Source organism: Artemia sp. Qi Xiang Cuo, chromosome 1, assembly GCF_049724085.1.
Source record: "Artemia sp. Qi Xiang Cuo chromosome 1, ASM4972408v1, whole genome shotgun sequence".
Lineage (NCBI taxonomy): Eukaryota > Metazoa > Arthropoda > Branchiopoda > Anostraca > Artemiidae > Artemia > Artemia sp. Qi Xiang Cuo.
Window position 1 is genome coordinate 47,111,864 of NC_142794.1, and position 204,853 is coordinate 47,316,716.

Sequence of the window (204,853 nt, forward strand, 5' to 3'; positions counted from 1 at the left end):
GAAATAATACACCCTTCTTATCGGAACGCTGAACCTTTTCAAATTCTGGTTCATACAGTAATAGTGTGACACCAATCTTTAAATGTGTATTAGCCCACTCAAAAATATATAGTCCTTTTATTGTCACAGGAAATTGATCATTTAAAAAATTAATATCTACTTTGGGGAGCTTTGAACCCTCCCTTCCATTAACTGTCATTTCATCCAACTTTTTCTTAGATGCATCTATTTTAAGTGGTCTGTATGCTGCAATTGAAAACATAATCTTGAAACACTGCAGCCTCGTATCGAAACAGATTCGTTGTATCCCCCTACATCCCTCTAAATTTGAATGATATTTTAATTCAATATTCCCCACTCCCCCTCTTACAATAAAATCCTTTTTAAACATACAAATGTTAACGTTTAAAATTTCAATAAATAAAACCACAGATCCACTACCCCCTCGTTACAATTGTAACACTTACTTTGTATACTCTTGGCCCCATTTATAAAAAACTCCCCAAAAGTTTATAAATTCGGGTGTATTTCCAACATCTCTGTGTGCAAGTATTTCGAATACATATCACCCGCACTTTCATTTAAAAAAAATATTTTTAGTTCTATTGATTCTTTTAAACTGACCCCCACTCCCCACACCCCAATGTTTTGTTCAAGAAGGGCTCTAATCTTATCAGTATATGAATGTGTAATGACCAGGGGATATGTTATTATATCCCCCGACACTAAAGAGTTGAAAGGGTCACCGAATTTGGCGCTATAGTCTAAGGTGTGATGCAAGGCAGAGCTGGAGAGAAAAAATCCGGAAGAGGGGATACTGTTGCTGTTGTATTACTACTTCTATCTATATCATTAAGTGGAGTGGTGGCGGGTGACAGAGAATTGTCAATAACACCACTCCCAGTCTGTTCAATCATATTGGGGGGATGTGGCATGAGGTCCCCTAGAACATATTCCAAGGTGTTTGGGGACAATTGGTCGAACCAGCCTGTATTGTCCTCTCATGGAATTTCGTTATGAGGACCCGGTTCAGATTTACTTGTGACATCAACTAAATATTCACGCATGAAACTATCTGTCCACCCCGGATCCTCAAGCATGTCAATATCACAGCTTAAGTCATCCAGGCTGGCCATTTCCCCAAAAACATCGTTAAGGAAACCACTTTCCCACTCCAAATTCTCTAGAACCAATGTAGCTTCATCCCTGAACTCTGCTGGTGGTGACAAATTGGTCCTATAAATATAGTCGCTTCATCACTCAATGGTGTCGCTGGTGGTGCTATATTTTTAATCTGTAGGAAAAAAAAGTTTTATTTTGTATAAAAATTTTTTATAGTTTATAAATTATGTCAATTTCTCATAGTCTTTGTCACACTACCATCACCACCACCTGAACAATTAAAAAACGAAGAAAAAAAATTACATTGTACTATGTCATTTATAATGTCAGCTGAGCATTCTAAAAAATATATAGTCCAATTCGATTGTTTGAGCATCTTAATTATAATTATCAATTAAATTTGACAATAATTAAAAATATTTTTAATAATTAAATAAAAAAATCAAATCTTTTTCAAGTGAAAGTAAGGAGAAACCCTGAAAATTAAAATGACCCAAAGTTATGGCGTATATGAGGGGGGGTTCCCTCCTCCTCAACACCTCGCCGTTCACGCTAGGTTCAGATTTTGTTTCAATTCTTTAAAAATGTCCCCTGAATCAAAAAGCTCACTTAATTAGAATAAATAGCTCTTTTGAAAGCAATAAACAAACTTTAGCCTAAAGAGTGAGGTATTGACGAAGGGGCGAACCCCCTCATATACGAAATAATTTCTGTTCTTTTTAAGTTTTAAAGTTGCTCCATACTTTCAGTTGAAAAACTTTCAACTGAAAGTTTTATTTATTTAAACTAGTTTCCAGTTTAAATTTTAGCTTAAAATTTAGTTCCTTATCGTTTTTAAATAATTCTGGTAAATCTGACATCACCCACATATAAAATTTCTCTTCCCCCATGAAAATTTCCTCCTTGTAGATAACCTCCCACTTAACTCCCTACCCCCCCCCCATCCTCGACCACAAAAAAAAAAAAGAACATATCCCTATAAATACCAATAAACAAAGCTATATTCAAATAATGGATAAAGCTCATAACTTGCAGTCCTCCTCCCGAGCATGTGAAGGATAAAATCATCCTGGAAGACATAGCTATTAGATTTTCTTGAACAAATATGGTAATTTACAACTTTTAATCCGGTTACTTTGGGAAAAAATGATCCTAGGAGGGGGCTTAGTTGCCGTCCAAATCCTTAAGACACTTAAAAGGGACACTAGAACCATTGATTTCTATTTGAATGAGGCCTCTCTCTATAGTATAGGACCTATGGGTCGATACCATCACCCCTAAAAAAAACAACAAATAAACACGCAACCTGATAAAAAAAAAACTAATTGTTCTTTTCCAAAAATTTTTATAAATAAAAATTCAAAATTTGGGTCTAATTCGAGTGTTTGAGCCTCTTCATTATAATTCTCAATGAAATTTGACCATCGTTCAAGTTACGTGGTATGCTCTATGAACACTCGCTCCTCGGCTTCAGTTAACGGACACGAACCCCATATGTTGGGGGTTGATGGTTCTACCTTCTCAATAATCCGTATTTTCCTGTGTCTTGTGTCAACAGATTTGTTTGAAGTTAACCTGGGCTAAATAAATGTTTGTAAGAGAGAAGAACTTTTTTCTCCACCCATATCAACAATTAAACTGCAATTAAAATGTTGGATGGTCTTTTTTTAGAAGCCTCCCTCCCCTCCCCCTCTCCCGGGGTGGACCCTTGGGAACCAGGAGTTCCCTTCAATATAGGAGGATCGATACCCTTTCGAGTTGGGGGGGTCTCGGACTTCACAACACTGTTCAAATAGAACAGCCTCAAATTCTTTCTCGAAAACACCTAAGTGCTTCAATGAAATGACCAAAAATGGGTTCGCCCAAATAGTGTTTCTTAACATTGCTATGAAGACATATTTGGAAATTATCAAAAAACCTTTTTTCCTTTGTTAATTGCTTGTCAAAGATAGGCATCTTGCTATTTAAAGTCTGCTTTGCGTGCGACCCACTTAGAATTCATATCGGATTAAAAAGCGATGTTGGATCTGATAAGGTAGCGGATGTATTCAAATGCATTAGCACAAAAATTTCAGTCTAAAAGTGAACGTCAACTGTGTAGTAGCAAATTGTTTTCGCTTTCGTTTTTTTTAAATATTTAGTTTTTTTTTGTCTAAAATGATTATTTTAATTACTTAATTAGAGTGCATCTTGGATAGAAGTTATGAGTCAAGGTTTTTTTTGTTTTATAAATGTGTTAAAATTATTCCTTTATATATATACCGGTAATTCTACTAATGAAAGAAAATTAAATAGTTTTTGGAAACAAATTTTAATTTTTACTCATCAAAAGCTATGCGCCTGAGAAAATTTACCTTATTTTTTGAAAATGGTGATAGAAACAAAAAAAATTTTGTATATACTTACACATTCTGACTGGGATTCTAGATCCGAACTCTTTGGCAAAAATGTAATAGGATAAGTTTCAAATTATTTATTAGCCTGAGATGAGGCAGTATATTAGCCACTTAACTAACTTTTTAATCTCCTTACAGCTGACATGGAGCTAACATTGGGGTCAGAGGACCCTGTCATTAAAAGATTCGAGGCCATCGGCTGGTCCAGGTCGTGTGTAGTTCTAGCAGTGAATTTGATAACTGATGTTCTTACAGCTGGCATTAATATACCTTCGCTATATCTTACCCTCTTTTCAGAAGGGGGGGTATTGCATATGTCCACTTCCTTGAAAAAAAAATGTATTTTGGGTTTGGAAAATAAATAAGTTTATGTTAGGCATTTAAAGTAGTGCAAAATATTTTTTTTTTAAATATAGATAAGAACTTTTTTAAAAAAACATCCATAAAAAGTTTAACTTATAATTATAAAAAACAAACCTTAAATGCAGACTGGCGTGGATTTTTTTTAAAAAAAACCCAAAAAAAAAAAAAAGCCGCCGTAAGTTTCAACCTATAGGAGAATTATTTAGAGGTTTCAGCTCCTAAAAACAATAGGCTTCTAAGTATATAAGTACCCTTAGTTCTAGTGTAAGGAAAGAATTTCTTCCTTAACTTAATGACAAGACAATTTCTTTTTTTATTATAATAATGAGAAAATTTTTACTCACCAGAAATTGCATTGAATTATCCATTTTCTATGTAAATGCTTAGGAAAAATGTCAATTGTGCTATGTTCAATAAACTACTTAAAACTGTTGAGGAGTCTAATTTGAAACTTGAATATATACAAAAAATAATTGGCATCTAAAAAGATACACCTGTTTTTCCAACACGGATTTAACCTAAAAAAAAACTATTATATCATGAAATAGAAATTCAGTTAATTGTGTCAGAAAAAACTTGAACCAGAATAGATTATAATAGATGCCTGGCCCGTGGTAAGGCATATTACGCAATCACTGGCCGCGGTAATTGGGTGCTTACTACTGGCTAGATGCCCTCCAATCACTTTCGACTAATAAAAAGGGCACTAGCCCTTTGAATTTCCAATTGAGTAAGCCTGTTTTGAAGTTTCTACGACCCTACCTTCTATAAAAAACCTTATATACCCCCAGGGCATAACTTAAAACCCTTGCCCTGAGGGTTGCCGGGGAGTGCCCTCCTCAAAAACATATTTTCTATCTGGAAATCAACTATGCTGAACAAAATGGCTATCTCAAAATTTTGATTGGATGTGTTTGGGGAAATGATGAGCGTGGGGGGCTAGTTGCCCTCCAATAACTTTCGACTATTAAAAAGGGCACTAGCCCTTTGAATTTCCAATCGAATGATCCTTTTTTGAAGTTTCTACAACAACACCTTCAATAAAAACCTTAAATTCCCTCAGGGCATAACTTAAAACCCTTGCCCCGAGGGTTGTGGGGGAGTGTCCTCCTCAAAAATGTATTTTTTATCTGGAAATCAACTACGCTGAACAAAATGGCTATCTCAAAATTTTTATTGGATGTGTTTGGGGGAATGATGGGCAGGGGGGGCTAGTTGCCTTCCAATCATTTTTGACTATTAAAAAGGGCACTAGAACTCTTGATTTCCAATTGAATGAGCCCACTTTGAAGCTTCTACGACGACCTTTTCCATAAGTGCCTCTGGGGAAAGAATAATAATAAATAAATAAATAATAAAACATTGGAGCCGTATGGCCTTTACTATAGGCAACGCTACAGCGTTGCCTCTGATCACGTTTATTAATCCCGTTTTATTATTTGTTTATAAATTGAAAGTTTTAGTGCGCCTTTTAAAAGTAAAAAGTGATTGGAGGGCATCCACCCTCCGGGAAAAACACCTATTCTGGAAAATACCTCCAGGAAATACCACCTTGTAGAAAATACTCCCCTCCCCGTGCCTGGAAAATACCTCCCCGTGACAAATCTCCCCTAGAAAAATGCCCCTTGTGGATGGTTGGTATCCAATCTCTTTCGACTTATAAAGAATACTAGAACTGCCTGGGGATTATAAAACAATTTCTACCTCCGTCCTCCTCTCGTCTTTCCCTTGGAGCTACGAGTAATTCTGTATTTATCCGAAGGCTCAATGAGAGCTGAGATGTTTTGGCATTAAAATGCACCCTTTGAGGTATCTCCCTCTCTCCGTAGCTACGAAACAATCAGAGAACCCCATTGCAGAAGTTTAAGTACCTTTTAAGTCTTGTAATTTGTCCATTGCTTACAGATAGTGTTTGTCATTGGGAAACATATGGACAATTTTCACGTGGGTGCTTTCTGGGGGGGGGGGTTTCTGGAGGATTTTCCATGAGAAGCACATTTTTGCACGGAGGGGGGGAATTCTCTTTTCCACTCTCCTTAGCACTTCTCAACTAAAATAAAAAATATCACAACACAAATAAAATATTCAAATTCGGAAAACCATATTTTCCACGAGGGGAGGGTTTTTCCATGGGAGAGGGGGGAATAAACGCCTAGACCCGTAGACAGTGACAGGGCGAAGGGAACACCCATTAACAGACATAAAAAGAAGAAATAAATCTGGCTTTAAGAGTTTGTGACGTCCGATTTTCTTTGTTTTTGTGACAAGAAAACAGAGCTTTTTTATTGATCATCTTGACAGCCATTTATATCATGACTTTAAAAGGCAAACATTTCCAATAAGGTTGAATATGTAAAAATTCTAACTTGTGTTTTACCCTAAGTAAGTACGGTGGTTGACTTGCACAAAAGTTCAGTTATACGAGGGTTCAGTTGGACGGTGGTTCAGTTGCATAGTGGGTCAGTTGCATGGTGGGTCAGTTGCACGGTGGTCAGTTGCACGGGGGTTCAGTTGCACGGGGTTTCAGTTACACAGGGGTTTAGTTAAATGGGGTTGAGTTGCACGGGGTTTGAGTTGCACGAGGGTTCAGTTACACAGGGGTTCAATTGCACGGGGGTTCAGTGCACGGAGGTTCAGTTTCACGGTGATTCAGTTGCACGGTGGTTCAGCTTCACAGTGGTTTAGTGTCACGGTGGTTCAGTTACACGGTGGTTCAGTTGTTTGGGGTTCAGTTACACGGTGGTTCAGTTGCAATGGAACCAATTCTGAGATACCCGTTCCATTTTCGTTGCTAAAAACCATTTACCGATGAGAACCAGCTTGAAAAATCGCATTTCAAAATTGCAGCACTGTTTTGACACTTTTTCTCTTAGGGGTGATCGTAACAAACCAGTGGTCACGGAATGTCGACAGAGCAGTTGTGTGAATGGATGGTTAAAGGACAAGCGCTCTTATGTTGTCTTTTATATTTTACTAACCAAAGACATTACATCAGCACAGCAAAGCGGTAATTTCTATCATTTTCGCCGTAAACCGCAAATTGCGGACGAATGACAATTCCGACATATCAACGGACAATTGTATAGCCAGTCGATTTACAATGACCATTTAGTGCCATATGGACTTTATGCTTAATACTTTATTAATGTTATCTACCAACAATGAAACATTAAACGTTACCTCAGAGGATAGAGCAGTCTTTTACCCAAAATTGTTGTAATGCTTCGCGTTGCAATAACAACGTAAACCTACTTTTATTTGTTTTCAGTTTCAATTTCGCTTTTTATTTTCATTATAAAAACTTTTCTTTCTTCTGTTTTCTAAAGAAAGTCATGTTCCAGTTACCTTAGACCGGTCATTTATTTTATCGCTATGAAATAACGAATTCAAGTTTGACTTCCCCGGACCAGAGTCTGCCCTTCCCAGATTGAAGGCACTAAAAGGAGGGTTTACCATGGCTTGGATATTATTTTAAGACAGATTTGGCTAGTTTTCTTGGCTTCGTTTTTTTTTCAACATACCTATTTTGAATATATTTTTAGAGCCTTAAAAGTAAGGACTGATAGTAAAGAGGACAGTGAACATCTTCTTAAACCCTAGTTAGAACAGTGGATACATGGCAGAGAATTCAGTCTCAGTGCACAGCGATTCTCAAATCTCACAAGAATTTTAATTAAACAAACCTGTTCACCAAAGGGATGTTAATATAGAATCCCCCCAAGAGCTACCCAAGGGCACTGCTTTAAATTTTTTTGTGAAAATCACTTAAATCTATAGATATTCGGGTGTTTAATTTTCTTTTTGACACCAGACCTCCCAGAATAATATAAATATAATTCACATATTAGAAAACTCCTTACTTGTATTGGCTTCTTTCTCTTACTTAGGAACGGTTCTTACACAGTATTCTCGGACCCACAACTACCTTCCTCCTATTTTAATTTGTCTCTGGAGACGAGAGTAAATCCTGCGCCTGCCAAAAATGGAAAAATTGGTGGTAAATCTAAAGATCCGTTGCAACAAAAAGTCTGATTTTGTAACAAAAAAAAAAGAAAGAAATAAAGTAATCTTTGTAGTATTCATTATCTAACAACGTTGAACGCCGTACCTTAACACATAAGAAAGCACAAAACACATTACAAGCTCGATAATAAAACCTAGGCCGGCATAAGGGAAATATTTTCTTTATCAATGCAATTTAGTTGCCGACACAGTTTGTATTTATTAGGCAATTGATAGAATGCAAAATTCAACTTCTTTTGCAACCACGGAAATTTTCTAGTAATTTCTCGAAAAAGAACCAACAACTAAGGAAGATGAGAGTGAAAAACTGGAGGACATAAAATCCTGTGTTAACATAATGGCTCTTGAAATTGCTTATTAGTACAATTGACGAGCATTATTGATCGCGGCAAATTAATGCAGCGTAAACCTATGGTACGGCTTAAATAATAAAAGTTGAACCAGCAAATTGAATATTTGCATTCTTCTTTTTAATATTATCCTCAGCAAAGAAACGTCCTCAAGCATGTTATCAAAGTGTGCGTATATGGTTTGCTTACCTTCCCAATTTGGGGCTTCTGAATGATGTTTGATCATTCCATGGTATGAATGAAAATTTAATGACAAATTGACATGACAATTGACATCTAAATAACAAACTGATAAGCGTGCCTCAACAGAGGTACAAATCATGCAACTCAATACATAGTAACTCAACAGATCTATTTCAAAACAAAAACACACACACACAAAAAAAACGGACAAATTAGCACAAGACGTCCCAACACCTACAGTTTAGCACAGAAGCTCAACATCACTGTATAAAGATAATATAAATTAAAATAAAAAATCTATTATTTAAATACTGTGCTCAACATGGACAATTAAAAATATGCGATGCATCATGGGAAGGCTATACGAAAACAGCATAGCCTAACAAAGACAGCTCAGTTTCCCCAAAACAAAAAAAAATAGCACGTCGGAACGGATTAGACCACATAGCCCGGTGTTCTTTGTTTAGGGATATGTTATAAATCTGTATCTAACAAAATATGTGTCATACTGAACGAGCAATAAGTGTATACTTCAAAATTTACATACTATTATTCTCCTGCATCAAAAAACAATATAGATAGATCACGACTTCGGGAGTATTGGTTTCCTCTCAAAGAAAATTTTTCATGAATCGTCTGCTGACTGATATTAGACACCCAACCGTCGGAGCCAACAAACCCCCGGATTGAATAGTAATCACGTTATTACTATTCTTAAGCGTTCCGACCTGTTCTAATCAAATTTCTATGCAGCGAATTCGTATTCAAGAGAATTTCATATTAGATTGCTTTGACGACGGGCTTTTGAGAACAATTGTAATTTCGGCAATAATTATTTCTAGGTGTGGAAGGCATGGGCGTAGGCAGCATCTTGTGTGGGGGGGGGGCAGCCGCTTCTGTGATTTAGGGGGGAGGGATCTTAATAATACTTCCCGAGGTCCTTTGAATATAGGTCTTTAGAAGCTAGTCATTCTATATTTCACTAAAACTCGGCCTTTAACATTTTTCATGTTCTACTTTTCCTGCAACAGTATAACATAAGAGACCCACTATCCTAATTCCAATTTCCAGAAAACATAAACACCATAAAAGCGATTTGACACAAATCACATTATGGTTAGATTACAGCTTCTTCTAAGAATTCAACCCAAAAGTTTACAGTTGGACAAAATTAAATAATAAAATTGGTATAGGGGAGACCGGCCCACGTCTAGCCAAAGCAAACAGTTTAAATACAAAAACCTATGGGGCTTCTGGTGGATTAGAAACGCTCTTACAGATTTCAGTGTATTTTTTTTTTTAAAGTCTGACCTTAATTAATACTTTTACCAAAAATTTCAGATTGGATCAGGTTTTATGGTGATTAACTCTGGAATTTTGTTCAATTTTGTCTGAAAGCCTTTGCCTAATTACGAATACTAGAAAAATCGCGTTGTAAACTCACATTGTATTCTCCTATTATTTGCCTGTTTTTGGCAGCTTCCGAGACGTGCCATCTTCACCAGTTTGCTGTTAGTATTTTTTCATTCTGTGGGTTAGTGAACTCCCATGTTCGGCAACAATACCCAGGGTAAATTCGGCATGCCGTACCAAGGTGTCCAAAAGTGGGCTATGCTTGTAAAAGCTGTGTAAACAGCATATTTAAAGGTTGAAGGCAAGCTTAATACCCAAAACTGTGTTATCTCTGGCGTTGTTTAATCCTGTCCGAACAGTAGGTGAACTGAAGTTTTTTTTTCCTCTTAAATTTCATTCAAGATAGAATGCTTAAAAGTAAAACAGAAGAGAAAAGAAAGAAAGGTGGCTGGGGTCCAGAAGAAAATAAAATAGCAGTTTTTTCTGTCTTATTCTACAAGAAGTCAGTTGGATTCTCTGGAAGTACCATGGGTGTCCCTAGAGGAACGCTGCAAGACTACAAAAAAAAGTTGGGAAGCTGAGTATCCCTCTAAAAAGTCTGGACCTGAATTTCCTTGCACCCTGTTACAACCCATGATCAATATTTACAGAGGAACAAGCAAAAAGACTAAAAACTTACTTGAAAACGATAGCTTATATGCTTTCGACTGTAGTCCCTTAGAAGCGTGTAAATTTGCATACACTTATGCCATTATTAAGAGCATAAAAGTACCGGATAACGGAACTGCAAAGGTAGTGGAAACAGTGGAGGAATTACAGGTAAAGATTGGTACCGTGGTTTTATCGATTGACTTAAAACTCTATCAGTAAGAACGCCAATAAGTACAAGCCTATGACGGACAACTGCTTTCAACTGTCACAGCGTAGGAGCTTTCTTTAACAACCTGGATTGAGGCCTATATAAACACATGTTCAGACCACAAGACATCGGAAGTTTTGACGAATCAGGTCTGAAAAAATCCACAAGCCTTGTAAAATCATTGCACAGCGAGGCCAGAAGTAAGTAGGGGAGGTCACGTCAACAGAAAGAGGTCAGATGACCGCGATTTGTGCTGGTGTTAATGTGTTGGGAACACAGTCCCTCCTCTGCTTATTTCCCCACAAAAACAGTGTCCGGAAATTTTACTCAGGGGAACTTTACCAGGAACCATCATGATCTGCTCAGAAAATACTTCTGGCTGGATGACTGCCTTTCATTCTTTGCTTTACTTGCAGCATTTTATCAATCAACTCAAACCCAAAAAAATCAACAGGAAAAAAATATGAAAAACTCAGAAGTGCTATGAAAGAATGCCCTATGAAAGAATGCATTACTGCTAGGATAAAAGCTGTAACTGCCAAAAAGCCCTAGTCCTGGAACGGAAGAAAGTCAGACAAGTGAAAAGACTAAAAAGCGAAAGGCGTGTCTCTGGCAACAAGAGTTACAGTTAGAGTGACGATTCTGACGTAGATGATCCTGTATACAACAACTCTTCAGACCCCAGCATAGACATTGAAGACAAGCCCCCTACCAGCAACTTGTAATTTGACACTGAGAAAGGCAAGGCTGGTGATTACATTCTGATTGAGCTGAAGAGCAAGAAAGGGAATTCTGTTCACAATGTTATCATTATTAAAAGTATTAACTGAAGAACTTAAGGTCCTCTTTTGGAAAAAGACTGGAGCAAGAGACTTTGCGCTAACTGACGAGATGAATAGTGTCTTAAAGACAGAAGTTGAAATAAAACTGCCACCACTGAAAGGTAGAACACCAAGATTAGCGGAGCGGCTTACTTTTGGTGTTGATCAGTCAATGTATAATTTGAAATTAATACTCTTTATTTTTTTTTAAACCTTAATGAACTTCATTTTGTAGTTTTTTATGCTGACCATATTCTTTCTGAATTTTATAGCCGAAAAACAAGCTTTAATGTAAGACATCGGAAGTTTTGACGAATCAGGTCTGAAAAAATCCACAAGCCTTGTAAAATCATTGCACAGCGAGGCCAGAAGTAAGTAGGGAAGGTCACGTCAGCAGAAAGAGGTCAGTTGACCACGATTTGTGCTGATGTTAATGTGTTTGGAACACAGTCCCTCCTCTGCTTATTTCCCCACAAAAACAATGTCCGGAAATTTTACTCAAGGGAGCTTTACCAGGAACCATCATGATCAGCTCAGAAAATTCTTCTGGCTGGATGACTGCCTCTCATTCTTTGCTTTACTTGCAGCATTTTATCAATCAACTCAAACCCAAAAAAATCAACAGGAAAAAAATATGAAAAACTCAGAAGTGCTATGAAAGAATGCCCTATGAAAGAATGCATTACTGCTAGGATAAAAGCTGTAACTGCCAAAAAGCCCTAGTCCTGGAACGGAAGAAAGTCAGACAAGTGAAAAGACTAAAAAGCGAAAGGCGTGTCTCTGGCAACAAGAGTTACAGTTAGAGTGACGATTCTGACGTAGATGATCCTGTATACAACAACTCTTCAGACCCCAGCATAGACATTGAAGACAAGCCCCCTACCAGCAACTTGTAATTTGACACTGAGAAAGGCAAGGCTGGTGATTACATTCTGATTGAGCTGAAGAGCAAGAAAGGGAATTCTGTTCACAATGTTATCATTATTAAAAGTATTAACTGAAGAACTTAAGGTCCTCTTTTGGAAAAAGACTGGAGCAAGAGACTTTGCGCTAACTGACGAAACGAATAGTTTCTCAAAGACAGAAGTTGAAATAAAACTTCCACCGCTGAAAGGTAGAACACCAAGATTAGCAGATCGGCTTGATTTTGGTGTTGATAAGTCAATGTATAATTTGAAATTAATACTCTTTATCTTTTTTTATACCTTAATTAAATTCATTTTGTAGTTTTTTATGCTGACCATATTCTTTCTAAATTTTATAGCCGAAAAACAAGCTTTAATGTTCCCCTGGTCACTTTTCTTTTTCTTATGTCCGGTGGCCAAACTTGAGGCAGAGACGACTGAACCAGTGCCGGGATGGCCCAGGTTTGGCACTCTTGACCACTTGGATAGTGAAGCATCCAGGTGGAAAAATGGCGGAGTATTTCTAATTGTCTTTTTCAAGGATGGTATTGAATGAGTTACTTCTGCTTTGACATGCTCAGCAACTTCTTATCGCTTGAATCAATTCATGGAGAATTAAACAAGTCAAAATTAGCCGATCGTGGGCCAGTCTCCTATATATATATATCGGACCGAAAATCAATATTGAAGATCGAAACGTAAATGTTGATATCGCAAACGATATTTGGAAATTTCTGTTTATTTCCAGCTTTTTTAACCATCTTCGAGGTAACATCCAACAAAAATTCCAACATACGAAAAGTTCTCGCTAATATCTATCGTAAATTTGAAGTTCTAGGGGGGGGGCAGCTGTCCCCCCTGCCCTCCTTCCTACGCCCATGGTGGAAGGTGGGATTTTGCAGGGGAGGGGGTTTTCCACCGGAAGAGTTTTCGATGGGAAGGAAAGTTTGTGGGGGGACTTCCCAATAAAAATTTTACAGCAGGAGAAGGGAATTTCTTGGCATTATTTGAAAATTCTTCCAGTTGATCTCATTGGCTCAATATTAACTCAATTAAATTTTTATTAACTAAATTCAATATATATCGGACAGAACATATTACAAATTCATGTACATCACCATACTTCCATTAGGAAATTGATTAAAAATCAATTGGTAAAAAGAACTTAGTATAACAAGTTCCTCTGAGGAAGTAAAAAAAATCCGTTCCCTGTCTGATTTAAATTAACGATGGTAAGCTGGGAAGGGTGTGGACTATGGAGTACTAGTTAGGAAGAAATACAGTGCATCCAATAGGTCATAGCGGTAAGGAGAACAAACTTTTATGGCAAAAAACGAGTAAGAAAGCCCACACAGTAGAGTTTCTGCTAGAAATGACCCTATGCAGCTGACTTTTTAGCTAGAATTGCTCAATAATAATATAAAGTCTCCGTTTTCGCATAACTATTTAAATATTTGCAAAATTGTAAATTGGCTGTAAATCTGACAAACGTTATGCACAAAATAAAATTGTGTTTCACAATTTTGTTCGTTTTTCTTATTATCTTATTATCAACCAACCAATTTATCGTCTTCCCCGGCAGTGTTTCCATGCTTACCGATTTATTGTGAGACATTATGATTTTTTGGAAAATTTTACGGTCGAAAATTGGATCTCTTGGTCTACTCACAAATATAGATGTTCCATTTGTTGCCGATTCTGACCAATTGGTTGGAGAAATCTAGAAAATTTTACGTAATTTTTGTTTTGGATTTAGAAAAATCCATTTTAGAAAAAAATTGAAAAATATTTTTGGAAAAATCCAACCTAAATTACAGGCATTGAACCGCATTATTTTTTGTAACTAGTTTTCAAATGAAAGTAAAAGCTGACATAAAAACTAAAAAAGAACAGAGACTACCCTACGTGTAAGTGTGGAAGCTTTTCTGAACGCAACAAGTACAGATATTTGGTAGTTGCGTTTTATTAACCAATTCACTTTCGAAACATTTGAACTGAGAACTTTATGTGTTTTAAGTAGACGCGAATAAATATGCCCTTCCACTCTCGAGGGATTGTGAGAAAACACTTTTTATTGCATTGTTCTTGTGTTTGCGCTTTTTGGCCAAATATGCACACTTAGATTTATAACGGAGAAGTGTTCGAATCACCAGACATTTTACGTCCGAGTTTTAGAAATTATAAAAATGGCCAAATAGATTATTTAGCCATCATTTTATTGATGAACAAAAATTGTGCTGTTTGGCCAACCATTTCCAGTCAAATGAGAAGCAAGGTTTCTTGAATGGTGTGGAAACAGGTCATTACGAAGCATGTAAAGGAATTTGGACCTTCATGGGAGGGAATGAAGCTCTGGAGTTCGGGACAGATTTGGATTGAAAAGCAGCGTGTGAATCTGAATTAACCTCAGGTGGCTCGGGGCTTCAATGAGTTGTTGGATCTTACATATTTAGAATCAGCAGGCAATTCTTTTTCTTGAAAAAGTGAATTTCTCCAAATGAATTTCTACTGTGAAAGAGTACACAATTTGGTGTCTGCTTTAAGATATGAACAAACAACTGACATTCGATAGCATACAATTTCGAGCTCTTCCATTTAAACGTTTGTTTCTTCAGTCGAGGTCAACGAAGTATATGGCAAGAAGATGGTGGCAAGGAAATCCTATAAGAAATTATAGTACAAACACAAGATCAATTTTGTTTCGATTTCAAGATCTACAATTGTTCAAGTATCCTTAAATTGATCTCCAGCCAGTGTCTGGAACTGTCAAGTTTGCCAAGGTTTCTCTCAAAATGGTGATTGCCATCTTGGTCAATTCCTCTGCTTGAACAAAAGTGCTTGAATGAAGTACATCACATCCGAAAGTGGTGGCGGGCTTAATTTAAGTTGAAGGCTTCTGTAGTTTAAAATGCCTCAGAAATATCCCATTTGCAAAACAAGACTTCCAGGGTCAAATTATTATTTTCTTCTTTTTTTTAACTCGGACAGAACTTGCTTAAAATCGGTAAATCCTCAGTAAACTTTAATACTTACTAAAATAATTGAATTGGCCATTGGATGGGGAAAAAATATCCCCACCACGCAAACCAGTCAGAGCGTATGGGGGATCCCGTCCGTTCTTCTCTTATTGACAGCTCTATATGCAGGAATCTCAGCGATGACTGTCAGGCATATACGCTTAAGGGAAAAGGGTTAAGGTACTCACCTCTCCCCCACTATAATTCATTGATTTTATTCTACCTCCAAATTACCCTTCCTGATGTTTGGCTTTATATTTCAAGTCTGAAAATTAGGGCCAATCAAATGAATCCCCCCCCCTCATATGTAAGCATCTGAGCTAGTTAGATGAAGTACGTATAGTTTGCATAGTTGTAGCTGTAAACAGTAAGGTGGCTCTTGGTCGTTTTGCATTTCTTAGGTGAAGAGATATGCCTCGTAGAGGTAGGAAACATGTAGCACTTTCAAGATTAAATTGTGCCACCATTCTTCCGTGATATGACGTAAAATATAAATATAATTTACATACAATTAAAAAGAATAAAACGAAAAATGTTTTCAATTTTCTTTGAAAGAGATATCACGCTTAATTTCTTTAATTTCTGAAGAAGGCCCTAGATCAGTGGTTCTTTAACACCGTCCCTTTGCACACTAATTTGCCGGCTGCTTCTCTTTAGTGAGCCTCTAAATTTTCTCTATTCATAAGAAGGAAATTGTTCATTATGCTTTCGACGTAGTTATTAGTGATTATCGTATTGCATCCAATTTTATTCTTGAATATACTAATTAAAATAATAATATTTCTTTAATTAATTCAATATAATACTTTCAATGCTGTACGACCCAGTTTAAAGCCTAAATTTCAAGGGGAGTTCTACGGACATACCCAAAGGAAAATCGACCCATGAAACCCTAAGAAGAGTGTTTATCAGCAAACCGTTAAAAAACTGAGTCTTCGATTTCGCTGATTAATTTGGTGGTTTGTTCGTGTAGGCGAATTGAAATACAAAAATTATTAATGAAACCAGTGATTTTTTACGATTTAACTTGTAATCTCCAAGTTTTTATCTTGCAGAATTCAAATTTATTTTCGTACAAATTTTTCCAACTTTACCCCGCAATTTTCATGTGCTCCAGACAGGTATGCACTCAAGAAATACTTTCGAGGGGGGGGGGTAAAAAAAATGTAATAATTTGAATAAGAAGAGTCCAAAAAGATGAAAAACTTACAATTTCGAGGAGAGGACGGCCTCGAAGCCCCCATCCCTGCATGCGCCCCTCCAGGATGTGCTGTTTGTACAGAAAAAAAACAAAAAAAACGGTGCTTTTAAATAAATTAACACCAAAGAACTAACCTTGCAATATAAAAAGTTGGCTTATATAGCTTCAGACCACAACAAAAGTTCCTAAAAGTAAATACGTATGACCGCACTATACCCACAAGGTCCAAACCATCAGTGCTGATCTCCGTTTCGTGGCCCTTCAGTCAGGAAGCGCAATGGGGAGTTGGGGGCCCAGCCATCCTGTGCTTTTGCACAACCTTCCTCAGATTTCTTCTGGTACCCATTTAGAGTTGGGTCGACTGGCTGAGCTTACAGAGTCACGTCACTGACCTCCATCTCTAGCCAAATAGCCGACTACGCCAGGAACCGAACCCGTGCCCCTCGGCCAAAGGAAACCAGCGCGCCAACCACTTAGCCAGGACGGCTTGGAGAAAAAAATTCCTATATCAATATAAACAACACTCGTTTTGAAGCATGTTCAATTGTTGATTTAATGTCATCCTCAAAATCACAGCATGGCCAACTCAAAACAAGTTTTTATTCAGAGTGGATTGTATATTTGGACGTCTGTCTTCATATCAAATTTTCACTAGTCGCAAGTGTCTCACACATAAACTATGAAGTCATATAATTAAGCCGCCAAACTCGTAAACAATTTATACAACGTACAGGCTGAAATCTAACTGACTCATTCACTTGCTGAGTCAGGAAATAACCACCCCACGATACTAAAATCATTTAGCCTAGAAACAATTTACGTCAGACTTATAGTGAACTTTGGGTACTTTTATTATCCCGAACACACTCAAGAAGTTTGCTTTGTTTGATCTGAGAAAAATGTGTTACTAAAGTATTACATTTTCATCATATTTTAGTATATTTCATTATGATTAACCTAACTTCACTTCTTGGGTGTTTGGGATAATAGACAAGTACTGGCCAGCTTTTTAGCGCAATTATCCCACAATTTGCTGTCCCCAAAAATGAAGCAGACCCTTATTAAATGGATACACCACAAGCTGGAACACATCATACAGTTCAATGTTGCCTTTGTGTCCTACAGATCATTATCTATCTGTAATATAGCGGCTGATTCCGTTTGAATTAAGTGTAGGTTGAAAATAACTTTAGTTTCATGCTTTACGGTACTTCTAGCTAATTTTTTTATTCATTTTAATTGACTCAAATAAAATAAAAGGCCCAAAGAGCTACAAACGTCCAAAATTCTTCAGGGAGTTTTTTGTCAGAGGTCTAATACTTTCTTATCAAAATAACTCAATATTTTGGACTTCTTTATATTTTTGATCTTCCGGGTGTTAAGGGGAGGGAAAGGTCTTTTACCAAATTTGCCTTCCCCTTGCGGACACAAAATACGTTTCCCTACTTTCAGGAAATAGAATACCAACGAATTGTTTTTTTGAATTATCTGAATATAAATAGAACGTATTAACAATTTTTATTAGATATATTTTTTGCACTTTTCTCCTTCCTCCTTTTCCCTCACCTTCTGGAAACCTAATTTACTTACGTTTTAATACACCGAGAATTTTAATAAATACCAAGGCCGTATCCAAGGGGGGGGGTTACCCGGTTTGAACCCTCCCCCCCCAAAAAAAAAATTTTGACCGAGTCGAAAATAAGTCGAAAATTAGTAAAACCTTGGTAAAAATCAGTATAATTAGTCGAAAACTGAGTCAAAAATTAGTAACCCCCCCCCGAAAAAGTCAAAAATTAGTAAACCCCCCCCCCCCGAAAAAAAATCCTGGATCCGCCCTTGATAAATACGCAAAAGTTTTTGTATCTTTTGAATTAGAAAGAAATATGGTTGTACGGTGGTGGGCTCCTACTAAAGAGCATCAGTAGAAAATGTTGACAGTCAGAAAATGCGAGTTTAAAACAGACAGTTAAAAATTGAAATTTAACGCCATTTGTGCCTTAAAATCCTCCTTTCCATGCAGATTCATTATCAACATCCTTTGTCGGATATACCGAAAAATTTGGATATACCGACAATTTACTAAAATTTGCAGAATTTTAATAATGAAGTTCAGAACAACCCTTAGAAATCCTTGCAAATCAAGTAGTGAGGTGTATATGAATATGAACCGTCACGGATCATAAGCACCAATGACCCTAACCACCAGGGACCTCAACCTCCAAAGGTCCCCTATCCCCAACCTCCAAGAAGACCCCTCCCCCCAACTTTTTGCACCCCTCCCCCCCGTTTTAATTTATACTTCTTTTGAAGTTTTTTTACTTCTTTTTTAATTACTTTTTTTAACATGATATATTTTTTCAACATTTTTTTTTTATCTCCTAGAATGACATGTAACATACTTAAAACAAAAAAATCACATTTGATATTTTCTAAATTCAAAATGATAATAATATAGAAATGTTACTCGTAACTTTTACTATTGGAAAAATATTGTTTGTAGTAGCACTTTTTTTTAACCAAATTTTTTTTTTGACTTCGAAATTATTCAACCTTTTTTTTTTATCGACATCATTTGTCGGATACGTCGGATAGCAATGACAAAATTTATGTATTAGAATGAATAAATTCCGTATCAACATCTTTTGTCGGGTACGTCAGAGAAAATTGATAAAGTCTAAGTATCAGAGTGAATAAATTCATTATCAACATCCTTTGTCGGATATACCGGATAAAATTGACAAAATCTAAGTATCAGAGTGATTAAATTCTATATCAGCATCCCTTTCTCGGATGCATGGGATAAAATTGACAAAATCTAAGTATCAGATTGAATCAATGCTTTATCTACATCATTTGACGGATATCTCGTATAAAATTGACAAAATATAAGTACTAGAGTTAATAAATTCATTATCAACATCCTTTGTCGGATATGTCGGATAAAATTGACAAAATCTAAGTATCAGAGTGATTAAGTTGCGTTATCGCATCATTTGTCGGGTATAACGGATAAAACTCACAAAATCTAAGTATCAGATTGAATAAATGCTTTATCAACATCATTTGACGGATATCTCGAATAAAATTGACAAAATATAAGTATCAGAGTGAATAAATTCATTATCAACATCCTTTGTCGGATATGTCGGATAAAATTGACAAAATCTAAGTATCAGAGTGATTAAGTTCTATATCAACACCTCTTTCTCGGATACATGGGATAAAATTGACAAAATCTATGTATCACAGTGAAGAAATGCTTTATCACCATCCTTTAAATGCATTATCAACATCATTTGTCGGGTATATCGGATAAAATTAACAAAATCTAAGTATCAGATTGTTTAAATCACATATCGAAACCCATTTCTCAAATATATGGGATAAAATTGACAAAATCTAAGTATCATAGTGAATAATTTTTTTATCAAAATCTTTTCTGGGATACACCGAATATAATTAAGAAAATCTAAAAATCAGAGTGAATAAATGCTTTATCAGCATCCTTTGTCGGATATGTTGGATAAAATTGACAAAATATAAGTATCAGAGTGAATAAATACATTATCAACATCCTTTGTCGGGTATGTTGGATAAAATGAGAATAATATAGAAATAATATAGAACAAGGCCGTATCCAAGGGGGGGGGTTACCCGGTTTGAACCCCCCCCCCCGAAATTTTTAATCGAGTCGAAAATAAGTCGAAAATTAGTAAAACCTAGGTAAAAATCAGTATAATTAGTCGAAAACTGAGTCAAAAATTAGTAACCCCCCCCCCCCGAAAAAGTCAAAAATTAGTAAAATCCCCCCCCCCGAAAAAACATCCTGGATCCGCCCTTGATAAATACGCAAAAGTTTTTGTATCTTTTGAATTAGAAAGAAATATGGTTGTACGGTGGTGGGCTCCTACTAAAGAGCATCAGTAGAAAATGTTGACAGTCAGAAAATGCGAGTTTAAAACAGACAGTTAAAAATTGAAATTTAACGCCATTTGTCCCTTAAAAATCCTCCTTTCCATGCAGATTCTTTAGTTATCTGTTAACTAAACATGTTTTCTCCAAAAATGAAAGACCGTCCGATAATGAAATTGTATTTCAACAAAGTCATAATAGCAAATTTTACAATTTTAGTCGATTTTTCGACTCCGAAAATGAAAGTTCTGCAATTTTCAGGTTCTGCTTAAGGAAAATAAATTCTATTTTATCTTCCATGTTAACAGCGTAGTTTTTTTCTTTTTTTCTTCACTCCCACTGATTTTAGTCTCATTATTGGATTTAAACAGCTTCTTCTAGATATAATTATTATACGTTCCTTCGGAAAATAAAGTTTTTTTTGTGTGTGTAATATTGTAGGCAGTGCATCGTAAAAACAAATCATTTCGGGGCATTTTGATTTTTGTCAGGTTTGCCATTGTTTTGTGTAATTAATTAAAAACAAATTTTTCCACAAAATAAGTTTTTCAAAGAAAAGTAAGAACACATTAAGCCAAAAATGAGCAAAAATAAAATCGAATAATCTACAAAACGTGAAAATAACAGAAATCAGAATCGATAAATAAATGAAACCCAAAACGAACAGAAATTACAATAAATAACCGAGTCAAACTCAAAACGAGTAGAAATTAACATGAGCAGGGCTCAAAGCCCCTATGCCTTCCCAAGGGCAGAACATAATTTGCACTTTAATGAAAAAAATATAAATGTTTTTACTTTTATATCTTTAATAAATCAAATAATATTAACATTTTGATTAATAAATATCAGTCTATGTATGTAAAACTGACAGTGCACATTCATTTGCATTTTTTTCAGTAAAATAAAAATTATGTTCTGCCCTTGGGAAGGCAAAGGGATTTTGAGCCCTACTTATGTTAATTTCTGCTATTTTTGAGTTTGACTCGATTATTTATTGTAATTTCTGTTCGTTTTGGGTTTCATTTATCTATCGATGTTAATTTGTGGTAATTTCACGTTTGGTAGATTATTTGGTTTTATTTTTGCTCATCTTTGGTTTAATGGAGTTCTTTACTTTTCTTTGAAAAACTTATTTTGTGGAAAAAGTATTTTTAATTAATTACACAAAACAGTGGCAAACTTGATACCATTCGCAAAAAAATCTGTTTACTTTCTTTGATAGCTTGGATAAACGTACGCTATTTTGATTTGGTTAAATTTTAAGAGCAGAAGTAGCCCTGAAAGCTTGAACATAATACCCTCAGTCGTTCTTGAGATACTGCTGAGATGCCTTATTGGGAATTAGCATTAACACAGTGCATTTTGATTTAATCTTAAGGCAACATTTAGCTTTTAAACATAATGAGCAAATGGGAGGGGGATTAGTTGCCCTCCAATCACTTTCAACTATCAAAAAGGGCACTAGCCCTTTCAATTTTCAATCGAATAAACCCTTTTCGAAGTTTCTACGACTATTCTTTATAAACGAAGTGCCCTGGTCTAAAAAATAAAAATAATAATACATTGTACCCACATCGATCTTCACTATAAAAATGTCAAGCCTTCCAATCACTTTTGACTATCACAAAGGGCAGTAGCCCATTCAATTTCCAATCGAATGAGCCCTTTTTGAGTTTCTACGACAACGTTTTCTATAAACACCTTACATGCCCCCAAGGCATAAGTTACAACCCTTGCCCCTAGGGCTGGGGGGGGGTTGTCATCCTCGAAACACTAATTTCCAGAACTTTCAACTACGTTGAGCAAAATTACTATCTCAAAATTTTGATTGGATGTGTTTGGGGAAATGGAGGGTGTGAGATGGGGGTTTGTTGCCCTCTAATCACGTTCGACTATTAAAAAGGGCACTAGCCCTTTCAATTTCCAACTGAATGAGCCCTTTTTGAAGATTCTACGACAACGCTTTCTATAAAAACCTTATATGCCCTAAGGGAAAAACTTACAACCCTTGCCCTGAGGGCTGTGGGGGGAGTGTCATACAACAAAGACACAATTTTTGGACCTTTCAACCACGTTGAACAAGGTAGCTATCTCAAAATTCTGATTGAATGTGTTTGAATGAGCCGCATTGGAAGTTTTTACGACAAAGCTATCTATTAAAACCTTATACGCCCCCAGGGTAAAACTTACAACCCTTGCCCTGGGGGCTCTTGAGAGCTTGTGACTCTCAAATACATATTTTCCAGTACTTTCAACTACGTTGAACAAAATAAATATCTCAAAATTTTGATTGGATGTGTTTGGGGAGAATGTGGGCGTGAGAGGGGGGTTAGTTGCCCTCAAATCACTTTCAACTGTTAAAAAGGGCACTAGCCCTTTGAATTTTCAATCGAATAAGCCCCTTTTCAAGTTTCTATGAAAAAGCTTTCAATAAAAACCTTATATGCCCCTAGGGCATAACTTATAACCCTTACCCTGAGGGCTGTGGGGGAGTATCCTGCTCAAAGATATAATTTGCAGACCTTTCATATACGTTGAACAAAATGGCTATCTAAAAATTTTGATTGGATGTGTTTGGGGAAAAAGTGGGCGTGAAAGGGGAGTTAGTTGCTCTTCAATCACTTTCTACTACTAAAAAAGGCACTAGCCATTTCAATTTCCAATCGAATTAGCCCTTTTTGAACTTTCTAAGACAATGCTTTCTATAAAAACCTTATGTGCCCCCAGGGCATAACTTGCAACCCTTGCTCTGAGGGCTGTGGGGGGGGGGCGGGTTGTCATCCTCAAAACCTAATTTACAGAATTTTCAACTACATTTAACAAAATGGATATCTCAAAATTTTGATTGTACGTTTTTGGGGAATAGGTGGGCGTGAGAGGAGGGTTAGTTGCCCTCCAATCACTTTCGGCTATTAAAAAGAGCACGAGCCACTCCAATTTCCAATCGAATGAGCCCTTTTCGAAGCTTCTACGACAACTCCTTCGATACGAAGTGCCCTGGTCTAAGACCAAGAAACCAAAAAACTGAAAAAGAAATAAATAATACATTGTGCCAACATCATTCTTTACTTAGGCAGCGCTTGTAGCTTTCACAGAAAAAAGTCATCTAGGATTTTTTCCTATTTCACCATGAATTTAGTACCTGATTTTCTTTCTGATTTTTTGGTTTTATTCTTTATTTGTTAACCGTTTTACCTGGTTATGATAAACCAATAACTTGAATTCTTTGTCAACATAAAAATATGGGTCTTAAAAACATGGAGCTGTAACTCTTTTTATAGTTAATTGGTTAAGGTACCTGCGTGGCTACAATGCCAGAGGTTGTAAATTTCAAAAATGCCCTTCTTATGATACAAGCATCAAACGAAATAGACTAAGGGGCCCTTACTTAAAAGATGGAGAGTCCTAAGGTTCTATGTTCCAAATAAGCAGTTTTATTTCTTCAAGTATATAAAAACACTTCATTAAGGTTATAATAAAATCAACCGTAAAAAAGAAACAAATAACAGCCTTATCAACTGACGTACAAGACATATGACCTTTTGCAGAAAGAAATAGTTTCCCTTTATTTTAGTTACATATACCCTATTTATAATAAATTAGTTCCAAGTATACCATATAGATTACGTACCATGGGAGTAATATTTTATTATTCACAATGTTTAGGCATTTGGAAAAATATCCCAAAGCTAACCTCAACATTTAAGACTCACGGAAAGCAAAATAAATCAAAGATGGCAATTCGAAGCAGCATTAAATTATACTTATATTCCTTAAACTTTTAGAAAATCAGAAATAACCTAGTTATAATGCTTTTATGAGAAATTTTTTTCTCTGTGGACAGCGCCATTTGAAGAGTGCTTCAAGTCGCCCATTTGATACATTAATATTAAAGTAGAAAAAGTGCTGATGACTTCAAATTATAAACTTCTATAGACAACTATAATATTAAGACCTTAATAATATATACTTAAACTGATATTATCTCGACTTTAAATTCTTTCCTTTTCCCTCTACTAAGACGCGCACTATGACCTCAGACAGCCCTTTAAAACGTATTTCTAATCGATAAGGCAAAGTATTGCTTTTCGCCAACCCCTCCGGCCCAACCAAAACATTTACTTAGATACAAGAGCTACAATTGACAACCGCACTAGCAGTTGTTTGGAAGGGGGAGGGTGGGCCTCTTCCTCCCAAGATTTAGAAAAGTACTTCTTTTTCGGGGTACTTTCCTTGAAAATACCTCTTTGGTATTTTCAAGAAAAAAAAAATCGAAACAACGACAAAATAATCCTCCCTCCCAATACATTGAACATAAGTTTACCAACCCGCCCCCCCCCCCACTCTCCCCAATTTTCTTGAATTGACGCAACTGGCAAATACCTCTTTACTAAATACATATTCTTAATAATTTAAATGTTGACACATGCTATTATACGAAATTAAGGACTTAAACTGTTCGACAAAATACCTCTCATTCCATTATTCATAAATACCCGGTACTAGAGATAACGTCCTAAATGATTTTTGTGTTAATGACATAGTGTATCCTTAGCTATATATTTATTGCAAAACAGTAAAGACTACTAGTTTAACTAATCTGGTTGAAGATAACAGAATCTTTGTTTCGCTAGAAATTTAAATATTGATTCTGCCTTAGCCCAACCCAAGGCCGCATCCAGCGGGGTAGGGGGTTTGAACCCCCCTCCCGAAACGTTTGTCCGACTCATAAAAACGCAACAAAAATGAATATAATTTTTTTTATGTGTTTTTTGTAAAAAAAAAACACGACAAAATCCTTTCGTACCCCCCCCCCCAAAAAAAAACTTAGATACGGCCCAGGCCCAACCTGTGTATGACAACCCACACTTAATTTTGTTTTAAAAACCTCTATTAAAGTTCTCTGGCAAGTTTTCAGAGAGCCAGTAAAAATTAAGAAATATATACACCAAAAATAAGCCCTTAATACAGTGGCGGATCCAGGGGGGAGAGCCCCTCCCCAATATAGTCTAAAGTGTAATTTACTTAATTAACGCAATTTTGCGTGAATTAAACTTTCTCCTAACGCAAATTTATCGAATCAACCTATTTTGCGCTCTCCCCCTAAAAGAAATCCTAGATCCACCCCTGCCTTAATAGAGATACCAGAGAAACTTACTTTAGCCCCATGAATTTATTAATTCAGATTTTTTTCCTTTGCATTATAATATTTCGCAACCTAATAGAAAGGTCAGATAATACAAGACCTGGTAAGCGATTAGCTCTTAAAGAGGCATCAAGTAAAATGAACTCAGATTTAGTTTCTTGAATTGTCATAAAATATCGGATTTTTTATTCAGTTACCCTGTCACCATTACATGGAAGGAGTCCGCTTTTATTTTAATGGTTGTTTTTTACGGCCCTTTTTCTGTTTTTGCACTGAGGACGATTGACTGGAGGCCTCTGTCGGAATATTTGCACTATATTTTCATTTTCACTAGCTGAAAATATCCTCGTTTCTCTTCTTTTCGGTTTTTTCTCATTTGTCATTGTTAACCAGTATGGTCTCAAAAATTATTTAAGAGGGTGGAATTGATTAACTTTAACTGTACAATATGTAAAAAAAAAAAAAAAAAAGATTAGCCCACTGATATTCATACGTGATTATATTAAATCCCCCTAAAATATGGAGTTCTATGAATAAAACAAACTCCCTGGAAAAATAGACCAAGAGACAAAAAAAAATCACTTAAAATTAAAATCACTGCCACGGAAGAAATGTTACATATCAACAAGACTAAATCACAAAATAGTAACAGTCAAAACTCCGTCCGCAAAAGCATGCCGCTTTAAAGGGATTTCTTCACTCATGTAGGCTTCTTGTCTTTTACTTTTCATCATCTTCGGGTCCATAAATTGAACTGGAGGGGCTATTCGTGAGGGAAGTTGCAATTTCTTCTTCCTTTCTTTAGACTTGTCTACTTGAACCTTCCTTTCCTCTTTGCTCCAGTACCGGCCAATCTAAAAGACAATCTTGACTCAATGACATTTTCAAAATTTCTGAAACGAAGCTTAAATCTGAACGCAGAAGTTTACTTATCATGCTGCTGCTTTCTAGGGATATTTTAGGAAACTATACCACAAGTATCCAGATAATAAATTCTTTCCTGTAGATCCCACCAAAAAGTTCAAACTTCCCGCTAGAATGCTAGTGGGGGAGCTCATGGGCGCCCATAGGCTGAATTCCAGGGGGGGGGCAAACTTCGTCTAATTGCTACTTTTAATGCTATATAATAGAAATCTCAGAACAAAAATATAAAAATAAGGCAGCATCATTCAGCCAGGGGAGGCAAGAGCCCCCCCTGCCCCCCCATGGGGGAGCTCCAATTAACCGCAGATCCATCAAACATCGATTTTTAATTGCATAAGTTTAGACTTTATACACGTGTGTTCAACTATTCAGTCCACCAGCCATGCAGCTCGTTTGGTTTCTCCCGCCTTTTATATTTGAATGGAGTTACGAACTGGAAAAGAACTGGGCACTTTTAGGCAACTAAACCGTCTTAGGGAACAGGCTACTGCTGTAGCTCAAAGTACCACTATATTTCCTTTTGCAAGAGCGATCATTAAGATTAATGACACAACTCCCAAAAGGAGGAAATTAATACAGAATTCTTCTAATTAAAAGTATAATTGTAGATAGAACAAGTTGGAGTAGGTAATAAATACCAATTTATTTCCCCTCAATATATTTAGTCTCGTCTTATAAACGCGTCTCAACTAACAATTTCAAACAAAGTTAAAAGCAAGGACAAAGAAGAGATTTTGTTAACTTACAACGAAATATATAAATTTAGGCATACACAGAAAAAGTAAAAACATCAAAGTCCTTTTCGAACAAATATCCTTTTAGCGTTCCCTTAACCTAACATTAGCCTTAGATAATTTAGAGAGGAATTTCTATTCGGTTGTCCCAGCTATTGAAAAAGTATTCCCAGTGAAATGCTCTTTCATGAAAATTGAGTTTGCTGAGTATTGGAGAAAAGGACGGCCTTTCAGGGGTCCCCTAATTTAATTTTGCAATCCATTCAAGTAACTAAGGTTCTATTTCCAACGTAAAACATTCACAGTGAACAGACCAAACTCGATCTAAATGGGAAATAATGACAGAGCTACTATCCATGCAATGACGGAGCTGAATTACCAATATCATCTTTTTTCACAATTCTGGTCTAAAGTATGTTCAATCTGAACGAATATGGGAGATCTTGAAGGGCCAAAATCAAATGGATTATTTGAATTTATTAAAGAGTTTTATTTAGATTCGACACGTATAGAATAAAATAGAAGCAAATTTACGGGGAAAAACAACTGTCACAAAATCTATTATGGTTAACAGTCCTGTCGTATCGATTGGTAATGTCTTAAAACTGTTAGGCGCATAGATTTCGAATTGTTCCGATTTAAACCTCAGAATAACTTGGTATCAATTTTCATCTGGCACCGTAAATTCAAGGCATTATATGTAAAAAAAAAATCCTGATTTTCAGATCTTGTATATAAATTTATGATTTTGCACAAAAAGATAATTCGGTCATACTAAACACTCAAAACACTTAAAACACTAAACGCAGGAAATGACCCTGTTTGTGCAGAAAGTAAATTGTTAGGCCTAATCAAGGATTGCTCTTCTGACCAGCCGATAAAAATGTGTCAAAATCAGTAAAACAAAGCACATAATCTCGTTAAGGTCCATTCACTATGAGACTTCACCAACAAAGAAATTTATCTAGCACTAATTTGATGAAGTCAGAATTTTCATAGTTTTCCAGCCAATCGGAAAGTTCTATGAAAAATCTGACTGAGCGAAACTAGCACTAGCTAAATCCCCGTACTATTAAAATCTCATTGTGAATTGGAATTAACGTATAGACAAATAATTGAACCGATATTTGGAGCTTATTTTTTTAAAAGCTAAATATACCTATAGTGTGCATTTGTGGCTACGAGCACGAGTTAACCGATTACCCAGATTCGAGAATCGCCACAAGAAACGTGGAGTAAAGGGTCCAGGGGTCCATTATGCTTGTCCCATATGTTACTCTTCTGATGGGGGGGGGCTTTTCATGTTCTATTTCGATGAAGTAGGCTTTCGCCAATATAGTGATCACTCCTAGGGTGAGGGAGATGGCCAGCTCTCACCTATTTTAATATCATATCCTCCTAAGTATCTAGTAACATTTGGTAATTTCAAGGAGAGGCTACATTCTTTCTTTTACTAATCTTGGGTATAATCTAGTTAGCACACTTTCTCCAGCAGATTCGAATTTACGTTAAAGTCTTATAGCTCTTTAAAATACTTCTGACTCAAATTCAACATCCAAAGTGTTTGAACAAGGGGTAGCCCCCTTCATTTAAGGAATAATTTTTGTTCGTTTTAAGTTTTAACGTTGTTCCTTACTTTAAGTTGAAAAGAAGTTTTTTTTATATTTAATTTCTTACAGATTTTCAAATTATACTAGGAATCCCCCTATCCGTGTAAAATTCCCCCAGAAATCTCTCCCCACAGAAAATTCCCCGTGGAAAATTACCCCCCCCCCAACAAAAAAACAACGTATATTTCGCAATAACAAATACTATGTGTAAACTACTATATGTAAACAATGGGCAAATTGAATAATTTACAGCCCTTTCTCCCGAGGCTCTGGGGGTCAAGTCATCCCCAGAGGTATAATTATCGGATGTTTCAGTTATGCTAAATCAAATGGTTGTCTCAAATTTTTTATCAAATGTCTTTGGGGAGAAGGGGGCGTGGAAGGGGGGCTAGTTGCCCTCCAGTGTTTTTAGCTAATTAAAAAAGGGCGCTAAGACTTTCAATTTGGGTTCGACTGAGCCCTTTCTCGATCTTCTAGGGACATTGGTTAGATAGGATCACCACTGAAAAAAAAACACACATCCGTGATCTTTCTTCTGGCAAAAAATATGAAATTTCAGTGTTTCCTGAAATAGGGTGTTTCCCCCTTTCTCGTAAATAAGGCAAATTTTCATAGAATTGCAGTTTTTGATGGGTAACAGCAAACTTAGTAAACTTTGCATATTTGAATTTAATATAAAAGCTGTTTTTCAATATGTTCATTGTTACTAAATTCCGTTTTTTAGTTTCTGTTACCACTGGCCCGAGTCGCTCCTTACTTATAGATCGTTATCACGAACTCTGAAAAAGTACGTAATATTACAATTGTGGCTCGGCGAATGCACAGATCTGAAACTAGTGAATCCAGTGGCAAAAGTATCTCGTCCTTTAGCTATAAATAACAGTTGCATACTTGTCTCAAAATCTCATACTTTACAGGGAACATAGGACTTAAGCGTTTTTAACGTCAATAATTACAGATATTAGGCCAAAACTACTATGTGAGTGTCTCAAACAAAATAAATTATGTGGCCTATATTTTTTGTAATAACTTCCACTTTTTGGTTTAAAACTGAAGCACAGTAAAGTCCTTATTTCACAAATAGCATTTCATATTCACATAAAATATATTCTCTGAGGCCAACCTGACTCTTGTACATGATAATGGTAATAAGCTTACCTAAGCTATGGATGTCAGGTATTGTGTTATCTTGGAACGATTCACATAAATAGGTGTTGAAGGTCTTTTTTAAGTCACTAATTACAAACAGAGGGTAAAACAACAATATAGCGAATGCACAATCTCACCCGCCTTTTTTTTAACAGTAAGGCGCTAGGTTATTATACAAGTACTGTTGTTAGTAAATTGCTTAGCTACAATTCAAAGCTTTCCATGTGTCGTGTCCCCAATTCCTAGAGTAAACTAATTTGCTATAGGGTCTGTTTAAATGTCTGATTTTCCGATGGTCTGTTAGTATTCGAAATACACTAAGCTTTCGATATTCAATACACCAAGTATGTGTATGGTTTACTCAATCTTATTTATTACCCAGCGACAATACCCATTCGACAGAACCACACTCCCAAAAAGCCTCACTTTTCAGTGAGGTGATGTTTCTTAGGAGACTTCTAAAATTTGATAGGAGGCCGTTGCAAACCGAGGAATTGTGGATCGCCTCGTAATAAACAGGATGACAAACCTTGGATATATACTTTCGTCGAAATTAGAAGACATTTTGGAATTTTTTTTATATATACTGTGTTTTATACTACGACATTCGTATTGTGAGTTTAGCTTCACATTTTCAGTTAGCGACTTCAAAACCCTCAAACATTAACTACTCTTGCTATCAAATGCCATTTGTGATTTCTATACCTCAACAATATCCTTGAACCATCAATATCTTTATTAGGCTATCATTATTGTAGATAGACTCAAAAATCTGACTCGGGGTTCAGGCCACTAAGAAACCATTGACTCCAGACCCCCCCCCCCAAAAAAAATGGAATAAAAGTGAAGCTCTGAATATATTGGGGGGGGGGTACTCCTGTACTAAGTGGACTCTTTTATATACTGCACTGAAATCCAGCAACGAAAAACCCGTTTTTGACTGGTTAATTCAAGACACCGCTATAGAGCAATGCAATGTATAGCGTGGTTTTCATTGCGTAAACGATATTTAAACTGTTTTTGGGGGGTTTAGGGGAGGAAAAAGGTACGTAGGTTAGGTAACGTAATAATATATGCTATGCTTTAACCCCCCCCCCCCCCACCCATAATGTGCAAATATATAGCCCAAATTTGTCTCTAAACTATTATATATTCAGCCTATTTTATTTCATTAGCATTAACAAACTAGCACTATATAAAAGAGTCCGTTTAGTACAGGAGTACCTATTGGGGTGAAGGAGGAGTTAGCCTAGTGCGGTATATGCTGCGATGAGTTTTTCAGTAGCAATACGAGCATAACTTGAATTTTGGGGAGTTCAAGAGATCCTTGTGTCGAAGCCGGGCAATAAGAGACTACAAGACCTAGCCCCCTCCAAATACTGTACCACACCCCAAAGTTTGGAAAAAACCTATATAACAAACAAAAAGAGAAAATCTTTATGTTGCAGGTTTTCTTTTTCTTCTATTTATTTTTTCAACAGATAAGAAAAAAGAGAGGAATAAGCCAAGATAGTAAACAAACGAAATACAGGTTTATCAAATAGAAAACAAAACATGCAGACGGAGCCGATCGTTTTTATGTCTTCGTTGTTTGTACAACCTAATTTTCATCTGAAATATCACTCCGTGGGCGTTTGAACAAGACTTGTTTCTCTCATTTGTTTGAGCCTAATTACGACAATCTTATCGCCGAAGCTGTCAGAAAACATTCGTCGGCTTCTTTGAGACGACATGGCAAGAACGCTGAAACTGAAATAGTCGCCGTGATAATATCTAACTCCTCGGAGGGATTTTCTACGGTGTCTGAGGCTGTGTACTCAAAATAATGCAGATTCGTCGACCAGTCTCCGCTATTCTACTGGCCTTTTTAGGCTGTAGTCAGTATTACACTTTGAAATGATGCGAAAAGTTTTCCATTTCGGTACGTTTAGGCAACACAAATTTTCAAAAAATTAATTTCCAAAAGTTCTCAATGTGGATAAACATTGTCAATTTTTTTTAGGGCCAAGTAAACCGAAATACATAAAGCGAATGGACAGGGTATATTCAAGAGAATTTTTGCCCCCTCCCATTTTTTAATTCCTCCTTTTGGATAAACCACCCAAGAAACCACAGAATATTTTCTGTAAGGGCGTTGTGATTTTTCGTAACGGCAGATTTTTCTTCAGGAGAGGAGATATTAAATTAAAATATTTGATAATTTGAATAAGAAGCATCCCTGAATTACGGAAAATAAGTATTTCTGGGTGGGGTGGGGGTGGGATGGGAGATTGAGAAGAAACGAAAATCGCAGCCTCAAGCTGTATCTTTACAGTTTTATGGTAAAGATACAAATTAAGTATTATTTAGAAGGAAGCCGAAAACCACCGCTAAAGGAGTTGAACTAAAAAACTAAGTAATATTTCTTTTTTCAGATATGGGTTGCAGAACCATGTTAAAAACTGTTAAAAACCATAGCTTCCCACTGGAATGCATCCATTTTTTCTCCCAGTGGCAAGGTCGCTTCCGGGGGTGGGGTGTGGGGGGGGCAAAGGGGTCCCCTCCCTCCAATTTTTGTCCAAGTCGTAACAACGTCACAAAAAGACAAATAAAAAATTTTTGATGCATTTTTTTAAAGTTTTTTGTGTCCTTTACCCCCGAACAAAAATCTTGGATACGCCCTTGCCCATGAGACATTGTATCGAAATGCTTGCTGCAGAAACTTGAGTAAGGGCTGGCTGAAAAAATCAAGCTCAATAAGTTTAATAGGTTTCATTTGTGGCATATCCCAATGCCACAGTAGCACGAGCTGATTCTTTTAAAAATGAATAGTTGAAAAACTGAACGTTTGATTATTAGACACGAGATATCTAAAAAATTATGTGTGGAATTTCATGTTCCTTTCCTGTTGAATTGGCGACTAAGTGCTTAAGTAATATCTTAAAACTGTCTTATACTCAGGTAAGCTGCACTTGAGTGTTTCCCAAATAATTTGATTCTTGATTCAGAACGTACTTCAAATAAATACTCGCTGTAAATACTCAGCAGATAATATCCATATCTATTTACATACAATCTGTGTTTTAATACAAATGCGCAGGAAAACCAGTTTCAATATTTTCAATCAAAAAGCTAAAATAAATTAGTTGTTGCTTGACGCATTCAACTGACATGTTTCTTCTGATTTTTCTTTTCTTTTTAAAGGATCAGCTAAATTAAAATTTTCAAGAAAATCCTTTTTCAAACAGTTCGTGGCAACGAACTGTAAGTAAGGAGCGACCCGGCTCAATGGTAACCGAAACTCTAAAAAACGGAATTTTGATACCAATAGATGCATCAAAAGAATCAGATTTTAATTCTGATTTCAAATATATAAGTTTCATCAAGTTTAATTTTACCTATCAAAAGTTAAGCACCTGAGAAAATTTGGCTGATTTTCGAAAAAAGGGGGAAGACCCCCTAAAAGTTATAGAAACTTAACTTTGAAAGTCACACCATCATATTCAGCGTATCAGAGAACCCTACTGTAGAGGTTTCAAGCTCCTATCTACAAAAATGTGGAATTTTCCATTTTTTGCCAGAAGAAAGATCACGGCGTGTTTATTTGTTTGTTTTTTTTTGTTTTTTTTTTTCCCAGGGGTGATCGTATTGACCCAGTGGTCCTAGAATATCGTAGGAGGGCTCATTGGAACGAAAATTAAAAGTTCTAGTACCCTTTTTAAGTGACCAAAAAAAATGGAGGGCAACTAGGCCCCTTCCCACGCTCATTTTTTCTCAAAGTCACCCAATTGAAATTTTGAGATAGCCATTTTGTTCAGCATAGTCGAAAATCTAATAAATATGTCTTTTAGGATGACTTAATCCCCCCACAGTTCCCAGGGGAAGGGCTGCAAGTTATGAACTTTGCCCATTGCTTACATATTGTATTAGTCCAGGACTTCTAGCTCAAAAAAGTGTCGAACCCGGACAAAATTGCAATATAAACGAAAATGGTACCAAAATGATCAGAAAAAAATTCTGTACAGCATACTAAAAGTCCCCATAAATCCGAGTGGGGCGAGTTCCCGAAAAACAGTGGACAAGGGGGAAAATGGGGAAAATGCCGAACATGCCCAGAAAATAGTTCAAAGTGAGTTTTCTGGTGCTGTCCCATACGCCGATCACGAAACTGACATTTAAAATTCAGTATAGAATAACAGTACTCCGGACACCTGGGATAACAGGGGGAAGAGGTGAAAAAATTTAAAACTACAGGGTAGGGGTAGAAAGCACTTTGAAATATGTTTTCTGGGGTCTTTCTATCTGCTGATCCCGAAACTGACATCTAAAATGAAACAACGAACATGAGCCCCACCATAACGGGGGAAAAGGGGGAAAGAGGGGAAGAAAAGGGACAATTGAAGTCAGGGGTAGAAATCAGTTTGAAATGTGTTTTCTGGGGTTTTCCTATCTGCTGATCACGAAACTGACACCTAAAATGAAGGAAAGAAAACAAGAACCATGAAAACCAAACAAAACTGGAGGAAATAACGGAAAAGGGAAAGGGAAACCTGACTCCTGAGCCAGCTGCTAATGGCTAATAAGTAGGCCTATGGACAAAATAACTCGCTTAAGTATCAAACTTTTACTTTCTTGAATCACAGACATTTCTTACAATCATTTGAATTACTAAACATAAAGAAAACAACCGCTTGGCAGTGATCACAGTATAAAACTTCAGATGTTATACGTAAACTTTGTACTTTCGTAGGCAATATCGTTGAATAAAAAACTAAAGAAAGAACTTCAGTAACTATAGGTAAAATCTTCACTTTTTAAGGCAGTAGAGTTGACTTGAAAAACACAGCATTGATGTCACTAGTCGAGCTCCTCGTCTTCGACAATCTCGTTGTCCATGTTCAAACAGTTGATACCCTGACATTCTCCGCACGCGAACGTACAAGCTAATCTATTTTTCTTGCAGCTGCATCGCGAGTTCTCGCAGCCTGTTTTACAGTTGCATCTCAAGACACTCAAAAGAGTCTGAGGTGCGGGTAACAAATCGGTCATCACAGGTGAGTATTTATGGTCTCTTAGGAGCCAACCATCAACAGTCGGGTCTAAGTCAGCTGGGTCCCCTGTCAAAAAGGATACATAGAGGTGCAGTCACTGCGAGTGAACTAAAGCTGCAGCTTTAGCTTGTAGAAGCCTTTCAGGCTTAACAAACGCCGTAGTATTTGTCGAAGAAACTTTTTCCAAGAAAATTCGATATCGCAGCTTAGTGAGATCTTCGTTTTGTCGTGCTTTATACAAGCTGAGGAGAAGATATTCACCCGCTTTCACAATTTCAACTTTAGACGATTATTCATCCAGAAACACTTCGCATTTTTTTCTGAACACTTCGCTCTTCTTCAAAAGAGGTAGCACAGCTTGCTTTCCAAGTCCGAAAACTCGTGAGGTCGTGTCACATCCCAAGAGTGCGTGCCCTACCTGAAGTAGCCTGGATACTTCTCCCATTTTTTTTTTTAACTTCGTTGAGGCACCAGAACCGTGTTATCGCTTCTTTTGCGTTCGTTGACGATTCGAATACTCACCTGTGATGACCGATTTGTTGCCCGCACCTCAGACTCTTTTGAGTGTCGTGAGATGCAACTGTAAGACAGGCTGTGAGAACTCGCGATGCAGCTGCAAGAAAAATGGATTAGCGTGTACGTTCGCGTGCGGAAAATGTCAGGGTATCAACTGTTTGAACAGGGGCAACGAGATTGTCGAGGACGAGGAGCTCGACTAGTGACATCAATGCTGTGTTTTTCAAGTCAACTCTACTGCCTTAAAAAGTGAAGATTTTACCTATAGTTACTGAGGTTCTTTCTTTAGTTTTTTATTCAACGATATTGCCTACGAAAGTACAAAGTTTACGTATAACATCGGAAGTTTTATACTGTGATCACTGCCAAGCGGTTGTTTTCTTTATGTTTATTCAAATGGTTGTAAGTAATTCAAATGGTTGTAAGAAATGTCTGTGATTCAAGAAAGTAAAAGTTTGATACTTAAGCGAGTTATTTGTCCATAGGCCTTCTTATTAGCCATTAGCAGCTGGCTCAGGAGTCAGGTTTCCCTTCCCCTTTTTCGTTATTTCCTCCAGTTTTGTTCGGTTTTCATGGTTCTCGTTTTCTTTCCTTCATTTTAGGTGTCAGTTTCCTGATCAGCAGATAGGAAAACCCCAGAAAACACATTTCAAACTGATTTCTACCCCTGAATTCAATTGTCCCTTTTCTTCCCCTCTTTCCCCCTTTTCCCCCGTTTTGGTGGGGCTCAGGTTCTTTATTTCATTTTAGATGTCAGTTTCAGGATCAGCCGATAGAAAGACCCCAGAAAACATATTTCAAAATGCTTTCTACCCCTACCCTGTATTTTTAAATTTTTTTCCCTCTTCTCCCTGGTCTCCCCGTTTTTTGTATTATTTTTATTCTATACTAAATTTTAAATGTCAATTTCGTGATCAGCGTATATGAAAAAGCACCAGAAAACTCACTTTGAACTATTTTCTGGGCATGTTTGGCATTTTTCCCAATTTCCCCCTTTCCCCCTGTTTTTCGGGTACTCGCCCCACTCGGATTTATGGGGACTTTTAGTATGTTGTACAGAATTTTTTTCTGATCATTTTGGTACCATTTTCGTTTATATTGCAATTGTGTCCGGGTCAAACCCTAAAAGTCCTGGACTATATTGGTTATTGGGAAGTATACAGACATTTTCAGGAAGGATTTTTTTTCTGGTGGGGGGGCGGGCCGCGGGCGAGACTCGGGAGAATATGTCCGTTGAGAATTTTTCCTTGGGGTAAGGACATTTTTATGAAGGGGGCGCCGTATTTCCAAGCAATATTTAAAAACGATCAGAAATTAAATTTAAATAAAAACAATTTTTTTCAACTGAAAGTAAGAAGCAATATTAGAACTTAAAATTAACAAAGATTATTATGTTTATGGGGGGGTTCTCCGCCAAGTCAATACATCGCTCTTTACGGTACAGTTTATTTTTAGTGGTTTCAAAAAAGTTATCTATTCTAATTAAACGGCCTTTGGGATTCAGAGGATTGTGAATTAAAAAAAAAACTGTTAACGTAAATAGCATTTTATCTGCCACAAGTAGGACTCCTTCATATAATTTATAATATATGTGTAATAAAAAAACAATAAAAGAAACAAACTATACGGCACAACAGTAATCGAAATTTTTGAAAACGGAATTTTTATTCCAACTAAGATATAAAAAGACTGAGCTTATAATGCTAATTCTAAATATATAATTTTTATTAAGTTTAGTATTACTCATCAAAGGCTACGAGCCTGAGAAAATTTACCTGATTTTTTAAATAGGGGGGAAACATCCCCTACAAGTGAAAAAATTTTAATGAAAATCACACCGTCAGACTCAGCGTATCAGAAAACCCTATTACATAGGTTTCAAGCTCATATCTGCAAAAATCTGCAACTTTGTATTTTTTGCCAGAAGAAAAATATACGAATATAGAAGTTCGTTACGTAAGTTGTAAATTACGTCAGAACCAAATTTAGAGACAGCCATTTAGCAAAAGAAAAGTAAAATTTTTATGCAAATTTTGTTTACTTCTTCAATGACGGTGAGCCAAAATAAAAGCTGCATTAACTAAAAAACGATCAGAAATTAAATATAAAAAAAAAAGTTTTTTTAAACTGAAAGTAAGGAGCGACATTAAAACTTAAAACGAACAGACATTATTCCGTATATGAAAGGGGCTGTCCCCTCCACAACTCCTCACTCTTTCCGAGAAATTTTGTCTATGTCTCGCATCTTAATTTTTCTAAACAATAAAAAACTTTAGCTTAAAGAGCGAGGCGTTGAAGAGGGGACTGCCCCTTTCATATACGGAATAATTTCTGTTCGTAATAAGTTTTAATGTCACTCTTTACTTTCAGTTTAAAAAACTTGTTTTTTTTTATTTAATTTAACTAAAGCGCTCATCTATGTAGTTAAGATTAAGTTAAGGTAGTAAATATATAAATGTTGAAAGTATGATCGGAGTTACTTATGGCTTTCTGAGATAAAACTAACGCTTTTATTCACTTATTCGGGCATTATTTTAATGATAACGCTACTTTTTTAAACGTTAAACCTATTACTTTCAGTTTTATTTGCTAAAAATTATAGGTTACTCAAAAAAATTTCAAGGTTTATAATTATTAGCTTCCATGCTCTTAGCTAATAGATTATGAATAAAGGCTTTGATTAATAAAGGCACCTTTTCTTTTTTACAAGTGTCAATCATTACAAAAAAAAGGTTTTTTTCACGTTTGGTCGTTTTGTGGATTCACATTTCATCAATGAATTTAATTAAAAAAGAAATTCTTTCTATACGTCAAATTTCAAATATCATTAATTTAGTTGTTTGAAATCTGTCTCCGAGGATTTTATTGCATCGCGCTGAGATAATAATCAATGATGCGAGTGTTCTTTTTTGTTTACCAACAGACTGACAGCCATACTTCCCGGAATCTTGCCAAAATCCTGGATTTCCTCTTGAACGACAAAAATGAAATTGGCTCTTTTTCTAATTTATTTTTCAAGGAGGAGAGGTTTGGACATTTAAATTAGACCCAAATATCTAGTAAAAGTAAATAGGATATCACATACGCAAGCCGGTACTGGTGCATTAAACGTACCCTTTTATATACTGCTAAAGAAATAAAGTTTGGTTAATGCCAATAAAAAAAAAAAAAAATAAGATGAATATATAATAGTTTAGAAACAAATTTGGGGTATATATTTGCACATTAGGGGGAGTGGGAGGTAAAGCATACCATATATAAATACGTAACCTAACCTAACCTAGGTACCCCCCCCCAAAAAAAATAGTTTAAATATCGTAAACGCAATGGAAACTACCCTTAGCATTCCAATTCTTAATAGCGGTGTCTTGAAATAACCAGTCTGGCGGGTATCTGTCCCGGTATCTGTAGCATCTCCAGTTTGACATTCCATATACAGTATATAAAAGAGTACGTTTAATTCACTTGTACCCGCAAGCCAAATTCATCAACTAAATATGATGAAACAGCTTTTATTAGTACATTTTCTATCAAATACATTTATCTTGGATCCCTGGTGATTACTATGGTACTTGTTAATTATTTGGAACACACCCGAGTTCTTGATCTGAGTGTAAGATATGATAAAACCGGTTTCATAGCCGCAAAGACAAGGGACGGATGACGGAATGCATTGGAATTCTATAATTTGGGCTATATATTTTCACATTAGGGAGGGGGATACAGTATAGCGGGTCTACATGCAAAATGCGTTAGCTACAATTATTCTGGATATTATGAAGTAAGAATTATTTTCTGCTTTCATACTGTCTAAATACTTCCCCCCCCCCCTAATGAGCAAATATACAGCCCAAATTATATGAGTCCAATGCATTCTGTCATCCAAGTATGAAAGAGGTATGAAACCAGTTTGTACAGAACAAAGTTTTTGAGTGTGTTCTGAATAATTAACAAGTGGCATTAATATTTATCGATAAACCGATGAAAAAATAATAAAAATATAATTTCCGCAATGCAGTAATACCTTCATTACTTATACTTTGCGTGCATTATTATTATTTGATTTTAGATGTTTCGACAAATTTTTCGAAGTTTCGATCCTCGCCCCATGGACGCATACACGACTTTGGGAGGAGAGTAAATAAATACACAGAAAAGGAGCATCCAGGAAAAGCTCCCTGACTTGGGTGCTGTTTAATTTCGTGCAGCCTTTAACTAGATAATATTTTCTTCTTCTTTTTACAAAATACTTCGCAGTCTTTACTTACACAATCCATTCGGTCTAATTTTACATAGTCAATCTTTCAAAAAGTGGAAAATAAATTTGATGGTTTTGACCAAATAATGATTACCTTGAGCTCCGACATAGCGTCGTCATCCGTGGTAAGTCCTGCCCTCTCTTCTGCCATTGTTCTTGCTCTGTCTTTCAATATTCTATCTCTAACTGGTCGCCTAGATACAAATCTGGTGCCGTCCAGTCGTTTGTTGACGCTCCACTCCATTTCTGGCTCAGTACTCTGACTCTGCTGGTGCTTCAATAGATTGTGTCTAAACAATTTTTGCTGCAGCATAATCGTCTGTTGCAGATTAGCTGCATCTGTATACATAACAGGAGGTACTCCTGTCGATTGTTCAACAAACTTTTGAGAGTCACACATATCTCGACTAGAATCAATTATTCTTTGGTTTAACACATTATGTTTTGCTTCTGAGGCATGAGGAGGGAAAGTGCTTTGCCTTTCTGATCTTGGATAATTTGTTGCATTAAACGAGCGTTCGATTTTGTAACTGTTGAGCATACTTCTCTTCTTTGTGAGCACTTGTCTACAGTTTTGACAGCTTTTGCATGCCTGATTTTCGTCACTAGGTCGAAAAGATCTAGCAATTTTGTTTGAAACAGGATTCAAAAATAAAGTCGACTGGCACAAATCTTGACCCAATGACATGGTTAACCTAGGTTCTTGCTCTTTTGGCCTACGCCTTTGTTCCTTTGCTTTTTTCGCAGAATCTCCACTACTACTACTATTTTTTGTTGATGACGTTTTATTCCAACTAGAAATTCCGGATTCTATTTTTGCAGAATCTGGGATCTTATCGGGCCATCTATTAGGATCAACTTTGTCGAACCATTTTTCACAGGTTTTTATAGGTTTTGAAGACTCTGAATGAATGTTTTTTACTCCTTCTGAAGAAGGGATAAGATGGCGTAACCACTGATGAACTTCCTTACTTTTGTCAATACTCTTGTCTCTCGCTGTGACCGGTCGCTTAGGGCTTTTCTTTGCTTTTTTAGGCTCAAAAGGAACACAATAAATTGGCTCATCAATCACCGTTGATCCAGGAATAGTTTCATAAATATGTTCTGGTTCACTTTCAGTAGAACACTGATTTTTTTGCAGATTTTTCTCTTCAAGCTCCCGGCAGTCGAGTTGAATATCACTCATTTTCTTTTCAATCTGAAAGACAGACAAACCAGTAAACTGAGAGCTGAGAGCGAAAAGTTTTACTCTTCTTTAAGTCCGCAGCCAGGGTAATTAAGGGGGGTTTATCCCCCCCCCAAATGAAAATTGACTCGGAAAAACGTAACAAAATGCATATAAACAAGTTCTTGATGTTTTTTTAAGTTTATTTTGTAAATAACAGAAATACATATTTTATGAGACATGACGCTGGGTAATTGTAGACAAATTACTCGAGAAGAGCCAAGACAGATAGTCCAAGTAATTGAGAGGCAAATGTTTAAATGGCTGGGGCACGGGTAAATGGCAGGAGTATGCATGACTCTCTTATTGGACACATACTTGTCAGGTTAGTTTTTGGAAAGGCATGCCTGCCTAGAGTCTTAGGCACGCTGATCAAGAATTTAAAAAAGAGGCAAACAAGGCACACCCGCCTATGGTCTTAAGAAGATTGACCAAGAATTTAAAATTGACATAGGACCATAAATTTGCTTGAAGGGACATAGGACCATAAATTTGCTCGTATATATATATATATATATATATATATATATATATATATATATATATATATATATATATATATATATATATATATATATATATATATATATATATATATATATATATATATATTATGTACAAATTGTATTTCTTCTAAGTTATTTTAAGCTTGTCCCAAAAGCATAATCAACAATAATGGACATATAAGTCCTCACAGGCTGATGGACTGAATATTCGTCTCACTCCCTGAAACACCGAAATAGCATTATTAAAAAAGGCATTTGGGGTCTTGGGCGCCCATAAGCTGAACTCCAGGGGGGGGCAAACCTCATCTAATTGGCACTTTTAATGCTATATAATAGAAATCTCAGAACAAAAATACAAAAATAAGGCAGCATCATTCAGTCAGCCCCCCCATATGGGCGCCCATGTTTGAGGTAACAGAAAATCAGCCTATCTTGAATTAACATTTACCTTGGGATAATGTGCAAAGAAAATAGGGTTAAAGTCCATCTCGGGTCAGAGCACAGTACAACATATACCATATTAATCATAAGAACAGGAAAACAAAAGATCATAAAGGGTTTGGCTAAATTTCAAAATCCCAATTTCAGAGCTAATTCTCATAAAGAACAGAATATTGCTAACAAGTTTTATGCCAACAAAAACCCCGAGGTATCTACAGTTTTTTTTTTCATACTGCCTTACATTTTTCATACTTTATGTTTTCTTTTTTCTTTTTTTCAAATTCCTTCCTCCCCTTCCAGGTAAAACGAATTGTATAGCAAGTGCCTCACTCCTTTGCCCCTAATAGACATTACATACCTTTATAGCCAGGAATTTATAAACCGTCATCATTTACATACATTCTACACATTGTTAGAATCAGAATGTCGAAAACCTTTGTTTACTTCTTCCCTGGATACTTTATTGATCGAATATTTTTTTTTAGTTCAGATAACTTTTAATTTTATTTCTTGGGGGAAGGGCTATTCTCAGAAACTGTGTTCCTATGTCGTCTCTCGATCAATTGTTCCATTCCGAAGAATTAATATTTTATTCCTGGAAACGCACCATGGGGGAAGAAAAGGGGCCCTAAAAACATTTGTAAGCCACCCCCCCCCACATGAATTTCTACCATGCGTCAGCGAATCAGATGACTGGTACAAAACTTAAATATGTATCAGTTATGATAACGAAAAAAGCGAAGGATAACTCTCTAAAAACGGCGGACATATCAAAATCTTTTTAGGTTTTGTTAGCCATTATATAATAATTTTATGCAAAAGAGTGGAAAAGATTTACACTGATTTATTCGCAATTATTCAACTTCTCGTGTAACAGCTACTGTTTTAATTAGGTTTTTGCTCCTCTGAAAAATGATTATCTTTCCAAGACTCATTAAACACTAAAGAAAAATTAATGACAAAATTACCTGAAAAGGGTTTTAAAACTTTAGTCAGTTGCAAAGAGATGAGAACAGTACCGTAATAATAATAATAACAGGAAGAACACATAAAGAGTATACTCTGATTTCTTCGCATTGTTGTCATACTTTAAATTCCTATTAATTAAGAAGGCTGTCGACACTGGGTTTTAAAACCATATTTCCAAATATAAAAACATTGGTTTCCTAGTTGGATTATTCAGTGGGCAAAAATAAAGGATAATCGTTGTAAAATGTGTGTAACAGTAAACAAAGAAAAAAATATATAACGAAAAACCTGACCAGACTATAAAAATACACAAAAAGTAATTTAGTTTTTAAATTCACCTAGAAAAGTTTGTAGAGGTAGACAAAAGAACTAGTTTTCAATCTCGCTAAAGAAAATGTATTTTGAATAATATACATGAATATATGATATCCAGGCCCCCAGCCAGGGGGGGGGGGGGTTCAAACCCCCTTCTCATTCTAAAGACCGTTATCCATAGTTGTAATTCGCTCAGACACCTCGTCTATTATCTGCATTATTTCAAACTGGCCACGCTCGAACATCAATTTCAGCGTTGGCGGCTAGTTATCTAATCAATAATTTCAATTAGCTTTGAAATCTAAAATACATAATAGACTTTCAACGAGCAAAATCACATACCATATAAAGCTCTGTATCTGTACCAGCGACAGGAGCACTACTCCTTCTGCTCGCTAGACTGGATTTGGTTGAATTGGTGTCAGAACAGGAGGAGGCACTCGGCTCTTTATCCCTTTCCTTGTCAAAGGAACCATCTTCAGGAGAGGGTGACACCACAGGCTCAATTATACTTGCATTAGACCTTAAAACAGAAAACAACTAAAGCATTGTGCCTGCATTATCAGTAGATGATTGCCGACTCACACCCAATGCTAAAAAGTTGGATGTTATTTCGAAATTAAACGTGCACCTTTTTTCATGTTCTGAAGCATGAGAGAGAGAGGGAAATAGAGAGATAGAGAGTGAGAAAGAAAGAAACAGAGCGGGAAAGGGCCAGTTTTTGTATTAATAAAGTTCACTTTCTGTGAACACTGTAAACTTGTGGGAATTTTTCTCTGCAAGGTGATTGCTCTTTTACGCTACATATGTTGACAAGATTCAAAATCACCCTATATCCACCATCAAAAATTATTCTTCTCTACCTGCTAAAACTCAAAAAGTAAAACCAGCTTTTTTTTTCAGAATGATAATACACGAGACACATAACATAGTTTAGTCAATTAATGCTTTATTAAATTGAAATCCTCCAAGTGAAGATCAAAAGGTGACGTTGGGTAACGAAAAGATTGATCAGGTGGACAGCTTCACTTATTTTGGTACTATCATTAGTAAAGACGGTGGGAGCAGTGAAGATGTTAAAAGTAGAATAGCGCTCAGGTTTTTTTTTCGCAGTTAAAAAAAAGTTTGGAAGAATAGGAAGATAATTCTGGAAACCAAAATTAGAATATTGGAAGCTACAGAGATGAGAGTAGTCAAATATGGATCTGAAGCATGGACGCTCCGAATAGCGGATGAAGATTTGTTACATGTTTTCCAGGCAAATAGTTCACGGATTGTTCTGGGGACTCGACTGACCATCTGTGTTTCAGATTGGCGCCTCTACAAAAAGTATTACTAAATCCCATTTTTTAGAGTAAGATTGAAAATATGCATAAGATGGCTGGGGCGTGTTCTGCGCTTGGAAAGCGTCATGTTGCAAAAGACTATTCTCTTTAATCAATCGTCTAAGACTAAGGGGAAAGCACGTCGTCCGCGGTTGGTTGGGAGGATGTTATAAAGAAATATTTAAAGGAAATGGGAACTTCCTGGGACGGTGTAAAGAGGGTCTGGGAGGGTGCTTTGAATAGATTGGGATGGAGAAGCTTGCGTAGCTGTGTTGGCCTCAGGCGGCTTGGTGCGCGGTGAGTTGTTAGTAGTAGTAGTAGTAATGCAGCTAGTTTTTCGGTTCAGAAAATCGAAACTAAGTATAATGCAGATTTTTTTGGGGGGCGACAATAAATTTTCGCTTGTGGCTCTAGATTTAAAAACAAATTCAACATTGCCACCGAAACCACGTTCTGTGGGCATTAAGCTGAACATCAATATACTTCAGACTTCTTTACCTGAAACGTGCAATTTCAAACTATTTATGACTCAATAGTAAATAAACTAACAGGAAACTAAAAACCAAACTGATAGGAAACTATTTATGACAGAAATACTCACTACTATTATCTACTATAGTCTAGAAAAAAAGGTCGAGCTTCTGTAGAAGACAATCAAAACTTTCACGGAATAGCGATTTCACGGAATAAGAGTCAAAACAATTGAAATGTATGACAGTATAAATCAACTTCTTTGTGTTTTTAGTTCTGTTATTCTGTTCTGGAAGGGTGGATTTATTCCTTTCCACTCTCACAAGAATTGCAAAGATATCACGATCTCGGTGTTACATTGCCATGAACTTTTGTTTTTTGTTATGACTGAATGACAAATTTATTGATTCTAAGGAATTGTATTTCAGTAGAAATACGATACATATAGGGGTTACTTTGAATTTTCTCGGTTTTTCTTTAGTGGCTGAACTATAAGGTTTCTTTCATTAACAATGACACATTCTTTCTTACAAGAAAATTATGAAATGATATGAAATTTAATATTATTTGAAATTTCTTTCTTATATGAAAGAAATTATCTGAAATTTCTTATAAGCTTATATATGAAAAATTCAGATGTTTATTTTAATGAATAATAAATAGCTGTAAAGAAAATAATTAGTTTATTAATTTATAAGTTCAACAATGTTTTCAGTTGCAAAATTTGCAATTTATTTGAAAAAAGACTCCATAATCTGTTTGACAGCAGAAGGAGTTCGGCATTGAAGAAACACAGGAACTGACATTTTCAGGAATTTACCAAACTTGGTATTCGTTAAGGTTAAGCAAAAAAAGTATATTTGACTCTTAAAGCATAAGCAGGAAATAAAAAAGGCGGCAATATAGTGACCGAAACGCTGTAAGGAGGGAGGGTCAGACTAACCTCCCGAAATAAGTAAAACTAGATAAAATAACTACTTCTTTATAGGCCTAATACGCACCAATTTCTGTTTGGACCCAAATACCTAAATACAATCCTGGATATACTCCAGCGTGGAGGGGGTTTGGGACACTTGCTGTAAGGAATGAAATATGATAAAAAATAATAACCAAAAAACTCACCCTTCAGTCCTCGGCAAAGATGAAATACCTTCATCTGCTCCTAAGCCTACGCCACTGTCGTGGTGAGAAGGACAGCTCTCTTCCATAGCCTAAAAAATAAGAAAGCAATTTTGACTTCAATTTCTGTCTTCGTGACAAATCGTTACCTTTACTGCCTCCCCCCAAAGCATACCAGGGTAAACATATTATTTTTATAAACCTCACCGTACCAACGGACCATAGCCCTTAACAGGTAAAACCAAAACAAACAATTCTTGGTAACAAACTGTAAGTAAGAAGTGACTCAGCCCAATAGTAACTAAAACGCAAAAAAAAAAAAGAATTTTGATGACAATCAATACATCCAAAGAATTGGCTTTTTATGCTGATTCTATGTATTTATATATATATATGTATATATATATATATATATATATATATATATATATATATATATATATATATATATATATATATATATAGATTCATTAAGTTTAATATTACCCAATCGAAAGCTAAGTGCCTGAGAAAATTTGCCTGATTTTCAATAAAGGGGAGAAACACCCCCAAAAAATTCAAGCACTCTTATTAAAAAGCGCACTATTAGATTCAGCATATCATAAAACTCTGTTGTAGAGGTTACAAACTCCTACCTGCAAAAATCTGGAATTTAGTAATTTTTGATAGAAGAAAAATCACGGATGTGCGCTTATTCGTTTGTTTTCTTCTCCTAGGGGTGATTGTATTGAACCAATGGTCCTAGGAGGTCGGGAGTGCTCATTCGAAAGGGAACTAAAAGTTCCAGGGCCCTCTTTAAGTGACCAAAAAGACTGGAGGACAACAGTCCCCCCTCCTTTGCCCCTTTTTCACCAGACATTCGATCACAATTTTCAGATAGCCATTTGATTCAGCACAGTTGAAAGGTCCAATAAATGTGCCTTTAGGTATGAAATGTTCTTCATAGTCCCTGGGGAAAGGGCTGTAAGTTAGGCAATATACCCACTGTGTAAACAGAGTATTTGTTATTGGGAAATATATAGAATTTTTGTGGGAGGGATTTTCAGAAGAAAATTTTCCACGGAGGGAGGAGGGGAAGGAATTTTCGACATGATTTGAAACACGATCAGAAATGAAATTTCAAAAGTTTTGTTTTCAAATGACATACTATTTTCCGGGGGAATTTTCAGCGAGGAGGGAATTGTTCGGCGGGATTTTGCAGAGGGAAAATTTTCTGTTGGAGTAATTTTTTGTAGGGAAGAGATTTTACAAGGAGATTTTCCACGGAGGGGGAATCGGATTTCCCGACTTGATTTGAAAAAAAAAAATCAGAAAATAGATTTTAAAAAAGTTTTTTCAGCTGAAAGTAACAACATTTAAACTTAAAACATATAGAAATTTTGGCGAATGAAAGGCCCCCTCCTCAATCTCTCGCTCTTTACACTAAAGTTTGACTTTTTTCCCAATTCTTTAAGAAAGACTCCTGAAACACAAGGGCCGTTTAATTGGAATAGGTAACTTTTTTAAAGCCCTGAAAACTTTAGCATAACGAGCGAAGGATTAAGGAGGGAGCAGCCCCCTCATATACGGAATAATTTTTGCGCGTTTTTTCCTATTTTAGAACTTTTTTTTCAATTCAATCTTCTTAAAAATTATCTAAAATCACTAAAGGGTTTCGTAAGTAAACCCTTTAGTCAAGTCAAGTATAAAAGTGCGTGCTTAGAGGGATGTTCAACAAGAAATAGCATTTTTTTCATGTCACCAATATTACTACGTTTCCTACTCTTATGACTGCCACCTTTCCCATGTATAAGGGTATTTAGGTGAGAATTTCAAGAAAATTTTTATGGAATATTCAACGAAATAAAACACACTATGTGCATTCAGTCTGTGAAAAGGATATATGAGCAATGTCTTAGGAACAGTTTTGAGTATTAAACCGAAACTTTCAGAATGTACTAAAAGGGATGTTGAATTAAGAAAAAGGCAGTCTATACTCACTGCTACCATTGCTACTGCTGCTACTTTTACTGCGACTACTGCTACTGAGGCTAAGCTTATGAAGATGAAACTTTCGGGGAATCCTGAGGGTGATGATGAACTATATCAAAAAACATTTTGCGTGGAAAATTTTTTGACAAAAATTATTGTTTCTTAGTACGTCCCTATTAGGAGAGGGGGAAGCATAATTCTCATTTTTTCAAAAGATATTCTTACTAGGGACTTCCCCTCCCCTAAAAAAAAATTAAAACAGCTAGATTTAAAAGTTAAAAACCTTTGCTGTGCGAATTTATAACTTAAAGCATGAAGTTGCTTATATTAGATGTCATACTTAAATAGAACGGAAATTACTACGAAGAGAGAAATAAGAACAAAAGAAACATAAATTAATGTAAATAATGAGGTAAAACCGAACAGAAATTAAGATAAGAAATGATGTAGTTGCAGCCCCTTCAACCTCTCAAAGGGTTAAAGCATCATTTCAGCTTTACTGAACACTGAATAGCTTGATATTTTTGCAAGCGTACTAATGTTTAGGTACTGGTGCATTAGATGGTCACTTCTAAAAAGTCAAGTTTGGTTACTGCTAATAAAATAAAACAAAATAGGATGAATATTTAATAGTTTAGAAACAAATTTGGGCTATATATTTGCACATTAGGGGGTGGGGGGTAAAGAATAGAATATATTAAATACATAACCTAACCTAGGTGCCTCCCCCCCCCCGAAGCCCCAAAAATTAACAGTTTAAATATCGTAAAAGCAATGAAACTACTCTGTATTCCGTTTCTTAATAGCGGTCTCTTTGAAAATAACCGGTCTCTGGCGGGTTTCGTCTGTCATTGCATGACTGGTCCCCCCTCACCCTCCTCTGGATCCGTCACTGGTACCACGAGGCGTAAATCATTATCAAAAGTGGTCAGTCTGTGAGAAGGGACACAACTCTTTTCCCAAACTACACAAGTGCGCACTTCGATTTCTTATATATTTCCATATAAACCGGTTGTTTCAGTTGTAAATTTCCATATAAACCGGTTGTTTCAGTTGTAAAGTTGTAAGTTTATAAACCGGTTGTTTCAGTTGTAAATTTCAAAACTCTGCCCCTTCTGAAATAAATTCTCTGCAAATTTGTCCGCTTCTAATCTTTTTTTCTTTTTTTATTTTGCTGCTACTTAAAAACTAAATAGTTAGTTCTCGCATTACTGTTCTGCTTAAAAATAATTTATTTTTGGAATAGAGACGGAACATATTTGACAATTCAGAGACGCTGCACAAATTATTATGAAGAGAGACTACTCGAAAATTTCTATGAAAAAAAACCCCTCTGGAACCTTGACCAGCCTCCGTTAATATCGAATTCCCCATTTTGATAGAGTTAGTGCAAACTTTTCTTTAGAATACTATTGAGAGGCCATAGACATATGATTCTCGGGACACGAGGGAGGAGAAGGGCAGTGAGTTTTAACAATCAAAAAGGCCTTATCTTTAACATTATAAAAGAAATGCATAATGTGCACTCTTTACATTCAGGGAAGGGGGCGGGCTTAAACACAGACCCTCTCTCCTATAATAGTACTGGAATTCGTATTTTTTTTATAAAATTATGATTCAAAACATTATAATTATAACGAATCACAATATGTGAATACTGCAACTAGTAATTAGCAATCAATCCTTACCAAGTATAAATAGTAAAACAGAAACAAAGTATTTCTTTCTCTTTTTAATGCGAATCTTATTATTGCAAATCTAACCAGTTTCATACCATTGAAAAATAGGCGTGAAAAATCAATTCTAGCCGCCACATCCAATCAGGCAAGCAAAGCATTAGCCGAAGTTGATTCCTCAGTAACACATCTAAAAAGCTAAATACAAAACTGGGACACAAATGCTAAAATGTATATCATTACTCTTCCTGTGTGATTGATGTTTATTACTTGCAAACACCATAAAAAAAACTGAATGAAATAAATTTAATATGCTGATTTATATTATTCAATAACATGCAACCTGTATGGTTATTTCCCGTGCATTACTACATCCTGTCGATTTGAATTACTTGTGCAAGTATCAATTATTCATGAGGATAAATGAATACAAGTTAACAAATATAAAAAAATTCAATCTTAGACTACGGGAAAAGCAAAATTAACGATAAAGTTATGGTCTCGAAAGCTTTCAAAAATTCCATAGATGAATACCCCCCCCTCTTCTTAAAAAAATTATATATAACATCTAATACTAATTTTCAACTTGGCTTAAGCCATCCTGACAAGATAGTTCCTGGACCGGCTCTCACTATAGTTGGCCTTTGGTACCCGGATCGGTGCTCCTTTGGATCTATGGTTGGGATACCATAGTTACCTAATTCCGGTACCACTTAAAAACAATTAACGAAATGAGACGAGTGTGTATGATATAAAGCAGCAAAAATACTTCTTAGCAAAAATAAAAGTTCAATAGTTGTGAGTTTACATTTTGATACTTGAAGGGAAGAGGAGGGAGTGGAAGTAATTTGTCAAAGGAACTTTGTCCCTTATTTTCGTCTATGTACAGTAGGCTACTGTTTTCTTGGCGTATTGATTCCACTGGTCTTGAGCATATTTGCAAATGGCACAATCATGTTATCTACAGTATTCAATTAATTTTCCTTATCACCAAAATTAGCAAGCTGTTGACCGATCTTGAATCGAACCCGGCCCGAGTACCGAAAAACTTTTTTACCCTTCCCGGACACGGAATCACAAGTCAAAAATTATTTGCAAGGGAAAACTCGGGAACATTTTCGTTTTAGAGGTCAAAAGAATCAAATGATCTTTCTCTCGTCATTTAAAACACTTGCACCCGGCTGCAAGGTTTTAATCGCAGTTTTCCGCGACTGATACAATTTGGGTCTTTGGAATACAACAATGACAACAGTTTGGAATCTGATTTTATTTCAGCCAATCATTTCAAAGAAAAAACACTCATTTGCTCTTCTCATTAGTCAAATTTCCGAGCTTATTCCGGTTTCAAAATGCCAATATTTTTTACTAAAATGTGTTTGTGGGTAATGGGCCAATGCATAATTTTGGAGCCTTGCCCTTGACCTTGCGTGGATTATGTATCATCATCCATCCCCTCCGAAGGTCAATTTTTTATATTTGGATTATTGTGACTTAAATAAGTGTCTCAAAATTCTGACCCAGGAATTGCCCTTCGACCACTTTCCATCCTGAAACAGTAAACTAGAACATTCAATTTCAGATCGAAAGAGCCTTTCCCAAGTTTCTAAGACAACCCACTTCATCAAAGTGGCATGACAAAAAGTAATAGCCAACGTGGAGACAAATCGCTCTTTACTTAGTAAACGTTACTGAACTGACTCTAATAAATTTTGCGTAAAATTTACTGTAGTTTATAACGCCTCACATGTTTACCGCTAATATCGAGTTTACAGTGAAAATGGAGAGAAACTAAATTTATAAATCAGTTACTTTTAAAATGAAAGTAGGAGCTGGATTATCCTGACACTGTTCTTTTACATTACTGCCATTTTACAAGACCACACATTACCTGAGACGTGCCTTGGTTTAGCGTTGGAAAAACATTTAAGTTTTTTTTAGGACCCCTCCCCCCGTAAAATTATTTTTAACACCCTCTCCCCCGCCCTCCCCGAAAAAAATCCTGGTTACGCCCCTGATTCCAACCAATTGTATATATCACATCTTGCACTATTCTTTTATATTATTGTCATTTTACATACTTTCTTTCAAGACCACACATTACCCGATACGGGTCTTAGCTTAGCCTCATGTTACTTCAGTTAATTTTTGTTTTAAATCTTCTTACTTATACTACTTGATTAGAGGTCATAAAGCCTTTGTGGGGATCTTTTAAATAGGTATATTAAATAATCTTTAATACGGTTATAGCATTAAGCCCAGAAGCGACACGACTGACACACGTACTTTTAACTCGGGAGAACCGGAAATGTTGGTTAGAAGACTTTAACCCAAGACGTCAATGTTTTGACAGACGCAGGTATAGGTTTCTAGTGTAATTAACTCGTTGCTTCACAGCATACATGGGTCATTAATTTACTTCTTTCCAAGCCTCAACAGAGGCACTTGATTAATATTCTGTTTCAAACACTGACGAATGGGTGTCAGTTTCTAAATCTGTTGCATTTTATTATTCTTGTCATGTAGATTGTCACTATTGATATATATACATTTACGGCTTCCGGACCGCTAAAACAGTGAGGTCAATAAAACTGGCCTTTTGAAATATTATCAGTCTTGTACCGCAGGATTGTTAGCCTTCCAGATTTAACTTCGTGGATACATTCTTTTCCATTAGGTCAAACTTGAACAGGGTAAAGCCATTTATGCTGGATAGACAAAACTATGGACCACACTGTCATATTGGTATAATTGGTCCTAAAACCCCACCAGAATAATCACAAGCAGATTCAACTCTTTAGGAATGCATGCATAAAATACATTCTATTTTAGGGGGGATGGGTTTGGATCACCCGGGGGAAATATTCCAACGACCATCATCCTCCACAAAGACTATTTGCACCAGTAAAGCAGAGAGGAGGGGTTTTTTAGAATTTGTACTCCTCTGTCGGTCAGCTCAAGGTTTCTATAGCTCTCCCGATTAGTATCCTGTATACCTCAATAGTTTGCAATCATTTTTCTTTGACTGATTTGTGTAAAGGAACTTACACCGATAATTCACAGGGAAATCCTTAAAATCGATTTTTTTTTTTTTTTTTTTTTTTTTTTTTTTTTTTTTTTTTTTTTTTTTGGTCCCATACGAAAGGAAGAGATCCCATCTATAGATCTCATAAATTAAAAAAATAATTTAAGAGCATATAATTTACACGACAAGGTAATAGGAGATTAGATAATTAGAATTTATGGGAGCAATAAAAGAAGGGTACAAGAACCGTCTCCACAGCACAGGGATCCTCTTTATTTTAAGATAATATTTTCTCATGTGGTGTGAAGTCATAATTCAATAATAATATAAAAAAAATCCACTGAAAGTAAGAAGCAACATTAAAACTTAAAAAGAACTAAGATTATTCCGAATGTGAAGAGGACTGCGCCCACATTGAAACATTGTATATAAACAGGAAAAGAGAGAAAAAAACACCGCTTAAAATCCAAATCACAATTTCAAATGAAAACGAAGCTCCTGGTAGCACCAGCCAGCGCCTTCCCCGAGAAATTTCCTGGTGAGGCTCATTATGGCAAGTTACATCATGAGCTTACTGTTTCCACCCTTTGAACAGATAAGCAAGTAAATGCAATATTTTATCCGACGCAGAAAGACTGCTGCTTTGTGCGGGGCATTATTCCCACCCCCCTAGCACCAATAATAAAGGCGTAGATAAAAAAATTTCCGGGAATCAAAAGTGGTTACAGCCTATAACAATTTCACTGCGCCACGTGAATAATTTTGTGAAATATGAAGCAAATCAGTTTAGTTCAATGAAGCTTTAAAACAAATGTCAGAAACATCATTCTGCAACAAGGGAGGTAATACCCCGCAGCACCCTTAATCAGGCTTAGTTTGAATGAAGGGATGTGAGAGATTAATTCTTACCCCCCCCCCTATTCTCATTTCCATACTTATCGTGTGGCTCATAGAGAATTAGGCACTTTTTGCATTGAAAAACCAATCTTTGGACATCCCCCTCCCTTCACAATGACCCACCACGTCTCCTTCACAATAGCTGATGCGGAATCATACATCATTCAACATAATTTTATGAAAAATCAACATTAATAACAACTTTCGTCTTCTTTGGGTCAAAATCGTAGTTTGGCGGAAAAAATTTTTTCAGTCACTTAAAAGGACACTGGAACTTTTAATTTCCGTTCGAATAAGTCTTCTCCCGAACTTCTACGATTACTGGTTCGATACGATCAGCCCTGGGAAAAACAAAACAAATAAAAACGCATTCATGATCTTTCTTCTGGTAAAAAATGCAAAATTCCGGATTATTGTAGGAAGGAGCTTGGAACCTATATAAAAAGGTTCTTTGATATGCTGAATCTATCGATTTAATTTTTATTAAAATATCTTGAATTTAGAGGGCGCTGCCTCCCTTTTTCGAAAGTCAGGCAAATTTTTTCAGACTCGTAGCTTCTACTGGGTAACATCCAACTTAATGAATTTTCTTAATTTAGAATCAGCATAAAAAGTCAATCCTTTGGATGTACTAATTATTTCAAATTTCTTTTTTTAGAGTTTTTGTTACTATTGTCCTGGTCGCTCCTTACGTAAAGGTCGCTACCATGAACAGTTTGACACTGGTTCGTGCCAATCAGAGTAATGCCCGAGCTTCGTTGACTGTCCAAAGTCATAGGAAACTCCATGAAAACAAAAGATTTCAGGAATTACAGTTGGCAATTAGGAGGGTATTTTGCAAGCTATTCCAGGGTCATTTTATATCCAAGTCATGGATGCCCATGGGATATGGAAGTTATGGGCTAAATTTCACCGTGTTCTGATGGTTTCATTTATATGCAAGTTACTGCTTCACCTAATATAATCCTTTATAATAATTTTACATGATATGCCCCTTGATTAAATCCTGACTCGGGCCCGTGAATCATCCCCTTTAACACCTATAGCCTTTGGGCTGCAAAAGGGAAAAATAATGCTCTCTTTCAACTCTCCACTTTGTCTTTCAAAGTAAAAAATCAACTTATAACACGTAATCCTTCTGAAAGGAAATGGACAGAATATTCTTCCACGAAGATTTTCATGATTTTCAAAAAAATTAAAGAAAACACCTTCAAATTCTGCTTATTAACATTTGTCTATTCAAATTTAAGATGGCACTCTGCCTACAATTCGACCTGGATACTAAGCGTCCAGACGAAAATAAGCAAACACAAGAAATCGAAATACATGTCTTAGAATTATACATTTATTTTACGATCTTAATGAAAACACCTCCGAGAGGAAACACCTTACATTTGATGAAAGTTCGTTTATGATCATACTTATTTCCGGAGAAAATCCCATTAACTTCTTATGTTCCTAAAGTTTTTGTTCCAAGGTAATAGAATTCGAGCCATATTTTTTTTCCTTCAAAACTTGGCAATTCTAAGTAAAACCTAATTCTGTTCCGTAATCAAATAGTTCGTGGTAACGAGCTGTAACAAAGGAGCGAGTGGGTCCAATAGTAACCAAAACTCCAATAGTATCAATCTATCAATATCTATCGAAAAGAAATCTATCTAAAAATTTATCAGTTCAAGATTAGATTCCCTTGTTTTAAAACATTTAAAAGTGGAAATGAATACACACTCCACGTCTACAAATAGGACAGAAATGGAATCATTGAAGGAATCACAGATTGGAATCATTAATTCCCTGAACGAAAAAGAAATCATTGAAAAAGAGAATAAGACTTTGTGCTTTTTTAATGATATTTGTACTATAACTAGATAGGTCAAATCAGTTGTAGTTTGGTCATAGAGTTTGGTAGTGGGAGATCTGCTCCAGAAATCACTTAATTGTTTTACTTTTTATTTCCAGGATTTAATTGAAACTCCAATATAGCTCCAATTCTTCCACTTGTTATTGGAACGTCTAATAAGCGCTGATAACGTCCTATTCCTTAGGTTTTGTATTGCCATACTAACCCATGAATGTCGTACTGCCTAAATATATATATATAAAATTAAATAATAAAACACGTTTTTTGAACTGAAAGTAAGGAGCAACATTAAAACTTAAAATGAACATAAATTATTCCCTATATGGAAGAGGCTGTCCCCTCCTCAACGCCTCGCTCTTTACGCTAAAGTTTCTATTGTTTTAAAAAATAAAGTTGTGAGACAAAGTCAAACTTTGGCGTAAAGAGCGGGGCGCTGAGGAGGGGACAGCCCCTTCCATTTACGGAATAACTTGTGTTCGTTTTAAGTTTTAATGTTGCTCCTTACTTTCAGTTAAAAAACCGTGTTTTTTTATTTAACTTCTGAACGTTTTTGAATTGACGAAAGTTTTGATTCTGGCTCACCGTACGTGAATAATTCAAACAAAATTTGCATTTTAATTTTACTTTTATTTGGTTAAATGGATTTCTCGAAACTTGTTTGATTTTATTTATGAACATGTTATTTTTGTTTTTATTAGTAATAAATATACGTAAGTAATAATTCTTAAGTAATATACGTAACTTACGAATTAACTTACATAACAAACTTCTATATAATATATTTTTAATACGTATATTAGGGGGTTTGCCCCCTAGTTAATACCTCGCTCTTTGCACTAAAGTTCGAATTTTGTTCCAATTCTTTAAAAATGACCCCTCAATCACAAAGGCCATTAATTAGAATAAATAGCTCTTATGAAAGTACAAAAAACTCTTTGGCTTAAAGAGCAAGGTATTGACTAGGGGGCGAACACAATCATATACGTAATAATTTTTGTTCGTTTTAAGTTTTAATGTTGCTCCTTACTTTCAGTTGAAAAACTTGTTGTTGTTTTTTCATTTAATTTCTGATCGTTTTTAAATAATGCTGGGACATCCGGCGCCCCCTTAATAGCAATGTCACTTCCCCCAGTAATAACTTCCTCCATGGAAAGATCCTCCCACATAACCCCCGACCTCCCACTACCAGAAAAAATACCCCCTGAAAACGTATGTATACTTCCCAATAACCATTGCTATATGTAAACATTGGGTGAAGTTCATAACTTTCAGCCCTTCCCCAGGGGACTTTGGGGGATTAAGTCATCCTAAAAGACATAGTTATAATATTTTGAACCATGCTGAACAAAATGGCTATCTCAAAGTTTTGATCGGGTGACTTTTGATTTGGGAAAAAATGAGCGTGAGAGGGGGCCTAGTTGCCATCCATTTTTTTGGTCACTTAAAAAGGGCACTAAAACTTTTAATTTCCGTTCGAATGAGCCCTCCCACGATATTCTAGGACCACTGGTTTGATACGATCACACCTGAGGAAAAAGAAACAACAAAAAACAAATAAACACGCATCCGTGATCTTTCTTCTGGCAAAAAATACAAAATTCCACATTTTTGCAGATAGGAGCTTGAAACCTCTGCAGTAGGGTTCTCTGATACGCTGAGTCTGATGGTGTGATTTGAGGAAAAAAAAACAAACACGCATCCGTGATCTTTCTTCTGGCAAAAAATGCAAAATTCCACATTTTTGTAGATAGGTGCTTGAAACCTCTACAGTAGGGTTAGTAGGGGGTCTCTGATACGCTGAATATGATGGTGTGATTTTCGTTAAGGTTTTATAACTTTTAGGGGGTCTTTCCCCCTTTTTTCTAAAATCAGCCAAATTTTCTCCGGCAAAATTTGATGGGTAAGACTAAACTTGATGAAACTTATATATTTGAATTCAGCATTAAAATCTGATTCTTTTGATGTATCTATTGGTATCAAAATTCCGTTTTTTAGAGTTTCGGTTACAATTGAGCCGGGTCGCTCCTTACTTACAGTTAATTCTATAATTCTAACTTCAAGATACAAAGTGAAAGGTAATTTTCAAACTCTAGGAGTCAATTTTTCCCTTCCAATTGACATCCCTCGTAATTTTTAATTAATTGACGGTTTCTGCCGCAATGATGCCAAGATTTGTTAAATTTTCTGGATATTCTTTGTCAAACAATGCCCGACGGATAAGTCAATAATTCTAACTTTATTTTTCGAATAATTTCAAATTAGAAATACGGTCGCTATTTAAATGTAGGGAATATGTCACAATACATTCTTACACAATCTGTGATAATACATTGACTTATCCTGTATCTTTACAAAGACAGCGCTATGACACAGCCTATGATTTTTGTTTTGGCTTTATGTGGCCCGCTAATATCAATGCTATTTATTAATATAATTAGGCAAACCCACAACCAAATCAATTTAATGAAAACACCATAAATGACATTTCAATAAATCATGTAAATTAAAAGTTTAGCACAACAAATTAAATCTTACAGAGTCAAAATCCATTCAAAATAGCGTGCAACTGAATAGCGCGATACCCGGGACTGTTAGAATATCGCGAGATTGGGCTTCCTGTGATGGTCGTGGGGGGTTGAGAGAAGTGGAGGGGGATATGTACTGCAGCATTAGTGGTGAATCTGGCTGAAAAAAATCCGAAAAAGTTACTTAATTTTCTGCGGGTGGGATTTTTCAAGGGGAGAATTTCCAAGGGAAGGGAGCCAGACTTCCCGGTATTATTTAAAAAAACCCTATTAATAGGGGAAAAGACCAAGCCCTTTTTCAATGATAATATCACGGAAAGATTTTTTTTTAATCGAAAGAGAAGATGTAAGAAAAAGATCTTGTAGGAAAAGCACCGGTCCTTATACAGGTTATGCTTTGAACCTGTCTATTAAATATTAGACTCAAGTTTTTCAACCATCAGGCTCAGAAACTCTTTAATATGAACTTTAGTGACAGTCAAACGCCACTTGAGAAACAAATATTTAATACGCTTTGATTTAGTATATTCATACTGCGAGCTTCATCCTTTCTAACGATGGATGTGCAACCATAAAGCACTAAACCACACATAACCCCCGATTGATCATTATCAACAAGATCTATATATCTAAAGTACGAACTAGTGGGGTTATAGGGGGCAAGGGACCATGGATCTAAATTATGGATCCTCCAACCATTGCCCCCTCCCCATTCTTGCGTTCCTCAAATTTCTACAAGGAGTGACATGTGTTCCTTTGGGAAATATATGCTTAATCTGTTTTGATTTTGGACATCTATATTGCAATATAAAGCCTCAAACTTAAAAGCAAGTCAGTCAGTCAGTTAGCTAACGAATCTTTATAAGTCAATTTTTGTGAATATCAAATTCAATTTGTGAAATATGTACTTAGTACTTTGATTTAAGACAGTCATACTGCGATTATGAGATTTTTTATTGACTGAAAATTACATCATTAAGAACATTATCCCAAGTAAACCCTGGATGTTTCTGAGCCAAAATAGGCGCAACACGTCTAAATGTTCAACTTGGGGTTTCGGAGATGGCACAGTTCCAAAGACCCTGCTTAGGTCATTCTGTTCATGTAGACTATACAGGGATGTGTCCTCTTCCGAGTTTCTGCAACCATTTGTTCTCTGAGATACGGGAGGAGGAAAAACATATATGCTGACATAAACAAACGACGCACTGCTCTTTGCCATGTCTTCGCTAACCGTACACTATGAAATGTATCTGTGAAGCCTCTTTTTATATGTACTATTTGCATTATGTGGGGCCCTTCACCTTGGACTGCACAAATCTTATGGACCCCGGATGCAGTTTCTTGGACTGCACAAATCGTATGGACCCCGGATGCAGTTTTGAACAACATTTCGACCGTTTTGATTAAAATGGCAATCTTGATATCTGGACCGTATGTCATGCGGTTTTGAAAGGGGGAAAGCACATCGGGACATAGGTTCTTGTTCCAAGAAGTTATTGTTGTATTTTCCTCGAAACCTGACCAGCATTTTGACCGTACAATTAAACTACAAATACTGATTTGACAATATGAAAAAAAATACTATTCAAAAAATATATCGTTCTCAGTAACGTCGAAATGGCGAACATATTAGTGTGAAATGAAAACACTAATAGACCAACTAAAACAAATATACATTATGTATCAATTTGACACTATAATGATTCTGGAAACAACCATGGCTAACTTCAGGGTCGTATCCAGTTTTTCTTCGAGGGGGGGGGGGTTACATAAGGATTTTTTCGGGGGGGGGGGGTACAAAAAAAAGCGTTATAAAAACGCATTTGTTTATGTTCATTAAAGTTACGTTTTTACGAGTCGGACAAAATTTCGGGGGGTTTAAACCCCTTAACCCCCCCCCCCCTGGACTCGGCCTTGGCTAACTTTCATTGAAATTTTGTCCTAGTAGAATTTGTTTAGGGGAAGTCATTGTTAAAACATATTAGTTTTTGGTAATTAGTTTAAAAAAAAGTTAAATAAAACCTTTTTCTAAGAAAAGTAATATTAACCCTTAAACGAACAGAAATTAGGTTATAAGAAAATTCAAACTTAAAACACGCAGAAATTACTAAGATCGAACTTCAAAACAAAGAAGCAAACATAGTAGGATAATGACCAACTTCACTCGAGCCATATGAGCTGACCAATAATATTGGGCATTCTGAATACACTCACGGCTTCTACAACCACTGAAATACTATTAGTACGGGCGCCAATAGACAAAAAGATGCTTATTTTCAGGTCGTCATGACACATCTGTTTCACGCAATTTGAAAGCAGTTTCTAGTCATATCGAACACGCTGATTACGATTATGCCCGGGACTAGATAGCTCAAAGGGGTGCTTGACCCTTAAAAATGACCTGAAAGATTAGGAAAAAACTATCTCGAGAGTTTTGTTTACAGTTTTTTCAAGTTTGTAACGCTATCTGTTTAATAGTACGGGCGCCAATAGACAAAAAGATGCTTATTTTCAGGTCGTCATGACACATCTGTTTTGAAAGCAGTTTCTAGTCATATCGAACACGCTGGTTACGATAATGCCCGGGAAGAGAAAGCTCAAAGGTGTGCTTGACACTTAGAACTGAACTTAAACATTAATGAAAAACTCTCTCGAGTTTTGTTTACAGTTTTTTCAATTTTGTAGCGCTATCTGTTTATGGCTCATGCCACGCGTGCAATTTAAAATAGAAAGAAAATAATGGTCAACAAATAAAGTTTTAAACTTATTTCAGAAAATTAGTATTGGGATAATCATCATATTTGGATTGAGTATTGAATTCCGAAGAAAAAAGTATGATTACTCCTTAGCTATCTCATTGAAAGCAACTATTATCAGGTTCAGAAGCCTCTATATCAGTCTTAGCCTATTTCTTTTCTTAAATAGGAAATTATCAGTCCTTTTTCTTTTCTTAATTCGTTTCTTTTCAACAATAGGCAGAGTTATAGATGAGTTTTTTTTCTATCTTGTAAAATAGCAGTTAGGTAGGAAAATGAGACTATCATGAATGAATTAAGGGTGTAATATAGGCTAGACTAGCCTATACCCTTGGGAGATTTTTAAGAGACAGGCAATGTAAATTTTGACAGAAATTATCTATCTCAGTTTTGGCTGTTTAGCTTATTGATTTCTTTGGGTCTAAGTTTTGAAAGCACAATTTTTATTGTGACTACAGAATTTGAAGTTATATCAAGGATCACGCAAGGCTCAAAATGTTCTTTTAGTGCCTTTTTTTAGATGTGAATCTAAATCTGAATATTTTACTTTTATAACATTAAAAATTACTTATAGTCTTTATACCTCAGTGTCCTCTGGAGAGAAAAAGTGATGGGGCTAGTAGGCTACTTCAAAAAACCTTCCCATGACATTGTTGAGGCTCTGGATCTGTTTCTTGAAGTTTTATTTGTCTAGTTCAACTAAGCTACTTACCCAAATAGTTAAAAACTCTTAATCTATAATTTTACCCAATATTGTAATAATCATACAGTTTCCTTCCATTTTTATGTCATTTTCCACCCTTTTGATACTATTTTGGTCTTGATTCTATCAATGATTTGAGTCTGATCATATATTTTAATTTGGAGCATCATACATACAAGAAGTAAAGTAAGACTATCAGCATTTGGATTGCTAATCACTGTTTCAACAGTGCACTATAGAATCTCTATTATACCACATAGAATGTGGATTGTTAAACATTAGATTTGTCTAAAATTTCTTTAAAGGGTTTTCATTAGCTTGAATCATTTTAACTATACATAACACTAACCATTTCAGATGTACTACTAATCAAAAGTAGATCTAATTGAATCTACAGTTATATTATTACAATCTAAGGTTGCATTTTACAGTATATTTTTCTGTTTAATTTTATTTCTAAATTAAATTCTTTATAAAGTAAATTCTTGCAATATCAGGTAAGGGACAAAAGATTTATTCTGCTCTAACAGTATTTTAACTTTGGAGTTCTTTCAAAAGGATGGATTAACTAGCTTCAACAAGCCTGAAGCTAATGCATTGTCCAAAGTATACAGTATTTCAACCAAAATTATGCCTATTGTGTCAGCAAACTAAAAGTGGTCCTTTACCACTTTTTCATAGACATTTCATGTGATATTTCCTTCTTATCATCAAATTGCTCTTGAATATTTTGTTACAGAACATTGCAAAAAATTTATAAAAAAGCTCCATTTCTCTGAAACAGTCCTGTTTCAGCACAGTGTGCTACCATAAATTCTATGCCGGCAAATGTTACCTTATAGTTTTCATAAAAATGTAAAATCATAGTATAATAAACACTTCTCTGGTTAATATTTGCTATTTCTTAGGAATACCAGAGATTTACTGTAAAGCAATAATATTGTATTAGGTTTACAGTTGCAAGATTGAATAGATCAAGATTAAGTGTTTGATTAACTTATTTGCTTCCACAAGACCTGCAAATTCTGATGAAATCTTGTTTAATTCTTTATTGTGATGTTTGTCTTAAGATTAATCTAGTGGTGTCACCTTATGGTCACTTGTTACCATGTTATTCTGCAGGTTGTGATCTTACTATGGTAACTTACCATGGAAGGTGGACTGGAACTCAGCCTAAGAAATAAACATATCATTTGATTCAAAAATCAATACTCTATCCAATTATAATAATCATATCTGTTTTGAGCTTTTTTCATAAATCTATAAAATCTTATTCAAATCTTTTCTTTTTTAAACAAAAATTGATTTCTGTCAAGTGGCACTACATGGTAAAAAAAGGGGCTTAGTTTCCTGAAAAGTGGCAAGAATGTATGAATCTAGCATTACAAAATATCTTTTTCTGTTACATTCTTCTCTCTTCATATATTATGACATTAAAATATAATTTAACAGTAAAATATGTAAATTACTCCAGTAGTATTGAAACAAGATTTATTTCAGAAGAACGGATCAATTTGGTTCAAAAAGCCTGAAACTGATGAACGGTCCAAAGAATGCAATATTTAAACCAGAATCATGCCTATTGTGTCAGGAAACGCGAAGTGCTCCTTTACATAAAGTTACACACATTCAACATGTGATTTCCTTCTTGGCATCAAACTGTTCATGTACATTTGGCTACAGGGCATTGAGAAAAAGTTTTACAAAGCCTAACTTTTCTAAAACAGACTTGTACTGGCACAGAGTATGCCACCAGAAATTCTATTCCTGCAAAAGTCATCAGGAGTCTTCTAACCAAACTCAATCACAGTGTTTGTCAACTAAAAGGTGGCAAACACTATGTAGAGACAGTAACTCACATGAAGGGAACTTTGAATACAAGTTAGGCTGTCTTTTTTGTGGCTTAAAAGGCAGCACAAAAAAAGAAAATGAATGTGAAGCAGATAACAACTCTAGAAAGGCAGAATTCAGAAGCAGGTAGAAAGACTGAAAGATTTGGAACCTCAATTGTGGATGAGGTGTAAAGATGCTCCATTAGTGAGACTTGAGGCAAAGTACCATCAAAAGTGCATGGTGCTCTTCATAAAAAGACAGACTGAAAAAGATGAAAAAGTTTGGTATATAAGAAAAAAAAATCATAATCTATCATTGTTATTTAAATATCCCTCAGCAATGGTACTAATTTTAAAAACCTTAGTTTGCGGTCGGAACAGAAGTCAAGACATCCCTGTGTCAAGAATCGGCTATTTGCCTATCATACCCAGCCCTCCATCAAATCCAGATGTAATTGCAGCTGCCCTGGAGAAGCTTAAGTGCACTTCTGCTGCTCTGAATATGAGTCATACAATAGTTACTTGTGACCTTCAAATTTAAGAAATAGTGCTAGCCCTGAAATCGAAAGACTATCTAGTATATATCTAGATCTATATCCAATAACGATTATAAATGATTTTTCAATAGCCTAAACTAATTATGACAGTTTATTCAATTTTCATTTTTTTTTTTTTTTTTTTTTTTTTTTTTTTTTTTTTTTAAATCACTAACTGGCTTACATTTTTGCTCAGTTACGTTGAGTTGTAGCTAAAAGGACCAAAATGTATTGGGCTGCAAGTGAAACTCACTAGATAGTACTATTTAATATATCAGGTCATTTTTAAGGGTCAAGCACCCCTCGGAGGTACCTATTCCCGGGTATAATCGTAATCAGCGGGTTTGATATGACTAGAAACTGCTGTCAGATTGCATGAAACAAATGTGTTATGGAGGTGTCACATTTTTAGGTCTTGGCGCCTGGACTATATTCTAAAAGGACATTCTTAACTTAGGTTCATTGATATACATAAAGCCAACGAAAGGAGTGGATTGGAGGAGAAAGAGAACAGAGCAAACGCAGAGGTACTTAAGTCGAGGGGTGCTTGACGCAGAGGTCAAGCACCCCTCGGAGGTACCTATTCCCGGGTATAATCGTAATCAGCGGGTTTGATATGACTAGAAACTGCTGTCAGATTGCATGAAACAAATGTGTTATGGAGGTGTCACATTTTTAGGTCTTGGCGCCTGGACTATATTCTAAAAGGACATTCTTAACTTAGGTTCATTGATATACATAAAGCCAACGAAAGGAGTGGATTGGAGGAGAAAGAGAACAGAGCAAACGCAGAGGTACTTAAGTCCAAAAAGACATAAATAAATTAAGAGACTATTTGCAAATAACTAAGTCCAGATTGGACTTCCAGGAGTGTTAGGCGTCACAGATCCCTGTACACCACCAGTGAGTCTCCCAAAAGCTTAGCTGTTGGAGACAAGATACATATAGTATATGCTAGAGAGGGGAAGGAGGTTTAGCTGCCATGAAACGTTGAAGACCCTCTACAGACAAAAAATGAACTCTTACCACAATCACTCTGTGTTGAAAATCGTATTAGCGAAGAACTAAAATTATCGAAGATATGGCTTTTTATGCGATATCATCAAGCTAATGGTATTCTGGGTGGAGTATATTGACGAACTCTACATCAAATAAAATCCTTTGTAAAGCCGGAAAAGCTTTGGATTTCGAGATGACTGTTTTTACATACCTCAATGATGTACAAAACTTGTTTCTCGAATTTTACGACATTCCATACTTTACACTAAATATCACAAACACCAAAAAGCTCACAGAACAGTTTCACAGGGAGAAAACAACAGTAAAATATATTAAAGGAAAAAACAACGGCAGGCTATCACTCTGGGTAGGACAAGGGAGAGCTGAATCTACTCTAAGCCATGAAGCAGCAGGAGGTAGAAAGAAGACATAGCACTTCGTAATAGTACTAGTTTGCAGTTTCATCATTTTCTGTTCTCTTATAATGAAAACTTTTTTTTCGGTTTGGTCGTTTATTTATACCGCATGATACCTTCATTTGAGCTAATTTATCCCCAAGATCGGTGTTTTTATCAGCCAAAACATGTTGCAACATTGGGGACAAGACTTCAACCTATGCAAGGTACGACATTAGTTCTTTTCCAAAACTAAATAAAAGAAACCCTGGTTTTTTCAACTGAAAGCAAGGAGCAACATTAAAACTTAAAACCAACAGATATTATTCCGTATACAAGGGCTGTCCCTCTTCCCCTCTGTCCCGTTAAGGTTTTTTTTTTTAACTCCGTTAAGCTACTTTGATGAAGCTTCCTATTCCCATTCAACGGTCGTAATCCCGCAGTATGTCTTATGTAATAGGGACAAAGAGTCAGATGTTAGTTTTAAGAGCGAGGAGTTGAGGAGGTGGCAGCCCCCTTCATAGACAGAAAAATTTCTGTCTGTTTTAAATTTTAATGTTGATTCTTACTTTCAGTAAAAAAAATTCCTTTATCTAATTTCTGATCGTTTTTGAAATCATGTCCATGCCTAACCCAGATATGACTTTGGCTGCTAGCGTCATAAACCCCCCAATTTCTCCAAGTCAAATCGCATATGGTAAAGCATAGCATATAATAAGTACGTAACCTAACCTAGCCTAGGTAACTCCCCCCCCCTAAACCCCTAAAAACAATAGTTGAAATATTGTAACGCAGTGACAAACCAGGCTTTGCGATCCATTTATCTAATGACACATACCCGTTTGACTGGTTTCCTTTAGCATTTCCCTATAAAGTATATCGTGTGGGTTGCAGCTAATACTAAAGTACCAAAAGCACTAATAAACACTCCTGGTATCAATTGCGCCCCTCCCTGAAAAAAAACTCCAGGCGAGGACCATGATACCACACTTCGCTTTTTCCACCTTAGTGCAGATAGGCAGGTAAATGTAATATTTTATACTACATAAAAAAAAAGATTGCCACAATGAGAAGGGCAGTATTACCCCCCCCCCTATCACCAATAATAAAGGCTTAGACCAAAATCATTCCCAGGAATTAAGAGGGATTCGACTCTTTCGTGGTGAATCATTAACTGTGATTATTATTAAGATCACTCTCCTTTTGGGGATATTACCTCCTTTTTCGAAAATAAGGCAAATTTTCTAAAGCTTCGTGTATTTGATGGGTAACATTAAACGGTACTTTCGCGTTATAAGGGCCTTTCTAAAAAGTCCAGTTTGGTTAAATCTAATGAAATAAAATCAAATAGGATGAATATATGATAGTTTAGAAACAAATTTGGGCTACATATTTGCACATTAGGGGAGTGGAGGTGGGGGGGGGGGTAAAACATTGCATATATAAAATACGTAACCTAACGTAACCTAGGTACCTTTCCTCTTCCCTAACCCCCCAAAAACAACAGTTAAAATATCGTATACACAATGAAAACCACGCTATGCATTTCATTATTTTATAGCGGTGTCTTGAATTAACCCGTCAAAAACGGGTTTTTCGTGACTGGTTTCCTTGTAAAGGCCCATATAATGCAATAGTACCCATTAAACTTTATTAATTTTATATTCTTGGGATGCATTAATTTTTATAATAATTCTTCTTTATTGAATTTCGGTTACTATCGGCCTGAGTCGCTACTCATATACAGTTCGTAGTCACAAACAATTTTGTAACCGTTCAAGTTCAAAACTTGGTGGCTCAGTGATGAATCAAACAGTTCGTGGTAACGAACTGTAAGCAAGGAGTGACCCGGCTCAAAAGTAACCGAAACTCTAAAAAACGGAATTTTGATACCAATAGATACATCAGAAGAATCAAATTTTTATGCTGACTTCAAATATCTAAGTTTCATCAAGTTTAATCTTACCCATCAAAATTTACGCGCCTGAGAAAATTTGCCTTATTTTCGAAAAAAAGGGGAAACAACATGCGTGTTTTTTTTTGTTTTTTTTTCAGGGATGATCGCTAGAATATCGCGAGAGGGCTCATTCGAATGAAAATTTGAAGTTCTAGTGCCCTTTTTAAGTGACCAAAAAAATTGGAGGGTAACTTGGCCCCCTCCCAGGCTCATTTTTTCCCGAAGTCACCCAATCAAAATTTCGAGATAACAATTTTGTTCAGCATAGTCGAAAATCTAATTAATATGTCTTTGAGGATGACTTAATCCCCCACTGTTCCCGGGGGAAGGGCTGCAAGTCATAAACTTTGCCCATTGTTTACATATAATATTGGTTATTGGGAAGTATACAGCCGTTTTGAGGAGGAATTTTTTTCTAGTAGGGGGTCGGGGTCAGAGTAGGGGTTACAGGGAAGGATGTTTCCATGGCGGATATTTACTTGGGGGAAGGGACATTTCTATGAAGATTTCCCAGCATTATTTATAAGTTGTTTTCAACTGAAAGTACGAAGCAACATTAAAAATTAAAACGAACAGAATGATTACGTATATGAGGGGGCTCGCCCCCTAGTCAATACCTCGCTCGTTAAGCTATAGCTTTTTTAGGACTTTTAATAGCTATATATTATAAAAGACCGGCCTTTGTTATTCAGGGGGTTATGATTAGAAAAAAATTCGAACTTTAGCGTAAAGAGCGAGGTATTGATTAGGGAGCAAACTCCCTAATATACGTAATAAAATCAGACAAATATAGAAATTCGTTATATAATTTAATTCATAGGTTACGTCAGAACAAAATTTCGAGAAAACAAATTAGCCAAAAAAAGGAAAATTAATTGCGAATTTCGCTTTAAATATCCATGTACTGTAAGCTAAAATCAAAGCTGCATTAATTCAAAACGTTCAGAAATTAACAAAAAAAAAAAAAGTTTTTTTAACTGAAAATAAGGAGCGACATCAAAACTTAAAACGAACAGAAATTATTCCGTATATGAAAGGGGCTCTCCCCCCCTCAACGCCTTGCTCTTTACGCTAAAGTCTGAATCTGTCTCACAACTTTATTTTTTAAAACAATAAAAAACTTTAGCTCAAAGAGCGAGGCTTTAAGGAGGGGACAGCCCCTTTCATATACAGAATAATTTCTGTTCGTTTTAAGTTTTAATGTCGCTGCTTACTTTCAGTTAAACAAAAAACTGTTTTTTTAGTTAATCAAACAGTTCGTGGTAACGAACTGTAAGTAAGTAGCGACCCGGCTCAATGGTAACCGAAACTCTAGAAAACGGGTTTTTGATACCAATAGATACATCAAAAGAATCAGATTTCAATGCTGATTTCAAATATAACTTTCATCAAGTTTAGTGCTACCCATCAAAAGTTACGCGCCTGAGAAAATTTGGCTGATTTTCAAAAACAGAGGGAAAGACCCCCTAAAAGTTATCGAACCTGAATGAAAATCACACCATCATATTCAGCGTATCAGAGAACCCTACAGTAGAGGTTTCAAGCACCTATCTACAAAAATGTGGAATTTTGCATTTTTTGCCAGAAGAAAGGTCACGGATGCGTGTTTATGTCTTTTTTTTCCAGGGGTGATCGTATCGACCCAGTGGTCCTAGAATATCGTGGGAGGGCTCATTGGAACTGAAATTAAAAGTTCTTTTGCCCTTTTTAAGTGACCAAAAAAATGGAGGGCAACTAGGCCCCCTCCCACGCTTATTTTTTTCCCAAAGTCACCCGATCAAAATTTTGAGATAGCCATTTTGTTCAGGATGGTCGAAAATATGATAATATGTCTTTTAGGATGACTTAATCCCCCGAAGTCCCCAGGGGGACGGCTAAAAGTTATGAACTTTACCCAATGTTAACATATAGTATTGGTTATTGGGAAGTATACAGAAGTTTTCAGGAGGGTTTTTTCTGGTAGTGGGGGGGGCGGTCGGGGGTTATGTTGGAGGATCTGGCCATGAAGGAAGTTTTCATGGGGGAGGGGAAATTGCCATGAAGGCGGCGCCGGACTTGCCAGCATTATTTATTGGTTATTGGGAAGTATACAGACATTTTCAGGAAGGATTTTTTCTGGAGGGGGGGGGGGCTGGAGGAGGGGGTTACTCTGGAGAATTTTTCCGTGGAGGATGTTTCTTTGGGGTTAGGGACATTTCTATGAAGGAGGCGCCGGATTTCCAAGCATTATTTAAAAAACGATCAGAAATTAAATAAAAAAACAAATAAGTTTTTTCAACTGAAAGTAAGAAGGAACATAAGAACTTAAAATGAACATAAATTATAACGTATGTGAGGGAGTTGTCCCCCAAGTCAATACCTCGCTCTTTACGCTACAGTTTTTTTTAGTGCTTTCAAAAGAGCTATCTATTCTAATTAAACGGCCATTGTGATTCAGGGGTTTGTGAATCAAAATTCTTTTTAACTTTTAACGTAAAGAGCGTGGTATTGACTAAGGGGAGAACCCCCTCATATACGTAATAACATATACGTAATAAAAAAAAACAATAAAAAAAAACAAGCGATACGGCTCAATAGTAATCTAAACTTTTAAAAACGGAATTTTGATGTCGATAAATGTATCAAAAGAGTGTGTTTATAATGCTGATTCTAAATATATACATTTTATTAAGTTTAGTATTACTCATCAAAGGCTACGAGCCTGAGAAAATTTACCCGATTTTTTAGAGAGGGGGGAGACATCCCCTACAAGTAAAAGAATTTTAATGAAAATCACCGTCAGATTCAGCGCATCAGAAAACCCTATTACATAGGTTTCAAGCTCATATCTGCAAAAATCTGCAACTTTGTATTTTTTGCCAGAAGAAAAATATACGAATATAGAAGTTAGTTACGTAAGTTAATTTGTAATTGTAAATTGTAATTGTAAATCACGTCATAACCAAATTTAGAGACATCCATTTAACAAAAGAAGAGTAAAATTTTCATGCAAATTGTTCTTACTTATTAAATGACGGTGAGCCAAAATAAAAGCTGTATTAACTTAAAAACGATCAGAAATTAAATTAAAAAAAACAAGTTTTTTAAATTGAAAGTAGGGAGTGACATTAAAACTTAAAACGCCCAAAAATTATTCCGTATATAGGAGGTGCTGTTCCCTCCTCAACGCCTCGCTCTTTACGCTAAAGTTTGACTCTTTCTCACAAATCTATTTTTTAAAACAATAAAAAACTTTAGCGTAAAGAGCGAAGCGTTGAGGAGGGGAAAGCCTCTTTCATATACGGAATAATTTCTGTTCGTTTTAAGTTTTAATGTCGCTCCTTACTTTCAGTTAAAAAAACTTGTTTTTTTAGTTAATTCCCACTAAGAATCGAAAGCTTAGCGTGTATGGAGCATTTATAAACAAGCACTATATGGAACGATCCGAAATATCGGATGAATATTCTTATATGATTAATGTGACTATTTTATTACGGCTTTGGATTGCTTCTTTAAAACCATTTCAAAGAACGGCATCGGCGAAACTTGAGGAGGGGGATCTAAAGAATGATAAGCCATTTTTGGGATAGATTTAATCGCATCCAGAACGTTCTTCATCAAGCTAAAAATAATACAATGCGGAAAATGCGCTTGCATGGCAAGGAGCGGGGATATAACCCCCCCCCCCAATGCCATCCAGATTAGCAAGGCATCAAACATTTAAATAAGATTGGTACTTGTCGGTTATTGGAAACACACCCAAGAAGTGAAGTTAGGTTAATCATAATGAAAAATAAAAAAACATGAGGATAAACTACTACTTTAGAAAACAAAACTATGGAAACCTAACCCAACCTGACGTAACCCAACAGCCAACCCCACCCCTAATGAGTAAATATATAGCCCAAATTATATAAGTCCAATGCATTCAGTCTAAGTCTAATACATGGTATCATCCATCACTTGTTTTTGTAACTATGAAACCGGTTTTCTGAGATGTAACCTAAGCGTAATTCCTTAATGTGTTTCCAATAACCGATAAGTACCATAAGATTTCCTACATTAACATTATCTACAGAATAGGCGACTTAGAGATAGAAGAAAACAACTCACATTTCTGTCAATTTGTAAATCTCCGTCTGAAACTCCGTCTTCCTCACTGACACCAGGTAAATGGTAGCTGCTTTCCACGTAGTTCTGTAATTGATAAGAAGAGGTACAACTACTACACCTCTAAATTTATCTAGGAATTATTAAACTATAACTGGAAATCATTTCATGTCCCAAAATAACTTCGACTTATAAAGCTATAAATGACAATCAAAGATAACGATCAAATGACCACGTGCTAATTTCAAAGCGATTTAAATTGGGCAACCAAGATCAGGACACAATAGCCTGCACGGTCTACATTTTTTTTTCGGTCTTTTTGAACTTGGATACAAAGCCGAATTTAGGTTTGAAAAGGTCATACACTACTGAAATTGATAGGCCTATGACCCTTAATGCCCTACTGTTCTGTCTCAATGATCAATTTTCGGTGTGATGGATGTTGCCATGGATGTCATGGATGTTGCCATTCAGCAATTTATAAGGGTAATATAGGTGCCAAAATCCATTTGCACCTCCCGCATCGTGCAAATTATCAAAGCAATTTTTAAATATGAATTTTTGGAAATGAAATATTGATTTTAAATGTTGATTTCGAGTAATCTTTGTCTTATAATTGAAAATCTACATCAGACTTGGTATTTCTTAAAACTGTGAACGATTCCCAAGAGATAGTATATCCTAATCTATATTTTTTCTTATTTATACGCAAATCCGGCACTGGTTAGATACAGTGAAAATGATTATTAGCTACGCTGTATTGACTCAAGGCGACTGAGGGACCTCTAAATACCCCTTTTTCAATATGTCATGATTCGAAACATAAGTACACACAACAATTTTCCACATAACCTAGATATTTCACTCTACAATAGCCCACGAAGTTTTTCTTCGGCAAATATGTTCTGACTTAGGATGGTCAAAACCATTTTCTTTAGATAATTTACTTGACATCTAAAGAATCATGCTGTATGAAATGTCTTGTACAGATGAGCATTAATAAATCGCTGTTCACTCTTGAAATTCAGCTTCACTCTTGAATAATGCTTTGCATACAAAGAACCATTAATGAGCCACATTTTTCTTCAAGTAGTTCATCCTTAAAGCAAGCAACATAATTTTCTCACCACCCATTCTCAAATTCGTCGACCACTCAAAAAAAGAAAGAAAATAAAGTCATGTCCTTACGGTGAGAATCCATTCCTAATACTACGTCTTTTTCATAGGCTGCGCAATAGCTTAAGTAAAGAGGAATGTTAAAAGCTTAAGTAAAGCTTAAGTAAAGAATACTTAGCTTAAGTTAAAACTTAGACAAAGACAAACTTAGTTGTAATTGGGGATGTGAGAAATTTTCCTAAAATTATCTGCAGGCAGACAAACAGAAGTGTTAATGTAGTTTTCCGGTCTCAATTTTGCAATAAGGTAAGTCACCTTTTACAAATTTTCTAAGAGAGCAAAAATAAAGCTCACATATCATAAGAACAGCATTTTTTTTATGTTTTAATGACCAAAATTCGTGAAAAAAAATAATGTGCGTATCTGAATAATGTGGCTTGATTTTTGTAATAAATAGAAGAAAACAAGTTTTTCATTGAAAATGAAACTAAATGCTGCACTGAAGCAGTGTTAAAACTTAAAACGAACAGAAATTATTCCGTATATTAGGGGGGGGGGGCTAACCATTCTTCAACCGTCGCTCTTTATGCTAAAGTTTGACTTTTTGTCACTATTCTTTAATAATTACTGCTCAAAGACAAGGGCCGTTGAATTTGAATGAGAAGTAGAACTTTAAGACTTTTGCATAAATAGCGAGGGTTGAGGAAGGGATAGCCCCCTATTATACGGGATAATTTCTGTTTGTTTTAAGTTTTAATTTTACCCCTTACTTTCAGTTGAAAAAACTTGTTTTTTATACAGTTTCTAAGCAATTTTCAAATCATGCTAGAGAATCCCCATCCCTCCCGCCGTGCAAAATATCCCCTGGAAAATTTCCCACCCACCAGAAAAAAAATTCCCAAGTATTTTCCAGCAAAAAATTCTGCATGTGAAAAATTGCCAAATTGCGTAAATTACAGCCCTTTGCCCGGGGGCTATAGGGGGTCTTTTCATCCTCAAAGGCATAGTTATTAGACCTTTTAACTATGCTGAATCAAACAGCTATCTCAAAATCTTGACCGTATGTTTTGGAAAAAAATGGGCGTGGAAGGGGGCCTAGCTGCCCTCCGATCTTTTTGGTCACTTAAAAAAAACTTTTGGTTTCCGTTCGAATGAGCCCTCTCTTGGTCTTTTTGGGCCACTGATTCGATGCGATCACCCAAAAAAAAGAACAAAGCACAACTACTAATACTACTACTAACAACTCACCGCAGCACCAATCCGCCTGAGGCCAACACAGCTACGCACGCTCCTCCTCCATCCCAATCTATTCAAAGCCTCCCTCTTTACACCCTCCTAGAAAGTTCCCATTTCCTTTAAATCTTTCTTTATTCCGTCCTCCCACCCCTGACGATGACGACCTGCTTTCAGTTTAGCCCTAGACGGTTGGCCGAAAAGGACAATCTTCGGCAATCTGTCATCCTTCATCTGAAGAACATGCCCTAGTCATCTCGACTTTTCTGTCATTATAGCCCAAGAAAGCGGGACTGAGCCGCACTTTTTACGCAGCCTAGTGTATAAAATACGAGCAATCGGCTAGATGCCGAGAAGAATCTACAAGCAATCTCTCTGATAAACATATCGTAAAACTTCAACCGTTTTTCGGAGTGCCCTTGGTTCAGAACCATATTTGACCAATGTCGTCACTGTAGTTTATAATATTCTAATCTTGGTTTGCAGACTTATCTTCCTTTTCTTCCAAACTTTTTTTTTACTGTGAAAAAACACCCTGAGCCTGGGATATTCTACTTTTAACATCTTCACTGCTCCCACCGTCTTTACTAATAATAATGATGAAAATATAATACATTATTAAAAAAATTGTGGAAACTAAAACCGAGAATTATGGAAAGCAGGTCGCCCAGGGCGCATAGATGTCAGAAAGAATTGCATTGAAATGAGCTCTGTTTTCTGCCGTCAGGTACTCCGCTAGATACGATTTCAAACGATGGCGTTTATTCCTCTACTTTGCGGAGCCCCACATTCCTGTTGAGACGGTGCGCCGGTTTCTCGGTCGACAAAATTGTAAGTGTGGTTCACAGTCCATTGACGCACTGTTTTGTTTTGGGCAACACCCCCTTATCCTGAAAAAGTCTAATTGCTACTTCTTCAGTCCTTTGCAAATCCCAAATCTTCATTTGAACATCCATGACTACAGTTAGACCCCGGCGACGTGCCGATGAGGGAAGACCGGCGGCGGCAGGGCCAAAAACAGCGCGGCGCGCCACCAGTAAGATGTTGGTGGCGCGCCGCCGGTAAGATACCGGCGGCGCGATCAATGTTGACGGCAAACATTAATGTTTTCATCAGTCTTTCTCAAATAACAGCTTAAATTTACAAGAGATTCGAGCTTATTAATGAGTTCAAAACTTCACAAGTCGCTGGCTGGAAACTGGTCTTCTTCGTTATTCATCCAGAGAAGTAGAAATCTGGTAGAAACGAAATGGCTGTGGCTATTCAGAACCCTTGCATAATAGTTGAAGTATCTATCAACTATGTATTCTTAACATAAACAATTATCAAAATTAGTTGTATTTTTTCATCGAGCATTACTGCATACAAAACTTCAAATACCGTATCACAAAATTCGTCAGTTATCTGGGTAAAAACTTTGAATATAAGTTTGAAATTAGAAGCTTAATTTTTTCATAATGCTCTTTGCCTATATATGTTTTGTCACCTTTAAAACAGTTGAAATGGGCGACTTTGATATTGATTGTTTTTTTGCTCTTTTGGATTCCTAAAAAGCCCTCCTTGTATTAAAAACTGGTTTTTAATAATAATAAAAAAAATACATTTTAAAGTTTTTTTTGGCTTCTTTATAGAATATATGTCTTGTAGGCTAAGGGTGAACTGCTGCCTTTTTTTATTGCTCTTGGCTGCTTTTTTGGATATTATTCATTTTTTCTTTTGGGGATTCATTCCAAATTATAAACTCATAAATACCTCATATCAGCTAAATTATAAACTGTACCTAAAAGTAGTAGATTTATCGAAATGTGAAATAGTTGATGAATAACTTCACATGAGAACACTTTAATTACAATGAACCAAAAACCACTTATATTAATGGTTTATTCGGTATGAAGAAAAATGAAGTGCCAGCTATTTTCTTCGGTAAAAAGTGAAAAGCTCATCCGTTTTAAATATAATTAAATGAAATAATATGCAGACTGAATTAGCTCCATGAAGATGTTGAGATTTTTTTTTCCTAGTTCGTCACATTTAATCCAAGCAAAATGTTAGGAGACTTAGTATCAGTTATTCAGTTTAAGCTTTGATTTCCAAATGCTCACAAAAATTACCAAATTTAAGAAAGTCACAATAATAAGTCACCTGTGGTCAAAATACTCACTCCTCTTTCATCCCCATGCACGCTCAAAGCTTCTGCTATTGTCATATCCATGGAAATCTCCAAAGAGTTTCTTTTTAAAATAGTTTTCAAGCGTAGTTAGGGGTATTTAGCCTTTTTTGCTTTTGTTCAAAGCTTTGAAAAAAGTGTTCTATACGAACAATGTAAGAAATAGCAATTGGGAAACTGCATTCGAAATGATTTAAACTCATTTCATAAAGACGATACTTTTTTTGTCAACATATGAAGAACTGTGTATATTGCTATATTTGTAACTGCATATTGCATCTGTCTGGTTTTTATGCAAAGTAGCAAAAGAGACGAAAATTAACGAACAAGAGAGTAAACCGTGATTGCGTGATTTTCAGGGATTCTGGGAACCAAATTTTTTTTTCGGAGTGACGCATAGATTCTCGCGGAAATACCATAAAATTCCCGTAATTCGGGTAATCAAGCCCTGCTTGATTTCTAATCAGGAAAATCGAAATACTAAACCACACGAGAAAGAAAAGCTCCGACTTTGCGGTTGACGCAATAAAGAATTGCCGCAAAATTAATTTAAAGTCAGCCAAACGCAGCCGCCTCTGCCGGCGGCGGCACGCCTGAGGGCGCCGGCGGCGTAGTAACACTTCGGCGGCGGTCGACCGGACCTCTCGTCATCGGCGTTCGGTCGATCCGCCGGCGCGGCGCCGAGGTCTAGATACAGTATTATATTATCAGACACTTTCCACTATCACTATATGTTGCAAACTAAATAAGTTTTATGGCTATGTTTCAAGTGACGCTGTCCAAATATTGGTGTGGTCTCTATAATATATAATGTACCGCAAATTTTCTTAGGCTCATTGTTTTTAACGGATAACGTTAAACTTAGTGGATTTTATGTATTTGGAATCAAACAGTTCGTGGTAACGAACTGTAAGTAAGGAGCGACCCGGCTCAATGGTAACCGAAACTCTAAAAAACGGAATTTTGATACCAATAGATACATCAAAAGAATCAGATTTTAATTCTGATTTCAAATATATGAGTTTCATCAAGTTTAATAATACCCATTAAAAGTTGCGCGCCTGAGAAAATTTGGCTTATTTTCGAGAAAAGGGGAAAAGATCCCCTAAAAATTATAGAAACGCAATAAAATCACAACATCATATTCAGTGTATCAGGGAACCCTACTGTAGAGGTTTCAAGCTTCTATCTACAAAAATGTGGAATTTTGCATTTTTTTGCCAGAAGAAAGATCACGGGTGCGTGTTTATTTGTTTGTTGTTTTTTCCCCAGGGGTGATCGTATTGACCCAGTGGTCCTAGAATATTGTAGGAGGGCTCATTGGAACGTAAATTAAAAGTTCTAGTGCCCTTTTTAAGTGACCAAAAAAAATGGAGGACATCTAGGCCCCCTCCCACGCTCTTTTTTTCCTCAAGTCACCCGTTCAAAATTTTGAGATAGCCATTTTGTTCAGCATAGTCGAAAAATCCAATAAATATGTCTTTTACGATGGCTTAATCCCCCTCAGTTCCCAGGGGAAGGGCTGCAAGTTATGAACTTTGCCCATTGCTTACATTTTCTATTGGTTATTGGGAAGTATACAGGCATTTTCAGGAAGAATTTTTTTCTGGGAGGGGGGAGGGGGTTAAAGAGGGGGTTACTCGGGAGAATCTTTTCTTGGAGGATGTTTCTGTGGGGGAAGGGACATTTCTATGAAGGGGCGCCGGATTTCCAAGCATTATTTAAAACACGATAAGAAATTAAATTTAAAAAAAACAAGTTTTTTCAAATGAAAGTAAGAAGCAACATCAGAACTTAAAATGAACAGAAATTATTACGTATATGAGGGGGTTCTCCCCCAAGTCAATACCTCGCTCTTTACGCTATAGTTTTTTTAGTGCTTTCAAAAGAGCTATTTATTCTAATTAACGGCCTTTGTGATTAAGAGGCCATTTTTAAAGAATTAGAACAAAATTCAAACTTTAGTTTAAAAAGCAAGGCATTGACTAGGGGGCAAACCTCCTAATATATGTATTAAAAATCTATGAACATAGAAATTCGTTACGTAAGTTAATTCGTAAGTTACGTATATTTATTACTAATAAAAACGTTTGTAAATAAAATCCAACAAGTTTCGAGAAAGCCATTTAACCAAATAAAAGTAAAATTAATATGCAAATTTTGTTTTAATTATTCATGCACGGTGAGCTAAAATCAAAACCTTCATTAATTAAAAAACGTTCACAAATTAAATAATAAAAACAAGTTTTTTGAACTGAAAGTAAGGAGCGACATTAAAACTTAAAACGAACAGAAATTGTTCCGTATATGGAAGGGGCTTTCCCCTTCTCAACGCCTCGCTCTTTACGCTAAAGTTTGACTCTGTCTCAAAACTTTATTTTTTAAAACAATAAAAAACTTTAGCGTAAAGAGCGAGGCGTTGAGGAGGGGAAAGCCCCTTCCATATACGGAACAATTTCTTTTCGTTTTAAGTTTTAATGTCGCTCCTTACTTTCAGTTTAAAAAACTTGTTTTTTTTATTTATCAACATAAAAAGGCAGTTTTTTTGTATCAATTTTTTATCAAAATTTTGTTTTTAAAGTTTTGGTTACTACTGGGCCGAGTCGCTCCATGTTTATAATTCATTACCACGAAGTATTGACACAAAGTTCATGAAATCATGTCAAATAATCATTACGCTTGGGGACCTGAAGTGCTGTGGTGCATTTTTTTCTCCGAGATCCCCATTTTTAATGAAATAGACCCACCTTTATAAACCAAGCCTGAACATAGAAAAGACCCATTACTACCATAACCATAACTTTTTTATATGAAATAATATTTTTCAATACTAAACAAAAGAAATATATAAATATGACGTGATCCTACTAATATGATTTTTATTCCAAAATTAGAATAGTTTATATATATATATATATATATATATATATATATATATATATATATATATATATATATATATTATATACATTTAACTAATGAAAAGAATAAAATATTTAAAAGCTGTAATTCAGGAGGCATCTAGTCCTATACTAGAAACGAAGAACAAGTTAAAAACGTAATTTTGTTCAGAGGAACATTTAAAGTTAATATAAACAATAATTTCATATATATATATATATATATATATATATATATATATATATATATATATATATATATATATATATTTATATACATATATAGTATCTTTATAAACAAGCAATAATTGTATATTGATGTAGTTTTTCTCGAAAACAGCTCCATATTTTTTCGGGAAAATTGACCCGTTAGAAAAATCATGCTCCGTTTTCTAATGCCTTTAATCTAGAGAAATGGATTGAACATTTTTATGTCAAACGTTTCTGGATTGGACCTATTATTTCTACAGACAATTTTAATGTCCACGTATTTATTTAACTGCTTAATTTTTGTTCTTGCACTTAATATTTGTATATTACATGTAGTAAGTAAGTAAGTATGACGGCACTAGATCCTTAAGGTCCAAACCGGCGGTGCTGATCTCTGTTTCGTGGCCCTTCAGCCAGAAAGTGCAATGCGGCAGATGTAAATTTAAAAAATATATAAAATTAAAAGTATCTACAATAAAAGTTAAGTAAACAAAGAATGTCATTTAATCGGTTTCAAATCAAGGTAGCAACCTAGGATGTAACATTGTCTCACGAGAGAAGACCCAACACAAATTAAAACATGTTCCCACAGAAAACAACACGCATTAGCAGAGAAAAAACAATTCAGCTATATTATTAATTTTGTAAATTGTTACTAGAAATGTCACAGGATGTGTAATCTGTTACAAAGGCTGCACATCACGACAGGTTATATATGAATTAGTTTCACGAAACATATGAAAAGGTCACAGTAAGAAACCTGGAATTTGTAACTATTTTTATCTGGATCTTCAGACCATAAAAAAAGGTAAGTGATAAATATTTTTCCGATGAGAATTAAGTTCTCTTTATTTTAAGGTGAGAATCCAAGTAAATAATTCATTTTAATTACTATGGTTAGATCATCAGTGGAAACATAAAAAACTATGTTGTGCATTATTTACGAATGGGAGCTAAAAATTATGACATAATTACATGCCACCAACTTCGTATTATTTAAGAAGTGGATAAGAGCATTCATAAAGTTAATCAATGTAGCTATAGCCTGATAGTTCCATGATCTGGGCTGTTCAGAGGCTAAATTGATCAAGTGCACCTTTTGTATTTTTTTTTAGATCAACTAAGTGACAGGGCACTCAATTGATTCTTAGCCTTACGCTAAGACACGGTAAACTGATAACTTGACTGAGAAGATGCGATTTCAATTGTTTTCAATGGCTTGGTTAATGAATATCCAACCATAGTTAAAGAGGCACGCATAGATAGGGTTTTTATATTTGAAGCAAGGTTTTTCTATAATATTCTGGAAAGAAAACTATCTAACTTTGTACTTTCAGAAGGATATTTCTGATGATAAGAACAACAGAAAGATCTAACTGTATAAGATGATAGCAAAAATGAATCCTGGAATTTTTCCCCAGATCGATTTGGATTCTTGACGATTCGATGACGGTTGATCCTTGTATAAAAGAATTGAAGAAAAGTAGCCTACTCATCTTTGCTATAATAAGTTCAAGATGAAGATACAAGTCTTTGATTTGCGTTAGAGCACAAAGGGATTAACGAGGGATAAACTTTTTTCTTCGGTCCCGCGAACTAGTATTGACGAACGTGACAAACTATATCTTCTTACAAGAGTTTCTTCGGCAAAAACGAAACAAAATAGTGTCGACAAAAGGATAATATCGTATCTCAACTAACGAGATAATGGGGCAAGGAGGCTTTGAACAACACTAAGGATATTTTAGGTATTTGTACCGACATCAGCTGAGAGTGAAACATCACGCATCTGATGCTGAAATATAGGCTGAGAATGACAAAAAATTGTAGAAATGATAGGTCAAAACTATCCAGCAATACCTCAGCGGGCATGCATGATTTAAGATTAGTGACAACTTCATTTGTTATTCACTAATCTAAGAGAAGGCAGGGGAGGGACAAATATGGGCCCTCGGACTTCCACTTAGACGAAGGAATTTGCGAAATATAAAAAGGGACGGTTTTGCATTTATTCCAAAGGTGGATACTTTAAGCAGGGCTCAGTGGAGAAGCCACCTACACAATGGAACTTTCCTACCAAAAATACCGCTATAAGCTAAGGGTGAAATATTAAAAATGTTATTGTTTTAAGCATTATCAGTTTGTACAAGATATCTTTTTTTGGCTGCAAAACATAAATATATATATATATATATATATATATATATATATATATATATATATATATATATATATATATATATATATATATATATATATATATATATATATATATATATGTGTGTGTGTGTGTGTGAAACATAAAAAAGGGGCGATTTTGCATTTATTCCAAAGGCAGATACTTTGAGCAGGGCTCAGTGGCGACACCACCTACACAATGGAACTTTCCTACCAAAAATACCGCTATCAGCTAAGAGTGTAATATTAAAAATGTTATGGTTTTAAGATGTATCAGTTTGTACAAGATATCTTTTTTTGGCTGCAGAACATAAATATATATAAATATATATATATATATATATATATATATATATATATATATATATATATATATATATATATATATATGTGTGTGTGTGTGTGAAACATAAAAAAGGGGCGATTTTGCATTTATTCCAAAGGCAGATACTTTGAGCAGGGCTCAGTGGCGACGCCACCTACACAATGGAACTTTCCTACCAAAAATACCGCTATCAGCTAAGAGTGTAATATTAAAAATGTTATTGTTTTAAGATGTATCAGTTTGTACAAGATATCTGTTTTTGGCTGCAGAACATAAATATATATATATATATATATATATATATATATATATATATATATATATATATATATATATATATATATATATATATATATATATATATATATATATACATATATATTTTATGTATGTGTGTGTGTTTTCAGGACAGAATAAAGAGAAACAACTTCATGATCGGATGAAATCATTTATGTGTAACTTATTTACAAAGGAAAGAGTTGCCATAGGAGCAAGTTAGTGGAAAATATTCCGCGACAACCGTTCTCATCATTAAATTCTTATCAAATATTAGGTCTTATACACCGGTACCCAGTCATTAGAGGCGAAGGTCACGGATCAGTGGATCGGAGGAGACCCAACACAAACAGCCAACTATTAGCACAGGACCTCATGGTGCGAGACAAGTATCGACTTTCCCACATGGAAATACGACACCGAATCCCTGCTTCTCACGTTAGGATAAAATAGGATCACTTAACATTAATTTCGTCTCCCACGCAACTCGCTCGAGGGTTACCATACCTTGTAATTACTTGCTCATACAAACGGCAAAAAGGCTGTTGCACGTAAGCTTGAAAACAATCCAAAGATTAGCAAAAAAAGTATGAGGCTTAATAGAAATAGTTATTTCGGTACTATTGCATTAGATGGTTACTTTTATATACTATGCAAGGAAAGCAGTCATGCGAAACCCGCCAATGACAGACATCCTCTCTAGACTTCGCTACTGGTGCCAGGTCAACTGCGAACACCAGCAAACATAGTTCACAGACATCTAATGACACCGTTGGGGCTCCTTGCTTCCAAGAAAATCCGGCAAATCATTAATAAACAACGAAAATAACTGTGGAGACAGGGGGCAACCCTGTCTTTAGGGTAAAATAACATAAGCAGCACTAAAGTATTGACACTAATAGCACTAAGACTGTTAATAAGGTATTTATTGGGCCGATTAATAAATAATTATTTACCAGTTGAAATTATTTACATACTGTAGAATAAATATATATTAGTACAAGTGCATTAGATGGTCACTTTTATATACTGTGCAAGGAAACAGTCATGCAATGACAGACGAAACCCACTAGAGACCGGTTATTTTCAAAGAGACCGCTATTGAGAAATGGAATGCAGAGTAGATTTCATTGCGTTTACGATATTTAAACTGTTGTTTTTTGGGGTTTAGGGGGGGGAGGTACCGAGGTTAGGTTACGTATTTAATATATGCTCTGCTTTACCCCTACCCCCCTAATGTGCAAATATATAGCCCAAATTTGTTTCTAAACTATTATATATTCATCATATTTTATTTTATTTCGTTATCATTAACCGAACTTGACTTTTTAGAAGTGACCATCTAATGAACCAGTACCGTTATTTCTTCTGTGGAGCAGATTTGAATCGGCTCAACTATTACTGCGAATGAGATTATACCAGCAATTAAAATGTCTTTCAAATGAAGAATATAAAATTAGACATATTCCAAGGCTGCACTTCATGAAGAACTGCACAAACGGGTGATAGGTAGAATCCCTCAAGACTGATCCAAAGGACCGATTCTAGAAATAACTAAAAAGCTTGACCTCAAAACATACTTTTTCAAGTTCAGATCCCCACTCCCTAAAAAACATTATAAGAAAAAGACGTGCAACAATAAATTAAGAAAATGTTTTAGCAGGAAAAAAAGAAAAAAATAATGCAGATCTCAACAAGCCTTTACACAGCCTTACTTACAACAAGCCTTACTTACAAATGCAAGGAAATTCAACAGAGCTTTTCTTTTTTTTTTTTTTTTTTTTTAATGCCTATACATCCAATAAGGCAATATACTACTGTGTGTTTTCCGAGAGGTGGGGAGTAAAATCACAATTTTTTTGTAAACGCGTGAAAAAGGAATTGTAGTTCCCCAAAATATTGAAAAACACAACACAGAATTGGGCTATACCTGCTGTGGCGCTCTTGCAACAAGAAACGTTATTTCCTTTCCTGATTCAGCAAACATAGTTTCTGCCTCTTTTTGACTTCTGACTTCCTGGCCATTTATCTGAAAGTAAGGCCTACATTAAAAATTGAGTAAGTGAAAAACGCCTACACGCAGACCAAAAACTGACAACTTGTATTAAGTACCATGCTTAAAGTGAAAAATTATGTCAGATTTCAAATTGGTCACAATCGTACAAGATCAAAGCTATCCATGAAAAGCAATCTATACAGTTTTATTGAGGGAGAAGTCTAATCAAATTTTTCGTCGCAAAAAAGTCATATGTTCCTTCAAGGGGCGATCATACAAAACGAACGGTTGTTTTGGACAGCTTTTCTTATACGGGGTAGTGTTTGTTTGGGTCAAGTCTCATGGGTGCGTTGAAGTCGTTTATTAATTTCAGATAGGTAAATGCAGGGGGCGGAGGTGCCCCCACCCCATGTCTAGACATTTTCACTGCAATGTTTTATACCTTCCATTCGACTGACCTATTTTTCTTCTTTTTTGGAAGTTTGACCCGCCCTCCACCCCCCAAAAAAGACAACAAATTATTGAGTATACCCACAGATTTTTTCGGTGATGCTATGCTTCACGAGTTATTCCTTATGCAATATATATTGTTCTTTAAACGGTTTTTACTGAATTGGCTTTTAATAATGCTTCTTCCGCTTTACCAACAGAGAAGAAAAAAAAGTCACTAGGAATAAATAAAGTAGAGACTTGAGTTGTTAGGCTCGTATTTCCAGAGGATAAAGCGGCCATTTCCATACTTTCGAGCATAAAAGCCAAACTAGAAAAGGATTTTTTTTTTTTTGCATGGATAACCCTACTTTTACAACCTCCTGAAAACGAAAACAAAGGCATTATTCATGAGGAAAGATAATAGCTTACAAGCCTAAAATAAGGATTTGTAGATGAGCAGACTGTGAAAGTTTAATTTAATATTTCTCTTGGAATAAAATAATCGTTCCCCAATATGTAGGGGTATAACCGAAAAAATACAATAAATTTTATCTTTTTATTAATTTGTCATAATTAATACATTTGAAAAAAAAAAAATCACAGTTACTTGATCTCCTGATACAAACAAACAAAAATGTTATGAATTACAGTCTTAAAAAAAAATCCATTGCAAGCCGCTTCCCGTATTTTATGTCAAATCAATAACTAAAATATACACCTTGGTCCATTGACACCATCCTCGGTCACAGCTTTTTTAAAATTAATTGTGTCTCACAATAATTTAAGCCAAGTAGTCCCTACCGAGTTAATAGCACCGACTACTATGTGGCTTGGCTTGAACACCGAAAAAAGAAGTAAATTTCATTTGCTTAACTATATGGATGTTATGTGTTACTATGCCAAAGTAACGTTAATTCCTTCTTTTTGAATTCCGATTCTGTCTATCAGACTGACACAGATCAACAAAGAGTTTTTGCATAGCCGGCTGATTTCTTCCGCGGGGTGGCCGAGCGTAGCTCAAGTCAATGACGTGGAATTGTATCGTTTTCTTCATGGTTGGGGAACTTCGGAACAATGCTAATTCAAGGATGGCTTGGTTGTGTAACAGTCTACCTATCAAAATTGCCACCTGAATGAGTTCATTAAAAATGAATCCGTTTGGATCAAGATAAAAGAAATAAAGACTATTAGACACTCTGGTACTTTCTTGAACAGGATATTGTAAAGCGAAAACATTGCAAAATAACAAAGCTTCTAAGCTTCAGTTTCTTGATGTGAAACAAAACGAAAAGGCACTAATTTCAGGCAAGGAAAAAAATGTTTTGGATGTTAGATCTTCTCATTAGCCAGTCTAACCAAGGACCTTTTGAAAGGATTTTAAAATGTTTAGCATCAATCTTAACTTTACACAGTCGCAGAGATGCTCCCTAATAAATAAGGATTATAAAAATATCGACAAAACTTTCTTGCTACCAAATTCATTCTGGACATTTTGTCCTCCCGCCAGATAGTGGGTGGCAACAATGTATCTTTTTTGGAATGTCTCCGATGTTTGTGTTGTGGACTTGTTAAGTTTGGCCCCTGTACCGATATCTCGTCATCGATACGGATAAAAGTTGAATTATAATAAAGATTACCCTCCCTAATGATTTATCGATAACTTTGGTATATATATATATATATATATATATATATATATATATATATATATATATATATATATATATATATATATATATTATATATATATATATATATATATATATAGTTTGAAAACTACCTTCCCCTTTGTATCTTTGTTTAAAAAAAACGAAATCTAGAAAAATCACACAGAAGTTTTTTCTAGTGTAAATCAGGGTAAGGAGTGTATACATTTTCGGAGGGGGGGGGGATTACATTGAATATCGTTTTTATGTCTAAAATTCCCATCATCAGGCGAAATTCGGTCTCCTAGTGCTTCATGTTAAAACTGGTAAGAAAAGAAAAGGAGTATAGGCTGGTACTGCTTATATGTGCACATAAATGTCTAAATTGTGAGAAAAATATACATATTGTTCTAATTCACTTTATTTTACTTGCAACAGACATTTCGTCCAGTGGCGGATCCAGGGGGGCGCCCCCTAGCGTCGTCTAAAGTAGTGTAATTTACTTAATTAACTCACGATTTCGTTAATTAAACTATATCATAACGCCCGTTTCTAGGATCCCCCTCTTTCGCCCCCCCCCTAATTTTTTTTTTATCGGATCAACCTATTTTTCGCGCCCCCCTAAAAATCTTGGATCCGCCCCTGTTCGTACAGTATGCTGATACAGAAAAAAAATGCCCCACAAGTAGCACTGGCATTGCTTGAAATCCGACCAATTTCAGTAATAATCCTTAGTATATTTATGTCAATTTAATGGGGCTGGTCAAAAAATATTTAGAAAAGCGGAAATAGCGAGACGTCAGCACGGTATTATACAGAAGGAGTTTTACATTCTTGGGTTAGTATGTGAACAGAGTTGCCACTGGTAGTACCAAAGTACTACTTTTAGTACTTTGTGATCAAAGTAGTACTTCTTGAATACTTTCTGCAAAAGCAGTACTTTTTCAATACTTTTTGTCAAAAATAGTACTTTAGACCGAAATGGGCAATTTTACAAGCATATTAGAAATGATAACCAACAATGATAACCAAGATAACAAACTAGATTTTTTTTTATTGTTAAATTTCAATAAAAACCGATCTTAATAAATCCAGCTTCTTCAAAAGACCCAAAAAATAATTTTAATTGCTCCCTTCCCGTTTAACTTTTTAGAGTGACTTGGTCTCAGTCTAACTTCCTTCAGCCTTAAATTTGCATCGCTCCAACATGATGATTTGAGGAATTCTGAGTGACAGAATTTTTGTTTTGTTTTTATTTTATTAAACAAAAAATATTTCAATCATTGTCTTCAGTTCCTATGCGAAACAGCAGTTATTTTACGCAAAATACCTTTTTTCTTTTTGTAATTTTAATCATAACTCCCAACCAAAAGAAAGCAAGAAATAAAAGAAAATTATTTCTTCAACCCCAAGAATGTTAGCCTATAGCTGTTTTGATGGGTTTCACAGGTCCAGACGTACAAATAATTTTTAGGGGAGGAGGTCAAACAATAAAAAAAAAGTTAAACTCATTTTCAAAATGAACTAAAAGTAGAGAATTATTTTTTTTTCTCAAGAATATATGAATATAAATGAACATGAGGGGCACAGAAAGCATTGGATTTTACATAACATAAACACCAAATTTATCTAGGTTTTAAATGCATAAACGAAAAGTCGATGAATTGAGGAAAACAAGTAAAAAAGATCAAATTATGCAAAAACGAATCGATTTTTTGCCCGGGATTTTCACTCATGTTTATAGATTCTGGAAAAAAAATCCAAATTTTTAATTTTCCAGTCAAAAAAAAAAATGTATCTAGTCTCATCCAAGATTAAAACCTAAGTTAACACAGCCTCAGGAAGTGCTCTTACCGTTGTGCTTTACTGATAAAAGTGGAAAGTAACTGAACATTCGTGAGTGGTTGAAAAATAATTCACAAATTAAAAAAATTGTGGTACAAAGAAATAAATGGCAGACGGAACAAAAAGATCAGAGAGGTAATAATAACGAACTGCAAATGATTTAATTAAAAAAATTAGGGGGGTAATAAAAAACCTAGAATTTAATCAGGAATTGCCGATAAATTCTAAGAAATTTACATTTTCAGGTGCTTTGGACCCCAGCCCCACCTACGGGGTCCCTAGTAATCAGTCTTTAAGTAAACTTTAAGCCTACCCTAACGGATACAAGAGTGTTTATTTTCTCCATAAAAATGGGCACTAGTCTAGTTGTCTTTTTCTAATGCCAAATATTTAGTGATTGTCCTTTTCTGAAGAAAACACGCTAAACACACAAAAGCAGCACCATTCAATTATTTATTTTATACTATTTCCAAATATCATGGCCCCTTTTCTGAAAATATACCCACCCCCCTGATGGTCTGGGATATAGCCCTAGGAATATATTAAAAAAAAATCAACCTATCAAATTCTCACTTTACAATATGAAAGAACATGTAAGAATATTACAAGAAAGAATGTCATCACAAGATTCGACACAACGCTGAAATGTATTTATACAGTTATATATGGGACCTCAGAATGGGAGGGGGTATAATGTCAACAAAGTGACCATGACACTTGGAAAAAGTCTAGCATGAAATTGAAAATTCTGGCTCAGCTAGCCCAGTTTTAATGTTTCTTTAAATTAGCCCCTGAAACATCCTTGTCAGGAAGCAAATAATCTCTAAGAGCAATATTATACAGTGAATATTCAAAAAATTTTGAAATTTAGGATCTAGAAGTTTCTTTATCTCTTTTATTTTTCTTTCTTCCTCTCTTAGATACCTCTTTTAGAGAAGCAAATACCCATAAAAACTAAACTTTGCTGCAAAGGGCCCCTACTTGTCCCCCTCAGTTACGCCACTGGTTTGATATATGGAAAACCGGTTAGAGTCGCTGCTCTTATACAGATTCTCTATATATTTAATTACTCTGGAGACGAAGCCCAAAAAACAGAACCTAGTTCCAGTGACTGTGTAGAAACTGTAAATTACATTGAAGGTGAAGAGAATGAACTATTAAATGTGAGAAAACGAAGAATCAGCAGAAATAAACCACCAGAGCCAGTGAAAATGCAGAAATTAAGTGCAAAATGGATAGAAGATAAAGACCTGCAGGTCTGGCTGCAAAGATATCCAAGGGATAGGACAAAATCTTGGGGTGTAGGTTTTGCGAAAAGATCATTACTGGTGGCCTATCCCATTCACGTAGACATACACTGAGGGAAAGTCACATATTCAAAGTTGCTAGCATGAAGAACCAAGTGCTTATTGCTAATGACCAAACCAATGAGTTCACTTTATCAGGAGCAGCAAAGGAAAGAGAACTAATTATCCAACAGGTGACAGCTATAGAGTTGGCAATATCAACCTGGGTAGCATCAAAATCCAAGGAGATGAGTATTATGGACAGCTTGCCCGAATTTTTTAAAAAATTTATCCCTGATTCATCAGTAGTAAAGCTTCTTGCATATGGAAGAACTAAAAGCACTGGACTAATCAAAAACGTAATTGCCCCATACGCCATCAGCCAGCTGAGCTCAAGATTGTAAAAATCGCTCTTTTCGCTCATGGTTGATGAAAGCACTGATAAGTGTGGGACAAAATACTTAGTCATCATCGTTCGCTACTATGACAAAACTACATGCGGAATCAAGGAAGACTTTTTGGCCATTCCAGAAGTTGGGGATACAACAGCAATGGGCCTTAAAAACTTGATCTATAAGACTTTAAGTGAGAAGAATATGACAATAAAAAACTACATAGGATTTGCATCTGATATTGCAAATGTGATGCTTGGGAAAAACAACGGCCGTGCAGCCATCCCTCATAAAGAAAGATATTCCCTGGCTGGCTATTTTCGGATGCATCTGTCACAGTTTTGCACTATGCTCTGCTAGTGCTTGTGAGCAGTTACCTACAGAGATCGTCAGATTCAGCAATGATATATACACGTACGTATCGAATAGTGCCAAAGGACTCCGTGAGTATAAGGAATTCCAAAAGTTCTGTGAAGTAGCCGAGCATGCACTCCTGTACCCATCCTGCCACTCGCTGGTTAGCGTTTGAGGCCGTCTCTCAGAGGCTGGTGGAACAGTGGACTGCTCTGACGTTGTTTTTCGCCTTACCTGCGAATGAAGGTCGGGATCAAACGGCTATGAAGCTTTATACAGCTTTGATCGATCCCGAAGTCAAGCTTTATTATCTTTTTCTGAATTACGTTCTTCCTATTGTAAACGGCCTGAATCTTGAATTCCAGAGCACAGAAGTGAAAGTTCACAAACTTTTAAAAAGCGGTGGGTAATACTCTCTCCGAACTGGCAAGGAATTATACAAAGAAGAGCTTTCGGCCATTCGTTCAGTCTTCGAAATAGATTTTTCAAACCCAAGAAACTTCACAGCTCTGGAGACGGATATGCATTTTGGAGCCGAATTTGAGCTCTTTGCAATTGATCAGATTGAAAGTCGGAAACTTCAAGACAGACAGCTAGCTGCGACAAAGAAAAATTGCCTTGCGTTTTATATCAAGCTGTGCTCTGAAATAAAGCGAAGAGTAAACAGTGAAGACCTTGCTTCGCATGCTAGACTGGTTATCTCCAGAAATTGCTTTATCCGGATCAGCTCCTTCTACAATCCCTCTTTTCCGCATATTCAAGGACTGTTCCAATGGTTTGCTGGAAGCTGAAGCCCTAAACAGAGAGTGGAGGCGACTACCATTCTTGAAGAAAGAGCTAGGGGAAGGGAAAGTGTCAGTTTTGGAATTTTGGAATTCAGTATCCGCCCTCAAGGATGGTGCTGGGGTCTCTGCTTTTGTTCACCTACCTATATTCATAAAGGGTATTATGTCGTTGCCTCATAGCAGCGCTTCGGCCGAACGTCAGTTTTCGCTGTTAAAGCTAGTTCGGACCTCTTTCGGAACAGACTACTGCCAGAAACAATATCCGAGATTATGCATATCAGAAGCGTAGTACCAAATCCAGAGACTTGGGATATTTCAACAGAGCTAGTCAGGAATGCGAGGAAGTGGAAGCGTGAGCTTAAATAATAGTTTATTACTGTAAAAGTCTGTAAATAAAATTCTCTTACTGAACTTTTAGGATGACGCCTTTAGCGCGTTGCCCCCGTTTAGTCCCATTTAGGCAAAATGGGACAGAAAATGTTAGTGTGGACTGCTTTTCCTGAAAAAGTGCCAAAAAAGAGACAATAAGTGATAAATAAAAGTAGCTTTTAAATGTAGTAGCTCTTAAACAGAAAAAAGGTTAATTGTCTAACTGATGCTTAATTTTTTTTTCAGGTTTTGACTCAGAAAAAAACAGGCTTGATACGGATAACTGATAAACTTGTACAGATTTGTTTCAAAAAAAATACACATCTTGACTACTTTTCCTGCTTCCTGTTATCTGTCCTATTTTCCCAGAAAACGGATAGTCTGGACGCCCTATTACCCTACTAGGCAATTACGGACCGTTCATAGTGAACATCCAGAGATAACTACGATGATTTTGAATGTAGTTGCTTCCCATATCAGTGGCCCTTTTTGCCATATCGGAAGTCAGTGTTCGACTGGCTATACAGAAATAACAAATAAAAATTACTCTGGCTTATATGATAAGCCAAAGAGAAACTACGGGGCTAAAATGCCGCGTGTTGCGCGAAGCGCAACACGCGGCAAATTTTTAGGCAGGATGTTAGTACTTTTCTGTCGTGGTAGTACTTTTGAGCTATCCTGGCTAGTACCAGTAGTTTTGTTGAAGTGGCAACCCTGTATGTGAATCCAAAACGTAAGGAATAGGACGTTATCAGCATTTATTTGGCGTTTAAATAATAAATATGAGAATTTGGAGCTAATTTGAGTTTCAATTAAATATTGGAAGTCAAAATGAAAACAATTAAATGATTTCTAGACCGGATACCCCCCCCCCCCTCAACCAGCTTCTATGATCCAACTACAACCGATTTGGCCTATCTAGCTATAGTATAAATATTATTATGAAAAGCATTAATTCTTATTTTCTTTTTCGATGATTTTATTTCATTGAGGAGAATTATATTGACCATGTATCTACCTTCTTATTCTTCGATTGTACAATTTCTGTCCAATTTGCAGATTTAGAAGATGTATTCATATCCACTTTTGAAAGTTTTAAAACAAGAAAATCTAATCTAGAACTTATAGACTTTAAGAAGCAGAAGAACCTTAAATAACAGGGAAACAAATTTGACCTGAACAAATGTGGGAGAAATAGGAAGTATAGTACATTTTCTCAATTTTGCCACAACTAGGTTCACCTATTCACTTGATAATAAGGTTTCAAAGGCGGTATATTGGCATAGTGGAACACATTAGGAAGTTTAAAGGACCCCAGTTTTTCACTTATTTTTATATATTAAAAACAGGTAGGATTAATTTTAAAAACAATTATCTGCTCGAAGTAAAGAGCGAAGTTGAAACTTAAAACGAGCAACAGTTTAAACGTACTTAATAAATTAGAATTTTTTCCAAATTATTAAGGGGGAAGCAATTGCCCCCTTGCAGTTGTAAAACGTCTAAGTACAATGAAATTAAGAGAGTATAACAAATATTTCAAAAGTTTAAATTTAAAAGTTCTACAGTCGTCGAATTTAACCACCCAAAGTAGCTAAATTTGACCTCTGTACATGAATCACCGATCTATGATTTTTTCTCCTATCTTTTTTGGTTTTCTCTGATTTTACTCTTGTAAAAAAGTAACCTTTTTTAAAACCAGGTAAACTACTGTTACTATTACAAACTCTTATGGATATACAGCAATCTCAGCCTCTTTGAAGTTACTTACCTGAAGTACTTGATCCCCTTCTCTCAATCTTCCATCGACAGCAGCGAGACTCCCTATTTCCAATTCCCTGACAAATACATTCTCTTCTAATTCATCGTCTTCAGCATCCGATCCCTCCTTGATGTAGCAAAGCGTTATGCCAAATTTACAATTTCCCTCGTCCCTAACAAGGCGGATTTCCTGGAAATGGAGGTGTTCCCATTATTAAAAATGAGGCATTCAGTTTTATTTGAAGAAGAAGAAGAAGAAGTCAACAATTTCGCACATAAGAGCGCTTCTTTATTACTTGTTTTTCTTTGATCATGAACGTTTCTTTTTGTATAGTTTCATGAAGTATGCTTTTCACAGGGTTTTGTAATCATTTCGTTAGAATGAAAGTTAAGTATTATTGATCACAACGCTAACGGTGGCGGCAGCTGAAACTAAAATGCAAAGGCAGAAGGCACCTTGACAAGTTCGTATCCAGGATTTTTTGGGGGGAGAGGTCAATTTTTTCGGAAGGGAGACCAAATTTTTTTTAAACGCATCAAAAATTGTTTATTTGCATTTTTGGTACGTATTACGAGTCTGAGGAAATGTCAGGGTTATGGGGATTCAAACCCCCTAGCCTGGATACGGTAAAAAAAATGAATTAAGGGCAAAAGAGTTTTGTAGTTACGCTATACGGAAATAACGTTTGTGGGTTTGAAGATAATCACCGGATAGCACTGACACAGAGACGCCAACTCACGAAAATTTAGAGGAGGCAAAATGTAATTTTCAAAACATAATGGGGAGGAAGGCAAATCTGTCATTTTTCAATTTGCAACAAAAGCACCAAATGACACTTTACAATGAAAATACCCCCAAAAAGGAATTTTCTATGAAAATATCACAAAAATAGTAGTTTTCAAAATCTAGGGGAAGGCAAAAAAAAACTAGGTGGGCAGATGTCCTCCTCTGATCCTTTTCGATTGACAACGCTGCACTGGAATCAAAGTGGAATGAAAACTGAACTTGTTTTTGTCTTTAACTTACATAAATTGCTGATAAATTAAAATTGAATTTCATTGAACTTATGTTTTAATTATCAACGATTTATAATCAATGTAAATAACAATCATTCAAATGAATAAATCTAATAAATGTGTGTTTTAATGCATATGAATATTTTAAACAGAAAAACTAATTCATATTATTTCTAACAAATAAACTAAACAGAAAAACTAATTCATATTATTGATCTTAAAAATTCTGAAAAAACGAAGTTTTTCTGATGAAAATAAAGAGCAAAGCTGAAACTTAAAACGAATAAACTTACTGCTTCGGAGTTTATATAACACATTTTTAAAAATTGTCTCAAATAAATTGGGTTGTGATATTTCCCTATATTTGAAGGATTCTGAAAAACTAGTGCTTTACTGAAAACATAAAACCGACGCAACAAAACAGGATTAGAACCACAATTTTCGTTCGTTTGTTCCAAATTTGCTCTTCACTTTCATCGTAAAAGCTTTTTTTTTCCTGTAAGTAGTTCTCGACAATGACAATTCCAACGGTGTACTTTTTGTTCCAATCCGTCACCATTTTCGAGGGGCTTGAGGCTCTTTTTCGAAATTGTTACAAAATTACATTTTACTATAAAGATTAATCGAAAAAATAGTTGCTGTCCCTGAATCACCTATAAACGGCAAGTTTTCCTCACAGGACAATTTTTTTTCAAAACATGTTTTTAAACTTTTGATTATTACGGTCACTAGGTCACCCACCTAGGCCAACCACCTCATCCATAAAATACAGGTTTTTCCTTCTTTCAACCAAGTTTTGGTATTTTCTCGACGATATTCCAACAATATAAATTCATATCTCCTTTTCCTTAAAAGGATTTTTTATTGCAACAATTTTTGCCAAAGCATTTGCCTTTTTCTATGTTTAATGGCAATTAAAGTATTTTACTTTGTTTTCTAATTTGGTTTTTATTTTCCTTCGTCATTTCTATTCATGACTGTTAAACGTGAAAAGTAAATATTTAACAACCAAGCATTGGACCTAACAAATTTATTTTTTGATAATTATTCCAAATACTGAAACGCACTTGGCAAAGAACGATGAGGCCTCCCCCGACAACTTTGCATAGAAGGAGTGGACTTAGAGCTTCGGGAGAGGGTCCATTCTTTTGAAGTCCAAAGTGTTTGTTCTCTTTTCAAGAATAAAAACTAATTGGATTAAATTAAATTGATTTTAAACAAAATTACATTTTTTTTTGTATTGTACGTACTTTAAAGAGGGTCAAAACGAAAAAAAAGAATGGATATTCTAAGATAGGCAATCGATTGTTTATGGTCCAAAACCCGCATCGCAAGGCCCAGAGCCCCGATTTAGAAATATACAGAAGTGACCGCTTCGTAGGCTTTTTTTATGGCCACTCTGCTCGGCCACGACAGTAACCAGTTCAGGCCCTCGGCCCTCGTGAATGAGTTACATTTTATGGCACAATGGATTGTGTCACTGCGAAGAAAATTTCAAAAAAAAAAAATTCTACTTTGCTTACAGAAAATCTGATCAGCATGTGCTTTTTATGGCTGCAACTATAGTATACACATAGAAATTTAGGAAGATTTGGTTCATTAGTTTGAGAGTGCATTAAACATAGAAATACGCAAAGTCCCTACCTATATAGGGAGAGGAGGAGGAGACGGTTTAGGGTATTTCCAAAAAAGCAAAGCGTCCTTCGGACCAATCTGAGAAGAAGAGGAATTTTTCCTAGGAATAAAAAATCATAGGAGTAAATATATATATATATATATATATATATATATATATATATATATATATATATATATATATATATATATAAGTTTTAACGCTATGCAAATTAAAAAGCTTATTGAATTGCAGATTGCAGTAAACAAGCCCCATTAAATATTTGGTCCTGATGAATTATCGATTGGAATTTAAATTCAGAAATTAACACCTTCAACATCAATTTATCACAGAACCTTTAAGAAAACATTGAAAGTGCGCTCTCATGTCGGCTGCAATGGTACCATGTCACACAGGTATATCCCGCTGATAGCGATGGCGAATTGTTAATAAGACTTGGATATAAGGAATGCGTAAACAGATTTCCATTTGAGATTGTTACTGTACTGTCCAAGAAAAGGTATATGTTTAAGCAGTGGCATTAACATAAGACGCTGAAACTCGAAATTCTGCAGACTACTAGTAGATTGATCCCTTGACTTGTATATACATTTAGAACTAGATTTTCAGGGAACAAAGATCATTAAGTGTGAGGAGAAGACACAATCAAGTAGTTGAACTGAGTCAATAAGTTTAAATAAAATAATTCTGCCTAGTCGAATATTTGAGTTAAATACAGTGGACAACAGCTGAATTTGAGAACTCAAGGGGACCACCTTTCTACAATGACTTCCAAGAAACACAGATAAACTTAGCAAAGGCTCACTAGAGACTCGTACAATACGATTTTCAGCCTTTGTATGTGGATTAGTAATGGTAATTTAGCATAACTAAGTTAGCCCAACTAGAAACCAAAAGAGGGAGTGGAATTATTTTAACTTACAAACAAAATTAAAAATCACTCTTTTAGAAATTTAGAAGCTTCCCATTATAACAGCTAAAGCTTCAGTTTAGTTAACATCTACCTAATAGTAATTTCTATTTTTTAGTTTTGATGAGCTTGAACTTGGATGCAAAGCCATGTTAGACTCGCAAATCGTATGACAAACGGCAAAAAAAAGGATTTAAAACAAAAACAAGAAAATGAAGGTAATATCAGCTAGTGGACAGAAAAAAAAGCGAAAATGACAAAAGCAGATACTTCCGCAAGGAGTCGACAAGTTTTGACAGTATCCAATTTGTGTTACATTGATTGATCGAGGGGAACTCAGAGATGCCAAATTTGATTCTCAATATTAGAAACCAAAAATTGATTAAATTATTTATTCTGTTGAGACAAAATACTGTGTTTACATACTTTTTAACCACACAAGTATTCATAATACTCAGTCAAATTAAATATCCCCACACACAACCCCCACGCCGAGAAACTGCTAAGAACAAAGGAAATGGACCTGATATGCCCTAATACACGTGATAAAGAGTATGTCCATTATAAATTCGCAAAATGTGAAGGATTATGATTGTAAGAATATGAAAGAAATGTTAAATATTATGTGTAAGATTACCATTTATTGTCAATATTGAAATGCTTTCAGACCATTTTCCGTATGGACATCCTTTCGGGGGACAGGGGAGCATTTTCCCACCCTCCCTGTAGTTTAATTGCTAAGAATATGTACAAAATGGTGGAGAAGTTACATGAAAATTGATGAAAATGGAAGCTGTTTTCACATTCGGGCCCACCCTATGAGAATGTTGGGTTCATGCCCCTGCAAGAAAAACCCCAAAAATGTATATGTTCTCCGACAAAGTCCATACGGCTCTCCAACGGTAGCTTTCGGTATTTGGTTGTCATAACACTTAGAAGCCCTGACAATAATTTTATCAGCTAATAATCATTTTTCGTTTCTTCCTTCCTTCTACTAAGCCATTTTTTGCTCTTTTCCTATGCAATTCTGTTTTTCTCCTTTGGATGAAAATGTCGCTTATTTTGCTTGTTTAATGGCAATTGCAGACTTCCCTAAATTTTCGAACTTGTTTCTTCTCATGAGGATTAGATGTTTCTCAGAACTATATTCAACATTAATGTTCAGTATAGAAGTTCATAAAGGCATATTTACATACGATACGTCTAAACCGACACGTCAAAAGAACATAGCAAAAACTAAGACAGTAATTTTACAGGCACTTTCGATGCAAGATTTATCAACGTCAGCACTTCACCTTAAAGTTTATTCCCTCCGATCAATCATTTATATCGCTTTTTTTTCTAATTTGGAGAGACGATAAAAACTGATTTATTGATATACCAAGGTCAAAAAGTCAAAAACGTAGTTACATCAACTTCATCTGCAACAGGAAAAAATTAAGACGCTAATCTTTTCATTATCTTTTTTAACACCAAATTTAAAGTTATATATATAGGCTACTATATGCTTTTTATCGACCACAAAAAAAGAAAAAAACAAAAACAGATTTACTGCAATACAGTCGGACATAAATGTCAACAGTTCAAATAAACAGCAAAAATAAAATTATTTTTAATTAAATAAAAAAAAAAGTTTTTCAACTGAAAATACGGAGCAGCATTAGAACTTGAAACAAACAGAAATTATTCCGCATATGACGGGTCTACCTTTTCCTCAACCCTCGTTCTTTACGCTGAAGTCTTTCTCTAAAAATATGTCTCATTCAAATTCTACAGCCCTTGTGTTTGAGCAGTTTCTCTTAAAGAATTGTGACAATAAGTCAAACTTCAGCGGAAAGAGCGAGGGTTGAGGAGAGGGCATGCCCCCTCATATACGGAATAATTCTTGTTCGTTTTAAGTTTTAATGTTAGACCTTGCTTTCAGTTGAAAAAACCTTGTTTTATTTTATGTAATTTCTGACCATTGTCAATCATGCCAGAAGAATCCCTTCCCCCTCCCCCTTTCAAAAACTTTCCCTGGAAAATTTCTCCGGAAACTTTCTTCCCTGGGGATAATTCTCCCCGAGGAAAATCCTGCACCAAGAAAAATGTCCATATATTTTCCAATAACAAACACTATACGGTGATAATTAGTTATAGTTTTTTTTATTATTTCTGGGTCGCACTAAGTTGCAGGAGGTTGTTCCGTGCCTTTTTTTATCCTGTTTTCTTTTTTTTATTTATTTAGTATTGTTTTCTGTTGTTGATAGTGATGTAAATATCAGGTTTTTTTTAAGGGTATATAGCCTAAACAAGTTTGCTTCTGGCAGTTGATGTATTCATTTGTTTAATGTAAATAAAACCCTTATTAAGTTGTTAAGTTATATACTGTATAAACAATGGGCAAAGTTCATAACTTAAAGCCCTTTCCCCAGGGGCTGTGGGGGTTATGTCATCCACGGTTATTGGACCTTTCAACTATGCTGGACAAAATGGGTGTTTCAAAATTTTGATCGGATATCATTGGGGAAAAAGGGGCGTGGAAGGGACACACACACACTGTGTGAGGGAAATGAATTAATGTCTAGTCCCTTCACCTGGACTAAGCCTGAATAAGGGCGTTGGGTCTAGCTTCCGTTTTGTTACAAAAAATGTTCTCTTGAAGCATAAACAAAAATTCGTTCGTATACGTATTGGCACAAAAGGTGGAGAGTTGAAGAGGAGAGAACAATTCATAAGCGTAATCTGGAAATTTACCAGGAATACAGAGGCAGGTGACACTAGGGACTTTTTTTTATGGATGTTTAAATGAAAACATACTAGTTTATGTTCATTATTTTTTATATTACACTGTAGGTGGTAACGAATTGTAAGTAAGGAGCGACTTGCGTAAATAGTTACCAAAATTCTAAAACAAAAGAGTTTTGACAACAATATATGCGAAAAAAGAATTTGCTCTTTATGATGATTCCAAATATATAAAATTTGTCAAGTTTAAAATTGCCCATCACAAGGGAATACCGTGGAAAATTGACAGAAGAGCCGATAAGAAGACCCCGATGTAGAAGAAAAAATAATGCCCTTTCTAAGGATCAAATGGGAACTTAAAGGTCGAAAGTGATTAACTTTACATAGGATAACCACCATTTCTCAAGAATGGCTTTAGAGATTAAATTAAAAATTTCAGGGGGTGGTGGGGTTCAAGCAAACCTCATATTAAGACTATGGGAGATGCAGAGGTAAGTCAAAAGACACTATGTGCATTCAGGCTATCAAAATAGCATATCTGCAACACAAAAGGATCGGTTTGGATCATACAGTTAAAATTTTCAGTTGCTGGGGGGGGGGATCGAGAGTTTCCAAACTTTGCCATGGAATTATAATTTCTCCACGTCTAAGTAACGTTGTAAATCAAGAAACCCTATAGTTACAAGGTTATAATGATAGCGCCTCTTCATTAACTCTGGAACAATTTGAAGTATCAAGCCGGATGCGTACGAAGAGATTTTTTCGCGGGGGGGGGGGGCAATAATAATAAAATTTTCAGGCACCCAAAATTAAAAATAAAAGAAATTCTATTTGACGATGACGATAGACATAATAAGCGCCAAGAAATTCAAGAAACTTATGGTTTCGGGGAGGAGGGGAAGGGTGAGGGCTCTGGATACGTCTTTTTTCAATTTGAAACTTTCAGGGATTGTTAGGGGGGCTAAAATCAAGGTGTCGCATTACAAGCCAGGGTACTTACGTGTTATAGCAACCACACTTTGTTCTTGATCTGTACTGAAACCGGTTTTATGTGTCCACTCGGAGATAATCAGCTTAGCCTGAGCGAGATAAAGTGCTGTGCACGTATATTTTAATTAAATATTTAATATATAGAGGTGGTTAGGCTAGGTATTCAATATAATGCGTTCTGGGCGGCCTGCTTTCCATAATTCTCTCTTGTATTTTCCATAATTTTGTACCTAAAGTATCATATTTTCATCATATTTTGGTATATTTTCTTAGGATTAACCTAACTTCCCTTCTTTTGTGTGGTCACTATAACACGTAAATACCGAAGCCGGCATGGGACCTTTAATATATTCATGGCTATCAAGGGACTTTTCTTGTATCTCCTATTCGTCTTGTCGGTACCTTGAAACATCTCCAGCAACTAACATAAGTCCCCAAAATTAAAAACAAGGAAAATTCCGACGCCATAGAGTTTAAAAAAATATGAATACCAATCGTTTAGACGAAGGCATTTTCATCACTTTATGTAAACCTTGATTGTATATCTTAGCCTGGATGTTTGCGAGGAGCAGTTTGAAATAACAGTCTGTTGCATTATGAACACAGTTGGCACCCGTTCCAATGTGTAAACACCAAATAATAACGCAGGAATCTTTCATTCCCATTCAGACGAAAGACTGGAGATATGTATATCATAGATCAATTGAAATTCCCAGAGGTAGTAATCCGATTTCCATGTAAACTGTTCCATTGAAACTTATACTGAAAAGACATTTGGCAAAGATATTCCAACCCCTGTCAATACAGCCAAACTTGGTCTTTCTTATTTTGTTCGTTTCTTTTTTTAATTTTGTAAATCACTGTTCGTCTTTTCTTCATCAACTGTTTGTTGCAAACCAATCAGAACCGTTACGAGGACTCTACTTAGGAGGAAATACAACTCACTTCCAGGATGAGATTGGGATTTAATTAACAAAAACATTTTTTTTTTTGCATGATATGATGAATATTTCTGGTTTAAGTTCAAAATTTCGAGAAAGAAGGACGGTCACTAAGCTACATTCCCCTTGCTGGAAACGGTGTCCGGCGTTTACCCCCCGGAAAACAAGCCCCCCCGTGAAAAATAAGGCCCAAATTCGAGAATTTTATTTGAGTTTTATTTTTTTTAATTTCCGTAGGGGGAAGGAATTTTGGTACTTGTTTATTATGGGCCACTCACTCGAGTTTACGCTGTGCAAAATTCGAGAGCACATCGGTTTTTTCGTTAGTTTCTTAGGTACTTTCTTAGGTAGTTTATTAGGGGGGGAGGGGGAAAGTATAGCAGGTCTGCATGCAAAGTGTGTTTGTATCTTAAAACCAAATATACGGCCATTAACACAGTAAAATAACATAAATGAAAGGCAAAAATAACAAACTTTGATCAGCTATTATCATAAAACACTTAAATGAAACATTACATTTACTTTATACAGTTTTTTTTTTTTTTTTTTTTATTTATTTATATTTTTTATTATTTTTTTTTTTTTAGATAACAAGATCTCCAGGTACCTAGCTATTTTTCTGTAATTTTTTAGTGGCCATATACCTAGAAAGAATTGTTTTCTAACTTCTACGTGTCCGAATAATTTACCCCCCCCTCTTCTGTTCGAACACACAGCACAAATAAATATATTTCCCATATATTCTGTCGCTTGTCTTTGTCTTAACTCGCGCTAAGCTAAAAAAACTAACGAAGAAATCGGTTAGTTCTCGAGTTTTATACAGCGTAAACTTGAGTGAATGGCGCATAATACACAAGTACCAAAATTCCTTCCCCCTACGGAAATTAAAAGAATAAAACTCAAATAAAATTCTCAAATTTGGGAAGCCTTATTTTCCACGGGGGATATTTTCCGGGGGAGGGGTAATCACCGGGGGGGGGGGGGTAAACGCCTAGAACTGCTGGGAACGCCTTATGTTTTAAACTTTCTATAGAAAAGTCTGTTTCTTCTTCTTTTTTTCATGGATTAGTAAATTATGTGATCATGAGTTCGTTGTAGGTAATATTCTTGCTTTGTTTTTTATTTTTTATGGTTAGGAATCTTATATAAGTACGCAATCATTCTATACAAAACAATTATAAAAAATAACAGTGGTATAACCTTTCGAAATGCTTTCGGCTTCCTATAAGATGTCCCACTAGCTACGCAAGAATGCCGTCAATAAAACAGGAATAAACTCCGGTTGTTTGAGATAGACATGATTATAGGTGTCATTATTTTAATACAATAATCAACTGGCCAAAGGCCACTTCAATGACAGCCACGGGTAGAATTCGGTAACGATCCCAAAGCAAACATTAACCGGGTGGAACAATAAATCATGGGATAAATAGCTGGATCCAGCGGCAGACCCTCTAGCAAAACTGTTAACAGAGGGACAACGGCCTTTCTAAGCCCAGATTAAAGGAATCAAAGGTTAACAACTGAGAGTACCCTCAAAATAAAACTAGAAAAATTCAAATCGAAAAATTTGCTGCTGTGAATTTCGATAAAAGCCCTTGGAATATTCAAATATTCCAATTTTTCCGAAAATATCTCTATTCTCTTTTTTCTCTTCAGATACAAATTTAGCACACTGGTAACAAAAGTATCGATCTAGAGCCAAAACTAGCACTAGCGGCGTAACTAACACGAGTGCCACCCAGGGTTAACTCAGAAAGTCCCTCCCCCTTTCCAAATTCAAACAATAACCTTCGTTCCCCGTTACTTTACGACCTTGGAACTATTTTGTCATATAGACAAGCACATGCACATCAACAAAGAACTTATCATTGTATGAAATGACGAGCGATGATGATAAGGTAAGTGCGCCTTTACTGAAAAAGTTTATTATTGATAGCTTATTTGTTCATATTTACTACCAGGCCCAAATACTAAATTTCATCATAAAAGGCAGTTACATTTGATGCTTCTTGAGAGCCAACCTTTATAATATCCTCGACAAAATGTATGTGGTCACCTTTTAATCTACAATGAGTTCTATAACCCTTAAAGAAAAACTTCATTTCACTGAAAACAGGCTTAGTCTCAATGCTTACCAAATATAATTGAGGCTTATCCCAGAGGATTCTATTCGAAATTCGATGGCGAGTCGTATAACATGATATAGAGATCGTTTAAATGAGGGACCTCGCCCCAGCCTTTGGTAAACTTGCTGCCCCTCCCTCAAACAGAAGGTCGTACCCTGAGGTTTTGAAACCAAAGGATCACGTGGGGCATGTTCGTTGCAGGAATTCTAAGGATCTTTATACCCACAAATTTATCGTTACCTAGCAAGAATTTTGATTATGATCAAATACTCAAATTGTCTATGTCAATCCTTATTTAGGCATCCATCACGGCATGTTCCACTAAATGAAAACCCGAATGTCGCGACGTTATCAGTGACGGGAAACCAAAGGCCAATAAAAAAACAAACAAAAAAACAACAAATGTTTGCAAATTGCCAGGTGCATATACAGGGTTGTCACCTTTAGGTCTGCCATAATAACACTATATATTTGTTCCTGAAGACTTCGTTGTTTTTGGTATTAAGGCCTACTGAAGGAATTCCAGGTCTTGTCAACATGCTATTCTGTGCCACATTTACTTGTATATCTAATAAACTTTTGGAAGTCATAAACGAAGAAGTTATTAAGCCCTTGGGCGAAAATATTCTCTCAGTGGAAGCAAAAATTTACAAGTTTTATTTACCCATTTAATTTGATGATACAAAAGCTGCAAACATGCACAAAATTTCGCACTTAGGTAGTTTCAGGCAATAAAATATGATACTGAAAACTTATTAAACAAACTTGAATTATTAATTTATTTCTTACTCGCTTTATTCTCCAACAATCCTATCCCTCGTAAATACGAACCTATAGTACAGAGTACAGAATGCCACAGTGCACATTAGTGAGCGCTGGAGATCCCACAAAGAATATCCTAGCGGGAATTTACAAGGAATCGTCGAGCAAAAATCACTAAAAAAATTTAGGTGAATCTTTAAACAATTTTCGTTTGAGCTAGGTTTTAACGTGAAAAAGAGTATAGGCATATATGATCCAGAGGCATGATAAAACTGGTTCTAGGTATTTACCCCCCCCCATGATAATATCCTCCGCGGAAAATACCCTCCCCCGGAAAATACCTCCCGAGGAAAATACGCCCCCTCACTTAAAACGAACAGAAATTATTAAATATATGAAAGGAGTTGCCCCTTCCGCAAGACCTTGCTCTTTACGCTAAAGTTTTGACTTTTTTTCCTAATCCTTCCAGAATGATTCCTGAAACAAAATGGCCGTTTAATTAGAACAATAAGCTTTGTTTTAAAATTCTAAAAAAAAAACTTTAACGTAAAGAACGAGGTCTTGAGGAGGGGGCAGCCCCTTTCATATACGTAATAATTTCTGTTCGTATTAAGGTTTGTGGTTGCTCCTTACTTTCAGTTGGAAAAATTGTTGTTTTTTATTTAATTACTTACATATAGTATTTGTTACTGAGAAACATACGGAACAAGTTTTTTTAACAAATACTATAAGTAAGTAATTTAATAATAAAAAAATCAACAAGTTTTTCAACTGAAAGTAATGAGCAACATCAAACCTTAAAGCGAACAGAAATTATTACGCATATGAAAGGGGTTGTCTCCTCCTCAAGACCCCACTCTTTTCACTAAAGTTTTTTTTTATGGAATTTTAAAACTAAGCTTGTCGTTCTAATTAAACGGCCATTGTGTTTCAGGAATCGTTCTAAAAGAATTAGGACAAAAAGTCAAAACTTTAGCGTAAAGAGCAAGGTCTTGTGTAAGCGGCAACTCCTTTCATATACTAAATAATTTCTGTTTCTTTTAATTTTCGATATTACTCCTTACTTTCAGCTCAAAAATCTTATTTTAAAAATTTTATTTCTGATCGTTTTTAAATAATACCGGGAAATCCGGCTCTCTCTCCATGAAAAATTCCGGTACTTGTGTGTTATACTCACTCAAGTTTACGATATGTAAAACTCGAGAACAAATGCGTCTTCGTTACTTTAGAAACAAATTTGGGCTATTTATTTGCACATTAGGGGGGGGGGGTAAATTACAGCGGGTCTGCATGCAGAATGTGTTAGGTAAAATTATTCTGCATATTATGAAGTAAGAATTTTTGTCTGACTTCAAACTGTCCAAATACTTTACCACCACCACCCCCATTAAGTGCAAACATATAGACCAGATTATATATTTCCCATCTATTCTGTCACTTGTCTTTGTCTTGTCTCGTGCTAAGCTGAAAGAAACTAACGAAGAAACCGGTTTGGTCTCGAGTTTTACACAGCGTAAACTTGAGTGAGTGGCGTATAATATACAACCACCAAAATTCCTTCCCCCTACGAAAAATAAAAAACAACAACACTGAAATAAAATTCTCAAATTTGGAAAGCCTTATTTTCCACGAGGGGGGGGGGGTATTTTCCAGGGGGATAAACGCTGGCCACCGATGACTAGTGATTTGATTAAATACCAAGAGTTTAGTTAGTGATGTGATCAAAACACAATGGATGATCGTTAGTGGTTTGATAAAATTCCTGGGATATTAGTCAAATCAAGGTTTTATTATATCACTGTTACAAGTTCAAAGCCCCATTCACAACGAGAATACGAGATCATGGTTGCACCGATACCTGCAACCAAGTAAAGAGCAAACCACGGCCCATAGTAACCAAAAGTTTAAAAATGCGTTAAAAAAACTGCCTATTGAGAAAAAATTGTCATTTATGGCAACTGTCATTTCGATTCAATAGTAAAATGTTATTTTGAAAACAGATCTACAGGAATTTGGAACGAGCCTAACCCCACTCCCCCGAAAATCTTCATAGTTGAAACCCGTAAAACTGAGGTTTACAGCCCCCCTCCCTCTTGTATATTACCCCTTCCAGTCCCCTTAATATTTTTCATAAATCGTCTACTTACAAACACAATTAGCAGACTATTGCAACATCATAGAGAGCCGATTAAGGTCTTAAAAGCTAATTTTTATATCAATCAATCAATCAATTTATTCAACCAATAAATTTACGACAAAAACACTTCAACATAGAATCCCCCAGTAAGGCTCTATGGCCAGGAAAAAAAAAACAGGGAAAAAACAGAAATGGCACAAATACTAAAAAAAAAGAGAAGAAAAGTATTATCAATATAATGCATTTCAACCTTTCAAAGACTCAACACACACACACACACACTCTCTACGTACGATTTACACTCTAATATCCTTTTTATATCCAGAAAAATTCCAAAAAGAAGATTTGCGTTGAGCCACATCAAAAGTATTGCATTGTTTAGTTATTCTGTAATCGGTATTCTCCAAAAAAAGGACCAAGCTGTGCAAACAGAGGTAAATTAAATGCATATAGGAAAATTTCGAATTTCTTTGAAACTTGCATAAGATACTGCAGCTTTCAAACCATTGACTATTTGAAGTTGGCACGTTAAAATCCAGCGGACGTTGTGTGGTTCCTAAATACAATCTCAAAAGAAGCAAAGGCTTTACGCATAGGAATCTAGAGGAAGTCCTAATATAAGGAGACCGATCATTATTAGAGACAACATTTTTAACAAGACACATAGGAGCTCCATAATCTTGTTATGAATTTATGAATGGTAGAAATGCGTTTTAGGTGGCATCATTGATCGCACATCAAATATACATCAATATATAGTTTATCGAGATATAATAACAAGCATAAGAGTGACAAATATGTTTCATTGCTCCTTAATCCACTCCTGTCCTTTCAGTTATTTTACACAGTTACTCATTACTCTTAATCTCTCTTACTTTTCAGCCCGACCAAGAGCAACGACCCGTTTTTTTTCCAGCTTAGGAGACGTCTCAGGAATACTTGTTGGCAACGTTGTTCAGGTGCAACGAATTCTATGCTTCCGATCCTGTCTCCCATGCCTTTTCACAGTTTTGCAACTGTTCCTTTGGTCTTGTGTTCTTACATTAGTGCCTCTGAGGTACACGGATTTACCTAGTAGTTAACCCGTTCAAAAATCAGACCCAGCATCATTCAACTGGGAAATTAATGGCAATTTAGCTCATCTGAGCGTCTTGTCTCATATATTAAAGTTGTATCTAGAAAGCGAAACACAATATTTGACCAAGCGGCACGAAAAAAACCGCTTAGATAATGATGCAAATAATTATTATGAATATTTATGACAGGGACATTTGAGCTAAAATGATGAGTATGTCTAGCCTATATTTGCTGCAGTTTTGCTATATGTGCTTTTCGTACGTTTTAAAACTGTTTCCCAGGTATTATTACAAGAAAAGATAGCATTTATTTGTAATATATGCATATATATATATATATATATATATATATATATATATATATATATATATATATATATATATATATATATATAGAAAATTGGCATCCTGGGATGTTCTGGCCTAAAAAAGTGATCTAGATAGGTCAGAAGATTGAGAAATATTCGTTAAGAGCCTTAATTTTAGGGGGGAAAATTATGTGAGTGACGTCATTTTTATATATGCCAGTATTGCAATGACGTTGTCACACTTTTCTCATTTATGTGGAAAAATTGAAGATTTTCATGTATGGCGAGGCGAAGTTTATATTAAATTGCTTAAAGAGCGAAATGCTGGTAACTGCACAAATATTTGCATATATTTTTACAAGGAATTACAATGATTAAAAAATCTTAAAGAAGAAAACAAAAAGTTTGAAGCTTAGTAGAAATCGCTGTTAGGAATCGGAATTGTGGTAATAATCGAATATCTTAGAATAGATTGCAGTATGAAAAGACATTAAATTGCGTAACAGCAAAAAACTGGTAATTGCAAAAATATTTCTATACATACTAACAAAGGATTACAACCAATTCAAAAACCTTAAAAAACAAAAGTTTTAAGTTTAGTAGAAACCGTTGTCAGAAAAACATCATTACCAATTTCTTTTCTTATAAGCATAAGCAATGTCTTTTTAAGACAGGAAAAAAAGTTGAAAAATTCTTAAGTTCAGTTCAGAATCGATAAAGTTATTGTATATTCTGCAAAAATATTTACGGTGCCTGAGCAATAATCTTAATATTTTGATTCAAACTACAAAAATACCTGAAAATTTTAAAATTAGTTTGTAGTTAAAATGGTAGGTAAAATCCACTCGCTACGTGATTAAGCTTAAAGGTTTGAAAGCAACCATTTATATAATGTCAGTAGGAAAGCCCAAAAAACGAAAACTTGCAATTATTACAAATGAAGATTCTCTATTTACCCACTATATAAACACATGAAGTGGAGAAAAAAGAACTAACAGAAGAAAAGAAAAGCACTGAAAGTAAATAAACATTCCTTTCGACAAAACAGCAAAAGCAAATGCACAAAAACAATTTAAGCTTTTCTTTTAACTTTGACTCTGACCTTTTATAAGACATTAAAATATTAATATTGTATGTTTTGCAATAAAGTTGCTATTTAAGGATTATCGATATTTTTATTACAAAACTTAGTCTAACATTGCAAGTGTAGAACTCAAGAGCCAAATCCTATTAAGTATTCGCACATATTAATAAACAGTTGTAATTTTTCTGAAGTTCCAACTTAAAGATTTATTAGATTGTTGATTAAAATATGAGTCGGAAAATCTGAAATAGAAATTTAAAAATAAACAGAAATTAGCTTCTATTAGACGTCACATAAAACGAGCAGAAATCACCATGAACGAAGAAATACAACTTGAAACGAACAGAAATAATGAAACAATACAAAAAAGGCTAGATTATCATTCGTTCTTTACTGAAAACAAAACATAATTTCTATACAATATCTTTTTAATTGAATTAAAAGAATCAAATGCTGCTAAAGTTTCCAGGAATTCTTTTATCGATATCACCATGCTTGTAACAATCGGTTTAGCTTTATCAGTCTAATATGTAAATGTAATGCACTTTCATCAATGTTTTTTTTCCTTTTATATCCAATCTTTTCAAATAAGTAAAACATCAATTGGCGAAATTAAAATTTTATTTTGAGGTATTTGTTTAGTTTTCACTAAAATAAACTGACTATCTAGCCTTTTGAGGGGGTTTAAGGGGCGGAAGAGCCAAACTTATTCGTGGTAAAAAAAAATTATTTGACAATTTTCTTAGTTTTGATTTTTAAAAGAACTTATTTTGGTCACGATTTCTTCCTTTTAATTCATTTCTTTCAAATGCGTAGAAAAAAACAAATAAATAAAACTTTGAATTTGAGCAATCTATTTTGTTTTTAGGAAAGCACATATTGCAGTTATTGAATAAGTAAACAAAATTTGCATAAAAAATTTTACTCTTCTTTTGCTAAATGGCTGTCTCTAAATTTGGCTCTGACGTAATTTACAAATTAACTTACGTAACGAACTTCTATATTCGTATATTTTTCTTCTGGCAAAAAATACAAGGTTGCAGATTTTTGCAGATATGAGCTTGAAACCTATGTAATAGGGTTTTCTGATACGCTGAATCTAACGGTGTGATTTTCATTAAAATTCTTTTACTTGTAGGGGATGTTTTCCCCTCTTAAAAAAATCAGGTAAATTTTCTCAGGCTCGTAGCCTTTGATGAGTGATACTAACCACCGGATTCTCAGGGCGGGGTATGCATGGCGCGTATCTATCTTTGTACACTTATCTTACCTTATCAAAACTGAAATAAAATTGGCGTTATCGTAATTTTTGATGTATCGACATTAATTCAATAAAAATCTAATCTAAAGTGTATCTCTTAACCCAGTCCAATTTTATGTCTTAGCAAAATAATATCCTGGCAATACATAAGCCAGTTTCTCACCAATTGTCATTTTTAGGCTTACTTAATACGTTATAATATTTTCTAAATTTTTGACAAGCAGCGTCCCCATCCAAATGATGCCTATGGCGACTGACTTGATCAAGGGTGCCAAAAGCACCTCCTAAAAAGTCCAAATTTTTCGATCGCTTATTTTCAAAACACTAAAAAAATTTCAGCAAAAAAAAAAAAAAATGATACATCGACTCTGGATGTCATTTGACCCGCAATGTTCCAATTTCTTTCAAAATGGTTTTAAAAATAGACATTTTAAGCCGGCTTCCTGCAAAAAAGAAATCTATTCTTTCCGCCCCCTTCCCCCTCATCCAATAACAGTCTTCGGGTTTAATTATTAACAATGCGAACACCCGAAATATAAGAAAAAAATTGAGTTCTTTAAAATCGCCTACCCTGGTAGCTTTAAAACAGTAATTCATTTTCTAGCAACTCTTTCATTGATCAAAGTAATAACTGGCTAGTTTGCAAAGCGTAGAAACTCAAATCACTTAAAACCTTGCCAACGGGTCCGACTTTTGAAGCGTTTTGGCCACCTAAATAATTGGAAGAATTTCTTCAATTAAGGAGCATAAGAAGTAACATGACTTTAATTATAGGATATTTTCAGAAGACAAAGAAAGGAAACAATTAAGGTTTTGTTACTGGCACGCGTCGCCACAAGGTTAGGGCTGACCGACCACAAGCACAAAAATCATGATTTTCTAACAGCGGACGTGCGCGGTTTTTTGTGGCGTCGGTAATGACGACCTCAGGAAATTAAAGGTGATAGTCAAGATAGTAATTGTAGTCGTGTTTGAAAGAACGGCATCCGCTGGTTGATGGACGTTACCTGACGCCGGACGTAGTTTTATGAGCTAGTTAAGAGGATTTTCTGGAAGTTAAATATTTGTTTTGTGTTGCGTTTGACTTTAGTCAGGTTTAAATACGAAGGTTTCTTATTTTTGGAATAAAATTAAAGGAATTAAAAAGGGAAAGAGATTAGAGATAACCATCACCTAAAGGCCCGTTCATAACAAGCTTTTCCTAAAACCAAGATTTAGCGAGCACCAATTTTTAGCCAATCAGATTTTCATACAATTTTCTGATTGGCTTAATTAGCGCTAAGTAAATCTCCGTATTACTCAAATTTTATTGTGAATGGGCCGTAAATAGCCCAAATTCAAACTTACAAAGATGCGTGAAGATGGTTAATCATTCAGGTTAAATACCATGTATTACATCATCTCAAACTAAACAATTTACATCAAGTGACATGTGTTAGCAAACATCTTTCCAGCGCCATGACGAAATATAAGTTTGGAGAATTTAAGTTACTCAACCCCATTGCCCCTCAAGCCCACAAAGCATCACTGTCGCGAGGAAAACATTAAATTTAACTATAAAAAGGCCCAGCGCGGTAAAAAGGAGTTTCAAACATGACAGCACGAAATATGAAACCTTACACCAAGGTATTTCAGACATCATGGTTGGTGGTACTTATCTTCAAAGTAGTCATATACCTTAATAACCAGCACTAATTATGCTACAGACTATATACAGGATATAGACCTTTGTCAAAATATTAATATGGTTTTAGTTGCCTATATACAAATCTCGAAAAGTTTCAGAATTAATCAATTCCAGCACAGATCAGCACCCCTTGCTCCCCGAGGAAGTTCATATAGGAAGATATTCTAATTCCTAGAATTTAACCCCCCTCCCCTCCCCACACACGCACACCAAAAAAGAAGATTCCCTACTTCCAACATGCATAAGGCCGGCAATGGGAAAAAAAGTAGGATATTAGCTCTTACTTCCAACTAAAATGTGTACATGTCTGGAATACTTGTCCTAGTAGATGCTATGGCTAAAATAGAGAAACAGGAATCTTTCCCCATACAAGGGTTGGATCAGGTAGAGACCCCAAAATGAAAAATTAGAACAATTTACCCAGCCTTGCTTTCCACCAAGTTTGAAATGGTATCTGAGGTACCTTTCTGGTAGACATTCTGATGATAATGATTTAAGGACCCTCTTCCTTCCTCCTCCCCAAATGCCAGAACAGGCAAGGCCTCCCACGAGGCACAATTGCCATGCATTAGGTTTTACTCCTCATTTAAATAGGTTGAAATCCGATTGCTTCCCTCCTCCGATGTTGAATCGGTTCACGACTTCAAGAAAGTAGGTATAGTACATAAATCGCCACTCCTAACTAAGTTTGGCGGAGATCTAACAAACACTTCTGATCACTGATTTGGTTACATAAGTTTAGAAACCCCATTTTCTTTCACCAGCAGAATACAGATTGAACCCGGATCCCAAAAGGCATGGCTGGAACATTAGCTCTTACTTTCTGCCAGGTTTTGTAAAGATACGACAATCCCTTCTGGTAAATTTCCTGATGAATGACAAAATTTTGGCTTCCCACCATGGTTGGTTGAGATCCGACAGCCTATTCTTTTCCACATCAGGACACTAACAATTTAGGAGACCACTTCCCCACAAATCAGATTGGGTACGGACCGCTAAAAAGCACAGCTAACTTACTTACTTTTATTCCCGACTAAACTTGGTCGAGCTTGGCAGAAGGGGTTAACAAACCTCAAGCTTGGTTGAAATCCGATGTTTTTCTGCTAGATACCCTGATGAAAAGATAATAGGAGTCTCTTTCCCACAATGATTGCATGGGTCCGGATCTAAAAAATGTATAACTAGGACCCTGGTACTCACTTTCCAAAAAGTTAAGTAGGGATCTGACAACCCCTTTTTCCATACAGGCTACTGACAATATTTGGGACCGCCGACAGATTGGATCAGATCGAGCATTTTAAAAAATACAGCTTTCAACCAAGTTTCTTTGAGATCAGACGATATGTTTTGTTTGATGTCCTGATAATAAGAGCGTAGGGAAAGTCGTTCATGTCTTTTTGTCCTCTGCAAGGCTCAATATTAGGTTGCATGCGAAACTTATTGTAGACTTGAGAACGGATGACTTTACACGCAGATATGACTGGCTGAGGTGTCCTCAGAAATTGGAAGTGTATTGCTGCATACTAACTGCCATAGTTTGGTGTGAGTTTGAAATTTTCTTACAATAAGCGTGTCTTTTGTCAGTTCTCGACTAGGGTTGCTGAAGATAAGCCGTTTTATAACGTGAACAACGACACCTTGCACTAATGAGAGCCGAATATGACGCTAGTCCTTTCCCCAGTATAATCACTAAGCATGGGCTCTGTTTATGTTTTCTGTTTCTGTTCTGTTTTGAAAGTACCTGTTTCTGTTCTGTTCTTACAAAAAAAAAAAAAACAGAAACAGAACAGAAACAGATGACCCGTTTTTTATTTACCTTTTCTGTTCTGTTTCTGTTTTTATAATAGCTATTTTGTTCTGTTTCTGTTTTTTTTCTAACTGTTTTCTTCTGTTCTTGATTTTACTTTATTGATTCGAGAATGAGATAGTAAGAAATTTTGAACTTACATAATAGTGTTTTAAATCATGATTCGAAATTTTAAAGAAGCGTGGTTACGCCCCATACAGTTTTTGAATTATAGCGTTATAATAAAGTAGAAGTAAGTAAAATGATGGCACTCAGTGTGTCTAACATATCAAATGTGCTGCTAGATTGTTTCAGCTAGGCAAAATTAGGACTTAGGAGTTAGATGAGAGTAGGTAGGTGTGTAAATGGGAGAACGGTAAAGTTGCAGTTTTGTTCCACTAAAACAATTTATTTTTTAGTGTATATTATTCAGTCAATTGAGCAGCAAAGTTGCATAGATACTGTATAGGTGAAGCAGGATTAAAACAAATAACTTATTACTGTATATTCTGGATCTATTGGTAGGGCCTCTCTATCCTACATTACATGGGAAGTAATCTTGATCTTTAACCGGGAAAACTTTAGTTCAACGGTTTTTATGAAATTTATGCTGCTAGATAACAGTGACTTGCTATGATTACCGTACTAGCCTATACATGATAAATACAGACTATCAATTGTAAATTTCCTTAAATGTTTAGTCAGAGAGGAATGTAAATGTATTGAAGTCTTGTCCAGTAGAAATATATATTTTTTCTGGCACGTTTTATTGCATCAACATAACAAGATATACTTTTTCAAGATGCCAAATATACTTTTTCTCATATTAAAAAGACCATCTCTAAATATAATCAATGGAAACCCTTTCAGGGAAAAGCCTAGAGTTGAAACAGTGACCTAACTAGCTGATTCTGGCCTAGCTGGCCAAAGTCTTATAAAATGCTGATACACTTTTCTCATTCAATAGGATAACAAATCTTCCGGTGAACACGGTAATTTTTACCATACAGCACAATAAATTTAAAAAAGTCTCACTGAGCAGTATATTATTTCTTGTATCTATGTCTTAAATCCCTATTATAGACAAGTAAATTCCTGTAAAAATTAATACTGTGCAGCAAATTGTCTAAGTTTTTAGGAAACCGTAGTTAGGAGCTGTCATTTTGCTTTTATTTGCCGACAGGTTTTCTTGGCTCATTGCGCAAACGAAACCACTCAGGGGGAAATTAGCCCCTTTCCCTAATAACGCCGGTGAGGTGAAAGAGGTCAGATCTTTGGCTGGAGGTGCAATTTTCAAAATGGTAGGCTACTAGAAGGTGCTTCTAATTATGTAAAAAATCCTAAAATCAGCCTTTGTTTTAAGAAAAGCATGATGTCTTTTTCTGATGACGACTTGAATGTTCCAAGACATCTCTCTGGGTACCCTACGGAAAAAGGAAGCAAAGGAAGTATTGGGTGCAACTTCTGAAGAGCATCTCTAAAGGCTAAGGGAGTCTCTGCCATGGCATTACTATCTTAAAAGGAAGCACACAATGTATATGCACAAAGATAAAGTATACGCGGCTGGTGCAACAAATAACAAACCCAAACCGACTAAAAAAAATATATCAAGTCAGGCTGCTTCCCTTGAGAAAGCTCCAGATAGTAAAGCAAGTGACACAGATGGCAATGGATTAGTGAAATCTGGAATAAGAAGAGCAGAGATACGGCGGTTTTTTATTTCCAATCGATCAAAACAAGCTGGTCTATGGATGCTCTGCTGCAAAACCCTGTTTAAGGACAACTTGCCACTTTCTGTTAGATAAGCCAGATATGAAACACCTTATTAAAAAAAAAAAAAAAACAGGGGGCTTGAAAGCACCATTTGGAGGAACCGTCCATCGTCACAAAGTTTTGCTACCAGAAAAAAGAAGTTCAGAAGGCTGTTTTAAGATCTGCCACTCAGACTAGCTTGACTTTTCACTGCTGGTTTGAAAAAGGATCTGGCTTTATATGCATCACTACCTATTACCCCAGGAAAATGAAAAATGAGCAGGGTTTGCACCACTATCTTTCACATTTCAAGGATGAGCATTCTCATACAACTACTAACATCCTTTCAGCAATCCAAGTTGCAATTGGGAAGTTTTCAATGACAGATGAGATGTTCTGGGCTGTGACTAATTCTGGGAACAATGTCACCAAAGCCTGTAGAATATGAGCCCTTTCCTGAACTTCATGTTTTTAACATTGTCTTCATTCATCTGTTGCACGCGTTCTTTGATTTTGGTCCACTCGAAGCTTAGCCAATGACATCTGAAGAAGATTGCTTGGAATCCTTTGATGAAGTCGAAGATGTCGACCCAACTGGTAAAAATGACTCAGACGGTCTTCCTGTTCCTTGTTCTGAAACTCCGGAAATGAAGATACGTTTGCTGAAGAATCTCAATAAACTGATGCAGTGTCTAAGGAAGAGGGCGGTGAAAGTAATGAAGAAAAGTGGGGAACTGGGAGTCTGTCAAAAAATGAGGTTGGAGCACAGGCTATCCGAAGACACGTTACACTTGCTCAAACATTGATGTTTGAGATTGTCACTACCCCTTTTCCTTTGGGAATGGACCACGAAAACGTGCCTAAATAATCCAAAGTATGTCGACTCGTATTCTTAAAACAAAAGTTTGATGTAGTAACACTTTCTATAATAAAGCAAGTGTATGGGTTGGAGAAAGTATTTTCTGCCGCAAAGCGACAGAAATTTTCAAAATAAGTTATCAAAAAGTGCAATTGCTCTTATATTTGCATCCTTTGCAAACCTATTTAAGAGAAGTGAATGCTTAAAGAAAGTATTGTGTAGCAAAGAAAGTATTGTGAGAAATTTCATTTTACATAATTACTTAAGAATGAATTCGATGGAGGGCCTAGAACATTATTTTCTAGCGCAAAGCGCCGTAAAAAAAACGCAAAGTACCGTTAAACCATGAATTTTCCTTTTGATTTGTCTCTAACACAAATTGGCTAAGAAATAATTAATCTTAAAAATTAGTTTTAAGCTGCCAGGGAACGAAAATTTTTGACTTGGCGGTAAGAAGTGTCATTTTCCCGTGCATTTTTCTTCTTTCATATATTGTTTCAGATGGCTTCCAAAAATCAGGATGGGGGAAGGGGAAAGTTTGGTCTAGAGGGGGAGACTTTCCCCCACCAAAGCAAATATGGGCTCTGTTTAAACACTAATGAGTTTGAGCTGACTGTGCAATTTGACGACGAAAATTATTTTATTTTCAAAACGTCTCAAATAATTAGTATGCATTTTCAGGAAATTCGAGGAGATTCTGTATAAACATAAAAATGTATTTTTGGAAAAAAGGAATGGGCAAATGGAAAAAACTAACCTTAAAAAAAGATGGAGATGTTGTGTGCATTGGCAATTTTTCGCCCCTTCATTGAAAACTGTTCTTTTTGGCGGAAAAATGCTGCAAAAGTACTGATAATAAACCAAAACTTATCATTTAAAATTCTTTTTTTTCTTCTTTAAGCTTTAGGTGTTCGAACAACAGCTGTTTTTTAACGAAAACAGCTATCTTCTGTTTTTACCAAAAAAAAGAACAGAAACAGAAACATGTTTTCTGTTTGTTTTTTTTTTGTTTTTTTGACCTGTTCTGTTTCTGTTCTGTTTTATTCATGCCCTGTTTATTTTTTTTTCTGTTTCTTCAGAAAAACAGAACAGTGCCCATGCTTAATAATCACTAGGCTAATAGGCTGTAAGCATCTTTTGGACCTTCACCAGAAGGAATCAGGACACTTGATTTCAAGCGAAGATCAAATAATCTCCTTATGGATACGCGTCTAGATGGATACGCAGCGCCATCAAATTGTTTTTTTGAACTCCTTTTACGATGTTTTGAGTACTCTTTTCAAGAGGTTACCTTCTTTGGGTGATAAGAGCGAGCCGTGTTCCACGTGCGTGTTTAATAAATTAATTAGTTCTGCTGCTATCGAACTTAATTTTCTTACAACAAACCTAAAGAGATTTGATTGTTAAAAAAAAATTTATGTCAAATTTTTAGATTTCACAGCGTTTTAACGAAAACTTTCCGATGACAGCGATCCTGGACAAATTCCCCTCCCCCACCTGGTTCGATATTCTTTGAATTTCCGTAGACTGGGAACTTAAGGCAAGACACTGTCGATATGATACAGAACCAAAAGTTAAATTAGCGGTAATCTGAATGATTCTGACGCCAACCTAGCGATGAATGTCAGTACAATTATGTACATCTTGCTGCAAAAATTTTGCTTACTGATTTTCTCTGAAGGGGGGGGGGGATTGTTGCAGACTCCACAAAAAAAATAAGACATGCGTGCCATATTAAATCATCCCCATGGCTAAACTCGAATAGAGCTAACTGACATCAAATTTCCATTCGTCACAAGTTTCATCCTTTTCCCGTCATTTCATTCGATGGATAGTTAGCAAATCTTTGCTCATTGCGCTAAGTTAATTTTTCTGGGGGACTAAGGAATCCAAAAGCTACATATGAAGTGTTCCCAAGAACATCGGAAGAAAATATTCAGGGTCTAATCAGAAAGGCGCATACAGAAAAGTTTCCTGTCTCTTCTTTATTTCAAGCTTCCGAAATTTTTGGCCATCTGGATTGTTTCAATCAACAATTCCATCTTTGAAACTACCGGTCAGACTAATTAAAATCAACAACATTAGGATATCCTATGCGGATAATCAGGTAAAAACTATCCGAATAAATGTAGATCTAGTGCTGCAAAAGCGGGAAGTTCCGTTAAAAGCCTATTAACATAAAAGGGAAGGAAATGACCAAACATGGTTTATTCCCAGGAAATGGAAAAAAAGAAGAGAAAAGGCAATCGGCAGAACAATTAAATAGAAGAAGTTTGAAAATAACTATCTTGTTAAAAAAGATAATAGGTATCAATTTGAGAAGGAGTAGACCCCTGACACCCCTAGTTAAAATTGAGATACGAACGCTATCTAACGTTATTTCCACGAGCTTTCTAGTGGTATAGTTCGTTTTTTCATACGATGCCCCTCGGCTGGACAAATAAACAGTAGCCTACAACTTTATGGCTAAAGCATCCACCGCAGTACAGACAGTTTACCCAAAAGAAGAAGCCAGACCCCATCCAAACAAAAAATATGAGAAGAAGGAGAGGCAATTAGCGAAGGCCTAATCAGTTACCTTGCTTTGTTGTCGTCCTGCAGTTTTGTCTTAACTACCTTAGCAGCAAAAAGGACAGGCAAAAATATCGTGTCCGTTTTCTGATGGCCTTTTGATCTAGTAAATTTCGCCAAACAGAACCAAAATTCTTACAACAAATCTCCCGCACTAGAGGCTTGAAACTGGCGTTTAATTTATTTTTCTATCTACCATACCTTCAGCTCCGCGAAAATCAAATTTTTCAATCGCATTTTTCTCAAAATCTGAAAAAGTACAGATACGGCCTTTTCGCCAGCGAGCTATAATAAGGAAATCATAACAGATCATAAAAATGTAAACCAAATATTTCAGGGAGGAGAAGGCCCCCCTTCTCCCCCCTATATATACATGGCTTTTTATTGTTTTTAATTTTAGATTGTATCTGCAACACAAATGAAGAAATTGGTTATTATTTCGAAATGGTAATTAAGGCATGATTCCAATTTCCTAAACACTTCTCTCACCTCCGACTATTAGGTAATAAGGTGGTACTCGTTTCTCAATTATATCAGTTGTGAATGAGAGGATAAATTGTTGAAGGGCTAAAAATGATTTTAACATTCAGACAAGGCTTTGACAAGAAAAAATCGAATGACGAATGAAATTTATCGATCAAAATGACCCGTAATTTCGAAGACATAAGCGTAATAAGGACAAATATTATAGACCTTATAAGATACTTCATAATATTTCTAAGATTCTTTTATGAAATCTTGTCAATATTTGTTTTAATTAAAAAGCATGCATTATATTTAGCCACAATCCCACTTGTTATGAGTTGGCAAGGCCTTATCCGGAGTGGGGGAAGGGTAGGGGATTTACCCCCCCCCCCAAAAAAAAAAGTTTTTCCGACTAGTAAAAACGTAAAAAAAATGAATATAAGAAAATTTCGATGCGTTTTTAAAAGTTTTTTTATACCCTCCCCCTAAAAAAATATCCTGGATACATTCTTGTGGGTGGGGAGGGGTTTTGGATCATTTAACAGGGTATTATATACCAAATAATAGAGCCAGGACTGGCAGAAAAAATACACAGTTCTCAGTGTTACGGCGTCTGGACGCTTTTAATAACGCCAATACCACCAAAATAGAAAGAAAAGTAATCACTAACCTCATAATCCATTTCTTGGTCGAATATGTCATAGATGTCCTCATCAAAACCCTCCTTCCAGAGAGTTTTCAGTTCCAAATGGGTCTTTGTTGGCATAATTAGTTTTTAGGTCTATAGGTATTTCGATCCAATCTGTTTGTACGGATGTTTCAACGACCCGCAATCGTGAGCCTTAAAAACAAGATTTTCTAAGGCTGTAAAATCCCAATATCATAGTAATTATTAGATAAAATATTTATTATAAGAAATTCCTATAGCAAGCCCCGAAGGGCCAAATTACTTAAAAAACTACACTCTATCTTAGAAAATATCTTATTTAGAAAAATAGTAGATCTGTTTATTTAGTCAACATCGTAACAGATCTGATTGTGTTTTTCTTTTCTTTTTCTTTTTTTTTGCAGTATGAGCATTTTGAGCAATAATAGCGGCATTTGAAGCCTTGGGGGACGGGCCAGAGGGCCTCACTTTGGGTTTGGGTCCTAAGTAGTACTGTCAAGAATTGATTATAGGATTCGTTTTCCAATCCTTGAAAATCATAATTTTTAAATGAAAAAAAAAAAAAAATCTGTAAAACCAACATGTCCTGGAAAAACAAGATGCTATCTTAATTAATGAACCAGTTACTGGAAAAAGAATACAAAAAAAACTAAGCTGCGTGAGTCATTTTACAAAGTAATTCAAGCTCCATGTTTTACACAGAAGGGCTGATGGTTCAATCGGTCACCAAAAGGAATAAAAGAACACCCTCATCCCCTCCCCCCAAAAAGAAAAAAAAATTCTTAAATTTGTTTTAAAATTCGCCTGTATTCTATAGTTTTTGGAATTTTCCCCATCCAAGAAACAACTGAGCACAAGTCTGATTATGAGTATTGAGGTAGCTAGCAGTGAGGTAGCCTGTACTATTATGCACGCCAAAAAAAAAAGGATATTGAAATATTTATCATTCACTAAAAGCAAATAATGAAAGTGATGATGAGCAATAAATCACCTTAGCTGATAATCTGTAGCACTCATCAAAACTAGGAACCACAGCGTTCTTCATAAAATAAAAGCATTTTGAGACATCGAAACGTGATGCATAGCTTGCGAGAACCCTCTTTTTTTCTTATTTTTCCACACTGGCCTAGCCTGCTGTATGCATCGACACGGATTCCCCAAAGAGCTATTTATATTTATAAAAGAAAAAATATTGGCTCCTGTTCTTCTTTTTCTTCAAGCCGTTGGCTTGAACAGGAGCCGTTGCCGAACAGGCCGAACTTGCCTTGCCAGGCCGAACTTGAACTTGCCTTGAACAAGCCGAACAGGAGCCGTTGGCTCCTGTTCTTCTTTTTCTTCAAATAAAAAGAGAATAAATTAAATTTAAATTGTGTAACTTTGGTATAACATCTTTCTCAGACTGAATACGAAATTACAAATTTCCACTTTAAAGTAATTGTTTATTTATTTTTAGTTTAACTAAATAAAATGATTACAGTTTTCTACCGATTCTGTATGCATACTTCATTTTTTTTTTTAACTCCCCAGTTTATGATTAGAAAGAATTTTCACAAGGTCATATTTTTGAAACAGTGGATTTCGCTTTTAATATATCTTATAAAATCCTTTGAGCATTGAGCCTAAATCACTGCCGTTCGAATCAAACCACTTAGGATGAAATGGAAATATTCGCAGTCAATGCCAAAGAAAAGATTTTTTTTAACTATTCAGACAGACAAAAAGACAAAATTAGAAACAGTTTTTTACAAAAGTTTGGAAACTCCAAGCCTCTACAGAGAACGCCTCCCCTAGACGCCTCATCTATTTTTTCCTTTTTTTGCTATCCTCAGCTATAAGAAATACCTTCTAAAATATTTTTGGTATCAATTCTATCACTGACAAACTGGGATTCAGTTACAGACACTTACTTAGAAGTTAAAACTTCATTGCCTTCGAATAGAGAATTAATCAAATTTGGACCAGGAACCCACCCCCTTCTCAGCTGAAAATATAGGACCTGAGAGCCGCTTGCAATTCATCTCAATTTCAGCTGGAATTCTAAGCGTTCTGGAAAACCAGCGAATTCCCAAATTAGATTGAAATTTCTTTGACAGGTAATCAAGCATGGTGACTTCAGAAGTCCCAATGGAACCTCATTATCTACTTCAAATGAGGAAATTACAAGAAGAAGACAGAACTGAGAGATAAAATCGATGTTAATCCTTCAAAAATATATTTTTATCTGAAACTAAAGATTGGTCTGAGGATCACACGTATTGACTCTAGTGCAGCACAGGCAAAGGGCCATATTACCCATAGCCTATACCTTCATTTATTCTGTTTTAATTTTTTTCAGCCACTTTCTATGGAAGAGTGGGTAGTAGAAACTTGATGTTTCTACGATTCGATTCAAAACTGAAAGCTCTAGTACTCTCTCAAAGGGCCGAAGGCGATTGGAGAGCAGCCAGTCTCCCTCCCATCCTTTTATGCTACCCACTCCCTACTCTTCCCCATAAATTTGGATGCCCCAGTCAATATCCCCTTAACAGCGTCATGCTCTGTTTCGGTATCTCCAATCCACCAAAACATTTTTGCACTATAAGACCCTATACAAATTAGAATTTATTCACGTCTAAGTAGAGAGGTAAATCACAAGACACTATGCGGTTCGAGGTTATCAAAACTTCCATATTTTTAGAATCGCTCAGGGCATCAAGTTAAACACTTCAGGGGGTGTTATTGGTGCCAAATGGACCGCATATTTGACTTCGGGTGAGAAGGCAGAGAGGAGGCCTAAATTTTTTTTTCTCCAACCCAACCTTAACACCGATTAAGTAGCAATGTAAATCAAAGACGTTATTTGTCACCAGGTGAAGACAAAAGCAAATCTTCATAGGAACAGCTTTGGACATCATGTTGAAACTATCACGGACTGTTGGGTGAAAGTAGACCTCAAATCTTGACTTAAGGGCAGGGGAAGGTCTATAGGTTTGATTTCTAATCTCTTTAAAAAAATTTCAGCACTATGAGCCCCTGTAGGACTAGAATTCCCTTTTCCGGATCAAGTAGCGATGTATACTGAGAAGACCAATTGTTCCCAGGTTATCACAATAGAATAATTGCATTTTATCAGAAACAGCTCGGGAGATCGAGTTAAAATTTCCAAGTAATGATAGCTAATTGGACCTCAAATTTGGAGAGGAGGGGGCAGATGCAACTCGAAAGAAACAATATAACCAGGTTATCAAAATGGCATATCTGCGAAATCTCGGGAATGACAAGTGGGGATCGAAACTTTTATAATGTTGGGAGGGACGGAAGAGCCACGGGGAGTTCCTATTTTGCATTTAGAGATAGGGGATATGGAGGCCTAAAAATGCTTGTCTCTGATCCGCCTAAGCTCTGGAGTCCCTTGGCACTAACAGCCCCAGTAGTATTTTGAATCTATTCACGCTGAAATGGTGAGCTAAATAACCAGACACAATATTCAACCAGACTATCAAACTTGTGTTTTTGTAATATCTCGGGAACGTCAAAAGGGTTGAGTTAAAACTTTTAGATAGCCGCTTGGAGGGGGGGACTCGTAGTACTTTTGTTCAGCCCAAGACTTTACTCTGAATATTTTGTATTCTTCTTGACCAAAAGAGTAAGGATTTGAGATGCATAGAATGGGGCCATACATTCTGTCTCTCCAATCAGCTTGAAAATGATATTAACAAGTTTCTGGGTGAGATGGACCCATTGGCAGAAAACAAATTTTACACTATTTTTTGCAGAATCAGCTTTTAAAACTTGAAAATGGGCTGGGCCGGAAATTATTTTTCGTCTCTGATACGTTTGCAACCTTCACGGCATGTAGACAGGGTCAGGTGAACCCCCTATAGAAACAAAAATATTTTCAATATTGGTTGTATCTATATGAAAATGGGCGATAGACAGAGACAAGAGGATCTCAATGAGGACACAATTAATGAAACAAATCATTGTATTGATTCTTAACACCAAAAATAGGTAAAATTTATTCTCTCTCTGATCACCTAGTAACTTAATGGGAATGTATACTGGGCCAAACAAACCTAAGAGAAAACAAAATGGGTTAGGTCTATTCTTGAAACATTACGATGGGTCAAACATGTTTTTTTCGGACTGACATGAAACATTCAGGGTAAGTAGACTGGACCAAAAGAACTTTAACTAGCATAATAATTTTTTGGAAAAAATGTACTTGTATCCATTCTTAGGGGGGAAAAAAATCAAGTTTTCGTTCCGCTGATCTATTCTAAAATTCGAGGCCATTCAGACAACTCAATTAAACCTCCAGGACCAAGTAAAACTCAATTAACACAAACGATTAAGGAAACAAAACTGGTTATATTCATTCGGAATGTCCTTTTTTAAGATAACAAAACAGAACTTTTTAATAAACGACCTTGACATGCATTTATTAAACAAACAAACAGTTGCAACAAAATGGAATACAAGATTTTTTTTGAATAAAACTGCGTGTACATACAAGAATTTATACAGGAAGTGAGTCAAGATAGCTTCAGCCCAATAAAAGATAAAAATTCACACGTTCAATTCCTATAATTAATAATACCTCCCCTATCAACCCACGTAGTGGCGTACCTGAAGGGGCACTCACCCCAGCCAATCCTATATATTCTTGAATTTCTCGGCGCTTCTTATTCACATTATCAGATCAAAATTTGTTTACTTATTATTGCCCTCCCAAAGCTGTTTTTATTATTAGACCCCCCCCCCTGCCCCCCTCAATAAAAGAAAAAAATTATCGGTACCTCCGTGAACCCCAAATTCTACCATAAAACTATCGTTGATAAATTGTTACGGTTGATCGAAAACATTTTCTGAGCATTAAAGCTTTGAAAATATTCCTAATATCAGTTTCTAATAATTCCTAGTAACTCTTCATAATTACTAATAAAAAAAATCAAGTTAAAAAACAAACAAAAGTTTCCAAATTTTTCCAATAAATCGCAAAACGAACAGAGATTATAACTAAGGATTAATAATCGAGACAAAAATAAAACAAACAGAAATTACCACAAACAGGAGAAGAGATACCGCCCCCAAAACCTTCTGAGGGACTGGGCGTCATTTGTCTTTTACTAAAAGCAAAATATATCTTATCAATTTGTTTCTATAGTTGTAGGCCTAACACTGACAAATCAAAAAATTGTTGAGACTTCCAGGAACTAATATTGTTATAAAATTAAACAAAGAATCGACTTACATTAGTTCTTCCCACTAGTGTTGATTGTAGTGGACATTTTTTCTTTTGTCGATGTTTTGACAAATAAAGCCACATTGTTGAAAATACATACTGTTTTGAACAAAATGCAAACAAAACTCAAGACATTTAGAGGGATTTAGAGGAGACAGTACTATTCTTATTTGTAAGCCTTGATTAACCCTGTGCTATTAGTTTTTGTTGTTGTGTTGTTATTAATGTTATGACAAATAAAAAAAAAAAACGCTGGTCGAAGTATAAATCGTTTTCAGTAAGTGACACTCTGGCCTTTTGAAGCTTAATGGGGCGTTAGCTCTATTAGTTTGTGATAATCTGTTTGTTTTAGGATTCATTTATTCATCCACAGCAGTAACAGTTATCCTTGGCATGAGTATTCATTTTAATTGTTTTCTGTTTTGGGCTTCGTTTATTCATTGATTGCAATCTCTGTATGTTATGAGCTTGAATTATTACATGTGTTAATATAAGCTCATCCAAGATGTTTATGTGGCTCTTTACTTCTCTTCAAAATATTTCTTTTTTTCGAAAATATTTTTTTGAAATTAATCATCGAAAATACGAAAAACCTTCAGATGGAAACTCCACCAAACCGAGACACGTTATATCAGTTACACCAGTCATTTATTCGTTGATTCGTAGATTATAAGTACAAACCCGTTTTTAAGAAAGAAAAAATTGCTACAGCTGCATATATATACATATTCAAATGAGCATATGTATCGTATTACAAACACTATCTACTGTATCATAAAATTGGGAGCCTAAATCAAAAATGCCTGTTGCTTGTGTCTTATAGCCACCACACTCAAATTCTGTCGAACACTGAAGTTTGTTTAATGCTAATGAAATAAAAAAAAATATGATGAAAAATATAATATTTGAGGAACAAATTTATGAAAATTACAACAAAGAGCAATGGAAAGAGGGCCATCCAGACAACATTATATTAAATACGTAACCTAAACTAACCTAGCCAAAATACCAATTAGATATTTAATTAAAACATAGCTACAATGTAGTTTCCCACCGAGCCGAAGCGAATATTGTCTGGTATAAAGACCATAAAACCGGTTATTGTCTCATGTTAACGATACAAGATCTTGAGTATGGTGACAAAAGTGCCAAATGCCTTTTTAGCAAATATATCCGTAGTTGTGTTCATTTATGTCAGTAAATACGGTAGTAAAATGAATATCATCTTGTCTCAAAATGCTCACGCAAAATGCAAATCATCCTTGCAAAATCAAAGCCGCTGCCCCGATAATAAAAAGGAAATATTTGACAATGTTTCTTAAAATGAGATTTATTAAGAAATGGATTATTTTTTGGTCTGCAGCTTCTTATTATTTATCACTACAGGAGTAATTAAGATGCTTTAAGTCTTCGTAAAGTAGTACCTGTCGAAACTTGTTTGGTTGTCAATGCTCCTGACAAATTAGGAAATGTTACATGTCATTTTCTGGACTACGACGAGTCCCGGCGAAAGAGTTACCCACACCAGAATAACCACAGCCCAACTCCTTTGTTGTTTTTTTCGATTAAAATTTTCACCTAAAAACATATAAAACTGCTATTAGCAAAAATTGCAAAAAGGGTCTCAGAAACTAAAGGTTTTCCTATTGGTTTATAGCATATAGTACATGTGCTATATGCTGATACAAAAATTAAAGGTCTGCTAACAAGCTGTGTGATCCGTTTTTTGCATTACTCCTTGATTTACGCAGTGGAGATTCAAGCTGCTTGAGGGCATTTTCATGACTAAAACTTCTTTCAAAAAACGAAAAAGTCACAAGAAACTTTACCCCCCACCCCTTCTCCCAACATTCTTAATCAGCATAAAAATTTTGGAACGTCCATATTACGGAACGACCTTCTGGGTCTGAGCCCCCCCAGATTTTTTCTAGCGCCCTCTTTCCCTGTTTTTTTTTTCTTTTTTCATCCTTTTTTTAGAATAAGTCTGTCAATTCGGTCGATTATTGGTACCTTTGTCAAATTGACCCCCCCCCCCAAGATTTTGCTCATTGGTGCCCTTGTCACACCCCCCCCCCCCAGGATTTTGATCTAGATCAGCCCTCGTCCTCAAGTACAATGTAGCACATATAGCACAATATAGTAACACTAACTCGTTCAAACTATGAACGTTAGAGCCTACACTAATAATAGCTAAAGGATAAAAATTACCTTCACAACTGCTCGGATTACTTTTAATAGACGATTTTTTCACTTGTGTGTCATTTGGTGACGAAGAGCGCCTTAGTACTTCAACCATTATCGGCTCTTGAGCCTCCTGGAAAACCTTTACAGCCTCCTCGTGACTTACATTGGAGACGTCATGCCCGTTAACCTAAAAGTTAAATGAATCATAACCTACCATAATTGACCATTCCAAAAATGTTTAAAGGTTTAAAAGTGCTTGAAGCTGCATTAGTAATTGCTTTCTAATCTATTCGCCACACCTTTCTTAACCAATATGACTTAATCGCAGAGTATAGATATACAGTAGATAATATGAGCATAGATACTAAGATCTGGGCGCACAAACATTTCTATAGGGGGAAGGGAGGGGGTTCAGACGTTTTTCCAGAAGGGTAGAGGTGTGAAAAAAGATGCGAATATTTGATTTGAAATAGTCTATCTTACCAAAATAAATAGAGATAATGTTTCCCCATAATGTCGACGGTTCTAGGCGTTTACCCCCCCCCCACGGAAAATACCCCCCCCCCCCCCGTGGAAAACACATCCTCCCTGAAAGAAAATTATTTCCCCACTGAAAATCCCTTCCCCCCTGCAGTAAACTCCTCCGCGAAAATGTCCGTATGTTTCCCAATAAAAAAAAAATACCATCTGTAAGCAATGGACAAATTACAAAACTTAAAAAAAATACTTAAAACTTCTACAATGAGGTTCTCTGGGCGGAAGTGAAAAATTGATGTGTAGTCCAGAGCCGTAACCAGGATTTTTCTTGGTGTGGGGTGGGGGATTTTTTTCGAGGGGTGCAAAAGAAACTTTAAAAAACGCATCAAAAATGGGAAATTGATATCTATTCTCTTATGATTTCTGGGTATATTTCTGGTCTACGCTATTATTATGAAAGTAAAGAGTAACATTAAACCCCAAAATGAGCAGGATGTATTTCGTATAGGAGGGGGCCAGCCCCTTCTTCATCCACACATCCACCTTATGGTTGCAGAAACTTCTGGGGTATTTTCTGGGGGGGGGCAATTTTTCGAGGAGGGTATTTTCCTCGGGGGGGGATTTCTTTTTTTGGAGGGGGGGGGGTAAACGCCGGCCACCAATGTCCACAAACCTTATTAGCGCACTTACTTTAGTATACATTTTCCGTCAAAAACATTTATTTTTATGTCCTCTAAGTTTTTTACTCAATGTAGCACGAAGATTATTTTTTTGGATTTAAATTTAATTTAAAAGGTGATTCATTTGAAGTCCATACTATTTGAAGTCGACAACCCCGACAATCCCAACCCCGAATGGGGTTGGAAGATGTCACAAAGAAAATCAAAACTTCATGGGAGTGTAAAGAGTAAAGCTTTGAAAAGACTGGGGCGGAGTAGCAGCGTGCGCAGCTGTGTTGATCTAAGACAGATTGGTACTGTAGCGAGTTGCAATTATTTGCAGTAGCATATGAGTGCGTATGTCACTTAGGAGCTTACAAGACAAAGTTTATCATCATGGCTAACCCACTCATATTATTTGAATATCAGGGTGATTAAAAAATTCAATTGCAGAATTAGAATAGAACAGAAAACTTACAATTTTACGTTCCAACTACGAAGAAACTGGAAAAAAAAAAAAACAGAAAAAAGATCTAATCGGATATTTAATTAGCACTAATGACATTAGAATTAAGAAAACCTATTGAAAAAGCCAGGTAATGCAAAAAAGTAGCATTGTATTTTTAATATGTCTAAAATGAATTTTCTGAATATTGGACTACAAAGGTAGTGCAAAGAATCGGCTTCCTGTTAAGACAGAGTCACAGCTGCGAATCTGCGAAAGGCGAAGAGGATTTATCCTGGGGAGGACAGAAAACACCAGACAGGTCTGAGTAGCAAAGAGTTGATTGAAATACAGGCTAGAAAAGCGAAATAGGGTTACACAGTATGGTGAACAGCCATTGACATTATTAGCGGCAATGTCAATAATATTGCTGTTTTTAACAAACTTATGAACATTGTTCATTTGATGACAAAGAAAAGAATATTTGCACAATGTACAATGTTTTTTTTTATCAAAATTCATCACTCTTTGCAGTTCTTTTAGCTACTTCACTTCAACAAGCTTCCCTTCAAACATTGAGATGCCAGGCTTGTGGCCATTCTCTATTGAGAAACGAGGGTGAACCGGGACCAAAATTGTAAGGTGGGATGGCCAACCTACCCTGACTCAGCTCATCAAGACCAGGGGCGGATCTAGAAAAAAATTTTGGGGGAGGCCCAATGTAACAATGGCGCCAACGAGCAAAATCATGGAGGGGAGGGGGGGGGGGGGTAATGTGACAAAAGTGCCAATAATTGATCAAATTGACCATTTTTTTCTAAAAAGAGTGAAAACAAAGAAAAAACAGGGAAAGAGGGCGCCGGAAAATCTTGGGGGAGGCGTGGCCCCCCTCTGGATCCGTCAGTGATCAAGATCACATATGTCTTTTTAAATCTGTTAGAGGGGTGGGGCAACTAAACAAAGAATAATGATAATAGCAGGGCCACTAGCTCCAAACAGGGACACAGGGCCTTCCAACTCCTATCTCCCAAATATGGAGGTTGTTAAGATTCTTAAAGTAATGTATATTCTCATATATTTCAACAGCTTTTTTTCAAAATAGCCCACACACCTCTCCTAGAAACATCCAAAAATAGAACGTACGAGCGCGGCCAACGTCACTTTTTTATGCGATGAGCATCTAAGACGTATGGAGATTCAGGCGTAAGTTTTACTGCATAGCTTAATGAACCGCTCTAATTCAATATTGGATGATGGAAATAAAAAAAAGGATGGGCAAATTTATAAACGAGACATTCAGATTTTTTGAATATTTCTTTACAATCTCTAGAACGTCAACGAATTTGACTTTATGAAGTAGCTGGTACTCCCACTACCATAATTAACACGAATATTTCAAGAAGCTTATTCGACATGGCTGTCCTTGGCCTGTTTTGGTAATCTTAAATTTACTGGAAGCCCTTCCACAGCTTGTTAGAAAAACACAGTTTTCTACGGCTAAAAAAAGACACGTATGTATCAAAACACAAATTGAACCATAATAACAGAGGCTTGGGGGTTTTACTCCTCTTTTCAAAGATATTGGGTACTAAGACCAAGGCAGTTGGTGTAATATTTTTAGGAAGATTTTACGAGAAGCCAGAATTTTCCCATGGTTACCTTTGATCAACATCATGCAGTTTGTCTCTTGAAAAAGTGATTTATCCTACAAAGCTACATCTGTTTTGACCTTTAGATAACAGTATGTAATCTTCGTCTTTTCAATCATCAAATAACCACAACACATTCAAATTTGTTAATTCCTACATCTGTGACCACCTTTGTCACATTGGCTTCCACAAAAATTTCCCAGACGGTGGATATCTGAGATAACGGATATTTATTGGAACGCAACAACTTTAAAAAAGAAGTTACATTATAAAAACAAAAATTCACAGTTAATGAATGTAACTGTTTGGAAAAAAGGGAGCAAAAGCTAAAACTTGATTTAGAACTTTAGTGCCTTTAAAAATTTTTAAAGGGATCAAAAATCAAAAATTTGAAATTTCACGACTGTTCAGCATCCTTCCTTCAAAAAAATTGAATGGTTCTATACAGAGCTGTTCCTAGGGGGTGGCAGTTGCCCTTGGCGCCATGACTTGGGGGCGCCGCGTCTGGGAGATTGCTCACTTTGATCCAATTTTTCACTTTGATTTGGCTTTTTTGCTCATATTTGAGTCACGAGGGGTGCTGTAATTAATTTTGCCCCATGCACCACCAACCCTAGGAACGGCTCTGGTTCTATAGAACGCAAAAGTTTTTAACCTTAAGTGAAGCTCAAATATATTTTTAGAAATAAATGCAAATCACAAGCCAATTTCCATTCAGAAAATGAAAAACTGCATAAACTTTTCTATTAACACAGGCCTAAAACGCTACGTCAGCCTTGGTCTTTGCATAGGTGCACAACAATCTCAGCGTTCTCGAATATCCTACAACTACAAAACATTCAAATCTTATAGGCCATATCTTAGATGTGCAACTGGCTTCTTTATATTGGCACTCAAAAGGATTTCCCAAGGGTAGGGGGAATCAAAGGGAGTTTATAGATTTATAGAAAATACTACATTAAAAGTAACTATATAAAAAACCATGTATTATTTTTTTAAGGAAAATATACCAACCAACCACCTCCCTGGGCCAGAGAAATATGTAAACTTATCTAAATAAATCAAAAATTATACCAACATAGTTAATTATTTAAATGGTCAACTACCTTTCATTGAGGTTGATATCTTTATAGAAGGAGAAAGGGCGTAGATAAAATTCCTTAAATTCGCTTTTAGTCACTTTTACTGAAAAAGTTGCATAGCGTGGACAATAACTATTTACTAAAAAATAAGGAAGAAAAAGAAGATGGGCCTCTGTAGGCTATTAGCACAGTTTATAGAATTATCTAATAACTAATTCTATAAACTGTGGCTATTAGGCGCAGATTTCCAGCAGTCTTGTAACTTACAGAGAAAATTCTCCATGTATTCTCTGCACTTTTTCGGTCTTCTGACAGGAATTCTCTTGTGATAGACTTAAATCGATCTTCAAAGCTAGAACTCAACGACTGGATGTATTTATTTTTAAAATTCCTTTTTCAACTTGTTTATTCGTTCATTGCCTCTCCCTTGCATTTTGATTAAGGTTATGAATATTGTAGAAAAGTTTATTTTGGACCCTGGTCCGTACTTTTGGACAGAAATGTGTGCCTAAAACTTGACTATAGCGTTTTATCTTGGAACCCATTAATAATTCGATTATAGATGGCTACAGGGGTCTTTTATATACTACAACCGAAGAAATGATTGGGGTAAATTTCCAGGAGAGCGGAACGAGAAAAAGGTAAAAAGAAATATCAATATCTTTACAGCCAACTCAAATTTCTGGCTGCAACGATTATTTGATTTGTATACAAAATTGTTTATTGACTCGAACAAATAACATCTCCATATCTACCACTAACTAAAACAGATAAAAAGAAAGAGTTGTTATTTCTAAAACGCTAACATGGAGATGTCCAAAAAATATTAAAAACAATCCCCAGGAAGAAGTTTGTAATCGAGACAGAGAAGACGAGTTTGAGAGTAGCCATTTGAGAGTTATTGCATAATTGTATAAATCTTCGAAAGGTTTCACATAATTTAAGCCGTTAGAAAATTATGATCAAGTAACTAGTCACGTATTCCACCCTTTCGATAGTAATAAAAAACAAAATTTTCAAAATCTGGACACTGTTATTGATTTGTTGTTTTTCACTGACGTTTGTTGTCGTTGCCATGTAACATATCAGGTAACACTGTTCAAAATTATGATTTAGATGTGATTAAATGCTAATCAGAATTCAAACAAAGGCACCATTTCCAATACAAATCGAATTCACGAAACATACCTAAACATCAGGATGATATGTCTAATACAAGCATAAATAGGCCTACCAGTATATAACTTGTCAGGAAACAATATAAGGAATGAGGAGTAACAACAATATTTTTGTTACCCCCCTTTCGTATTCCTCAAGAAACCTATTACTCCGTTACTCCTTAATCATTACCCCAACTTGTCACCTTGGCTCACCTTGATATTAAGAAGAGCATGGGATAAAACGACTTTTTAACAAAACCAGAAGTATTATTACTTAATATTCAGTTCAATAGCTCGTTATAGCAAAATTATGTTTTTAACTGTTGTTCAAGTTTCATTTACCTATACCCCTCAAACTACCCTTTCTGTTTATTGCGGCAACTTAAAAAACTAAATATTTGCAGTAAGATAGCTTAGATGATCATGCAAATCATCACAATTGCCAGTTCTTAAAAAAGAAGCCAAGATAAAACCAATATCATTCCTGTTGATGACTTTAGAATACCCTTGTATACTTACAATTACATTCTAGCTTCTGTATCTAACTTAAATACTGTTACCAGGGTCGTATCCAGGATTTTTTTCGGGGGGGGGGGGGTTCCGTATCCAGGATTTCCAAAAACGCATAAACAATTTTATATATTCATTTTCGTATATTCGGACGAATATTTCGTGGGGGGGGGGGTCAAATCCCTACCCCCCTCCTGGATATGGCCTTGACTGTTACAAAAGACGAATCATCATGCCTGTGATTTGATCGTTTTTTGTTCTGTTTTTTTTTTTTTTAACAGCAAAATGCAAGCTAGATATATAGGCTAAAACGACATCAGACAGAAAATTTAAGCTGGCAAGGGGGTGGGCGTGCGCCCTAAATATTGATTCTAAGGGGATGAGTCGGTCAGAAACTATTCTTAACGGTCAAGTAACCAAATTCTAAGCTGGGAGTGTGGACGCACTACCCTTCTCATTTGGCACAGCCTTGTTAGAGCTTTTAGGGTTCTTATCTCTTCCCATCAATCATAGTCAGAAAGAAACTTCCACAACATGGCTGCAATATAAACCAATAGAGACGTTCATCCTCAGTAGCAAAATACCAAAAGAGTCCATACAATCATACTTCTTTACAAAGTCCAAAATAGGGACACACGCCTTTTATTAGTAATTACAGCCTTTCTTTTCAAACTTTAATTCAAGGACCAAACTCCATTAAAGGACTAACAACCGAAGCAGACAGAAGCCATATCGACACGTTCAACCGATGAATATCTATTGTCTTTTAAAAAAGACCAGGTTTTATTTTATTTTTCACCCAGAGTGATACGGCTTGTCATTTATTACTTCACAAATGGAGGCACAATTAAGTTTATTGGAAGTTTTGCCGACATCGCTATTCACAAACAATCATATTAGGCTTGCAGAAGAATTGGTTACGGTCACTTCAGACACTAAGTTATGTGAACCATATGCTAGAAGTCAGATAATAAAAGTACCACCCTAGAGGAAATGTGACTCATTGGAGCAGATATAAAGTTTCTAAGTAATTATTGATAATATATTCAACTATGCATACAGATAAGTGCCGTAGCCAGGTAATAGAGCTGGGGAACCAAGACTCCTGTCATAAAGTCTACTCTTTACTTTACATGCACTGTGCATTTTATAACGTTTGGGGTTACGGGGCGTATATATTTCGTTTTGTTCCACTGTCCCGAACGTAAATTCAGTTTAGCCCGCCTCTGTAGGGAAGAAACACTTGTGCAGGAATCTATTTCGATTAAAGGCATAGCCTATTCATCAAAACAACGAAGGAAATTATAGAAAATAATCAAGCAAATCATGAAATTTGGGAGAAAGGCTGGGGTCAGATAACACGGTGATGCTCCTTCCTGTAGGCCAGGAAAACATATACGTTTAACAGGATTTTAATGAAAATGATACTAGTCATCAGTCGACCAAAAGAACCCACCTGATAGTTTCAGTAACTCCAATAACAAAATACATCAAACTATGTTACCTGCAAAAGGCTACTGATGCTTGGTTTTGAAAACCAGTTTCTGAACAAAAAATTGCAGACATTCAGATTTTTTTTCTCACAAACTTGTTTCTAGGACAAAACAGTCATAGCTCGTGTCCCTAAAGCATTTATGTTTTATGTTTCTTATATTGTTTTTCTTTCCATTTCACAATGCACAAAAACACATCTTTGATGCACATATTTACAGAAAACAGAAGCCGAAGTATCCTAGCATGTACGAACGAATCGATGATTTCTGTTCGGTGGAGGGGGGCTATGGGTTTTCTACTTGCATTTTAAAGACCAATTTACGAGATGGAGAAATATTTTCGAAAATTTATAGGGAAAAGAGTCTTTTACCTAGCTTTCACGATCAATTTACAAGTCGGTCAAATATTTCAGAGGGGGGGGGGGGGTTAAGTCAATTGGTCCTCACACCTCCGGATACGGCTCTGCTACCAAGGCCTAGGTTAATAGTTGTTTCGGAACTTTCGCATTATCAGGGCCCCTCTAAAGAAGTCCAACAAGAGATGCTACAGTCAAACGGGAAAGATGCAATGAAAAACCCGTTTTTAAGTGTTGTTCTTTGGTGTTTTCTGGGGGGGGGAGGTACCTAGGTTAGGTTACGTATTTAATAAATGCTATGTGTTGCCCCCCACTCCCCCTAATGTGCAAATATATAGCCCAAATTTGTTTCTAAACTATTATATAGTCATCCTATTTTATTTCATTAGCATTAACCAAACTTGACTTTTTAGAGAGGCCCTGATAATGCGAAAGTACCGTTGTTTCAGTAAAGCAAGGGAGAGTCAAGTGTTTTAAAATCGCTTGTAAAAGGCCAAAAATTGTTTGAAAACCGAGTTGAAAACGTTTATAAGTAATTGTTCAGCAATTATATTAATGTATAATCAATAGTTTGGCAGGCTTAACTTGGTGCCCCAATCCCACTTATTGGACATATTCAGAGTTTATAATATAGTTTCATCCAACTTTTTGCCTAAAAGATGGCCCAAATCGATTTTAAAGGTCTACTAAGTTTAGTAGACGACGAATACTTACCGTCTTAACTTTCATATCTAATAATAAACAAAAGCAAAATAAACGAAACCAGTAATGTTGGGTTAAAGAGAAGCGGTTATTTCCTTTCGAGTCAATCCATAATCAACTCCTAATTCCCCTAAATCGCCTAAAGTAAATTTCTTTGATGAAAATCGACAGGGACACATGTAAATATGATAGGTTTAGCCCAAAGCTAAGCCTTAGCCTTAAAAGGCTGCAATAAAGGCGGAATAAATCTCGCATTTGCTTAAACCAATAAAACAGTTGGCTTCCGGCAGTGGAGGGTGCGAGGATTTTCAAAGAGAGGATTAGCGTACATTGTTGCACTTCCAAAAGAATCCATTCAGTTAATTTGGTTTAGATCAGAGGGTCAAATTGGCACCTAGACACGTTCCAGTTGGCTCTGTTTACAAAAGACCGAAATACATTTTCAGGAAGCCACAAATTGGTTTCAATTGACACCTTAATTGAATCTTACTAAAATGTATCCTACCTTTTTAATATCTCAGAAGAATTTAAATGAAAAGAAGACCTAAAATGAAACCATGACAGGATATTTCGTCGCTGTTATGGCTAAAAGTCGTATCTGGTACTTTCATGATTCAGGGATAATTGCCAAAATCCGACGGCTAAGCTGTTCTCAAAGAGGGGTAAGCTAACGATTAACCTATTCTCCGAAGTTTGAAAATGTCAGATACAAACTTGAGGTGTGACAGTGATGATTTGTCGCTAACCTGAAAAATACCTGAGATTTACCTTAATATTTTTTATCGTTATCATAGTTCCATTCCATGTGTCCACACCATATGTCTTATTCCCAAAGCCCTATACCAAATACATTTTGTAGAAACCCGATAGCCCATTCCAGTAGATGTCGTGATCAAAAACTTTTGCCACCCCCCTCGTTATATTCGCCACACAGGCAAATTTCGAACAATAGCTCTTATTTCTCATCATTTTTGGTTGATATCTAACAACCCCTTCAATTAGATATTATAGTTATAAGAACCGCTCTTCTTTGATTTCCCCCCAAAGAGGTCAGATCAGGCCATAGTTTTCAAATAAAAATAAATAACTAGGATGTTAGCTCTCACTTCTCGCCAAGTTTGGTCGAAATCTGACAGATCTTCCTAGTAGATATCCTTTAGGGACATCCCTCCATTGGCCTCCACGTAGACCTCAGATTGCATCTGGTCGCCAAAATTCACACTTAGAACTCTAGGCTTTTCTTTTCATTACATTTGGCTGTGACCTGACAACCTTTTCTGGTAGATCTACTAATGAAAAAAATCGGTAGAACACCATTCCCATTTCCCAACTCAGGTCACAGGCAGATTTGTTTCAGCCTAGCTCTGGTTACAAGCTTTATACGCAACATAATTTCAAAAAAAAAAAAATCCCAGAGCCAGATAGTTCACCAACAAACGGAAATCAGCATTTCGGGACATCCATAATTATATCTTAGAAGCCCAGAATCAGCATTTCGACACATCAATGATCATATCTTAGAAGTCTAGTAGAGAGATAAAATTTCGACCTCAGGTGCTCAGAGACAATTCCGTCTTCTACACAACTCTGACATCCATGGTTTTTATGAACTTTACTTTAATAACAGGGATAATTTCGTTCTGTTTCTTGCTTACAAACTTTTCACAAGCTAGGAAAAAAAATTGGAAAATACTGGAAACTTTTACAAAGTACTTTTTTTTCTCCGTTTTCACGATCAACACACCATTTCAAAGAAGAACAAAATAGAAACAAAAAACTGTTTCTATATCTTACCCCTAAAGAGTTATAAACGACTGATGACGAAAAAACTACAAAAGCAGCAGAGTTGCTTCACAAGATAATAAGCTAACTACTACAAACAGCAACTAACTGCAGCACCAACCCAAAGGAGGCCAACATATATGTTGGCCTCATCCCCAAAATAGGTTATTTTTTCAAGCTCTATTTTTAAAATCTCGGTTGCTATGGGTCGTCGTTCACTGGCTCTTTACTAGGTGGAAGCCATCGCTGCAACCAATATCATCTTACATAACGAAATATACTGAAAATTAGACCAGGACTTTCATTTCCAAATTTCAAAATTTCTGGATCACTCGTTTTCGTGCAATCCTTTTCAACTGCTCAAAAACTGAAATACACCAACACTAAACCACATGATCAAGTGGGTTCAAATCGAACAACTAGTTCATACTGTAGTCTCAACTCATAGGGACAAATGATTCTGTAATGGCAACAATACTTTTGGAAAAGTAGACTGTAATCGATTAATGAGCCTTTCTGAAGCCGGATTGAATTGACCAATTTCTTTATTATATTGTTTTGAATTTCAGTATCCAGCCACCTAACAAACCGTTCAACTTCATAGTCACAAGAACACTGAACTTTTTTTTTACAAGTTTGATCATATTAGGCTCTGAACGGCTGAAAATTTTCTATTACAATTGTTGGTCATACTTAAGGCATACACGCTGTATGGACAGAAGGCGATTGATTAGATTTTGAGGGGATGTTCTCACGACTCATGGGTGATCATCTTGGAAATACGATTGACAACAATGGAATTTCTGCTGGAATGTTCCGGTGTTTGGAAATGTAATTGGAAAGAAGATAATGGACCTTCATCGGAAGAGGGAAGGCGGGCTATTTGTTCGGCCTTGCTAGCAAAAATTTCGAACAGGGGGTACATCAAGTTTCAAATTTTGCCGGAAGCAAGCCATTAGTTTCTGTAAAAAAGACCAAGAACCGGAAAACAGATGCATATAAAAATAAAGAAGAAACTATTGAAACAAAGAAATGTGTTCATATCATAAATTGAAGGTGCAAATCAGATAAAGTAAAAAATTACTTTTAGATAGAGCCAGCAATGTGACCATGAATTTATTTAACAGGAAGGGTAAAAATTCAAATTAAAACGCTAATTTAACAGGTAAATTAAAAATTGTAGAAAGAAGGTGAATCATATGGATTACAAAAAAGTACTACATTTTCGGAGAGGACTAACCTAAGCCTCCTTGCCGCGCTTAGGTGTCTGAATAGATCAGTCGGTAGGCTACTGTTTTACAAAGCGGTAAGCCCGCGAAAAGTGAAGTTTCGTTAACGTTAATGAAATGAACAAAATAGGATGAAAAGAAAATAGTTCAGAAACAAATTTGGGCTATATATTTGCACATTAGGGGGGAGTAAAACATAGCATATATTAAATAAGTAACATAACCTATCCTAATCAACCAAACTCAGGTACCTTTTAGTCCCCTTAAACCCCAAAAAACTAAAGTTTAAATATAGTTCCCGGAGTGAGAAACCCTTTGTAATGCCTAGGCTATATTTATACAGCGTCTCATTTAAGTACCGGGTATCTGATTTTCAATACAAATGTCGCGCGCTCACCGCTTTGTAAAACAGTACCGATCAGTCACTGTTTTATCGCTGATTCAGTTTTATTTTCATAAAAAGAGGTAATGAGAAAAATTGCGTGTTCAAAATCGTATAGCCAGCCTATTTTTTTTTATTATTTTTTTTATGTTCAACTAATGGGTTAAGTCGAACGTAGATGGTTAGGGCCATCTAATTTGCCTTAAACATCAATTTTAGATTAAAATTTAACCAAGTAGTTTTAGCTAAATTAAGTTATGTACAATACAATTAAAAGAGCGAAATTATTCCTTTTTATTACATTACAAACGAGGTAGCGCAGTCTATAAGTTGACTTCGAGCCTTGCCGCAGGCAAATTGCCTGCCTGCCGTCGGCTAGATGATGTCCAAAGCAAATACAATATTCACCCTAAAAATCGCTATCCTAACAACAGTCGATCTTGGTTCCGATGGAGTCCGATGAAAACTTATCAGTCCCTGAGAAAATTTAATTTCAATTTTTTTTTATTTGTGACCATAGCTTCAATAGCTTGCGTTTGTTTTTCATGTAACGGTTACAATCTCTTTATGTTTTTTTTTCTAACAGCTATTTATGAAAACGTATTCGATTCGGAAGGCTCACAAGGACCGGAATTTCTTAAGTAGCATTTTCTCTCAGGCAATATTCCGCAATAACTCAATAGAAGAAAATACGAATGCGAAAAGTTCCAATCTATTAATGTCAGTTATATGTCAAACATGCTTCCAAAGACTAGCCTCTACAGTAGCCTGTAATCTATTGATCCGGAAAATGCCTGACTAATAGAAAATTCTAGCCATTATGTGCCTAAATACATAAGCAATATGTTACCACCCTCGAAGAACTCTCTCGGTTAACGCAGAAAGCGAATGCCGGAACGGAAACAAATTCCCAAATAAAGTCATCCTGTTCCTCGCAGTAGGATCTCGGGCACGGACACCATGCTGATCTGGAGTTATTCAGGCACAACTCAAGTTAAACGATTTTGCAAGAACATATTCCTCACGAGTAATAGTCGAAAAACCAAAAATATTTTAACTTAAGTTTTAAATTCTCTCTGAAACCTTGCAATTTTAAGACTAACCTACAGCTGTAACTTGCACGGAAAGATTAAGGTTACTGTTCTATTAGCTGGGCAACATGCGATAAGTGAAGTTTGTTCATACTAATAAAAAAAGAGGATAAAAAATATAATAGTTTGTAAACAAATTTCGGCTATATACTTGCACATTGGGGGGGGGGGGGGGGGGGGAAAAGCAAAGCATATATTTTAAAAATAGGGAACCAGTCATTTTTTTTGTCGTTGCGTTTTTTGCTTTTGGCGTTCATTTCAGTCTAAAAAATGCAATGCAATTTTTTTCTTAATGAAATTTGGTAGACAGAAAAGAAGAATCTCAGCTTTGAATGTTACTTTGAAACATTAAAACGGAAGGACGGCAAAAAAAAACTTTGCAAGGGAACATAAATCTTAAAATCTCACCAGTTAAAATTGCTGAGGGGCGTAAATTCAAAGTGCGGCAATTTAAAGTGAATTAGCCCTACAGATATATTAGCAGATCGTCAATATAACAAATTATTGCATAAAATCATCATCTAATGCTTCTTTTAAGACAGAGTTTTAATGCTTCTTTTTGGACAGAAAAACTTCTAACCTCTCAATACCAACACTGTTTTGCAAAGGGGATCCGACTACTAGGACTACTACTACAAACAACTCACCGCAGCACCAAGCCGTCTGAAGCTAACACAGCTATGCACGCTCCTCCTCCATCCTAATCTATTCAAAGCCAGTCTCTTTACACCTTCCCAGAAAGTTTGCTACTACTACTAACAACTCACCGCAGCACCAAGCCGCCTGAGACCAACAGAGCTACGCACGCTCCTCCTCCACCCCAATCTATTCAAAGCCTCCCTTTTTACACCCGTCCACGAAGTTCCCATTTCCTTTAAATCTTTCTTTATGAAGTCTTCCCACCCCTGATGGGGACGACCTGCTTTCCGTTTAGCCCTAGATGGTTGGCCGAAAAGAACAATCTTCGGCAATCTGTCATCCTTCATCCGTACAACGTGCCCTAGTCACTTCAACCTTTCTTTCATAATAGCCCTAGAGAGCGGTATTGAACCACATTTTTCGTATAGCCTATTGTTTGAAATAAGGTCAGTCAGCCGGGAACCCAGAACAATCCTCAAGCCATGTCTCTGGAAAACAGCTAGAAATTCTTCGTGCTCTTTTCGGAGCGTCCATGCTTCAGAGCCATATTTGACCACTGTCATCACTGTATCTTCTAATATTCTAATCTTGGTTTGCAGACTTATCTTCCTATTCTTCCAGACTTTTTGAACTGTGAAAAAACACCCTGAGCCTTGGCTATTCTATTTTTAACATCTTCACTGCTCCCACCATCTTTACTAATAGTACTACCAAGGTAAGTGAAGCTGCCCACCTGATTTATCTTTTCATTACCCAACGTCACCTTTTCATCTTCACTTATTCCTAGCCTTAGTGATTTAGTCTTCCTAACATTAATTTTCAAACCAGTTCTAGCACCCTGAACTCGCAAAACCTCTAAAACTTCATTCATTTTGCTCACACTTTCATCTAGGATGCTTAAATCATCAGTATAATCCAAGTCAAGGAGACTTTTTCCTCCCCATTTGATTCCGTGGTATCCCATTCCCTTCCCTGTGCTCCTTAAAACAAAGTCCATCAAAATAATCCATATAAAGGGGGATAAAACACAGCCCTGCTTAGCTCCTGATTTAATACAAAACCAGCTGCTAACCTCATTTCCTACCTTAACCGCAGCAGTGTTATTCTCGTACATAACACTAATCACTTTAATGTATTAGTCTGGTATACCATACAAGGATAAAACCTTTACTAAAGCTGTTCTATCAACAGAATCGAACGCTTGCTCATAATATATACAACTGAGAACCAAAGGTGTTTGAAAACTCACGCACTTCTCAATTATTAACCTAAGAGTGAAAATTTGGTAGACACATCCTCTACCTTTTCTAAAACCGCACTGCTTTTCTCTTAAAACCTTGTCCACAGCATCTCTCAGTCTAAAAAGTATCTTGTTACTAAGTAATTTGCTACCTATAGGGACCAGAATAATGCCTCGATAATTACCACACTCACTTTTATCACCTTTCTTTTAAAGTGGCTCAATTAAAGTTTTCCTAAAATCGTTAGGTACTTCCCCTTTTTCAAAAATCATATTTATAATCTTCAGTAACTTATTTCTAACCGCCATATTAACCACCATATAACCATATAACCACCATTATTAGCCACCATATTTAAGAAACTCATTTACCACCCTATCAGCACCTGGAGCCTTATTATTCTTTAATCCTTTTAGTACTGTTGCTAATTCCTACTCACAAAACAAATCTTCCTTCACATCCAAGGTATCAAAACTTTTTCATTTTCCTCTATATTTTTCCCTGCAACTCTATCTCGGTTAAGCAAATTCTCAAAATGTTCCGTCCATCTGTCTTTAGTTTTTTCCTTATCGCTAATTGCGACCCCATTCCTATCTTTAACTGGACCAAGTCCGGATTGACTACTCCCTCTCAATTTGTTAACGTGCCAGTACAATATTTTTACTATTATGCCGTCTAGCTGCATCTTCCAGATCCTCGGCAATTTTATCCATTTCCCTTAAATGATCCTGACAGAAGATCACCTTAAAAGGGCCAACATCGATGGATTCTCATCATAAAAAAGGTGTTATTATTCTTTTAAAAACTGTTTGAAGAAGAGAAACCTACGTTCAAGGACATACCTAGGGGAGTATCAGCGCCCAACCCCACTTCAAAATCCTAAATTTTCTCGAATGTCTGGGTACCTTTTACTCAAATTATCGAAATATAGTGTTTCTTTTTTTATTATTTCCCCCTCCCCAAAAAAAATTATTTAGTACGTGCCTGTCCATATTACATCAAATTCCCAGTGTTACAGTTATATTAGTTCATTGTTTAAACTCTTGCAAAACTCATTAGGCCTACCAGTGACGCCAAATCCCAAACTTTAAGAAAAGGGGCAAATCGTATTTTAAAAACCAAGGGGGATGGCACATTTGTAATTTTTTTCAATGAAATAATCGAAAAAGGCTTTTTCAACAAAAATAGTCCAAAAGGTGTTTTTCAAAAACTAGTGTGCAAAAAAATTAGGCCGCACATGCCCCCCCTCCCCCAATTGTCACTATTGAGGCTTACTACGAGATTTGTTAGGAATCAATTCGTGCCTATTCTTTTAGCAAAATAAGGAAAGGGGAAGTGTTGGATTTTTTCTTTTAAGCTAAATAGCCTACAACCATGTATGCAAAAAAAAGAATAAATTTGAAAACCATGAATGAAAAGAGTCCTTGGTGAGAGACAATTTGCAATCTTCTCTGACATATAACATAAGATAATTTAGTAAGAAATATCAGGGGCTAAGGTCATACCTTAAGAATGATGAAATCCATATTAATAAGTATAATCTTCCTTGTTATACATCGAATAGAAAACCTGAAAACAAAAATTACTGTAAGTTAAATTAGCTACCAAGTGGCCTATACGATGCTCTCATGTTTCTCTTCAACCTTTTAAGGAGTTGATTTTAAGAAAATTTTGAGCCAAAAGAGTACAGAGAATTAATGTTTCAATACGTCAATTGGTAATTTTGAAGCAATCTGTTTAGTTTGCTGAAGTGATCTGTTGAATTGGTGATTCAATCAATAATTCACCAATGGATTTGTTAGATCAAACAGTTCCAGTTACTACCCGGCTCAATAGTAACTGGAACTCTAACAATGGAATTTGGATACCAATAGATACATCAAAAGATTCGGATTATTATGCTGATTTCGAATTTTTGAGTTTCATCAAGTTTAGTTTTACCCATCAAAAGTTACAATCCTGAAAAAATTTGCATTATTTTAGATAAAAGAGGGAAACACGGAGCAAAAGTCATAGAATCTTAATGAAAACCAAATCATCAGATTCAGCGTATCAGAGAACCCTACTGTAGATGTTTCAAGCTCCTATCTACAAAACTGTGGAATTTTGTATTTTTTGCCAGAAGAAAGATCACGGATGCGTGTTTAATTGTTTTGTTTTTTTGTTGTTATTTTTCAGGAGTGATCGTATCGACCCAGGGGTCCTACAATATCGCGAGAGGGCTCATTCGAACGGGAATTAAAAGTTCTAGTACCCTTTGTAAGTGACCAAAAAAGGAGGGCAACTACAACTAGGCACCCTCCCACGCTCATTTTTTCCCAAAGTCACCCGATCAAAATTTTGAGATAGCCATTTTGTTCAACACAGTCGAAAAATCTAATAACTATGTCTTTGAGGATATTTTAATCCCCCAGTCCCCGAGGGAAGGGCTGCAAGTTGTGAACTTTGCCCATTGTTTACATATAGTATAGGTTATTGCGAAGTATACGGACGTTTTCAGGGGGAATTCCTTCTGGTGGTGGGGAGTCGGGTGGAATGGAAGGGGTTACGTGGAAGGACCTTTTCATGGGGGAAGGGAATTTTCCATGAAGTTGGCGCCGGATTTCCCAGCATTATTTAACAAAGATCAGAAATTAAATAAAAAAACAAGTTTTTTCAACTAAAAGTAAGGAGCAACATTAAAATTTAAAACGAACAGAAATTATTACGTATATGAGGGGGTTCGCCCCTCGTCAATACCTCGCTCTTTACGCTAATTTTTTTAGTACTTCCAAACGGCCTTTGGGATTCGAGCCGCCCCTCCCCTGAACGCATTATATTAAATGGTTTATAACCTAACCGGTACTTGTCTAGAATCCGATAAACACACGAGAAGTCAATTTTGTTAATGATAATGAAATAAACAAAATAGGATGAAAATATGATGGTTTTGAAACAAATTTAGGCCATATATTTGCACATTAGAGGGGGGGGGGTAAAGCATAGCATATATTCAATACGTAGCCTAACCTAACCCAGCCTAGGTATCTTTTATTCCCCCTAAACCCCCAAAAAAACAAAGTTTAAATATAGTTCCTGGAGTGAGAAACCCTTTATTTAAACACTGTCTCATATAAAATACCGGGTATCTTCGCAATACAATTCTCGCGTGTTTGTTGGATTCTAGACATTTACCAACTTTAGTAACAAAATTATGGAAAACTGCAAGAGAGAATTATGAAAGCAGGCTGCCCAGAACATTATATTAAATACCTAACCTAACCAACTCAATATATTAAATATTTAATTGCAATATACCTGTACAGTAGCTTATCTTAATCAGGTAAGCTAATTATCTCCGAGTGCACACAAGAGAAACTGGTTTTAAACAGATCAAAGAACAACAGTGTGGTCGGTATAATACGCAAGCAACTTAAGTTGTCTTGGGTAATGAATAAATTACAAAATTACATAGAGTGCAGAAAAAGGCTAGTTCGACCTTCGGATCAAGTGATAGATCAAATTAACCATTCAGAGTAAGCCAGTGAAATAAAAGAATAAATGGCCAAGTCACATTGAAGTCATAAATTCAAAAAAAAGGAAAGAGAATTGTAATGAGACGCCCAAGAGAATGTCACTCCTAATTTAATTCATCTCTTGGTCAAGATAAGGAATCATTCGGCAGCAGTACGGATGACTAAACATAAATAAAGATTATTACAGCGCTTATACTTTACGAAACATAAAAGAACGAATGTCAAAGCAATACCATACATAGAAAGGAGAATTTTGCCAAAAAGTTGTCAAGTCAGCTAATCTCAGTTCGGTTATCACAAAACAGCTACTGCAAGGGTTTTGGTCAAATTTATAGGGTATAGACATCGCTTGTATATGTGTTTTTCTACTTTGATCCAAGCTTTAGTTCACAGTTTATTGAGCATATGCTTTATTAAAATTAACGGGGTCGAAATCACGAAAAATTGGCACAGATAAAAAAAATTTTGGGGGGAAAGGCGCTATCTTTGAAAAAAAACTTAGGAAGAGTCCTTCTTCCATGTAAAGCAATCAATTAATAAAAGTCTAAGAATAACAGAATATATAAACTACGTGTGCAAAAAAAAAATACCAAACAGTTCGTGGCAACTAAATGCAAGTAAGGAGCAATGCGGCTCAATAGTAGCCGAAACTCTAAGAAACAAGAGCGTTGATAACAATAGATACAGTAGCCTAAATCAAAAGAATCGAATTTTGATGCTTATTCAAAATACGTAAAATTCATCAAGCTTTTATTATTACCAATCAAAGTTAGGAGCCTGAGAAAATTTGCCCAGTTTTTAAAAAAGGGAGGAAACAACCCAAAATATCCAAGTAATCTTAATGAAAATCATACCATCAGATTCAGCATATAAGAGAACCGTACTGTAGAGGTTTCAAGCTCATATATACAAAAATGTGGAATTTTGCTTTGCCACAAGAAAGATCACGGAGACGTTTTTTTTGTTTTTTTTTTTTTTTAACTGAAAGCAAGGAGTAACATTAAAACTTAAAGCGAACAGACATTATTGCGAATATAAAGGGGGTTGTTTCCCCCTCAATACCCAGCTCTTTATGCTAAATATTTTTAAGAACTTCTAAAAAAGCTTATTATTCTAATTAAAGGGCCCTTGTGCTTTAGGTATCTGCATTCATAAATAACTGGAACAAAAAGTAAAACTTTGGCGTAAAGAGCGAGGTATTGAGGGGCCAATCCACTTCATATTTAAGGGGGGTTTTATTTAATCGCAGTTAAAGATTCATTCATAGGCAGCGACGAAATGTTTGTGCACCACACTTTCAAAGCAAATATGCTCGAGGTGCCACCGACTTTCAAAAAACACGTACATCAGGTGCACATGCCAGGCGCGGTGAAAGTGCGTCAAGCGTGGCAGGGATTGTGCCACACGTGGGAGAACTGTGCGGAACATATGGCGCTCCGAAATGTACACTGGGTTCAGGTTTCATTTATCTGTTTAAGGGGGACAAACAAAAAACACTAAGAAAGATAAGATAAGATAAGTTTTATTCTTCATTAAATACACATAAAATATTACATGTTATTAATCCCTCAAAGGCTCATTGGCCTGTACAAAGAGGGAAGGCATATGAATTACATACTCAGAGATAAAAAACAAAAGAAAATTTAAATGATCACTTAGCCTACTCACATATGAAGGAGAAGAAAAGAAAATATAGATAAAATAGAAACTATAGAAAAAATTAGAATAAATCAACTAAATTAATTAATTATATTAAATAGACTCAAAAAGAAAAATAATAATGAAAAAAAAAATATATATATATATTATTATTTCTATAAGCGAATTCCTATCGTCTAAACAGAATTATGTGTAGTGTCAGGTATAACCAACATATTAATAGCTGTTACGATATTATTCATAACTCTTATCCAAGATATTAAAATATCATAACTTAAGCCATATACAGCCCTTTTAAGCTTATATTTAAAACTAGGTCAAATGCAAAAAGGGTCAAATGCAGTTGCAAACCGAAGAAATCGCAGGGGAAATCAAAATAACCTCGAGATTTTGGGAACAGGAGCGCCAAGCCTCCCCCTCCTCACACACGTACGTTCCCACAGGGAGGATATAGAAAAATTACATGGCGTTTACAGCACTCCCTCTTTTTCCAAAGTGAAATTATTTGCATTGCAGACCACCTCCTCGTCTCAAAAGATATCTTAGAGTACATTTAAAGCGTTATTTCATAGTTTGAAAACTATCTGTCAGTGTAGAAAAGATCCAAAAGCAGCTGTTAACCAAGATTTTGCAGACCCCTTACCACATGATGTACACATCGGAACGTCTCTTGTTGCGCCAGGCTTAATACATTTCCACTAGACCGTGCCTCTTCATAGCATGTGTGGTATACTTCCAGCACGCCATGTCTTTTTCAACCACAAATGGCAAACTTTTTCCATATCGCTGATACTAGTTCACCAATCAAGAGCGGATCCAGGATTTTTGTTCGGGGGGGGGGAGGTTTACTAATTTTCGACTCAGTTTTCGACTAATTTTACTAATTTTTACTAAGGTTTTACTAATTTTCGACCCGGTCAAAACTTTCGGGGGGGGGGGGGTTCAAACCGGGTAACCCCCCCCCCCCCTCAGGGTTGGACAGGTCGGTTCGTTTCAAATTATAGGCTCTGTCATATTTTTATAGGATTTCCCAGGCCCAAATATAGGCCAAATATAGGATTCGGAAGTCCTCGGGATCAGATCAGTGGTAGATGGCGTGGGATGCCTGGTCACATAAATTCGTCATTTCCCGAGTTTTTGCATTTATTTATTTTATTTTTATTTCAAATACAAACTGTACAAATAATAAAAAACAGTAAAAAATCACATACACATACTGTGCCAACGATTGACTGATACAGGTAAAATACTTGAAACCACTCTTGGTGCTTCTTGGGTATCAATTTTGATATGAGGTCAGTTTTTCTCTTTGCAAGAGACTGCTCCATTCTCACAGATTCCACCATCTGCTCTCTCACTTGTTCTGGACTTCACAGCTCCTTCGATCAAAGAAACAGCTAGGGCAATGTCTATGGAACTCTTGGACTCGGCAGCCTTCTTCATTCTGTCGGTCGCTTTCTGAAATAGAATATCTGCTACTGCTCTCTTTTCTTGCTCTGATGCTCTAAGTTTTTTCCTTTTGCTTTCCAGGTCTTCGATTTCTTTCTTTTTGTCGTGGACCTCCTGCAACTTCCGCTTGCTGTCCTCTTCGAAAGCTGCTTTCTCCTTTTTGGACAGCTTTTCTTTTTTCTTGTCATTCATATATTCTTTATATCAAAACCGTACGGAACGTCCAAAATCTTTCAGCTCTTGTAATAGCAAACCGTTCTAGGTTCCCTCAATAAGGCCTCAACGTGTCATATACCATGAGCTTGGAATCCAGAGCGCGTTCAGACATCAAGGCTGGGTCTTTACCAAGAATCCTATCAGAACGCGAGAACCCACACTCGACATCTGCACTGCCATGCGACAACGTCAGCACCGCTTTGATAAGCTTGGTAAGTTCCGGGTACTCTCTGTCCCCGCGCTCATTCACTAGTCCAAAATAATGGCTCCAAAAATGATCGATCCGAGTAATGTCCTCACGGGGTCCAGTTTCCTTTCGCAAAAGCAGCCATTCAGCCTGGGGGACGTCTGAGCTTACTCCAATCGCAATCTCACGTGCCACAGCCGCTATGTCTGCAATGCTTATTGAATCCTTCATGTTGATCGGACTCAAACAGCGTAAGCCTCTAGAAAACCATCCTTATCCAGAGGACATTTGTTCAAAATATGGCGAATACCCGCAATAAAATGTTTTCGCACATTGACATAGAAAATGGCCTTGTCTTTCAGTGTTGCTTTCTCACCGAAAGCTCGTTCAACATTTTCTGAAACTATGGGCTTTTCTGTAAATTTTTCAGCAAGGTTCAACATTTCTGGTGAGAAATTTTCAGTCTCGGTCACGAAATTTAAAGTAAAGACCCCTCCGCAAAGCGTCACAACTAGTCTTTTGATCTCTGAGTGCAGAACATGAATGAGAGGCTCTTCTTTCTGGAACAGTTGGGTGAAACTCATGAACAGTTCTGCTGAGGCTAGAACAAACTCGAGTTGGGCCAACATCATCGCACTTTTGATATAAGCCACAAACTTCAGAAATTTGGGAGTGGACAGAAGATTCTTCAGTTTTTTCTCTCTCGGCACGAAGTTCAGGAAGTTCTCTAAGATTGCCGGCCACTGTTGCATGATTCTAGCAAGGGCACGTCCGATCGTCAAACAGCGGCTTGGGACATGCTTCATGAAAGCATTCTCTGGCACTCCCACTTTCTTTTGGCACTTTCGATAGTCATCACAACGTACAGGCCAGCCGTCAAAAAATGAATGTACAAGAATAAGAAAGTCGGAACTTTCTTCTCCGAACACCTAAAGACCTTTCAAGAAAGCGTTATGAATTATATGGATGTTGCAAGTACCAATGTTTAACATTCCCTTTCCCGTCACTTTCTTTTTTTCGGCATTGAACTTGTTTCAAACGCTTTTGTTGACGTTTGGTCTGTCACTTCCAAGCGTGATCAATTTTTCAAGTGGTAGCTGATTCTGATCAATGGCTGACATAACCTTCCTATACAGGTTATCACTTGTCGCGTGGCCCATAAAACTTGTGCACGAATGTCTGCTCTCGATTTCGTTTCCCTATGAGGACCAAAATCGAACACGTATCTGTAACTCTTTCACACCAGCGGTGTTGGTTGTCTCGTCCTATTCTAGTACAAAATATAACTGAATGTCCTTCACAAGCATTTGCTTGCAGTAAGGATGCAGCGCATCGGTGATCAGATACGTGAGTTTCTTCGCACATAGAGACATTCTGTCAGGGATCTTACCAGGGAACATCGCATGGAAGGTTGCGACAATATGGTCTGAAGAGTTAGCAGACATGGAACTCTGTACCGTCTGAAGTGCCCATATTAACTCAGCTTTATAATCGGCATCACGCTCACAAAACATGTTTGTACCAACTGATGGTTTATCCTTGGTTGTTTCATCAACTCGAAATTGTCCGGTCAGGTAAAGCTGTAGTAGATGTAGCTGAGCAGTAACTGTGGCTTTGTGTTCTGCAGATCACACATGTTGGTTTAGCTGAGTAACACCAGCTGTGCAACCAAGATTTTTCAAGCAGACTTTGCAAAAGAACAAGTACTGGTCGTTCCCAGTCTTACACTATTTGCCAATCTTTCTACCTCTACAATCCATCTTAGCAAGCCACGAACTATTGCACTTGGTATGCCCCATAATTAATTACCAAGCATCACCTGCAAAATAGCATCCCGCGATTAAAAGGCCATAAACAGAAAAATTGTGGAATTGTCCGAAACTGGGTCGTATTCGCATCAGCCTTTTATAGCGTTCAGCCAGGAAACGCATAAGTCGCAAGAACTCACAGTCTCATTAAGCAGAGACTGCTAGCCTATATACTGATCTTCGCTCATTTCAGACAGGCCAAACATGACGAAAACCCAAAACATAGGTTACTAAGTCAACACAACAGCATAGCCCAGGCAGAAGCAGCTTACTAATCCCAACACAAAGCATTAGTTAAGTTCAAACTGCTCAACAGTTGTAATTAATTATCAATCTACACCGAAAGACAACAAAGTCTACAAGCAGAGTCAAAAGCAAAGAAAAGCACATCTTGGCTTGCTTAACAAGCAGTGAAAATTGCAAATCATGAGCAATGTTCTCGGTGCTCTTCAGTCGAAAATATAGGAATAATAGGATTTTAGCCAAAATATAGGCATTTTATAGGAGTGCATTAAAATATAGGAATTTATTGGAATTTATAGGCGAGTCCGAACCCTGCCCCCCCCCCTGGATACGGCCTTGTCATCAATTATTGCTATTATGGGATATGGGTATATACGAAACGTGTTAATATATTTATTGGTTTCTCGCTTTTCTTACTTAACACAATGATTGCGTAAGATGCACTGATGATTTGCTAAAATGGCTAACTGCAACCCTTCACGCCATGCTGGGTATACTATCACTACATCATGTCTCTTTCTGTCACAAAGGCACAGTTAGCACAATTCTGCGACGCTGTGCATCTTTGTGCCACGTTTGATACACTTATCCCACCAGTTCGCTTTTTTACATAATATCTTGGAACAGATCCACCACACCACACCCCAACGCACCATGCGTAGTTCATTTCCTCCATATGCCGCTTGGCGTCCACATTTTTCGAAAGTGGGCAACCTCCAGTCAGTTTTAGGGGGGATAAAGGGGGAAAATTTTTAGGGGCGCAAAATTTCAATTAAATAGTTTAACGGTTATAATAACTTTTGTAATTTTTGAAAATTTATTTTCACTAAAATATAGTAGAGGGTGCAGTTGGCAGTAAGTATAAGCTTATTGAATCTGAAACTTTCATTCTTCCCATAGCTTCGTCAACGTTCCTTGAAAATAAAAAGAAGAAGACCGAATTTAATTAATTTTACTTTTTGTGATATTTAGCATTCAAATTTTGTAAATAAATAAGTTTAACTAAAATTTGCCAGAAATTTTTTGGAGACGGGGGGGGGGGGTGGGGGCTAGTCAAGATCTTGCCCCGAGCGCAAGAGGCAACAACTGCCACCGGCAACCCCTCGCTAGTAAATAAAAAATCAGTTGATATGAAGCTCGCCTGTATGGGCCTAATTTTTAATAGAACAGATCGAATTCCTTTTCTAAGCAATAACTTGTTGCAAATCTCCTAAGTCCAAAATTTAACGTTTATCGATGTATCGATGTTTTCTTGGATCATACCTTTACTGTACACAGACAGAAGACTTTTGACGAAATTTAACACATCCCTCTATTATTATCGCTCTTATTTTTGCTAAAATTAAATAAACTTTTTCTTGTACAGAATAAGCTAAACTAACTTATGAATTATCTTCATTTTGAAAACACAAAAGCTCCCTTACGATATAATTGTTTGAAAGTTCCTAAGGATTAAGTGTTCTAAAAAAAACAAAGGGCTACGACAACAGTTACATTCCTATTAAAAACTAGAAAAAGATTAGCCTTAAACGCTTCGCAAGGTCAAGAGTCATGAAGGACTATCATCTCTGAAACTTCAGAAAATAGTAATTATACGAAAGCAAAGGATCTTCCAGCAACTTCTAGGACAATTGGATGTACTGTAAATTAAGGACAAAATAATTAGAATTGACACTTACACGCGCCTATTAAAAATCTTGGATAATTACGCACTCATTATGACAAATGTACCTCCACTAAATTCAACTTCCATGAACAGCAAGGAATAAATTTAAATAGAACAATTAAACTTGGAATCAATCAAAGTAGGAAAATTAAACGAGCATAGATTGAGGTTACGAAATTAACCTACAAACCATTAATAGAAATTTACGATGAATATTAAGTGTCGGATGAACCAACAAAGGAAACAACAGAGTAGATGAACCAACAGTATGAACAACAAAGGCAACAACAGAAATGCAAATACATGCGGAAAAGTAAATTCCAAATACAATTCAGTTTTTACTGTGGGAAACAGAATATTTTGATTTCCAACATACTACACAATCAGTAGTTCACAGGAGGTACAGAAAGTCTTCACTATAAACTTCTAAACACGAATTACCAGGCCTAAAGATGGTTCCGAAAACTTTTACCAGTTCATTATGCTTATTCTCAACTGTATGCGGGTTGTAACTGCATCGCAGGTTAAATTATTTGCCGAAATGGGAGGCCAAAAACTTGTAGAACTTACGTTCTTACCCAAAAGTGCCGTTATTGCAACAATTCCTAGCATTTTTGAAGGAGAAAGAACAAGAGTATGGGGTTTTTTTTCGGGAAGATAGTACCATATCGCAACTGCTGGTGCTCAGTGTCATTTGTCCGTGAAATCAAGGCAGCGCTTAATCGCTGCCTAAGTAGGCCTAAAGCGCAGCGTGCCTTCAACGTGTTATTTTTTCACGTAGTTTGTATGGAAGGGGTGATCGAAGAAAACTAGAAGGGAGCTTATTCGATAAGAAAATAAAGATTGAAGAAACCTTTTTAAGAGTGGAAAATTACTGTACGACAACCAGCCCCATTCCTGGGCCCTTCTTTGTTACCCGGCACCCCATAATCCCTAAGACATCCGACCCAAACCCTGAGATAGCCATTTTGTGCATATTAATTTAAAGGTATGATTAATATGCCTCTGGGGATGGCAAGATCCCTAAATCCATTGAAGCAGGGGCCGTAAATAATGCAACTTGCCAATTTCTTAAAAGTTTTATAACGGAAAAGGGAGGCCTGTCTGATGCTGGGTCGTGATTGGATCAAAAGAATCAAGTCTTTGGGCCAAGAAGAACATAGTGCCCCCCTCCCCCCGAAAAAAGTGGGAATTAAATACTTTTCCTCGGTCGACTCACACCTTACATTCTTCAGTCCTTGAGCTATGGGGACCCTGACGCAGAAGGAAAAAAAAAATATTTGTTCCTCCTAAAACGGGGCTAGAAGGGGCAGAACACAATCCCCCAGCGCTTCGTATGTAAGGGTGATCGCAAAAATTCGGGATTTTAAAGAGAAGAGGGGGCCCGAGGACTTCACACCACAAATACATTTAGACCAGGAGAAGAATTATAAAGGCAGGGAAGGATCCCCCAAATACTGACGCAAATGTTGATAAATCTCAACGTCTGGGGTTTCAATTTATCTTTACTTGCAATTTTTCATTTTGTGCATTTCAAATATAAAGACAGAATGTTTGTAGCACCTGACAATACAATGGCTTAAAACCGGGTGATAAAAACAACTTTTTAATTAGTCTCCAATTTCGTTAACATTTGACAAGACCAGTCCCACTTAGAAAACAACGGAAGCAATAGAGAGAATAGTATTGGAGACAACCCTAAAATTTTCCAGGGTATTAAATTTAGTTAAGAGGACTTTTGAAAATGCATAAAAAAGGTTACAAAGAGCTAAATATGTAATTAATTACGGTACCTTCAAGTATGGCAACGACGATATACAGGCCTATGGACGAGCTAATATTCTGACACTGCGAACGGTTACCAGCCATCCATTTATGTATCCTTCCCTCCTAGGAAAAAAATGTTAGCTTCTCCTATATCAATATTCTTCCTTCCTGCTCGAAATACTCATTATTATATCTCTCCTTATACTGCAAGGCTTAATCTATGTCTTTAAAAGAGAAGACTAGCATTCATCTGGTTTCCTATTTAGTAAACACAAAATAGTAAATTATACCTTGTATTAAAGAAGACTAGAAATTTGTAGTTAAAACTTTTGACGAATACCTTTGTTGTGCGATTTGTTATTCATCATTTTTCAGAGATCATATTGAGAGTCATTTATTCTAGAGATCAGCATAACGAGTGCGCTTCAAAGTTATGGCGGCAACGTCAAGGAATATCATATTTATGAATGTTTTCAAATTCGATCCATCATCTGTGCATATTGAATTTATGAATTGACGTAATCAGACGAAACAATGAGGGTGAGAATGCGTGAGAGATTTTAAGTGGGACAAAAAATAGCTCGAGTGAGGAGGGTAGGTTAGGATGAGAGATGCTTTCCCGATTATGTTTCAACGTAGCAACAACAGCATTTTGTATAAGAACACTTTAGTAGAAACACTTAAAGAATAATCAAATGCCCAGATGCCCAGAAGGTGCCCGAAGTGTTTTTTTTTCTTTTTTAAATGAGCATGTCACAACAACATTGGGTATCATTTTGTCACAATTGACACCAATCCAACACCCATGTGAAGCATGTCATTGGCAGACAATCAAACAGTTCGTGGTAACGAACTGTAAGCAAGGAGCGACCCGGCTGAATGGTAACCAAAACCCTAGAAAACGGAATTTTGATACCAATACATACATCAAAAGAATCAGATTTTAATGCCGATTTCAAATATATAAGTTTCGTCAAATTTAGTCCTACCCATCAAAAGTTACCCGCCTGAGAAAATTTGTCTGATTTTCGAAAAAAGGGGAAAAGACCCCCTAAAAGCTATAGAACCTAATGAAAATCATACCATCATATTCAGCATGTCAAAGAACCCTACTGCGGAGGTTTCAAGCTCCTATCTAAAAAATGTGGAATTGTTCATTTTTTGCCAGAAGAAAGATCACGGATGCGTGTTCATTTGTTTTTTTTTCCAGGGGTGATCGTATCGACCCAGTGGTCCTAGAATATCGTGGGAGGGCTCATTGGAACGGAAATTAAAAGTTCTAGTGCCCTATTTAAGTGACCAAAAAGTGGAGGGCAACTAGGCCCCTCCCACGCTCATTTTTTCCCAAAGTCACCCGATCAAAATTTTGAGATAGCCATTTTGTTCAGCATGGTCGAAAATATGATAACTATGTCTTTTAGGATGAGTCAATCCCCGAAGTCCCAGGGGGAGGGCTGAAATTTATGAACTTTACCCAATGGTAACATATAGTATTGGTTATTGGGAAGTATACAGACGTTTTCAGGGGGGATTTTTTCTGGTAGTGGGGGGTCGGGGTTATGTGGGAGGATCTTTCCATAAAGAAAGTTTTCATGGGGGAAGGGACATTGCTATGAAGGGGGCGCCGGATTTCCCAACATTATTTAAAAAAAGATCAGAAATTATATATATAAAAAAATTTCAACTGAAAGTAAGGAGCAACATCAAAACTTAAAACGACAGAAAACATTACGTATATGATTGGGTTCACCCCCTAGTCAATACCTCGCTCTTTAAGCTAAAGATTTAATAGTACTTTCATAAGAGCTATTTATTCTAATTAACGGCATTTGTGATTAATGGTTCATTTTTAAATAATTTGAACAAAATTCGAACTTTAGCTTAAAGAGCAAGGTATTGACTAGGGGGCGAACCCACTAATATACATATTAAAAATATATGAATATAGAAATTTGTTACGTGAGTTAATTCGTAAGTTACGTATATTTATTACTAATAAAATCGCTCGTAAATAAAATTAAACAGGTTTCGAAAAAGCCATTTAACCAAATAGAAGTAAAATTAATATTCAAATTTTGTTTTAATTATTCATGTACGGTGAGCCAAAATCAAAACCTGTATTAATTCAAAAACGTTCAAAAATTAAATAAAAAAAAAAACAAGGTAAACTGAAGTACCTACATATGTTCACAAGAAAAATATTTCGAGCCTCATACCTTTGCTCAATCTCAATTTATAAGGTTTTGAAGATATGTAAATCTATTTCTTAAATTTAGGAAGAACATTTTTGATACTGCATAAAATTCAACTGAAATAACAGGAACTGCACTTTCAAAAACTATAGTTAAAAAAAAGGAATTAAAAATTAAGGTAAAACTTTTTTTTCAGAGGTAACCTGCCGTATTTACAATCTCCTAATTCCTAGACGTAAGAGAAGGGTAGAGATAGTAGCTAGACAAGCTCCCCCCTCAATTAAAATCCTGAAAAAGGCCCTTGCAACATCCGAGCATGAAAGAGCAGAAATCAATTTTAAAGGAACATAGAAACTTCAGATGGAGCCACAACAGCATACATGAGTGTTTGCTCAACTCACCACTTATAAGGTTAAATTTGCATTTGTGATATCAGGGATGAAGGTAGGGGAGGCAGTCTCGAGGTCAATCCATCCCTAAAACGTCCAAATATGTGTCTGTTTTCATTTGCGATGTCTGCCAGACTTGCCCTCCTTCCGAATGAATGTCCAAGTGTGTGCATGTACGCTTTTATCCTATCAAACACTAATTATCATTTTCTGCATTACTTACTTTTCAGCTGATGGGAACAAACAGGTCTGACCTTTAAGGGGAGAGGAATCACATGATTTTTCCCGGAGGGGGTTATTATTTACCAAATCTGCAAAGTTGGGGAATCCCACTGAATATCCCCCATGTAAGTGTATGCAAGTTTCTAAACATTTGGATGTTTCCCTATATTTGGCGAAACTGTTTATACAAAATTTGGCTTGTTTTCAGCCAAGTGTAGATAATACTTTGGCATTATGAGCGAGGCGTCGAAAAGATGGCAATTGATCTTCTCATGACGATCATTGTAACTTCGAGTATTAAAGAATAATGGCAGCAAAAGCCAAGTCTTTTGGGTTCTCATTGGGGGAAACCCCCTTCTGTCAGAAATCAGTCTAGCCTGAATAAACCTAATCCTTATTTGTTTTGAAAGCTTAGGTCAACAACGAAATAATGGAGCAGCTTTGCATATCAAATTACGATGGCGGCATTACATAAGGTATATATTTATACAGCACAGTGTAATAAGTAAACAGCATATCGGGGGTTCTTTATAATTATGCCCACTATTAAGAAAAAGGCTGTCAAAACTCAGTTCAAAAACTGAGCCAAGTCACAAATAGAAAACTAAACTATACTAATCTTCATTTGAAACTAGTAAGAAACAAAAAGGTCATTCTTTGCAACTCCAGTTTTCGGAAACTAAAAAAATCCAATATTTTTTTTACAGCGGATCACAGTAAGAACTGAACTTTCCCTATTTAAAAAATTATTTTCCACAATTTGGTTCTTTCTTTACTTATAACAATTTTCGGAAAATATATTTTTCATGTTAAGCTACTAAAACATTGTTTCTTGATTTATCATTTTCTCTCCCGATCATTAACTGTTTAAATTTATCAAGATATAGTCTGAGCTCCACGGGGCGAGAACAAGGATAGTGAAGATATATAGCCTACATTATAGAGACTGCTATGATTATGTCTTGGTAAATGATTGATTTAGATACAAAGGATTCCGCTTAATAATTTTCTTGAAATTCCATGGAGGAGGGGGGGGGGAGCTTTTAAAGATGAAAGGCTTCCACCGTTTATGAAGGTTCCAGTATTTTGAAAATTCCACAGTGGGCCGACGCAAGCCGTCCGAGTGAAGTGAGGCCTGCGAAACTGGATTTCTGGCAAACAAGACCTGGCGAAGGATAATTTACAAAAAAAACGGTATTTGTTTAGTAGGCTGGCAACACGCGAGAAAGACCGCATGGAATTTTTAAAGATGCTATATGAAAATTGGGTTTCCGCTGCCTAGTGAGGTATTGCTCACTCCCTGACAAAGATTTAAACTTTAGTTTTTTGGGGTTGATTGGGACACAAAAGGCAGCTAGGTTAGGCCACGTATTTAATATATACTGTGCTTTACCCCCACCCCTAATGTGCAAATATATAGCCTAAATTTGTTTCTGAACTATTATATTTATATCATACTTTGTTTTGTTTCATTAGCATTAGCCAAACTTCCCTTCTCGTGTGTTGTCTGGCTACTAAACAAGAACCAAAAAAATATAGCTAAGGGTGTTAACATGATTACTTTTTATGATGGATCCAAATATTTAATACAAATCTTTCGATTACTCACATTTTCTGTATTTCCAAATATCATAATAAAGAAATAAATTTTACAAGAAAGTGAAAATTTATGCATAAATAATTTCTTAGATCCTATTACCTTTCCAATTATTTTTAAAGTGAAAGGAAAATATTGAAGACTGATAACACTTAATAAGAAAATGAGCGCTGAAAAAAAAACCGTTTTATACAAGTAACAGTAAAAGTCGAGTATTTCGGATTCAGACCCGGAAGGTTTAACATTAAGAAAAAAAGTAAGAAAAATAACAGAAAGAAATTAACAAATACAGAGAAAGATGAGAAAAATTACGAACACTATACAAAAAAAAAGACTCGTATTTCACCAACTATAATACAGTATGTGTTTTTAAACAAACAGAGTACGATAAAGCGCAAGACACAAAGTGTGGTGATGGCTATGCACTAATGTGTATGTCGGAGGTGCCTTCTCACAGAAAATTCTAACAAAATTAAACAATCTTTTTATTTAGAATTATCATGTATAACATTGGTAATTAATTAAAATCAGATATAGGTAAAAAAAAGTGAATAAATTTTCTCTTCTGCTATTTCAGCCAAATTAAATCAACTATTCTCAGATTTTTGTTTTTACCTCCAAGTGCAAAATTGTCTGGGGCTGAAGTATATAATTCCTTATCTTGCTTTCTTGTTAGGAGCATATGAGGTTCTGGCCTGTTTCTGAATTAAACTGTTCTCTATCATTTCTATACATACTAATCCCACTATATATTTTTTCTTATCTCTCTAAGACTTTGTAACAGTCCAATGTAATTATCAATCATTTCTGTTTGATCAAGCATTGTATTAAAGCGTAAAATATTAAATTAATATTCCGATACTACTGATACGAAAGGTTCTAAACTAATATAAAAATTGAATAGAGAATTACAAAATACAACATAAAACTACTTTTAAATGTCAATTAATTGTAGGATCTTTACCAAACACTAAAAAAGAGGCGTAATGCAAAAAAAATTGGCGCATAGAATATTTGGCTGAGTTCTATTAGCTGGGCAACACGCGAGACAGCCACTTGAGAAAAGCAAAGATCAAAGAGGCATTAGCCTACCCAGTAATTCTTATCTGACGCTGAAAAAACAAGGGGTTTCTCCCTCCGATAACTATATTTAAACTTTAGTTTTTTGGGGTTTAGGGGGGAAAAGGTACCAAGGTTAGGTTACGGGTTTAATACATGCTATGCTTTACCCCCACCCCCCTAATGTGCAAATATATAGCCGAAACTTGTTTCTAAACTATTATATTTTTATCCTATTTTGTTTTATTTCATTAGCATTAACCAAACTTCACTTCTCGCGCGTTGCCCAGCTTATAGAACAGTACCGAATATTCTGCTTTCGTGGAGAATTTCATGTTGAAAGAACAAAAACAAAATTTAGAAAATGTTCAAGCACCAAAAAATCTACAATAATTCGTCCCTAAAGTGAAATAAAAGACCATAACCTTTCGAATCAGCAGTTGCGAAACATTTGTTTGATTTTCAACATCCTAATATAATGTTTGATAAAACAACAATAGTTGATAACCGTGTTGGACTGTTATAAAGCCTTCGAGGAATGATAGAAAATCAAAGATATTATATACAGGGGGATTAGTAAAACTAGATATAAGGAAGAATACAGATTGAACTATATTATAATAATGTAATTCAAAACAAGCTTGAACCTCGTACGCTTCTAATAAAGGAAACGAAAGGGGAAATATGCACTCCGTCCCCAAACAGGTTTGTACTTGAAGCGCTGGCTTCAATCGGATAGGGGCATGTTTCCCCGAGATTTTTTGCCCTCTCCCGCGTTGATTTTGAAAAACACCTTTTATGGTAATTCCATTGAAAAAAAAATCAAAACAAGGACAAATCTGCGCCACCATCTAGATTTTTAAAATATACCAATATAATTTTTTTGGAGTGGGAAAAGAAAAAATCATTAAATTCTACAAAAAATAAAAGTATTATAGGAATTTAGACCAGTATGTCATTTAACTAATGATATACTGTATACCATTAGACAGTATATCATTAAATATTTATTTTCCTTTCATTTTTATTTCGTGGTTTACAGTCTAGAATAGCAGCTCAATAAGAGAACTACCATTTGAATCCCACTTAACACTCTTTCCAAGCATAATATACACTACCGGACAATGCACTCCCTCCCCTAATGGTCCCATATATAGCCCTGGGCTATATACAAAAACTAAAAGATAGCACTAGAACAGTGGCATTCTTTCTTTATAAATTGCTGCATGTTTCTACAAATCAAATTTTCATGTTTTCTTCGTTTAAAATCCACATTCTTAAATCCTTTTTAATAATATATTTATCCGACTAATTTAAATTCTTTTGCACTCTGATAATGCTTTTAACGGGTCAAGAATACAGCTACCCGTTACAGTCACCCGAAAATACACCCACCCGCTAAAAAGGAAAAACAAAACATCAAGAGATGAAAAACAATAGAGAAATATATTATTCAGAGCCATATTTAGAACCATTAGGGGGGAGGGGTCGTCAGAGTAACGAGTATTAAATTTGGAAAGAGCGTCTATTGGGGAATGGAATGATTCTACTAATTTCGTCATTAGTTTTCCATTCAGGAGTGTCGCTCTCCTAGACTAGACTTACAAATTATGATTAGTCCAAACAAAATCGCTTATATTTTAGAACTCAGCATAGAAACCCTATTTTTCCAGTTGTTTTTTACTTTCTCACAACTCTATTTTTTTAAACAATAAAAAACTTTAGCGTAAAGAGCGAGGCGTTGAGGAAGGGACAGCCCCTTTCATATTCGGAAAAAATTCTGTTCGTTTTAAGTTTTAACGTCGTTCCTTACTTTCAGTTAAAAAAAACTTGTTTTTTTTTTATTTAATCTCTTATAGAGCCAGACTAATAACGTATATTTTCTCGCTGTTTTGGATCTTGTGATACGTCAGGTTTTCTTTTTTAAAATCGGTACCGGTATACTGTAGTCTAGTCCCGATGAAATCCAATTTCGCCGAAGTAATTGATTGCAATAATGCCGGTGGGCCCGCATAATGCACAAGTACCTCGAATGGTAACACATTGCCTAGCTAGCCTAGGCGGTTAACATAGGCATAGTTTTGAGCTAGCATGATTTCTGTAGGCCTAATCACTTCAAACACATCTCAAAAAACTTTTGTACCACTATTGAAGCGAAAAAGGTATCAAGATTTTATCAATTTACCTTACTAATCTGCTATAAAATGTTATCTTATCGTAAATCCAAATAAAATTAAATCCTATTAATATTTTTCTTTCTCACTTAATTTTCCACTTCCTCTTACAACAGCAGACAGAAGTTGACTGAAGTGTTAGGTTTTCCGACTTCGAAATCTACGAAATTGAACACCGGGCTTCTCTCTCTTTTGCTAAGCCTGTGGTAAAACAAATCAAACAAAAAATTAATTTGATTCTCGAAAAACAAACATCTTGTGGCTTATCTATATCTAGACAAGATATTCAAATTATTATTTGGAAAGCATATTTTATAATATAAAAAGAAATGCCGCGTTATGCAAAAAATAAGTTTTTTATTTGGTCTGGGGAAAATTATGTAGGAAGGATATTTGCATAATAATTTTTTTTTGTTGATTAAACTGAACAAAATCAATAAAATGTGAAATTATAAATAAATGGGGGTATTTGTGCATTATACGGGCCCACCGCTATATACTGTATCAAGGACACGAGAGACGAAACCCGCCAAACGGGTATTTGGAATAGAGAAATTGAATGGAAAGCGTGGTTTTCATTGTGTTTACAATATTTAAACTGTTGTTTTTTTAAGTTTAGGGGGGTAAAAAGTACCTAGGTTAGGTTAGGTTACGTATTTAATATATGCTATGCTTTACCCATCACCCCACCCTAATGTGTAGCCTAAATATATAGCCCAAATTTGTTTCTAAAATATTATGTATTCATCCTATTTTATTATATGTCATTAGCATTAATCAAACTTGACATCTTGTGTGGGCCTGTATAATCCACAAGTATCTAAATAGGATTAAAAATACGAAAAACTTACAATTTGAAGCTTACAAACAGCGAAGTTGAAGTCCGAGAAATAGCATTGTCGTTCATATTTTCCTTTTTTTAAAAAAACTTCATGCTTATGGGGAGATGGTCCACCTTATATCGCATCGTGTACATTAGATAAAGGAGAAAAAAAGCCCACATAAGCCAAATGCAGGCATCTAGAAATTTATAATTTCGTTTTTAAAATTTGCAATCACGATTTGTAACTTTATAGGGTTTGTTATCACAACCTTTGTTCCCTAATTCGCCATAATCTCCTGAGACCTGACCATAGAAATACTTTTCTGATTATGTTCATTTCTTTGTAGTTGACTTTAAAATAAATCATTTTGACCATTGATCAACTTAAACAAGAATTGACCCCCATCTCTCCCTCTGGAGGATGTCCACAGGTGTGGACATTGGGTCCCATTCGAGCTAAAAGTATAGTAAAAATCTGTTTCGTCTATTAAAAAAGATTTGTCAAAACGTTGAAAACAAAACATTATTCTTCATGAAATTTCTTGAAGCAGTTGTTGTCTTATGTCAAGCAGAGAATGATTTTACACTGCAAGCAAATCCATCTTGACCTTTTGGAGCATCCAGGCCTTCTGCACCAGGCTGCGTTCACCAAGTCACAAAATTCTGGTAGATGCAGTACAGCTCTGGCATGTGGTGGAGGGATTGACCTCTTTTTCGCGCTCAAAACACGGTGCTGAATTTCACCCAAGAGTTCTTTGTCGCTATTTTCTTGACCCCGTGACTCCGAGCTTCCAGAATTGAGCAAACACTGGGCCACGTTGAAATGAAGATGAATTAGCTGTTTGAGGTCACCAGAAACTTCCGGGCCATGGTCCTTCAGCTCATGAAATGCATTGGCTCGTGCAGCATCCACAAAATGATGAAACAGACTTACCGTCGATTTTTTAGTACGCATCTCAAACCGGTAATAGCTAACCATGCGGTCCACAAGGTCGACCCCACCCATGTAGGTGTTGTAGTCGGAGACTACTAGTGGACATTTGACCTGCACGTAAGACTCCTGGCGCTTGTCATACCGTTTGACCTCTGTCTCCTCTTCTATGCCTTTGCAGTTTGAAGACAGGAGAACCACTTTGCTATCATACCACTGTGTTACGGCTACTTTTCTATCTGAGTGCACAGACATGACAGAGGTTCCTCTGCCCTTTCCTTTAATTTCTGTTCCGGTAAAAAGCGTTGGGCCGCTGGCGCCCAAACGGTTCTTCATGATAGTTCCGGTCACATTTATTTTTCTTTCAGCCAGCATGTCGGGAAGCTTAACAGACGAGAAAAATTGGTCAAAGTACAGGTATGTACCTTCTGGTAGGGTCTCAGACAAGTGCCGTAGGATCGCAGCTGACATGCCATGTGGTACCAGCTCTTCTCCCAGGGTTGTGGCTCCCTGGTAGATTGGAAGTCAAGTATCAGCCCTGAGGAGCTGGCAAGGACGAAATTCTTCAATCCAACCGGATTGGGCTTGTTAGGGACAAATTGCTTGAGAGTCGACGTACCCTGGAAGGGTATCATCTATTCGTCAATTGATCAGTTCCTGTCATGAGGCAACATGAGACAGATACTCCTGAAGCTGTCAAGGATCGGCTGAACCTTCCAAAATCTGTTTTTGGTTTTTCTTTGTCTGAGATTTCTGAATCAACAACGAACTCAAGGTTCGACCGGATTGTGAAGAATCTGTCTCGACTCATCTTTTGCGATATGGCTTCCACCCTAAACTTCCCAAACCAGTACATGCGGATCCGAAGAAACTTGAGGCTCCCCATCAGGATGACAATGCCAACAAAAATTTTCAGCTCGTCTGGAGGTACATTCAAGCTTTTGTGGTGGGCCAACTGATAGTTGTAGTTAATGCAGAAAGCTGTACGTTCGAAGAAGCTCTCCGGGTAATATTGCGACAAAGAGTGGTTTTTGATCCATTCCTCATCATCATCTAAATCAGAGAGTCCAGGTCATTCTCATCGAGCATTCCGAGGGCATCATGAAGGGGTTCAGTAAGCTTAAAAACAGGTTCAGTAAGCTTAAAACTAATAGGTTGTTGCCAATTTAGTAAATAAAACTATCACTAGCCTCTGCTATCCGCATTAGAATCGAAAATTGAATTATGAAAAATCAACCCTAGCTTTTTCTCGATTGGAACCGCCTGGAATCCTCGATTGGAATCCACAGACGCGGACATGGATGTTTTCCAAGTTCCGAAAGATGGTACTTATCAAACTAACTGCTTTTAAAACTATCTAAGCACTGTCTACAATCAAGAGAGTACACCTGATTTTTCTCACAACTCGTTCTCACCACTTTCTCTTTTATTTCTTTTTTCTTACCTTTGCTTGTTTTCATCTCCTTATTTTAGCCCTTTCTAGTTTGTAAAAACACCACTAAAAGTCGCAGGAACTGTCTGAAAAAAATCAAAGATGGCATTTCAGGTCCAAAAAGCACGTTGAAACAACGAAACCTTTGCTAGATGGTGAGGCCTTTGCACAAAAAATATTTTACGGGGATGTCCACAGACGTGGACACCAGGTCTCAGGAGGATAAAATAAAATGTTTATCAAAATCCATTTATCAAAATGAATTCATGAAAGGAAAAACTGGAGCATGATTCATGAGGCGGCACTTATATGTTATCAATAAAAAAAAAAATTTAAAAAAAAAATTTCAAAGAAAAGTAAAGGCCATTTTAAAACTTAAGATAAGCAGATACAACTACCTGTTAAAATTCAAACTCAAAATGATCAGAAATTACCATTAAAGAATAAATGAAACCCAAAACGAACAGAAATTAAATAAAGAATAATAGCAAAAAAACATGCAACAAGTAATAATATAAATGAATAAATAAATCTTAAAGCAAGTAGTGCTTAAATGGAACATGTAAATGAAACATGTTAAAGGGAACAAGCTTAAAACGAAAAAAAATATTTTGCTATTGAAGTATAAATGAAACACAAAACGAACAGAAATCATTGGCAGCACAATGGCGCTGCCTAAGTAAAGAACGATGTTGGCACAAGTATTTTTTTTTCTTCTTTTTTGATGGTCTTAGACCAGGGCACTTCGTATTGAAGGAGCTGCAAAAACTTGGAAAAGGGCTCATTCGACTGGAAATTGGAAGGGCCTGCACCCTTTTTAATAGTCGAAAGTGAACTAACACCCCTTCCACACCCACCATTTCACGAAACACATCCAATCAAAATTTTCAGATAGCCATTTTGTTCAACGTAGTTGAAAGATCTAGAAACTATGTCTTTGAGGAGGACACTCGCCCCACATTCCTCAGGGCAAGGGTTGTAATTTATGCCCTGGGGACATATAAGATTTTTATTGAAAGCGTTGTCGTAGAACCTTCAAAAAGGGCTCATTCAATTGAAAATGAAAAGGGGTAGTGCCCTTTATAATACTCGAAAGTGATTAGACTTTCTGACTAACGCCCCTCTTACGCCCACCATTTCCCAAAACACATCCAATCAAAATTTTGAGATAGTAATTTTGTTCAACGTAGTTGAAAGTTCTCGAAATTAGGTTATTGCGGATTAAAAACCTTCCATAGCTCTCAGGGCGAGGGTTGTAAGTTATGCCCTTGGGGCTATAAGGTTTTTATGAAAAGTGTTGTCGTAAAAACTTCAAAAAGGGCTCATTCAATCGGAAATTGAAATGGCTAGTGCCCTTTTTAATAGTTGAAAGTGATTAGAGGGAAACTAACCCCCCTCTCACGCTTACTATTTCCCTTAACACGTGCAATCAAAATTTTGAGATATCAATTTTGATCAATGGAGTTCAAAGTTTTGGAAATTATGTCTTTGAGGATGATAACCCCCTCAGAGCCCTCATGGCAAGGGTTGTAAGTTATGTCCTGAAGGCATATAAGGTTTTTATAAACAGCGTTGTCGTAGAACCTTCAAAAAGGGCTCATTTGATTGGAAATTGAAAGGGCAATAGCCCTTTCAATTGAAAAAAACCTCAGGGCAAGGTTTGTAAGTTATGCCCTGGGGGCATATAAGATTTTTATATATAGTGTTGTCGTAGAAACTTCAAAAAGGGCTTATTTGATTGGAAATTGAAAGGGCTAGTCCCTTTTTTAATAGTCGAAAGTGATTGGAGGGCAGCTAACCCCGTCCCCTTCTCCCGCCCACCATTCCCCACACACATCCAATAAAATTTTGAAATATTTATTTAATCAACGTAGTTGAGAGTTGAGGAAATTAGGTTGTTAAGGTTGACAACCCCCCGCAGCCCTAAGGGTAAGGGCGGTAAATCACGCTCTGGGGGCAAATAAAGTTTTAACAGAAGGCGGTGTTGTAAAAACTTAAAAAAGGGCTCAATCGATTGGAAATTGAGAGAGCTAGTGCTCTTTTTAATAGTCGAAAGTGATTGAAGGGCAACAAACCCTTCTCACACCCACTTTTCCCCCAAACACATACAATCACAATATTTTTTTTAATGCAGTAGTTTTTTAGTAAGGACACTCGATATCCTAAAAGTGTCTGATTCAAACTTTTACCTTGAGCATCGACGTTGTTAGCAGAATTTTAAAAGGATCGTTCATAAGTGCTAGCGTATCTGATGAAATAATTTAGATTGTATGATTAATTTAATTTTTAATTATTTTTTTTGCAGTAGTTATTTAATAAGCACACTCGATATCCTAAAAATGTTTGATTCAATTTTTACCTTGAGCATCGAAGTTTTTGGTAGAATTTCAAAAGGATCGTTTATAAGTGCTGACCTGTCTTTGATGAACTAATTCATGTCGCATGAAAATTTTTTTTTTAATGCAGTAGTTTTTTAGTAAGGACACTCGATATCCTAAAAGTGTTTTATTCAAAATTTTACCTTGAGAATCGATGTTGTTAGAAGAATTTCAAAAGGATCGTTTATGAGTGCTGGCGTATCTGATGAAATAATTTAGGTCGTATGATAATTTTTTTTTTAATGCAGTAGTTTTTTAGTAAGGACACTCGATATACTAAAAGTGTTTGATTCAAACTTTTACCTTTAGAATAAATGTTGTTAGCAGAATTTCAAAAGGATAATTTATGAGTGCTGGAGTATCTGATTAAATAATTTAGGTCGTATGATAAATTTAATTTATTTTTTTTAATTCAGTAGTTTTTTATTAAGGACACTCGATATACTAAAATTGTTTGATTAAAAATTTTAACTTGAGAATCGATGTTGTTAGCAGAATTTCAAAAGGATCGTTTATGAGTGCTGGCGTATCTGATGAAATAATTTAGGTCGTATGATAAATTTAATTTTTTTTTTTTTAATGCAGTAGTTTTTTAGTAAGGACACTCGATATGCTAAAAGTGTCTGATTCAAACTTTTACCTGGAGAATCGATGTTCACACACACACAGAGAGACGACACACACACAGAGATGACACACACACACAGAGACAAAACACACATAGAGACGACAGACGCACAGAGACGAGAAACACACACAGAGACAACACACACACTGAGACGGCGCACACACATAGCGACGACACACGCACAGAGACGACACACACACACAGAGAAGAAACACGCATAGAGAAGACACACATACAGAGTAGACAACACACACACACATATGACACACACATAGCGACGACACACTCACAGAGACGACACACACACAGAGACGAGACACACACATGCACAGAGAACACACATCTACACAGATTACACACACATACAGACGACACACACACAGAGACAACACACACACAGAGGCGAGACACACACATAGCGACGACAAACACACATAGCGACGACACACACAAAGAGACAACACACACACAAACAGAGAGAAGACACACGCACAGAGATGACACACACACAGAGATGACAAACACACAGAGACGACGCACAAACACACAGAGAGAGACGACACACACACAGAGATACGACACACAGACAGAGAAAAGACACATACATAAAAAACACACAGAGAGAGACTGTACACAACCACAGAAACGAAAAACACACATAGATAAGACACAAACACATAAACGACACACACACAGGGCCGAAACACACATAGAGACGAAACGCTTACAGAGACGACACACACACAAAGACAACAAGCACAGAGACAACACGCACACAGAGACAACACACACACACAGACGACACATTCAATCACAAGTTTGAGATAGCCATTTTGCACAACGTAGTTCAAAGGTCCAGAAATTATATCTTTGAGGATGCCAAACCTTCCACAGCCCCCAGGGCAAAGGTTGTAAGTTATGCCCTGGGGGCATAAAAGGTTTTTATAAAAAACGTTGTCGTAAAAACTTCAAAGAGGGCTCATTCCATTGGAAGTTGAAATGGCTAGTGCCATTTTTAATAGTTGAAAGGTCTTTGAGGGCAACTAACCCCCCTCTCGCGCCCTCTATTTCCTCAAACACATTAATCGAAATTTTGAGATATCCATTTTGTTCAGCGCAGTTGAAAGTTTTGCAAATTAGGTCTTTTTTAGGATAATAACCCCCTCAGAGGCCTCAGGGCAAGGGTTTTAAATTATGCCCTGGGGACACATAAGGTTTTTATGGAAAGCTTTGTCGTAGAAACTTCTAAAAGGGCTTATTTGATTGGAAATTGAAAGGGCTAGTACCCTTTTTAATAGTTCGAAAGTGATTGGAGGGCAGCTGACCCCCTTCTCACGCCCACCATTTCCCCAATTATATCTTTGAGGATGACAAACCCCCACAGCCTCAAGGGCAAAGGTTGTAAGTTATGCCCTGGGGGCATAAAAGGTTTTTATAAAAAGCGTTGTCGTAAAAACTTCAAAGAGGGCTCATTCCATTGGAAATTGAAATGGTTAGTGCCCTTTTTAACAGCTGAAATATAAGGTTTTTAAGTTGGGCTTATAAGGTTTTATATAAAGTGTTGTCCTAGAAACTTCGTTGAGACAGCCATTTTATTCAACGTGGTTCAAAGGTCCAGAAATTATATCTTTGAGGATGACAAACCCCCCACAGCCCCCAGGGCAAAGGTTTTAACTTATGCCCTGCTGGCATATAAGGTTTTTATAGAAAGTTTTGCTGTAGAAATTTCAAAAAGGGCTCATTAAATTGGGAATTGAGAGTGCTAGTGCCCTTTTTGACAGTCAAAAGCGATCGGAGGGAGAATGCCCCCCCCCCTCCCCCCATACCGCTCATTTCCCCAAACACTTGCGATCAACATTTGGATATAGCCATTTTGGTGAACATTATTGAAGGGTCCGGAAATTATGTTTTTGAATATGACAACCCTCCACAGCCCTCAGGGCTAAGATTGTAATTTTTGCCCTCGGGGCATATAATGTTTTTTATAGAAAGTGTTGTCCTAAAAACTTCAAAAAGGGATTATTGGATTCGAAATTGAGATGGCTATTGTCCTTTGTAATTGTCGAAAGTAATCGGAGGGAGAATCACCCCCGCCCCATGCCCATCATTTCCCCAAACATTTCCGATCAACATTTTGAAATGGCCATTGTGTTCAGCGTAGTTGGAAAATCTGGAAATTGTGTCTTTGAGGATGACAACCTTTTCCCCATAGCCTTCAGGACAAGGGTCCTAAGATATGCTCTTGGGGCATATAAGGTTTTTATCGACAGTTTTGTCCTAGAATCTTCAAGAAGGGCTCATTCGATTGTAAATTAAGAGGACTAGTGTTTTTTTTATTAGTCGAAAGTTATCAGGGGCCAATTGCCCCCCATGCCCATCATTTCCCCAAACACTTACAATCAAAATTTTGAGATAGCCAATTTGTTCAGCGTATCAGAAGGGTCTGGAAATTATGTTTTTGACGATAAAAAATCGACATAGCCCTCAGGGCAAGGGTTGTAAGTTATGCCCTGGGGATATATAAGGTTTTTTATAGAAAGCGTGGTGAAATAAACTTCGGAGGAGGCTCATTGGATTGGTAATCAGACGCTCTAGTGCTCTTTCTCAGAGTCAAAGTGACCTGAGGGCAGCTACCCCTCCCTGCCTACACACGTCGTACTGTCCCGAAATGAATCTAATTGAAACTCTTGGATGGTCATTCTCTTCAAATTAGTCTTAATATCATATAACAAGGCTTTTGGGGTTAAGACAAACCCCAGAGATTAGGGGGCAAGGTTTGTAAATTATGCCCAGGGGTTATTTAAGATTTTTATGGAACGGAGTGTTGTTTAACTTTAGAAGAGGTTCAGTCTTTCTGCCTGAAAAAGACTATGTCAACATAAAACGAACAGAAATTATTAAAAAAATGTTCCACAAAATAAGTTTTCAAAAAAAGGTAAGGAACTCCATTAAACCAAAAATGAACAAAAAAAGAATCAAATAATCTACCTAGCATACAACAACCACAAATCAGTATCAATAAATAAATGAAACCAAAAACAACCAGAAATTAAAAGGAATAACAGAGTCAAACTCAAAACGAGCAGAAATTAATACGAGTAGGATTCTAAACCCCTGTGCTTTCTAAAAGCCATACAATTTGTACTTTACGGAAAAATATTCTATTAAATGTTTTCACTTTTATACCTTTAAGAAATCAAAAATTAATTAAGATATTAAGGAATAAATATGAGCATAGTGCATATTACACTGACAATGCAAAATTTTTTCAGTAAATTCATTTGAATTTTTTTTCAGTAAAGCACAAATTATCTTTTTAGAAAGCAAAGGGGTTTAGAACTCTGCTCATATTAATTTGTCGTTTTGACTTTTACTCTGTTATTTATTTTAATTTTTGTTCGTTTTGGGTTTCATTTATTTATTGATACTGATTTGTGGTAGTTGTATGCTGGGTAGATTATTTTATTCTATTTTTGTTCATTTTTGGTTTAATGGAGTTTTTTAATTTGTTTGTAAAACTTATTTTGTGGAAAAAGTTTTTTCATTAATTAAATGAAGAATCGATGCAAACAAATACACAATAGATACTAATGTAAATGAATAAATAAATCTTAAAACGAGTAAAACTTAAATTGAATATTCAAATCAAGCTTGAAACGAACAAAAATCGCTACAAACAAAAGTTTGGGTATTACCTCCTTCTCTCACTGTAAAAGTCTAAAACCTACTGCGTCATTGGCGCTTTACCGAAAACGAATTGTATTACAAATATTTTCTTTGTACTTAATATTGAAAATAAACATTCAAATTACAGTAAACTTTTGAACTGATGAGCTTTCAGCAATTAATATCGTTATGCATCAAATATTCAGTTTAATTAATCTCTTTCTAAAATTGTTCAAGACGAATATAGTTTAACTACAAACAAGAGTTTGAATACTGCCCCCTTCCTTAACTGTAAACACCTAAAGCCTACTCCATCATTGGCGCTTCACTGGAAACGAATTATATTACAATATTCGTTGATTTTGAGTTGAATTTATCAAGTATTTTGGGCAATAGGTTGCATCAAGACTGGGCTGGGTAATTGTAGACAGAGAAAAGCCAAGACAGATAGTCCAAGTAATTGAGAGGCAAATGTTTAAATGGCTGGGGCACGGGTAAATGGCAGGAGTATGAATGACTCTCTTATTGGACACATACTTGTCAGGTTAGTTTTTGGAAAGGCATGCCTGCCTAGAGTCTTAGGTATGCTGATCAAGAATTTAAAAAAGGAATTTGTTTCTAGTTTCTAGTTTTTACTAGTTTTTACATTTTTTTTTCTAGTTTTTACAGCATTGAAAATGAAAATAAAATTACAGTGAAATAAAATCTTGAACTAATGGATCTTTCAACAATTAATATCACTGTATATCAAATATTCAATTTCATTTTGTTTATACTTTCTAAGACTATTCAAGACACATATATTTTCAGTAAAGCGCCAATGACGCAGTAGGTTTTAGACTTTTACAGTGAGAGAAGGAGGCGATAGTAATTTCTGGTCGTTTTGAGTTTGAATTTTAACAGGTATTTATATCTGCTGATCTTAAGCTTAAAATGGCCTTTACTTTTCTTTGAAAAACTTCTTTTTAGAAAAGTTGTTTTTTAATTAATGTTTGTTCGTTTTTAATTGCAAAATGTTTTTAGTTTTAAAACATTTCTTATTTCAAAATCAAACTTTTTTTCAAAATCAAATGTTCATCAAAGTATCAAAACTAGTATCAAAGTGACAATATCAAAGTAAAAAAATGGGTTTGTGTTAACCTCGAAGTTTTTATTATCTGATGTTTGACCTATTCTTAAGAAAATGATTATCTCAAAACTTTTAATCGGATGTGTTTGGGGAAAAGGGTGTGGGGGGGGGCTAGGGGCCCTTCGATCTCTTTTGACTCTTTAAAAGTGAACTAGAACTTTATGTTTTCAGTCAACTGATTCCTCTCTGAAGTTTATACGAGCATCCCTTCGATAAGAACGATTTATACACCCAGGGCACAACTTAAAACACTTGTCTCCAGGCCCTGGGGGTTGTGTCGACCCCGGAGTTTTAATATCTGTTGTTTGAACTATTTTCAACAAAATGGTCACCTCAAAATTTTTATTGGATGGGCTTGGGAAGAAAAACACGTGAAAGGGGAGGGGCTAGTTGCCCTTCGATCTCTTTTGACTCTGATAAAGTGAACTAGAACTTTTAATTACCAATCAAATGAGCCCTCTCTGTAGTTTATACGAGAGTTCCTTTCATAAGAACCATATACGGCCCCAGGACATAACTTACATCTCCTGTCCCCCGAGCCCTGGTAAGTTGTGTCGAATCCGGAGCTTTTTTATGTGACATTTGAACTATTTAAAAAAATCTCAAAACTTGTATCGGGTGGGTTTTGCAAAAAAAGGGCGTGGGGGGGGCTAGTTTCCCTTCGATCTCTTTTTACTCTTAAAAATTGACCTAGAACTTTCAATTTCCGTTCAAAAAAACCCTCTCTGAAGTTTATACGAGCATCCCTTCCATAAGAACCATATGTGCCCCCAGGGCATAACTTTCAACGCCTACCCTCGGGCCCTTGGGGATTGCGTCGACACTGGTTTTTTTTTTATCTATTTTTTTAACTATTTTATAAAATTGGGCTATATCAAACCATTTAGTGGTTGGTTTTGGGTAAAAATGGGCGGGGGTGGGCTGGTTACTTCGGTTTCTTGACTCTTTAAAAGGGAAGTAGAACTTTCAATTTCCAATCAAATGAGCCCTCTATGAAGTTTATACGAGCATCCCTTTCATAAGAACCACACATTCCCTCAGGGCATAACGTAGAACGCCTGCTCCCGGGCCCGGGGGGTTGTATTGACACGGGAGTTTTTCTTATCCGACCTTTGAATAATTTTTAAAAAATGTCTGTCTCAAATTTTTCATCGGAGGGGTTTAGAAAACAAGGCGTGGGGGGGCTAGTTGCCCTTGGATTTCTTTTGACTCTTAAAAAGTGAACTTGAACTTTCAATTTCAAATCTAATGAACCCTCTCTGTAGTTTATGCGAGTATCCCTTTCATAAGAACCATAAATGCCCCAGGGCATAACTTATAACGCCTGGTCCCGGACCCTGGGGGGTTGTCGTGACACCTGAGTTTTTGTTATCTGGCTTTTGAAATATGTTTAACATAATGGTTATCTCAAAATTTTTATCGGATTTATTTGCGAAAAAAGAGCATAGTGGAGGGGAGGAGGCTAGCTGCTCTCTAACCTCTTTTGAATCTCAAAAACTGGAACTAGAACTTTCAATTTCCAATCAAATGAGCCCTCTCTGAAGTTTTTACGAGCATCCCTTCCAAAAATACCATATATTCCCCCAGGGGATAATTTACAGCACCTGCCCTCGGGCCCTTGAGGGCTGTGTCGACCCTAGATTTTTCGTTATATGATCTTTGATTTATTTTTAAAAAAATGGCTATCTCAAAGTTCTTATCAGAAGGGTTTGAGGAAAAAGGGTTTGGAGGGGGAGGAGCTAGTTGCCCTCCGATCTTTTTTGACTCTTAAAAAGTGAACTAGAACTTTCAATTTCCAATCAAATAAGCCCTCTTCGAAGTTTATACGAGCATCGCTTCCATAAAAACCATATATGTTCCCATGGCATAACTTACAACAACTGCCCCCGGGCCTTGGGGGTTGCGTCGCCACCGGATTTTTTTATATGATCTTTGAACTTTTTTTTAACAAAATTGTTATTTCAGAATTTTTATTGGATGTATTTGGGAAAAAAGGGCGTGGGGGGTTAGTTGCACTAGAACTCTCGATTTTCAATCGAATGAGCCCCCTCCAAAGCTTATGTGACGACTCCTTCCATATGAAGTGTCTCTGGAAAAAAAATAATAATAAAAATTTGAGGCGTATGGCGTTTACTATAGGCAACGCTATAGCGTTGCCTCTGATTGCGCCTATGTTAAGTTCTTCATCTAAGTAGAACCTGTTTCTTTCTTTGACTAATCTTAATGAAGTATCACAAAATTTGATGAAAATATAGTACTTTAGATACAGATTTGAGCTATATATTTCCACATTAGGGGAGGGGTGTAAAGTATAGCGGGTCTGCATGCAGAATGCCTTAGGTACAATTATTCTGCAGATTATGAAGAAAGAATTGTTTTCTAACTTCAACTGTCCAAATACTTTACCCTAACCCCACCCCGACTTTGCAAATATATAGCCCAAATTTTATATTTCCCATCTATTCTGACACTTGTGATTTTCTTGTCTCAGGCAAATCTGAAAGACACTAACGAAAAAACCCGTTCTACAGTGCGGATGAAGTCAATGGATGAAGAACAACATAGGCGCTATAACATGTAAGCACCCATGAGGATATTAATACAGGTTTGGTACGGGCTTTTTTTGCTTTCTAGGCAAAATCTTGTTTAGCTCTCCCCCCCCCCCTGTCTCCCAAAAAAAAACACCTTCACTTATTAACAAAATTTTATTCATTAGGAAAATTTGAATACAAAATATCACAAAAAGACAATACAATTAAATATATTCGGGATTTTCGAGGAATGGTGATGAAGATATAGGAAAAAAGAAACTTCAGATTCAATTTTCTTACACTTATTGCTAACTGTGCCATCTACTTTATTTCAATAAATATAAAATTTCAAAAACTCCAAAATGATTATGACCGTCAGATTATTTGAAATTTTGCGCCACCAAAGTTTTAGCGCCCGGAACAACTGTCCCCTCTGTTTCCCCCTAAAACTGACTCTGAATTAACCCAAATAAATGTTACTAGGCCGAGTCTTGATTCAAAAACGTGGAATACAGCGATGTGATTGCAAATAACCCTAGGGAAGGATCAAAAATATTCACTTACCGCTTTTCAAGCATTAGTTCTCAGCAGGGTCGCCACCCCTATCAGAGCAGTATCCAGGGTTTTTTTCGGGGGAGGGAGGGAGGTAAAAAAAACTTTAAAACGCATCAAAATTTTGTTTATATTTATTTTTGTTACGTTTTTACGAGTCGGACAAAAATTTCGGGAAGGGGCTCAAACCCCAATCCCCTTGGATATAGCCTTGACCCGTAATGATTTATCACGATTCCCTGTGACTATTTATATTGCCTAAACAAAAAAAAATCACTAAATCAGCATATAACTCACTAAATTTTTGAAGAAAATCATTAATTAACCACAAAATTGCTAAAATCTAGTGATTTTTTCGTCACCGGTTGGCACCCTGGGTCTCAGTTGTCATGTAATTTCAAAACTGGGCCTGTCACTGAATTGCTGCCTGTCGTAAGAGGCAATGATTCAACCATAGAGAAACAAAAGACTTATTTGTAAAAAATCTTGTGACTCCTCAACTTGTTCTATATGCCGTACTGGCTTAACATGAGAAGCAATTAGGTGAAATTTAGATTTTCATTCTCTGTAGGCTACTGGCTAAAAATACATCACGCAAGGTTTTAAGACTAATTGTTTTTTTTAAGCAAGGTTAATTGTCTCTCCAGAAATAAGAATCAAAGTCATTGGCTTTAGAAAATACGTCACAAACGTCAACAAATAAAATTAGAGGACACTTTTAACTTAAGAAGCATGGGAAAGTAATCGATGTTTTTCGCTTTGATTCAACCTTTTATTTGCGAAGTTTTTATGTGAATGCGACTTTAAACGTAACTAAGAATATTAAAATAATACCGTAAAGTAAATGTGCCCATTTAACCGTTGCTATGATGTTTGAATTTTCTCGAGGTTTTCAACAGCTAAAGCCATTTCTATACCTAAATCTCTGCTGGTACAAAGCTTGGTAATTTTTGAGTCATTTTATAATTTTAATAATTTTATTTTTGATAATTTGTATTTTTTAATAATCATAATAAATATCTTAATTTTAAAAATTTAAGAGATTTTTTTTTAACATCACCAGAATTATATAATTCATACTTAACAGTAGGATTTCAAAAAGGGAGGCCTACAAACTTAGTTGTACATGCTGATTTGTAATAACTGTAAATGACTGATATATTAGTAGAGTGCTAAGTACTATTTTGCTTGCCTCCATAGGAATTACCATGCTATTTGCTTGACTATATAGGAAAAACATTTCCAGAGCATGTACTTATGGATTCTAGCCGACTATGTTCCTTCCTGTGCTATTTGGGGAGATTATGTTCCTTGGTACCTTTCCAGAGCATGTACTTGTGGATACCTTTCCAAGCAACACGATTAAACACGCTTTTACAATTGGAATTTTTTGATTGACATTTGCAAAAACGGAAAAGGAATTCGCAAATTGGAAAATATGAACGATATTAATTAATGTTTGAATAATAGGAGTGTGATTGATTCTAATTAGTGATTGGATAATTTTTTAACAATAAATCTCTGAATAAAATATTTTTGGAGGGATGGGGTGATGGGAGAGAGGTGTCTTAGAGTACTTATAATGGTGTTATTTGGGGAGATTACGTTCCTTGGCAGCTTTTCAGAGCATTTACTTATGGATACCTTTCGAAGCAAAGTGATGAAATACGTTTTTACAATCGGAATTGTTTGATTGGCATTTGCAAAAAGGGATAAGGAATTCGCAAATTGGACTCTATGAACGATATTAATTAATGTTTGAATAATAAGAGTGTGCTTTATTATAATTAGTGATTGGATAATGTTTTAACATGAAATCTGTGAATAAAATATTTTTGGAGAGATGGGGTGATGGGAGAGAGGTGTCTTAGAGTACTTATAATAGTGTTATTTGGGGAGATTACGTTCCTTGGCAGCTTTTCAGAGGATTTACTTATGGATACCTTTCGAAGCAAAGTGATGAAATACGCTTTTACAATCGGAATTGTTTGATTGGCATTTGCAAAAAGGGATTAGGAATTCGCAAATTGGACTCTATGAACGATATTAATTAATGTTTGAATAATAGGAGTGTGATTGATTCTAATTAGGGATTGGATAATTTTTTAACAAGAAATCTCTGAATAAAATATTTTTGGAGGGATGGGAGCGAGGTGTCTTAGAGTACTTATAATGGTGTGATTTGGGGAGATTACGTTCCTTGGCACCTTTCCAGAGCATGTACTTATGGATTCTAGCCGACTATGTTCCTTCCTGTGCTATTTGGGGAGATTACGTTCCTTGGAAACTTTTCAGTGCATGTTCTTATGGATATGGATTGATTATGACGTCTTTCCAGAGAATGGACCTATGGATTTGGATGGATTATGTTCCTTGCTATCCTATTCTAAGGGTTTATGTTCCTTCCTATGCTGTACTATGGCCTTATGTTTCTTCCTGTGTTATTCTATGGGACCTCTACACGTGATTAAACACGTTTTGCTTGCTTTCATTGGTACCTTTCCAAGAGAGCGGGGTTTCCCTTCCAGTTCCTACACACTGCGAAAAGCAATATATTTATTATAAATTCGGAACAATTGTCACATTCGGCATGGCGTGTGTTTTTTTTTTTTTTTTTTGGCAATTGACGTTTTTTCTGATTGGAACAATATCAATCTTTGGAAATGGTTAACGATTTCCAAAGACTAAGACTAGTGTGTAGGAACGATTTCCTACACACTGAAAAAAGCAAGATATTTATTATAAATTTGGAACAATTGTCACATTCAGCATGGCGTGCGCTATTTTTTTTTTGGCAATTGGCATTTTTGTCTGATAACAGGTCCCATTCATTGCGATCATAGCTCTAAAAAGGAGGGAAGGGAGCGGGGTGTCTTAGAGTACTTGATTCAAACTTTTACCTTGAGCATCGATGTTGTTAGCAGAATTTCAAAAGGATCGTTCATAAGTGCTGGCGTATCTGATGAAATAATTTAGGACGTATGATAAATTTAATTTTTTTTTTAATGCAGAAGTTTTTCAGTAAGGACACTCGATATCCTAAAAGTGTTTGATTCAAACTTTTACCTTGAGAATCGATGTTGTTAGAAGAATTTCAAAAGGATCGTTTATGAGTGCTGGCGTATCTGATGAAATAATTTAGGTCGTATGATAAATTTTTTTTTTTAATGAAGTAGTTTCTTAGTAATGACACTGGATATAATAAAATTTTTTGATTAAAAATATTTACCTTGAGAATCGATGTTTTTAGAAGAATTTCAAAAGGATCGTTTATGAGTACTGGCGTATCTAATTAAATAATTTAGGTTGTATGATCAATTTTTTTTTAATGCAGTAGTTTTTCAGTAAGGACACTCGATATGCTAACAGTTTTTGATTCAAACGTTTACCCTGAGAATCGATGTTGTTAGAAGAATTTCAAAAGGATCATTTATGAGTGCTGGCGTATCTGATGAAATAATTTAGGTAGTATGATAAATTTAATTTTTTTTTAATGCAGTAGTGTTTTAGTAAGGACACTCGATATCCTAAAAGTGTTTGATTCAAACGTTTACCTTGAGAATCGATGTTGTTAGAAGAATTTCAAAAGGATTTTTTATGAGTGCTGGCGTATCTGATGAAATAATTTAGGTCGTATGATCAATTTAATTTTTTTTTAATAGAGTAGTTTTTTAGTAAGGACACTCGATATCCTAAAAGTGTTTGATTCAAACTTTTACCTTGAGCATCGATGTTTTTAGCAGAATTTCAAAAGGATCGTTCATAAGTGCTGGCGTATCTGATGAAATAATTTAGATTGTATGATTAATTTAATTTTTAATTATTTTTTTTGCAGTAGTTATTTAATAAGCACACTCGATATCCTAAAAATATTTGATTCAATTTTTACCTTGAGCATCAAAGTTTTTAGTAGAATTTCAAAAGGATCGTTTATAAGTGCTGACCTGTCTTTGATGAACTAATTCATGTCGCATGATAATTTTTTTTTAATGAAGTAGTTTTTTAGTTATGACACTCGATATCCTAAAAGTGTTTGATTAAAACTTTTACCTTGAGCATCGAAGTTGTTAGAAGAATTTCAAAAGGATCGTTCATGAGTGCTGGCGTATCTGATGAAATAGTTTAGGTCGTATGATAAATTTTTTTATTAAATGCAGTAGTTTTTTAGTAAGGACACTCGATATACTAAAAGTGTTTGATTCAAACTTTTACCTTGAGAATTAATGTTGTTAGCAGAATTTCAAAGGATCGTTTATGAGTGCTGGCGTATCTGATGAAATAATTTAGGTCGTATGATAAATTTAATTTATTTTTTTAATGCAGTAGTTTTTTAGTAAGGACACTCGATATACTAAAATTGTTTGATTAAAACTTTTAAATTTAGAATCAATGTTGTTAGTAGAATTTCAAATGATCGTTTATGAGTGCTGGCGTATCTGATGAAATAATTTAGGTCGTATGATAAATTTAATTTTTTTTTTTTAATGCAGTAGTTTTTCAGTAAGGACAGTCGATATCCTAAAATTTTTTGATTCAAACTTTTACATTGAGCATCGATGTTCACTCACACACACAGATAAGACACACGCACATAGATTACAAACACACACACAGACTACACACGCATAAAGACGACACATGCACATATAGGATACACACACACAGAGGCCACACACCCAGACAGACCACACAAACACATAGATCTGACACACGTATAGATACGACACACACACACAGAGAAGACACACGCACAGAGACGATACACAAACAGAGTAGACAACACACACACACACACATATGACACACACATAGCGATGACACACGCACAGAGACGACAAACACACAGAGACGACACACACACAAAGAGAGAAGACACATGCACAGAGAGGACACACACACACAGATACGACACACACACACAGACAACACACACACACAGAGACGACACACACATAGAGACGACAAACACACATAGCAACGACACACACACAGAGACGACACACACACAAACAGAGAGAAGACACACGCACAGAGACGACACACACACAGAGATGACAAACACACAGAGACGACACACACACAGAGATGACAAACTCAGAGAGATGACACACACATACATACGATAAACATACATAGAAAACACACAAAGACCGACAAGACACACACAGAACAGAAAAACCCATATAGATAAGACACATACAAAGATATGACACACACACAGATACGAACCACACATAGATACTGTACACGCACAGAGGTGACACACACACAAAGACACAAAGCACAGAGACCTAACGCCAACAGAGACAACACACACACACAGACGACACATTCAATCACAAGTTTGAGATAGCCATTTTGCACAACGTAGTTCAAAGGTCCAGAAATTATATCTTTGAGGATGCCAAACCTTCCACAGCCCCCAGGGCAAAGGTTGTAAGTTATGCCCTGGGGGCATAAAAGGTTTTTATAAAAAGCGTTGTCGTAAAAACTTCAAAGAGGGTTCATTCCATTGGAAGTTGAAATGGCTAGTGCCATTTTTAATAGTTGAAAGGTCTTTGAGGGCAACTAACCCCCCTCTCGCGCCCTCTATTTCCTCAAACACATTAATCGAAATTTTGAGATATCCATTTTGTTCAGCGCAGTTGAAAGTTTTGCAAATTAGGTCTTTTTTAGGATAATAACCCCCTCAGAGGCCTCAGGGCAAGGGTTTTAAATTATGCCCTGGGGACACATAAGGTTTTTATGGAAAGCTTTGTCGTAGAAATTTCTAAAAGGGCTTATTTGATTGGAAATTGAAAGGGCTAGTACCCTTTTTAATAGTTCGAAAGTGATTGGAGGGCAGCTGACCCCCTTCTCACGCCCACCATTTTTCCAATTTATCTTTGAGGATGACAAACCCCCACAGCCTCAAGGGCAAAGGTTGTAAGTTATGCCCTGGGGGCATATAAGGTTTTTATAAAAAGCGTTGTCGTAAAAACTTCAAAGAGGGCTCATTCCATTGGAAATTGAAATGGTTAGTGCCCTTTTTCACAGCTGAAATATAAGGTTTTTAAGTTGGGCTTATAAGGTTTTATATAAAGTGTTGTCCTAGAAACTTCGTTGAGACAGCCATTTTATTCAACGTGGTTCAAAGGTCCAGAAATTATATCTTTGAGGATGACAAACCCCCCACAGCCCCCAGGGCAAAGGTTTTAACTTATGCCCTGCTGGCATATAAGGTTTTTATAGAAAGTTTTGCTGTAGAAATTTCAAAAAGGGCTCATTAAATTGGGAATTGAGAGTGCTAGTGCCCTTTTTGACAGTCAAAAGCGATCGGAGGGAGAATGCCCCCCCCCTCCCCCCATACCGCTCATTTCCCCAAACACTTGCGATCAACATTTGGATATAGCCATTTTGGTGAACATTATTGAAGGGTCCGGAAATTATGTTTTTGAATATGACAACCCTCCACAGCCCTCAGGGCTACGATTGTAAGTTATGCCCTGGGGGCATATAATGTTTTTTATAGAAAGTGTTGTCGTCAAAACTTCAAAAAGGGATTATTGGATTGGACATTGAGAGGGTCATTGTCCTTTTTAATAGTCGAAAGTAATCGGAGGGAGAATCACCCCCGCCCCATGCCCATCATTTCCCCAAACATTTCCGATCAACATTTTGATATGGCCAGTGTGTTCAACTTAGTTGGAAAATCTGGAAATTATGTCTTTGAGGATGACAACCTTTTCCCCATAGCCTTCAGGACAAGGGTCCTAAGATATGCTCTTGGGGCATATAAGGTTTTTATCGACAGTTTTGTCCTAGAATCTTCAAGAAGTGCTCAGTCGATTGTAAATTAAGAGGACTAGTGTTTTTTTTATTAGTCGAAAGTTATCAGGGGCCAATTGCCCCCCATGCCCATCATTTCCCCAAACACTTACAATCAAAATTTTGAGATAGCCAATTTGTTCAGCGTATCAGAAGGGTCTGGAAATTATGTTTTTGACGATAAAAAATCGACATAGCCCTCAGGGCAAGGGTTGTAAGTTATGCCCTGGGGATATATAAGGTTTTTTATAGAAAGCGTGGTGAAATAAACTTCGGAGGAGGCTCATTGGATTGGTAATCAGACGCTCTAGTGCTCTTTCTAAGAGTCAAAGTGACCTGAGGGCAGCTACCCCCCCCCCCTGCCCCCACACGTCGTACTGTCCCGAAATGAATCTAATTGAAACTCTTGGATGGTCATTCTATTCAAATTAGTCTTAATATCATATAACAAGGCTTTTGGGGTTAAGAAAAACCCCAGAGATTAGGGGGCAAGGTTTGTAAATTATGCCCAGGGGTTATTTAAGATTTTTATGGAACGGAGTGTTGTTTAACTTTAGAAGAGGTTCAGTCTTTCTGCCTGAAAAAGACTATGTCAACATAAAACGAACAGAAATTATTAAAAAAATATTCCACAAAATAAGTTTTCAAAAAAAGGTAAGGAACTCCATTAAACCAAAAATGAACAAAAAAAGAATCAAATAATCTACCTAGCATACAACAACCACAAATCAGTATCAATAAATAAATGAAACCAAAAACAAACAGAAATTAAAAGGAATAACAGAGTCAAACTCAAAACGAGCAGAAATTAATACGAGTAGGATTCTAAACCCCTGTGCTTTCTAAAAGCCATACAATTTGTACTTTACGGAAAAATATTATATTAAATGTTTTCACTTTTATACCTTTAAGAAATCAAAAATTAATTAAGATATTAAGGAATAAATATGAGCATATTGCATATTACACTGACAATGCAAAATTTTTTCAGTAAATTCATTTGAATTTTTTTTTCAGTAAAGCACAAATTATCTTTTTAGAAAGCAAAGGGGTTTAGAACTCTGCTCATATTAATTTGTCGTTTTGACTTTGACTCTGTTATTTATTTTAATCTCTGTTTGTTTTGGGTTTCATTTATTTATTGATACTGATTTGTGGTAGTTGTATGCTTGGTAGATTATTTGATTCTATTTTTGTTCATTTTTGGTTTAATGGAGTTCTTTAATTTGTTTGTAAAACTTATTTTGTGGAAAAAGTTTTTTCATTAATTAAATGAAGAATCGATGCAAACAAATACACAATAGATACTAATGTAAATGAATAAATAAATCTTAGAACGAGTAAAACTTAAATTGAATATGCAAATCAAGCTTGAAACGAACAAAAATCGCTACAAACAAAAGTTTGGGTATTACCTCCTTCTCTCACTGTAAAAGTCTAAAACCTACTGCGTCATTGGCGCTTTACCGAAAACGAATTGTATTACAAATATTTTCTTTGTACTTAATATTGAAAATAAACATTAAAATTACAGTAAACTTTTGAACTGATGAGCTTTCAGCAATTAATATCGTTATGCATCAAATATTCAGTTTAATTAATCTCTTTCTAAAATTGTTCAAGACGAATATAGTTTAACTACAAACAAGAGTTTGGATACTGCCCCCTTCCTTAACTGTAAACACCTAAAGCCTACTCCGTCATTGGCGCTTCACTGGAAACGAATTATATTACAATATTCGTTGATTTTGACTTGAATTTATCAAGTATTTTGGGCAATAGGTTGCATCAAGACTGGGCTGGGTAATTGTAGACAGAGAAAAGCCAAGACAGATAGTCCAAGTAATTGAGAGGTAAATGTTTAAATGGCTGGGGCACGGGTAAATGGCAGGAGTATGAATGACTCTTATTGGACACATACTTGTCAGGTTAGTTTTTGGAAAGGCATGCCTGCCTAGAGTCTTAGGCATGCTGATCAAGAATTTAAAAAAGGAATTTGTTTCTAGTTTCTAGTTTTTACTAGTTTTTACATTTTTTTTCTAGTTTTTACAGCATTGAAAATGAAAATAAAATTACAGTGAAATAAAATCTTGAACTAATGGATCTTTCAACAATTAATATCACTGTATATCAAATATTCAATTTCATTTTGTTTATACTTTCTAAAACTATTAGTATAGTCCTTCTAATGAATTTGCGGCCTTTACGTTCCTTCCGGTTTTTCTGGTAGGTAAACAGGTCATTACACTCGGTCATTACACTCTTTGTCAAGAGGATTTACGCAATTTCAAAGTTCAGTGTCTTTTTTTAGTGGTAAACCAAAAAACCGATGCTTCTTTTTACTCGCCAATTATTTTTGTATATATTGAGGTTTCATATTTGATTCTCCATCAGTTTTGAATAGTTTATATTCGAGATAGCATTACAGGCATTATTTGTAAAAAGCATTTACATAGAAAAATGGATAATTCTAAGCAATTTTTGGTGAGTAAAAAATATTCTCATTATTATATTAAAAAGAAATTGTCTTGTCATTAAGTTAAGGAAGAAATTCGTTCCTTACACTAGATCTAAGGGTACTTATCTACTTAGAAGCCTGTTGTTTTTAGGAGCTGAAAAAACTTCTAATTCTCTTATTGGTTGAAATTTAGGGTGTGATTTTTTTATCGAGATCAATGGGTCTTTTAGATGTTTTTTTGAAAAAATTGAGTATCTTTTTATAGGCAATGGTGGATATTAATAAAATTTTTTTTTTTTCCTTATTGATGATTAAAAAAAGCTTCCTTTTTTAAAACTAAAAATTACCCTTTTTTTTTTAGGGGTGTTTTTTAAAAACATTAACACCACGTCTGCAAAAAAAAAAAAAAAAAAAAACCAACTTCACAATAAAGAGTAACAAGTTAAGGATGATACAGACATTTGATCGTTTACATAATTAAATAAATAAAAAAATTATATATTTGAAATCAGCATAAAAATATGTTTCTATTGATGTATCCATGGATATCAAAATTCCATTTTTTTGATTTTCGGTTACTATTTAACCGTGTCGCTCCTTACTTACAGTTACTTACAACTAACTTTTTTAAAAAATATTAATCTTGGTTCCATAATTTCAGTTAAAAAAAAAAAAAAAAAAACCAAATTCAAAAAAAAGATTAAAAAGTTAAGGATGAGACAGACATTTTATCGTTTACATAATTAAATAAATAAAAAAATTTTATATTTGAAATAAGCATAAAAATATGTTTCTATTGATGTATCCATGGATATCAAAATTCCAGTTTTTTGAGTTTCGGTTACTATTGAGCCGTGTCGCTCCTTACTTACAGTTCCTTACCACGAACTATTTGAAAAAATATTAATGTTGTTCCTTAATTTCAGTTAAAAAAAAAAACAAAAAAACCAGCGATAAAAATTATTATAATGACAAAAAAAAACTAATATATTAAAAATGTTAAAATCAAATAAATACAGCTCAGAAAAGTAAAAAAAAAAAAAAAAAAAAGCCAAACAACACAAAACAAATATTTCAGACAAAACACACCCCTCCGAAAGACAAAGAAATCTAGATCCGAAAAGTACACTGAATCGAACGGTATGATTTTGATTAAAATTCACTGACTTTTAGGGTGAGTTTCCTCCTTTATTCAAAAAATAATGCAAATCTTCTCAGGCGCATAACTTTTGATTGGTAAAACATCTTCTCAGGCGCATAACTTTTGATAGGTAAAACTAAATTTAATGAGTTGAAATCACTTATATATTTGAAATGAAAATTGGAAACCTATTGCCATTGACATATCGAGAACAGATTAAATGAGTAATATCCTATCTCATGTTTGAAACTGGTGATGAACATCAATTTCAAGTAGACATATCAGTGAAACATATGATAATAATGTTGCAAAGTTATATTCTAGTTGATTTAATGTGTGATAGTGTGACGAATCGTAAAGGTCTCTTATCCTTTGACAATAATCTATACACCTGTCTATGTGCAATAAACGTCTCCAAAAGATTTATTGGCAATAAGCAAATTAAAAAGTAACTAAGAGAATATATTCCACCTCCAGCAACTCCCTTGAAAAAAGAATAATATTCAATATTATAATATACTATCAGCAGCACCACAGATATTATAACATCTGTGGTTGCTCTTAAAAAGCGAGGACTAATTGAGTCAGACTCCAATGTTCAAAAATGGATTTCAGGTGATACTACATTTTTACGCTCGAAACTTCTGAAGTTTTTAAATATGTTTATTAAAATATTGGTTAGGTGAGACGTTTAAGTTATACCGAAACGCTTTATAAAGGTGTCTCAGGCACCACCACCACCACATTGAAAAATGTAAAATAGTATCTAGAAAGTGAGGCAAGTTAAACGCTATATTAGAATCACATGCTTCGCAGTAAACACTATCGACAAACTCACGCCTTTTTCCCTCTGCATATACTGCAAATGGATCTTTTAACTTTAGACGCAGTTCAACGGTGTCACAATGTGCCCTACAAATATATTCTGGTGGCAATCAGTGTGTTTAGTCGCTATGCCTATGCAAGTCCACTACGATCAAAGAGAGGTGTTGAAGATGCTCGGAACATTGAAAGTATTCTAGAACAGGATTCATATAGAAAAATTCAATCAGATCGCGGCAGTGAATTTGTTAATCCCCATCTTCAAAAGGTTCTTTTGAAATATATTAAAACAAATTATCATAGTCAGAGCCCGATAAAGGCTGCATTGACTTAAGTATTAATAAGAACTATTTGAAAATTAATTTCAATATATTGCAAGTTTAAAAATACATCTAATTTTATTCATGATTTATATACAATAAATTTTCTTTATACTTATCGACCTAATTACTATCTGTACAACTCACGTCCTCGGTGGAATAACAAAAGTTAAAATAAATTCGACAATTTTCTAGAGCAATAATTACATGCCTAACACGAGAAACAAAAGAAAAAATTCAATGTTGGTAATACTGTTCGAATTAATAGAAACATCAATATTTTTGAAAAGGGGAATTATTTATGTAGCAACTAACTTTTTAAAGTGTACAAAATCCTGGACAAAATACCCATAACTTATCGACTGCGAGACACCAAAGATGATGATATTCTCGGTGGTTTTTATGAATATGAACTGCAAAAAGTTAGAAAAACTAGTGATTCAATTTACGCATAATAGAGCAATGTATCTTTTTCTTAAACCCAATCCCCATTACTTTTCACGCGAAGAAACAGTTTGTTTTCACCTTACAATGGAGGTGTTAGACTTGACATTCTCTTTTCACGCGAAACTGCTTTTAATTTAACGGAGAAAAGTATCATTTTTTCAGCGGAAGCTTTTGCTATCCAAATTCATAAGGATTTAGCAAAGCAGGATATCCTTTAAAGGGGTGTCTGTAATTATCAGCTAATTAAATCGTCGCGAGAAATCTGTAAGTCAAAGCAATAGCGGTGAATACAATAGATTCAGGGATTGACAGTACGTTGAAATCCGATATTAGCTAAGATCCGGAATTTATCAAAAACAGACTTGCTGTCGGAAACAGAGGTGGACGGAATGATGGGGTTTACGTAACGAAAAATGAGAGTATTTTACTCCTTTTATCGAGTATAAACATAAGCTAGTGGCGGGTGTATAGGGGTGGGGGGGGGGGGGTTTAATCGAATCTAGGCTAGGGGGACCCCGGAAAATAATTGTTAAAAAAAAAAATAAAATAAATGTTAAAGTTTATTTTCCAAGACTTCAACTTCATCAAAATTATCCAGTATAGTTGTTTGAACTGTGTTCTGGAACTTTCTGATAATTTAATCATATTGCAGGCCCGTTATATACAAAATCTCAAGTGCGAATTGTTATGTAACTGGGAACTCATATGTAAGCAGCCCGCGGATTGGCTGAGAAGGATGATGTATCCGACTCTCTGATTGGCTGAGAAGGACACATATGATCTAACTGTTTCCTGTTCAAGGACACCTTGACATTCATCCCCTCGCATGCACTTGTCCAAAACAACAATAATAAATAAATCCCTCAGGCCTATAGATTAAAGAAGCCTTGATATATCTTAATTCCCTCTTCGTGACTCAAAAATTTCCCCGCCGATTATGTAAATCAATTTCTCAGGTTAAGATAACCAAACAACAATGAAACCATGTTTGTTTCATAATTCCCCCATCGTGAATCAATAATTTCCACTATCGATTATGTAAATCACAGATTAAAGAAGCCTTAATGTTTCTTAATTCCCTCTTCGTGAATCAATAATTTCCCCGCCGATTATGTAAATCAAGTTCACAGGTTAGGTTAGCCAAACAACAATGAAGCCATGTTTGTTTCTTAATTCCCCCCTTCGTGAATCAATAAGTTCCCCCATCGATTATGTAAATCAACGGAAATTCACGTCACCCTCGAGTCTCAGATCAATAAAATTGTTCCCGTTAGAATTCAATGCTCTTATGCAACCTTCGCCCCCCGAGTTATTACACATAGAAACAAAAAATACATCGATCTTGGAAAAAGAGATCATTGAGCGATTACGTAATCTTTCCCCCTAGGGACTCTATGACCATATTGTTTCTTAATTCCCCCTGCTCGTGAATCAATAATTTCCCCTAGCGATTATGTAAATCACCCCTCATGTCATTCGCACGTGGCCAAACAACAACAGATCGATTGACCTTGACACACACACATTATACTCGATCGATAATCCTTGAATAAATTATGTCCCGTCATCCCAACTCTCCTGACTCAATAATTCTCCCCTCGATTATGTCAATCACCCCTCATGTCATTCGCACGTGGCCAAACAACAACAGATCGATTGACCTTGACACACCCACATTAGACTCGATCGATAATCCTTGAATAAATTATGTCCCATCAGCATTAAACTAAATTGTAGATGGCAGCAGGGGTGCGTGACACGAGCTTTAGGGTCACTTCTACTGATAAATAAATGAAACTCAAAACGAACAGAAATTACAATAAATAACCGAGTCAAAACTCAAAACGAGCAGAAATTAACCTGAGTAGGGCTTAAAACCCTTATGCCTTCCCAAGGCCAGAACATAATTTGCACTTTACTGAAAAAAAATACAAATTAATATGCATTATGAGTTTAACATACATAAACTGATATTTAGTAATAAAATTGTTAATATTATTTGATTTATTAAAGTTATAAAAGTAAAATCATTTATATTTTATTTTTGCTCATTTTTGGTTTAATTGAGTTCGTTACTTTTCTTTGAAAAACTTAATTTTTGGAAAAGATTTTTATAATTAATCTTAATAATAACTTCAGATAGGGACAAAAACCCCGATCGAACCTTTAAGTGTTCAGTATTAGACAACGAATCCCAAAGAGGTAAAATATAGCCTACAGCGTGTGAGGCAGAGCTAGGACACATATATAGTTTAGCAAGTACAAGCTTACTATAACAATACTTCAGTACAGCAAATTTGTTATATATAAGTATATCAGAATTGTGTCTACCTACGTGCTTTTTTCACAAATTGTTTTAAATGTTTCCAGCCATTTCTATCCCTTTTTTTCAAGTACTTATTTTTACTATGCTTTAATGTTTTATTCCGGGATTCAATGCAAAAATAGCAGATAGTAAATATAGTTATATGCTATTTCACAAATTTTTACTTTAGCCAATGAGAAGAGAATAGTGCTGTATTTGACAACAAATATAATAATACAACTGACGAACAATTTGTGTGTTTTTTTATCATTGTGTACTATATTTCGTTTCACATATATAAAGAAATTCAATTATAGAGGCTAAAACTCTTTCGGGGGTGAGGAGAGGGGGCGTAATTGTAAAAAATACATTTCAAGATGACAAGACTTAATTCCAAATATTTGTTATCTGAGGAGAGCAACAAAAATCTCTAACCCCCCTTTGTTTGCTGCAGTTTTTTTTTCAGACATTCTCCAATCTATCATAGGCAGCGCAATAGTGCTGCCTATGTAAAGAACGATGTTGTCACAATGTACTATTTATAATTATTTTTTTATTTAGAGACTCAAAAAGGGCTCATTCGATTGGAAATTGAAAGGGCTAGTGCCCTTTTTAATTGTCGAAAGTGATTGGAAGGCTTGACATTTTTATAGTAAAGATTGATCTGGGTACAATGTATTATTTTTTTTAGACCAGGGCACTTCGTATCGAAGGAGTTGTCGTAGAAGCTTTGAAAAGGGCTTATTCGATTGGAAATTGGAAGAGCTTGTGCCGAAGTGATTGCAAGGCAACTAATAACGCTTCCACGCCCACCATTTCCCCAAACACATCCAATCAATATCTTGAGATAGCCATTTTGTTCAACGTAGTTGAAAGATCTGGAAATTTTATTTTTAAGGTGGACACTCCCCCCACAGCCCCCAGGGCAAGGGTTGTAAGTTATGCTCTAGGGGCATATAAGGTTTTTATAGATAATGTTGTCGTAGAAACTTCAAAATGGACTCATTCAATTGTAAATTGAAAGGGCTAGTCCCCTTTTTAATAGTCGAAAGTAATTGGAGGGCAACTAAACCCCCTGTCATGCTCACCATTCCTCAAACACCTCCCATCAAAATTTTGAGATGGCCGTTTTGTTCCACGTAGTTAAAAGTTCTGCAAACTATGTCTTTGAGGATGACAACCCCCCTCCACAACCCTCGGAGCAAGGGTTGTAAGCTATGCCCTGGGGCCATATAAGGTTTTTATAGAAAGTGTTGTCGTAAAAGCTTCAAAAAGGGCTCATTCAATTGGAAATTAAAAAGGCTCCTTTTTCACAGTCGAAAGTGATTGAAGGGCAACTAACCTCCCTCTCACGCCCACCATTTCTCCAAAGACATCTAATCAAAATTTTCCGATAGCCATTTTGTTCAACGTAGTTGAAATTTCAGGAAATTATGTTGTTGAGGATGAAAAATCGCCCAGACCCCTCAGGGCAAGGGCTTTAAGTTTTGCTCTGGGGCCATATAAGGTTTTTATAGATAGCGTTGTCATAGAAACTTCAAAAAGGGCCCATTCAGTTGGTAATTGAAAGGTCTAGTGCCCTTTTTAATAGTTGAAAATAATTTGAGGGCAACTAGCCCCCCCCCTTTCATGCCCACTATTTCCTCAAATACATCAAATCAAACTTTTGAGATAGCCATTTTGTTCAACATAGTTGAAAGGTCCGGAAATTATGTCTTTGAGGATGATAATCCCCTCCCCACAGCCCTCAGGGCAAGGGTTATAACTCATGCCCTGGGGGCATATATTGTTTTTATATAAAGAATTGTCATAGAAACTTCAAAAATGGCCCACTCAATTGGAAATTGAGAGGGCTAGTTCCCTTACTAATAGTGAAAGGCGATCGGGGGCAAATTACCCCCCCCCCCCCGCCGATCATTTACCCAAACACTTCCAATCAACATTTTGATACATCCATTTTTTGAACATACTCGTAGTTGAAGGGTCGGAAAATTATGTCTTTGAGTATGACCCCCAGTCCTCAGGGCAAGGGTTGTAAGTTATGCCCAGTGGCATATAAGGTTTTTATAGAAAGCGTAGTTGTATAAACTTTGGAGGGGGCTCATTGGATTGGTAATCAGACGCTCTAGTGCTATTTTTAAGAGTCAAAGTGATCGCAGGGCATCTATCCCCCCTCCTCACACACACACACATCGTACTGTCCAGAAATGCATCTAATAGAAATATTGAGATAGCCATTCAATTCAAAATAGTCTAAATATCATATAACAAGGCTTTTGGGGTTGAAACAAACCCCAGAGATTAGGGGCAAGGGTTTTAATTTGTGCCCAGAGGGTAGTTAAGGTTTGTATGGAAGGGATGGTTGTTTTACTTTAGAAGAGGCTCCGTCTTTTCCCTGAAAAAGATTATGTCCATATAAAACGACCAGAAATTAATTATAAAAAACTTTTTCCACAAAATGAGTTTTTCAAAAAAAAGACCTCCATTAAATCAAAAATGAACACAATAGAATCGAATAATTTAACAAGCTTACAACTACCACAAATCAGTATCAATAAATAAATGAAACCCAAAACAAACAGAAATTAAAATAAATAGCAGAGTCAAACTCAAAACGAGCAGAAATTAATATGAGTAGGGTTCTAAACCCCAAGGTTTCTAAAAGCCAGAATATAATTTCTACTTTACTGAAAAAAATTCTTTGAAATGGTTTTCATTTTTATAACTTTAAGAAATCAAAAATTAATTAAGATTTTAAGGAATAAGTATCAGCATATGTAGATTAAACTGACAATTCACCTTTTTTCCAGTAAATCTATTTGAATTTTTTTCAGTAAAGTACAAATTATATTCTGGTGTTTAGAAAGCATAGGGTTTTAGTAACCTACTCATATTAATTTCTGATCGTTTTAAGTTTTACTTATTTTAATTTCTGTTTGTTTTGGGTTTCATTTATTTATTGATACTAATTTGTGGTAGTTGTAAGCTTGTTAGATTATTTTATTCTATTTTCGTTTATTTTTGGTTTAATGGAGGTCTTTACTTTTTTTTGAAAAACTTATTATGTGGAAAAAGTTATTTTGATTAATTAGTATATAGTATAATTATAGTATATTAGTATATAGTATATAGTATATTAGTATATTTTGGATAATTAGTATATTAATTAGTATATAGTATAATTAGGCCTTTATAGCAATACCAGCTTAACATGATATTGAGCTTGAGATTTATTCAGCTTTAATGTCAAAGTCAATTTCAGGAACTTAAGTTTATTTCAGAAGGTGTATTACAAGTGTGCTAATGGAATTTATGATTAAATAAAACCAAATTGAACTTAATGTGGCTCTTCCTTCAAAGATTGCATGGGTCATGGGGTGTTTTTTTCCTTCTAGGCCATGAAGCTGCAAAGATGGAATTTGCTCTACAAAAATTCACGAAAATACCCTTTCCATGAATTTAATGGTAATGATAATTCCGGAATTAAGTCTGAAAAATCACAAATCCTAGAAAATCTTGTGTTTAACCGACAACTCAAAAGCCAAGGCAAAAATCTAAATTTTGTATTCCCACTTTACACCAAAAATTTCATTAGATGAATAGTTCAAGCTCCTCTACATGGAATATAACAATCAAAATTACAGTGTTTTGCTTGAAAGCCATTCTCAGAACAACAAAATTACAACCAAATTATTTTAGGTTCTACACACTATCTCCATTTGGCTAACCGTCACTTTAGCAGTTTGGAGATGTCTCACCATCTCACAGCCAACAAACCAAGCTCTATTAAACAGCACACAAAGGGCCAAAGTTGCCATACTAATGGCTTTCATTGGCTCGATGGTAATTTGTTCACCAATGGTTATGATGTTTAATGTTCAACTAAGCCCACCAGAAGGTAATTTAATTTTAGTTCTTATAGATAATCGGCTTTAAATAATTTCTAAGACCAGACTGGCTAAGTATGAAAAGATGAGATAAAGATATTGGTAAACAAGAAAAACGGAGGATATTTCTAGCCAGTGAAAATGAAAAAAAATAAACAGTGTAAATATTTCAGCAGAGACCTCCGCTCAACCATCCGCAATGCAGAAATAGAAAAATAAAAACAAACCATATAAATAAATAAACAAACAGTTTAAAACAAAAAAAAAAAACAACTACTGAAATAAAGCAAGACTCAGTTTGAAAGGGTTTTTATTTGAAAGAGTAATTTTTTTTAATTTTTTTAAAGCTAATCAAGTCTGTTATTGTAAAATACTTGCTGGTTAATTCTGTTTTCATGTTTGGTAAAAAAAAATCAAAAATAAATAAGGATAGTCTTGGTAATATTCTCCCCAGAAGCGTGTCGTAAATTTTACTACCATGTGTGCATAGTCTTTTTTTTAACACGATGGTTGAACATATGTCAAACATATATGAACATATATGATGAACATATATACATATATGAACATATATGATGGTTGAACATATATGAACATATGTAAACTCTTTAAAACCTAAAACTGTTGAAAATAAAGGAATAAAAAAGGAGCTTTGGAAACCATTTGAAACCCTACTAAAAATAGTCCTGTTTCGAAGCACTTTTACAGTAAAATTCAAAGAAATTTTATTAATAATGTAGAGCAGTTTAATTTTTTTTTATTTAGGTTAATTTTAGTTTCATGGGCTTTTGCTAAATTAATTTTGAAAAAATTCACTATTTTCTTGTTAAAATTTTCTCACCATGCATAGTACGCCATTTTTTTGAAAGTATGATGAATTTTTTTGCTGTAAACAGATTAACAGCTAGCCGTGTTGCGAAAGAAATAAAAAAAGGGAGCCTTTGAATCCATTTGAAATGCTAATGAATATTGTCAAGTTTGAAAGCGCTTTCACGTCAAATAAAAGGAGTTATGTTAACAAATTGTTTTTTGACTATATTATTTAAAATATTTATCATTATATTTCGTTAAGATTTTTCTACCATGTGTGCATAGTCCGCATTTTTTTTTTTTTTAACTGCAGAAGAAAATGTTTGCCGTAAAAATTTTAAAGCATTTTATTAAAACTTTTTTCAAACATTCTGTAAAATGAAGGAAAGCCAGGGAAGTGCGAAACCTATTTTAACCAACCAAATGAAACCAAATTCCAAAGTGCTTCCAAAGTTAAGGTAAAAATAATTGGGTAAATAGCCAAGAGTAGGCCCGATTAAATTTATTTTCTCAATTGAATCCAAGTTTCGCTAGGTATTGGCCAGATTCCTTGAAGTTTTCTCGTTCTTCTCAAATTTTACACAATTTTCATGCGACGACGGCGAAACTAGACGGAAAGCGAATGAAAAACGGTGCTTCGAAACCCATTTGAACGGTTCTTTCTAAAAATCGGGTCTTTGGTACCAGGGCCGGGATCAAAGTTGGGGTAGCAATTTGCTAATATTGGGCTCAAATTTAAAATTATAATTTTTCAATTGGATTTCGAGGGATAGGACAAAGTTGTTCCTGCATTTTTTTTTTGATTAGACACACCATAGATACTTTGTAGAGCATATAATTGTTTATTTTATTATGGCTTTTAGTTCTGAGTCTCGCTGGTTTTTTTTTTTTTTTTTTTTTTTTTTTTTTTTTTTTTTTACAGATTCTTTAGAATATTCATAGTTTTCTCCATGGTCCGGCATTTTCTTTTTTTTACGATGATTGCAGAAAACTTCTATGTAAAAAGTTTTAAAAGGAAAAAATGACAATGAAAGGGAATAAAAAGGGAACTTCGAAACTTATTTTAACCAACAAAATAAAGTTAATATTCAAAGAGCTGTCACACCGCAATTAAATGAGTAAGGTTAATAGCATAGGGTACGAATTGTGCAATAACAATTTAGCAATAAGGGAATTATGTTATTATTTTAGCTGGCTTAGAAGGGATTGCTTCACCAAAACTGCCTTTTCTTGCCAAATTTGTTATTTTCTTTACCTTTGTTTTTAGCTTTGAAGGGTTTACTTTACTCAAAATTGCGTTTTTTAAAGCCAAAATTGCCCTGTTTTACTTTTTTAGCTTAGAAGGGATTGCTTCACCAAAATTGACTTTTTTCTTACCGAAATTGCCTTTTTTACCAAAATTGCCTTATTTTAATTGTATTTTTTTTTACTGGGCTTTCTGTACATCCCGGTTTAAGTTTATCGTTCGAATTTTCAAACTAACATGAAACACAATCCATCAGTATAAAACTTTAAACCCCTACTTTTATACTCAAGCACTTCTAAAGAGGAAAAAGTTATAAAAAGAGAAAAATCCTAAGGCTTTTCATTCTGGAACAAAGTTTCCATGGCTTTCTAATGAGATGTTTCATGTATCAGTAGTAATTCAGTGCAATAATAAAAGTACAGCTCGAGAGTGAAAGGATTATTAGGTATTAGTTTTGACAAGAGGGGGATATTATTAATCCGGATCGCGTTTCCTTTCGACACTAGAGGAATTTTTCCTTGTTGGAAAGGGATTTAAAAAGGTAAATGCTACACCACCATTGGGCAAAAAAGGTGGAATAAATATATTTCCTTTGTGGTTATTACATCCGTATTAAAATTTGTCTTAGAAATTACTAATATTTTATTCGGAGCATGTTGCGGCAACATATACAGATGGTATAAAAAATGAATAATAGATGATTGTGTAATTGGGCTACTACAAGTGTTTCAGGACAAAAAATGATGATTTGATCCAAATTCTAGAGCAGAAGAAAAGACCGAGATGAAATTCTGCCGTCAAAAAAGATTTGCGGCGACATATGCGGTAAAACCAATAAAAATATGTATTAATATCCAACTCTACTTTCACAAGTTCTACAGGAGACAAAATATCACAAGAAAATGTTTGACGTAAGAAAAAGCTGAGTTAGAATGTTTTCAACGAAATTTGTGGTAATATATGTGGTTGTGATAACATGTTTAGACGGACTGCTGTATGTTTCCCAGGGCAAAAAGAATGGTTTTGATGTATATAAAAAAAGAAAAAAAAAGAAAAATGAGAACAGAGGCGATTTTTGTAACAGAGGAACAGTTGATACATGATGTCTTATAAACATTTGTGGAATTAGACAGTTCATGATAACGAAATAAGGGAGTATTACCAGTGTGGTAAGGAATGATTCGGCCCAATAGTAACTGAAACTCCAAAAAAAGTGATAACAGTTAATACATGATAAAATTAGCTTTTTATGACGATTCTAATTATATAAAATTTATTATGTTTAATGATACCCATCAAAAGCTATGAGCCTGAGAAAAGTTTGCCTAATTTTCGAAAAAGGGGGAAAAGGGCCCCAAAAATTCTGACGATTTTAATCAAATCACACCATCAGACTAAGCATACAAAAAAAACCTATTGTAGAGGTTTCAAGGTCCTCTCTACAAAATTGTGAAATTTTGCCTTTTTTGCCAGAAGTAAGACCACGGATGCGCGCGTATTTGTTTTCTGTCGTTTATTCTTTTCTTTCTTTTTCAGGGGTCATCGTATCGAAACAAAGTTCCCAGAGCATTTAAAGACGGTTCATTTGAATGGAAATTAGAAGTTCTAAAAAGCTCTTTTCAAATGGCCAAAATATTCGATAGATAGATAGATAGATACATAGATTTATTTTCCATATATCAGTAAAATAATTACATAACAATCTACAAATCTTCAAAAAGCCTCCATAGCCTGTTGGAGGGGGATTATGAAAAGATCACATAAACATTAAACATTTAAACACTTAACATTTAAACAATATAAACAATAAACAATAAACAATATATAACATTAACATTTAAACATATAAACTTAAGCATTTGAACTCTTAACATGTAAAGCATTTGCCTCATAAAATGGAGAAAAAAACAACAACAAAAACAAGGAGAGTTCACTAAATAAGCTTTATCAAACTGCAATGAATCACAGCATCTATAAGAAAAGAAAGAAAAAAAACTTGCCAGCGGGCAAAAGTAAACAAAATTAATCACATGAAAACAAATATTTTTTACTAGTCTTTTGAAGGTGCCAAACGAGTGGTATTATCGAGCCAAATCGGGAAGGGTGTTCCATGTCAAATAACACGCAACAAGTGGATTAAAATCGGATCTTATTGTTGGTGTATAGGGAATTTGGATATTTAGAGAACTACGGAGTTGATAATTTGACCGATCAGATACAAAAGAAGACGTAAATCTAAGGGACATAGGAATATCAGTAGAACCCCCTTATCCAATACTGATGTTATATAATTTATTCATGGAATATTGATTGACATATCAATGCCTCTTTCAAGGGCAATGTATTGATCCACTAGAAGGGACAGAATTTCTGAGCAATTAATTTACATAATCGGCGGGGAATTCTATCATGAGGGGATTTCATTTTAAATATGGCTTCTCAGGTCTTAAGGTCTGAGAGATAAATTAATATTTTATTTTTAAATATGGCTTCTCTGATCTTTAGGTCTGAGAGATAAAATCAATATTCTATCGGAGCCATAATAGTGTAAGTAGGAACACTTTAGATATTTTTCAGAAATTCATACGAGATCAAGACAGACTGAATGTATTTTACGCGGGAAATGGTTTCCTGGGAATTTCAAATCTGAAAGCGCAGGGATGTCAAAACAAAGGAACACGCAGGAATTACTTTTAGGGGATTATTTGGGCGAAACAATTTGAGACATTTTAGGGATTATTTGAGCGAAACAGTTTAAGACATTTTAGAAGATGATTTGGGGTGAAACTCTGTAGTCGTTATAGTAAACAAGTTTCATTTCAACATTGTTGTAAGGTCCCCTACCCCAACCCAAAAGGGCCCCCTCCCCCCAAGCCCCAAAGAGCCTCCCTCCACTCGGGACTTCAAAAGGCCCCCCTCCCAACGGGCGCTCAAAGGGCCCCCTCCCTCAGGGCCCCCAAAGGGCCCCCTCCCCACAGACCCCCAAAGGACCCCCACGGGCCCCCAAAGGATCCCCCGGGCCCCCGAAAGGCTCCCCCCGGGACCCCTCAAAGAGCCCCCCCCTCAGGCCCCCAAAGGGCACCCCTCCCCAAGGCCCCAAGAGCCATCCTCCCATCCGCCCCCCCCCCCGTTTTTTAATACTTTTTTGCGCACTTGAGACACAGAAGGGCCCCCAAATTTCAAAAGGCTTTATTATATCTTTTCAGAACAAGTTCCTTTCTTAATATCCCTCTTAAACCCATTTTACAAGTTGAAGTACTCATCTTTTTCACTCCCAACAATACTTTACAACTTTTTGAACACCCCAACAACAAGCAATACTTTTCAAAAGGCTTGTTTTATCCGGGTTGCAGCGGTAGCTAGCAACCTAGTAAGAGACGATCACCTCCAATGTTAAGAAATATAAAACCCCCCAACCCCTAAAAAAAGAGTCAGATCAAAACAAAAAGAACACCATTAGAACCACCTTGTCCAAAACCTCTAAAAAGGAAACTTACCGCCCTTTGGCTTGAATAACAAAGAAAATATATTGGCTTGAAAATCAAGAAAATTGACTTTTACCACGTTATTCTCCACAAACGGGATATTTTTTTCTTTCCGCTTGATTTTCCTCCTCAGCTAGCTGGGCACTGGAAAATCATAGAGAGCTGTATAATAGCTCAATTTAAAGGAAATTGCCACATCTAATGCCTTTTGTAATTAAAAATAAAATACTTTTTGAAGTAGAATCAATTTTGTCAAAAAAATTCCATTTTTGATGTATTTTCATACTGCAGTCTTTTCAAAGATATTTGAATTTTGAAGCAATCAAACAGTTCATGGTAATGAACTCTATAGTAATAATAGCTACTTGTCTCAATAGTAACCGAAACTCCTGGAACAAAAATTTTCTTTTTTGGCTTAATCGCTAAAATTATTATGTAAAGCGCAAAAATATTTATGATGCCTAATCAGTAATAGTAATATCTTAATTTATTATAATAAAGAATGAATATTTTACCGATTATCTACTAATAACCATATATGACGTAATAAGTGACATGACGTAATATCTAAAACCTATTGTGTACTAATAACCATATATGACTCAATGAGCGACGTGACGTAAAAATTGAAAACATTAATTTTTATTTTATTTCCGTTTTTAGTTCAGAATCGCTAAAGTTTTAAACTGCAAAAATATTTATGGTGTCTGAACTGTTTTAATCTTTTAATTTAGACTAGAAAAATACCTGAAAATTTAAAAATTATTACGGTAAGGACCAAAGTCTATCTGGTAGTAACCGAGTTTTTTCTTTTTGTTTTTTTCTTTCTTGTTTTCCATAGATAGCTTGGCACTGGAACATCGTAGAGAGTTGTTCAATGGCTCATTTTAAATGAAATTAATTGGGTTAAATTACAGTAAGGACCGAAGTCTATCTCATAGTAACTAATACAACAGGGGAAAGAAATAGAGTTCTATGGTGTATATGACGTAATTATAATGATGAACTAATTCTTGTTATCCGGGTTGCAGCAGTAGCTAGCAACCTAGTAAGAGATACGGGTTGCAGCGGTAGCTAGCAACCTAGTAAGAGACGATCACGTCCAATGCTAAGAAATATAAAAACCCATAGCTCCTAAAAAAGGAGTCAGATCAAATTGCATTCTTGATGTATTTTCATACTGCAGTCTTTTCAAAGATATTTGAATTTTGAAGCAATCAAACAGTTCATGGTAATGAAATCTAAAGTAATAATAGCTACTTGTCTCAATAGTATCCGGGTTGCATTACAGTAAGGACCGAATATCTTTTTAGAAAAAGTTCTTTACCTAATGCCCCTCCTAAACCAATTTTACAACTTGAAGCATTCATCCTTTTCACTCCCAACAATACTTTAGGACTTTTTGAATACCCCACCAAGGAATACTTTTCAAAAGGCTTTTATATATTTTTCAGAACAAGTTCTTTACGTAATGTCCCTCCTAAACCAATTTTAAAGCTTGAGGTACTCATCCTTTTCACACACAACTTTACTCTACAGCTTTTTGAATACCCCAACACCAAGCAATACTTTTCAAAAGGCTTTATTATATTTTTCAGAGCAAGTTCTTTACGTAATATCCCTCCTAAAATTTACAACTTGAAATACTCATTTTTTTACCCACAAGTTTACTTTGCAGCTTTTTGAACACCCCAACAACAAGCAATACTTTTCAAAAGGCATTATTATATTACTCCAGAAAAAGTTCCTTTCTTAATATCCCTCCTAAACAAATTTTACAAGTTGAAGTACTCATCCTTTTCACCCACAACTTTACTTCACAGCTTTTTGAACACCCCAACACCAAGCAATATTTTTCAAAAGGCATTATTATGTTATTTCAGAAAAAGTTCTTTTCTTAATGTCCATCCTAAACCAATTTTACAACTTGAGGTACTCATCCTTTTCACTCATAGCTTTACTTTACAGCTTTTTGAACACACTAATGCCAAGAAATGCTTTTCAAAAAGGCTTTATTATATCTTTTCAGAACAAGCTATTTACGTAGTGTCCCTCCTAAACCGATTTTACAACTTGAAGTACTCATCCTTTTCACCCACAACTTTACTTTACAGCTTTTTGAACACCCCAACACCAAGCAATACTTTTCAAATGGTTTTGTTATATCTTTTCAGAACAAGCTCATTACCTTTACGTAATGTCCCTCCTAAACTAATTTTACAACTTGAAGTACTCATCCTTGAAGTACCAAGCTTGAAGTTTACGAACCCAAGTAACACCAAGCAATACTTTCAAAAGGCTTTACTATATTTATTCAGAACAAGTTCTTTACGTAATGTCCATCCTAAGCTTATTTTACAACTTGAAGTACTCATCCTTTTCACACAAAAATTTTACTTTACAGCTTCTTGCATACCCAAACCACCAAGTGTACTGGGAGTAAAACACGATATATTTGAAATACCAAAATAAAGTTCCTTTCTTAGTTCGGACTCCTATAATTAAGCTAAATCTAGTTTCAAAAATGAAAAAGTCCTTAATCAGCAAAAGAGAAATTGCACAACGTCGCAGTCGTTTGGATTTCGCTAAGACAGTTGTAGCAATAAGAAAAGTGCTACGCATAATATTTTTAAGGAAGTTTAAACGATAAGAACCGTGTGAACGCCTGAATCATCTGAAAAATATTTAAGACGTATTATTGGACGAGGATTCGCGTCCTTGGGGCACGTGAGCCAATGGCAGGCAGTCCCTAGAGCGCAGGACGAAAGAACTGCGTTTGGGAGTGGGGTAAATGTGTTTTTAATTTTAAATATCAAGTGAGATCTAAAACGGTTCGTACCGCAAATAATCTCGGTCACCATTTATTGTCATTGAAGTGACCCATTGCTGTACAACTAAGCATGTAAGTTCAATAAACCTATTGCCTTTTCTATCTTTTTTCTATCATTTTATATGTCTGTATTTAGCCTAGCCTAATAATAGCTAATTAGTTTGCAAATCTCCAAAGGCACATAAAAATTTTTTATGGTACAAATGGCGCGTGTCGGAAATTGGAGGAAAACTGCGAACTAGTTAGGCTGTTTAAACTTTGTAATTCAAATTTAATTTTTGGAAAGATACAGACATATAAATAAAGTGATTGGGCCTATAACCGCTAGGCTACGATAGGAAACCCCTTATATTTCATAGGAGATAATAGCCTCCCCCAATACATATATACTATATTTTTATTTTCTTTAAGTTTTAACTGGTGGAAGTTGAGAAAACTGGGTCGAGTCGACTAAATAAAAAATGGTATATTGAAACAGAAATGGCTTTGTCAAAAGAGGAAGGTAAATGGACTTTGCTTTTAGCGGCACTCGAATTAGCAAAAACTTCGAGCAGCTTTGCTTTAACTCCGGCTATTAGAAATAAATTTGTATCCCCTCAAAGAGTTGGGTACAATAGAAAAAATGGAGAAAAGGCTCAATGAAGAATTGTAAGATGAGAATAATAAATAGTATTCATTTTTTAACAAGTAGAAGCAAGTGTATAATTAGTAATTTTTTTTAGTGTTAGCAGTAAATGCAATGTAGCAGTGCCGTATATTACTAAATAATAAACTATTTGTACCGTGAATTGAAAGAATAAAATAAAAGAAAGAAAAACAAAATCTAGCTGGACCGATGAAACGTTGGTAGAAACAGAAGAATTTTAGGCATAATAGTAGCAAATGGGGTCTGTTATATTCCACCCCTGTTTCTTTTCCTTTCAGATAAGTGACCTATTTTCGTTTCTTTAATTACATTTGTGACCCTTTTGGAAGAATACAAGTAGGGTGTTTTCTACAAACTGTGTAGTATTTTCCGTAACCCAGGCAGGGTAGGAATAGAGCTACAAGGAACCGTCATTATTATATTGACAGGGAGGGTTATTACCTCCAAGGAGAGAGTAGAAATTTTCTAGCCGTAACCCAAGGCGGGTATATTTGGCTTTAGAAAGTGGCAATTTGACCACTCGATCGCGTTACCATACCCTGGGACAGGGTATACTGTAAATAGGATAGTACCAAACCCGATATTTGCAGAACCGTTGGGGTAAGAGCGGGAATCTCACTAACATTAGGGCCGACAAGGGGTTCTCCCATTCGAGTAAGTGGCATAGCAATCTTTTTGCGTCATTCGAGTAAGTGGCATAGCAATCTTTTGCGTCATTTTTTGCCTTTAAAATTAGTGACCCTGCACATACACCCCAATAAATGGTGCCAGCGGTAGCTAGCACTACGAACATTGGCGGCAGCGGCATAAGCACACCTCCTAGGAAGCTTAGCAAAAGTCGCCGAAGGAAGCAAAACAAAAAGAGTTGTTACCCAGCTGTGACTGGAACTCTACATAAGGCGAGAAAATCGGCGAAAGAAACCGTTAATCACAGAAAAATGGAGGCAGGGGTATAGGTCTTAAAAGGGTCTCCTTTACCTACACAGATGACCTTCATCTGAATAATGGTGATAGAAAAAAATTCAAATTCTGAAGTAGCTCCACAAAATGAGTGAACAAGAAAATTTGAATTTTAAACCATGACTGCCTTAGAGCCATGTAGAGGTAAAACAAGCCAGTGTACATGCTTGTTTACAAAGAATAATTAAAAATATATGAATATACTTTTTTTGGTCGAGTGTCATTTGTATTGCTGGGGTGGACTCCCCTCGCACACGTTAGGTCCCTTAGTGGATAAATATCCGCATTATTTGTGCTTATTAATTTTATGGGTTATTTGTAATGATGGCAAATATCAGACTTTACTTAATGCTTTTTTTATAAACAGATACCATTCAACACAATTAAGAAAGGTCGTCAAAAGTCTGTCTATTGTTCTTAAAAACTGCTTATTTGAAAATGTCAATTTTCTTTTTATGTTGTTCTATTTATTTAAGAGCGAGAGAGAATGAGCATATGTAGGTTTTATTTTTGTAGCTAGACATAAGACATACCTTAGTACTTCAGTTTAATTAAATCTACGTTCAATGTTTTGTTACAACAAGCATCCTTGATTGCTATACTTCGCGCACCTTAGACTAAATTAGTCTATGTTACTAAGGATTTGATTAAGTTTTAGATGTCTTATTTT

The 204,853-nt window shown here is 35.8% G+C and overlaps 1 protein-coding gene across 3 annotated transcripts; it reads right to left on the reverse strand.

The window, feature by feature from the left end:
* Window positions 1-23,926: 23,926 nt before the first annotated feature.
* On the reverse strand, window positions 23,927-162,054 carry LOC148956399 (E3 ubiquitin-protein ligase PDZRN3-like). Of its 3 annotated transcripts, XM_089107959.1 has the most exons (12): window positions 161,961-162,048; window positions 154,343-154,439; window positions 143,312-143,375; window positions 126,934-127,096; window positions 119,505-119,675; window positions 92,747-92,926; window positions 83,804-83,902; window positions 71,472-71,555; window positions 46,250-46,338; window positions 43,674-43,854; window positions 39,970-41,073; window positions 23,927-26,508 (listed from the first exon to the last, which is right to left on the reverse strand). In XM_089107959.1, the coding sequence occupies exons 5-12, from the start codon at window positions 119,598-119,600 to the stop codon at window positions 26,290-26,292; spliced, it is 2,052 nt and encodes a 683-aa protein (XP_088964085.1). In that variant the 5' UTR covers window positions 119,601-119,675; window positions 126,934-127,096; window positions 143,312-143,375; window positions 154,343-154,439; window positions 161,961-162,048; the 3' UTR covers window positions 23,927-26,289. The 3 variants fall into 3 exon arrangements, with proteins under 3 accessions (XP_088964085.1, XP_088964094.1, XP_088964100.1); XM_089107968.1 differs by lacking the exon at window positions 154,343-154,439 and having other exon boundaries at window positions 161,961-162,054; XM_089107974.1 differs by lacking the exons at window positions 154,343-154,439; window positions 161,961-162,048 and adding an exon at window positions 161,712-161,768.
* Window positions 162,055-204,853: the final 42,799 nt, after the last annotated feature.

What these genes read in the sequence shown, in the direction of transcription:
- LOC148956399 (XM_089107968.1), bottom strand. Translation starts at nt 119,600, where the DNA reads ATGCCAACAAAGACCCATTTGGAACTGAAAACTCTCTGGAAGGAGGGT. An exon ending in AAGGGGATCAAGTACTTCAG is followed by an intron (nt 83,903 to 92,746) that starts GTAAGTAACTTC and finishes CCTTACTTTCAG; the next exon opens with ATAAATGGCCAGGAAGTCAG. An exon ending in ACGCTATGTCGGAGCTCAAG is followed by an intron (nt 26,509 to 39,969) that starts GTAATCATTATT and finishes ATTGTCTTTTAG; the next exon opens with ATTGGCCGGTACTGGAGCAA.